Raw genomic sequence first — 288,358 nt, forward strand, 5'->3', positions numbered from 1 at the left:
ACATATTTGATCTTCTAAACATATTTATGGCCCAAGAGTCCTCGATTATGAACTTTCTATATATACACCTACTGATATTAAACCAGCAATAGATTAGTCCATATTTGACCGACTGATCTGATTTCTGGCCAAAGAATATGCGATCTTGAACATTCTATAGATACTATTTGATGTCTCCTAATGGTAAATCAGCAATAGAGTAGTCCATATTTGACTTGCTGATCAGATTTCTCGCCAAAGAGTACTCGATCTTGCACAGTTTATATATAATAATTGGCTCCTGATATTACATAAGGCAGACATTAGTCCATTTTAGACCATCAGAACATATTTCTGGCCCAAGAGTTTTAGATAATTATAATTATTGAGCAGTAGTCCATATTTAACTTTCTGAACATATTTATGGCTCAAGAGTCCTCGATTATGAACTTTCTATATATATATACTCATTGTCTTCTACCGATGTTAAACAAGCAATAGATTATTCCATAATTGACTTACTGATTTGATTTGTGGCCAAACAGTACTCGATCCTGGACATTCTACACATACTAATTGACTCCTTCTGATATTACATAAGGCAGACATTAGTCCATATTTGACCATCAGAACAATTTTCTGGCCCAAAAGTTTTAGATAATGATCTTTCTATATATACTCATTGACTTCTACTGATGTTAAATCAGCAATAGATTAGTCCATATTTGACCTACTGGACAAATTTCTCATCAAATAGTACTCGATCCTGAACATTCTATACATACTAATTGTCTCCTTCTGATACTGCATAAGCCAGACATTAGTCCATTTTTTACCTACTGAACATATTTATGGCCCAAGAGTCCTCGATTATGAACTTTCTATATATACTCATTACTTCTACTGATGTTAAAGAAGCAATAGAGTAGTCCATTTTTGACCAACCGATTTGATTTCTGTCCAAAGAGTATGCGAACTTGAACAGTCTATACATACTAAGTGACTTCTGATATTGCACACATTAGTCCATGTTTGACAATCAGAACACATTTTCTGGCCCAAGAGTACTAAATCATGATCTTTCAATACATTGTCATTGATTCCTTATGATTTTATATCAGCATGAACATATGTATGGCCATATTTATGTCTCAAGAGTCCACGATTATGAACTTTCTATATGCACTCATTGACTTCTACTGTTATTAATCAGCAATCGATTACTCCATATTTGACCTACTGGACAGATTTCTGGACAAAGAGTTCCTGAACGTTAACTTTCAATACTTACTCATAGACTTCATCCGAAGTGACATTGACTGTAGTCAATATTTGATCTTCTGAAAATATTTATGGCCCAAGAGTCCTCGATTATGAACTTTCTATATATACCCCTAATGATAGTAAATCAGCAATAGATTAGTCCATATTTGACCTACTGATCTGACTTCTGGCCAAACAGTACGAGATCTTGAACATTCTATAAATACTAATTGAAGTCTACTGATCTTAAAGAGAGAAATCCTTATGTGACCTGATGAACAGATTTTTGACCATCAGAACATATTTCTGGTCAAGAAGTTCTAGATAATGTTCTTTCTATATGTACTCATTAACTTCTACTGATGTTAAACCAGCAATAGATTATTCCATATCTGACTTACTGATTTGATTTCTGGCTAAAGAGTACTCGATCCTGAACACTCTATACATACTAATTGACTTCTGATATTGAATAAGCCAGACATTAGTCCATTTTTGACCATTAGAAAATATTTCTGGCCCAAGAGTTCTATGTAATGATATATAGATCATTACATAGAACTCTTGGGCCAGAAATATTTTCTGGCCCAAGATAAATATATATGTATATTAATTGACTCCTTCTGATATTGCATAAGCCAGACATAAGTAAATTTCTGACCTTCAGACAATATTTCTGGCCCAAGGGTCATTGATTACAACCTTTCTATATATACTAATTGACTTCTAATGATGTTATATCAGCAATAGAGTAGTTGATTTTTGGCCCACTGAACATATTTCTGGCCCAAGAGTCCTTGATCATGATCTTTCTATACATACTCATTGATTCCTTCTGATGTTATATCAGCATGACATTAGTCCTTATTTGACCTTCTGAACATATTTCTGCCCCAAGAGTCCTCGATTATGAACTTTATATATACATTCATTGACTTCTAGTAATGTTAAATCAGCAATAGATTAGTCCATATTTGTCCTACTGATCAGATTTTCTGACCAAAGAGTATTCGATCTTGAATATTCTATACATACTAATTGAATTCTATACATTCAATACTCCTGATATTGCATAAGCCAGACATTAGTCCATTTTAGACCATCAGTACATATTTCTGGCCCAAGAGTTCTAGATAATTATCTTTCTACACATTGTCATGGACATCCTGACAGTAGTTCATATTTGACCTTCAGAACATTTTTATGGCCCAAGAGGCCTAGATCAAGAACTTTCTATATGTACTCATTGACTTCTACTCATGTTAAATCAGCAATAGCGTAGTCCATGTTTGACTAACAAACAGATTTCTAGACAAATAGTCCCTGAACATTAACTTTTGATGCATAATCAAATACTACTTCGGAAGAGACATCATCCAGACAGTAGTCCATATTTGACCTACTGAACATATTTCTGGCCCAAGAGTCCTTGATATAATGATCTTTCTATACATACTCATTTACTCCTTCTGATGTTATATGAGTCTGACAGTAGTCCATATTTTACTTTCTGAACATATTTCTGGCCAGAGAGTACTCGATTTGAACATTCTATACATACTGATCGACTCCTTCTGATATTTCAGAAGCCAGACATTAATCTATTTTTGACCATCAGAACACTTTTTCTGACCCAAGAGTATTAAATAATGATCTTTCAATACATTGTCATTGGCTCCTTCTGATGTTATACCAGCCTAACAGTAGTCCATATCTGACCATCTGAATATATTTATGGCCGAGGAGTCCTCGATTAAGAACTTTCTATATATACACCTACTGATATTAAACCAGCAAACGATTAGTTCATGTTTGACCTACTGAACAGATTTCTGGCGAAAGAGTACTTGATCTTGAACATTATAAACATACTAATTCTCTATATATACTCATTGACTCCTTCTGATTTTAATTTAGTAATAGATAAATCCACATTTGACAAACTGAACATATTTCTTGCCAACGAGTCCCTGAACATTAACATTATTTATATGCATACACTCCTTCTGATGTTAAATCAGCCAGACAGTAGTCAATATTTGATATATAATTCTGATTGATTAATATTTCTGGCCAAAGAATACTCGATCTTGAACACGCTATACATACAAATTCACTCCTGATGTTTCTTCAGCCAGATATTCGTATGTTGTGGACGTTTTGAACATATTTTTGGTCCATGAGTCCTTGATTGTGAATTTTATATATATATTTATGCCTGATGTCAAATCAGAATACGTTCAGTTGGTGAAATATAGACTACTCTATTGCTGATTTAACATTAGTAGAGGTCAAAGAGTATATATTGAAAGTTCATGATCGAGGACTCTTGGGCCATAAATATGTTCAGTATGTCAAATATTGACTACTGTCTGGCTGATTTAACATCAGAAGAAGTCAATGACAATGTAAAGAAAGATCTTAATCTAGGACTCTTGGTGCACAAATATGTTCTGAAGATCAAATATGGACACTACTCTATTGCTGATTTAACACAAGTAGAAAGATCATGATCTAGGACTCTTGGGCCAGAAATATGTTCTCAATGTAAAAATGGACTAATGTTTGGCTTATGTTGTATCATAGTTCAATTAGTATGTATAGAATTTTTAAGATTGCGTACCCTGTGGCCAGAATTCTGTTTAGTTGGTCAAATATGGACTACTCTCTGGCTGATTTTTCATCAGAAGGAGTCTGTGGGACTTCTAATAAGTTAATGATCAGGGACTCCTTGGCTTACTGTCTGGGTGAGGTAACTTCCGAAGAAATCTATGAGTGCATATTTTATGTTGTTCTTCAATGCACATTGAGAGGTCGTGTGTGTCATGCAATGCAAGAGCACATATCTTATCTCTTATCTCACAGCACAATACATTTTTTCTTGTATACAATGCCATGAAATGAGTGCATAGTTTATATATTGTTCTTCATTTTGCAATGGATTAAGTTAGTTTCTTGCATGCAAGGAAATTAAACATTGCATATATCATATTTTAATGCACAACGAATAAGTTACATATTTTAAGCAATGCAATACAACAGGACATATGTAATGTCTTCAGTGTACAGCGGAATGATGTACACTGCATTGCGTTCTATGCAACAGCTCATGTTATATTATATGTTGTTGTGTTTATATTATATGGTCGTGTGTAATGCAGGAGCACATGATTTATATCTTCACTGCACAACGGAATTCTTCTATTCAATGCAATGAAATGAGTGCATATATTATATGCTATTCTTCAATGTGCAACGGATTAAGTTAAACTTCTTGCATGCAATGAACTGAAACTTTGCATATATTTTGTTTTTTTCTTAAATACACAACGGGATAAGTTAGTTATTTTATGCAATGCAATGCAACAGCACATATGTTATATCTTCAAAGCACGTCGGAATGAGTTAGTTCTTGTATGCATTACAAAGCAAGAAATGCATAGTTTATGTTATTCTTCAAAGCACATCGTTAGAACGTGTGCACAGTGCAATGCAACGGCACGTTATCTCTTTGCGTAAAGGAATGAGATATTTCTTGATTGCATTGTAATGCAACAAGTGCATAGCTTATATGTTGCTCTTCAATTGACTGCGAGAGGTCATATGTGCAATGCAATACAAGAGCCCTTATGTTTATCACATGCAATGAAATGAGTGCATACATTACACGCTGTTCTTCAATGTGCACATGTTATCTCTCATATTTTAGCGCACGTTATCTCTTCGTTGCACAACGGAATGAGATATTTCTTGAATGCATTACAATGCAACAGCTTATGTTCTTGTTATCTCTTCAATACAAAAATGAATATGTTGTTGTTTGCAATGCAACAGCACATATGTAAAGTAGTCCATATTTAAACTTCTTAACATGTATCTGGCCCAAGAGTCCTCTATCTACTGCTCTTACGTCAGCCAAGTAGTAGTCCTTATTTGACCAAATGAACATATTTCTGGCCAAAGAGTCTTCAAATATTAATTTTTAATAAATGCTCCTTCGGAAGTTACATCAGCCAGGCAGTAGTCTATATCTGACCTACTAAACAGATTTCTGGCCAAAGACTACTCGATCTTGAACATTCTATACATACTCATTGACTTCTGATGTAAAATCAACAATATTGTAGTCCATATTTGACCTACTGTACATGTCTGGCCTAAGAGTCCTTGATCTCAAACTTTCTATATACACTCATTGACTTCTACTGATGTTAAGTCAGCCAAGGAGCCTTCCATATTAGACCAACTGAACATCATTCTGGCCAAAGAATACTCGATTTTGAATACGTTATACATAACTACTTAACTCCTGATGTTTCATCAGCCAGACATTTCTCCAAAATTGACACATTGACCATATCTCTTCCCAAACTGCCCTGATCTTGAGCATTCTATACATGGCCCGACTTCTCAAATATGATTTTTCTGTACATAGTTATTGACTAATTCTGATGTTAAAAATTAACATTGAGTCCCTGAACATTAACTTATTATATGTACTCACAGACTCCTTCTAAAGTTAAACGAGAAAATGTGCTCACGCATTGCATTGCTCACAAAATCTAACATTTATTTGTGTATTGTAGAGACAACACTTGTGCTTTCGCATTGCATAGAACAACTAACTTAATCCGCTGTGTACTAAAGACATGAGAAACATGTAAGACAACATCACAGTAAAGAATAGCATATAATCGATGCACTTATATTTCATGGCTTAGCATACAAAAAGTAACTTATTCCGTTGTGCAGTGAAGAGATAACATATGCATTGCACCCACGACCTTTCGCTGTGGACTGAAAAACATATATGCAGTAGGCACTTGTTGCATTGCAATGTATGCATTGTAATGCAACAGCTCGTGTTATGTTAACTCTTCAAAACACAAATAAATAAGTTAGTTGTTGTATTCAATGCATGGCGGAAGGAATTAGTTCCTGTATGCGTTGTATGCGTTGTAATGCAAAAAACGTACAGCTTAACTGTTGTTCTTCAATGAACAGCGAAAGGTCGTTTGTGCAGTGCATTGCAGCAGCACATATGTTATTTCTTTCATTGCACAACGGAATATTTCTTCTATGCGTTGTAATGCAACATATGCATAGCTTCAGTGTTCAAGTTAGTTTTTTGCATGCAATAAAATGAAACATTGTAATACACAACGAAATAAGAAGGATATTTTATGCAACAGCACATATATTATCTCTCCAGTGCACAACGGATGAGTGTTTGTTCTTGTATACATTATCTTGTATAGTCTTAAGAAATGTCTCGTTCCGTTGTGCAACAGCGCAAATACTGTTGCATTGCATTGCAAGCAACAATTAACTTATCCCGCTGTGTATTGAAGAATAAAATATAAGCTATCCACTTGTTTCCATTGTAAATAACTAACTCGTCCCGTTTTACAATGAGAACATATACAACAACATTTAGTCTATGCACTTGTTGCATTACAATGCATACAAGAGCTAATTCATTCCGTTGTCCATTGGAGAAAAATGTTCATTTGGTAAAATATAGACTAAAGCCAGTCAAATTTAATAAAACATATTTATTTGACCAGAAATATGTTCAAATATGGACTACTCTATTGCTGATTTAACATTAGAAGAGGTCAAAGAGTATATACTGAAAGTTCATGATCGAGGACTCTTGGGCCATAAATATGTTCAGAACGTCAACTATGAACTACCGCCAGTGTGATTTAACATCAGAAGGAGTCAATGACAATGTAAAGAAAGATCACAATTTAGGACTCTTGGTGCACAAATATGATCTGAAGATCAAATATGGACTACTCTATTGCTAATTTAACTTAAGTAGAAAGATAATGATCTAGGACTCTTGGGACAGAAATATGTTCTCAATATCAAAATGGACTAATGTCTGGCTTATGTAATATCAGAGATCAATTAGTATGTACAGAATGTTTAAGATCGCATACCCTGTGGCCAGGATTCTGTTTAGTTGGTCAAATATGGACTACTCTCCGGCTGATTTTTCATAAGAACGAGTCTGTGGGAATATATAATAAGTTAATGGTCAGGGACTCCTTGGCCATAAACAAGATCAGTTGGTCAAATATGGACTACTGTCAGGGTGAGGAAACTTCCAAAGAAGTCTATGAGTTTGTATAGAAAGGTCAAAATGGAGACACTTTGGCCTGAAATATTTTCATTGGGTCAAATATGGCCTACTGTCAGGCTGATTTAACGTCAGAAGGAGTCAGTGACAAATGTATTGAAAGATCACGATCTAGGACAAATATGGGCTAATGTCTGACTTATGTAAAATCAGAAGGAATAAATTAGACTATTTTATTGGTGGACTATTCTATTGGTGATTTAACAACAGTAGAAGTCAAGGAGTACATATATAAAGTTCATGATCTAGGACTCTGGGGCGAGAAATATGTTCTCAATGTCAAAATGGACTGGCTTATGTTACATCAGAGTTTAAGATCAAGTACTATTTTGGCCAGACAAAGTATAGAAAGATCATGATCGAGGACTCTTGGTGCACAAATATGTTCTGAAGATCAAATATGGACTACTGTCAGGCTGATTTAACATCAAAAGGAGTCAATGACAATTTATCGAAAGATCATGATCGAGGACTCTTGGGCCAGAAAATATGTCCTCAATGTCAAAATAGACTAATGTCTGGCTTATGTAATATCAGAGTTCAATTAGCATGTATAGAATATTTAAGATCGAGTACCCTTTTGCCAGAAATCTATTTAGTAGGTCAAATATGGACTACTGTATTGCCGATTTAACATAAGTAGAAGTCAATGAGTATATTATGGAAAGTTCATGTTCAAGGACTCTTGGGCCAGATGTATGTTCAGAAGGTCAAATATTGACTACTTTCTGGCTGATTTTTCATCAGAAGGAGTCTGTAAGAATATATAATAAGTTTGGCCATAAACAAAATCAGTTGGTCAAATATGTACTGTCTGGCTGATTTAACATCAGAAGGAGTCTATGACAATGTATATAAAGATCATGATCTAGGACTCTTGGTGCAGAAATATTTTCTGAAGATCAAAAATGGACTACTGTCTGGCTGAAGAAACTTCCGAAGAAGTCTATGAGTATGTGTAGAAAGTTCAAAACTGAGGACACTTTGGCCAGAAATATATTCATTAGGTCAAATATGACCTACCGTCCGGCTGATTTAACATCAGAAGGAGTCAGTGACAATGTATAGAAAGATCACGATCTAGGACTCTTGGGCCAGAAATATGTTCAGTTTGTCAAATATGGTCTAATGTCTGACTTATTTAATATCAGAAGGAATAAATTAGTATGTATAGAATTTTCAAGATCGAGAACTCTTTAAAGAGAAATCTGATCAGTGGGTCAAATATGGACTACTCTATCGCTGAATTAACAACAGAAGGAGTTAATGAGTATTATAGAAATTTCAAAATTTAAGACACTTTGGCCAGAAATATGTTCTGTAGGTCAAAAATGGACTACTGTTTTGCTGAGGTAACTTCCGAAGAAGTCTATGAATAAGTTAAGGTTCAGGCACTCTTTGTCCAAACATTTGTTCAGTTGGTGAAATACGGACTAATCTTTTGCTGATTTAACATCAATAGAAAGTCAAAGAGTATATATAGAAAGTTCATGAATGAGGACTCTTTGGCCAGAAATATGTTCAGTTGGTCAAAAATGGACTACTCTATTGCTGATTTAACATTAGCAGAAGTCAATGATTATATATATAGAAAGTTCATGATCGAGGACTCTTGGGCCAAGAATATGTTCAGAATATCAAATATGGACTACTGCCAGTCAATTTTAACATCAAAAGTAGTCAATGACAATTTATTGAAAGATCATGATCTAGGACTCTTGGTGCAGAAATATGTTCTGAAGATCAAAAACGGACTTCTCTATTGCTGATTTAACATCAGTAGAAGTCAATGATTATATATATAGAAAGTTCATGATCGAGGACTCTTGGGCCAAGAATATGTTCAGAATATCAAATATGGACTACTGCCAGTCAATTTTAACATCAAAAGTAGTCAATGACAATTTATTGAAAGATCATGATCTAGGACTCTTGGTGCAGAAATATGTTCTGAAGATCAAAAACGGACTTCTCTATTGCTGATTTAACATCAGTAGAAGTCAATGAGTATATATAGAAAGATCATGATCGAGGACTCTTGGAACAAAAATATGTTCAGAAGGTCAAATATGGACTACTGTCAGGCTAATTTAACATCAAAAGGAGTCAATGAAATTTATCGAAAGATCATGATCGAGGACTCTTGGGCCAGAAAATATGTCCTCAATGTCAAAATAGACTAATGTCTGGCTTATGTAATATCAGAGTTCAATTAGCATGTATAGAATTTTTAAGATCGAGTACCCTTTTGCCAGAAATCTATTTAGTAGGTCAAATATGGACTACTGTATTGCCGATTTAACATAAGTAGAAGTCAATGAGTATATTATGGAAAGTTCATGTTCTAGGACTCTTGGGCCAGATGTATGTTCAGAAGGTCAAATATTGACTACTTTCTGGCTGATTTTTCATCAGAAGGAGTCTGTAAGAATATATAATAAGTTTGGCCATAAACAAAATCAGTTGGTCAAATATGGACTACTGTCTGGCTGATTTAACATCAGAAGGAATAAATTGGTATGTATAGAATGTTCAAGATCGAGTACTCTTCAAAGAGAAATCTGATAAGTGGGTCAAATATGGACTACTCTATTGCTGAATTAACATCAGAGGGAGTTAATGAGTATGTATAGAAAGTTCAAAATTTAAGACACTTTGGCCAGAAATATGTTCATTAGGCCACAAATGGACTACTGTCTGGCTGAGGTAACTTCCGAAGAAGTCTATGAATAAGTTAATGTTCAGGCACTCTTTGTCCAAACATTTGTTCAGTTGGTGAAATACGGACTAATCTATTGCTGATTTAACATCAATAGAAGTCAAAGAGTATATATAGAAAGTTCATGATCGAGGATTCTTTGGCCAGAAATATGTTCAGTTGGTCAAATATGGACTACTCTATTGCTGACTTAACATTAGCAGAAGTCAATGAGTATATATAGAAAGTTCATGAAAGAGGACTCGTGGGCCATAAATATGTTCAAAATTTAAGACATTTGGGCCAGAAATATGTTCAGTAGTTCAAATATGGACTACTCTCTGGCTGAGGTAACTTCCGAAGAAGTCTATGATTACGTATAAAAATTTAATGTTCGGGGACTCTTTGTCCAAAAATTTGTTCGGGTGGTTAAATATGGACCAATCTATTGCTGATTTAACATCAGAAGAAGTCAACGAGAATACATAGAAAGTTCATGATCGAGGACTTTTGGGACATAAATACGTTCAGTTGGTCAAATATGGAGTACTGTCTGGATGATTTAACATCAAAAAGAGTCAATGAGATTTTATTGAAAGATCATAATCTAGGACTCTTGGGCCAGAAATATGTTCAGTTTGTCAAATATGGGCTAATGTCTGACTTATTTAATATCAGAAGGAATGAATTAGTATGTATAGAATGTTCAAGATTTAGAACTCTTTAAAGAGAAATCTGATCAGTGGGTCAAATATGGACTACTCTGTTGCTGAATTAACATCAGATGGAGTTAATGAGTATTATAGAAAGTTCAAAATTTAAGACACTTTGGCCAGAAATATGTTTAGTAGGTCAAAAATGGACTACTGTCTGTTTTGTTCAGTTGGTGAAATATGGACTAATCTTTTGCTGATTTAACATAAATAGAAGTCAAAGAGTATTTATAGAAAGTTCATGATCGAGGACTCTTTGGCCAGAAATATGTTCAGATGGTCAAATATGGACTGCACTATTGCTGATTTAACATTAGCAGAAGTCAAAGAGTATTTATAGAATGTTCATGAGCGAGGACTCTTGGGCCATAAATATGTTCAGAAGGTCAAATATGGACTACTGTCAGGCTATTTTAACATCAAAAGAAGTCAATAACAATTTATAGAAAGATCATGATCTAGGACTCTTGGGACAGAAATATGTTCAGTTTGTCAAATGTGGGGTAATATCTGGCTCATGTAATATCAGAAGGAATCAATTAGTATGTATAGAATGTTCAAGATCGAGTATTCTTTAAAGAGAAAGCAGTAAGTCAAATATGGACTATTCTATTGGTGATTTAACATCAGTAGAAGTCAATAAGTATATATAGAAAGTTCATGATCGAGGACTCTTGGGCCATAAATATGTTCAGAAGGTCAAATATGGACTTCTACATCGCTGACGTGACTTCAGAAGGAATTAATGTGTATGTATAGAAGTTCAAAATTGAAGAAACTTTGGCCAGAAATATGTTCAGTAGGTCAAATATGAACTACTGTTTGGCTGAGGTAACTTCCAAAGAAGTCTATGAACATGTATTAAAAAGTTAATGTTCAGGGACTCTTGGTCCAAAAATTTGTTCAGTTGGTGAAATATGGACTAATATTTTGCTGATTTAACATCAATAGAAGTCAAAGAGAATATATAGAAAGGTCATGATTGAGGACTCTTTGGCCAGAAATATGTTCAGTTGGTCAAAAATGGACTACTCTATTGCTGATTTAACATTAGCAGAAGTCAAAGATTATATATATATATATATATATATATATATATAGAAAGTTCATGATCGAGGACTCTTGGGCCAAGAATATGTTCAGAACACCAAATATGGACTACTGCCAGTCAAATTTAACATCAGAAGGAGTCTATGACAATGTATATAAAGATCATGATCTAGGACTCTTGGTGCAGAAATATTTTCTGAAGATCAAAAATGGACTACTCTGTTGCTGATTTAACATTAGTAGAAGTCAAAGAGTATATATTGAATGTTCATGATCGAGGACTCTTGGGCCATAAATATGTTCAGAACGTCAACTATGAATTACTGCCAGTCTGATTTAACATCAGAAGGAGTCTATGACAATGTGTAAAAAGGTCATGATCTAGGACTCTTGGTCCAGAAATATGTTGTGATGGTCAAAAATGGACTACTGTCTGGCTGAGGAAACTTCCGAAGAAGTCTATGAGTATGTGTAGAAAGTTCAAAACTGAGGACACTTTGGCCAGAATTATATTCATTAGGTCATATATCGCCTTCCTTCAGGCTGATTTAACATCAGAAGGAGTCAGTGACAATGTATAGAAAGATCACGATCTAGGACTCTTGGGCCAGAAATATGTTCAGTTTGTCAAATATGGTCTAATGTCTGACTTATTTAATATAAGAAGGAATAAATTAGTATGTATAGAATTTTCAAGATCGAGAACTCTTTAAAGAGAAATCTGATCAGTGGGTCAAATATGGACTACTCTATCGCTGAATTAACAAAGGAAGGAGTAAATGAGTATTATAGAAAGTTCAAAATTTAAGACACTTTGGCCAGAAATATGTTCTGTAGGTCAAAAATGGACTACTGTCTTGCTGAGGTAACTTCCGAAGAAGTCTATAAGTTAAGGTTCAGGCACTCTTTGTCCAAACATTTGTTCAGTTGGTGAAATACGGACTAATCTTTTGCTGATTTAACATCAATAGAAAGTCAAAGAGTATATATAGAAAGTTCATGAATGAGGACTCTTTGGCCAGAAATATGTTCAGTTGGTCAAAAATGGACTACTCTATTGCTGATTTAACATTAGGAGAAATCAATGATTATATATATAGAAAGTTCATGATCGAGGACTCTTGGGCCAAGAATATGTTCAGAATATCAAATATGGACTACTGCCAGTCAATTTTAACATCAAAAGTAGTCAATGACAATTTATTGAAAGATCATGATCTAGGACTCTTGGTGCAGAAATATGTTCTGAAGATCAAAAACGGACTACTCTATTGCTGATTTAACATCAGTAGAAGTCAATGAGTATATATAGAAAGATCATGATCGAGGACTCTTGGAACAAAAATATGTTCAGAAGGTCAAATATGAACTACTGTCAGGCTAATTTAACATCAAAAGGAGTCAATGAAATTTATCGAAAGATCATGATCGAGGACTCTTGGGCCAGAAAATATGTCCTCAATGTCAAAATAGACTAATGTCTGGCTTATGTAATATCAGAGTTCAATTAGCATGTATAGAATTTTTAAGATCGAGTACCCTTTTGCCAGAAATCTATTAAGTAGGTCAAATATGGACTACTGTATTGCCGATTTAACATAAGTAGAACTCAATAAGTATGTATAGAATGTTCATTATCGAGGACTCTTGGGACAAAAATATGTTCAGAAGGTCAAATATGGACTACTGTTAGGCTGATTTAACATCAAAAGGAGTCAAAGACAATTTAACGAAAGATCATGATCGAGGACTCTTGGGCCAGAAATATGTCCTCAATGTCAAAATAGACTAATGTCTGGCTTATGTAATATCAGAGTACAATTAGCATGTATAGAATATTTAAGATCAGGTACCCTTTTGCCAGAAATCTATTTAGTAGGTCAAATATGGACTACTGTATTGCCGATTTAACATAAGTAGAACTCAATGAGTATGTATAGAATGTTCATTATCGAGGCCTCGGGAGAAAAATATGTTCAGAAGGTCAAATATGGACTACTGTCAGGCTGATTTAACATCAAAAGGAGTCAATGACAATTTATTGAAAGATCATGATCGTGGACTCTTGGGCCAGAAATATGTTCTCAATGTCAAAATAGACTAAAGTCTGGCTTATGTAACATCAGAGTTCAATTAGCATGTATAGAATATTTAAGATCGAGTACCCTTTGCTAGAAATCTATTTAGTAGGTCAAATATGGACTACTCTATTGCTGATTTAAAATCAGAGGGAGTTAATGAGTATGTATAGAAAGTTCAAAATTTAAGACACTTTGGCCAGAAATATGTTCATTAGGCCACAAATGGACTACTGTCTGGCTGAGGTAACTTCCGAAGAAGTCTATGAATAAATTAAGGTTCAGGCACTCTTTGTCCAAACATTTGTTCAGTTGGTGAAATACGGACTAATCTATTGCTGATTTAACATCAATAGAAGTCAAAGAGTATATATAGAAAGGTCATGATCGAGGACTCTTTGGCCAGAAATATGTTCAGTTGGTCAAAAATGGACTACTCTATTGCTGATTTAACATTAGCAGATGTCAATGATTATATATATAGAAAGTTCATGATCGAGGACTCTTGAGTCAAGAATATGTTCAGAACATCAAATATGGACTACTGCCAGTCAAATTTAACATCAGAAGGAGTCTATGACAATGTATATAAAGATCATGATCTAGGACTCTTGGTGCAGAAATATTTTCTGAAGATCAAAAATGGACTACTGTCTGGCTGAGGAAACTTCCGAAGAAGTCTATGAGTATGTGTAGAAAGTTCAAAACTGAGGACACTTTGGCCAGAAATATATTCATTAGGTCAAATATGACCTACCGTCCGGCTGATTTAACATCAGAAGGAGTCAGTGACAATGTATAGAAAGATCACGATCTAGGACTCTTGGGCCAGAAATATGTTCAGTTTGTCAAATATGGTCTAATGTCTGACTTATTTAATATCAGAAGGAATAAATTAGTATGTATAGAATTTTCAAGATCGAGAACTCTTTAAAGAGAAATCTGATCAGTGGGTCAAATATGGACTACTCTGTCGCTGAATTAACAACAGAAGGAGTTAATGAGTATTATAGAAATTTCAAAATTTAAGACACTTTGGCCAGAAATATGTTCTGTAGGTCAAAAATGGACTACTGTTTTGCTGAGGTAACTTCCGAAGAAGTCTATGAATAAGTTAAGGTTCAGGCACTCTTTGTCCAAATATTTGTTCAGTTGGTGAAATACGGACTAATCTTTTGCTGATTTAACATCAATAGAAAGTCAAAGAGTATATATAGAAAGTTCATGAATGAGGACTCTTTGGCCAGAAATATGTTCAGTTGGTCAAAAATGGACTACTCTATTGCTGATTTAACATTAGCAGATGTCAATGATTATATATATAGAAAGTTCATGATCGAGGACTCTTGGGCCAAGAATAAGTTCAGAATATCAAATATGGACTACTGCCAGTCAATTTTAACATCAAAAGTAGTCAATGACAATTTATTGAAAGATCATGATCTAGGACTCTTGGTGCAGAAATATGTTCTGAAGATCAAAAACGGACTTCTCTATTGCTGATTTAACATCAGTAGAAGTCAATGAGTATATATAGAAAGATCATGATCGAGGACTCTTGGAACAAAAATATGTTCAGAAGGTCAAATATGGACTACTGTCAGGCTAATTTAACATCAAAAGGAGTCAATGAAATTTATCGAAAGATCATGATCGAGGACTCTTGGGCCAGAAAATATGTCCTCAATGTCAAAATAGACTAATGTCTGGATTCTGTAACTTCAGAGTTCAATTAGCATGTATAGAATATTTAAGATCGAGTACCCTTTTGCCAGAAATCTATTTAGTAGGTCAAAAATGGACTACTGTATTGCCGATTTAACATAAGTAGAAGTCAATGAGTATATTATGGAAAGTTCATGTTCTAGGACTCTTGGACCAGATGTATGTTCAGAAGGTCAAACATTGACTACTTTCTGGCTGATTTTTCATCAGAAGGAGTCTGTAAGAATATATAATAAGTTTGGGCATAAACAAAATCAGTTGGTCAAATATGGACTACTGTCTGGCTGATTTAACATCAGAAGGAATAAATTGGTATGTATAGAATGTTCAAGATCGAGTACTCTTCAAAGAGAAATCTGATAAGTGGGTCAAATATGGACTACTCTATTGCTGAATTAACATCAGAGGGAGTTAATGACTATGTATAGAAAGTTCAAAATTTAAGACACTTTGGCCAGAAATATGTTCATTAGGCCACAAATGGACTACTGTCTGGCTGAGGTAACTTCCGAAGAAGTCTATGAATAAGTTAATGTTCAGGCACTCTTTGTCCAAACATTTGTTCAGTTGGTGAAATACGGACTAATCTATTGCTGATTTAACATCAATAGAAGTCAAAGAGTATATATAGAAAGTTCATGATCGAGGATTCTTTGGCCAGAAATATGTTCAGTTGGTCAAATATGGACTACTCTATTGCTGACTTAACATTAGCAGAAGTCAATGAGTATATATAGAAAGTTCATGAAAGAGGACTCGTGGGCCATAAATATGTTCAAAATTTAAGACATTTGGGCCAGAAATATGTTCAGTAGTTCAAATATGGACTACTCTCTGGCTGAGGTAACTTCCGAAGAATTCTATGATTACGTATAAAAATTTAATGTTCGGGGACTCTTTGTCCAAAAATTTGTTCGGGTGGTTAAATATGGACCAATCTATTGCTGATTTAACATCAGAAGAAGTCAACGAGAATACATAGAAAGTTCATGATCGAGGACTTTTGGGACATAAATACGTTCAGTTGGTCAAATATGGAGTACTGTCAGGATGATTTAACATCAAAAAGAGTCAATGAGATTTTATTGAAAGATCATAATCTAGGACTCTTGGGCCAGAAATATGTTCAGTTTGTCAAATATGGGCTAATGTCTGACTTATTTAATATCAGAAGGAATGAATTAGTATGTATAGAATGTTCAAGATTTAGAACTCTTTAAAGAGAAATCTGATCAGTGGGTCAAATATGGACTACTCTGTTGCTGAATTAACATCAGATGGAGTTAATGAGTATTATAGAAAGTTCAAAATTTAAGACACTTTGGCCAGAAATATGTTTAGTAGGTCAAAAATGGACTACTGTCTGTTTTGTTCAGTTGGTGAAATATGGACTAATCTTTTGCTGATTTAACATAAATAGAAGTCAAAGAGTATTTATAGAAAGTTCATGATCGAGGACTCTTTGGCCAGAAATATGTTCAGATGGTCAAATATGGACTGCACTATTGCTGATTTAACATTAGCAGAAGTCAAAGAGTATTTATAGAATGTTCATGAGCGAGGACTCTTGGGCCATAAATATGTTCAGAAGGTCAAATATGGACTACTGTCAGGCTATTTTAACATCAAAAGAAGTCAATAACAATTTATAGAAAGATCATGATCTAGGACTCTTGGGACAGAAATATGTTCAGTTTGTCAAATATGGGCTAATGTCTGGCTCATGTAATATCAGAAGGAATCAATTAGTATGTATAGAATGTTCAAGATCGAGTATTCTTTAAAGAGAAAGCAGTGGGTCAAATATGGACTATTCTATTGCTGATTTAACATCAGTAGAAGTCAATAAGTATATATAGAAAGTTCATGATCGAGGACTCTTGGGCCATAAATATGTTCGGAAGGTCAAATATGGACTTCTACATCGCTGACGTGACTTCAGAAGGAATTAATGTGTATGTATAGAAGTTCAAAATTTAAGACACTTTGGCCAGAAATATGTTCAGTAGGTCAAATATGAACTACTGTCTGGCTGAGGTAACTTCCAAAGAAGTCTATGAACATGTATTAAACAGTTAATGTTCAGGGACTCTTGGTCCAAAAATTTGTTCAGTTGGTGAAATATGGACTAATCTTTTGCTGATTTAACATCTATAGAAGTCAAAGAGGATATATAGAAAGGTCATGATTGAGGACTCTTTGGCCAGAAATATGTTCAGTTGGTCAAAAATGGACTACTCTATTGCTGATTTAACATTAGCAGAAGTCAAAGATTATATATATATATATATATATATATATATAGAAAGTTCATGATCGAGGACTCTTGGGCCAAGAATATGTTCAGAACATCAAATATGGACTACTGCCAGTCAAATTTAACATCAGAAGGAGTCTATGACAATGTATATAAAGATCATGATCTAGGACTCTTGGTGCAGAAATATTTTCTGAAGATCAAAAATGGACTACTCTGTTGCTGATTTAACATTAGTAGAAGTCAAAGAGTATATATTGAATGTTCATGATCGAGGACTCTTGGGCCATAAATATGTTCAGAACATCAACTATGAATTACTGCCAGTCTGATTTAACATCAGAAGGAGTCTATGACAATGTGTAAAAAGGTCATGATCTAGGACTCTTGGTCCAGAAATATGTTGTGATGGTCAAAAATGGACTACTGTCTGGCTGAGGAAACTTCCGAAGAAGTCTATGAGTATGTGTAGAAAGTTCAAAACTGAGGACACTTTGGCCAGAAATATATTCATTAGGTCAAATATGGCCTACCGTCAGGCTGATTTAACATCAGAAGGAGTCAGTGACAATGTATAGAAAGATCACGATCTAGGACTCTTGGGCCAGAAATATGTTCAGTTTGTCAAATATGGACTACTGTCTGGCTGATTTAACATCAGAAGGAATAAATTGGTATGTATAGAATGTTCAAGCTCGAGTACTCTTCAAAGAGATATCTGATAAGTGGGTCAAATATGGACTACTCTATTGCTGAATTAACATCAGAGGGAGTTAATGACTATGTATAGAAAGTTCAAAATTTAAGACACTTTGGCCAGAAATATGTTCTGTAGGTCAAAAATGGACTACTGTCTTGCTGAGGTAACTTCCGAAGAAGTCTATAAGTTAAGGTTCAGGCACTCTTTGTCCAAACATTTGTTCAGTTGGTGAAATACGGACTAATCTTTTGCTGATTTAACATCAATAGAAAGTCAAAGAGTATATATAGAAAGTTCATGAATGAGGACTCTTTGGCCAGAAATATGTTCAGTTGGTCAAAAATGGACTACTCTATTGCTGATTTAACATTAGGAGAAATCAATGATTATATATATAGAAAGTTCATGATCGAGGACTCTTGGGCCAAGAATATGTTCAGAATATCAAATATGGACTACTGCCAGTCAATTTTAACATCAAAAGTAGTCAATGACAATTTATTGAAAGATCATGATCTAGGACTCTTGGTGCAGAAATATGTTCTGAAGATCAAAAACGGACTACTCTATTGCTGATTTAACATCAGTAGAAGTCAATGAGTATATATAGAAAGATCATGATCGAGGACTCTTGGAACAAAAATATGTTCAGAAGGTCAAATATGAACTTACTGTCAGGCTAATTTAACATCAAAAGGAGTCAATGAAATTTATCGAAAGATCATGATCAAGGACTCTTGGGCCAGAAAATATGTCCTCAATGTCAAAATAGACTAATGTCTGGCTTATGTAATATCAGAGTTCAATTAGCATGTATAGAATTTTTAAGATCGAGTACCCTTTTGCCAGAAATCTATTTAGTAGGTCAAATATGGACTACTGTATTGCCGATTTAACATAAGTAGAAGTCAATGAGTATATTATGGAAAGTTCATGTTCTAGGACTCTTGGGCCAGATGTATGTTCAGAAGGTCAAATATTGACTACTTTCTGGCTGATTTTTCATCAGAAGGAGTCTGTAAGAATATATAATAAGTTTGGCCATAAACAAAATCAGTTGGTCAAATATGGACTACTGTCTGGCTGATTTAACATCAGAAGGAATAAATTGGTATGTATAGAATGTTCAAGATCGAGTACTCTTCAAAGAGAAATCTGATAAGTGGGTCAAATATGGACTACTCTATTGCTGACTTAACATTAGCAGAAGTCAATGAGTATATATAGAAAGTTCATGAAAGAGGACTCGTGGGCCATAAATATGTTCAAAATTTAAGACATTTGGGCCAGAAATATGTTCAGTAGTTCAAATATGGACTACTCTCTGGCTGAGGTAACTTCCGAAGAAGTCTATGATTACGTATAAAAATTTAATGTTCGGGGACTCTTTGTCCAAAAATTTGTTCGGGTGGTTAAATATGGACCAATCTATTGCTGATTTAACATCAGAAGAAGTCAATGAGAATACATAGAAAGTTCATGATCGAGGACTTTTGGGACATAAATACGTTCAGTTGGTCAAATATGGAGTACTGTCAGGATGATTTAACATCAAAAGGAGTCAATGAGATTTTATTGAAAGATCATAATCTAGGACTCTTGGGCCAGAAATATGTTCAGTTTGTCAAATATGGGCTAATGTCTGACTTATTTAATATCAGAAGGAATGAATTAGTATGTATAGAATGTTCAAGATTTAGAACTCTTTAAAGAGAAATCTGATCAGTGGGTCAAATATGGACTACTCTGTTGCTGAATTAACATCAGATGGCGTTAATGAGTATTATAGAAAGTTCAAAATTTAAGACACTTTGGCCAGAAATATGTTTAGTAGGTCAAAAATGGACTACTGTCTGTTTTGTTCAGTTGGTGAAATATGGACTAATCTTTTTGCTGATTGAATATCAGTTAATATGGGCTAAATATGGGCTAATGCCTGGCTCATGCAATATCAGATGGAATCAATTAGTATGTATAGAATGTTCAAGATTGAGTACTCTTTAAAGAGAAATCAGTTGGTCAAAAATGGACTACTCTATTGCTGATTTAACATCATTAGAAGTCAATGAGTATATATAGAAAGTTCAAGATCGAGGACTCTTGGGCCATAAATATGTTCAGAAGGTCAAATATGGACTTCTACATCGCTGACGTAACATCAGAAGGACTTAATGAGAATGTATAGAATGTTCAAAATTTAAGACACTATGGCCAGAAATATGTGCAGTAGGTCAAAAATGGACTACTGTCTGGCTGAGGTAACTTCTGAAGAAGTCTATGAATATGTATGAAAAGTTAATGTTCAGGGACTCGTTGTCCAAAAATTTGTTCAGTTGGTGAAATATGGACTAATCTATTGCTGATTTAACATAAATAGAAGTCAAAGATTATATATAGAAAGTCCATGATCGAGAACTCTTTGGCCAGAAATATGTTCAGTTGGTCAAATATGGACTACTGCCAGTCTGATTTAACATCAGAAGGAGTCTATGACAAAGTAAAGAAAGATCATGATCTTGGACTCTTGGTGCTGAAATATGTTCCAAAGATCAAAAATGGACTACTCTATTGCTGATTTAACATCAGTAGAAGTAAATGAGTATATATAGAAAGTTTATGATCTAGGACTCTTGGGCCAGAAATATGTTCTCAATGTCAAAATGGACTAACGTCTGGCTGATGTAATATCAAAGTTCAATTAGTATGTATAGAATGTTTAAGATCGAGTACTCTTTTGGCCAGACAATGTATAGAAAGATCTTGATCTATTATTCTTGGTCCAGAAATATGTTCAGAAGGTCAAAAATGGACTACTCTCTGGCTGATTTGTTATCAGAAGGTGTCTGTGAGTATATGTGATAACTTAATGTTCAGGCACTCTTTGACCAGAAATATGTTCAGTTGGTCAAATATGGACTACTGCCAGTCTGATTTAACATCAGAAGGAGTCAATGACAATGTATAGAAAGATCATGGTCTAGGACTCTTTGTTGCAGAAATATGTTTTCAATGTCAAAATGGACTAATGTCTGGCTTATGTAATAACAGAAGTCAACTTGTATGTATAAAATGTTTAAGATCGAGTACCCTTTGGCCAGAAATCTCTTTAGTAGGTCAGATATGACCTACTGTATTGCTGACGTTACATCAGTAGAAGTCCATATGGAAAGTTCATGTTCTAGGACTCTTGAAATATTTTCAGCAGGTCAAAATTGGACTACTCTCCGGCTGACTTGTTATCATTGTCTGTGAGTATATATAATAAGTTAATGTTCGGGGACTCTGGCTAGAAATCTGTTCAGTAGGTCAAATATGGACTTACCCTTTTTGCTGATTGAATATCAGTTAATAAAAGTTATATGTTTTATGAAATGCAACTGCCACATATATCTCTTCAATGCATGTGGGAATGAGTTAGTTCTTTTATGCTTAGTAATTAAACAGCTATATTATCTCTTCAGGACACAAATGAATAATTTCGTTGTTTTTTGCATGCAATACAACAGCACATGTGATCTCTCCGATGCACAACGGAATTTTCTTGTATTTTATGTTATTCTTAACAACAGCATATATGTTATCTCTCCGATGCACTACGAAATGAGTTTGTTCTTGTATACAATGTGTGTATATATTATATGCTATTTTTAATTGTGCAACAGATTAAATTAATTAACCTCAGAATATGAGTATAGCTTATATATTGTTGTTCAATGCACAGCGAGAGGTCGTGTGTGCTCTTCACTGCACAATGGAATGAGTTGTTTTGTTATATTATGTTATGTGTTGTCTCTTCAATGCACAAAGGAATAAGTTAGATCTTGTGAGCAATGCAATGCAACAGCACATTATGTCTTATGTTATGTCTTCACTGTAAAACGGAATGATTTAGTTCTCGATTGCATTATAATGCAACAAGTGCAGAGCTTATACGTGTGTGCAATGCAATGCGAAAGCACATATATGTGTTGTCTTTGCAATGCACAAAGGAGTTACATCTTGTACGCAATGCAGTACAACAGCACATATGTTATTTCTCTAATGCACAACGGAATGAGTTAGTTCTTGTATGCATTACAACGCAACAAATGCATAGCTTAGGTTATTCTTCAATGCACAACGAAAGTTCGAGACAGAATAAGTTAGTTCTTGTATACAATGCAATGAAATGATTGTATAGATTGTATTCTATTATTCAATGTGCAACGGATTAAGTTAGTTTCTTACATGCAATGAAATGAAACATTGCATATATATCATGTTTTATTCTTAAATAAAAAATTAGATATTTGATGCAATGCAACTGTACATATGTAATATCTTCAGTGTAAGTCGGAATGAGTTAGTTCTTGTATGCATTGAATTGTATGCAACAGCTCATGTTATATTAATCTCTTCAGGACACAAATGAATAAGTTAGTTGTTGAATGCGATGCAATTTCTCCAATTCATTAAGGAATTAGTTCTTGTATGCATTGTGATGCAACAGCTCTGCTTTTGTGTATTGGAGCCACTCTTTGGCCAGTAATCTGATTTGATACAGAACAGATTTTTGGTCAAAGAGTACACAAACTCAGTTAGTATCTCCATACTAATTGACTTCTGATGTTAAACCAGCAATAGAGTAGTACATATTTGATTCTGAACATATTTCTGGTCCAAGAGTCCTAGGTCCTAATCCTGATTTAATATCAGTAGAAGACAGTTAATATCCATGGAATGTTTAAGATCGAGTTCTCTTTGGCCAGAAATCTGTTCAGTAGGTCAAATATCTGCTACTGTCCGGCTGATTTCAATATGGATGGAAAGCATAAAATGGAGTAGTATTGGGCAAAAAATGTTAAGTTAGTAATTAACTTGGAGAACGGTCTGACATTAGTGAACTTTCCGTTACATTACATTAGTAACATTAGAAGTTACATTAGTAACATTAGAAGACAATGATTATACAAAGTTCATGACCATTGACTCATGGCCCATTGACTCATGTTCAGAAGGTTAAATATGGACTACTGTCAGGCTGATATCACATCAGAAGGAGTCAGTGACAATTCATAGAAAGATCATGATCGATGACGCTTGACTCCTGGGCCAGAAATATGTTAAGAAGGTCAACAATGGACTAATGTCTGGCTTATGTGATATCAGAAGGAGTTAATTAGTATATGTAATAATAATTGATCATTAATCATTAATCATTAATCATTTTTTATGTATTGAATGTTCAAAGTCGAGGGCACTTTGGTGATGTCTTGCTGCTGAAACATCAAGAGTCCATTAATATGTATAGAGTGCTCAAGACTGAGTATTCTTTGGCGAGAAACATGTTCAGTTTTCAAATATGGAATACTGTCTGGCTGATTTAACATCAGAAGGAGTGTACGTATAAACAATTGAATTCAGGATTTAAGTTAATGTTCAGGAACTCTTTAACCATATAACTGATTTGACATCATTAGAAGTCAATGAGTATATATAGAAAATTCATGATTGAGGACTCGGGCCAGAAACATTGTAAGTATGTCAAATATGGACTGCTTTATTGCTGATTTAACATCAGTTAACATGAGTTAGCTATTTCATGCAATGCAACACAACGTATGTTTTCTCTTCAATTTTACGTTGGAATGAGTTATTTATTGTAGGCTATGCATTATAATGCAACAAGTGCATAGCTTATATGTTATTCTTCAAAGCACATCGTGTGTGTAATGCAATGCAAGAGTACATACGTTATCTCTTCGTTGCACAACGGAATGAGTTGGTTCTTGTATACAATCCAATGAAATGAGTGCATAATTTATATGCTGTTTATATGCTATTATATGCTATACTTAAACTTGCAACTGATTAAGTTAGTTACTTGCATGCAATGAAATGGAACATTGTATATATCATGGACTAATACACAACTGAATAAATTAGACGTGTTATATTGCTCCAGTGCACAACGGAAGGAGTTAGTTCTTGTATGCCAAAGCTCATGTTACGTTATGTTTTGTCTCTTCAATGCAAAGGGAATGATTTAGTTCTTGTATGCATTATAATGCAACAAGTGCATATCTTATATATTCTTTAAAGGACGTCGTTAGATCGTGTGTGCAATGCAATGCGAAAGCACATGTTATGTGTTTGTTGTCTTTGCAATGCACAACGAAATCAGTTAGTTCTTGTATACAAATTCCATGAACTGAGTGCATAGATTATATGCTATTTTTCAATGCGCAACGGATTAAGTTAGTTTCTTGCATGCAATAAAATGAAACATTGCATATATCATGTTTTCTTCTTAAATACACCACGGAATAAGTTAGATATTTTATGAAATGCAATGCAACAGCACATATGTTTTCTCTTCAATGCAAGTTGTTGCTTGCAATTCATACAAGAAATATTCCGTTGTGCAACAAAAGAGATAACATATGTGCTGCTGCATTGCATTGCAAGCAACAACTAACTTATCCCGCTGTGTATTGAATAGATAACATATGAGACATACCATTGAAGAATACAGCATGTAATCTTTGCTCTCAATTCAATGCATTGTATACAAGACCTAACTTATTCCGTTGTGCAGTGAAGAGATAACACGTGTGCTGTTGCATTGCATAACTTATTCCGTTGTGCTTTGAATGCAATTCTTACATGCAATGAAATGAAACATTGCATATATTATGTTTTATTCTTAAATACACACCGGAGAAGTTTGATGCTTTATGCAAAGTACTATCACAAATGTTATCTCTTCCGTGAACGATGAAATGAGTTATTTCTTGTATGCACATGGTTAGATCGTGTGTGCAATGCAGTGCAACAGTATTTGCGTTGTTGCAGAACGTTGTATTAGAGATAATATATATGCTGTTGCGTTGAAGAGACAACATATGTAGTGTTGCATTGCACACACATCCTCTCGCTGTGCATTGAAGAACAACATATAAGCTATACACTTGTTGCATTTACAATGCATACATCATTCCGTTGTACACTTTAGAGTTAATAATATATATGCTGTTGCATTAAATATATCCTGCTTATTCCGTTGTGTATTGCAGTGTTTCATTTTATTGCATGCTAGAAACTAACTTAATCTATTGCTCAAAGAACATATAATTTATGCACATATTTAATATTTCACCATTGAAGCTATGCACTTGTTGCATTACAACGGATACAAGAAATATTCCGTTGTGCAACGAAGAGATAACATATGTGCTGTTGCATTGCATTGACTTATCCCACTGTGTATTTAAGAGCTATATTAAGACATAACATCACTTTGAAGAATAGCATAAAATCTATGCACTCATTTCATTGCATTGTAAACAATAACCATCTTATTCCCTTGTGCACTGAAGAGATAACGTGCTGTTGCATTGCACACGCAATCTAACGATGTGCTTTATAGAATAACATAAACCATGCATTAATTATAATATTGACTAATCAATTGTTTTTTTAACATAAGGAGTCGTCAGTAACTATGTATAGAAAGGTCATGATCGAGAACTCGGGCCAAGTAATTAGTATGTGTATAGAATGCTCAAGATCAGGACAGTTTGACAAGAAATTTGTTCGAAGTGTCAATTATGGACTAATGTATGGCTGATTAGAAGGAGTCAGTTAGTATGTATAAATTATTCAAGATCGAGTATTCTTTGGCTAGAAATATGTTCAGTTGGTCTAATATTGGCTGTCTATATGGTGAAATATGGACTAGACTAGTTGTTGACTGACGTTGGTCTAACTGACCTTAGATCAGAAGGTCTGATAGAGGACTATTGGGCCAGATATGTTAAGAAAGTTAAATATGGACTATTGTACATATGTGCTGTTGCATTGCATCGCATACAAGAAATATCTCGTTTTGTTGTACAACGAAGATATAACGTGCGCTATATTATGTATATATATTATGTGAGATAACGTGATCTCTTACACATTAAAGAATAGCATACAATCTATGCACTCATTTATTGCATTGTATACAATAACCAACCTATTCCCTTGTGCAGTGAAGAGATAACGTGCTGTTGCATTTGTTGCATTGTAAAGCATACAATAACTAACTCATTCCGACGTTCCAACTAACTTACATTGTAATGTTACATTACTGTTACATTACAATGCATACAATAAATATCTAATTTCCTTCTGCAAAAACTCAAATACTGTTGCATTGCATTGCACACACGATCTAACAATGTGAATAACATAAGAATATGCACTTGTTGCATTACAATGCATACAAGAACTAACTCGTTCCGTTGTGCATTGGAGAGAAAACATATGTACAACTTATTCATTTGTGTATTGAAGAGATAACATATGAGACAACATCACATTGAAGCATGTAATCTAGTCACTCATTTCATTGCATTGTATACAAGAACTAAGTCATTCCGTTGAGCAAGGAAGAGTTAAATAATATATGTGCTATTGCATGCAAGCAACAACTAACTTATCTCTGTGTACTGACGAGATAACATCATGATAATATTGATAATATTTATAATAATATTATTATTATCAATATTATTAATATTGATTATATTATTATTAATATAGATAATACTGATGAGACATAATATCACATATATTGAAGAATAGCATGTAATCTGTATTACTTAGTTCATAGCATTGTATATAAGAACTAACTTATTCCGTTGCACACTGAAGCGATAACACGTGCTGCTGCATTACATTGCACACAGGTCCTTTCGCTGTGCATTGAAGAACAACATATAAGCTTGATGCACTGGAGAGATAACATGGGCTGTTTCATTGCACTGAAGAGCAACATATAAGCTATGCATTTGTTACTTTAGACAAAAGCATGCAAGAACTAACTCATTCCGTTGTGCACTGGAGAGATAACATATGTGCATTGCATACAACTATTCATTTGTGTATTGAAGAGATAATATATAAAACATAACATCAAATTGCATTGCATTGTACACAAGAACTAAGTTTATTCCGTCGTGCAGTGAAGAGATAACACATGTGCTGCTGCATTGCATTGCCCAAACGACCTTTCGCTGTGCATTGAAGAACATCATATAAGCTTGTTGCATTACAACGCATACAAGAACTAACTCATCCCGTTGTGCATTGTAGAGATAACATGGGCTGTTGCAATTAGATTACATAAAATATCTAACTTATTCCTTTGTGTATTTAAGAATAAAACGATATTTGCAATGTTTAATTTCATTCCACGCAAGAAACTAACTTAATCCGTTGCACATTGAAGAATAGCATATAGTCTATCATATGCTATTCTTAAATGTGCAACAGATTAAGGTAGTTTCTTGGGTGGAATTAAATTAAACATTGCAAATATCGTTTTATTCTTAAAAACATTGCAAATATGCTATTCTTAAATGTGCAACAGATTAAGTTAGTTTCTTGCTTGCAATGAAATGAAATACTGCATATATAATGGATTAATACACAACGGAAAATGTTCGATTTGCAGCAGCACATGTGTTATCTCTTTACTGCACAACGGAATACGTTAGGTCTTTTATACAATGCAATAAATTGAGCGCACAGATTATATGTTATTCTATAATTTTATGTCTCATTTCATTGCATTGTATATAAGAACTAACTCATTCCGTTGTGCACTATAACACATGAGGAGTTGATTTGCATTGCACAGGACCTGTCGCTTTGAAGAACAACATATATGTATTATGCACTTGTTGCATTACAATGCATACAAGAATTCATTCCGTTGTGCATTGGATTGATAACATATGTGCGTTGGATACAATAACTAACTTATTCATTTGTTTATTGAAGAGGTAAAATATGAGACATGACATCACATTGAAGCATATAGCCTATTCATTAATTTCATCGCATACAACAACTAACTCATTCCGTTGTGCAGTGAAGAACAACATATAAGCTTGTTGCATTACAATGCATTTGTTCTTGTGAGCTAACTCATTCCTTTGAGCACTGCAGAGATAAAATATGTGCAGTTGCATTGTATTATACATAATATGAGCTGTTGCAACACAATGCATGCAATAACTCATTCTGTTGAGCAAGGAAGTTAAAATATGTGCTGCTGCTGCTGCTGCTGCTGCATGCAAGGAACAACTAACTTATCGCTCTGTGTATTGACGAGATAACATCATGATAATATTGATTATATTATTATCAATATTATTAATATTGACTATATTATTATTATTTTATTATTATAGATAATATTGATGAGACAAAACATCACATTGAAGAATAGCATGTAATCTATATACTCAGTTCATTGCATTGTATACAAGACCACATGTGCTGCTGCATTGCATTGCACACACGATCTAACGATGTGCACTGAAGAATAACATATAAGCTTTTTGCATTGTAATGCATACAAGAACTTGAAGCATGCAAGAGCACACATTGTTATCTGTTGTGCATTGAAGAATAACAAGCTATGCACTTGTTTCAATGTAATGCATACACGAATTAACTCATTCCGCATTGAAGACAACATACTGTATTTGCTCTTGCACTGCAGTGCATAAAATATCTAACATATTCCATTGTGCATTAAAGAGACAACACTTAACATATGTGCTATCGCATTGCATGCACCAACTAACTTATTCCGTTATGCATTGAAAAAATAAATCAATAATGCGTGCTGTTGCATTGCAATGAAAAAGAACTAAAGAACGTTAGGTTGTGCAGTGAAGAGATAACATATGTGCTCTTGCATTGCATTTCACACAATGACCTCTCGCTGTGCATTAAAGAACAACACAGCGGGATATATATATATATATATATATATATATATATATATATATATGCACGTCGTTAGATCGTGTGTGCAATGCAATGCAACAGCAAATTTTATCTCTTCTTTGCACAAAGGAATAAGTTGGTTATTGTATACAGTGCAATGGAATGAGTGCATAGATTATATACTATTCTTCAATGTGCAATGCGCAAGAGATAACAGCACGTTATCTCCTCGTTGCACATCAGAATGAGATATTTCTTGTATGCATTGTAATGCAACAACTTATGTTCTTATGTTATCTTATGTAACTTATGTTCTTAAACTTAACATATATCTGGCCCAAGAGTCCTTTATCAGATCTTACGTCAGCCAAGTCCATATTTGACCAATGAACATATTTCTGGCCAAAGAGTCCCTGAACATTCCGTCTCCTTCGGAAGTTACATCAGCCAAGACAGTAGTCTATATTTGTCAAACTGAACATATCTCTTGCCAAACTGTCTTGATCTTGAGCATTCTATGCATACTAGAGTTCTCGATCATGCCCTTTCTATACGTAGTTATTGACTCCTTCTGAATTCTTCTCCTTCTCCTTCTAAATCAGAACATGTGCTTTCGCAATGTATTGCTCACAAGATCTAACATTTATTTGTGTATTGTAGAGACATCACTCAACATATATGCTTTCGCATTGCATAGAACAACTAACTTAATCCGCTTGTCTACTGAAGACATGAGAAACATATAAGACAACATCATACTAAAGAATAGCATATAATATATGCACATATTTCATTGCTTAGTATACAAGAAGTAACTTACTCCGTTATGCATTGAAGAGAAGTCATATTATGTGTGCTGTTGCATTGCAAGGGCATACAAGAACAAACTCATTTGGTTGTGCAAGTGAAAAGATATAATACGTGCTCTTGCATTGTATTGCACACAAGACCTTTCGCTAAATAAGTTATGTTAAGTCTTCAATGCATTGTGATGGAACAAGTGCATAGCTTATATGTTATTTCTACAAAGCACATAGTTAGATCGTGTGTGCAATGCAATACAACAGCACATATGTTATCTCTTCGTTGCACAACGGAATAAGATATTTCTTGTATGCATTGTAATGCAAAAAATGCATCGCTTAACTGTTGTTCTCCAATGTACAGCGAAAGGTCGTTTGTGCAATGCACATGTGTTATTTCTTCACTGCACGATGGAATAAGATAGTTCTTGTATACAATGCAATGAAATGAGTGCGTAGATTTTATGCTATTCTTCAAATGTGATGTTATCTTCAAATGTGAACATTATCATATGTTATTTCTCCAATGTACAAAGGAATTAGTTCTTGTATTGGCATTACAATGAAATAAGTGCATAGCACATCGTTAGATCCCGTGTGCAATGCAATGCAACAGCACATATGTTATCTCTTGGTTCGTTGCACAGCAGATTATTTCTTGTATGCATTGAAGTGCTTAGCTTCAATGCTGAAATATGTGCATAATGCATAGTGCACAGTCCGCAGTGTACAGTGCACTATGCAAATGTGCATAGTGCACAGATTATACGGTATTCTTGATCAAAGGTTTCTTGTATGCATAACGGAATAAGTTGCATATTTTTTGCAACAGCACATATATTATCTCTCCAGTGCACAACGGAATGATGTAGTTCTTGTATGCATTGTAATGCAACGTGTATAGCTTATATGTTGTTCTTCAATGCACAACGACAGGCTGTGTGTGCAATGCAACAGCACATATGTTATCTCCTCACTGCAACAGCATATATAATCTCTTCAATGCACAACGGAATGAGTTAGTTCTTGTATACATGAGCTTGTACACTGTTAAGAAATATCGCATTCCGTTGAGCAGCAACGCAAATACTGTTGCATTGCATTGCACACACGATTTAACGATGTGTTTTGAAGAATAGCGTGAAAGCCATGCACTTGTTGTATTGTCATACATACCAAGACTTATTCCGTTGTGTATCTTCAGAATAAAACATGATATATATATATATATATATATATATATATGTTATGCACGTGTTGCATTACAATGCAAAAACGAGATAATTCCGTTGTGCACTGGAGAGACAAAATATATGATGTTGCATTGCATTGCATAAAACAACTGTCTTATTCATTTGTGTTTTGAAAGAGATAACATAACATGAGTTGTTGCATTACAATGCTTACAAGAAATATCTCATTCCCTTGTGCAAAAACGCAAATACTGTTGTACTGTATAAAACTTAGTATATATATAGCGCTTGTTGCATTGTAATGCATAAAAGAACGAACTCATTCCGACGTGCATTGAAGAGATAACACGGTTGCATGATATCTGCAATGTTTCATTTCACTGTGTAAGACTTAATTTTCCTTCTAAGACAAAAACTGAGATCAAGCACCCTGCAATAAAGCTATAAAACTCATCTGGCGAGAAGATCTACACCGCCTTGCCCAAACTAAGGACACTTATCTATGCAACCTTCCCGCCCACACACCCACAAGTTATCCAAGAATGCATATTCTATGAATGAGGCATCTTGTGTATCTATTATTTTTTCCTTTTCATGTTTGGTAACATTTTAAATGTCTCAGTGCGATTGGTAAAATGGTAAATGGTAAAATTAGTAAATCTGGCCAAACACCACTCGATCTTGAACATTCAATATATACTAATTGACTTCTTCTGATATTACATATTACAGACATGATTCCATATTTGACCTTCTGAAAATATTTATGTCCCAAGAGTCCTCGATCATGAACTTTCTATCTTACACTCATCTATATACTAATTGACTCTTTCTGATGTTTTATCAGCCAGACATTAGTCCAAATCTGACAAACTGAACATATATCTGGCAAAAGAGTACTCGATCTTCAAAATTCTGCACATAATAATTGACTGATTCTAATGTTACATAAGCCAGACTGTAGTATATATTTGACTCAATGTACATATTTCTGGCCAAAGTGTCAGGATTATGCATACTCATTGACTCCTTCTGATGTTAAAATCAGCAATATAGTTGTCAATATTTGACTTACTGAACATTTCTGGCCCAAGAGTCCTCGATCACGAACTTTCTATATATACTCATTGACTTCTACTGATGTTAAATCAGCCAAAGAGCCGTCCATATTAGACCAACTGAACATATTCCTGGCCAAAGAGTACTTATTCACATACTAATTGACTCCTTCTGATGTTTCATCAGCCAGACTTGAAAAATTGACTAATTCACTTTGAACATATCTTTTGCCAAACTGTCCTGATCAGTGAAGAGATAACATATATGCTGTTGCATTGCACTGCACCCACGACCTTTCGCTGTGCACTGAAGAACAACATACAAATAAAAAAGTTAGTTGTTGTATGCAATAAGAACAACATACTGTTGCATTGCATTGCACACACGATCTAACGATGTGCTTTAAAGAATAACATAAAAGCCATTCTCTTGTTGCATTGTAATGCATACAAGAACTAACTCATTCCATCGTGCATGGAAGAGATAACATTTGTAACTTCTAACTTCTTCCGTTGTGTATTTAAGAATAAATACCATGATATTATGCAATGTTACATTAATCCGTTGCACTTTGAAGAATAGCAAATTATCTATGAGATAACATATGTAGTTTCATTGCATTGCAAGCAACAACTAACTTATCCCGCTCTGTATTGAAGAGATAACATAATATCACATTGAAGAATAAACATATATAGTCTATACACTCATTTCAGTGCATTGTACAACAAGAACTAATTAATCCGTTGTGCAGAGATATCACCTGTGCTGCTGCTGCATTGCATTGCACACAACAATCTAACGATGTATTTTAAAGAATAACATATAAGCCTGCTGTGTATTGAAGAACAAAATATAAGCTATGCACTTGTTTCCATGGTAATGAATAAAAGAACTTACTCGTCCCATTTTACAACGAAGACATATATAACATATGTATTATATTTATAACATGCAAATAAAAATAACATATCTGTTACATGACTATGCACACAAAATCTAACTTATTCCTTTGTGCACTGGAGACAACACATAACATAAAATGAGCTGTTGCATCACAAAACATACAAGAACTTACTCATTAGGTTATGCATTGGAGAGATAATGTGCTGTTGCATTGCATTGCATACAGTAACTAATTATTTTGTGTTCTGAAAATGAGCTGTTGCTTTGTAATGCAAACAAGAACTGTTATTCCGACATGCATTGAAGAGAAAACATATGTGCTGTTGCATTGCATTTCATAAAATATCTAATTTATTTCGTTGTGTAAGAAGAAAACATGATATATGCAATGTTTAATTTTATTGCTTGCAAGAAACGAACTTAATCTGTTGCACATTGAAGAAGAGCATATAATGTGCCCACTTAGTTCATTGCATTGTATACAAGAACTAACTTATTCCGTTGTACAGTGAAGTGATAATATTGCACACACGACCTACCGCTGTAGAGTCAAGAATCATCATGAACTTTCAATATACACTTATTGACTTCTCCTGATGGTAAATCAGCAACAGAGTAGTCCATATTTCACCAACTGAACAAATTTCTGAACAAAGAGTCCCTGAATATTATCTTTTTATACATACTAATAGACTTCCTTGGAAACATTCTATAGATACTAACTGCAATAGAGCAATAGAGTTGTTGCGCTAATTGACTCCTGATGTTACGTCAGCCATACATTAATCCTTATTTGAATTATTGAACATATTTCTGCCCAAGAGTACTTCATCAGGATCTTTCTATAGATTGTCATTGACTCCTTCTGATGTTACATCAGACATGTAGTAGTCCATATTTGAATAACTCATCAGATTTTAGGCCAAACATTCGTGAACATTCTATCCATACTAAATGACTCATTCTGAAATTACATAAGGCAGACATTAGTCCATTTTTGAACATCAGAACACATTTCTGACCCAGGAGACGGTGATCATTTACTTTCCATATATACTCATTGACTTCTACTGATTTTAAATCGGCAATAGACCATATTTGACCTACTGAACAGATATCTCACCAAAGAATATTTGATCTTCAACATTCTATAGATACTTATTGACTTCTACTGATGTTAAATCAGTAATAGGTTACTCAATATTTGACCTACTGGTCAGATTTCTGGCCAAAGAGTTGATTGATAATGACCTTTCTATATGTACTCATTGACTTCTACAGATATTAAATCAGCAACAGTGTATTCCATATTTAATGCGTAATCATAGACTTCTTCGGAAGTAATATCAGCTAGACAGTAGTCCATATTTGATCTTCTGAAAATATTTATGGCCCAAGAGTCCTTGATCATGATCTTTCAATAAATACTCGTTACTCCTTCTGATGTTATATCAGCCTGATAGTAGTCCATATTTGACCTACTTTTCAGATTCTATCCAAAGAGTACTCGATGTTGAGCATTCAAATCGACTCCTGATATTGCACAAGCCAGACAATAGTCCATTGTTGACTATCAGAACACTTTTTCCTGCCCAAGAGTTCTAGATAAAGATCTTTCTAAATATACTCATTGACATCTACTGATGTTAAATCAGCAATAAATTAGTCCATATTTGACCTACTGGACAAATTTCTCACCAGAGTACTCGATCTTCACCATTCTAGACATTGACTATTGATATTGTATAAGCCAAACATTAGTCCATTTTTGACCTACTGAACATATTTCTGGCCCAACAGTCCTTGATAATGAACTTTCTGTATATACTCATTGACTTCTACTGAGGGTAAACAAGGAATAGCATAGTTCATATTTCACCAACTGAAGAAATTTCTGGAGAAAGAGTCCCTGAACTTTAACTTTTTATTCATAATCATAGACTTCTTCGAAAGTGATATCGGCAAGGCAGTAGTCCATATTTGAACTACTGAACATATTTCTGGCCCAAAAATCCTTGATCATGATCTTTCTGTACATTGCAATTGACTTCGTTCTGATTTTAAATAAGCCTGACAGTAGTCCATATTTGATCTTCTAAACATATTTATGGCCGAGGAGTCCTCGATTAAGAACTTTCTATATATACACCTACTGATATTAAACCAGCAATAGATTAGTCCATATTTGACCTACTGATCTGATATCTGGCCAAAGAGTACGTGATTTTGAACATTCGATAGATACTAAATGACGTCTTCTGATGTTAAATCAGCAATAAAGTACTCTATATTTGACCTGCTGAACACATTTCTTGCCAAAGAGTACTCGGTCAATTAGTATCTCTATACTAATTGACTTCTACTGATTTTAAATCAGCAAAAAATTAGTCCATATTTGAATCACTTATTAGATTTCTAGCCAAAGAGTACTCGATTTTGAACATTCTATACATACTAATTGACACCGTCTGATATTACATAAGGCAAACATTAGTCCATTTTTGACAATCAGAACATATTTCTGGCCCAAGATTTCTAGATAATGAGATAATGAGTATATATCTTTCTATATATACTCATTGACTTCTACTGATGTTAAATCAGCAATAGATCAGTCCATATTTGACCTACTGAAGAAATTTCTCACCAACGACTACTCAATCGTCACCATTCTATACATATTAATTGACTACTGATATTACATAAGGCAGACATTAGTCCATTTTTGACCATAAGAACATATTTCTGGCTCAAGAGTTCTAGATAATGATCTTTCTATATATACTCATTGACTTCTACTGATCCTAAATCAGCAATAGATCAATACATATTTGACCTACAGGACAAATTTCTCAGCAAAAGAGTACTCAATCTTCACCATTCTATACTTACTAATTGACTACTGATATTGCATAAGCCAGAAATTAGTCCATTTTTGACCATCAGAACATTTTTTTCTGGCCTACGAGTACTAAATCACGATCTTTCAATACATTGTCATTGACTCCTTCTGATATTATATCAGCCTGACTGTAGTCCATATTTGACCATCTGAACATATTTATGGCCCAAGAGATTTCGATCATGAACTTTCTATATATACTCAATGACTTCTGCTGATGTTAAATCAACAATAGTGTAGTCCATATTTCACCAACTGAAGAAATTTCTGGACAGAGACCCTGACCTTTAACTTTTTATGCATAATCATAGACTTCTTATGAAGTGACATCAGCTAGACTGTAGTCCATATTTGACCTACTGAACATATTTCTAGCCCAAGAGTCCTGGATCATGATATTTCTATACATTGCAATTGACTTCTTTAAAATGTTAAATAAGCCTGACAATAGTCCATATTTGATCTTCAAAAGTCCTCGATTATGAACTTTCTATATAAACTCATTGACTTCTGCTGATGTTAAACCAGCCTGACAGTGGTCCATATTTGACCTTATGAACATATTTATGGAACAATAGTCTTCAGGTACGAACTTTCTTTATATACTCATTGACTTCTACTGATGTGATATCAGCAATAGTGTAAGTCCATATTTCACCAACTGAACAAAGTTCTGGGCATAGAGTCCCCTGAACATTAACTTTTAATACATACTCATAGACTTCTTTGGAAGTAACATTAGCTAGACAGTAGTCCATTTTTGACCATCAGAACATATTTATGGACAAAGAGTTCTAGATAATGATCTTTCTATATATACTCATTGACTTCTACTGATCTTAAATCAGCATTAGATCAATACATATTTGACCTACTAGACAAATTTCTCACCAAAAGAGTACTCAGTCTTCACCATTCTATACATAATAATTGACTACTGATATTGCATTTTTGACCATCAGAACATTTTTTCTGGCCTACAAGTACTACATCATGATATATCAATACATTGTCATTGACTCCTTCTGATAATTATATCAGCCTGACTGTAGTCCATATATGACCATCTGAACATATTTATGGCCCAAGAGTCTTCGATTATGAACTTTCTATAAACCTACTGATATTAAAACAGCAATAGATTAGTCCATATTTGACCTACCAATCTGATTTCTGGCCAAAGAGTACTCGATCTTGAACATTCTACAGATACTAATTGACGTCTACTGATGTTAAATCAGCAGTAGAGTGGTGCATATTTGACCTGCTAAACAGATTTCTCGCCAAAGAGTATTCGAATTCAGTTAGTATCTATATACTCATTGACTTCTACTGATTTTAAATCAGCAATAGATTAGTCCATATTTGAATCACTCATCAGATTTCTGGCCAAAGAGTACTCAATCTTGAACATTCTATACATACTAATTGACTCCTTCTGATATTGTATAAGGCAGACATTAGTCCATTTTTGACCATCAGAACATATTTCTGGCCCAAGAGTTCTACATAATGATCTTTCTATATATACTCATTGACTTCTACTGATGTTAAATCAGCAATAGAGCAGTTGATATTTGACCTACTGGGCAAATTTCTTACCACAGATTACTCGATCTTCACCATTCTATACTAATTGACTACTGTATTGCATAAGACAGACATTAGTCCATTTTTGACCATCAGAACACTTTTTCTGGACCAAGAGTACTAAATCATGATCTTTCAATACATTATCATTGACTCCTTCTGATGTTATACCAGCCTGACAGTGGTACATATTTGACCTCATGATCATATTTATGGCACAATAGTCTTCGATCATGAACTTTCTATATATACTCATTGACTTCTACTGATGTTCAATCAGCAATAGTGTAGTCCATGTCTCACCAACTGAACAAATTTCTGGACATAGAATCCCTGAACATTAACTTTTAATACGTACTCATAGACTTATGAAGTGACATCAGCCAGACAGTAGACCATGTTTGACCTTCTGAACATATTTATGGACAAAGAGTCCTCGATTATGAACATTCTATATACACTCATTAACTTCTACTGATGTGAAATCAGCAACAGTGTAAGTCCACATTTCACCAACTGAACAAAGTTCTGAGCATAGAGTCCCCTGAACATTAACTTTTACATACTCATAGACTTCTTCGGAAGTAACATCAGCTAGACAGTCGTTCATATTTGACCTACTGAACATATTTCTGGCCCAAGAGTCCTTGATCATGATCTTTCTATACATTGCAATTGACTTCTTTCTGATGTTATATCAGCCTGACAGTAGTCCATATTTGATCTTCAAAAGTCCTCGATTATGAACTTTCTATATATACTCATTGACTTCTGCTGATGTTAATCCAGCCTGACAGTGGTCCATATTTGACCTCATGATCATATTTATGGCCCAAGAGTCTTCGATCATGAACTTTCTATATATACTCATTGACTTCTGCTGATGTTAAACCAGCCTACAGTGGTCCATATTTGACTTCATGATCATATTTATGGCACAATAGTCTTCGATCATGAACTTTCTATATATACTCATTGACTTCTACTGATGTTCAATCAGCAACAGTGTAGTCCATGTCTCACCAACTGAACAAATTTCTGGACATAAAATCCCTGAACATTAAATTTTAATACGTACTCATAGACTTTTTTGAAGTGACATCAGCCAGACAGTAGACCATGTTCGACCATCTGAACATATTTATGGATAAAGAGTCCTCGATCATGAACATTCTATATATACTCATTTACTTCTACTGATCTTAAATCTGCAATAGATCAGTCCATATTTGACCTACTGGACAAATTTCTCACCACAGAGTACTCATTCTTCACCATTCTATACATACTAATTGACTACTGTATTGCATAAGCCAGACATTAGTCCATTTTTGACCATCTGAACATATTTCTGGCCCAAGAGTACTAAATCAATATCTTTCAATACATTGTCATTGAATCCTTCTGATCTTTCTATATCAGCCTGACTGTAGTCCATATTTGACCATCTGAACATAATTTTGGCCCAAGAGTTTTCGATCATGAACTTTCTATATATACTCATTGACTTCTGCTGATGTTAAACCAGCATGACAGTGGTCCATATTTGACTTCATGATCATATTTATGGCACAATAGTCTTCGATCATGAACTTTCTATATATACTCATTGACTTCTACTGATGTTAAATCAGCAATAGTGTAATCCATATTTCACCAACTGAACAAATTTCTGGACATGGAATCCCTGAACATTAACTTTTAATACGTACTCATAGACTTCTTATGAAGTGACGTCAGCAAGACAGTAGACCATGTTTGACCTTCCGAACACATTTCTGGCCCAAGAGTTATGAACTTTCTATATATACTCATTGACTTCTGCTGATGTTAAACCAGCCTTTTAGTGGTCCATATTTGACCTCATGATCATATTTATGGCACAATAGTCTTCGATCATGAACTTTCTATATATTCTCATTAACCTACTGAGGGTAAACCGGCAATACCGTTGTCCATATTTGACCTACTGAACATATTTCTAGCCAAAGAGTCCTTGATCATGATCTTTCTATAAATTGCAATTGACTTCTTTAAGATGTTAAATCAGCCTGATAGTAGTCCATACTTGACCTACTGAATATATTTCTGGCCCAAGAGTTCTACATAATGATCTTTCTATATATACTCCGTATTTGACCTACTGAACATATTTCTAGCCAAAGAGTCCTTGATCATGATCTTTCTATAAATTGCAATTGACTTCTTTAAGATGTTAAATCAGCCTGACAGTAGTCCATACTTGACCTACTGAATATATTTCTGGCCCAAGAGTTCTACATAATGATCTTTCTATATATACTCCGTATTTGACCTACTGGACAAATTTCTCATCACAGAGTACTTGATCTTCACCATTTTATACATACTAATTGACTACTGATTTTGCTTAAGCCAGACATTAGTCCATTTTTGACCATCAGAACACTTTTTCTGGACCAAGAGTCCAGAACTTCAATCATGAAAATCATGAACTTTCAATACATTGTCATTGACTCCTTCTGATGTTATATCAGCCTGACTTTTGTCCATATTTGACCATCTGAACATATTTATGACCCAAGAGTTTTCGATCATGAACTTTCTATATATACTCATTGACTTCTACTGAGTGTAAACCAGCAATAGCGTAGTCCATATTTCACCAACTGAAGAAATTTCTGGACAGAGTCCCTGAACATTAACTTTATGTTCACAATCATAGACTTCTTCGAAAGTGATATCGGCAAGGCAGTAGTCCATATTTGACCTACTGAACATATTTCTGGCCTAAGAGTCCTCGATTATGAACTTTCTATATATATATACTCATTGACTTCTACTGATGTTAAACCAGCAACAGATTATTCCATATTTTACTTACTGATTAGATTTCTGGCCAAAGAGTACTCGATCCTGAACATTCTATACATACTAATTGAGTACTTCTGATATTTCATAATGCAGACATTAGTCCATTTTTGACCAACAGAACATATTTCTGGCCCAAGAGTTCTACATAATGATGTTTCTATATATACTCATTGACTTCTACTGATCTTAAATCAGCAATAGTCCATATTTGACCTACTGGACAAATTTTTCACCAAAGAGTACATGATCTTCACCATTCTATACATACTTATTGACTACAGATATTGCATAAGCCAAGACATTAGTCCATTTTTCACCATCAGAACACTTTTCTGGCCCAAGAGTACTAAATCATGACCTTTTAATACATTGTTATTGATTCCTTATGATGTTATATCAGCCTGACAGTAGTCCACATTTGACCTTCTGACCATATTTATGGCCAAAGAGTCCTCGATTATGAACTTTCTATATATACTAATTGACTTCTACTGATGTTAACCAGCAATAGATTAGTCCATATTTGACTTACTGATTTGATTTCTGGCCAAAGAGTATTCAATCTTGAACATTCTTTACATACTGATGACTCCTTCTGATATTGCATAAGCCAGACATTTGACCTACTGAACAGATTTCTCACCAAAGAGTATGCGAACATGAATTATTACATATTAATTGACTCCTTCTGATATTGCATAAGCCAGACATAAGTAAATTTTTGACCTTCAGACAATATTTCTGGCACAAGGGTCATTGATCACAACCTTTCTATATATACTAATTGACTTCAGCAATAGATTAGTCCTTACTTGACCTACTGGACAGATTTCTAGCCAAAGAGTACTTGATTATAAACTTTCAATAAATACTTATTGACTTCTATTGATGTTAAACCAGCAATAGAGTAGTTGATTTTTGGCCTACTGAATATATTTCTGGCCCAAGAGTCCTTGATCATGATCTTTCTATACATACTCATTGATTCCTTCTGATGTTATATCAGCATGACATTAGTCCTTATTTGACCTTCTGAACATATTTCTGCCCCAAGAGTCCTCGATTATGAACTTTATATATACATTCATTGACTTCTAGTAATGTTAAATCAGCAATAGATTAGTCCATATTTGTCCTACTGATCAGATTTTCTGACCAAAGAGTATTCGATCTTGAATATTCTATACATACTAATTGAATTCTATACATTCAATACTCCTGATATTGCATAAGCCAGACATTAGTCCATTTTAGACCATCAGTACATATTTCTGGACCAAGAGTTCTAGATAATTATCCTTCTACATATTGTCATGGAGTCCTGATGTTAAATCATCCTGACAGTAGTCCATATTTGACCTTCGGAACATTTTTATGGCCCAAGAGGCCTAGATCAACAACTTTCTATATGTACTCATTGACTTCTACTTATGTTGAATCAGCAATCGTGTAGTCCATGTTTGGCTAATGAACGGATTTCTAGACAAATAGTCCCTGAACATTAAATTTTGATGCATAATCATAGACTACTTCGGAAGTGACATCATCCAGACAGTAGTCCATATTTGACCTACTGAACATATTTCTGGCCCAAGAGTCCTTGATCATGATCTTTCTATACATACTGATTTACTCCTTCTGGTGTTATATGAGTCTGACAGTAGTCCATATTTTACTTTCTGAACATATTTCTGGCCAAACAGTAATCGATTTGAACATTTTATACATACTGATCGACTCCTTCTGATATTGCATATGCCAGACATTACTCCATTTTTGATCATCAGAACACTTTTTCTGAGTCAAAAGTATTAAATCATGATCTTTCAATACATTGTCATTGACTTCTATTGATGTTAAACCAGCAATAGATTTTATTGTTTGACCTACTGAACAGATTTCTGGCAAAAGAGTATTCGATCTTGAACATTATAAACATACTAATTCTGATCATGGACTCTCTATATATACTAATTGTCTCCTTCTGATTTTAATTAACATATTTCTTGCCACAGAGTCCCTGAACATTAACTTGTTATTTATATGCATTGACTCCTTCTGATGTTAAATCAGCCAGACAGTAGTCAATATTTGACATACTGAACATATTTCTGGCCAAAGAATACTCGATCTTGAACACTCTATACATACATATTCACTCTTGGTGTTTCTTCAGCCAGATATTAGTCTATTTTTGACGTTTTGAACATATTTTTGGTCCATGAGTCCTTGATTGTGAATTTTATATATATATATTTATGCCTGATGTCAAATCAGAATACGTTCAGTTGGTGAAATATAGACTACTCTATTGCTGATTTAACATTAGTAGAGGTCAAAGAGTATATATTGAAAGTTCATGATCGAGGACTCTTGGGCCATAAATATGTTCAGTATGTCAAATATTGACTACTGTCTGGCTGATTTAACATCAGAAGAAGTCAATGACAATGTAAAGAAAGATCTTAATCTAGGACTCTTGGTGCACAAATATGTTCTGAAGATCAAATATGGACACTACTCTATTGCTGATTTAACACAAGTAGAAAGATCATGATCTAGGACTCTTGGGCCAGAAATATGTTCTCAATGTAAAAATGGACTAATGTTTGGCTTATGTAATATCATAGTTCAATTAGTATGTATAGAATTTTTAAGATTGCGTACCCTGTGGCCAGAATTCTGTTTAGTTGGTCAAATATGGACTACTCTCTGGCTGATTTTTCATCAGAAGGAGTCTGTGGGACTTCTAATAAGTTAATGATCAGGGACTCCTTGGCTTACTGTCTGGGTGAGGTAACTTCCGAAGAAATCTATGAGTTTGTATATAAAGTTCAAAACTGGGACACTTTGGCTAGAAATATATTCATTAGGTCAAATATGGCCTACTGTCATTTAAAATCAGAAGGAATCAGTGACAATGTATAGAAAGATCACGGTCTAGGACTCTTGAGCCAGAAATATGTTCAATTTGTCAAATATGGGCTAATGTCTGACTTATGTAATATCACAAGGAATAAATTAGTATGTATAGAATGTTCAAGATTGAGTACTCTTTCAAGAGAAATCTGATCAGTGGGTCAAATATGGACAACTCTATTGCTGAATTAACATCAGAAGGAGTTAATGAGTATGTATAGAAAGTTCAAAATTGAAGACACTTGGGTCAGAAATATGTTCAGTAGGTCAAAAATGGACTACTGTCTGGCTGAGGTAACTTCAGAAGAAGTCTATGAATATGTATGAGAAGTCAATGTTCAGGGACTCTTTGTCCATAAATTTGTTCAGTTGGTGAAATATGGGCTAATCTTTTGCTGATTTAACATCAATAGAAGTGAGAGTATAAATAGAAAGTTCATGATCGAAGACTCTTTGGCCAGAAATATGTTCAGTTGGTCAAATATGGACTACTCTATTGCTGATATAACATTAGTAGAAGTCAAAGTGTATATATAAAAAGTTTGATCGAGGACTCTTGGGCCATAAACATGTTTCGAAGATCAAAAGCGGACTATTCTATTGCTGATTTAACATCAGTAGGTCAATGCTTATTTCATTAAATCAATATTTAGAAAGTTCATGATCTAGGACTCTGAGGCCAGAAATATGTTCTCACTGTCAAAATGGACTAATGACTGGCTCATGTTATATCAGAGTACAATTATCATGTATAGAATGTTTAAGATCGAGTACCATTTTGGCCAGACAATGTATAGAATTATGATTTATGACTCTTGGTGCAGAAATACGTTCTGAAGATCAAAAATGGACTACTCTATTCCTGAGTAGTCCATATAAGGTAGTCCTATAAATATGTACACAGTCAAATATAGACTACAGCCTGGCAAATGTAACTTCAGAAGGAAGTCAATTATAGACTGATGTAACATCCGTAGAATTCATTTAGTATTTATAGAATGTTCAGGATCGAATGTTCAGAAATCTGTTCAGTTTGTCAAATTTGGACTGCTGTCTGGTTATTTCAACATCAGAAGAAGTCTAAATAATAATTAATATTCAGGGACTCTGGCTAGACATCTGTTCAGTAGGTCAAATATGGACTTACCCTTTTTGCTGATTGAACATCAGTTAATAAATGTTATATGTTTTATGAAATGCGTCTGCCACATATATCTCTTCAATGCATGTTGGAATGAGTTAGTTCTTTTATGCATGGTAATTTAACAGTTAAATCATCTCTTCAGGACACAAATGAATAATTTCGTTGTTTTCTGTGATCTCTGATGCACAACGGAATTTTCTTGTATTTTATGTTATTCTTAACAACAGCATATATGTTATCTCTCCAATGCACTACGAAATGAGTTTGTTCTTGTATACAATGTGTGTATATATTATATGCTATTTTTAATTGTGCAACAGATTAAATTAATTAACCTCAGAATATGAGTATAGCTTATATATTGTTGTTCAATGCACAGCGAGAGGTCGTGTGTGCTCTTCACTGCACAATGGAATGAGTTGTTATGTTATATTATGTTATGTGTTGTTTCTTCAGTGCACAAAGGAATAAGTTAGATCTTGTGAGCAATGCAATGCAACAGCACATTATGTCTTATGTTATGTCTTCATTGTAAAACGGAATGATTTAGTTCTCGATTGCATTATAATGCAACAAAAGTGCAGAGCTTATTCGTGTGTGCAATGCAGTGCAAAAGCACATATATGTGTTGTCTTTGCAATGCACAAAGAAAGGAGTTGCATCTTATACGCAATGCAGTACAACAGCACATATGTTATCTCTCTAACGCACAACGGAATGAGTTAGTTCTTGTATGCATTACAACGCAACAAATGCATAGCTTAGGTTATTCTTCAATGCACAACGAAAGTCCGTGTGTGCAATGCAGCGCAGTAGACCATGTGACCACAGCACAACAGAATAAGTTTGTTCTTGTATACAGTGCAATGAAATGAGGGCATAGATTGTATTCTATTATTCAATGTGCAACGGATTAAGTTAGTTTCTTTCATGCAATGAAATGAAACATTGCATATATATCATGTTTTATTCTTAAATAAACAACGGAAAAAATTAGATATTTGATGCAATGCAACTGCACATATGTAATATCTTCAGTGTAAGTCGGAATGAGTTAGTTCTTGTATGTATTGAATTGTATGCAACAGCTCATGTTATATTATCTCTTCAGGACACAAATGAATAAGTTAGTTGTTGAATGCAATGCAATTTCTCCAATTCACAAAGGAATTAGTTCTTGTGTGCATTGTGATGCAACAGCTCTGTTATGTTGTTATATTATGTTATGTTATGTTATATGTTACATGTTATGTGTTATATGATGTAGGTGTTGTATTCAAAGCACAAAGAAATAAGTTATGCAATAAGTTATGCAATGCAACAGCACCCGTGTTATCTCTTTACTGCACAACGGAATAAGTTAGGTCTTGTATACAATGCATTGAATTGAGAGCATGGATTTACATGCTGTATTCTTCAATGGTATGTCTCATATGTTATCTATTCAATACACAGCGGGATAAGTTAGTTGTTGCTTGCAATGCAATGCAGCAGCACATATGTTATCTCTTTTGTTGCACAACGGAATATTTCTTGTACGCATTGCAAGAAACAACTAATTTATCCCGCTGTTGCATTGTAATGCATACAAGAACTGTTATTCCGAGTTACATTGAAGAGAAAACATATATGCTGTTGCATTGCATTTCATAAAATATCTAACTTATTCCGTGGTGTATTTAAGAAGAAAACATGATATATGCAAAGTTTCATTTTATTGTATGCAAGAAACTAAATCCGTTAAATAGCATATAATCTATGCACTCAGTTCATTGCATTTGTATACAAGAACTAACTTATTCCGTTGTGCAGTGAAGTGATAACATATGTGCTTTCGCATTGCATTGCACACACGATGTGCTTTGAAGAATAACATATAAGCTATGCACTTGTTGCATTATAATGCATAGCCTACAATAAATAACTCATTCCAACGTAAAATTGAAGAGAAAACATGTGTTACATTGCATGAAATAGCTAACTAATGTTAACTGATGTTAAATCGGCAATAAAGCAGTCCATATTTGACCTACTTAACATGTTTCTGGCCCGAGTCCTCAATCTTGAATTTTCTATATATACTCATTGACTTCTAATGATGTCAAATCAGCAATAGAGTTTTTTAATTTTGATCTACTGAACATAGTTTTGGCCAACGAGTCCTCAAACATGAATTTTCTATATATATATTCGTTGACTTCTAATGATAAGTCAGTTCTATGGTTAAGTCCCTGACATTAACTTATTGTTTATACGTATCGACTCCTTCTGATGTTAAATCAGCCAGACAGTATTCCATATTTGAAAACTGAACATGTTTCTCGCCAAAGAATACTCAATCCTGAGCAGTCTATACATATTAATTGACTCTTGATGTTTCGTCAGCAAGACATTAGTCTATAATTGAAATTTTGACATGTCTCTGGCCAAAGTGCCCTCAACCTTGAACATTCAATACATACTAATTGACTAATTATATATAATTATTATTACATATACTAATTAACTCCATTGTTGACCTTCTGAACAGATTTCTGGCCAAAGAGTACTTAAATTAAATTAGTATCTCTATACTCATTGATTCTACTGATGTTAAATCAGCCTGACAGTAGTCCACATTTGAACTTCTGAAAATATTTATGGCCCAAGAGTCCTCGATTATGTACTTTCTATAAATACTAATTGATTTCTACTGATGTTAAACCAGCAATAGAGTTCAATTTGTTAAATAGGTAATATTTCACCTACTTAACAAATTTCTGGCCAAAGAAATCTCGATTTCATGGATATTAACTGACTTCTACTGATGTTAAGTCAGGATCAGGACCTAGGACTCTTGGACCAGAACTATGTTCAGAATCAAAAATGGACTACTGTCTGGCTGAGGTAACTTCCGAAGACGTCTATGAGTATGTATGAATAGTTAATGTTCAGGAACTCTAGGGCCAAACATTTGTTCAGTTGGACAAATATGGACCAATCTATTGTTGATTTACCATCAATAGAAGTCAAAGAGTATATATAGAAAGTTCATGATCGAGGACTCTTGGGCCATAAATATGTTCAAAAAAGTCAAATATATGGACTACTGTTCAGACTAATTTAACACCAGAGAATACGTTGTTGTTCAAAGAAATAAGTTACATCTTCTATGCAATGAAATTCAACAGCACATACGTTATCTCTGCAATGGACAACAGAATGAGTTAGCTCCTGTATACAATGTAATGCAACAAGATTATATTATATGGTATTCTTCTAGAAGATTATATGATATTCTTCAATGTGCAACGGATTAAGTTAGTTTCTTGCTTGCAATAAAATGAAACATTGCATATATCATGTTTTCTTCTTAAATACACAACGGAATACGTTAGATATTTTATGAAATGCAATGCAAAGGCACATGTATTTTCTCTTCAATGCAAGTCGGAATAAGAGTTTTTGTATCTATTACAATGCAACAGTTCATGTTATGTTTAATGTTATTGGTTGTCTCCAATGCACAAAAGCATAAGTCAGATCTTGTGTGCAATGCAATGTAACATCACAGATATATTACTGTTATATGTATGTTATATATATAATACATATGTTATATATGTCTTCCTTGTAAAACGGGACAAATTAGTTCTTTTATTCATTACTATGGAAACAAGGGCATAGCTTATATGTTCTTCTTCAATAAACATCGTTGGATCATGTGTGCAAATGCAATGCAGCGGCACATGTGTTATCTCTTCACTGCACAACGGAATGAATTAGTACTTGTTTACAGTGCAATGAAATGAGTAAACAGATTATGTTTATTCTTCAATGTGATGTTAACAACTAATTTATCCTGCTGTGTATTAGAGAGATAATCAATACACAGCAGGATAAGTTAGTTGTTGCTTGCAATGCAATGCAACAGTACAAATGTTATCTCATAGATAATATGCTAGTCTTCAATGTGCAACGGAAAAAGTTCTTACATGCAATGAAATGAAACATTGCATATATTATGTTTTATTAAACATAATATATTCTTAAATATTCTTAAATACACACCGGAAGAAGTTAGATGTTTTATGCAAAGTACTATCACAAATGTTATCTCTTCCGTGAACGATGAAATGAGTTCTTTCTTGTATGCACATCGTTAGGTCATGTGTGCAATAACATATGTAGTGTTGCATTGCACACACATCCTCCCGCTGTGCATTGAAGAACAACATATAAGCTATACACTTGTTGCATTACAATGCATACAAGAACTACATAATTTCGTTGTGCACTTTAGAGTTAATAATATATATATGCTGTTGCATAAAATATCCTGCTCATTCCGTTGTGTATTGCAGTGTTTCATTTTATTGCATGCAAGAAACTAACTTAATCTATTGCTCAAAGAATGCCATATAATTTATGCACATATTTAATATTTCAACATTGAAGCTATGCACTTGTTGCATTACAACGGATACAAGAAATATTCCGTTGTGCAACGGAGATAACATGTGTCAATGCAATATCTGTTGCATTGCATTGACTTATCCCACTGTGTATTTAAGAGATAACATATTAAGACATAACATCACATTAAAGAATAGCATAAAATCTATACACTTATTTCATTGCATTGTATACAAGAAATAACATTCCGTTGTGCAGTGAAGAGATAACACATGTGCTGCTGCAACGCATTGCACAAACGACCTTTTGCTGTGCCTTGAAGAACAACAGTTAAAACTCAAATACTGTTGCATTGCACACAAAATCTAACGATGTGAATAACAAGCGTATGCTCTTGTTGCATTGTAATGCATAAAAGAACTAACTCATTCCGACGTGCAATGAAGAAATAACATGTGCTATTACATGATTAAGCAATGTTTCATTTCACTGCATGCAAGAAAATGACTTATTCCGTTTGCACATTGAAAAAAAGCATATAATGTATAATATATAAGAGATAACATATGAGACATAACATTGAAGAATAGCATATAATCTATGCTCTCAATTCATTGCATTGTATTTCAAGACCTAACTTATTCTGCATTGCACTGCATTGAAGAACAACATATAAGCTATGCACTTGTTGCATTACAACGCGTACAACGTACTCATTCTGTTGTGCACTGGAGAGATAACATGGGCTGTTTCATTGCATTACATAAAATATTTAACTTATTCCGTTGTGTATAAAGCATGATATTTGCAATGTTTCATTTCATTTCATGCAAAAAACTAACTTAATCCGTTGCACATTGAAGAATAGCATATAATCTATGCACTCATTTCATTGCATTGTATACAAGAACCAATCTATTCCGTTGTGCATTGGAGGTAAAACATGTGCGTTGCGATGCATTGCATACAACAACTAACTTATTCATTTGTGAAGAGATAACATATGAGATATCACATTGAAGCATGTAATCTATTCACTCGTTTCATTGCATTGCATACAAGAACCAACTTATTCCGTTGTGCAGTGGAGATAACACGTGTACTCTTTCATTGCATTGCACATACGACCTGTGCATTGAAGAACAACATATAAGCTATGCACTTGTTGCATTACAATGCATACAAGAACTAACTCGTTCCGTTGTGCACTGGAGAGAAAACATATGTACAACTTATTCATTTGTGTATTGAAGAGATAACATATGAGACATAACATCACATTGAAGCATGTAATCTATTCACTCATTTCATTGCATTGTATACAAGAACTAACTCATTCCGTTGAGCAAGGAAGAGTTAAAAAATATGCTTATTGCATGCAAGCAACAACTAACTTATCTCTGTGTAATGACGAGATAACATCATGATAATATTGATAATAATATTATTATTATCAATATTATTAATATTGATTATATTATTATTAATATAGATAATACTGATGAGACATAACATCATATTGAAGAATAGCATGTAATCTATATTTCTCAGTTCATAGCATTGTATACAAGAACTAACTTATTCCGTTGCACATTGAAAGATAACACGTGCTGCTGCATTACATTGCACACACGACCTTTTGCTGTGCATTGAAGAACTCGACGCACTGGAGAGATAACATGGGCTGTTTCATTGCACTGAAGAGCAACATATAAGCTATGCATTTGTTGCTTTAGACAAATGCATACAAGAACTCATTCCGCACTGGAGAGATAACATATGTGCATTCATTTATTATGTGCATTTCATCAACTATTCATTTGTGTATTGAAGAGACAATATATGAAACATAACATCAAATTGAATTTATTCCGTCGTGCAGTGAAGAGATAACACATGTGCTGCTGCATTGCATTGCATTGCACAAACGACCTATCGCTGTGCATTGAAGAACATAATATAAGCTAACAACATTGTATGCATTACAATGCATACAAGAACTAACTCATTCCGTTGTGCATTGGAGAGATAACATGGGCTGTTGCATTGCATTACATAAAATGTCTAACTTATTCCGTTGTGTATTTAAGAATAAAACGATATTTGCAATGTTTAATTTCATTCCACGCAAGAAACTGACTTAATCCGTTGCACATTGAAGAATAGCGTATAATCTATTATATGCTATTCTTAAATGTGCAACAGATTAAGTTAGTTTCTTGCTTGCAAAGAAATGAAAAAATCCTTTTGCAATGAAAGGAAAATGTTAGAAATGCAGCAGCACATGTGTTATCTCTTCACTGCACAACGGAATAAGTTAGGTCTTGTATACAATGCAATGAATTGAGAGCACAGATTATATGCTATTCTATAATTTTATGTCTCATTTCATTGGATTGTATACAAGAACTAACTCATTCCGTTGTGCACTGGAGAGATAACACATGTGCAGTTGCATTTCATTGCACACAGGACCTGTCGCTGTGCATTGAAGAACAACATATAAGCTATGCAGTTGTTGCATTACAATGCATACAAGAATTCATTCCGTTGTGCGTTGGATTGATAACATATGTGCGTTGCAATGCATTGCATACAATAACTAATTTATTCATTTGTTTATTGAAGAGGTAACATATGAGACATGACATCACATTGAAGCATATAGCTTATTCATTAATTTCATCGCATACAACAACTAACTTGTTCCGTTGTGCAGTGAAGAGATAACACTTGTTCTCTTGCATTGCACACATCTCGCTGTGCATTGAAGAACAACAACTTGTTGCATTACAATGCATTTGTTCTTGTGAACTAACTCACTCCTTTGAGCACTGCAGAGATAAAATATGTGCAATTGCATTGTATTACATGCGACAACTAACATCATTTGTTTATTGAAGAGACAACATAATGAATGCAAGTAATAACTCATTCTGTTGAGCAAGGAAGTTAAAATATGTGCTGCTACTGCATGCAAGCAACAACTAACTTATCGCTCTGTGTACTGACGAAATAACACCATGATAATATTAATAATATTGATAATATTATCAATATGACGAGATAATATATATATTATCAATATTATTAACATTGACTATATTATTATTATTTTATTAATATAGATAATATTGTTGAGACAAAACATCACATTGAAGAATAGCATGTAATCTATGTACTCAGTTCATTGCATTGTATACAAGACCACATGTGCTGCTGCATTGCATTGCACACACGATCTAACGATGTGCACTGAAGAATAACATATAAGCTTTTTGCATTGTAATGCATACAAGAACTTGAAGCATGCAAGAGCACACATTGTTATCCGTTGTGCATTGAAGAATAACTTAAGCTATGCACTTGTTTCAATGTAATGCATACACGAATTAACTCGCACTGAAGACAACATACTGTATTTGCTCTTGCATTGCAGTGCATAAAATATCTAACATATTCCATTGTTGTATTTAAGAATAACACATGATATATGCAGTTTCATTCCACTGCATGCAAGAAACTATTCCGTTGCACAATTAAGTATTTATTCCATTGTGCATTGAAGAGACAACACTTAACATATGTTCCGTTTCGCATTGCATGCAACAACTAACTTATTCCGTTATGAACTGAAAAAAATAATATGCGTGCTGTAGCATTGCAATGAAAAAGAACTAAAGAACGTTAGGTTGTGCAGTGAAAAGAGATAACATATGTGCTCTTGCATTGCATTTCACACAATGCCCTCTCGCTGTGCATTGAAGAACAACATTTAAGCATGTATTGCACTTGCAATAGATACAAGAAGAATGCATACATTCATACATTGTTTGGGGGACATAATTTCATATGTGCTGCTGCATTGCATTTCACACGAGATCTAACTTTCACACGAGATCTAACCTTTGCATTGCATGCAACAACTAATTTATCCCTCTGTGTATTGAAGTGATAACATGTGCATCCTTCTAATGTTATATTTGGCTCAGTCGATTATATGCTATTCTTAAATGTGCAACAAAGTTAGTTTCTTGCTTGGAATGAAATGAAATACTGCATATATAATGGATTAATACACAACGGAAAATATTAGATATGCAGCAGCACATGTGTTATCTCTTCACTGCACAACGGAATATGTTAGGTCTTGTATACAATGCAATGAATTGAGAGCACAGACTATATGCTATTCTATAAATAAAGGCCGTGTGTGCAATGCAATTCAGCAGCACATTTTATCTCTTCACTGCACAACTGAATAAGTTAGTTTTTGTATACACAACGCAATGTGCATAGATTATATGCTATTCTTCAATGTGATGTTATGCATCATATGTGATCTGTTCTCTCTTCACTGCAAAACGGGAATGAATTAGTTCTGTATGCATTACAAGTGCATTGCTTATATAGCTTATGTTCTTTTTCAAAAGAATGTCGTGTAACGTTAACATCTTGTGTCTAATGCAATGCAACAGCACATATATTGTCTTCACTGAAAAACGGGACGAGTTAGTTCTTCTATGCATTACAATGCAACAAGTACATAACTTATATGCTATTATCTATTCACTGCACAACGGAATAAATTAGATATTAGTATACAATGCAATGAAATAAGTTTATTATATGATTATATGCTACTCTTAAATGTGCAAGAGATAAAGTTAGTTTCTTGTATATATCACGTTTTACTCTTAAATATACAACGGAATATGTTAGATATTTTATGCAATGCAACAGCACATATGTATGTCTTTATTGTAAACTGTATATTGTATGAGTTAGTTCCTGTATGCATTGTGATGCAACAGCTTTAGTTATGTTATGTTATATATTGTCTCTTAAATGCACAGAAATAAGTTAGATCTTGTATGCAATGCAATGCAACAACACGTTATCCCTCCAAATCACAACGGAATAAGTTAGTTCTTGTATGCATTGTAATGCATTATAATGCAACAAGCGCATGCTTTATATGTTATTCTTTAAATCACATCGTCAGATCGTGTGTGCAATGCAATGCAACAGCACATATGTTATGTCTTCATTGGGCTAGTATGCATTACAATGCAACAAGTGCATAGCTTACATGTTTCTTCTTCAAAGGACATCGTAGATCGTGTGTGCAATGCGAAAGCACATAAAAAAAAAAGTTACATCTTGTATGCAATGAAATGCAATAGATAAATAGTGTTATCTCTTCAATACACTTTGGAATAAGTTAGTTCTTGTATGCACTGCAATGCAACAAGTGCATGCCTTATAAGTTATTCAAGTGCATAGCTTAAATGTTGCTCTTCAATGCACAGCGAGAGGTCGTGTGTGTAAGAGCACATGTTATCTCTTCACTTGCACAACGGAATGAATTAGTTCTGCATACAATGCAGTGAAATGAGTGTATAGATTATACGATATTCTTCAACGTGCAACGGATTAAGTTAGTTTGTTGCATGCAATGAAATGAAACATTGCATATATCATGTTTTATTATTAAGTAACAACGGAATAAGTTAGAATTTTTATACAATGCAATGCAACAGCACATAAGTTATGTCCTCAATGCACGGCGGAATTAGTTAGTTCTTGTATGCATTGTGATGCAACAGCTCAGCTTATGTTATGTTATGTATTGTCTCTTAAATTGACACAAAAATTGAGAACTATATATATATATATATATATATAAGAACTAACTCGTCCCGTTTTACAATGAAGACATAACATATGTGCTGTTGCATTGCACTGCACAAATTACAATGCAATAAGTGCATAGCTTATATGTTGTTCTTCAATGCACAGCGAAAGGTCGTGTGTTCAATCCCTACAGTGGCACATTTGTTATCTCTTCACTGCACTATGGATGCAGAACTAATTCATTCCGTTGTGCAAGTGAAGAGATAACATGTGCTCTTACACACACGACCTAGTTCCTGTGTACAATGCAGTGAAATGAATGCATTATATGCTATTCTTCAATGTGCAATGGATTAAGTTAGATATTTTATGCAATGCAAATGCAACAGCACATATGTTATCTCTTCAATGCACGGTGGAATAAGTTAGTTCTTGTATGCATTACAATTCAACAAGGGCATAGCTTATATGTTATTCTTCAGAGCACATCGCTAGATCGTATGTGCAGTGTAATGTAAGATCACATATGTTATCTCTTCGTTGCACAACGGAATGAGATATTTCTTGTATGCATTGTAATGCAACAAGTGCATTGCTTAAATGTTGTTCTTCAATGCACAGCAAGAGGTCGTGTGTGCCATACAATGCAATGCAAGAGCACATGTTATCTATTAATTGTACAACGTAATGAATTAGTTCTTGAATACAATGCAATGAAATGAGTGCATAGATTAAATCTATTCTTCAATGTGTTTGCATATATTAAACATTGCATATATTATTATTATTCTTCTTAAATACACAACGAAATAATTTTTCAACGAAATAATATTTTATGCAAAGCAATGCGTAAAATGCATGGCTTGTTATTCTTCAAAGCACATCGTTAGATCGTGTGTGCAACGCAACAGCACGTTATCTTGTTGCACAACGGAATGAAATATTTCTTGTATGCATTACATTGCGACAAGTGCATAGCTTACAGTTTTTTTTTTCAACTGCTTACACACATTTTCAAAACGTTGCCTCTTTTTTTCGAAACTTTACACACAAATCCAAGAACTGCACACACAAAATGCAAACTGCCTCACATCTCTTGCAAAATGAAGCACTGCATCCAAAATATAACAAACACCTCTCAAACACCACTCAAAAGCAAACATTTGTCTTGTTGCAAACACCTTTTGCCATAATATTCTATTTTTGGATATATCATATTACACACAGTTATTCAAAACTATTTCTGTACAAGATTGAAAATAATTGCCAGAGAGATGTTGAAAAATTAATGTAAACACAAAAGCAAGATTGAAACCAAACTTTTTTTTTTACTGTAAACATTTGTGGTTGTGAATACAGTATTACACAGTCCGAAAGAAAAAAAAATACATCAACCATGTGTAGTTGGACAGAGAAAATGGTAGTGTTTGAAAAAGGAAATCAAGACACTTCCAGTTAGATTTTTGTGTGTTACATAGGGAACTGTGTGTTGTGTTTTGCAAAAAGTGTTTTATGAAATTGAAAAGTCGAAAGCCGATAACCGAGAATTAGTGTAAAGTTTTGCAGATTTGGTGTGTGGTTCTGATGTTTGAGTGTCAGGTTTCAGAAATTGTGTGACAAGTAAGGATTTTGTGTGTAAGCAGTTGAAAAAAACTGTAATATGTTATTCTTCAAAGGACCTCGTTTAGATCGTGTATGCATTGGCAATGCGAAAGTATATGCGTTGTCTTTGCAAAGAAATAAATTACATCTTTTAATGTAATGCAATGCAACAGCACATATGTTCTCTCTCCAATGCACAGCGGAATGAGTTAGTTCTTGTTGTGCATTACAATGCAACAAGTGCATAGCTTATAGAACCCAGTCGGGTTGGCTTATATGTTGTTTTTTAATGCACAGCGAAACAGTGTGTGCAGTGCAATGCAGTAAGCACACGTGTTATCTCTTCACTGCACAACGGAATAATTTATAAGTGAAATGCAATTAAATGAGTGCATAAATTATATGCTATTCTTTTTACGATATTGTTATGTCTCATATGTTATATCTCTTCAATACACAGCGGGATAAGTTAGTTGTTGCTTGATAGATTATACACTATTTTTCAATGTGCAACGGATTAAGTTAGTTTCTTGCATGCAATGAAATGAAACATTGCACATATCATGCAACAGCACATGCTATTTCTTCAGTGCACGTCAGAATGAGTTAGTTCTTGTATGCATTACAAAGCAACAAATGTGCATAGCTTATATGTTATTCTTCCAAAAATGAATGAGTTAGTTCTTGTATGCAATGCAACAGCACATATGTTATCTCTTCACTGCAACAGCACATATATCTCTCCAACGCACAACGGAATGAGTTAGTTCTTGTGTGCAATGTAATGCAACAAGTGCATAGCTTAAATGTTGTTCTTCTATGCACAGCGAGAGGTCATATGTGCAATCCAAAGCAACAGCACTTAAGTTATCTCTTCAGTGCAAGTCGGAATGAGTGCATAACTGTTGTTCTTCAGTACACAGCAAATGCAAGAGCACAAATGTTATCTCTTCACTGCACAACCAAATGAGTTAGTTCTTGTTTGCATTGCAATGCAACAGCAGGAGGAGTCTATGCGTATATATAATAAGTTAATGTTCAGGGAATCTTTGGCTAGAAATATGTAAACAAATATGGACTACTCTATTGCTGATTTAACATCAGAAGGAGTTAATGAGAACTGATATAATGTTCATGATCGAGGACATTCGGACAAGAAATGTGTTTAGTAGGTCAAATATGGACTACTCTCCATATTTTAAAATCATTTTAACATACTATCCTCATTTAAATAACATGGGTTTTCTTAATATGTGATTAACACTAGAACCGCCAGGGGTCGTTGTATATCTAAAACCGCCAACGTATTATGTCACTGTATAATGCTACTTTCTTCAAAAAGTGTTCATGAAATTATTATTTTTATATTAGAATTAGAATGTTAAATCAGCCAGACTAGAACTGCTACGGGGTAAAATTTACCTATGGCTGGAATCTTTGGCTAGAAATATGTAAACAAATATGGACTACTCTATTGCTGATTTAACATCAGAAGGAGTTAATGAGAACTGATATAATGTTCATGATCGAGGACATTCGGACAAGAAATGTGTTTAGTAGGTCAAATATGGACTACTCTCCATATTTTAAAATCATTTTAACATACTATCCTCATTTAAATAACATGGGTTTTCTTAATATGTGATTAACACTAGAACCGCCAGGGGTCGTTGTATATCTAAAACCGCCAACGTATTATGTCACTGTATAATGCTACTTTCTTCAAAAAGTGTTCATGAAATTATTATTTTTATATTAGAATTAGAATGTTAAATTAGCCAGACTAGAACTGCTATGGGGTAAAATTTACCTATGGCTGTTTTTCAAGTACATAACAAATTTTTAATAAAATAGCCTATCCAAGTCTCCTCGTCATTGACTTTTACTTAAATTGTTGTTATTTACACACAATACCCTGTTACACACCCTGTTGTTAAAAATTGTTTAGATAAAACCAGATTAAAAAAAGGGGCATTTATACCTAAAGCCGCCAGCAGGTCAAATTTGCCCATGCATAATTTCTTTATTATTATAATTCCTTTGTTCTCTTATTCAAATTATAAATGATAACTAAACAAATTAATAATTAATTAGGTGAAACCGTGCGCTTGAATTTGTCATTGCATCATGCATCCTATGCAGTGCGATGAATTATTATTGTTCTTTATTGTCTGTTTAGGGTATTTTAATAATTTAACACTTAGAACCGCCAGGAGTCGTTGTATACCTAAAACCGCCATGCACACGATATTACTGATATAGCTAAAAAACGTACTATGTCAACGTACTATGTGTATTATTGCACTTTCTTCACAAAGTAATGTCTAGAGTCATGAAATTATTATTTTTTAGTCATCAACTTTTTTTTTTTGTCCTGTTGTTTTATGCTGTTTTAAGCAGGCTACACAAATCACTTTTTGGTGAATATAGGCTAAACCAGCCTGCAATGACAAAGAGAATTAGAAGGAAATAAATACATATTTGGGTGCTGTAATATTATAATAAAATGTCATTAATCACATATTACGATAAACCATGTTATTTAAATGACTAAAATACCCTAAATAGAAAATAAATAGAAATTAAAGAGCAATAAAGTCAATGACTGGGAGACTTGGATATTTGATTGAAAATCTGTTATGTACATTTAAAAACAGCCATGGGTAAATTTTACCCCATGGCATTTCTAGTGTTAACATCAGGAGTCTATGAGCATCATGTTTAGTAAGTAAATATCCCAAGATTCTTGGGACAGAAATATATTCAGTTTCTCAAATATACTACATCTGGCTGTCATCAGAAGAAGTCTATGAGGTATATATGATAAGTTAATGTTCAGAGACTCTTTGGAAATATGTTCAGTTGGTCAAATATGGGCTACTCTATTGCTGATTTAACATCAGCAGAAGTCAATGACTATATATATATATATATATATATATATATATATATATATATATATATATAGAAAGTTCATTATCGAGAACTCTTGGGTCAGAAATATGTTCAGTTTGTCAAATATGGACTAATGTCTGGCTTATGTAATATCAAAAGGAGTATTAGTATAGAATGTTCAAGCCCGCGGACTCTTTGGCCAGAAATCTGTTCAGTAGGTCAAATATGGATTAATGTCTGGTTGATTTAACATCAGAAGAAGTCAATGAGTGGAAATGGAAAGTGTAAGTTGGAGTACTCTATTGGCCAAGAAATATGTTTAGTAGGTCAAATATAAAGAACTATGAGGCTGATGTAACATCGGAAATTAATGAGTATGTAAAAAAGTTCAAAATTGAGGACACCTTGGCCAGAAATATGTTCAGAAGGTTAAATATGTACTACTGTCTGGCTAATTTAACATCAGAAGGAGTCTATGAGTATATATATGAATTTAATGTTTAGGGACTCAGAAATATGTTCAAAATGTCAATTATGAACTAATGTGTGGATGATGTAACATCTGAAGTTAATGAGAATGTATAGAAAGTTCAAATTTGAGGAAACTTTTGGCCGGAAATATGTTCATTAAGTCAAATAGAGACTACAGTTTGGCTGACATAACATCCAGAATCAATAAGAATGTATAAAAATTTCATGATCGAGGATTCTGTGGCCAGAAATGTTAAAAATGTCAATTTTGGACTAATTTCTGGCTCATGTAAGATCAGAAGTAGTCAATTAGTTTATATAGAATGTTCAAGGTCGAGTACTCTTTGGCCAGAAATCTGTTCAGTTGGTCAAATATGGACTACTGTCTGTTTGATTTAACATCAGAAGGAGTCTATGATTATAAATAATAAATTAATGTTCAGGGACGCTTTGGCCAGAAATCTGTTCAGCTGGTCAAACATGGAGCACTCTATTGCTGATTTAACATCAGTAGAAGTCAATGAGTATATATAAAAAGTTAATGATTGAGGACTCTTGGGTTAGAAATATGTTCAGTAAGTAAATATGGAGTACTAAATTGCTGATATAACATCAGGAGTCAGTGAGTATGCTTAGAAAGTTCAAAATTTGAGGACACTTTGGCCACAAATATATATATATATATATATATATATATATACAGAAGGACTCAATTAGTATGTACAGAATGTTCAAGACTGAGGACTCTTTGGCCAGAAATCTGTTCAGAAGGTAAAATATGGACTACTGTCTGGCCGATTTAACATCAGAAGGAGTCAATGAGTATGTATGGAAAGTGCAAGATCTCCATCACTAAACATATTTCTTTGACAAGAAATATGTTTAGTTGCTCAAATATAGAGAACTGTCTGGCTGATGTTGTCAATGAGTCAATGAAGTCAATGAATATGTAAACAAATATGGACTACTGTCTGGCTGATTTAACATCAGAAGGAGTCTATGCATATAAATAATAAGTTAATGTTCAGGTACTCTTTGGCTAGAGATCAAAATGTCAGCTGTTGACTTATTTACTCTGAGGTCCCATGTGATATAAGAAGTAGTCAATTAGTTTGTATAGAATTTTCAAGATCGAGTACTCTTTGGCCAGAAATCTGTTCAGTTGGTCATATATGGACTAATGTCTGGCTGATTTAACATTACAAGGTGTTTATGAGTTTATAAGTTAATGTTCAGGGGCTCTTTGGCCATAAACATGTTCAGTTGGTCAGACATGGACTACATGCTGATTTAACATCAGAAGGAGTCACTGACAATGTATAGAAAGATCCTGATCGATGACTCTTGGGCCAGAAATATGTTCAGAAGGTCAAAAATGGACTACTGTCCGGCAGATTTGAAATCAGAAGGAATCTGTGAGTATTTATAAAAAGTTAATGATCAGGCAATCTTTGGACAGAAATATGTTCAGAAGGTCAAAAATGGACTACTACATGGCTGACGTAACATCAGAAGTCAATGAGGAAAGTTAAAAAAATGAGTAGAAAGTTCAAAATTGAGGACATTTTGGCAAGAAGTATGTACATTGTGTCAAAAATAGGCTACAGTCTGGCTTATGTAACATCAGAAGCAGTCAATTAGTATGTATAGAATGTTCAAGATCGAGGACATTTTGAACATTATATATACTTAAACAGAAATATCATGTTTGAGTATTCTAGGGTCAGAAATTTGTTCAGAAGGTCAAAAATGGACTACTGTCTGGTTGAATTGACATCAGAAGGAGCCTGTGAGGTTGATGTTCAGGGCTCTTTGGCAAGAAATATATTCAGTTGTTAAAATATGGACTACTAAATGGCTGACGTAACATCAGAAGGAGTCAATGAGTACGTGTAGAAAGTTCAAAATTGAGGACACTTTGGCCAGAAATATGTACATTGAGTGAAATATAGACTACAGTCTGGCTTACCCATCAGGATGAGCAAATTACTATGTATAGAACGTCAAAGATTGAGTGCGCTTTGGCCAGAAATATGTTCATCATGTCAAATATGGACTACTGTCTGGCTGATTTAACATCAGGAGTCCATGAGTATAATTAATAAGTTAACATTCAGGGACTCTACTATATTGCTGATTTAACATCAAAAGGAGTCAATGACAATATATAGAAAGATCCTGATAGAGGACTCTTGGGCTAGATACATGTTCAGACGGTCAAATATGGACAACTGTATGGCTGACATAACATCAGGAGTCAATTAGTATGTAGAGAATGTTCAAGATCGAGGACACTTTAGCCAGAGATATCTTCAGTTTGTAAAATATGGACTAGTGTCTGGCTGATTTAAGATCAGAAGGAGTCTATGAGTATATATAGAAAGTTCATGATTGAGGACTTTTGGGCCAGAAATATGCTCAGAAGGTCAAGAATGGACTACTGTCTGGACGATTTGACATCACAAGGAGTCTTTGAATATATATAAATTAATATTCAGGGACTCTTTGGCCAGAAATATGTTCAGTTGGTCAAATATGGACTACTACATGGAGGATGTAACATCAGCAGTCAATGAATATGTATAGAAAGTTCAAAATTGAGACCAGTTTGGCCAGAAATATATACACTGAGTCAAAAATAGACTACAGTCTGGCTTATGTAACATCAGAAGGAGCCAATTACTATGTATAGAATGTTGAAAAGCGAGTACTCTTTGGCAAGAACTATGTTCAGTTTGTCACATATGGACTACTATATTGCTGATTTAACATCAGAAGGAGTCAATGAGTATAAATCAAGGTTCATGATCGAGGACTACTGGGCAAGAAATATCTTCAGTAGGTCCAATATAGACTACTACATGGCTAATGTAACATCAGGAGTCAATTAATATGTATAGAATGTCCAAGATTGAGGACACTTTGGCCAGAGATATGTTCAAAATGTCAATTATGGACTAATGTCTGGCTGACGAAACAACAGAAGGACTCAGTTAGCATGTACAGTATAAAGTGTTCAAGATCAAGTATTCTTTCACCAGAAATATGTTCAGTTTGTCAAAAATGGACTCCTTGTCTGGCTGATTTAACATCAGAAGGAGTCTATGAGTATAAATAGAAGGTTCATGATCGAGGACTATTGGGCCAGAAATATGTTCATAAGGTCAAAAATGGACTAATGTATGGCTGACGTAACATCAGGAGACAATTAGTATGTATAGAATGTTCAAGATTGAGGACACTTTGGCCAGAGATATGTTCAGCTTGTCAAATATGGACTACTAGCTGATTTAACATCAGAAGGAGACCATGAGTATAAATAATAAGTTAACGTTCAGGGACTCTTGGGCCAGAAATATGTTAAGTAGGTCAAATATGGACTACTATATTGCTGATTTAACATCAGAAGGAGTCACTGACAATGTATAGAAAGATCCTTATCGAGGACTCTTGGGCCAGAAATATGTTTAGAAGGTCAAAAATGGACTACTGTCTGGCGGATTTGACATCAGAAGGAATCTGTGAGTATTTTTAAAAAGTTAATGATCATGCAATCTTTGGACAGAAATACGTTCAGAAGGTCAAATATGGACTACTACATGGCTGACGTAAAATCAGAAGGAGTCAATGAGTATCTATTGAAAGTTCAAAATTGAGGACACTTTGGCCAGAAATATGTACATTGAGTCAAATATAGACTACAGTCTGGCTATATATAAAATTTTGAAAAGTGAGTACTCTTTCGCTAGAAATATGTTCAGTTTGTCAAATATGGACTAATATCTGGCTTATGTAATATCAGAAGGAGTCAATCAGTATGTATGGAATGCTCAAGATCGAATACTCTTTGGCCAGAGATCTGTTCAGTAGGTCAAATATGGACTACTATCTGGCTGATGTAACTTCTGAAAGAGTCTATGAATATATATAGAGAGTTCATGATCGAGGACTCATAGGCAAGAAATATGTTCAGCAGGCCAAATATGTACTACTATATTGCTGATTTAACATCAGAAGGAGTCAATGACAATGTATAGAAAGACCCTGATCGAGGAATCTTGGGTCAGATATATGTTCAGATGGTCAAAAATGGACTACTGTATGGCTGATGTAAGATCAGGTGTCAATTAGTATGTATAGAATGTTCAAGATCGAGGATACTTTGACCAGAGATATGTTCAAAATGTCAATTATGGACTGATGTCTTGCTGACAAAACATCAGAAGGAGTCAATTAGTATGTATAAAGTTTTCAAGATCAAGTATTCTTTGGCCAGAAATATGTTAGTCAAGTTTGTCAAATATGAACTACTGTCTGGCTGATTTAACATCAGGAGTCAGTGAATATGTATAGAAAGTTCAAAATTGAGAACAGTTTGGCCAGAAATATGTACACTGAGTCAAAAATAGACTACAGTCTGGCTTATGTAACATCAGAAGGAGTCAACTATGTATAGAATGTTGAAGATAGAGTACTCGAAATCTGGTCAGTAGGTCAGATATGGATTGCTATATTGCTGATATAAGATCAGAAAGAGTCAATGACAATGTATAGAAAGATCATGATCGAGGACTTTTGGGTCAGATATATGTTCAGAAGGTCAAAAATGGACTACTGTATGGTTGATGTAAGGTCAGGAGTCAATTAATATGTATAGAATTTTCAAGATCGAGGACACTTTGGCCAGAGATATGTTCAAAATGTCAATTATGGACTAATGTCTGGCTGACGAAACATCAGGAGTCAGTTAGCATGTACAGTATAAAGTGTTCAAGATCAAGTATTGACTTATGATAGCTACCTGAATTGTAACAAAGCACTGTTCGCCAGAGGAGAACTGGCCCCCCGACTAAGCCTGGTTTCTCCCAAGGTTCTTCTCCATTTTAACACCTATTTGCCACCTGTTTGCCACCTGATGTCACCTGTTGGAGTTTGAGTTCCTTGCCGCTGTCGCCTTTGGCTTGCTTAGTTGGGGACACTTGACATTTGACTTGACATTTGATATTCAACAGTGCTTTGATCTGCCTGCATTGACACCATTCTTTAAGAGCTACTGTGCAGCCAAAATTATATACCAGTTATCACTGTAAAGCTGCTTTGACACAATCAGCATTGTAAAAAGCGCTATATAAATAAAGGTGACTTGACTTGACTACTACATGGCTGACGTAACATCAGAAGGAGTCAATGAGTATGTACAGAAAGTTCAAAATTGAGGAAACTTTGGCCAGAAATATGTACATTGAGTGAAATATAGACTACAGTCTGGCTTATGTAACATCAGGAGTCAAATACTATGTATAGAATATTAAAAATCGAGTACTCTTTGGCCAGACATAAAGTGCCACTTGAAAGTTTGTGAACCCCTTGCAGAATCTGTGAAAATGTGAAAAATTTTAACAAAATAAAAGAGAATATACAAAATGCATGTTATTTTTTATTTAGTACTGTCCTGATTAAGATATTTTACATAAAAGATGTTTACATATAATTCACAAGACAAAAAATAGCTGAATTTATTAAAATGACCCCGTTCAAAAGTTTGTGAACCATTGATTCTTAATACTGTGTGTGGTTACCTGGATGATCTACGACTGTTTATTTGTTTTGTGATGGTTGTTCATGAGTCCCTTGTTTGTTCTGAGCAGTTAAACTGAGCTCTGGTCTTCAGAAAAATCCTCCAGGTCCTGCAGATTCTTCAGTTCCCTTTCGAGGGAATTCGCGCTATGTCCGATAGGATCGCATTGGGAACGCCCTCAGTGTGATAGCGTCTGATGCACGTCTGTCAACTAGTCCAATGGCGAGAGTGAACGTCACGGGCGTGTGACGTCACGACCAGGAAAGGATAAATACACATCCGGCAAGACCGGCTTCAGCTTTTCTGCCTCAGCAAAGCGCTCTATGTGAAACTGTCCTTGTCTATTTATTGTTGTCTGTCAAGATATAGCACAGCTCAATATATAACAGTTATGGTGAACATTTATGGTGAGCATTTAAACCGTGTACTCCTCCGTACACAAAAGCATTGAGCATTGACTGGCCAGCCGAGAATCAGGGCGCTCGTCCGAAAAGCAAACTGGACGAGTGCTTTTTGTCATCAAACAAAGCACTTCCACCACGGGGTCTTCCATTCTTCCATGATCTTCACGATGAACTAGCGAGATCATGGAGGAAACCATATTCATCACGCTTGTTCAGCCCTCACGTCAAGCACTATTCTAACAAAAGAGGGCTGAAAGAATATGGTTATGGGACAATGCCCCGGGTTGAACAGATGCTTGCGAGCTAGGTGTCCCCCGGGTTCAGCGTCGTCCCTAAAGACCCCCACGCTTCCCACAAAACCACTTAAAGCTACATCAGAGTTAGTGGGAAAAGCGTATACGGCAGCGGGTCAGGCTGGTGCGTGCTTGCACACTATGACTATTCTGCAAGTGTATCAAGCAGATCTGCTGAAGGATCTGGATGGCGGGGAGGGGATTGGCCCGGACGCAGTTCGAGAACTGCGTCGAGCCACAGATCTGTCTCTAAGAGTCACCAAAGAGACCGCCAGAGCTGTTGGGCGGTCTATGGCAGCCTTGGTGGCGACAGAGAGGCACCTGTGGCTCAATCTGTCTGAGCTAAAGGATAAAGACAGGGCCTTTCTCCTTTCTCTTTCTCCAAGCGGAGGCATTCAAAAAGTACCTACCATCTACCATCAAAGTACGCCATCCATCCTCTGGGGCTGCTGGCCGTGAGCAGCCCCAGCCGTATAGCTCCTCTTACCGAGCACAGCAGAAAGAGAATGCTCCACCTCAAAGACACGGTGGGCCGGGACGGCACTCTCAGCGCGAGCCTTCTAAGCCAAAGACAGACCTGAGGGTTTTGCTTCAGGTGAAGAAGGCTGGGCAAGAGAAGAAGCCCTTACGCCAGTGGTGTCAATAAATTTACATCAAAAATGTGCTGTGAACAAAACACCAGAGGCCAGCCTCGAGAGGCTGGTTCCCTTAGTAGATTTTCTGGTAGAGTGGAAATCTCTTCAAAATATCTCACGTTGGGTCCTGCAAATTATAGAGAAAGGTTACAAAATCCAGTTTTGGTGCCGTCCACCTCTATTCAAAGGAGTGCTGCAAACGTCAGTGCTTCCACAGCAGGCTCTGGTGTTGGAGCAAGAAATAAAAACCTTATTAGCAAAAGAGGCTATAGAGAGGGTTCCGGTTGCCGACAGGGAGTCGGGGTTCTACAGCCGGTATTTCTTGGTTCCAAAAAAGGATGGGGAGTTGCGCCCTATTTTAGATCTACGTCATCTGAATCAAGCAGTACAAAAGCTAAAATTCAAGATGCTGACGATAAGTCAAATCGTGACTCAAATCAAATCCGAGGATTGGTTTGTCACAATAGATCTCAAGGACGCATACTTCCATATCTCCATCCTTCCACAGCACAGGAAGTTCCTGAGGTTCGCTGATCGGGGGTGAAGCGTACCAATTTCGGGTTCTTCCGTTCGGCCTAGCTCTCTCACCCCGCACATTCACGAAATGCGTAGATGCAGCGCTGGCCCTGCTCAGGCTGCAGGGCATACGCATCCTGAATTATATCAACGACTGGTTGATTTTAGCACAGTCAGAGGAGATGGCGGTTCGGCATCGAGATGCCGTTCTCGCACATATTCAGAAATTGGGGTTGAGACTGAATGCCAAGAAAAGCATGCTTACTCCACGACAGAGGACCATTTTTCTTGGTGTGGTTTGGGATTCAGTGACAATGCAACCATGTCTCTCTCCAGTTGAGCATGTCTCTCTCCATCGCTGCTATTCTATCAGCCGTGAAAGAATTGAAGCTAGGCCAGTCATGCACTGTAAAACAGTTTCAGAGACTGTTGAGTCTGATGGCAGCAGCGTCCAACGTGATACCTTTTGGCCTGCTGTACATGAGACCCTTACAGTGGTGGCTCAGGACCAAAGGGTTCTCCCCGAGGGGCAACCCACTTCATATGATCAAGATCACGCGGCGCTGTCTCCACGCCTTGATCATATGGAAGAAAAATTGGTTCCTGTCCCAGGGCCCTGTGTTAGGAGCTCGATGTTGCCGTGTCACTCTGACGACGGACGCTTCTCTCACAGGTTGGGGAGCGGTAATGGAAGGTCGCTCAGCTCAGGGTCTGAAGAGTCATCAGCTCTCGTGGCACATAAATTGCCTGGAGATGATGGCGGTCTTCAATGCGTTGAAGTTCTTCCTTCCAGACCTGAGGGGCCATCATGTGCTAGTCAGGACGGACAACACATCGGTGGTCTCGTATATAAATCGACAAGGGGGTCTGCGGTCGCGCCCATTATACAAACTGGCACAACAGATGCTCCTGTGGTCTCTGGGGAAGATGCTCTCCTTGAGAGCTTTCTACATTCCAGGGACTCAGAATATTGGAGCAGACATCCTGTCGAGGCAGGGGCTGAGGCCAGGGGAATGGAGACTTCACCTAGAGGTGGTGAAGCTCAAATGGGTGATTTATGTCCAAACGGAAGTGGATCTGTTCGCTTCTCAGGATACGACGCACTGTCCACTTTGGTTCTCCCTCACACATCCAGCTCCTCTGGGACTGGATGCCATGGTACAGATGTGGCCGAGGCTGCGTCTGTATGCATTTCCCCCAGTTGTTCTGCTCCTAGGAGTTCTGGAGAAAATTCGCCAGGAAGGGATAAGTCTACTGCTAGTAGCACCTCACTGGCCGAGCTGCATATGGTTTTTGGACCTGATAGCTCTTCTCAATGGCTCACCTTGGAAGATTCCGATCAGGAGGGACCTCCTGTCTCAGGCGGGGGGCACGATTCTCCATCCCCGTCCAGAAATGTGGAATCTGTGAGTTTGGCCTCTGAGGGGGCCGAACTCATAGAGGCTGGTCTCTCAACTGAGGTTGTAGAGACCATTTTTCAATCCAGAGCTCCTTCCACGAGGAAACTATACGCCTTGAAGTGGAAACTTTTCACTTCCTCGTGTCAAGAATGGCAGTTGGATCCAGTCTACTGCCCGATAGGTTTAGTACTTGAGTTCCTACAGTGCCGCTTCTCATCTGGGTTAACCCCATCTACACTTAAAGTATATGTTTCAACTATATCTGCTTACCATGCCCATGTGGATGGTACTACTGTCGGGAAGAACCCGTTAGTTATTTGTTTCCTCCGTGGCACCCAGAGGCTGAGGCCTGTGATGCGCATGAGGGTCCCTGCTTGGGATTTGGCCATTGTGTTAGAAGGCCTATCTACAGCTCCATTTGAGCCACTTGAGTCAGTCTCAGATAAGTTCCTGACACTTAAGACTGTCTTCCTTCTCGCCATATCATCCCTTAAGAGAGTAGGAGACCTTCAGGCCCTTTCAGTATCCCCAACCTGTCTTGAGTTTGCTCCAGGGATGGTCAAAGCCTTCCTCTACCCCAAACCTGGGTATATCCCTAAGGTTTTGACTAACGTTCCAAGGCCTATTGTGTTGCAAGCCTTTTGTCCTCCTCCATTTGTTACCCCAGACCAGGAGAAACTGAATCTGCTGTGTCCACAGAGCTGCCCTGTGGAGGAAAGCAGACCAGTTATTTGTGTGCTTTGGACCACATAACAGGGGTCGTCCTGCATCTAAACACACTGTAAGCAAGTGGATAGGCTATTTCGCTCGCCTACGAGGTCTCTGGCCAGCAGTGTCCTTTAGCTGTCAGAGCGCATTCGACTAGGAGTATGGCGGCCTCCAAGGCCTTAATTTCGGGGGCTTCCCTCAAAGAAATCTGCGATGCGGCCGGTTGGTCCTCGCCTCTCACATTTGTGAGGTATTATGACCTTGACCTGGACACGGCTCCAGGATCATCGGTGTTGCTGTCTTAAGTGTGCCACAGTTTCACACAGACAGGTATTTGTGATTATGGTGTTTTGGTATATCATTCCCAAAGCGATCCTATCAGACGCAGCATGAGTTCCCTCGAAAAGGAACGTCTCAGGTTACGTATGTAACCATAGTTCCCTGAGAAAGGGAACGAGACGCTGCGTCGCATTGCCATACTCCCTGCATCCCTGTGATCGATTTGCTTTGGCAATTTGGGATGAAGCCGGTCTCGCCTGATGTGTATTTATCCTTTTCTGGTCGTGACATCACCCGCCCGTGACGTTCACTCTCGACATTGGACTAGTTGACAGACGTGCATCAGATCCTATCGGACGCATTCACCGATGCTCCAGTAGGAAGCACGATGCAGGGGGTGAAAACATTTGAAGAGGATGAAGATGTCCAAATTTTTCCTATTTTGTTTAAATAACAATTTTCTTCATTTAGTACTGCCCTTCGGAAGCAACAGAAGATACCTACATGTTTCCCGGAGACAAATTAAGTACAATTTATCTTGATCTTCAAATTCAAAACGTTTTCACCCCCCGGCTCTTAATGCATCGTGTTTCCTTCTGGAGCATCAGTGAATGTTTGAACCTTTTTTAATAGTTGTGTTTGAGTCCCTCAATTGTCCTCAGTGTGAAAAGATGGATCTCAAAATCATACAGTCACTGCTGTAAAGGGTTTAAATATGCAAAAGATGCTGGAAATCTGAAGAATCTGCAGGGCCTGGAGGATTTTTCTGAAGAACGCTGGGCAATTTAACTGCTCAGAACAAACAAGGGACTTATGAACAACCGTCACAAAACAAAAAAAGCAGTCGTAGATCATCCAGGTAACCACACACAGTATTAGAAATCAATGGTTCACAAACCTTTGAATGGGGTCATTTTAATAAATTCAGCTATTTTTTGTCTTGTGAATTATATATAAACATATTTTATGTAAAATATCTTAATCAGGACAGTACTAAATAAAAAATAACATGCATTTTTTGTATTACCTCTTTTATTTTGTTAAAATTTTTCACATTTTCACAGATTCTGCAAGGGGTTCACAAACTTTCAAGTGGCACTGTATATTCAGTTTGTCAAATATGGACTAATGTCTGGGTTATGTAATAACAGAAGGAGTTAATAGAATGCTCAAGTTTGAATACTCTTTGGCCAGAAATCTGTTCAGTAGGTCAAATATGGACTACTGGCTGGCTGATGTAATTTCCAAAGGAGTCTATGAGTATATATAAAAAGTTAAAGTTCAGGGACTCTTTGGCCAGAAATATGTTCAGTCTATGAAATATGGACTACACTATTGCTGATTTAACATCAGTAGAAGTCAATGAGTATATATAGAAATAGTTGTGTTTGAGTCCCTCATGATTGAGGACTTTTGGGCCAGAAATATGTCCAGAAGGTCACATATGGACTACTGTCTGGCTGATTTGACATCTGAAGGAGTCAAAATGTATGGAAAGTGCAAGATGGAGTAGTCTTGGGCAAGAAATATGTTTAGTAGGTCAAATTTAGAGAACTATATGGCTGATGTAACATTGGGGGCCCTATTTTAACAATCTAAGCGCAAGATCTAAAGCACATGGTGCAAGTGCACTTAGGGTCTGTCCGAATCCACTTTTGCTAGTTTAATGACGAGAAAAATTCTGGGCGTCTGGCGCATGGTCTTAAAGGGTTGTCCCTATTCTCTTAATGAGTAATGGGTGCGTTTTGGGCGATAAACCAATCAGAGTCTTATCTCCCATTCCCATCAAAAGCCAGCTGCGCTTTTGTGCCATGGCGGATTCGCTATTTACATGGTGGAATTTGCAAGCGGAAAAACTGAATGCTTCTCTAGTGAGGAAACGGATCTGCTTGTGAGCGTGGTTAATGCGCACGTGCAGACCTTCTACAGGACAAGCCGGATTCCACCAAAGCATTTTTATCTTTATGCACACAATAATAATCTTTTACATTGTAATCCTCTTATTTTTAATATTTGGCATGTTTGTGTGCTGCTGCACGTCCCTGTGTGTGCAATAAGCAGAGTGTACGTGTGTTGTGCACCCGCCTATAAGTGCATAGTACTAACGTGCTCTTTAAATAACCAAAAAAATATATATATTGCGCCATTGACTTTAGACCAGATTTCAGTTGGTAAATGACGCAGTCTATTTCAATTGCCTCAAAATAGCAAGGCGCCAACAATGTGCCTGAACACACCTTGTTTTTAGACCAGCGCACAAATGGGCGCAAATGCATTTGCTATTTAAACAACATGGCGCAGGACATGAAAATGATAACTGCATCGGGCTGAAACTAGCAAAAAACACTTGCGTCACACCTGGCGCTGCATTGCGCCAGGTGTATGATAGACCCCTAGAAGTCAATGATTATGTAATGAAAGTTCATGATCGAGGACTTATTGGCCAGAAATATGTTCAGAAGGTCAAGTATGGACTACTGTCTGGCTGATTTAACATCAGAAGGAATCAATGACATTGTATAGAAAGATCATGATCGAGGACTCTTGGGCCAGTTATATGTTTAGAAGGTCAAATATGGCTGACGTAAGATCAGGAGTCAATTATAGTATGTATAGAATCTTCAAGATCGAGGACACTTTGGTCAGAGATATGTTCAAAATGTCAATTATGGACTAATGTCTGGCTGACGAAACATCAGAAGGTGTCTTTAAGTATATATAAAGTGTTCAAGATGGAGTATTCTTTGGCCAGAAATATGTTAGTCAAGTTTGTCAAATATGGACTACTGTCTGGCTGATTTAACATAAGGGGCCTGTACCATGAAGCTGGATTAGCTGGCTAGCCAGGTAAGTTTCAGATTAGTTTGCGCCAATTCTGGGTTTTAGGTACCATGAAAGTGATTTGGCTTTTAGCGGTGTTCATCACCATAGTAACTTATGCTCCATGGCTAACCTGCGCCGGGGCAGGTTTTGTTCTGGTTCAGAGATCTCAAACCGAAATTGGGCCAGTCGGATGTGAGCTAAATGAACTGACACATCCAACGCAATAAAGTCATTCCCCCAGTTTCACTTCCTCCAAATTAAAGGTCACTATATAGTAAAAAAACATTTAACAATGAAATTGTCTGGCTTTAATGATAATTACTTGGAATTATTTTATGATTTATATATGATTTATATAATTATTATATGATATATATTATTATTAATCCATTACAAACATTACAATCCATTACACACATTACAATCCATTAGTTTAACAGTTATTATTAAGCATTTAGTTTCAAATGAATACTAATATATGCAGATCATATATAATATAAATAAGCTGTAAATAAACTTTAAATATGACTACATGTGACATTACATATATATTATCAACTATATAAACTTTCCAAGTTTCACTTGCACTGATAGAGCAAGATCATTTCTTCTATCTGTCCTCTTTCATGGACACATATTTTCATCAGTGTAAACGAGTTTAAATTCTTCATTTTCTTTAATCTCTTAACCTTCATTAAAAGAGTTTTGAATCGAGCTGGCTCCCTCGCGAGAAGTGAATCACAGTTTCTCTCTGTTGCATGTGATTGGCTGTTCACCACTGATGTCACTCATTCATGTGCATGCGCTCCACAAACTCAGGATCAAAGCCTGAGCTGACAAAGAAAGTTGATGATAAGCATCATGGTACAAACAAAGCCGGATTGGAGTGGTTTGGTTTTGTCAACTCAAAATTAATCCTATAACCCTGAGTTTGTTCAACTACCATCATGGTACAGGCCCCAGAAGGAGTCTATGAGTATAAATAGAGGGGTCATGATCGAGGACTATTGGGCCAGAAATATGCTCAGTTGGTCAAATATGGACTACTATATTGCTGATTTAACATCAGTAGAAGTCAATGAGCATATATCTAAGGTTCATGATCGAGGACTATTGGGCCATAAATATGTTCTGTTGGTCCAATATGGACTACTATTTTGCTGATTTAACATCAGAAGGAGTCAATGACAATGTATAGAAAAATCCTGAGTGAGGACTCTTGGGCCAGATATATGTTCAGAACAGGGGCATTTCCTCCGGGGTGGCAAGAAAGGCTGTGCCTCCTCAAAAAATTAGGATGAGAAAACAATCCATATTTCAAAAATAAAACAACACAAATATTACAAAATGTGACAATAAATAGTGTACAAGTCACTTATGTTGCATGACTGATGATCCGAAATAAGTTTACTATTAAAAAGAACAGCTGAATATCTATACACAAATAAAATATATTGGTTAAAGACGTGGCGCTTCTCATCCAGTGTGCGAAGTTCTACAAACCACGCCCCTCTAAGTAGCGGCGTAGCGCGACCAAAAACTAGGCTAAATTTAGTGTCGCCAGATTTTGAATTTGATTGTACGGGTAAAAATTGGTTTGGGCGGGTGAACAAAATTTGGGCTGGTTTGGGGTCAGTTTGGCGGTTTTCAAACATTTGAATTGCATAGGCTAATAATTGGTTAACAAACAAATCAAAGTGTGCATGTAGGCTAATTTTTTTTATTGAAGACAACAGTTCAAATGCTAGGGGGAGGTATAAACAATAAAATAAGAATACTTTAAAGAGTGTACATCCTTGTAAAATTAGAATAGCTTTTTGTTTCTTTGAGGGCAATATTGATTCAATATAAAACTTCCCTTTATTTTTAAATGCTATAAAACAGGGGTTCCCAAACACATTCTTGGATCCTCCCCAACATTGCATGTTTTCCATGTGTCCTTAATCAAACACACCTGATTCAGATCATCAGCTCATTAGTCGTAGACCTGAAATGGCCAAGACCTGAAATGGGTGTGTCAGACAAAGGAGACTGTGCAAAATGTGCAGTGCTGGGGAGGCTCCAGGAATGTGTTTGGGAGCCCCTGCTATAAAACATGCTTTTTTTCCCCCCCTGAAAATGTTTACTTATGAATGTGAAATTTAGCCATTAAAATAAAACAAAATATATATTTTAAAATAAGTGTGGGTTTGTTTATCTTAGGAGTGTACAATAATACCTAATAGAACATCTTTCCACTGTAATGTAAAAGTTTCCTCAACATTTCTAACAATAAAATCAAGTACATTTTGCTAAAAATAAATAAATAAAATAATAAGGGCAGTGCCAAAATAAATGAACAGCTGTCTCTGGCTTCTGCTTTCAAAAGTTACAACGCTCATCTATATCTTTTTTTAAATTTGGTTAAATAATGTTTAGCAGGGTATATTCTGTGAAGGAGTTTAAAAGACACTTCTTTAACCTTGTTTGTTAAGAGATAGCGAATGGGCAGAAGTCAGACTTTTTTCCAGTAAACATCACTCACAAACTGACTCCAATATGAAATTACATTTGGTCTCGAAACAACATTCTTCTGGAAAGGGGCTATTATTGATCTGTTATAATTATTACAACAACAGGAGAAACATATTTTACCTACAAGGGAGTGATTTGTTGAGAGGGGTGGGAGTTGCTGGTAATCTAATCATTTTTGCTGTTTAAACAACATACATATTTTAGAAGAAATTGCTCCAAAGACAGTTGCAAATTCCCTTGGTGGTATGGGAGTATTATATTTTGCCATAAATTCCTCATAAGTAAAAAGAAGGCCACCTGAGTTAAATAATTGGTCCACCAAAACAATATTATTTTGAAACCAATTTTCAAAGAAAATAGTCTTTTGTTTAATTATTCCAGATAAAGTATTGGTGAGTTCAAAAGTTGAGTTTGTAAATTAAACTCCATGCTAGAAAAGCTTGATGATGAAATTCAGAAAGTTTCACAGGTATTTTGGTAATATCTAAATTGCAAACAAGGAAGAAATTTACACCACCCAGACTAGATAATATATGAAGGGGAATAATATTCCAAATCCTGACTGGATACTTAATAATTTGTCTAAAAAAAAATAAAATTAAATATTAAAATTAAGGAGCATTTTATCAATCTCCCTTGATATTTTATCATCAACCTGAAGAGCCATAGCTGTGTAAGTTAACTGGGATATACCTTCTGCTTTGGAAAGCAGAACTCTCCCTCCTAATGACAAGTCTCTTAAGAGCTATTGATTAAATTTCCTTTGAGTTTTTTGGATAATAAGGATTAAATTTTAATGAACTTCTAATCTGTTGATACTTATTTATTATAATTCCTAGGTATTTGACTTCTGTTTTGACTGGAATGTTACAATAAGATGCCACTGAGCATTCTTTAATTGCCATAAGTTCACACTTCTTTACATTCAGATAAACACCAGATGCTTTAGAAAACTCTTCTATTACTTAAATTGCAATGGATATTTGGTTATCATTTTGGAGAAAGAGGGTGGTATCATCTGCTAATTGTGTTATAATTAGTTCTCTATCAATAATAGTGAAGGGTAGATTCTGGAATCCACTGCCGCTTCAATATATATCTTTTGAGTGATTTATAAATCAAGTTATTAATCAACATTTAGCTTTCTAAATATTACATTATTTGAATGACTTCTTCAATTTATGTGTCAGGAACTGTGAAGTGAGGACCCAGATGCAGAATAAGGGTGTTAAGGGTGTTATTTATTGACCAAGTCACAGCACAAGATAGGTGAGGCAGGAACACTGTCCAAAAAAAGGGCAGGGCACACGACAAGAGAACAGGCTGGTCGAGGATAAGACAGCTCCAGACGTCAAGGCAATGATGGAGACAAGGCAGCAGCTCAGGGAACCAGAGGCTCAACACTAGGCGATGTAACAGGAGCACCAGTCTAGCTGCCAGACAAGGAGAGTCAATGACCAGGGTGGAACAGGATGCAGGACAGGACAGGAACCAGCATGAGACACAAGACAAAACTCAAAACAAGACAACAAGAGATAAACAGAAACAAGAGCAAAATAAAAACTGGAAAAACTATGACTAGGAATGCTAACTAACTCTATAACTGCAATAGAAAAAGAAAACAAAAGAAATAAAAGAACTAGAAATTTAAAAAGTAACCTAAACTAGTAAACGAGAACAGCAAAATAAATAAATTCTAGGAAAATAACTAGGCCCAAAACAAAAGAAAATAAAAACTAGACTGCAACCTTGCAGGAAACTAGAGAGAAAAATAGGTACTATAACTAGAGAAACAAAAGCAAAAACTAGAGAGAACCCAAAAAGTAAAGCTAGGTAAAAATACAACAAAAACCAGAAACTTGACTGCCACTGAAAGCCATCAGAGGCAGATAGTGTGGTGGATACCCCACCCCATTAAGGGGTAGGAAAGACACTAGTAAGCTGGGATACTATACTCTATTAAGGTGTTGAAAAAGACACTGGAAGCCATCCAGAGGCAGACAATGTGGGGATACTACACTCCATAGCCTTGTTTCCACCGAAATTACTTGGAACAATTTGTCCCAGAAACTTTTTTCCCCTCAGAGCTATTGCTAGCTGTGTTTCCATAGCGGTCTAAAGTACCGTGAAGATAGTCCGGTGACGTAGAACTGCACGCGACTTTTTAGTTCTCGCTGAATTTCGTCCTTCGCATATAAGCTTAATAAAGCCTGAACCTCAGTCCCTCCATCAGTTGTATTGGTTGTATTTTTTAAACTCCATTGTTGATTTGAATAGCAAACAACTCTTACTGCACACACCGCAACAGACTTTAAAAAAATGATGGTTGAAATAAAATGCTGCGTGGAGTCAACCAATCAAAATGCTGCGTGAACTCAACCAATCAACATGTTCAGCGCACAAGTCCCACCCCCGAAAGTTACGGAACTTTGAAAAAGTACTACCTAGTGAGCAGGTACTTTTAGAGGGGGAATTTTTTACCCAGAACTTCATTTAGACCCTGGTGCCTGTGGTCGAAACACATCGAGCACCACCCCAAAGTTCCTAGTTCCTGGGTAAAGTTCCTGCGGTGGAAACGCGGCTCATTAAGGGGCTGGAAAGAAGTTACTACTACTGTGTCTCATGAACCAAATCTCTCTGACTCCCATTCCAAAAATGGGTGCCCCCGAGCTTAGTGATTCAGGTAGTTAGGAATAGAATTGTAGACTCTAGTTGAAATATATACGAAATAGAAATAGGGTTGGTCAAGGATGCATCAGGAATGATCCTGAGAAAAATAAAGGTTGTGACCCTAATTGGCTTGGACCAGTATAGGTAACTTTGGGAATTTGGAGTACTTTGCAGTTTCATCGCGCAAGAAGCCAAAGCTGTGTTGTTCAAAGATCGCCATCTCTTCGATCTATCTCTTGCTGTTATAATTTCAGGTAAGTATTAACTGTGATATGGCTGACAAACTGAGTAACTTGATCAGTAACTTGATCAGTCCTGACACAGATACTAAGACGGAAGAGAGCAAACGCTGTAAAGATCAATCCCATTAACCCCTGATGGATCAATCCCAAAAGTAACTGAGGGATGGTACAATTTGATTGCCAAATGTGATAAAGTGACAGATATGTCTGGTGTTAATGTGGGTTTAAAAATAGATCAATATTAATGTGATGAAAATATTGTTTTTGTATGAGAAAGAACAAGAGATAAAAATGAGGTCATAAAATTGAAGTCTTAAGGAATCCTTTTTGAAGGAAATATCTATAACAATAAGTTTTATATTGAATGGACAAACACAGGTTGATGTAAAATTATAGACAAAAATATAAAAAGTGAATAGAGGATGATAATAGGGATGGTTGGATGTTCTGAAAGAATGTTTCACTTTATGGGAAAATATTTAAACAGTCTCAAGTATGTTTTTTATGTGATGAGCACATCACTACTGTAGTGTAAATAACTAAAATGATGTAGGACCTCTAAGTTCTAAATGTTCATGGATGGTTTAAATGACAAAAATGAGACTGCCAGTGTCACTGAGTCTCGACCTGATTGGAAATTTGTCATTTCTAAATCCCCTGATATGTGAGTAAAATATAAAATGATGTAAAGAGGTCTTTAAAATAATAATGCAGACCATAAATGATAGAAGGTGACATTTTTGACTAATTTATAAATGACCAATAACTTTTGTCTGATCTTTGTCACCACCATGTGCAGGGCTGATGGCTCCGGTTACAGATGTAACAGAACATTACATTGAATGGAAGGTTGTGATAACTAAATTCACAGAGTATAATCTCAGCATTTGCTATGTTGCTGCTTTGAAGATGTCTAATGAATTTTAGTGATTAAATATTGCTGTAATTAAACTGTCTCCCTGTTTTAACACTATCAGGCAGTCCATTGGCTCTGATGGCTCTTGAATGCATCTTTCCTAAGCTCCAGAAAACACCTGATTCTGTTGAAGAAAACAACCTGGTCTCATGGAAAGACATACTTGTGGGAACATTTTTTGCAAGTTGCAAAATACGTACCAATACGTACATATCACTGCAGTTTCCAACAGAAATGAACACTAGAGGCAGTAAAACAGCAAGCACTTTAAATCGTTTTCATACACAGGTATGATTACAGGGTCAGATTATGGATTAAGACTTGTTTTCATATCTCCTTGCACAATATTATGTTATGATCTGTTGATATCAGCCACACCCTGCTTCATTAGGGAATGCAACTTTTCTATACAACTTGTAACTCTTCTGCTTATAAAGAATAATAATGACAACACAACTGAGATTTAAGAAGAAAAAACATTTATTGAAGTAAGTGATTTATAAGCAATAATAATGACAACACAACTGTGATTTGAAGATAAAGAAAAAAAAAAACAGATGTTTGACTTACAGAGAAAAACAAGAGATAGCTGTTTATGAAGGACAGCTGTCATAAGAGATATATTGGAAGAAGAGACATGTTTGATAACTTGTTTGTGTGTAAACAGTGAAAGAGAGTTATGAGAGATGACTGTTTATATAAAAAAAAACTGTGAAAAGCGATATATTGGAGGAAGAGACATGTTAGATAACTTGTTTGTGTGTAAACAAGTGAAAAGATGTTAGCTGTTTATGAAATACAGCTGTCATAAATGATATCTGTTTATAAAAGAAAAATTATAACAGAGATAGCTTGTTGGAAATTATGTGAATTAAGTGATATCTGTTTATAAAAGAAAAAAATATAACAGAGATAGCTTGTTGGAAATGATGTGTAAGAAAAACAGAAGAAATTTTTTATATGAAAGAATGTAGAAAAAAGAAAAACCCCAACAACAGATGTTTGTATTAAAGAATGAAAGACAACTGTTATTGTAAAAGTACTTTAATAAGAATGTAGTTTATAAAGAAAAGAGACAAAACACAATTGTTGTAAAGCTTTATTAAGAATATGTTTATAAAGGAAGACACTACAACTGTTGTTTTAAGATTTTAATAAAGCATGCTAGTAGAACAGTACAGACATAACGTGTATTAGTAAGAAAGGTAATCATTACCGTTGAAGGATGTCTTGATCAGAAGCGCAGGACGCAGCGGAGGAGAAGAGTCCGAGAACAAAGAGACAAGACCTCTATATATAGACAGATGAGGGGAATTCCAAAGAAGATGACATCAAGAGGTCAGATAGTCTATAAAAGGCTGGAACGAGAAGAGAACAAGAGGGGCTGCTTCGCACCTGAGGCTGCTTCTCCGACACTAGAACCAACGCTGATGATGCCTACATCGCTGATATTGCCTTGACTGAAGATCTTTTTAATACTTATACTTTATTTAATTACTTGTATAGAATGTTTGTAGAATATATGTAATGCTAGAAATACTAATGTAGTAAATAAATGAACTTATAACTTTATAACTAAACGTGGCCTCATGTGGCATTAATTTAAGTCGTTGAGCCTGAACAGACCACGGAGAAGTCTTCTGTCTGATTGTAAGCATTTTAAAATGCTTATAATTGAGATCAGATTTGACTTGCTTACCTAACCTGAGAATAATAAAAATAAGGTAAAGGTGCTTAGAGACGCATCATAAAACATGGCGCCCAACGTGCCCGGGGCAGATTGATCATCAGTTACTGGCCAGGATTGATGACCAAATTGCTCGACAGTTGGCTTAATACTCGCTCGTATGTTAAATATGTAGAGCATGAGATAAGAAGTTGCTGAGGAAAAAACTATATCCTGTAAGACCCAAAAAAGAATAGAATAATTCTAAGACGAATTATTTGATTCGACCCAGAAAGGGTTGAGTGCGCACACGAAAAAGAATAAACCGTACAAGCTAAGAGGGCTGTAAAGTTTATTTAGCCAATAGATGTGAGATAAGATCTCATATGGCAGGTCTCAAAGAAGCTAGAATAGCAAATGAGACAGGGCTTTCTGTCAGGAGAGGGACACCTCACAATCAGAAAGCCAGACTCTTCATTCAGGTTTTATGTGAGTAATATGCTTGAATAGGAGAAAAAGTAGCTTTAAAAGCGAAATCATTGATTAAAGAAACTGAAATGAGTGAGCTGATCCTTTGGATCCTGTCCAGATTGAGTTAGAGAAAAAGCAAAATACTTTAAGTTAAAAGTGGATGATAGGACTTAAACGCTAAATATTTTAAATGAAATGGTGAGTGTAGGATAACTACAGTTTAACATGGCAAATTAAGGAAAAATAAAAATATACTGTGTGTATATTTTTAAAATAGTTAAAAAAGAGTTCAGGAAGAAAAAAGAGAGGCTATATTGTTAAAAGTATCATAATATCAAAATAAGATACTGTAAATTAATCAGAATATATGAAAGAGAAAAAATAAAATAATAATGGGATAGATCCATATTAGCCTGGAAAAAATTAGAAGAGCCTCAATAGATGGTTGCCAAAGTAATAGTGAAACGGGCAAGCCCAGGGCAAAAACTGTTAGGTGTGTGAGTGTTTAAAGAGAAAGGGGCCTCATATAAAAAACATGCGTATAAGCACAGATTAGATCTCGGAGTGTGTGTAAAAAAGTGCTTAGCGTAACATCAGGGTCTAAACAAATGTATGCATTTTCCTTGTCAAAGTACGACAGGTTTTTGGAAATTTAGGTAATAGCTTTCACATCTGAAAGAGAGGCATACGCGGGGATTCTCATGTGCGTACGTTCATTCTAAGAATCACACATGCGCACGGATGAGAAATGATCAGAGAATCAAAAATAGGACCTTTTATTCATTCTAAGAACGAGGCCCATAGAATCAATGTAAACCTCTGAGAGGAGTGACAGTGCAGATAAGATCTGTTTTCTGTTAACTGAGCTAAAGCAAAAGCCTACTATTAGAAAGGATTGCTGTGAAGAAGCTTTATGTGCAGAGCAAGTTTAAAGTTTAGAACTAAAACCGCAATAATAGAATTAAGTAAAACTAAGACGCAAATATTACAAAGCAAAGAATACATTTAACTTTAATTGAGACAAGACAATTTAAACATCCAGTAAAATTTGTAATTGATCTGTGAAATTACAGACGTAACTGAAAGAAAATAAACAGTAAATCTGTTAAAAATGACAAATTACTAAAAGTTAGCATTAATAGAATATTAGAAGAGGCTGACTAATTGTGATTGTATGGGAAAAATATAAATATATATAGTTGAAGCAGGAAAAAATAAGTGTAAAATGTGAAAGGGACTAAAATTAAATAAAGGTAAAAAGACTTGTTGATGAAAAAGGACAAGTAAATTGTCCCAAGAAGAAATTTAACTAGCAAAAAGAAAAGATTAATTAGTTGCAGAGCGTCACGCAGCTTGAGAAATGATTTAAGACTGAAATAAAGTGTACAGGACGATTGCAATTTAGAGAATAATAAACAAATGATAATAATAGCCGAATAAAAATAATACTTTTTAGAACAATAATCTAAAAAGATTATATAAAAAAAGGAAAATAAGAAAAAGAGGACTTATAAAATCGGTCTAAAACTGAGAGAGAGAGAGAGAGAGAGAGAGAGAGAGAAGAGTCTCAGAGAGCAGAAAAACAGATAAACCAGACTTTACGATAACCCCTGACACTAGGAGTGTAGTGAGAGCAGAATAAAAAAAAACAGAAGAATGCGAAGAGATCAAATTACAAGAATGTAAAAATAATTACAGTAACTTGTCAGATTTAAAATACTGATTTGAAACAGAGAATAAGGGAACAAGAAATTATAGTCCTGTATTAAAGAAGTGAGGTGAGGCACATGAGAAGTGGAATAAAAAGTTATTCCTGAATGAGAATATAACTTGTAAGTGAATAAGAACTACTAGTTAATTAGCCTACATTACATTTTACAGACAACTAAAAAACAAGAATTGTCAGAAGTGTAGATAATATTTTTGGACAGTTGTAATTTAACAAAAAGATAAGAAAACTGAGCTATAAGTGTTTAAAACCAGACAAAGACTCTAAAAAGGAAAAAGAGCTTGATAAAATAAAAACCAAAGGGAATTAAAGAAGTAATATGTGTGAAAGAATTAGTAGCATTAGATTATTGAAAAGATTAAGTAATAAATAAAAGCATATCTGATAAGATGCATCCATGTACTCCTGACAGTAAAACAGTTAAATAATCTAGTCAGACAGCTTGATTGTACGAGCCTCAGAGGAAGCAGACTAGATATCAGAGTAAAAAACCCCAAAATGTTAGTGTTAAAATTATAAGAGTTAAACAGAAGCGATAAGAAAACAAACAGGCAGTGAGAAAAACACGAAAATCAGATATATGCTGATTAAGTGAGAAGGACTGAGAGAATGTCCAACTAAGACTGAGGTTATTAGAATGATATTACCACTTAAATTAAAAAAGCATTTAAGTAAGCATAAAATGAGCAATTGAATTACATGACCAAGGAAACACTAAAGTATAGTTCTGGAGAGAGAGAGAGAGAATCTTGGTCAATCAGTTTTAATAAAGTAAGCTACAAACGCATAAGATTTATGAGACAGTGTCAGAAAAATCAAATAGGACTTTTAAAGTTGGATTAAACACGAAGGTAATAGAAAAAGACAGTGTCATACAATAAAGAAAAAAGAGTGCTGAAAAATAGCTCCTAACATATTTATTTAGGGAAAAAAAAAAAAAAGAAGCAATTAGAAGGACAGAAAAGATCAAAATTACGAAAATTTGCTGGAAAAAAAAAGAAAAGTTTAATAGAGAAACAAATGTGACCAAGAAAAAAATAACAGTAAAATAAGAATAAGATATTGTGCAAGAAAATTAAGCACGAACCACTAAAAAGAGATTTTATGACTTTTTATGATTATTTTTTTATGATTTTATGAGAAAAAGAAAAATAATAGTGTCTGACATACATAACAGACGTATGCAAAAACAAGCAACATATCAAGAAATATAAAGGAAAAAGGGATACAAATTTAAATTGTAAATTGTAATGGATATAAGTTTCAAAAGTGATGAAAAATGAACAAATTAGACAATACAAAAATATTTTTATAAACTAAGAAAAAATGTGTAAAGATGGACAAAGATACATGATCCATAAAAATAATTAAATAACACATTTAGCAGATGTTGTTGAAGAAATAACAATATCAAGATTAAACAGATATATAACTCTGATTAGAGCGTAATAAGAGGATTAGAGAAGTTCCAAAATATGAAAGCACATAAATTTACAAAACTAGGGAGGTTAATTACTAGAATTTAAAAGTGAATAAAAGTAATGTTTTTACCAAATGTTATTAAGGAAAACAGGTGAGAATTAAATGCTTTTTCTATAAACAACAAAGAAAGATTGCCATAAGGACCTACAATGTGTCTGTAGGTGATGACTTTATAGAAGGCATGTTATTTAAAATAACATTTGTCAGTTTTAGTTAATGCAAAGACTAAAAAGATAACAATAAAGAAGTTTGGAAAAGCAGGACTAAATATGAAGAATGATAAAAAATGAATTATTGACAAATATGTGTGTATTTAGAGGATAATTAAATATTTACACACTAAATTAGTGAGAGCATAAGCTGATTTAAAATCCCTAAAATGAAAAGTAGTTAGAGATAAAATTTTAGAGACTTGGTTAATAAATTGAGTCAAATGGCGAATTTAGTAAAGTGATAGAATAGAATAAAAAATAAAAAGAAAGTGTATGCTACAATTTACAACATTATGAAGAACAAAGATGGACAAAAAGCTATATAAAAAAAACAAAAAAACACATAAATCCAATTATGAGAGAACATAGTACATACCTGTTTGGAAGTTGAAAAAATCCTGAGATTGAGTTTTACTTGTAAAACAGAGGAATAACAGCTTTGATTTAGAGTTGTAATGAGCTTCAGGATAAAACTATGACATAGCTTCCTATGAATAAAGTTATGAACATAAAAGATTAAAAGTCGAGTAAAAAACATAAAGAAATATACTAAAACATTTTTAAAAAATAGAATTAAAAATGAAGAGCAGAAAAAAGTCTAAGGAAAGGGACTTTTTAAGTGGTTAGAGGCATGCAGTGTTTACTAAGTGAGTTAAAGCAGTAAGGTCAGAAGGTCAGGAGATAGAGCCACTCCGTGACAGTAACAGACGCAGCTCGCTGAGTGTGTGTGTATAGTGAAAACATTGCAGGAATTAGTGTAGCATGATAAATGAATGAATCTAAATGACTATATAGATTATGTAAAAACCAGTATAGACTAATAATCAATTTAGAAATGAAACAAAAAAGGTTGTGGTAACCATTGTGGTAATATAGGGTATACATATAGACTATGACTTTTCCCTTAGTGAACTCCTGATTTGCTGTTTGTTAGTAGCTAGTAAGTTTATTGTTAAGTTTAGCTATTGGGTAGAATTAAGGATGTAGAATAAGGTCATGTAGAATAAGGCATTAATATGTGCTTAATAAGTATTAGTCAACCAATGTTGTAGTACTATGCTTGTTAATAAGTAATTAGTTAAAAGACCTTAAAATAAAGTGTTACTTAAGTTTTATATATTAAAATGTGAATAAAAATGAAGAGAAAAAGTTGATCAGAATAAGTAGAATAATTAAAATTGTAGACTAATAAAGGTATATAGAAAAATAACCTACATGATAGAGTGGAAAAACTATTAGTTGAAGATTTTATTAAATAAGTGGAAAATATATGAAATATATAATTTTTCCATTCAAAAGCTATATAAAGGAATATAAATGTGATGTAAAAGTTATTAATACAAAAAGTACAATAACAAACAGAACTAATTAAAAGGGTCATTATAAGATGTTATAAGACCGTCGAAAATGAGCAAGAAAGCATTATTGTTAGAGGACAAGCTAAAATCTATTAGCTGAAAAGAGAAAACATGGTTCTGAATAAAGTCTGAGAATTAGTGTTCCAGGACGTGCAAATAATTTAAAAAGTGAAATAAAGACTTACAATAGGATAAATGTAATGAAGATTAAAATTTAACAAATAAAATATAAGCTATAGTAAATTGAAACTAATCAAAATTTGGAAATATAAATATAAACCTAAGAAAGGATTTAAGAAAAATTAAAACGAAAATAAGGGATAAAACTTGTTGAATTAGACATATTAAGAGAAAAGAATAAAATAAAGAGAAATTTAAATAAAAATGAGAGAAAATTCCCACAAAGGAATTATAGGAAAAACAAATAATAGAGTACAGTTGTTGTAACTGACTAAGCTGAGAAAGAATAAAGCAATCAAAATAGAAAAGGTATATTTGCAGAGACTAATTAAAGCAAATTTATACAGGTCAAACCTAAACAAATAGATAAAATATAATACCTGTAGAATTGAGAAACTCGAGAAAAAAAAAAAAAAAAAGACGTATTTCCATGTGTGTGTGTTCGTCAGGAATGTGAAACAACACATGTTAAGACACGTGTTAAGACATGTGACATGTTAAGACAAGGGCCATAAATAATAGCCTAAGTGTGTTTCTGGATGGGGTACCAAATTGGATCTGTGAACATTAAGTATGAGAAAATACTCAATAAGATACGTCTATTGATAAATGATAGACAGAATTTGGGCATGGATTTAGTGATTTGACTATAACTAAGTAAACAATATGGAGCATATACGCCTTGGTTTTGTCAAAACAGCCCAAGATCTAGATATGATGGAAAATAAAGGACATCAGGACTTTAAAAAATTAAATATAAAAAGCCATAGAATGTTTTTTGAAGATGTAGTGAACATATATTTGAGAACATATAAAGTTTAGCTAATTAGACAGAGGAATAAATTATGTTTTAAGAATATGAACAATGAAGAAAGTACTATCAGTTTAGATAGAACTAAGTTTTGGGAAATGGAAACATGGCTTTATCTTAAAGATATGAAGATAAAATAAGATCTAGTAACAGAGTGACAGAAATACAAAGCAAGTTATGAAAGTCACTGGTAAATAGAACTTTAGAACAAGGATAGGCTTAGATGCCAAAGTAATAATAATAAGAGTAAGGAAAAGAAATACTGTAAATAATCAGGTGATAGTTTAAATCACAAGGTTTAATAGGGCAGTTAACCAAAGACTACAGATATAGAAAAAAACACTTCCATGCTATTACTTGAATAGAGAAACGGCAATGCATAACAAGGCAAAATATAACCCTCCTTCTAAGTAAAAGAAACCAATCGTTGATTGGAAAAGTTACTATAGCTGCCATTAGAAGCTCTGATTCCTATAGAAACATGAAGCTCCTAAATAGAATTGCACATGTGCATTGGCTGGTCTAGACTAAAATATAAGCCTTTTAATGCCTCTCGAGCATAAGAAACAACATTTAAGTGATAGTTTATAACAAAATTAGTTACTGATTTGAAATATGATATTAAGCATGTAATAGAGTAATTAAGAGTTCAGTGAGCAGCTTTTAAGATTTCAGGATCCCCCATTCAAATAGATAGGACTTTGTCTTAAATGTTTGAAATAGCAATTACAAATATGGCCGACAAGCAAACAGATGTATCTTTAAAGGGATTTTGATTTAACAATTTAAAATGCAGTTACAATGACAATTAAAGAATTAATAATAGTAAAAGACCTAGGAAAATATCAGGCAATACAAGTATTTAGATTAGAATATACAAACAACATAGAACATATAATTAGGATGAAGATCATGCGTACTGCAATAATTATGAAGCATCAAAAAACCCCAGAATGTTCTTTAAAGGCTACTGAGTTTTTTGGAAACTGCAGATTAGTGGGGAAAATGTACGAAGGGAGTGAAGCAGTCTTCTGACCAGGATTTATAGGTTAGTCCTTCACCCAGGAGAGTAGGTGCTCTGAAAGCTCATAAAACAACATGCTTTTAATAATATAGACACAGAACAAGCAAAACTTGGCAAAACAACCTGGGATCTAGGGAGAGATTTAAAAGATAAGGAGACTTAAGTATTTAACTTCAAAAGAGTTTGGATAACAAAACCATTAAAGAAAGATAAGCAGAACAAGAAAAAGTGACAAGTCAGATGAATTTATACAATGAGGTGTATAAAGCTGTTGTGTTGTATATGCCTAAAAATATGGATGTATAAATGAATTGTAATGTACAATATGAAGGAATATGTATGATTACATTTCCATTTTGTTTTATTAAGACTGCAGAGTAATAACGCATGCATGTAATACAGATACATGTTGTCTGATTGGAAAATAAGGAAAAAGATTAAGAAAACTAGTTTTTATTTGAAAGAACATTTTAAAGAGTGACTTTGTAAAACCTGCAGAAAAGGATATCTGCACAGAGAGAAGCTAATAAGTGTCTGATAACAGAAATAAGTGAGCCCAAACTGTAATAGCAATTACAAAGGCCTATGAAAATGCATATATGTAACGAAATGGAAAGGAAGAGAATAATGAATTACTTCAAAGACTATAGAATAACACAAGATGCGTCACTCGTACTGTTTTGAATGGGAAAAAGTGCAACGCGCAATATGGCGGAATAAGTCCCGCCTTCTAAATAAGAGCCAATCGCTGATTGGTAAAGTCATCGCGTCACTGCAGCAGCCGTTAGAAGTTCCGGTTCCTATAGAAACAGTCAGATGCGCGCCTCCGAAGTGAGACACAAGAGACGCGCATTTAGGACTGCGCATGTGCATTAGCTTGATCCAATCTGAAAAATATCATTTTTTGTCATGATTCGAGCGTTTAGAAACAAAATTTATGAGACAGTTGTTGTCAGATTTCATTGGTGATTTCAAATATGAAATTTAATCGAAAGCTTGGCAAACAGTTTTGGAGAATTTGATGTTTCCCCATTCAAAGAGATCGGAGCTGCACTTGAATGCTCGAGAGGCATTTCAAAGATGGCCGCCGAGTGAAATGACTTGTCTTAAATGGACTGATTACTTTTAGGCAGTGTGGAATATTTACATTTACTCATTTGGCAGACGCTTTTATCCAAAGCGAGTCATCATGATGAGGCAAATAGACACAAAAAGTGCTCACAATACAAGTCTTAGGTAATGCTCAGAGTATCATAAGCTACAATAGAGAGGGATTAGAGGAAGTGAAAGGATAGGTATAATTTTTTTTTTTTTTTTTTTTTATTAAGATGAGGTTAAGTGCTCACGAAAGAGATGAGTTTTCAGCTGTTTTTTGAATATTGCCAGGGATTCTGCATTCCGGATAAAGGCAGGAAGATTGTTCCACCAGCAAGGAACAGTGAACGAGAATGTCCTGGAGAGTGATTTCGTGCCTCTCTGTGATGGTACCACAAGCCTTCGCTCCTTTAATGAGCGTAGGCTTCTGGTAGGAGTGTAGACTCGTAAGAGTGAGTGGAAGTAGGAGGGTGCAGAGCCTGTGGCAGATCTGTAAGCAAGCGTCAACGCCTTGAATTTGATGTGAGCAGCAATTGGTAGCCAGTGAAGAGAGATGAAGAGAGGCGTGACATGGGCTCTTTTGGGCTCGTTGAAGACGAGATGTGCTGCAGCGTTCTGAATCATTTGTAGAGGCCTGATTGTGCATGATGGCAGTCCAGCCAGAATAATTATTACAAAGTGAGAAAACAGGTAGTGAAAACCTGAATGAAACTGATGTTAGTAAATATTATTGTTAAGCAATATTTACTATGAATAAAAAATGCTTTAAGGGCAAATGAGAAATTAATAATAATGTGAAAATATGTAACTAATGAATGTTTTGAAATGGTTCCACCCAAAGGTCAGAGACCTGTGTAATGATTGGCAAATACAAAATTGGGAGATTATATGTGCTTTACTTGCCAAACACACTATGGAACTTTTAAATGAAAAGAAGGTGTTTTAAAACTAAAATTAAAGGGAATGAAGTAAGCCCTTGAAACATAACCTCTTGGTTAAAGCACAGTGAAATGCGCGGCCAATGGAAAGGTATAAATACGAAGAAACCATGATTCCCATGACTGACATCTTTAGATTGTCTAGTCACTGGAAGGGGCCGTATGTTTCTATGTGAAGATCCCAAGAAGGTAATTGATTTAATAAGGAAAACTAATTAGGTACAAAATAGTACATTTGTGATGGCAATAAAGTAGAGTACAAACATTTGAGACTCTTGTAAAATTATGCATCAAAAAGAATTAATTAATCAAACAAAAATCAAATACAGACGACCCTGGGTGGACTAAATGAATGTATTTTAAATAAAGCTTATAACAGAAACAGGACAGGTATCAGATTAAAATAGTATGATAAGAGAGGGAGAGAAACATGAAAAAAATTAAAAGTAAAAAGCAAATGTAAGGACAAAGTTGCATGAAGGGGGGTGTTGATATCAGCCACACCCTGCTTCATTAGGGAATGCAACTTTTCTATGCAACTTGTCATTATTATTCTTTATAAGCAGAAGAGGTACAACACAACTGAGATTTAAGAAGAAAAAACATTTATTGAAGTAAATGATTTATAAGCAATAATAATGACAACACAACTGTGATTTGAAGATAAAGAAGAAAAAAAAACAGATGTTTGACTTACAGAGAAAAACAAGAGATAGCTGTTTATGAAGGACAGCTGTCATAAGAGATATATTGGAAGAAGAGACATGTTTGATAACTTGTTTGTGTGTAAACAGTGAAAGAGAGTTATGAGAGATAACTGTTTATATAAAAAAAATTGTGAAAAGCGATATATTGGAGGAAGAGACATGTTAGATAACTTGTATGTGTGTAAACAAGTGAAAAGATGTTAGCTGTTTATGAAATACAGCTGTCATAAGTGATATCTGTTTATAAAAGAAAAATTATAACAGAGATAGCTTGTTGGAAATTATGTGAATTAAGTGATATCTGTTCATAAAAGAAAAATTATAACAGAGATAGCTTGTTGGAAATTATGTGAATTAAGTGATATCTGTTTATAAAAGAAAAGTTATAACAGAGATAGCTTGTTGGAAATGATGTGTAAGAAAAACAGAAGAATTTTTTTATGTGAAAGAATGTAGAAAAAAGAAAAAACCCAACAACAGATGTTTGTATTAAAGAATGAAAGACAACTGGTATTGTAACGCCTTTATTAAAGCATATATTAATTACTTATTAAAGAAGACAAGACAACTGTTATTGTAAAAGTACTTTAATAAGAATGTAGTTTATAAAGAAAAGAGACAAAACACAATTGTTGTAAAGCTTTATTAAGAATATGTTTATAAAGGAAGACACTACAACTGTTGTTTTAAGATTTTAATAAAGCATGCTAGTAGAACAGTACAGACATTACGTGTATTAGTAAGAAAGGTAATCATTACCGTTGAAGGATGTCTTGATCAGAAGCGCAGGACGCAGCGGAGGAGAAGAGTCCGAGAACAAAGAGACAAGACCTTTATATATAGACAGATGAGGGGAATTCCAAAGAAGATGACATCAAGAGGTCAGATAGTCTATAAAAGGCTGGAACGAGAAGAGAACAAGAGGGGCTGCTTCGCACCTGAGGCTGCTTCTCCGACACTAGAACCAACGCTGATGATGCCTACATCGCTGATATTGCCTTGACTGAAGAACTTTTTAATACTTATACTTTATTTAATTACTTGTATAGAATGTTTGTAGAATATATGTAATGCTAGAAATACTAATGTAATAAATAAATGAACTTATAACTTTATAACTAAACGCGGCCTCATGTGGCATTAATTTAAGTCGTTGAGCCTGAACAGACCAAGAAGAAGTCTTCTGTCTGATTGTAAGTATTTTAAAATGCTTATAATTGAGACCAGATTTGACTTGCTTACCTAACCTGAGAATAATAAAAAATAAGGTAAAGGTGCTTAGAGACGCATCATAAAACAGATCTCAAAACGCTTTTACTAAAGTGCACAATTTGTTAGCAAATGCATTTCGGACTTTGCATCGCTTAACCAGCTCCATATGTTCCATATGTATGCTGATACGGAGTTGTACTTAGGATGTGGAAGGCTTGGGTGCGAATCCCGTAAAAGACGAGTCATGGTAAAAGAGCTCAAGATGAGAGATCAAAAACAAACTAAAACGGCATGATTACGAATGCTTTTTATGTCATATTTGCTTTTGTTAACACTATTGGGTAGGTTTAGGTGTAGTGTTTGTGGTACGTTATTTTTAAATGTAATGGAGCATTAGCACCACTCAGTGGACATTTCAAATCAGAACTGCGGTGATACGTATAAAACTAACGTAATAAAAACGTACCATATTCACGTTCATATGTTTCGGAAAAAACTGAATATGGTTTTAGCGCCACTCAGTGGACATTTCACATTGAAACTGTCACGAAACGTACATGGCGCTACGTATTTTCGTTTTTGCAAAAATGTTCCCACAGGTACGTTTTTCTAATGAGACTGGGCTGGAAGAAAACTTCAAAGATTTTGTTATGGGGAAAAAGCATTTACCAGTGTGCATAAGGTGATTTCTCAATGACGGGTAAGATCCCTTTTGGCCAGACAGGGGACAACCTAAGGCAGGGGGTTACTGCCACTGGGCATCTACCCTGAAGGGAGGTGTGATATGAGAGATGGGAGAGTTGAGCGGATGTCTGTGAGGCCAGCAGTATCGTGAAGGGGGGAAGCGCTGTGAGACGTTACAGCCGTCTGCCCCAAAAATGTTCCTATAATGCTCACCAGAAACCGCATTCCTAGGAGGGCTTGTTTTTTATTGTGACAAGCGTCCACAACTTAATGCAACTATGCCAGGGGACAACACCCTGAGGAAAAGGAGATTATTTATAAAGAGTTGATGGGAATGGGCTTTCAAGAGCCATCTGAGACCATGAGGTGATTGTCATGGGGAGACCATAGCAAAAATTTATTAACATGATGGTTGCCTTATGAGCAAAACCTGTATAGAAGTTTCAGATTCAGCATTACGGTGAATCCCTGAATCTGTGAGCTGTGTTGATATTGAACTAATATGTCTCTATTATAGTTTTTACTCTGCAGGCCATTAGACATGGCATAGGATAATTCCAAGACATGGTGGTGGTTAAAGATGAAGACCGCTTTTGCAGATTCAAGAGAAAGTTAAGGGAATTCAGCATTTAAACTAAAGAAAACCTTAAAAAGGCTCCTAGCATAACATATTTTAGATTGTGGTAATGGTTTTTATTTGAAAAATATATATTTACATTTTAAACTTGGTTAATGATTATTCTCTATTTAGTGATGAATTTAATATTACATTCTGTCTAAGTTAGTCTTGTGAGACTGTTGAAAAGACCATTTGGGCAGTAAGAGAGAGAGACTGCTGGGGTGGAGGCAAGGATGGTACTATGTCTGTTATTGGCCTGCTAAAGCATAAACAAAACGAAGCAATGAGAATAAAACTAAAACAACCCAGCTGACTTTTCTAAAAACAAAGTATAATGAACAGACATGTTTTGAGACTGGATAAGAGTAAAACCTACAGAAAATGTGAAGTTTAAACATGTTTTTAGATTTAACACCAAAAGCAAACCTTGAAAATGAGCGGTTCATATTAATGTGTCTATAGTGTGAGTGTGTGTGACGGTGGCTGGACTTTATGTTTTGTATGTGTTAGTTTGGGGAAATATTCTGTCCTCATTGTGTGTGTCATTAACCTCTGGAATGAGTGTTTTATCATTACAGATGGGTTAAGTGAAATGAAGTATTCATAATCTCACATCCCTGGCCATGTTTGTCCACCAGAAGTGCTCCTTCAGCAGTGAGAGGGTTTCATTGGCCCCTAGGTGGCCAGTGCCCAGGGAAGTGTGGGAAGAGTGGATGAGAGGAGTGCGTTGAGTTCTGCTGATGTACTGTAGTCCAGGAGGACAGCCCGGCGGAGTGTTGACGGAGGCATTGGAGGTAGGGACCGACGTTTCCGACCATTGGATGGGACTCACAATGATATTCTCAGGTAGGATAGTTTCAGGCTCTTCAGGGGTTTCTTCTGGAACGTGGAGACGAGATAAAAGCATCAGTTTTAACATTCTTGGGACCAGGACGATAGGAGATACAGAAATTGAAATGGGTGAAGAATAACGCCCAACGGGCTTGACGTGGGTTGAGTTGCTTAGCATCCCTCAGGTACTCTAGGTTCTTATGGTCAGTGAGTACAGTGAACTGGTGCTTGGCGCCCTCCATCCAATGCCTCCATTCCTCGAGTGCCAGTTTGATGGCTAGCAGTTCTCTGTTGCCAATGTTGTAGTTCCTCTCCGCCGGGCTGAGTTTACGGGAGAAGAAGGCACATGGATGGAGTTTGGTGGGATTCCCCTGCTGCTGCGAAAGCACCGCTCCACCACAGGTATGGGAAGCGTCTACCTCCACGATAAACGGCTTCTCAGGGTCAGGGTGGATGAAGAGCGGTGCGCTGGTGAATGCTTCTCTTGAGGTGTTGAAAGCTTCATTGGCTGCTGGTGACCAGGACAGAGACTTGGGCTTGTTGTGGAGGAGACTGGTAAGTGGATGAGATATGGAACTGTAGTTCTGGATGAATCTTCTGTAGAAGTTTGAAAACCCGAATGTGTGGTAAGATGGTCGGTGAAGTGGCTACCTGGCAGCAAAAGAAGTGGCAAAACTCCAGAAAAGTCAGAGGAAAGTTCTTTTTTGGTGAACCACAAGTTTCAGACAGATGTAACAGAAGCCATGGCAACATATCTATTGAAAGAAAGTGAAAATTTAACACAAAAAAAAAAAAATAATAAAAAACAAAACACATAACACAAAAAAAAAAAAAAAAAAAAAAAAAAACCACAAAAGAAAAAAGATAAATGGTTGGTTACTGATCCAACAAACACCCCTCGTTTTTTCTTCAAACATTTCCTCTGCTCTTTTATAGTCTTGGTCCCCTCCCTTCATATTCAAACAGACCAATCATAACACTCCATTGGTTAAACAGTACATTTCACACTTCACATAGACTTTCAACCTTACAAGTCACACCAAAATGAAGTCTACCTTGAACCAAAAACATTTCCCCTTTATAAATCATCAAAATATACATGTATAAGACATTTTAATCCACACATCCTTAATTGGGCAACTCCTCCCCTCCAGGATGCCATAAAACTGCTTTCCTGTTTGCGGGCCACTCCTTTTTGGGCTTTTCCAGGAACCGGTAAGACACAGAAACACATTAATATCCAAACATTTCTTTGATTCATCATTACATTGAATGCTTCACATTGCCAGCAGTCATCATGGAATGTGCACCTTCCATGTGACTGCTTCTAAAGAAAAAACAAAATAAAGATCTTACCAAACTGTCTATCGTGTTCTTTCCGTTTGAACCATGTGTGCTACATCATACCGAGGAACCTCTGGAGCTCTTTAATGGTGGATGGAATGGGCCAGTTCTTGATAGCCTCCACCTTCCCCTTGTCCATCTGGATGCCACTGCTACAGATGTTGTATCCAAGGAACTGCACTGAGGGTTGGTGGAACGAGCATTTCTCAGCCTTAGAACTGGAATTCTCTCAGGTGTTGCAGGACCTCCGCAACGTGGTGGCGATGTTCAGCCATACTCCGGGAATAGATCAGGATATCATCAATGTAGATGAGGACGGACTTATGGAGGAATTCCCGGAGCACCTCATGGATGATGTCCTGGAATACGGAGGGGCCTTGACCAGGCCATACAGCATAACGAGGTACTCGTAGTGTCCAGTAGGGGTCACAAAGGCCGTCCCCCTCACGTATCCGGATGAGGTTATAAGCGCTTGGTGAAGACAGTGGCACCACGGAGATGTTCCAGAGCCGCTGGGACGAGGGGAAGAGGATATCGGAACTTGACTGTTATCTTGTTAAGAGCCCGGTATTCAATACAAGGGCGCAAGCCTCCGTCCTTTTTGGCCACGAAGAAGAAGCTTGAAGCAGCAGGGGAAATGGATGGATGTAACCTTGGTTCAGAGCCTCCTCTATGTACTCCTCCATGGCCTTCTGTTCCAGGATGGATAGTGGATAAAGTTGGCACTGGGGCACTGACTCACCCGGAAACAGATCGATGGCACAGTCCCATGGCCGGTGTGGAGGCAGCTTGGAGGCTTTCTTCGGGCAGAATACATCACTGAAGGGGGCGTAACACAGAGGTATCTCCACAGACCATTTCTCTACTGGGCTCTCAATGGATGTTGAATACACAGGGAGTGACTCAGGAGGAGGAGTAGGAGGTTGAAGCTTGTGTGGAAAACAGTCTGGAAAGCAGTTGTTGCCCCACTTCAGGATCTCTCCGGTGGTCCACGAGATGATGGGGTTGTGCTGCTCCAATCATGGGCGCCCTAGAATCACATCAGTGGTGGAATCCTCCAGAACCAGTAGATGTTGTTCCTCCACATGAAGTATTCCGACTTGAAGCTTCACTGGCCCAGCACACTGATGAACAGGTTTACGACCGAGTGGTTTGCCAGTTACTGAATGGATCTGGTAGACGGACGGCGTAGAGGTTGTCTTGAGCCTGAGCTGACGGCAGAGGGCACCAGAGATGAAGTTGCCGGCTGACCCAGAGTTGAGGAGAGCATAGACTGGAATGGAAACATCGACAGCAGTAAGTGTTACAATTGTAGTGAGTGGCTTCATTTTCTTAATGGAGGGGATTATCACACTTACCATGGGACGAGGAGGACGAGTGGGACATGTAAAAATCACATGTCCAGGAGCTCCACAATATAAACATAATCCTCGGGTCAGCCGTCTCTGCTGCTCAGTGAAGGTTAGATGATTGTTCTCCAATTGCATGGGTTCTGAGACTGGTTCTGGAGGGCTGATGGACTCTGGCTGAAGGAGGAAAGGTGTGCGTAGCAGCTGGCCCTGGTGTTCTTCTAGACACGACTGCATACGAGTGGCGAATCTGATGGATAGTTGTATGAAACGTTCGAGCCTGATGGAATTCTCATATGCAGCGAGATGCAGCCGCACCCTGGGATCCAGACCCTGACAATAGGTAGTGAGCAATGCCTGTTCGTTCCATCCACTGGCAGCAGCGAGAGTCCTAAACTTGAGGGCATAATCGTTAACATTGATCCTTGTTTTAACTGATAGAGTTGCTCACCCACCGACGAATCACCAGCTGGTTTACCGAAAACCTCCTTGAAGTGAGTAAGGAAGTTTGTAAGAGACTGGGTTGCTGGTCCATGTTATGACCAGATGGTTTCCGCCCATTGAAACGCTCGCCCATTCAACTGGGATATAATGAAAGCTACCTTGGAGCGATCATCAGGGTATAATTGCGGCTGCATCTCCAGGACCAGCGAGCATTGTAGGAGGAAGTAGTTGCAATCCTCCGCCGAGCCAGAGAAGGGCGCTGGTTTGGCCATGGGACTGGCGTATACCGGTGGTGAAGGAGTGACGGCGGTGTTTGCGGACGTGAGCGCTGGTGAAGATGATGCCATGAGTGTTTGACGGAGGACATCCATGAGTTCCTGAAATGGATCGGGAGAGCTCATGCTGTTAGTGTTCAGTGTTGGAAACACAGATGAGCAGGTAAGTGACTGGTAAATTGGTACTTTGTAATGGTGAAACTGTAGTAATGATACTGTCCTTTATCTTGCAGGTGGATGACTTGTGGATGGCTGGAAGCAGAGTGGGATAGCAGACTCACGGTAGGGTGACACACACAGATACAGGCACAAAGATTAGGAAGCACGCTGGAGTGGAATGGGTAGGTATCTACGATGAACTGGAGCATAGGAATAGCAGTCCTTTGGTATCAACGAGACCAGACAGTGAACTGAGGTGAGTGGTGCGCTTATGTATCTGTGGTGATTGGGTGATGATGAGGATCAGGTGAGTGTGGTTAGAGTGCGCTGTGATTGGCTGATGGTTGAGCCTGGCGGGTCTGTGACAGTATTTATGTAAATTGGAATTGTGAAATTGAAGATTGCCATCTATGGGTTAAAAATCCCTTGTCTAAATTTAACTGAGGGTCTAAATTTAAACACTGTCAGCTTTGTGTGATTAGAATGATAAACGTAAATGTTATAAGATTTGACGGCAGAGACAAAGTGACACATTGGCTATCAAACACTATCCAGAGAGCACCCTTAAATTTATGGAAGGTCGGTGGGCAAACAAAGGAGAAGTGAATATAAATTATAAAATGTTTTATTTTTCATCCATTAAATGGATGCATGATATTAGATGTCTAGAGGACTACAATTTATGTAATATAGGTTGAAGGAGAAAGCAGCTATAACGCTGTTGAGATTTGAGTAAAATAATATTTTGGTTTCTGCAAAACAGTAGAGATAATAATGGGACTGAGACAATAATGATAATATTTTTTATTTTTTCATTTTTTTTTCATTTATTTATTAATTTTTTTGGATCTGCAAACTAACAATTTGATAGAGGAATACAGTGACAAAGTTATAACAAAAAGTTAAGCAGTTGAAATTAATGTTATAAAAAAAGATGTAAAACTGTTTCAAAACAGATTTTAAGAAATTGATGTCTTATAGTACAAATTTGTATAATTTATAAGTGATATGGAAGATTAGAAAAAAAGAATCTGTCAGTTTGTGTTTATGTTTATGAATTTTTTTGGTGCAGTGACAAGCCTAATGCGATGATAAGTATCACTGCAGAATGACAGATGTTTAAGATTTTGGTCATTTAGCCTAAGCAGTTCTAACCGACAAGACATTGAGCTTAAAACTGACTTTAAAGGGATAATTATTTGATTTTGAATGCTGTACTGTTGACATGGTCTGAGTACTGTGAAATGCTGTGAAAACGGAATTTCAGATTAAACATAATTAGGTATTGAGTAACAGTGATGTCATGATAAAGATATATGTAATGCAAGACAAACCAATTGTTGATTTTATTATTGAATTTATATGTTTTGATGCTTATGTCAGTTTTATGAAATGTTTTTAATGAAATGTTTTAAGATTAACAAGTTTAGGTTTATGTTTATTTATGTTCTTTTTTTGCAGGCTATAATGACTGTAAATGGATCTGTTGTGAAAAGAAATCTTAACAAAAAGGTTATTATGTAAAAGTAACAATTCTATGTTTTATTGAAAATGATAATTGAAATGATTATGTGAATTTGTTTTCATTTATTTCTATTCTTAAAAGAATTTACAAAAAAATAATTTGAAAAGATTGAGAAGATGCAATTAAGATGGTACATGATGTTATATGTCTGTAGACTGTAAACTGAAAGTGCTTAGATAGATCAAATGGGGTTAGATAGATTATCATGGGGTTAATTATTTTTCAGTATTAATTTTAAGTTAGAACACAATTGTGGTTTGAATCCTAAAAATTTATCTATAAGCCGTATAATGAAAGGAGTGGATGTACGATCCCTCTTCTTGTTTTATACAATGAATTAGAAATCATAGCTTTCTAAAAACCAGTGTATATATCCTGGTATTTATGATTACAGGAAATGTCTGTATTTAGTATCTGAGGAGTGACTGAGGGTCTGGCCCATGCCAGGAATGCAGTTACAGTGCTTACTCCTTAAGCCTGGCTTCCAGAGAATAAATATGTACTTGTTTTGCAATTAATTAATTTGGTGATAAAACAGAATTTGCCAAGATTGATGATATTTGTATAAGACATGTAAAGACAACTATATGTAAGCTCTGATGGTCAATAATGCACTATGTGCTCAGTAGGATATTCTGTTCTAGTTAAGTCCTTGAAGGGTAAACATATTGTCTGATTTATTCAATTGTAACCTGCTAGGGGAGCATGTAAAATTTTGAAGCGGCCTCAATTGGTAGACCAGATGTGGTGTTTAGGCCTATAAGGGGGATTGAAGGGTGGATTCTGGAATCCACTGCTGCTTCAATATATGTCTTTTGAGTGATTTATAAATCAAGTTATTAATCAACATTTATCTTTCTAAATATTACATTATTTGAATGACTTCTTCAACTTATGTTAAAAATTTAAATTCCTTTTCATTTTCAAACACTAGAAAATAATGATGAATATTGTTTGTACCTCTCACTGAGAGAAAAGTACAACTTAGTATGTTTTGGGAATCTTTCCTGTTATAGTTAAAGCTCAGGCCAACTTCAACCTTGAAGAAGCTGTGAATCATGTGTATCTTTGTATGTGCGCTAACTGTTCTGTACAGGTCCTTTATGGGTGCTAGTGGACAACTGGCATTCTGCTCTGCAGATGCCTTTTCATGACTTAACAGGACATCCCAAGTTTAGGGACCGATCGTCAGCATCGTGATGGATGGTGATATGCTTCTGGCTATCTGTCCATGTGTGGAAGATTACTAATTTTGTCTATTTTTCTTAGCCAATCAGAATCATTTTATCCTAAATAATGATGTTGTTAGTAGACTCTGTTAGAGTATAATTGCTGTGGAAATGTGAATGTACGCAGAGCGGCCTACAAACTCCTTGTGAGACTGGAAGCTGGGTTCTGCTGATAAAACTGCAAACTATTCTTCAGTAAAATTTTCTTCAATTTATTATTTTTTTAAACTCTGACTCCGGGTCTTCATTCATCATATCTGGTCTTTTGGGTATTTAACTCTAAACCCCCCCTACAATAGTCATACCTTTAACAGTACTGGCTTTAATATGATTAGTGAGGAGTTGACTTATTATCAAAAATAAATATGGTGTCACAGAGTCACAGCCAACGCCCACCAACATCCACGCATCGTCACCGGATCTCCACGCTCCACCCACTCGTTCACAGTCTCCTGAATACTGATCACCTGCACCTCATCACCCATGGACTATATAAAGACATTCACTTCCCTCACTCCTTTGTCTGGTCTCGTCAACGTACCTGGACTCCTTACACGTTACTTACCTGAGTTTGCTGTGTTTCCATTCTTCCATCTTCAGTTCTCCATCCCTTGTGTTCTCAAGCATCTGCAAAGACATTATTTAGTTATTCAGCCAGCTAAGTCACCATCTGCTTGTTCCTTTACTCACCTGCATCCACCGTCTGCCTGTGTTCATGCCTCTGTTAAATAAACTTGTGTGTTTCACTCACCTCTCTGCCTCCGTCTGTGTCCTGACATATGGAGAGACAGGGCAACCCTGCCTAATCCCTCTAGACAAATTAAACCTACTAGAAGTGCCACACAGCAATTTAATTGAATGGTTGCTGCTCTTATAAAGGGTTTTAATTGCGCTAGTGAAAAAATTTTCAAACTCAAATTTTATAAGTGAATCAAAAATAAACTGATGCTCTATACGGAGTCAAATATGGAATGCCAAGTCTGCCAAAATTAAAAATAAATAAATACATAAATAAATATACATAGAAATTTAAAAAAACAAAAATAAATGAATAAATATATAACTAAATTACATAGAAAAGCAATAAATAAATAAATAAATAAATAAATAAAAATAAATAATTATTTATACATTTATTTCCTTATTTATGTATATATTTATTTCCACATTTATTTATTTATGTATTTATTTCCATATTTGTTCATTTCCACATTTATTCAATTCTACATTTCTTTATTTCTACATTTCTTTATTTTTACATTTATGTATTTTTACATTTCTTTGTCCCTAATGGTTTACCTCAGACATGGCAATCGAGCTCAGAGTAGGCGAGGGCGAATCGTTGAGGCCACAGTGACACCTTGTGGTGTGGCCGAAATACAAGAAGTCACAGTCACAGCTTCACTGATTATAATGGGTTATCTTGGTGTGGTCTTATTATTAATCTCATGTCTAAGGCTAAGTTATCAACTGGAAATATCCAGAATTAGATCAATCAAAATGTGCCCATGGAAACGGAGCTAGTGAAACACACACGCCAATGACACTAATAATTCCTAGTTTCTATTTATTGATATTCTGAAAAGAATAACGAGATACAAACATGTAAATATTCAATCAACTTTGTTTTCTTTCTTTCTTTTTTTTTTTTTTTTTTAATTTTTTTTTAAATTTTTTGAGGCAAATCCCCCCCTACAAATCGCACCCTGAGTAAAGGTTAATATAATAATTCCTCTATTCTGCATTTTCATTCTGCATTTGAAATTCAAAACAACATCATTTCACTGATTCCATCATGTCATATTTCTGTCTTCAAAATGTAAAACGTTTATCTCATAACATTTGTACGCACTTGTAGGCTAATTGCTGTGTAAATTCATGTCTCTTCTGTATTGATGGCTCTGATAAAGCTCTGATTGGATTTTACTGGTAACTGCCCTACAGCCTTATCATCTAACTGAATTTATCGATTGGAATTAACGTGGCATTCATACAAGGTTGCCCCTGGACATCAGTTTATGGGGGTAGGCTCAAGGCTACCACCGCTTTATAGAAAATAAGTTTGTTTCTGTTGCTGTCAAGACGTGTGATTAATAATAAGACCACGCCAAGAAAAACCCATTATAATCAGTTATGCTGTAACTGTCCACACGGGAAGTGATGCGACGCGACAAAATGTTCTACTGTAACTGACGCCTCGTTCTATTTTGGATCTTTGAAATATGCGTTGTATTTTAAGCATTTGTCACATGTTGTGCATGTAAAAGTAGGAAATATGAATGTGAAGTGAATTTGTGGTCTCGTTTCAAATGCATTGATCAATATGCTTGCGTCGAATTCACTGTAGCATATATGCGCTGCTTCCTTTCCGTGTTCTGACCGGTGTCCGAATCTCAATAAAACACAAGTCCATTCATTCAAATGATTAATAATGGAAAATAACAAGCTCGTCCATTCCAGAGTCCCTGTTATCAAATCTGTTGAAGATGTTGCTGTTCATGTTTGCCAGCCCAGGACATTTTACAAATCCAGACCAGACGATGTTCTATGGCCATGTCCGGAATAAAGAGTAGCCATGTCACACAGTACAGTTAGGGTGATATTATATGACTTAACCCGTGATATAAGATTTTGGAAATAGTAGTAATAGTGAATAGTAGTATGAATTTTGTTCGCCTTCTTCAAGCCATCGTCTCCTTGATCGAACAAATCAACTTTCAACCTTCAACTTTCTTTCTATATAGTTTATCCAGTTTGATTTGCAGATCTGATAATAGTAAATTCTTCATCCAATAAATTGTCTGGGCATTTATTTGTTAATTTTGTTATTTCAACAACAATGTCGGTTTCTTAAGCTCTTTTGCGTCTTTTGCGTTGCCAAATTTTCTTAAATATTTAGTGATCTCAAATTTCAGAAGTTCTCATTGAACAAACTGAAATAAAGCCAATAAGGAGAATAACCCAAAAAGCTACATATCAATCCAGTGATTACTTTTTTAACTTCATCATATCATAGTAGCAGTAAATTGTTAAGTTTCCAATATGTTCCATTAATGAAACAATTTGTATTAGAGAATTTAATATTAATGCTGATAGCTTTATGATCTGTTAGTGGTGGAGAAATAATGTCAACGTCTACATCATCTTTGTTAAAGCTCTCAGACAATAACCAGAAGTCAATTCTGGATTGACTAGACCCTGTTTTATTACTCCAAGTAAATGATTTATTATGTGGAAACTTGGCTCTCCAAATATCTGTAAGATTGAATTTATCCATGAAGTTTTTAAGATGTCGACCTGGTGGCCATTTATCCATTGTTCCGTTTATTATAATATTAAAATCCCCTCCAACTAATAAAATGGCATTTGGATATTTATTTAACCATTCAATAAATATATTTTCTATGGATTGATTTATTTATTTATTTATTTTTTTTTTTACAATTTGTTGTTATACCCATATAAATTTCCCAAGATGAATATATTATCAACATATTTAATTACCTGGCAAATAAAATGTCCTGCAGGATAACATTCTGCATGTAGAACATCTCCATTAAATCTATTCTTTAAAATAATTACTCCAGCTGAGTGTTCAGACCCATGATCAAACCATAATGAATTACCCCATTGTGAAGTCCAAAATTTAGTATATTCTTTTTTTGATTTTTTTGATGAGCTTCTTGTACAAAACAAAAATCCACCCTAAACTGTTTGGCAAAAAGAAATAGAGCTTTCCTTGTAACGTTATTTCTTAACCCACTAGCATTAAACGAAATAAGTGATAAATGTGTCAGATTAGTTAAAGAATAGTGCACAACTAAAATGTCTGGTCAATCTGGTAAACGCTGAAATCAAAAAGGTATTGAGATCAGCACCTACTCTATAGGCTAACTGAAGTGATTAAAAGTGAGGAAAATAGTCTGTCTTTAATTACCCATGGTGGCTGTACTAAGCGTAGCATCTCTCTTATAAATTTCTGGATTAACATTAATAATACAAAAGAACAGAATGAATAGAATATAAAACATACTGTAAAACAATTTTTATGAACCGGTGGGCCAGTCACAGTTAACAGATTAAACAACATACATACAAACATTTTACATGCTTGTTTTCCTTATTAATTCCTTACGTTTTCATTATTTGAACAGATTGAACTTTTAACAAGTCTACACAATCCACATTTTAGAATTAGCACAATTTTTAATAAACTTGATTTTTTTTTACATTATTTATTTTACTTTATCTTAACTAGCTCATAAAAACTGTTGTAAAAAAATAAATGCAATGAAAATAAAGACCTAACCCAACTTCAAATCATTTTAATTAAATCACTTATTTAATCATTTTGTATGGTTTAAATTATTTTTTTTGTTGTTGTTGTTGTTAATTGACATTACTGTGAACTAAACCAAGAGTTAAATAATGGAAGTAGTATGCTTAATGCTTACTGATTATTGAATAAAGCGTTTAGATTGACCCAAAAAACAAAAAAACAAACAAAAATTAAAGCTGCAAACAGCGATGAAAGGGCCCTCGCACCCGGGCTCACCGCCACCCGTTGGCCTTAGGAAAACAGTGAACAGTGGACAACATGCATGTAAGCGTGTTGGAACAGATCGGAGTTACAACAACTTCCTGTTTCGCGTTGTTAATCGCAAACATTAGCACTCAGACAAGTGTTGCATGACTTAACGTGTTTCTAGTATGTTTGGAACTTCTTGGCATATTAAAATGTGTTTCAGGGAGTGAATTACAGTGTAAAGCATGCCATTTCCTGTTGCCAACAGGTGGCGCTATGACTAACTGAATATTGGCATATAGATGTCTTTGGGCCAGGACTCTTATCACACATGTGAAGTTTGGGGCAGATCAGACACTGTATGCTTGAGTTACAATAACTTCCTGTTTCATGACGATAATAACATGCTTTAGGTGTTGGGTGTTCAGCTAGGTATTGCTAGCATGATTTAGAATGTTTCTAGCATGTTTAGTAGTCAATTGCATATTTTAGTATGTTGCTAATAGTGCATCATATTGTTAAAAACGTCACTTCCTGTTGCCAGCAGGTGGTGCTATAACTGTAACTGAATATTGTCATGTAGATGTCTTCAGGGAAGAACTCTTATCAAATGTGTGAAGTTTGGGGTAGATTGGACATTGCATGCCTGAGTTAAAGCAACTTCCTCTTACACTGTATTAATAGCATGCTTTAGCACTTAGCTAAGTGTTTTGCTAACATTTTTTCTAGCATGTTGCTAGCCTGTTTAGAACTTGCTGGCACATTTTAATATGCTGTCAGGAGACCATAACAGCGTTAAACATGTCACTTCCTGTTGACAGCAGGTGGCGCTATGACTATAACTGAATATAGGCATGGACATGTGTTCAGGACAGGACTTTTATCAAGTGTGTGAAGTTTGGGGCAGATCGGACTTTAGCTGCGTCCGAAACCGCCTACTTCTCTACTATTTAGTAGGGGAAAAGCAGTAGGCGAGCGAATAAGTATGTCCGAAGCAAAAAGAGTAGGCGAAAATTACCTGGGTGACGTACTAATTCTCGCGAGATGCGGACGTGCGTCTACTTAAAGTGCGTCCGAAACCGCCTACTTCTCTACTATATAATAGGGAAAAAGCAGTAGGCGAGCAATTAAGTATGTCAGAAACCTCAGTAATCATAAATGAGTAGTTGAGAAGTTCCCGGATGGCCTACTACTTCCACCCAGATTCTGAAGTGTTCCTCGATCGATACTTTTCTATCCCAGGAGGCCACGGGAGAGGATACGTCATAATTGAACACGGAGGAGAAAAGCGGCGCGGATGCTTTCAAATGTGAGTACTGAAAACTAAAAACACGGTTCCTTGTAATAAAATAGCATTTGTTGAACTACTGTAGAGTAAACCGCTGAATGTGTAAAGATGCTAGACACTATAGTTGTGATTTTACAGTAAAAACACGATTTATTATGATAACAGGGGAGCTCTAGTAAACACACATAACTTAATTCTCCGAAGTGGATTTACATATTCTAAACCACATCTTAAAGGTGCTTATTAAATGTTTATTTAACATCTGACAGGAACATCTTCTTTAAGTATTATGGCTTATGAGTGATGGATTATGTATGAGTGATGTATGTGTGCTATTATGTAGAATTCACTGTTGTCAACACTGCTTACATTACATGAATGAAAATAACGTAAATAAATAAATCTACATAAAATAAACATAAGTTTAATCTATTTTATTTGTCCATTAGTACTGTTGGTAAATTAAGGAACATTTGTATTGGATAAAAAGAGTATAAACATGTAAATGTAGTATTGAGCAAATAAATCTCAGAGAAAACTTGAATCTTGTCTGGATGTTACAGGGACAGATGATCACACGTGTGTTCATCCGATGATGAAGGAATGCTGCCATCAAAGGCTTTGAGTGAGGATACTGCAGAAATGAATAAGTCTATTTAAATCTAAAGTCTAGTTTATTTTAATTATTGTAATTTAAACAGAGTTATTACAGCACTTTTTTGAATCTTGATTTCTGTGCATTTGCTACAGAGCTTTGTGGTGAAGCAGGACCTACAAGACAAGGTGACTGCAGCAAAAAAGGAAAACTTGAAACAAAAATATAAAGTAAGATCATTTTGTTACTTCTAATACAGAAATCAAATGACACTGTGCTGTTAAGATGACTGCTTTTGTATTATATTTGTGCATTGTTGTAGGATGTGAAATGTCCTCAGACTGGTGTGAGCACTGAGGATGGAGAGCCACAGCAGGTCCTGGAAATGGTGTAGAGCCATGGACGAGACGCTCCATCACTCCTCCTTCCAAGTGACTTGATCAAGGACACACTGGAGGTGATGCTGCAGAGATTGAACCAGCAACCTTCTGCTGACCAGCTCAGTGGTTTAGCCCACCACCACACCACAAAAGTAATGAAGCTACGACAAAAATTAGCAAGTAATTGTAAAAATATTAAATGAAATATGGCAAGAAACAGAATGCTGACATTAATGAATTGTAAAATGTTTTAATCTGTTTATTTAGTCATGCTGATGGAGAGCACATGAATGTTTGCAGCAGACACAGCAGCAGCCATATTGTCCTGCACATCTTCTCCCACTCTTGCTTCAAGGTTGTGGGGTTCAGGGGTCCATCATCATCATCTTCCTCATCCTCTGGATCAACAATGTCCCCACTGAGAAGAGCAGCAGTGAGGGACATGATGGATGAAGGTGTTCATCAGCTGCTTCATCAGAATAAAGCTGCAGAATTGGCACAGCTGTGTGAGATGGCAGTAGGATTGTAAATACGTGATTGTCAGATCAATAAATTTGAATAAAGCTTTGTTTCATGTGTTGTTGACTTGCATATGCATTTATTTGTCATTATTACTTTTATTAATTCTTTTACTTTTTTTTATTAATTATGCTATTATTATCAGTAAATTTATATATTTTATTAAGCAATGAATTAATGCATGAATTGACTGTAAATTGAGATGTATTCACATCAGCTGTATTTGTCTAGTGTGTATTCATGCATAGCTATGTTATATGACAAAACATTACATTTTGCTTGTTTTACTAAAGAAGTAAAATGAAAAGTAATATAATGAAGTATTGGTCAGCATTTATCAATATAATTGTGTGTGAGTGTTGGGGTGGGCTAGCAAAGCAGTGAATTCTGGGGTAATCTTATTTTAAGTAGTTATACTTACATTTTTTTGAGTATAAAATCAGTCTTCTCCAAAGGCGAGATCTTCGAGCAGCTGCTGATATCTTTTTTGGCTTCAGACATTGATAACACTGAAGAAAACAGAACTAGGTAACAATAAACAATAATAATGACAAAAAACCAAACGTGTTTGTATACATCATAGTTTGAGATTATATACACAGACATAAAGCATGATGATAAGGTTAAATATTTTGAATACATCATAATGCATAAAATTTTTTTATTTATAAGCCTGAGGGTTGAAACTAGAGCTAATTCAACAAGAAAAAAAGGAAAACAAATGAAATGTATGCCACTTTTGCTTGTGGATGAACATTTTTGCATATAAAATAAAGAAATTAACAACATATTCAACAAAAAATAAACTCACATTATAAAAATATAAGAACTTTAAATGAACCCAAAATATATTAGTTGTACTACAATTACAAAATTACTGGCAGCTGTTTCTTCAACAAGACCACAAAATAAGCAAGTTTGATCAATATCAAGATATTTACAGATAGATGAATTAAACCTGTCACTCATATCTTTTAAGTTGTTGCGCTTGTGATAACGTCGTAGGTCACATGATAACGTCAACATGGCGGATTATTTTCGGATCGCATTCATACTCAACGAGATTTGGCTATTAAGTACCTACTCTTTTAGCGCTCGTTAAGTAAGTACTTATTGAAATTAAGTACTGTAGGAAACTTTTTCCTCGTCGAAGCAGAGACCAGGAGACGTTGGGATATCTTTCAAGCAGAAGTTACTCTTTATTGAGAAACGTGCTGTGGGTCGCTGTAGTCATCCAAGTCCAACTAAGGCAGTGTACTTGGTAGTTCATATACATTCAAGGGGGAGGGATACATAGAGTAGAAGTGGAGACAATCTAAACAAAGCATGCAAATGCAGTGCAGGAATCAGCCCATTCCCTACATTTCCCAGCCATGATCTAATCAGCATAACGGTGTCATTCAAATGCATAGGTGCTAATCCAATCAGTCTGGCAGTATTGCCCATACCTTTACATTATCATAGAGACAAAGGCACAGCTGTGCTTTGAGCTTGTTCTGCCAAATGGTTAGGAAGTGTATGAAGACAAAAGGTTAATTTCACAGACACATGGGCTGCCTGCCTTGATCTCCTTAGAATGTCATTATCTTTACCTCAGAATGTAAAACACAATGTATATAAAGTTTTCAGTTCATATACTATTACATTGGAACCTAGATATAACATAGTACAAATTTGTAATCCCACAGTACCTACTCATTGAGTAGGCGGTTTCGGACGCAGCCATTGTTTGCCTTAGTTACAGCAACTTCCTGTTTCATGGCAAAACATCAAAATTTGTCAGGCCGCCAGGGACATGTCCTTTTACGAAAACTCAAGATCTTCGCAATTTAGCGTCGCACAAGCCTTATGATTACACAAACCGAATTTGAAGATGATCGGATTAAAACTGTAGGAGGAGTTTGTCAATTTTCACCAGTCCTGACGCGTGTGCAAAGTTTCGTGAGTTTTCGAGCATTTTTAGGCCCTCAAAAATGCGATAATGTTTGGAAAAGAATAATAATAATAATAAACGGAGGAAATCCAATAGGTCCTTGCACTTTGGTGCTCGGGCCCTAATAAACGGAGGAAATCCAATAGGGTCCTCGCACTTTGGTGCTCAGGCCCTGATTAAAGCTGCAAGCAGTGATGAAAGGGCCCTCGCACCCGGGCTCACGGCCACCCATTGGCCTTAGGAAAACAGTGAACAGTGGGTGAAATATTTGTAAGTGAGTAAATACAGCAGAATTATGGCAAAGTCATTTCAAAGTGCCAGACTTCCTGCTGCCAACAGGTGGCGCTTTGACAGGTGGTAACCGAATATTGTGATATAGATGTGTTCAGGCCAGAAATATTATCAAACGTAGTAGTGAATTACAGTGTAAAGCATGTCATTTCCTGTTGCCAGCAGGTGGCTCTATGACTAACTGAATATTGTCATATAGATGTCTTTAGGTCAGTACTCTTATCACACATGTGAAGTTTGGGGCACATCGGACATAGTATGCCTGAGTTACAACAGCTTCCTCTTTCATGGCGAAATATCAGATTTTGTCAGGCTGCCACGGACACGCCCTTCAGCAAAAATACAAGATCTTTGATATTTATCATCGCTAAAGTCTTAAGATTAGACTGATAACATATGATGTTGATCTGGTTAAATCTCTATGAGGAGTTAATCACAGTGTAAAACATGTCATTTCCTGTTGCAAAAAAGCGATTCATTTGGGAGAAGAAGAAGAAGAAGAAGAAGAAATATAGCTGCAAGCAATGATGGTGGGCCCATGCCTGGTGGCACCGCCACCCCGGTGGCTTCACGGCAACTGTGCATGACGGGCAATAGGCATTTAAAACAGTTAAACATAAAAGGACTATTTAAAATTCATTTGAATACACCACATTTGCTGCAGCAGTTGGTGCCCATATGATCACACACACACATACACACACACACACACACAAACACACAGAGAGAGAGAGAGAGAGAGAGAGAGAGAGTGAGACTGAGGGGGGAGGGGGGTAGGACAGAGAGAGAGAGAGAGAGTGTGTGAAAAATCCACATTCAAACCAAAATATCTGACTTCCTGTTGGTTGGAGCTAATGACTGTAAATTAGAAAGTTGTCCGGCTTAATGAGACCAATATGTGTACTGAGTTTGGTGACTGTAGGTAAAAACAACCCCCCCACTTTTGTCAAAAGGTGGCGCTACTGAGCCCCTCCACCACGCCCGTTTCTAAGGCTTTGTCCATGTCTACTGGTCGACAATATTGATGTGTGTGTCAAGTTTCATGCAATTTGATGCATGTTAAGAGCCTCAAAAACACTCAAGAATATTATTAAAGTTTGACATGTTGCCATGGCAACAATATTTAAGATATCACAAATACATTCACAGGTCTACATCTGCCATGTTTTGACATTATTGTGATGAAGTTTGAAGCAAATCGGGTAAAAAAAAGAGGGCGATCTCAAAGCATTTTGAAAGTGACACACTTCTTGCTGCCAGTTGGTGGCGCTATAACTTTGACTCACAATAGTCACATCCATGTGATCGGACACCTACAATGAACACACAGCTGAAGTTTCATAAAAATCAATCAATGTATGCAGAAGTTATAACACATTTCGTGTTTCCCTTTTCTCGCCATAAATCCGTTGCCTCGCCACGGCCAAACTGTTCGAGATATCAAAAATCCGCTGGCAATTTTTCATCATCAGTGTCTTGACTTCATGCTGACCGAGTTTGGTGGTGATCGGATTAATCGCCTAGGAGGAGTATATCAAATTCCAGAGCATGTGTTTTTCAAACAACCTATAATAACTGACTTCCTGTTGAGCTGGCGTATAACTTAGAGCACGAAAGTTGTTCGGCCCGATGAGGTCTTTATGTGTACTGAGTTTCATACTAATACATGCAAGCGTGTTTGATAAATGGCCAAGTTTTTGGATCCCATTCAAGGGGACGCTGTTGAGCCCCCATGCCACGCCCAGGTCCCAGCCTCTGCGGCGTCCTAATGGCCGCAGATTCCAATGTGTGTGCCAATTTTCAAGAGTTTTTGAGCACGTTAAGGCCCCCAAAAAGCCCTGGAAGGTTGAAGAAAAAAAAAAAGAAAAAAAAAAAAAATCCTTAGGAGAACAACAGGCCCCTGCACCTTAGTGGCTTGGGCCCTAATAATAATAATCCTTAGGAGAACAATAGGCCCTTGCGCCTTAGTGGCTTGGGCCCTAATAATCCTTAGGGGATCAAGAGGGCCCTGCGCCATTAGTGGCTTGGGCCCTAATAATAAACGAAGCAATTACAATAGGGTCCTCACACCATCGGTGCTTGGGCCCTAATAAACGGAGGAAATCTAATAGGGTCCTCGCACTTTGGTGCTCGGGCCCTAATAATAATAATAATAAACGGAGGAAATCCAATAGGGTCCTCGCACTTTGGTGCTCGGGCCCTAATAAATATAGCTGCAAGCAGCGATGGTGGGCCAAAGCCTGGTGGCACCACCACCCCGGTGGCTTCAGGGCGACTGTGCACGGTGGGCAATAGGCATTTAAAACGGTTAAACATAAAAAGACTATGTCAAAGTCATTTGAATACACCACATTTACTGCAGCAGTTGGTGCCCATATGATCACACAAACAAAACACACACACACCCACACACAGACAGACAGAGACCCACACACACAGAGAGAGAGAGCGAGAGAGAGAGAGAGAGAAAGAGTGAGACTGAGGGGATGGGGGGTAGGACAGAGAGAGAGAGAGTGTGAAAAATCCACATTCAAACTAAAATATCTGACTTCCTGTTGGTTGGAGCTAATGACTGTAAATTAGAAAGTTGTCCGGCTTAATGAGAACAATATGTGTACCGAGTTTGGTGACTGTAGGTAAAAATTCCCCCCCCCTACTTTTGTCAAAAGTTGCCGCTACTGATCCCCTCCACCACGCCCGTTTGTAAGGCTTTGTCCATGTCTGTTGGTTGACAACATTGATGTGTGTGTCAAGTTTCATGCAATTTGAAGCATGTTAAGAGCCTCAAAAAAACTAAAGAATATTATTAAAGTTTGACATGTTGCCATGGCAACAATATTTAAGATATCACAAATACATTCACAGGTCTACATCTGCCATGTTTTGACATTATTGTGATGAAGTTTGAAGCAAATCAGGTAAAAATAACAGAGTGAACTCAATGCATTTTGAAAGTGACACACTTCTTGCTGCCAGTTGCTGGCGCTATAACTTTGACTCAAAATAGTCACATCCATGTGATCAGACTCCTATAATGAACACACTGGTGAAGTTTCATAAAAATCAATCAATGTATGCATAAGTTATAACACACTTCCTGATTCCCTTTTCTCGCCATAAATTTGTTGCCTCGCCACGGCCAAACCGTTCGAGATATCAAAAATCTGCTGGCAATTTTACATCCTCAATATCTTGACTTCATGCTGACCGCGTTTGGTGGTGATCAGATTAATCGCTTAGGAGGAGTATATCAAATTCCAGAGCATGCATTTTTCAAACAACCCGTAATAGGCGACTTCCTGTTGGGGTGGCGTATAACTTAGAGCACGAAAGTTGTTAGGCCCGATGAGGTCTATATGTGTACCGAGTTCCATACTAATACGTGCAAGCGTGTTTGATATATGGACCAAGTTTTTGGACTTCTTTCAAGGGGGCGCTGTCGAGCCCCCCGCCACGCCCGAATACCAGCCTCTGCGGTGTCCTAATGGCCGCAGATTCCAATGTGTGTGCCAATTTTCAAGAGTTTTTGAGCACGTTAAGGCCCCAAAAAAGCCCTGGAAGTCTGAAAAAAATAAAATAAATAATAATAATCCTTAGGAGAACAATAGGCCCCTGCGCCTTAGTGGCTTGGGCCCTAATAATAATCCTAAAGAAAACAATAGGGCCTTCAGCCTTTGGCTTTGGCCCTAAATAAAGCTGCAAGCAGCGATGAAAGGGCCCTCGCATCCGGGCTAACCGCCACCCGTTGGCTTTAGGAAAACAGTGAACAGTGGGTGACATGCATGTAAGTGAGTAAATACAGGAGAATTACGGCAAATTCATTTCAAACCAAGATAGCAAGGTGACATTGATTCAATGTTGAAATTCCATCAGAATCATCATTTTGGTTGAGATTGAAAATTCAATGCTAAATAATATTGAATCAACGTTGAAATTTCAATGCTTTTCAGTGTTGAAAAAGACAACATTGAATCAATGTTGATTTTTGGTCAGTTTCATCACTGGTGGAACTTAGACTAAGCTATGTCAATTCATCTGTCCCCTCATTCAACACTTTATTCACATTAGCATTCATGCTCCTCATGACCCTTCCCTCTAGTCCCACAAAAAAAAAAAAAAAAATAATCCTGCCAACTGAAGTGTGTAGATAAACTCCAACCAGTTGGAAGTCAGTGAGATGAACCAGCTGGACATTATTATTATAATAACGTTACATTCTTTCAACTTAAACAGTAAATTCACAACTACTTAAAACATCACCTGCACTTTAAGGATCTCGCGTCAGACGTTTTTCTGACGTCACGACGCACGAGCGTCTTGAACTTTCTGCTCGAATCGATCGATTTTCTCGGACTGAAAGGTAGGTTGAATTTGGAAATTTGTTTTACTTTATATATTAGATAATGCAGCGTTTAAATGTGTGTTTTATAGTTCATTAACGTTGTTTGTGGACATGAATCCTAACAGAATCGTAATTAATCGAATTTAAAATGAATTCCTCCTTTACCGTGTATGCAGCGCGAGATATTTCCACTGAATGCCCAATGTAGTGTACAAAGTCATTGTAGCCTATGCGGAAGTCCGAATGTGCGAATATAAAACCAAATTTACCCAAGTCGCGTGGTGCGGGAGAAAACGCCCGAGGCACAGTGAGGATTCCTGCATTATAATATTGAGTTAAGTTTTTAAATTAATATTTTTCTGTTCTTTTATTTGTCTTTGACATGTTAGCTCTGATTTGATGTATATGTTTGCCAAAAATGATGATCCAAATCTGTAAGAAAAAAACATTGTGAGCTAACGTTACATTTGCCTAACTTGGTGTTTTGCTTCGTCCAGGGAAAAATGTTAGGATTTTTTTTTAGTATCATGATCATGATTTTTTTTTAGTAGTAGTAGAAATTGTAGATTATAATAGTAGTATTTGCACAACTAATTAATTGACCTGGCAAACAACTATCGACCACTAATAATGCTGTAAAAATGTTTCTCCCCTTAGGACCTAAAGCTTTTCAATGATGTTTGATGACTGAGGACACTTTACAATACATGGTAAGTAATTTCTATAAAAACTGATATAGTTGTTAATGGATAATAAATTACTAATGTCCAAACCAGATGTTCATTAACTCACCTTTATGCCATCCCAAATGCATGTGACTTTTGTGTTGTTGTTTTTTTCTGGAAAATATCTGTTTTGTAATAATTTTGTTTTGCCTGTGTTCCCATGTGTTATTTTTTCAGAAAAAGTATACATTTGTTTATTTTCTAGTCATTCTAGCAAAAGGCAATGAAACTGTTTGTTTTATGTACACAACTTTAGGATAACCAGACAGATGATTGTGAGGGTGACCTTGAGCAGCTCTTCATGGTGGTGTTCATTATTCGGAAGTAGGGGGAGAACTTCATGAACCACCTGCTTTTTTAATCATATTTCAAGTTTCACTTAATTTTGTTGTACATTGTAACAGTCACATTTCCAAATATTTATGACCCACCTTCTGTCAGTCATACACTACTACCGATCAAATGTTTAAGAACATTGTGCAGTTTTAACTTCCTGTTTGTCTTTGTTTTCTTTAGATGTCTTACAACAAGTGAAGGCTGAAAAAAAGGAGGCCTCAAAGTTTGTATTTGCTGTTTCTGCAAAACTGGCTCCGTTATGCTCCTGATCAGCTTGTGGGCGTTGCTTGTGGTGTAAATCCCTGAGTTCGTCAGAGTATCAATTTAATGAATAAGGACATACTTTTTGCATTAGAAGAATAGCTTCAATCCTTGAAAAGCTTCAAGTCCTGAGCAGTGAACTGTGGTAATGTTTCAGTCTGTAGTACTGTGTTTCTGTCTTCATTTCCATGTGTATTTACTTCCATTTTACAGATGCAGGTTGCATTTATGTCGTCACAGTTTTCCAGGCTTTTTTCTCCCAATGACTAAAATGCATGTTTGAGCTGTTTTAACTAAAAGTAACTTGCACTGACATCTTACAATTTGTCTGTGCTATTGTTTTGTCTCAAGATGAATGCCACTAATGTTTTTTTTTTTTTTTTTTTTACTACTTAACCCCTTTCACAGACAAGGCTTAAATCTAGTCCCAGACTAAAATGTATGTCTGAGCTGTTTTAACTGAAAACATATCTTAAAATATGTCACTGCCATTGTTTTGTCTCAAGATAAACACCAGTAATGATTGTTTTTTCTAAGGCATGTCTATAAAAGCTACTGAAATAATTGAACTAAGGTCTGATCCTGGCTTAGCCTAAGCCCTCTCTGTAAAACCAGGTTTATTTGTTTTAGTCACCATGAAATGCCATTTTTACAGCCACTTGTTTTTCCTGAATGTGATGTTAATTCCTGTTCAGTGTGTGGTTATAAATGAATACATTTGTATGTAAACTGAAGGAAGTTGTGAATTTTTCATTAAAACCATATTAACTGCAGCCCTTACATTTGTCTCTGATTGAAATGAGTAGAAATAGACATTTAACTGGCTTAGAATCTTGCTGTACATAAAGCAAGATTGATTTGATATTGTTTCCACGTTAATTCAATGTTAAATAGATGATTTAAGGTTGAAAAAACATTGATTTTACAAACATGTTGATCTATTTTTCATCATTGAAATAACATTATTTCAGGGTGCAAACCTGATGAAAAATCAATGTAAAATTCAACGTTGATCAATGATTGTCAATGTTGATTCAATGATAATTTGGTTAATGCATTAACATTGATTCAACGTTGATTCAAGGTTGGTCTGCTATCTGGGAAGTGACACACTTCCTGTTGCCAACAGGTGGCGCTTTAACTGTTACTGAATATTGCCAAGTAGATGTCTTCAGGCCAGGACTATTATCAAACATGTGAAGTTTGGAGCAGATCGGACATTGTATGCCTGAGTTACAACAACTTCCTGTTTTGTGGCGTTAATCGCAAAAGTTAGCTCTTAGCCAAGTGTTGCATGATTTAACGTGTTTCTAGTATGTTTTGTATTTCGTGGCATATTGAAATGTGTTTCAGGGAGTGAATTACAGTGTAAAGCAGGCCATTTCCTGTTGCCAGCAGGTGGCGCTATGACTATCTGAATATTGGCATATGGATGTCTTTAAATAAGGACTCTTATCACACATGTGAAGTTTGGACACTGTATGCCTGAGTAACAACAGCTTCCTCCTTCATGGCAAAATATCAGACTTTGTCAGGCCGCCACGGACACGCCCTTCAACGAAAATGCAAGATCTTTGAAATTTAACATTGGTAAGGTATTAAGATTAGACTAACCATATATGATGTGGTTCTGGTTAAATCTCTATGAGGAGTTAATCACAGTGTAAAACATGTCATTTCCTGTTGCCCGCAGGTGGCGCTATGACTGTAACTGAATATTGTCATGTAGATGTCTTCAGGCCAGGACTCTAATAAAAGAATGTGAAGTTTGGGGCAGATCGGACATTGTATACCCGAGTTAAAACAACTTCCTGTTTTATGGCGAAACATTGAACTTTGTCAGGCCGCCACAGACACACCCTTCAGTGAAAACTCTAGATCTTCGCAATATAACATCGCAAAGGCCTTTAGATTAGACTGACTAAATATGACATTGATCTGATTAAAGCTCTAGGAGGAGTTCGTTAAAGTACAATGTCTGGAAATGGCAAAAAGTGCAAACATTTTGCAGACAAAATCCAAAATATCTCACTTCCTGTTGGTTTTCAGATTTTGCACCAGGAGACTTTTTTGTAGGGATTGGGCTGTTACATATGTTTAACGAATTTCATACCTGTACGTGAAACGTGGTGCGAGGGGCACTTTGTTGAAATTTTGTAGGTGGCGCTATCGAGCCATTTTGCCACACCTAATTCTGAGACCCATAACAGACGTAAATTTTCACCACTTCTGATGCGTGTGCAAAGTTTCATGAGTTTTCGAGCATGTTTAGGCCCTCAAAAATTCCCTGATTCATTTGGGAGAAGAAGAAGACGAAGAAGCGGAATAATAATAAACGGAGCAATTCCAATAGGGTCCTCACACCATCAGTGCTCGGGCCCTAATAATAATCCTTAGGGGATCAAGAGGGCCCCGCGCCATTAGTGGCTTGGGCCCTAATAATCCTTAGAAAAACAATAGGGCCCTGCGCCTTAGTGGCTTGGGCCCTAATAAACGGAGCAATTCCAATAGGGTCCTCACACCATCGGTGCTCGGGCCCTAATAATAATAATAAACGGAGGAAATCCAATAGGGTCCTCGCACTTTGGTGCTCAGGCCCTAAAAACAAACAAACAAAAAATTGATAGAAACTTTCAGTCTGCATTTCAGGCCTTGCATTTAGGATGCTACACCCCAGTGTTACGTCATTGCGCGCGCCAAAATTCAAACGTAATCAAAAGACTGCCAAATTATGCGCATTAAGGATAGAAAGAGACCAACGGATGAACATGTTCGCCCTTGTCGAGTGGAAACAAGAAACGGATAATGAAAGTTGGAGCATTGTTCCAACATCACACATAAAAAACTTAGATAATGATGATTTCTTGGACGGACTGGATGACAGATCTGTATATTTAACCGAGTGGAGAGGTGGACTGAAGAAAAAACCTAAAGGCAGATGGCATTTGTACGAGGCAACGGTGCATAAAGTTGCAGGTAATTTCTGAATTTTTATTATAATTCACACATTGATATTGCACGGAGAATACATTTTAAATGATCGCTAAACTGCATGAGCCATTTATATAGCCTACCAAGCTACTGATCAGGGTAGAAACGCAGCCCAGATTGAAGCTAGTACAGATCGGATAATTGAGCAGAAATTCACCGTGTTTAACTATTGCGTAATTACTCTTATTACTGCATAATTGTGTGCGTTGCATGCTCATGTTTAACAGCTAACGTTAACTCCGAGTAGATTATTACACTGCAGTGCATAATTCTACGATCTTTAAATGTTTATGTGAGAATAATATCTTTAAAAAGTAATATTTTAGCTGTCAGACACATGTAGTGGAGAAAAAAAAAGTTCATGACTGTGTACTACACTATGGCCCGGTTTCACAGACAGGCCTAAGCCAGGTGTTGTGTATTGAAGTATTAAACACCAGACCGGAGTGGTTCCTTCGATGCTCTTTTATTTAACACATGCCAAACTTGTCTTTCTAGAACATATCACCTCTCGTTCTCTTTTCCAAGCAGCACTTCAACACTTCAACATTCCACTGCCACCTTGTGGTTAACTATGAACACAACATTTCCCCTCTTACTTGAAAGATTCTTCATATCACAGATTAGTATTCAAAACAAAGTTACTCTTGTAAGGTAACAAAATCACGTAAAATTACTGTGTACTTGTTAATAACTCACAACAACTTAACCAATGTAACTGACCTTGTTTTACTCTTTCTAATGCACAGTTTTAAGTATTTAAGCAATTACAACTGTTCACAAGCTCACGACATAACCAAAACAAAGATGCATGTTTTCTTTACTTTTTTTTTTCTTTCATGCATGTACAACTTCACTTCACTTCACTTCACTTTAAATCATATTCCTTCAACCACGTTGGCATTCTACGCACTCTACTACTTTTCCTGAGATTAAATGTCACTGGTGCTTGCAAGTTCTCATTCTGTGTGGTAACAGGGGCTGTAAAGCGAGCTAGTTTCGATACATTCCATTTCTTTTTGTCACTCAGAACGAAAGTACTCTTTCCGATTTGTTGCTCAATGTTCAGTGGTGGTGAGAACTGAGAAACACCCTTCTTCACATGCCCAGGTTGTTTCACTCTCACCTGGTCTCCTGGTTTGAAAGTGTGGTACTTGGCACCACGTCTTTTGTCAGTGTACTCTTTACTCTTGCACTGTTTGTTACTCACAGTCTCTTTCACTCTAGCACATTTATCGCTTTTGGGGCCAACAGGAAAAACATTCAGCTTTGTACGCATTTTGCGATGATGGAGAAGCTCAGAAGGTGAAACGGCTGTAGTACTGTGAGGGGTAGCTCTGTAGCTTTGCAAGAACTCAGTCACTGCATGTTTCCATGGTTTCCCCATCTGTTCCGCAGAGAGGATGCATTCTTTCAGGACTCTGTTCCACCTCTCCACAGCCCCATTGCATTGTGGAAAATAGACCGTACTACGCATGTGACTTATTCCTCTCTCCTTTAAGAATGCTGCAAACACACTGGAGAGGAATTGAGGCCCGTTATCAGTCACAACACACTGTGGATTTCCCTCTCTACTGAAAACTGATTGGAGGAATGATGTGACCACCTCAGCAGTGACATTCTGAGAAAATGCTACCTCAGGCCACTTACTATAGTAATCCACCAGACAAATGGCAAAACGACAATCAGAAGGTCCTCTCTCAAAAGGTCCAACGATATCGATCGCTAGTTTCTGCCATGGTCCAGATGGCAGGCTGACAGGCTGAAGCGGAGCCGGTGCTGTTTTAGCCGATTTGTCATTCAATTGGCACGTTAAGCAGGAAGAGACAGCCGACTGTACTTGAGCATCCATCTGAGGCCACCAGAATAATTCACGCAGCCTCTGTTTCGTCTGGACAATTCCTTGGTGTGTCTCATGTGCTAGGCTTATCATCTTAGAGCGCAATGTAGAAGGAACAAGAACACGATGTTCACCTCTCCTCACTAGCACACCATCCACACACAGTTCATCACGAATGCGAAAGAAGGGCACCAGAACAGGATCCAGGTCACAGCATTTTTTCGGCCAGCCCTGCCCGATTCGCAAGCGCAGCTGGGTTAACTCAGGACAAGCTTCCGAAGTAGCCATGAAATCCTCGACAGACAATGTAGGCAGTCCAGTAACGAAAGCAACCATCTCTGGTTCCACAGCAGCACTATCGTTTCCTGTCGGTAATGGCAGCCTGGATAGACAATCTGCAGCACAATTAAGACGTCCAGGTCGGTAGATGACGTCATATGTGTAGCAAAGCAAGCGTGCCGACCACCGGGCGACCCGCATACCGGCCCGGCCAATGCCTTTGGTTGCCAATAGTGTAGTGAGCGCACAATGATCAGTTCTGAGCGTAAAGTGTCGACCCCACAAATACGGCCGCCATTTTTCTACGGCCCAGACACAAGCCAACGCCTCCTTCTCGACCGTAGAATATTTCCTTTCGGCAGCAGTAAGGGTTCTAGAAGCAAACACTACAGTTCTCTCTACACGGTCTGGGTGTATTTGTGTCAAAACCCCCCCCAATCCATAGTCAGAAGCGTCAGTCGACACTATAGTGGGGAGGGAAGGGTCAAACAACGCAAGCACCTGACTTCCAGAAAGCAGTTCTTTCAGCTCTTTGAAGCTGCGTTCAGCAGACACAGTCCATTCAAATTTAGAAGTTGACGCATCTCTAAGTAGCGCACGCAACGGCTCAGCAACAGAAGCGAAGTTCGGCAAGAACTTGCTGTACCATGAAATCAGTCCCAGAAATGAGCGCAAGGAAGCAACATCGTGTGGCGCAGGAGCCTCAATGATCGCGGACTTGTGTTCCTCATCTGGGAAAATTCCATGTTTGGAAATGACATGTCCAAGGAATTTTAAGGATGACTGGCTGAACGTACACTTGTCCCAGTTCAGTTGTAGTCCTGCGTCGGACAAGCGCTGCATGACTGAGCGCAGCGTCGCATCATGACTTTCCTGGGTGGCACCGTATACTATAATATCATCCAGGTAGTTCCTCACCCCACGTATGCCTTTCAGGACAGTTTCCATCATTTTTTGAAACGCAGATGGCGCGGAAGCAAGGCCATATGGAACCCGGCAGTACCTGAAGAGACCATCATGCGTAATAAACGCGGTGATGTTCTGGCACTCCTCGTGTAAGGTAAGCTGATGGTAAGCAGCCGCTAAGTCAATTGTAGTGAACACTGATGTGCCTCTTAAGTCACTCAACAGTTCGTCCATATGCGGCAGAGGGTGGCTGTCAACAATCAGGGCCTTATTTGGCTCACGCAGATCAACACAGAGACGTATTTTACCTCCTTTCTTCGTGGTGACAACAATAGGCGAAATCCATGGGGAAGAATCTATTTTCTCAATTATGCCATTTTGCAGTAATGAGTCCAGTTCTGCAGAAACAGCTTGTCGAACGGAGAATGGAAGTCGACGAAGCTTCTGTCGAACTGGAGTAGCATCAGGTTTGACTGCAGGCTTATGAACAAAGCCTTTCACGCACCCCACAGAAGTATCTGGAGCAGAAATAGTTTCACCAACGAGTGCAAGTAGGTCGTTAGGGGCAGTAACAGTACCAAAGTGAAAAGAACAGTTCAAGGCTCGAATTAGGTCCATGCCCATCAAAGCAGAGCCACCTTTCACAACGTAAAAACAAGCGGTGGTTACCTTTTCATTCAGTGAAACGTCCGCATGTAAACATCCTAGTACGGGGATATCCTCTTTCATGTACGTAACCAGTTTCACTTTGGGAGCAGTAAGTGAACAATCCGAAAAGTGTCGTTTGTACACAGCCACAGGCAGGATTGACACTGAAGAGCCTGTGTCCACGACTAATTCAGTCTCAATAGAAGCACCATTTGCCGTTGTAACATGAACATTGCACAAAAGTTTGTCTGCAGAGGTATTTACAGTATCAGTCAAAAGAACAACCACGTCCGGGACCACTTCCCTAACGTCCTTAGAAGAACGGCAAACTTTAGAAAAATGTCCGGTCTTACCACAAGTACGGCATTTGGCTCGAGCGGCTGGGCAATTGGCAGCATTAGCGAGGTGATTTGTAGCTCCGCAACGGTAACACGCGCGATTCGCGCGCCGTGTAGTATCAGCCACAGATTTTGCTCCGTTAGAATGTGCATCACGCTTCTTCCGATGAAAGGGTTTAGAAGCTACGGCCTGAACTGCACTTTGTGCCGTGAGCACGTCCGAATTAGAGAGCGCTTGTTCCACCTGACATGCAATAACAATAGCGGTGTCAAGTGTCAATGATGGTTCAAGCAGGAGTCTGTCTCGCACTGCTGGAGCATACGATCGTTCGACCAGCTGATCGCGCAGCATTTCACTTTCCATGTCACCATAAGCACATGATGAAGATAAGTCCCGCAAAGCAGACAGGAACTGTGAAATGGTCTCATCAGCGCGTTGAGAACGCTGGCGGAAGCGATGTCGAGCGACCACAACATTCACCTTTGGGACAAAATTATCCTCCAACGCTGACATTGCAAAATGTAGTTCCAGTATTAGGAAACGTGTAAAACAGCCTCTGGCCTTCAGTCCCTAAACTGTGTAGTAGAATAGCACGTTTCCTGGCATCCGGCCATGAGTCTCCTGTAGCATTAATAGCAAGCAAGTAATTTTCGAACATTTTTCGCCAGGTAGCAAAAGGAATCGCAGGCTCTCCACTGCATGGCAGAAAAGATGCAGGCGTAGGCACGGAAACCATCGTCGCCAATTGTTGTGTATTGAAGTATTAAACACCAGACCGGAGTGGTTCCTTCGATGCTCTTTTATTTAACACATGCCAAACTTGTCTTTCTAGAACATATCACCTCTCGTTCTCTTTTCCAAGCAGCACTTCAACACTTCAACATTCCACTGCCACCTTGTGGTTAACTATGAACACAACACCAGGGTTAGGCCTTAGTTCAATTAGAATATTTAAGTAACTTTTATAAACGTACACTAGAAAAAAAATATTACTTGTGCGCATCTTGAGACCGAACAATGTCTCAGACATATTTTAAGATATATCAGTCCAAGTTTCTTTCAGTTAAAACAGCTCAAACATGCATTTTAGTCTAGGACTAGCTTAAGCCTTTGTCTGTGAAACCAGGGGTAAATGTTTAAAAAATATGGTCAGCCTATGTTGTTGTCATTGTCATAGCCCTAGCTGTAACGTTTGCTTTAGATTCTACCATTTGTATTCCCCCTTTTTCCCCACAGAGACAGTCCACCCTAGAAAAACCAACGAGGACACAACATCAGTCCAGTCCAAAACTTCTGAGCAAAATAAAATGCAGGCCAAACCCTAAGTTTGTTGAAGAGGAGACCAGTAATGATGGACCATCTAGCCCCAAAAAGGTTACAAGGTTGTTGCTTTTTTTCCTGAGACCTAAAGCTAGCATCTGCATTGCAAATGTTAAAAAATTAGCTGCCCACTATAAAGTTGTTGCTTAAAGACAAAATAAAACAAAATCATTATTACTTATAACTTTGTAAATTAATTGCTAAATTTTGAAATTAAATACTTAAAATGAATCATCCAAAGTTAGGAGTAACTAATACAATTTTCCCTAGATCTTGACAGGATAAGGTCATTTTTCACAGCCAAGTACAAGCAGTCTGTGTGTACAAGTGTCTGGAGGGTTAATAAAGGACTTCTGAAGTGAAACAATGCATTTGTGTAAAAAAATATATCCATATTTAACAAGTTATGAAGTTAAATATCCCGCTTCTGCCAGACCGCCTCAGGAGTTTGTGTTGTGGTCATGCAAACAGCCCCACTGCCATGGCATGGATGCTTCTTCTTGGAGTATTTGAAATTAATACACTTTTGCTAAAGAGCAATCTCAGAGGTATGTAACTGGTCATAGTGTGTGCATGTGTCTGTATAATTATTATTATTTTTTGGTAATTATGTAGATTGAACATATCTAAAGTCTTTGGATAAGGGGTCAAAATCAAAAAATAAAACTGTCCTATTATAGTAATTCTGGCATATTTACAGATATATGTACACACATTTACATTGAAATATGAAGCTTCATAAATAATTTGAGTTGTATTGTTTACATTATCCCCATTTTACTGAAGCAGGCTGTCCAAGAATTAGGTTAAAAAATTTAATTTATGGTTGAGTAGTTAGATAGGAGTTAATTCTGATTTCATTCTAAACTCAGTCATGTTGCTCTTTCTTAGGAGACAAGTCTAAAAAAGCAAGCCCTGGGGAAACAAAAGAGGCCTTGGACAGAACAAAAATTGATGCAATAATGAGTATGTATATTACTTTGTTAATTGGGCTCATTTTTTAAAACTGTGTTAAACCAAATGTGACAGTAAAACCATGAGAATTTATCAGTGTAATCTTGGTGTATCAGTGTGGTAACACTTACACCTGGTTCTGAAAAATGCCTAAATTTTAGTAACATTCAGTTTATCTACCTAACGAAGTATGCCCGTGTTAATTTAATGTGTTTTAGGATTATAATTTGGATGTCCTTAGATAAATGTTTTAAAACTAAGACATTTCTTTGTCTTTTTTACAGATGCAGTGATCCAGAAATCTCCTGGAACCACCAGGGGCCAACTAAAGCCAAGTTTACACTACAGGATTTTAAACGTCGGCAGATCGCTGTGCTGTTCAGACTACATGACTTGCTGTGGAGTTTTGAAGTCGTTGTGGTGTTCACACTACGTGACACTATGTAAATGATCCACAACAGGAGGTTTCACACTACACGAGCTGACGACAACTGTCACTCAACGACTTTATTTGAAAATAGATGTTGGGAGGAAATTAGATTAAATTTTGAATTCAGTTTAATTAAAATTAAAATAACCTTTTTACACATAAGTTTAAAACATACTGGCTGACCTCCCATAGTTAAGGCAACTGTTATTTTAGAACTTTCCCTTTATTGTTTCCATGACGACGCGCCATGCTTGTCAAGTGACACACAAGTGCTAGTCGGCCACACTGTATGACAGATGTATTGCTTTTCTCACCATGTCATCCACTATCTGATATTCCGATTCTCAAATATGTGCAAGTGAGTGTTTTGTCAATTAAAAACCTATGTAATGACCTTGATCTTAATATGTAATGTGAATTCATCCATTTGTCCCAAAATACATGTGGCCGGTGAACTAGAGTGAGTGAGATTTATAGTTACTTACACAATGTATATCTGATATGAATAAACGTCAGCAAATTATATTTGAATGAATTGTTATTGCTGCTTCCATAGACATCAGTGTATATTTCATTGGCTGTTGCGTCACGACACATGACACCACAGGATATCGAGTCGGCCGACAGCTCCAGATATTTAGCATGCTAGATATTTGTCTGGCGTCTGCGAGGTGTCGGCAACGCATCAGCGAGCCTCTTTGATGCATCGTTGGGTAGTTCATACATAAAGATTGGCGAGCGCCGATCACCCGCTGATTTTCCCCCGATCACAGCCTGACCTGTCGGCGAGCTCGTTAACTTGCAAATCGGGCTTAAAATCCTGCAGTGTAAACTTGGCATAAGGGTCGCTATTAATCAAAAGGTCACTGAGCTGCGGACATTCAAAAAGACTCTACAAACTTTAAAAATGAACAGTCTGCATCATATACCTGTTGGTGGATTTTCCTGTTCTGGGCTTATGTTTTGTTGTGTGTTCATTAGTTTTCTAATTTTGCACAACTTAAACATTTTTCTCTTTAAATTAAAACTGTTTTAATAAAGTTTTAATGTTTTAACTGTTTTACTTCTTTTTTTTGCTAACTGCACCGTTTAACATTTAAGGCTTAAGCATGCCATGTGCATTGCATTGCAAGTGTGTAAGTACACATTCATGACCTATATTTAAAAATGTGTAAGAAATTAATGAAAGCATGTTTATTACATTTGTTTATTTTACATTAATGCAAAATATTCATATACCTACTATAACAACATAACATTTATTCAAAATATATGACACAATGTTTTTATATATGCCATTTATATATTCCATATACATTTATCAAAAATATATTGTGTATATATATATATTTCATTTTAAATGTAAAATATATACTAAGACTATATAAAAACATATTAGGGACATATATATATGTCACATGTAAGCAATATGCTATACATATATGTGTAATTTGTATATTGAACATTTATACAAAGAAATATGTCATGTATATTGATAATTATATATGTAACATATATATATATATATATATACACATATATATATATATATATATATAAAGACTGTTTTATACATACATAAACATATATTTATATGGGCTAGTTTTATATGTCAATATATGAATTTGTTCCGTTTTCGAATAGGTTTTATATATGGGCAGATATATGTCCATATATGTTTTCACTTTATATGTGGATATATTTCATATATGTATGTATATTACATTTCCGTATGGGATGTTATTTAATTGTGAGTTTGCCAAGCAGTTTTTGAGATTTCAGGATTTCCCCAAATAGATAGGACTTGGTCTTGGATGCCCGAAATAGCTGGCCGGAGGCGTTGAAAATAAGGCCGCCGAGTGAATAGACTTTCTTTGAAAGGGACTTTGGTGTTAACTACATAATGTCCATAGTTATAAGAGTTTGCAGCAGCATATTGGGATTCAGCGCAACATAGGAACTCAGAATTCTGAGAATCTTGAGAAAGTATTGAAAAGTAGTCCCTTGTCTACTCCTCTCACCCCGTAACTTCAGTTCTTTCAATAAATCCGTGGCCTCCAACAAAGTAAGCTGATTTGCCATCAGTGCACGCTTTTTTGATCAGAGGCAACAACTTCTGTCTGCAATCTCTGTCCTCCTTCGTCAGATCCTCCTTAAAGTGCATGCCTTGATTCCGGAGAAACTCGCTGCCTTTAGCCGTCTTCCATACTGCATGTCTAAATCTCCTGGCAGTGAACCGAATAATTGTTGCTCGGGGCCTGTCTCATTAGCACGTTTGGTTCCCAGTCGGTGAGCGACATCTATAGCATCTGGTAGTTTCGCTGCTTCATGTGGTAGCACTTCTTGGCACACGCGGATATTCTCACACATTCTCTTTAATTGTCTCTGCCAGTCCATGGAGCCAGAGGTTTCAGCGCCTATCATACCATTCTAAATCCATCACCTGACTCATACACATCCTGGTTGTTTGTTCGCCCCTGTCCAGTTGTTTCTCCATGTAAAGCATTTTGCTTTTTAATTCTTTTATTTCTGTATAGGCGGTTTGCCCCATCGTTTCCAAGGTATCACTTCTTGTATTGATAAGATTAGCAGCGTTGTTACGATTTCCAGCATTAACTTTGATGAATGTTGTTGTTTTTTGCAAGTGGAGGTTTTCTTGGAGTTACAGGGTATGGTGGAAATTCATCTTCTTCCAGATGCTTGTCCTGTATCATCCCGCTTCCGTAGTCATGGCCGTCAATAACAGGCACACATGAATCAGGTTTCCCTGAGTCACTAGCTCTTTTTTGTGCAGATTTAGCACAGCATCTTCTTATCACAAACTAAAAATGTGCATTTCCGCCATCTATTTTTCATCATGCATATTGCGGCTTTACAGTTCACTGAGAAGAGGTCTGATGATTAAATGTAGGTTGGGGTTGATATTTCACATGAATCCACTGTAATTTATGCAAACATAATATTAAAACGCTGTCTGCATCAAAGGCTTAAAGCACATACAGGTGAATTATAGCATTTTTAAATTATCCTGCTTTATCGCAAGTAGTTTCAGTGTAGCTAGATACTTTTTGATAGTAACTTGTAGTGTAACAAACTACTTTTTCAGAAGGGTAGCTTGCCTGTATTTTAACTAGCTTGTCAAACTACAGTTTCAGAGTAGCTTCCATGGACGACAACACATGGAACACACACAAAAAAAAAAAAAAAAAAAAGACTGACTCCACCTTTAATTTTAACGCTGTGAGTTGCAGTTTGACAGCTGAAATGTTCTGGTCAGCTGTGATGCCTCCGGACCGGATGACATTTGACTCATGAAGCAGGAACATTGCACAATTAGACCTTCTTGACTCTTAAATGTTTGCCTCAATTAACCTTTTACTTTTCTAGTCTTTTAGTTTAAACAAACCTTTTGTAACGATGTATGCAGGATATCCCAAGAAGGCAGAGGAATCAGGTATCAAAAAAGCTTTAATTCAAATCAAAGGCAGGCAAATTAACAGTTTAAACACATTTAAACACAACAGAGACTGGACAAAGAGTGCAGTAAAGAGTGGAGGTTAAATAATAGGCAGAAACAAGATGATTAATGATGAACAGCTGATACTACTAAACTAATGATGAAGGTAACCACGGAAACAAAGTACTGGCGGGAAACTGAACAAAGTAGCACAGGAACGAATCAAAATGCAAACTGAAAGTCCAAACACATAACATTACCTCCCCCTCCCGGAAGGCGCGTCCTCGCGCCTAATAAAATTTCCTTGGGAGGAGCTATAGGCTTCTGGGCTGGAGCGGACTCTGGAGCGGGCCCGTGGGCCGGAGTGGACTCTGGAGCGGGCCCGTGAGCCGGAGCGGACTCTGGAGAGGGCCCATGGTGCCGGAGCGGACTCTGGAGCGTGCTCGGGGCCTGGAGTGGACTCTGCGACTGGAACCATCACTGGACACTGGTCAGGGGCTGGAGCCATCATTTGACTCTGGTCAGGGGCTGAAGCCATCACTCGACTCTGGTCAGGGGCTGGTGCAGACACTGGAGCAGATTCAGGGGCTAGCGAAGACACTGGAGCAGATTCAGGGGCTGGAGAAGACACTGGAGCAGACCAAGGGGCTGGAACCAGCTCTAGGCTCCAGGACATCATACTCATACTCCACCAAAATGCCTAAGGGCACAAGTGTGGTGGCCATAATGGCAGAGGGCTTAGGAGTGGCGGCGGCCATCTTGACCAAGGGCTCAGGCGTGGCAGCGGCCATCTTGGGACGAGGCTCAGGAGTGGCGGCCATCTTGGGACGAGGCTCTGGGATGGTGGCCATCTTAATCACTGGACTGAGGACTTGGGGAAGTGCCGGAGGACAGAAATGGATGGATACATTGGAGGGGTATGTGGAGGAAACCGGCGTAGGGTGAGCTGGTGAGGCCATGTGTGTCTTCGATGGGGCTGGATGAGGAAGATACTTTTCTTTAACTTCTTCAGCTTCATAATTACAATCGTTTAAATAGAGAATAAGATTAATTGACTCAACTAGAGAGAAATAACAAGCAGGTCCGCTATAACGAATTGTATCCTCATCCAGACCCATACGAAAACACACTATGAGAGAAGCGTCAGGCCAGCTCACCTGATGGGAAAGCTCAAGGAACTCCTCCACATTTCCGGCGCATGCTATGCTGTGACGACACAGCTCTGTCGTCTTGTTTGTCATCTCGTTTGTCATGTTTTTGTTTTTTGTTTAATGAGATACGCAAAATGCTGGATTTGATTAGATTACTGCGATTGTATTGTTACTTCTGTGGTTTCTAAACAACTGCGGGGCCTTACATTCAGGAATTAGCGGCTTTGTACCACTTACCTATAGCCGGCATTAGCTTCTCCAGCTCCGCTCTTCCTCTATTTGCCTCCAGAAGCCGACAGTCAACCTACCTCCAGAACTTTGACCAAGAAAATGGGGTAGGAGAGGTGGGGTGCGTACCAGGTTGAGGAGGCGTCCTTTTAGACCCCCTCTCCCTTTCATTCTGCTGGCTAATGTTCACTCTCTCAGGAACAAAATGGATCTGCTGCATGCTAAATGCCGTCTGGAGCGGACCTTCAGAGATGCATGTATCGTCGCCCTGACAGAAACCTGGCTCGATGGGACCACCCCTGATTCAGAGGTCAGTCTCGATCACTTTACCATACTACAAGCTGACAGGACACGCAAGTCTGGAAAGAATAAGGGTGGTGGTGTCTGCATCTTCGTTAACAAGCGATGGTGTGTTAACATCAAAAAACACCTTTCAATCTGTACACCTGATGTAGAGCTATTGACTCTGTCTCTGCGGCCGTATTATCTCCAGAGGGAATTCCCATGCGTGGTGATCAGCTGTGTTTACATCCCCCCTAGTGCTAACACCAGGATAGCAGCGGATCTATTAGCCAAGGATGCTAGCTCTATGATGGCTAAATATCCTGATGCCCCGCTGTTTATTTTGGGGGTTTTTAACAACTGTAAACTGGGCAGCGTTATGCCATCGCTGCACCAGTATGTGAATATTCATACGAGGAGGCATAACACCTTGGATTTATGTTATGGGAACATTTCTGATGTGTTTACCGCTCAGGCACAGCCTCCACTCGGCTACTACGACCACAATGTTGTCGTTCTGTTGCCACACTACAGATCAGAGCTGAAACGTGCTAAGCCAACCATACATAGCGCCTCCATCTGGTCGGAGGATGCCATGGCAAAGCTGCAAGGTTCTCTAGCGTGTACAGACTGGGAGATTTTTTAGGGAGACTTGGAGCATAAGGTTTCAGTTATCATGGATTACATTAAATTCTGCATTTCATCTACTATACCTACCAGAACATTTAAAAAAAAAAAAAAATTCCCAACCCTGGATCACGTCTCATATTAAAAGTTGCATGAAAGAAAAACTTAAGGCTTTCCAGCAGGGGGACTGGAACATTGTCAATATACTAAATTAAGAATGACATAACAAGAGCTAAACTCAGATACAAGGACAAGATCAAGCAAGAATTCAGCAGTATGAATACTAAACAAGCGTTTCAGAAAATCAAGATTCTTACTGGTCAAGCATCTAGCACAGGGCATTATGCAACATCTGACCCGGCTACCTTTGCTGACTCTCTGAATTCCTTTTATACCCGTTTTGACAGACATGACCATTCTGCCCTCTGTGAAGAGCTGCTCAGTGCCCTGCCACCAGTTGTTCCATCCGAGCCCCCATTTACAGTGGAGGATGTACGCCAGCAATTGAGCAGGTGTAAAGTGGGCAAGGCACCGGGTCCAGATGGCATTCTGGCCAGGGTGCTGAAATCGTGTGCTATGGAGCTGTCCCAGATCCTTTTTACCATCTACTGGGACTCCCTCAGGGGGGCACACATTCCTACAATCTGGAAAACCATTCCGGTTCCCAAGAAGCCCCGTCCATCCGAGCTAAACCATTATCGACCCGTCGCACTTACTTCAATAATAATGAAGCATGGAAAAGCTAATTCTCTACACCATCCTTCCAGCAGTCAGACCTCTGCTGGACCCCTACCAGTTCACCTACAGGGCCAGGCGGGGAACAGAGGATGCCGTGGCATGTCTCCGCCATCCCCTTCTACAAAATCTGGAATCACCTGGCACCTTTGCATCCATCCTGTTCATCGATTTCAGCTCAGCTTTTAATACAATACAAAGGCATCAACTGATTAAAAAGCTCCAATTTCTTAACCTATCTCCACTTCTCATCCACTGGATTTACAACTTTCTCAGTAATAGACTACAGGCCGTTAGAGTGGGCTCAGTCACCTCCTCAATTATAGTCACTAACACTGGAGCCCCCCAGGGGTGTGTGCTCAGCCCCTTTCTCTACACCCTGTATACAAACGATTGTACTAGCTCATCATCTGTCACCACATATTTTAAATATTCAGACGATACTGCCATTTTGGCCTTACTCACAGACAATAACTCCATTACGGCTTACCATCAGTCTGTCATTCACTTTACTAAGTGGTGCTCCGAAAATAGTCTGGAACTGAACGTGGGCAAGACCAAGGTGTTATAATTTTTACACCCACTCACATATTCTAGATTTGGCCCCCATCATCATACATGACAAAACAGTGGAACGTGTCAATCATTTTAAATATCTTGGACTCACATTAGATAATAAACTCACCTTCGAACAACATATCACAGATATATATAAACGTTCCCAACAAAGACTCCACATTCTCCGCAAGCTCCATGCCCTTTCTGTCACTCCACATCTTCTGTTACTGTTGTACACTAGCATCATCCAATCCATCCTCCTCTACTGTTCCCCTTGTTACTTCCACATGCTCTCCATCACCAATAGAAATAAGCTCACTAAGGTCACACGCACAGCATCCAAAATTATCAGTTTACCCATTACGGATCTCTCTCTTCTCAACAGCAAAGCTGTCACACGCATGGCTTGGACAGTCAGCAGAGACTCGGACCACCCTCTCCATATTTACATTTCTCTGCTGCCCTCAGGCCGCAGATACAGAACTTTAAGGTGGAGGCGAGCACGCTTCAGTAAAAGCTTTGTCCCTTCTGCCATTGCTGCTTTAAATAATCTGTAATCCGAACACTTCTTGCATGCGCTGTTTTTTTTTTTTTTTTCTAATGTCGTTATTGTCTGTATTTTTGTGTATTGACAGAGTCTGTGAAAGCAAATTTCCCTTGGGGGACAATAAAGGTCTGTCTGTCTGTCTGTCTGTCTATCTATCTATCTATCTATCTATCTATCTATCTATCACATACCTCACCAAAGGCCTACCATTCTGCCGTAAGCCCCAAAGATGGTCCTCAGCCAGGATCATGTTTTTCGGTCCAGTCTTCTGTAACAATGTATGCAGGATATCCCAAGAAGGCAGAGGAATCAGGTATCAAAAACTCAATAAGCTTTAATTCAAATCAAAGGCAGGCAAATTAACAGTGCAAACACATCTAAACAAAAACAGAGACTGGACATAGAGTGCAGGGAAGAGTAGAGGTAAAATAATAAACAGAAATGAGATGATTAATGATGAACTACTAAACTAATGATAAAGGTAACCATGGAAACAAAGTACTGGTGGGAAACTGAACAAAGGAGCACAGGAACGAATCAAAATGCAAACTGAAAGTCCAAACACGTGACACCTTTATTTTCATGATATCATTGTATAATTTTAAATAACTGTCCAAAAGAGTTGCCACCTCTCATTAATTAATGTTTTCATCAAATTAACACATGGGTAATTTCATACCATACCTGACACAAGATCTGAGTTATATTGTCTACTGCACTGAATACCACCTTTTACTTCACAATTTTTACAAAATTACATCCAAGGTCAGAAGGCCCTACAAGTAAGGAAAACATATGTAATCATTAAGAGGATAACTTGTGATCTTGTCTAGTTGTGTTCTGGTACGGTCAGTAAAGCATCCTCTGGATCTCTGTCCACATCCACATTCTGAAATATCAAAAGAAGATGATCAGTATAACACAAATTCACATCTCAAACAAAGACAGGAAATTCTGAAAAATAGAAGATAAAATATATGGTTAATGTTTGTGAAATCATGCACTTCTCTAATAACAAAGAATGTACACAAATACTGTACATTCAGTAAAGATTTAATGTACACACTTTCTCCCTTTCATAATAATAAGAGTGCACCGTCTTTCTATATATAAAGTCTTTGGTATGGCAGTCATGCCAGGATGCTTTTTTATTTGATCTTATATACACGTCACGAACACACTTTAACCACTAATAGTGTGTTAAAATAAAATGAACATCTGTAATTATATAGAAAGTGAAAGTGAACTCGCATGTTCCTTCAAAAATACAGCGTGCATGACATTAACTACGCAAAGAAGAACATGGATGGAAAGAGGCTATTTGGGTGGGAGTGAAAACGTAAAAAAATTGTAATGCAGAGGTGAAAAGTGTGAAAAATTACATTGCAAATTGGGTATTTAACAAATAGAATTAATAAAATATTGGTGATTATTCCTGTAACAGACAGGGAAAGAGTAGTGATGGAGATGGCGTCAGTAATTTCACTGCCATTCACAAATTCTCTCCTTTGACCTCATGGGATAGTAAAGTGTCCATTGTATGCGCACTTCAGAATCTCACCGGAAATAGTAGGTCTTCCAGTTAGTTTTCGCTTACTCCTTTATGAATACTGTTAATTCGGATATACTTCTTTTGCCACACACTGTTTTTTGTTTATTTGTATGTTGTTTTTGATTTTAGTATGCCATTTCGGATGCAGCCAGTCTCTGGAGTCGCAGGCTAATGCTGCGTTCCACTCCAGACCTCGGTGAGTTCCAGGCAATCAGACATCACGTTCACATGTTGACCACAGTGATGTCGCCACGACACAACAAGACTTTTCGTGTCAATTTCGTGACAAAAACAGAGTAAAAACAACATAAAATTGCTTTGAAAACAGCTGACGAGTAGAGTAAAAAATGAAGAGTAAAAAAGTCAGACCAGTGATCTGCGAAACCAAAGTGGATTCCAATAAAGTGGATGTATTTACAATACTGCTGCTTTTACATGAAAAAGATTTAATGAACATGCTATATATCTATAATAAAACTCAGCCAAGTAAGATCAGTATCTTTTCTATCGATTAATAGACATGAGTTCTGTAATATGAATAAAATCTGAATTCCCGATTCTGACTGGCTTTAAGGTGTGCATTAAAGCCGTCAAATGCACAGATAGTGCCAGTTGTCACAGACACGCCAGGCTCCAACACCATCCAATCACAGCGCACTCCATCACCAGAATACTGATCACACGCACCTGCACCTCATCAGCACAAAAGACACACACACGCACTCACCGTTGTCATCCAGGATCGTCATCTCTACAAACCACAAAGGACAGTATCACTTAACTATCACTCATCATTCACTCCAACTTCATCCATTTACTCACCTGCTGCACTGTTCTCTCTGCTGTGTGTCAATAAACACCATTATCTGTTACCTGCCGTCTCCGACCCTTCTGTATGTAACAGAAGACCGGACCAAGACCGTTTGACACCAGCATGAGCCACCCGGACCCATTTCAAGAGCTCGTTGACGCTTTGCGCCGAGCACTCACCAATCCACCACCGTCACAGCCAGCGATCACCTCCGTCAACACTGCCGCCACTTCTTCACCGTCTGTGTACGCCAGCCCCATGGCCAAACCGGCGCCCTTCTCTGGTTCGGCGGAGGATTGCAACGGATTTCTCCTGCAATGTTCGCTGGTCCTGGAGATGCAACCGCACTTATTTCCCACCGACCACTCCAAGGTAGCCTTTATTATTTCACAGTTGAATGGAAAAGAACTTCAGTGGGCCGATTCTATCTGGTCCCAAAATAATCCTGTCACCCAGTCATATTCCAGTTTCGTCGCTCATTTCAAGGAAGTCTTTGGAAGGCCCACCTGGGATTCATCTATTGGTGAGAAATTGTATAATTTGAAACAAGGCACAATGACTGTGGATGAATATGCTCTTAAATTCAGAACCCTCGCTGCCACGAGTGGATGGAATGAGCAAGCTCTGTTGACAACATATCGTCAAGGATTGGACCCTCGAGTGCGGTTGCATCTCGCTGCATACGAGGATACCATCGGGCTAGAATGCTTCATCCAACTCTCAATACGCTTCGCCACTTGTATGCAGTCGTGTCTCAAAGAGCACCAGGGCCAGCCACTGTTCAACACCTCCCTCTGCCGACCAGAATCCGTCAGCCCTCCAGAACCAGCCCACGAGCCCATGCAACTGGATAACTCTAGACTCCGAAAGGCAGAGGCGGCTGACCCAGAATCTGTGCCTCTATTGTGGTTCTCCTGGGCATGTAATTTCCACATGCCCAATTCGTCCTCCTCGTCCCATGGTGAGTGCCATCATTCCCCCTATAAATAAGATGAAGCCACTCACTACTGTTGTAAACCTTACTGCTGCTGATGTTTCTATTGCACTCCTCGATTCTGGGTCAGCAGGCAACTTCATCTCCAGTGCCCTCTGCTGTCAGCTCAAGCTCAAGATCTCAGCTACGCCGTCTACCTACCAGGTCCACTCAGTAACGGGGAAACCCTTCAGAAGAAGACGTGTACGTAGGAGTGTCGGTCCCATCCAACTGCAAGTGGGAATTCTTCACGTGGAGAAACTACATCTGCTGGTTCTGGAGGAGTCCACCGCTGACGTGATCTTAGGGAGCCCCTGGTTGGAGCAGCACAACCCAGTCATCTCACGGAAGACCGGCGTGATCCTGAAGTGGGGCGACACCTGTTTCACAAACTGCTTCTCTGAGTTTCCAGTGCCATCCTCTCCTCCTTCTGAACATCTCTCTGTCTGTGCTACATCCATCGAAAGCCCAGTTGAACAACGTTCAGTGGATATACCATCGTGTTACGCCCCCTTCAGCGATGTCTTCTGCCCCAGAAGAGCTTCCAAGCTGCCTCCACACCGGCCATGGGACTGTGCCATCGATCTGCTTCCAGGTGAGTCAGTGCCCAGGGGTAAAATCTATCCCCTGTCCATTCTGGAGGAGAAGGCCATGGAGGATTACATCAAGGAGGCTCTGGCGCAAGGTTACATCCATCCGTCTACTTCCCCTGCTGCATCTAGCTTCTTCTTCGTGGCAAAAAAGGACGGAGGCTTGCGGCCATGCATTGACTACCGGGCTTTAAACAACTTCACAGTCAAGTTTAGATACCCTCTTCCTCTCGTCCCAGCTGCGCTAGAACATCTCTGTGGTGCCACTGTCTTCACCAAGTTGGACCTCCGCAGCGTGTATAACCTCATCCGGATACGTGAGGGGGACGAGTGGAAGACCGCCTTCGTGACCCCTACTGGACACTATGAATATCTCGTTATGCCGTATGGCCTGGTCAACGCCCCCTCCGTATTCCAGGACTTCATATATGAGGTGCTCCGGGAGTTCCTCCACAAGTTCATCTTGGTCTACATCAATGACATCTTGATATACTCCCGGAGCATGGCCGAACATCGCCACCACGTTGCGGAGGTCCTGCAACGCCTGAGGGAGTTCCAACTCTGCCTGAAAGCAGAAAAGTGCTCTTTCCATCAGCCCTCAGTGCAGTTCCTTGGATACAACATCGACAGCAGTGGCATCCGGATGGACGAGAGGAAGGTGGATGCCATCAGGAACTGGCCATCACCCTCTACTGTAAAGGAACTTCAACGTTTTCTAAGCTTTGCCAGCTTCTATCGATGCTTCATCCAGAACTACAGCTCCATCACCAGCCCACTTACAAGCCTCCTCCGAAATAAGCCCAAGTCTCTGTCCTGGACACCAGCTGCCACAGAAGCTTTCGACATCTTGAAAGAAGCCTTCACTACCGCTCCTCTCCTCGTCCATCCCGACCCCGACAAGCCCTTCGTCGTGGAGGTTGATGCCTCCACCACAGGTGTAGGAGTAGTCCTGTCACAGCAGCAGGGGAATCCAAGTAGACTCCATCCATGTGCCTTCTTCTCCCGCAAGCTCAACCCGGCGGAGGTAAATTATGACATCGGCAACAGGGAACTTCTCACCATCAAGTTGGCCCTGGAAGAGTGGAGGCATTGGTTGGAGGGAGCTAAACATCCCTTCTTGGTGCTTACTGACCACAAGAACCTTGAGTATCTGCGAGTGGCCAAAAGGTTTAATCCAAGACAAGCACGCTGGGCGTTATTCTTCACCCGCTTCAACTTCACAATCTCCTACCGTCCCGGCTCCAGAAATGTCAAGGCAGATGCCTTATCACGTCTATTTGCTCCTGAGGAGAATCCTGAGGAACCTGAAGCCATCCTTCCAGAGAAACTCATCGTCAGTCCCATCACCAGACCTTACCCTCCTCCAATGCCTCCACCAACACTCCGCCGGGTTGCCCGCCAGGCTTGCAGTACATCACCAGAACACGGCGCACTCCACTCATTCACTCTGCCCACACGTCATTAGGCACTGGCCACCCGGGGGTCAATGAAACCCTCTCGCTGCTGAAGGAGCACTTCTGGTGGCCGAACATGGGAACTGATGTCAGAAGGTACGTGCAGGGGTGTAAGGAATGCGCCATCTCCAAGAGCCCACGCCATCTTCAATCAGGCAAGCTCCTTTCTCTGCCCGTTCCCAACAGACCCTGGTCACACCTAGGAGTAGATTTTACCATGGATCTACCAGCTTCCAATGACTGCACCTGTGTCTTTGTTGTTGTCGATCGGTTCTCGAAATCATGTCGTCTGATTCCTTTGAAGGGACTGCCCACAGCCATGGAGACTGCTGAACTCATGTTCAATCACATCTTCAGGTACTACGGTATCCCCGAGGATATCGTATCAGATAGAGGACCTCAGTTCATTTCCCGGGTCTGGAAAGCCTTCTTCTCGCTCCTAGGTGTGACCGTCAGCCTATCTTCTGGTTACCACCCGCAGTCGAACGGGCAGATGGAAAGGAAGATCCAAGAGATTGGCCGCTTCCTCCGTACCTTCTGTCACGGCCACCAGGACACTTGGAACCAGTATCTGGGTTGGGCCGAGTACGCACAAAACTTCCTGCGGCAGCCATCTACTGGACTCACACCCTTCCAGTGCGTGCTTGGTTACCAACCCCCACTGTTCCCCTGGTCAGGGGAACCATCGGACGTACCATCAGTCGACTACTGGTTCCGAGAGAGCGAGAGGGTCTGGGACTCCGCTCATCACCAGCTTCAGCGAGCCCTACTCAGATGCAGGATGACAGCAGACCTTCACCGCTCCAACGCCCCAGCATACCAGCCAGGACAGAAGGTCTCGCTGTCAACCAGGGACATCCGTCTGCGTCCGCCCTGCCGTAAGCTGAGTCCCAGGTTCATTGGCCCATTCACCATCACCAAGCAGATCAACCCGGTCACGTATCAACTCCAGTTACCACCACAGTATCGTATTCACCCCACATTCCATGTCTCACTCTTAAAGCCTCACCACCCTTCTGTCCCTGTTTCCACAGAGCCTGGCGTAGCAGCCGCTGAACCCCCCCTTCCTCTCATCCTGGACGACGGAGCAGCCTACGAGGTTCGCGAGATCTTGGACTCCCGGCGCAGTGGTGGTCTGCTGGAGTATCTCGTGGCCTGGGAAGGCTATGGTCCCGAGGAGCGCTCATGGGTCCCCCGAAATGACATTCTCGACCCCAACCTGCTAGACACCTTCCACGCTGCTCATCCCAACAGACCTGCCCCTCGTGGAAGAGGAAGACCACCACAACATCGGGGTCCTCGGCCCTTAGGAGCGGGCTGTGGAGGGGGGGGTACTGTCATAGACACGCCAGGCTCCAACACCGTCCAATCACAGCGCACTCCATCACCAGAGTACTGATCACACGCACCTGCACCTCATCAGCACGGCTATCACCACCAGTACAAAAGACACTCACACGCTCTCAGCCACTGTCCGGTCTCGTTCGCATTAGGACTTACCTCCATGCTTACCTCAAGGACTCCAGTTGTTATACTTAACTGTCTCCAGCGTTTCCAAAGTCTCCTCCTGTGTTCCACGTCTGTGTGTGAGTGTCTTCAGTCTCCAGCGTCTCGTCTTACCATCGTCATCCAGGATCGTCATCTCTACAAACCACAAAGGACAGTATCACTTAACTATCACTCATCATTCACTCCAACTTCATCCATTTACTCACCTGCTGCACTGTTCTCTCTGCTGTGTGTCAATAAACACCATTATCTGTTACCTGCCATCTCCGACCCTTCTGTATTGTAACACCAGTCAGTTTAATCCCCATTTGAAATTAACGCTCTGCCTTAATTGAAGCTCTGTGAATGGACATCAAAAAGTGATAGCGATTGCAAACAGACTGGATGTTTGTCGACCACATTACAGTTTCATATATCTTTGCCAAATTATTTATTTTAAAGACATTGACCAAATATGGCAAACAATAGGACAAAAACAATAAACATGTTTCCCCTACTAAATTACCTTTTATTATCTATAATTATTAATAATAATATGTTTAATTTATATAGCGCCTTTCCCAAGCTCAAGTACACTTTACAAAAGCAGGAACATAATAGACAGTCATTTTAAATAGTCAAAGTAATTTCACATTTTCAATTAAGTGAACATAGACATTTGCTCAGTCCAGAAACAAAAATTATTGCAGTTGCATATCATGATACAATTAAGTACAAAAGCAGAGGCACATAGTGTAGTACTGAGTAAACTACATAGAAAATGGATAATATAAACAACAAACACAAAGAGTAGTAGACACAAGACAGATACACATAACAAAAATATTCTGAGAAAGCATTACAACTGGTAGTAAAGGATTTGGAAAGTGTCTAAGGAAACATATTATGACTGGTAGTAAACAGGTAGGTTTTAAGTTGTGATTTAAATTCAGAGTGAGGTTATTGCCCTTAGTGCCAGTGGTAGAGAGTTCCACAGCTTAGGAGCCATGACAGAAAACGACCTGGTGGTCTGCCACCCTACCATGGTGGTCATCTCCTCCGCTGGCTCTGCACAGGTGGTCTCCATCTCAGCTGGCAACACCAGGGCTACATGATGCTCCACTGGTTTTGCCAGGGTCCAGGTCTGCCTCTTCTCTATGGCCTAGGTCTACCTGCCATGCTCCAGGCCCACTTCCACTTAATGGGTCTGGCCCTCCATCCCTCCCCCTTGTCCTTCTTCATCCAACACCCTCCTGGACCTTTTTTTTTTTTTTTTGATTTAAGTGTGTTTAAAGGTGCAGTAAGTGATTTCTGGTAAATGATGTTGATATTTGAAAATATCAAAACTAAAACAAAACACGCTACCCAAAAGGATCACACCCCTATCTTGATGCCCCTGCCCCCACATTCACGTACACAATATGCAACACATAGTATAATCTGCTGTGCCTACCACCCCAGGGAATGATGTCATCAATAAGTGAAAGCTATTTGTGTTACTATGATAATTCAGGACAGGTCGAATGTCTAATTGTTATTTAGATCCTCTACTCCTTCAAACTCATCCCTTCCATCCCAAAAAACAAACACAGAATTCATGAACAGCTCCCTACATAACACAATATACCGGCGTGATGAATACGATGGATTGAACTGGAATAAATACTTTGAATGTTGCGATCCTATCGGGCTTATGATAGCTACCTGAATCGTAACAAAGCACTGTTTGCCAGAGGAGAACTGGCCCCCCCGACTAAGCCTGGTTTCTCCCAAGGTTTTTTTTCTCCATTCTAACACCTATTTGCCACCTGTTTGCCACCTGATGTCACCTGTTGGAGTTTGGGTTCCTTGCCGCTGTCGCCTTTGGCTTGCTTAGTTGGGGACACTTGACATTTGACATTTGATATTCAACAGTGCTTTGCATCTGCATACATTGACAGCATTTTGTTTAAGAGCTGCTGTGCAGCCAAAATTATGTACCATTTATCACTGTAAAGCTGCTTTGACACAATCTGCATTGTAAAAAGCGCTATATAAATAAAGGTGACTTGACTTGACTTGACACAATAGTCCAAGTAACTAATATATTACAAATGTGACAAGATTGGGGTTATAGTGATTACTAAAATGGGAACCAAAAGAAAAATCATATATTAGGAATATGTTATCTCACTTTTCAGACTCACTTTGGGAGCCGATGCTTGTAACAGGTGGTGGAGGAGGTTTAGATGTTCCAGGCTTATAATAATAATAATGCAAATGAACAAACAAGCAAAGATGACACACGAGTATATTCAAGCAAAAGACAGCATATCTTAGTTCTGTGAAACACAGCAAAATCAACATTATTCATGTGTCAAGAAGAAATAAAGCAACCTCAGAAGCTATAAAGCAGCTCTGCAGAAGTCATCATCCAGCTTAGTTCAGTTCTCATCCAATAGTGTCAGTGCAGTCAAATCAATAATATTGCTGAATATTAAGTGTCCCCAAATAAGAAAGACAAAGGCGACAGTGGCACGGAACGTAAACTCCTTCAGTCGGAAGGCCAGTTCTCCTCTGGCCAAACAAACCAACATGTGATTATGATTCAGGCTGCATCACAATTCAGATTGTGGATTGATATAATTCAAATATATAATCCAGTTCCTTCTGCTTGAAGATTACGATACTTTACTCCAGTATATGGTGGGGAGTCGAAGCTAGGGTCAGAGGACTTGTCTGGTTCTCATGGTCTTTGCTGAGGATCTGTGCCAATGGCTGTTGTGTTGCGAGGTCTTCACTGTGGATCCGTATCTAGGGATCGTCTAGTTGTCGTGGTCTCCGCTAACATTAGGTTTGACACCCGTCCGTAAAATAAAATAAAATTATATGTTCTGCATCAAATCAATACGGGATATGGTTTGTCCCGTATTTTACATAGGCCTACACATAGTTGAATAAACACAAAGATTTTGCATTGTGGATAATACTAATAGCAAATACAAAGAAACCAATTTCACAAGAAGTGGTAGAAAAATGGGTTGTGAATGGGTTTCCCTTGGGCAACTCTAATTGATAGTCAAATGTATTAAAATGAACGAGAAAATGAAAAGTTATGTTCATAACATTATGAAAGTAAAAGTAATGCTCCTAACATTATGAAAGGTAATTACTGTAAATGAAAGGTAAATAGAGATGAAACATTTAGTGGGAAAAGTTACTTTCTGATTCAACTGAAGTCAACTGAAAATATGCTGAATTTTTTATGGAAAAAAGTGCAGAATAAAGATCTGTTTAGGGTAGATAAGAATCTTGAAAATGTACCAATTACTAGTGAAAACAGTACAACCCCAATTCCAGAAAAGTTAGGACATTTTGTAAAATGCAATAAAATCAAGAATCTGTGATTTGTTAATTCTCTTGAAACTTTATTTAACTGACGATCGATTGCTCCTGTTTAAGTTTAGTTTATTTATTTTTAAAGCACATTTAAAACAGCCACACGACTGACCAAAGTGCTGTACATGAGTGAGATAAAAAAAACAATAATAATAATAATAAAACTAATAATAGAAACATAACAAAAGCAAAGATTAACAAGTATTAAAGGCTAAACAAAACAAATTAATTTTAAGAAGAGATTTAAAAACAGATAAGGAAGGAGCTGCTCTAAGATGGACAGGCAAGCTATTCCACAATCTTGGCCCCACCACCGAAAAGGCTCTATCTCCTCTGCGTTTTAGCCTTGAACAAGTAAAAGTAAATGACTGAAAGTAAATTAAGATTACAAGATCTTAATCTTAAACCAGGTCTTACTTGCACTGCCTGTCACATGCATAGTATAACTCTCTCTGTCAGCAACGAGGGATTCACATGTCATAAATGCAGGGAAATAGTCAGGCTGACAGAGAAAATCTCAGAATTAGAGACACGCATCCAAACTTTAATTTAGGATAGTAAGAATGCAAGGGCTTTAGATACTGTTTTGGATGCGACTAGCTTAGTGAACTCTGTACATTGTTCGGTTCCGGCTGTAGAGCCCGCGCAGCAGGGCAATTGGGTTGCAGTGAGATGGCCTAGTCGTGAAAAACACTGCTGTTCTGTTCCGATTAGAACATCAAAGAGGTTCTCCCCACTCAGTGATGCACCCACTGAGAATCCTGTTGAAAGTGCCCTAGTTATTGGTGAGTCTATTACACGGAGCGTGAAAATAGAGACACCAGCCACCATAGTCACATGATTGCTGGGAGCCAGAGCGCCTGACATCGAAGCAAATTTAAACGGGCTGGCTAATGCTAATCATAAATAAAGATTGTTATTCACGTCGGCACTAATGATGGTCAACTTCGCCAGTCGGAGATCCCTAAAATTAACATTAAGGAGGTGTGTGAACTCGCAAGTACAATGTCAGACACTGTAATTTGCTCTGGCCCTCTTCCTGTTCGTCGGAGTGATGAGATGCCATCACTCAATGGCTGGCTGTCTAAATGGTGTCCGCAGAATAATATAGGGTTCATAGACAATTGGAAAAGTTTTTAGGACAGACCTGACCTGTTGAAAAGAGATGATGTTCATACCTCCTGGGATGGTGCTGCTCTTCTCTCTAGTAATATAGCACATAGTCTTAGAGCTGAAACATGACAAATTGGGGACCAGGTCAGGAAGCAGACAGACTGGCTAAACCGGCCGTCTGCTAGCTGCCTCACATCACAGAAGTCAGATAAATCCCAACACATATAGATACTCTTTCACCTAGATATTATCACATAGAGACTGTGTCTGTACCCTGAATTAGTAAATACAAAAAACTTCCAAACCCATTTAAGGGTAAAAATTTAATTGATGTTCAACAAATAAAAAACAGAGATAATACCGATAAACAAATGATAAAACTTGGGTTGCTGAATATTAGATCACTTTCTTCAAAAGCGCTTATTGTAAATGATATTATCACAGACAATAATCTAGATTTGCTGTGTTTGACAGAAACCTGGCTAAAACCAGACGAGCCCTCGGAAAGGCAAAGGGGGCGGTGTTGCTGTAATTTATAGTAATATCTTCAGTATTACTCAAAAGTCTTTCAAATATAATTCCTTCGAAGTGATGGTGCTTTATGTAACGTTATGTAATGTAAGTGACAAATCCATTTGACATTTGTGCTGGCTACTGTATACAGGCCACCAGGGCACCATACAGACTTTAAAGAATTTGCTGATTTTCTGTTGGAGTTATTACTGGCTGCGGACAAAGTCCTTATTGTTGGTGATTTTAATATCCATGTAGATAATGAAAAAGATGCATTGAGATTGGCATTTACAGACATTCTAAACTCTAGTGGAGTTAGACAACACATGTCAGGACCCACTCATTGTCGTAATCATACTTTAGATCTAATATTGTCACATGGAATCGATATTGATGCTGTTGAAATTATGCAGCAGAGCAATAACATCTCAGATCATTATCTAGTCTTGTGTATACTACATTTAGCCAAGGCTGCAAAGCACCTCTCTACCACAAATATGGTAGAACTATCACTTCTTCCACTAAAGATTTCTTTATAAATAATCTTCCTGATCAGTTTCATCGCCTTAGCATACTATATAGCTTAGAAGAACTCGATGTTGCAACAGAAACTATTGACTCTCTCTTTTCCAGAAACTAGACTCATTTGCTCCTTTGCACTTAAAGAAGACTAAGGTAATTAGTCCAATGCCGTGGTCCAACGAGCACACTCGGGCTCTTAAGAGAGCAGCAAGAAAAATGGGGCGCATGCATTGGCATGGTTCAAATCATACTTATCTGACCGTTAATATGGTAATAATAATATAAAAAGTTCAATATGGAGTACCGCAAGGCTCAGTACTAGGACCGTTGCTTTTCACTCTGTACATGCTACCCTTGAGAGATATCATTAGGAAGCATGGCGTTAGTTTTCACTGTTACGCTGATGATACTCAGCTCTATATTTCTTCACGCCCTGACGAAACTTACCAATTCAAAAAATTAACAGAATGCATAGCTGATATAAACTATTGGATGACTAGTAAATTCCTACTACTAAATTCAGAAAAAACAGAGATTCTAATTATTGGACCAAAAACTTCTGAACGCCTAGAATACTGTCTAACACTTGATGGCTGCTCTGTTAAGTCTTCGTCGTCAGTTAGGAACCTGGGTGTGCTCTTTGATACCAATCTTTCATTTGAAAGCCACATTTCTAGCATCTGTAAAACTGCATTCTTCCATCTTAAAAATATATCTAAACTACGACATATGCTCTCAATGACAAATGTGGAACAGTTAGTTCATGCGTTCATGACCTCAAGGCTAGATTACTGTAATGCTCTACTGGGTGATTGCCCTGCTTGCCTGATAAACAAACTACAGCTGGTCCAAAACGCAGCAGCTAGAGTTCTTACTAGAACCAGGAAGTATGACCACATTAGCCCGGTTCTGTCAACACTGCATTGGCTCCCTATTAAACATCGTATAGATTTTAAAATCTTGCTAATTACTTACAAAGCACTAAATGGTTTAGCTCCCAAGTACCTGAGCGAGCTCTTAATGCATTATAGTACTTCACGTCTATTGCGATCTCAGAATTCAGGCCAGTTGATAATACTTACCGCAGGCGGTAGATCCTTTTCCTTTTTAGCACCTAAACTTTGGAACAGTCTTCCTAGCATTTTTCGGAAAGCAGACACACTCTGTCAGCTTAAATCTAGACTAAAAACACATCTCTTTAACCTGGCATACACATAACACATTATCTACCTCTAGAATTCAAATCATGTAAATTGTCAAACTGCATAAATTGGGTCAGCCGGAACACTTCCCATAACACCTGATGTACTCGCTACATCATAAGAAGAATGGCGTCTACGCTAATATTAGTCTCTCTGTTTATCCCGAGGTTTGCCGCAGCCTACCAGATCCAGGCCGTATCCAGTTGAGATGAAGGACCTGCGCCTAGACACAACAAAAACTATCCCCTGCGAAGGCCTCCTTCCCTTTCCTTTCCCTATGTATAGATAAAACTTTATCAAAATTATTCCAGTTCACATAGATCCACGGACACAACAAATTTTTCTGTAGTATGCAGACCAGACAGGTAATTTGGCGGTGTCACTTTGTAAAAAAGACCAAGAGTCTGCGCACATACACATTCAAACGTGCAAACCTATAGACTAAACACATAAATGAACAGCAAGAATGCATTAGAGGTCTTCAGTTTTTTCGGTAGGAAAGGTGTCATTAATGTTTTCATGGGCCAAATTAATTGTATTTTATAGATATGAACAAATTTTGATTTTGATGGCTGCAGCACACTCCAAAAAATTTGGGACAGAGGCAAAATAAAAGTAAAAAAAGACTACAAAATATCCAAGTTAAACTGTTTTGAAACAGTCCACAATTACCTGGTGAATTGGTAATAGGTGAGGGTAATAGGTGAGGTGTATTGTGCTTGGGTATAAAAGAAGCATCCACCAAAGGCTCAGTTCATGAGAAAATTGTCAAACAATTAAAAAATCACATTTCTCAATGCAAGATTGCAAAGTATTTAGTATGTAGGTCTTTCACCATCTACCATACATAATATTGTAAAAAAAAAAAAAAAAAAAAAAATGATTCAGGGAATCCAGAGAAATTTCAGTCCGTAAGGCATGGCAGGAGACCGTTGAATGTGCCTGACCGTTGAGCCTTCAGACGTCATTGCATGAGAAACCATGCTACTGTGTTAAATATAGCCATGTGGGCTTGGAAGTACTTTGGAAAACCGTTGTCACTTAACACAGTCAGCCGCTGCATCAAGAAAAGCAACTTGAATCTCTGTTACGCAAGGAGTAAGCTATACACAGAGTTCTCTGGGCCCGAACTCACCTTAGATGGTCCAAAAGACAGTAGAAATGTGTGCTGTGGTCAGATGAGTTCACGTTTCAGCATATTTTTGACATTTTTCTTAGTCCCAAAGATGAAAGGGACTATACAGAATTTCATCAGTGACAGGTGCAAAAGCAAACATCTGTCATGGTATGGGGGTGCAGCAGTGCGAATGAGTGAAGGTACATTGATGTGGAGGCATATATTGGGATTGTACAGAGACACTGTACTGCCATCAAGATGGGAAGCAAGACAATGCCAAACTTCATCCTGCCTGTGCTGCATCAGAGTGGTTTCATACTCTACAGTAGAGAGGATGTGCTTGACTGGACGGCCTGCAGTCCAGATCTGGCTCTTATTGAAAATGTATGTCCCATCATGAAAAGGAGAATCAGACAACGACGACCACGGACTGCTGAGCAGATGTGTTGTATCAGGCGAGATTTGGCAAAAATTCCACTTGCAAAACTGAAACAATTAATATCCTCAATTCCCAAATGATTAAAAAGTGTATTTAAAAGCAAAGGTAATGTGACACAATGATAAACATGCATCTGTCCAGGGGCGGACTGGTCATCCGGAGCACCGGGAGTTTTTCCGGTGGGCCGCTGGACAATGTAGGCTGGCCAGTTGCTATGGAAATATATAAAGAAGAAATAGATTTACGTATAATTCCGCCAGCCAAGGCAAATGCCCGCGTGGCCCACGACACAAAACAATTAACCTATTTAGCATGCTCAGTGCAGTGGTCTAACAGCACTCGTTCATGTCAAAATGTTTGAGATGGCCAATCAAATAAAAGAAGGCTTTTATTTGATTGGCCTGTGATTTCATTTGATTGGCCTGATGGGAAGGTTTACTCTTCACAGAAGTCGAGCCCAAGTGGTAATTCTAGCACTGCGTTTTTTAATGCTTGAAGAATTCAAGGTAAAATGTAAGTAGTTGAACATGACAAGGCTAAATACAGCAATATTTGCCAACTATTTAAGATAAAAATGTTAAATAGGGTGGCCATTTCTCCGGCTTTAGGTCGCACAGTTTGGTTTTAAAATACCATGTCCATCTACCGGCACAGCCTTGAGCCGGACGCTCAAGTATTTTATACTTTATCCAATAGTACATAATTAATAAAAAAGGTAATAAATTAATATATGCTAAGTTTAAGCTAATATTAAGTGACGTAGCCTACGTTAGACACAATATTTTCAATATTGAGTGTTTTTGCTCCAAAATAGTTCCAAACAGTCACAGCAGAACGTTTGCATCTCCGATCAACACAGTAGTATTTCATTCTTGAATAAGCCATTTTTAAATTCAGCATTTTTAATGCATCGCCCGAGTCACTGATTCAATGACCCATTCATAAAGATAGTAGGCTTGTTTGAAATGCATCGATGCTGCACAGACCGGCGTTTGACATCAAAGTACAGAGAAAGTGATTCAAAAGCATAAGGAGTTGTATGCTCTCCAAACACTCTTGCGGTACTTTGATGTCATAGACAGATCGGTCTGCGCAGCGCCGATGCATCTTGAGCAAGCCTAGTCATTTGCATCGTTCCTGAATGAATCAGCCGTTTTAAAAAATCAGTTGAATTAATGAATGAATTAATCAATTACTCATTCATAAAGACAGAAAGACATAAAGACAGACTTCCTATTTATAATTTATTTATAATTATAAGTATAATTTCATTTTTTCAAAGATTTCATATTTCTATATTCAATATATTTCTTTATTTAAAACATTAAACATATTACATTATTTATGCATTTGTAAATAGTATGTGTTAATAGAGCCACTTCAGGTGCAGCTTCTCTGCCACCTCTGCAGTGCAAAGATGGGAACAGATGCCATCTGGACTAACAAGTGCTTGCCTTAAATTAAGGGTTAAAACCCCCTCAGGGCTAGCATGGCCAACAACTCGAGGCAGTTGATGTGCCAGTGCAGTCGGGGTCCTGTCTAGGGTCCTGAGGCTACATGCCCATTGCATACAGTGCCCCAGCCCGCCAAGCCCTCGTATCCGGAGGTAGAAGGACCAGGACGGAAATCAGCTGTGGATGCTCTCAGCCTCTTAAAGAAGTATGAGAGCCACGACCGCAATGTCCCAATGGACACTCTCTCACAGTGAAGCATGAGCCATACACAAAAGCTATGGGCATGGCCCAAACAGTGCAGACAGATCGTGCCCATACTTTAAACTGGAGAATTGCACTGCTCTTTAGTTCAGAAGTGCTAAAGTATTAGAATATTACTGTGCTCACCATAGGTCTGTCTCTGTGTGTGTTCACTGCTTCAACATTCAGGAAAATGGACTCAACTTCACAGCCTGAAAACACAAAAGAAAAATAAATAATTTTACAGTCTAACTGATCTTTATGTAAACAGTTATATTTCAGAAGAGAATAAGAGAGTCTGACCATAGGCAACAGGAGTGAGTTTCATCACTGTGTGCAGTGGACACTTCAGATAAGGCAGCTCATCTAGAGTGATGTCAGGACAGAGCAGTCATTAAAAAGACTGTGTTCAGCCAAATTTACATGTACACTTTAGACTGATGTTTTTCTTTCAAAGCAATTACAAGAAAGTGTAAAACTGTAAATATCAGTGATCAACAAAATGTTTGTGAAAATTCTGTCATTAATTAATCACCCTCATGTCGTTCCACATCTGTAAGACCTTCGTTCTTCTTTGGAACACAAATTAAGATATTTTTGATGAAATCTGAGAGCTCTCTGACACCTCAATAGACAGCAATTTAATTTAATTTTTTTTAAGTTAAGTTTTGTTTTTGCGCACAAAAAAAATGAAGGTTGAACCACTGCAGTCACGTCAACTATTTTAACGATGTCTTTAGTACCTTTCTGGACCTTGAAAGTGGTGGTTAAATTGCTGTCTATTCAGGAGTCAGAGAGCTCTCAGATTTCATCAAAAATATCTTAATTTGTGTTCTGAAGACGAACGAAGGTCTTACGGGTGTGGAATGACATGAGGGTGAGGAATTAATGACAGAATTTTCATTTTTGGGCGAACTAACCCTTTATCTGGATTTTTGCATCGATTACTGATGGTCTGGTCTTCATCTAAGTCACAATTATACACAAACACAATCTGACTAATAACACACAAGCAGTTGTACTTTTCAGTTTTTTATTTGAGGACAATAAATTATCATAATAATAATTTGCAGTGCAGGCTGGAAAAAGTAAGTTAACCCCTGAATTTAACAACTTGTAGATATCTGCAGCAGCACAGCTTCTACCAAACCTTTCCTTTCACTTCATCAATATTTCTTGGTTCCCTTTCTGTTGGTCACTTTCGACGGTGTGTCAAAATACCGACACTAGGGGTCGCCCTTGAGAGCCCCAAACACCTCTGACGTATTCAAAAAATGCCAGTGGAATTGCTGTGTGGAATTTGTATGCCAGGCCACACCACTGGATATACGGGTACATACGGCAGCCGGCTTGCCCACACACTTCAGCTTTGTTCTTTGCTGCCTAAGCCACCATCTCTTGATTCTAAATAGAAGCTATTTCCATTCATCTCTGCAAAGAAATGGTTGCTGCTGGGGAGCGTCAGCGGCACATGCCAATTCACCCTTCGCCGGGAGTTTGACAGGCGATCTGACCAATCATGACGCTGAATCCACCATTTTGTCTGACAAACAAACCAGACAGGAGAGTTAATAAATTAACGTTGGAGGACTTAAACTTAAAAAACGGTGTATATTGATGTCTTTCTGCAGTTGAAACAACATAACTTCTAATGTTAATTCATGTTTATTACTAGTAGGAAGAGATGATCGGTTAACGTGCCACTTGAACTGAGATGCTACAGCATTCTGTCACAACACATTAAAGAGCCAAAAAACGGTATTTATTGTTCGAATTTCTTAAAAAATGACAAAATTTGAAAGGTGAGACTTTGTTTCATACCAAAAGTAACCTGGTACTGTATCTGTCTTGTCTGTCAGCGCATTGACATAAACCTTTATTTAACCAGGAAATAAAACTCTTGAGATTTAAAATCTCTTTTACAAGAGGGTCCTGGCCAAGATAGGCAGCACATTTAGTTGAACATATAACAAATACATTAATTTACATTTACAGAAATACACAAAATCACTCAGAAACAATTACAATCAAATGACTCAGAAACTAGATCCTTTAAAATACCCTTAAAATCATTTAGTGATACCAATTCTTTAAAAACGTAATTTGTCTTGCAACTGGTTCCAGTCAAATGGAGCAGCATAGCTAAATGCTCGTTTACCCATATTTGTGCGAACTTTCAGGATGTTTAAAAGATAATAGCCTTGTGAGCGAAGACCATAATTCTTTACACCTTTCTGAATAATACTCTGCTGTAAATACGAGGGAAGTAAACATAAGATGATTTTATATATAAATAAGTACCAGTGCTTGAGTCTACTAGATAACAACGCAGGCCAACCAACCCGAGAGTACAGTAAACAATGATGGGTAAGGGCTCTTGAATTAGTGATAAACCTTAATGCACCATGATAAACTGAATCCAACGCTTGTAAACAATGCTTAGGTGCCTGCATATAAATAATATCACAATAATCCAACACTGAGAAAAAAGTAACTGCTACCAATCTCTTTCTTGCTTCAAAAGAAAGGCATGACTTGACTCTAAAAAAAGGCCCAGTTTTGACTTTAATTTTTTCACAAGGTGCTAAACATAAGGCTCAAAAGAAAGGGAATCAGCAATTAAAAATCCCAGGTATTTATACTGAGGTACAACTTCAATCTCTGAACCTTGAAGAGTAGTAATTGAGCATGAATTTGAAAGTGCAGGCTTTCTTTTTGTAAACATCATAAGTTTAGATTTCTCTGCATTTAAAACAAGTTTTAAATCGCTCAGAGTATGCTGAACTGTATCAAAATCAGACTGAAGATGACTCAGTGCCTGGTCCAGCGTTGGTGCAGAGGAGTAAATCACCATATCCTCAGCATATAAATGAAAATTTGAATGTGTTATATTTGTCCCAATATTATTAATATATAAAGTAAATAATAATGGCCCAAGGACCGACCCCTGTGGTACGCCGGTATTTACATTCAGGGTACTAGAAGTAAGCCCCCCAATATTTATACATTGAGATCTATCCAATAAGTAATTAACAAACCATCCAACCGCTTTTATTGATAAACCTACACTAAGAAGCCTCTGCTTCAGAATTTTATGACCTACGGTATCAAAAGCCTTAGATAAATCAATAAAAAGAGCAGCACTATGGTTTTTATTATCCCATGAAACCATTAAATCATTTAATTTTGCATTTTTAATTTTTAAAAATTGCTGTGGATGTGCTATGTTTTTTTCTAAAGCCAGATTGGCAGTCTGATAGGACATTTTTTAAAGGATAGGAACTCTTAGGATAGGAACAAGCGATTCCAAAACCTTAGCTAAAATAGACAATATTGAAATAGGCCTATAATTATTTAGTACAGTTGGATCACCCCCTTTAAATAATGGCAGAACATAAGCAGTTTTCCAGATAGAAGGAATTTCATTTGTAGATAAAGAAAGATTAAAAAGATGAGTTAGTGGTGGTGTAATAAAGTCAGCTGCCAACTTTAAAAAATATGAATCCAGCTTATCTGGGCCAGCCAGTTTCTTACCATCTAAAGATTTAAGTGCCTTGTTAACCTCTAAAATCAAATACTTGATCTGCCTTGAAATGATTTACGCTGGAGAAAACACTGTTCGAATTATGTGACTCATGAAGTGTACCAGAGGCCACAAAATGTTTGTTTAAACAATCTATTATTTTAGCTTTATCCACAATTTTTACACGAGTCCTTAATAATACATGATGGAAATTCTGAATTTGATTTATTTCCAATAAGATTTTTAATATTTTTCCAATTTTTTTTTTTTTTTTAATTATTTAGATTTATTGGAAGTTTCTGAAAGAAAGTAATCCTAGTGTTGGTATTTCGACACACCACGTCTCTATTCAGGGAATAAGGGTTACACTAGTAAACAAGATGTTGTCTTGATTGTACAGCTCTCTTCAGGTCAATCCACAATCCAGCTCAGTTGGGTTAAGGTCAGGAGTTTGATATCCACATTGTGTACGCATCAAATGGGCAACCAAACACGCGTAAGCCATTTTCTATGCAAACATCAGAATTTTAGAAAATTAAATATGTGTAAACATTTTTTTTTAAATATGTGTGCATATTAAACTTGCTTGGCTCATGATAATTCCACTTTAAATTGTATTCTTAATTGGAGAAATCATGTTCTGAGTGCAAAATAAATACTTTCTGTTTTCATGAACAAAGAATGTTGCAGTTTGTAGAGTTGGGGGTCTTTTGCTTTTACCCATGAGTTCCTTATCTCTTTCAGGATTGTACATTGGATTCAAATTTCCATTCCTAGGGAGAGTAGTAACAGTCCTGAATTTTCTCCATTTGTAGACAACTTGTCTTACCATGGATTAACGAAAGCCCTGTAATACCCAGCAATGCAATGTCTTTAGCAATGCTGTTAGAGCCATTTCCTTGGACTCGGATGAAGATCACAACACTTTTTATGAGTAATCAATGCAGAAATCCAGGGCTGAGTTTCCCTAAAGCATTGTGAGTCAAGTAGATTGTAGAGACAATTGGTGGCTATTGGTTCTACGATCTACTTTGGCTTACAATGCTTTCGGGAATAGCAGCCTGATCATTTCAAAGGGTTTGCACTTTTTTTTTTTTTATTTTTTTTTTATGTACAGCCCAAGTATTGGAGTACATTAATGTTCCAGTAGTATGTTGTTTCACTGTACCTGCACTTTTGTCCAGGAAGTATGCCAGCAGACATCGCATGACAGCCTGATGACATATAACCAAAACATTCTCCTGGCGCTCAAGCTCCATGATTACAGGCTCTAAACGCTGAACCAGATCCTCATAGGACTGAACACACAAACACACACAAGCACTGTAGTACAAAACAAGGATAAAAACATATTACCCTTTTGTTGTTCTATAGGTTGCATTTAATGGACATGAAGGCAAGGAATTCCTTTGGAGTCGTTCTTTACTGTCCTCCAGTTCAAACTCCCTCTTACTATATCTATCCTCTCTCTAAATATTTTATCTTCCCCTAGTGTTCATATTTAGTAATAACATCACATGCAAACACAACACCTATCAGGGATGTGTTTCCCAAAAGCAGCCTAAGTGGCACCAGTGGTCTCTTTGTTCAGCTTAGCTTACAATGCTTTTGAGAAACACAGCCCAGGGTAGCATTTCCCAAAAGCATCTTAAGCAAGAAGAAAGACATGCATACAGGTTTAGAACGAAATGAGGGTGAGTTAACAAGGACATTAATTGTTGACTGAACTATCTGTCAGGACACAGACGGAGGCAGAGAGGTAAGTGAACAAAAGGTGTTTATTTGAGACAGAGGCACAGACACAGGATAGCGGTGAATGCAGGTGAGTCAATGAACAAGTACTTATAGAACAGTCACTTAGCTGATGAATAACAGAAGTTGTAATTGCAGGTGAAGGATCCACGGAGAACAGAGAACAGAAGACAGAAGATGATGGGAAGAAGACACGGGAATCTCAGGTGGGTATCGGGTAAGGAGTCCAGGTACGTGGTACGGGGTCTAACTCGACCCCGGGGAGCAGGGCAGTCCGGATGTTCAGCATGGAATCGAGTAAGGAGGGAGGGGTTGAGGATGTTGTGACGGTTGACCCAGTGTGGGGCTTTAACAAGGAGACATGGAATGAAGGTGAGATGCGATACCGTGCCGGTAGGTTGAGACGATAGGTGACCTCGTTGAGCTGCCTCTGTACGGTGAATGGATGTACTAGGGACTCAGCTTGCGGCAGGGCAGTCGGAGACGGATGTCCCGTGTCGAGAGTCACACCTTCTGGCCAGGTTGGTAACGAGGAGTGGGGCCCCTTCTGGCGTCAGCATGCCTCTTGTGTCTCTGAACTGCCTGCTGGAGATGGACATGAGCTCTGAATTCTAGACATACTCCGCCCAGGGTAGGAACTGGCTCCAGCTGTCCTGGTTCCGGTGGCAATATAACCTCAGGTATCTCCCAATTTCCTGGATCTTGCGCTCAGTCTGGCCGTTGGTCTGTGGATGGTACTCGCACTTCTCCAGCTTGAGGTAAAGATGGTTTGGCGTAGCTTCTCGAGGACCTGGGAGATGTGTTGATGATGTTCGGCCAGGTTCCGGGACCAGTTCCAGTTGGACAGGCCATATGGCATAACCCGGTATTCGTAGTGTCCAGACGGTGTAATGAAAGCAGTTTTCCACTCATCCCCCCAGTGTATACAAATGAGGTTATATGCACTCAGCAGGTCCAGCTTGGAGAATATGCGAGAAAGAGGAAGGGGATAACTGAACTTGACTGTCTGGGAGTTCAGGTGCCGGTAATCAATGCACGGCCTCAAGCCTCCGTCCTTCTTGGCCACGAAGAAGAAGCTTGAAGCGGCAGGGGACGTTGATGGTCGGATGAAGCATTGTTTTAATGCCTCCTGAACGTACTCCTCCATTGCCTTCTGTTCCGGGATGGACAATGGGTAAACCCTACCCTTGGGTAGAGTAGCCCCAGGCAGCAGGTCAATAGCGCAGTTCCATGGCCGATGAGGTGGTAGTTGCGTTGCTAACCGCTTGCTGAACACATCCTGGAACGCCCGGTATTCAGGAGGAACTTCCACTTGAAGGTTAGTTTCTGGACGTTCAATGGAGGTAGAGAGGATAGGAAGGACGTTGGAGTCGGAAGAAGAAGATTGGAGTTTCGAAGAAGACTTTCTGACAGGAGATAAACAGTTCTTGAAGCATTCATCACTCCACTTGAGGATCTCACCCATGTTCCACTGGATGTCCGGTTGATGTTGTGTAAGCCAAGGGCATCCCAGGATGATGTCCGCGGTGGAAACTTCCAGCACCATGAACGTGATTTCCTCCATGTGAAGACAGCCGATGCGGAGCGTCAGTGTGGGGGAGAAATGCTGGATGTGACCACGGCCCAGCGGCTTTCCTTGGATGATTTGTATGCGGAGATCCTGTTGGCATCGTTTACGGCGTACGTTCAGTTTCTGGAGAATCTGGTCGATGAGGGCTTGCGCTGAAACACAGACGTAAGAGTTGAGGATATGGACAGTAGTTCTGGTAAGAGAAGCGATATGAGCGGGCAGTTTTGTACTCACCGCTGGGCATGATGTTCGGATGGGACAGGCAGCGATGACATGGTCATCTCCCCTACAGTATAGACAGAGATGTTGCAGAATTCTTCTCTGACGCTCCACTCAGGAGCTCAGTCAGGAGATAAGAATCGACCTGTTCAGGTGCTGGAAGGGCGACAGATGGTGTGGCGGGCAGAGGATTGGCAGTGGGTGTGTGGAGTGAACATGCTGAATAGCGTTGGGCAACACGGATGGTCTTTTGGATCAGGTTTTCCAGCCCCATAGTATCATGGTACACAACCATTCACATATTCTTCACCTTGATGTAAATTGAAGATTTGGTCGTGTACAGAGAGATCGGCGGTGCCTTGTCTGAAGACTTCCCGGAAGTGGCTGAAGAAAGCGGCGATGGTGGCTGTTACTGGGGCGTTGGATTCCCAGAGGGGTTGAGCCCATTGCAGCGCTCGACCAGAGAGCAGGGAGATCACGAACGCCACCCTCACGCACTCGGATGAGAAGAGTTGAGATTGGGCTTCCAGATAGAGAGAGCACTGAAGGAGAAACCCACTGCAATCCTCCGCCGCACTGGAGAATGTCACTGGTCGGGCCATGGGACTGACAGAGGCAGCTGGGGAAGAAGCAGCAGGTGCAGGGTGAAGGAGTGCTTGGCGGACGGCGTGCACTAGATCTGCTGGGACTGTTGGTGAAGTGCTTATGGATGGCGGTTGAAGTGAGGATCGTACTGTGTCGACCGGGATCCCCGCCTGTGTCCAAGGTGCTCTGCATAGGGTCTTGTCTTCTGTCAGGACACAGACGGAGGCAGAGAGGTAAGTGAACAACAGGTGTTTATTTGAGACAGAGGCACGGACACAGGATAGCGGTGAATGCAGGTGAGTCAATGAACAAGCACTAATGGAACAGTCACTTAGCTGATGAATAACAGAAGTTGTAATTGCAGGTGAAGGATCCACAGAGAATGGAGAACAGAAGACAGAAGACGATGGGAAGAAGACACGGGAATCTCAGGTGAGTACTGGGTAAGGAGTCCAGGTACGTGAGACGAGACCAGACACTGAAGTAAAGGGAGTGAGAGTCTTTATAGTGTCTCTGATGATGAGGTGCAGGTGCAGGTGATTACTACTCGGGAGACTGTGAACGAGTGGGTGGAGCGTGAAGATCTGGTGACGATGCGTTGCCGTTGGTGGGTGTTGGCTGTTGGCTGTCACATACTGTAACACATGGTGTAAACAAGAGTAATAACAAAAATAAAAATAACTCTGACTGCAGATTTACTGCAGTCTATGGCCATGTGCCTACAGCTGATACACAGCCTGATATTAAGAAAAACAGCACAATTGTGAGTATTAACATAAAATATTGCTTTATACATCAAATTAATAAACAATAAGTTAAGTAACATTTTACATTACAAGTATTGACAGTTACAAATTGTTTCAAATGGAGCCAAGGAATAATCAACCATTTGCATCTCTGAACAACACTACATCCTGTGGAACGTGCAAACACAAAGCATACAAAAAATGAAATCTCCCATTGCTGTTAAGTATCAGCACCCTTGAAATGCTGTTTGGGCGATCAAAATCAAGGTCCAGAAGCGCTGTATAATTGTATTGTTCTTTCATACATGGTAGCTCAGGTGAGTTTTAACAAAGTCCCTTTCAAGGCAAGCCACGGCCTTCTTGGAACACACTCGGGCAGCTATTTTCTGTCATGCAAGTACAGAAACACCAAAAAAAAAAAAAAAGTGCCACACTCACATTTCAATAACATACATCAAGTGAGTAACAATATCTGAATCATATCGTTATTGGCATAAACAGTATCATAAACTATTCTTATCATCAAATTTCAACATTTTTTTGTATATCCAGCCAATGCATTTGTGCAGTGTAAAGCTAAGCACAAACCATTTTATGGTTATTTCTATGGTATCTGAAGCTAACAACAGCTGCTGCAGTGATGCTGTCATCAAACATCAAGAATCAATGCCATTTCTTTCATTCCAAAATGCATCTAATAAGAGCCTAAGGGAAGCTAAATGTGAATAGAAGGTGAATAGAAACTTTCAATTTTAGCCATAGTATCCATTAAATCTGAATTACTGAAGCATTTGAACATACATGAATTTGAAGTGGAGTGGAGGATGGAGTTCCTATACACATAGGTGTGCAGATGTAAGATGGAAGCTCTCCATTCATGTATAACTGTAACACTCTAATGGTCATAGTCTGTTTGGGCAAAGTTATAGACCTGAAAGATTTGCTCTGTTGATTTATAATATTCACAAGAAATCAGTCAGAATCAATCAACAAACATGGCATCTTCCCCTGTTATTGTCACTTGCACTGCCTGCCTCATGTTTAGTGTAGTCTTCTCTGTCAGCAATGAGTGTTTCACATGTGATAAATGCAGGGAAACAGTCAGGCTGACGGAGAAGATTTCAGAATTAGAGAAACGCATTCCAAACTTTAATCGAGGATAGTACGAATGCAAGGGATCTAGATACTGCATTGGATGTAGCTTAGTGAGCCCCGTACATTGTTCGGTTCCGGTTGTAGAGCCCCCCCAGCAGGGCAACAGGGTGACTGTGAGATGGCATAGTCACGGGACAAAACACAGCTGTTCTGTTCCAATTAAAACAACAAACAGATTCTCACCCACTCAGTGACGCACCCACTGAGAATCCTGCTGTAAGTGCCCTAGTTATTGGCGATTCTATTGTGAACAAACCAAGTGATCCGGAGGTGGTCTGAGTACCTGAGTAAGTGAATATTGCCATGTAGATGTCTTCAGGCCAGGACTATTATCAAACGTGAAGTTTGGAGCTGATCGGACATTGTATGCCTGAGTTACAATAACTTCCTTTTTCGTGGCGTTAATCGCATACATTAGTCCGCAAACTGTTGCATGATTTAAAGTGTTTGTAGCATGTTTAGTAGTTCGTGGCATATTGATATGTGTTTCTGGAAGTGAATTGCAGTGTAAAGCATGTCACTTCCTGTTGCCAGCAGGTGGCGCTATGACTAACTGAAATGGCATATAGATGTCTTCAGGCCAGGACTCTTACCACTCATGTCAAGTTTGGGGCACATCGGACACTGTATGGCTGAGTTAAAACAGCTTCCTCTTTCATGGCGAAACATCAGACTTTGTCAGAACCCCACGGAAACTCAAAATCTTTGCAATTTAACATCGCTAAGGCCTTAACTGACCATATATGATGTGGTTCTGGTTAAAAGTCTATGAGTAGTTAATCACAGTGTAAAACATGTCATTTCCTGTTGCCCGCAGGTGGCGCTATGACTGTCACTGAATATTGGCATGTAGATGTCTTCGGGCTAGGACTCTTATAAAACATGTGAAATCTGGGGCACATCGGACATTGTATACCCGAGTTACAACACTTTCCTGTTTTATGGTGAAACATCGAAATTTGTCAGGTTGCCACGGACACAAAACTCACTTCAGCGAAAACTCTAGATCTTCGCAATGTAACGTCGCAAAGGTGTTTATATTAGACTGACCAAATATGATGTTCATCCGATTAAAGCTCTTGGAGGAGTTTGTTAAAGTACAACGTCTGGAAATGGCAAAAAGTGCACAAATTTTGCTGAGAAAATTCAAAATATCTGACTTCCTGTTTGTTTTTTTAGATTTCATACTAAGAGACTTTTTTGTAGGTACTGGGCTGTTACATGTGTCTACCGAATTTCATACCTGTACATGAAATGTAGAGCGAGGGGCTCTTCGTTGAATTTTTGTAGGTGGCGCTATCGAAATCACATGAAATCACAGTTGTGAGGTAATAAGAATTGTAACTCAGATGACATTTAGAAAACTAGTCCTGTCCGAATAGTGATATTGTGTCATGGTTCAGTTTCAAATGATTGTGAAGTTATCATTTGCAGTTTAAAATTTGTATAAGTTCATCAGAAAATGGGTAATCAGTAACAGGGTTAAAGACCAGTAATCAAGATTGTAACACACACACACTCACACACACACACACACACACACACACACACACACACACACACAGACACACACACACACAGAGACAGAGAGACACACACACACACACACACGCAGAGACTGAGGAGGGAGGGGGTAAAGAGAGAGTGTGTGAGATTCAGAAGAAATATTTTAAAGAAAACAAATATATTGATCTGAAAAATAATACGTTCATTTTAAATTCATTCAGGTTCAATTACCAAACACACAATCTTAATTTAATTTAAACCAAACAAAGATTTTACAAGATATGAGCCACTGTCTGTTTCCTTTTTTGTCCATAATTTAAACCTTGGCCATTACAACACCATTCAAGATATCCTATAATCTTTCGCAATTTAGTATCTTCAGTATCTTGTCATCAAGCCTGGTGGCACCGCCACCCTGGTGGCTTCAGGACAAATGTGCACAGCGGACAATAGGAATTTAAAACGGTTGACCATCAAAGAACTATGTCAAATTCACTCCACATTTACTGCACTATAAGGTGGCGCTATACAGCCCCTCCTCCCCGCCCGTTTCTAAGGCTTTGCCCATGTCTACTGGATAACAATCCTGACGTGTGTCGCGTTTCATGCAATTTGAAGCATGCTATGAGTCTCAAAAGCATCCAAAACTAATATTAAAGTTTGATGCGTCTTGATATTATTCTGATGAAGTTTGAAGCAAATTGGGTAAAAATAAGAAGGTGATCTCAAAGCATTTTGAAAGTGACACACTTCCTGCTGCCAGTTGGTGGCGCTATAACTTTGACTCACAATAGTCACATCCATGTGATCGGGCTCCTACAACCAACACACTGCTGAAGTTTCATAAAAATCAATCAATGTATGATAAAGTTATAACACATTTCTTGGTTCCCTTTTCTCGCAATAAATTTGTTGCCTCGCCACAGCCAAACCGTTCGAGATATCAAAAATCTGCTGGCAATTTTACATCCTCAATGTCTTAACTTCATGCTGACTGAGTTTGGTGGTGATCGGATTAATCGCCTAGGAGGAGTATATCAAATTCCAGAGCATGCGTTTTTCAAACAACCCATAATAGCCGACTTCCTGTTGAGCCGGCGTATAACTAGAGCACGAAAGTTGTTAGGCCCGATGAGGTCTACATGTGTACCTAGTTTTATACCTATATGTGGAAGCGTGTTTGATATATGGACCAAGTTTTTGGACCCTGTTCAAGGGGGCGCTGTCGAGCCCCCCTGCCACGCCTGGGTACCAGCTTCTGCCCAGCCCTGACGGCCGCGGATTCCGATGTGTGTGCAAATTTTCAAGAGTTTTTGAGCACGTTAAGGGCCCCAAAAACCCCAAAAACATAGAAAATAATAATAAATATAGCTGCAAGCAGCGATGACGGGCCAAAGCCCGAAGGCACTGCCACCCCGGTGGCTTCAGGGCAACTGTGCACGGTGGGCAATGGGCATTTAAAACAGTTAAACATAAAAGGACTATGTCAAATTCACACCACATTTACTGCAGCAGCTGATGCTCCTATGATCACAAACCACAACAGCCACATCCATGAGATCGTTTAAATTGAGATGACTTTCATGTCATAGAATGTCATAAGTCAGTTTAAAATGAGTGCAGAATATCATCCTAATCTGACATGTCTGTGTTTTTTCTCAGACAACCCCTATAAAAATTCTAGAGAAAATTACATACTGTTATTTGTGCAAACTCCACAGTGCTGAGAAATCTAATCCAGCCTTAATGCGAATATCTGTGATTGCTGATATCAATAAATAATTAATTAAAAAATTCTAACTGTAATTGTAAAAAATAATAATTCTAACTCAAACAACATTTAGAAAACTAGTCCTGTCCGAATAGTGATATAGTGTTATGGTTCAGTTTCAAATGAGTGTGAAGTTCTCATTTGCAGTTCAAAATTTTTATAAGTTCATCAATAAATAAGTAACCAGTAAAAGGGTTAAAGACCACAAATCAAGATTGTAATACACACAAACAGGGAGGAGAGAGAGAGATATATATATACACAGACAGTGACACAGACAGAGACCCACACACAGACACCCCCCACCCCCACAACACACACACACACACACACACACACACACACACACACACACACACACACACACACACACCCAAGTGAACCTGAGGTAGTATGGGGGAGGAGAGAAAGAGAGAGAGAGAGAGAGAGAGAGAGAGAGAGAGAGAGAGAGAGAGAGAGAGAGAGACAGACTGAGAAGATCATTTTAAACCAAAAAACATCTAAATTGTGACATAAAGTAGTCTTTTATAAATGTTTAAATATACCTGCACAAACAGTATAAAATAAAAACTAAATCATTCTTCTGTCTATATAAACTATTGATCTAGTGCTTGATTTATCCAACCCTGTTTAAAAATAGGTATATGCTGCCCTCTAGTTGTTACTCTATGTATGATATTTATCCATTTTTCAATAAAATATAATTAATCAGTCTATTTTTAACTCACACATGCTTTTTAAATTGAAAAAAATAAAAAATAAAATGTGTTTGTTTCAAACATTTGTATTATTCTATATATAAATTAATTGTGTACAGTGTTTTTTTTATAGAAAATATGAGTCATTCCGTTTCCCTTTTTTGACATTAGTTCAATCTATCACCATGGCAACATCGTTCGAGATATCCATTATCCATTCTCAATTTAACATCTTCAATATCATAGCACCATGGTAAAAAATGTTTGGTCTGAATCGAATAAACCCCCTAGAAGTAGTAGTTTAAAATTCAGAGCCTGTTTATTCAAAAAATCCACATTCAAACCAAAATAGTTGACTTCCTGTTGGTCTGAGGTAATGACTGTAAATGAGAAAGTTGTCCGGCTTAATGAGAGCAACATGTGTGCCGAGTTTGGTGACTGTAGGTTAAACTAACCCCCCCACTTTTGTCAAAAGGTGGCGCTATAAAGGCCCTGCTCCCCGCCCGTTTCTACGGTTTTGCCCATGTCTACTGTACGACACCGCTGGAGTGTGTGTCGAGTTTCATGCAATTTGAAGCATGCTAAGAGTCTCAAAAGCCTCCAAAACGAATATTAAAATTTGATGCGTTGCCATGACAGTGTTTAAAATATCAAAAATCCTGTCACAGGTCTACATCTGCTGTGTATTGACATTACACTGATGAAGTTTGAAGCACATCAGGTAAAAATAACAGAGTGATCTCAAAGCATTTTGAAAGTGACACTTCCTGTTGCCAGTTGGTGGCGCTATAACTTTGACTCACAATAGTCACATCCATGTGATCAGACTCCTACAACCAACACACTGGTGAAGTTTCATAAAAATCAATCAATGTATGCAGACGTTATAACACACTTCCTGATTCCCTTTTTTCGCCATAAATTCGTTGCCTCGCCATGGCCAAACCATACGAGATATCAAAAATCTGCTGGCAATTTTTCATCATCAATGTCTTGACTTCATGCTGACCATGTTTGGTGGTGATCGGATTAATCACCTAGGAGGAGTATATCAAATTCCAGAGCATGCATTTTTCAAACAAACCATAATAGCTGACTTCCTGTTGAGCTGGAGTATAACTTAGAGCACGAAAGTTGTTAGGCCCAATGAGGTCTATATGTGTACCGAGTTTCATACTAATACGTGCAGGCACGTTTGATATATGGACCAAGGTTTCGGACCCCGTTCAAGAGGGCGCTGTTGAGCCCCTCTGCCACGCCCGGGTACCAGCTTCTGCCCAGCCCTGATGGCCGCGTATTCCCATGTGTGTGCAAAGTTTCAAGAGTTTTCGATGTTAAGGGCCCCAAAAGTGCCAAAAACATAGAAAAAAAAAAAATAAATAAATAAAAAATAATAAAATAAATAAATAAATAATAATAATAATAATAATAATCCTAAAGAAAACAATAGGGCCTTCAGCCTTTGGCTTTGGCCCTAATAATAATGCTAAAAAAAACAATAGGGCCTTCAGCCCTTTGGGCTTTGGCCCTAATAATAATAATCCTAAAGAAACCAATAGGGCCTTCAGCCCTTTGGGCTTTGGCCCTAATAATAATCCTTAGAAAAAGAATAGGGCCCTGCGCCTTAGTGGCTTGGGCCCTAATAATCCTTAGGGGATCAAGAGGGCCCTGCACCACCAGTGGCTTGGGCCCTAATAATATAATAATAATAATCCTAAAGAAAACAATAGGGCCTTCAGCCCTTTGGGCTTTGGCCCTTATTAAAGCTGCAAGCAGCGATGAAAGGGCCCTCGCACCCGGGCTCACCGCCACCTGTTGGCCTTAGGAAAACAATGAACAGTAGGCGACATGCATGAAGTCATTTCAAAGTTTCACACTTCATGCTGCCAACAGGTGGCGTTTTGACCGTAACTGAATATTGCCATGTAGATGACTTCAGGCCAGGACTATTATCAAACATGTGAAGTTTGGAGCAGATCGGACTTTGCATGCCTGAGTTACAACAACTTCCTGTTTCGTGGCGTTAATCGCATACATTAGCACTTAGCCAAGTGTTGCACGATTTAACGTGTTTCTAGTATGTTTGGTACTTTGTGGCATACTGAAATGTGTTTCTGGGAGTGAATTACAGTGTAAAGCATGCCATTTTCTGTTGCCAGCAGGTGGTGCTATGACTAACTGAATATTGGCATGATGTCTTTAGGCCAGGACTCTTATCACATATGTGAAGTTTGGGGCAGATCGGACATTGTATGCCTGAGTTACAACAGCTTTCTCTTTCATGACGAAACATCAGACTTTGTCAGTCCGCCACAGACACACCCTTTAGTGAAAACTCTAGATCTTTGCAATTTAACATCGCTAAGGCCTTAAGATTAGACTGACCATATATGATGTGGTTCTGGTAAAATCTGTATGAGGAGTTAATCACAGTGTAAAACATGTCATTTCCTGTTGCTTGCAGGTGGTGCTACGACCGTAACTGAATATTGCCATGTAGATGTGTTCAGGCCAGAACTCTTATCAAACATGTGAAGTTTGGGGCTGATCCAACTTTGTATACCCGAGTTACATAAACTTCTTTTTTCATGGCGAAACATCGAAATTTGTCAGGCCGCCACGGACACGCCCTCCAGCAAAAACTCTAGATCTTTGCAATTTAACGTCGCAAAGGCCTTTAGATTAGACTGACCGAATATGATGTTGATGTGATTAAAGCTCTGGGAGGAGTTCGTTAAAGTACAACATCTGGAAATGTCAAAAAGTGCACAAATTTTGCAGACAAAATTCAAAATATCTGACTTCCTGTTGGTTTTCAGACTTTGCACCAAGAGGCTTTTTTGTAGGGATTGGGCTGTTACATGTGTCTACTGAATTTCATACCTGTACGTGAAATGTGGTGCAAGGGGCACTTCGTTGAAATTTTGTAGATGGCGCTATCGAGCCATTTTGCCACGCCTAATACTGAGACCCATAACAGACGTAAATTTTCACCACTTCTGATGCGTGTGCAAAGTTTTATGAGTTTTCGAGCATGTTTAGGCCCTCAAAAATGCGATTCATTTGGGAGAAGAAGAAGAAGAAGCGGAATAATAATAAACGGAGCAATTCCAATAGGGTCCTCACACCATCGGTGCTCGGGCCCTAATTAAAGCTGCAAGCAGCGATGAAAGGGCCCTCGCACCTGGGCTAACCGCCACCCGTTGGCCTTAGGAAAACAGTGAATAGTGGGCGACATGCATGTAAGTGAGTAAATACAGGAGAATTCTGGCCAAGTCATTTCAAAGTGCCACACTTCCTGCTGCCAACAGGTGGCGCTTTGACCGTAACTGAATATTGCCAGGTGTTGCATGATTTAACATGTTTCTAGCATGTTTGGTACTTTGTGGCATATTGAGATGTGTTTCTGGTAGTGAATTACAGTGTAAAGCATGTCATTTCCTGTTGCCAGCAGGTGGCGCTACAACTATAACTTGATATTGCCATGTAGATGTCTTCAGGCCAGGACTCTAATAAAACATGTGCAGTTTGGGGCAGATTGGACATTGTATGTCTGAGTTACAACAACTTCGTATTTCATGGCGATACATCGAACTTTGTCAGGCCGCCACAAAGACACCCTTCAGCAAAAAGTCAAGATCTTCGCAATTTAACGTCGCAAAGGTCTTTAGATTAGACTGACCAAATATGACATTGATCTGATTAAAGCTCTAGGAGGAGTTCATTAAAGTACAACGTCTGGAAATGGCAAAAAATGGCAAGTTAATTCAAAATATCTGACTTCCTGTTCGGTTTCAGATTTTGCTCCAAGAGACTTTTTTGTAGGTATTGGGCTGTGTACGGAATTTCAAAATCTATGTGAAATGTAGCGTGAGGGGCACTTCGTTAGGTGGCGCTATTGAGCCATTTTGCCACGCCTAATTCTGCAACCCATAACAGACGTAAATTTTCACCACTTCTGACGCGTGTGCAAAGTTTCATGAGTTTTCAAGCACGTTTAGGCCCTCCAAAAAGTGATTAACTTTGGAGAAGAATAATAATAATAATAAACTGAGCAATTCCAATAGGGTCCTCACACCATCGGTGCTTGGGCCCTAATTAAAGCTGCAAGCAGCAATGAAAGGGCCATCGCACCTAGGCTCACCACCACCCATTGGCCTTAGGAAAACAGTGAAAAGTGGGCGACATGCATGTAAGCGAGTAACCTGGGATTAAATTACAGTGTGAAGCATGCCATTTCCTGTTGCCAGCAGGTGGCGCTACGACTAACTGAATATTGTCATATAGATGTCTTTAGGCCAAGACTCTTATCACACATGTTAAGTTTGAGGCACATCAGACATAGTATGCCTGAGTTACAACAGCTTCCTCTTTCATGGCGAAACATCAAAATTTGTCAGGCCGCCACGGACATGCCCTTCAGCGAAAACTCTAGATCTTCGCAATTTAACGTTGCAAAGGCCTTTAGATTAGACCGACCGAATATGACATTGATCTGATTAAAGCTCTAGGAGGAGTTTGTTAAAGTACAACACCTGGAAATGGCAAAAAGTGCAAAAATTTTGCAGACAAAATCCAAAATATCTCACTTCCTGTTGGTTTTCAGATTTTGCACCAGGAGACTTTTTTGTAGGGTTTGGGCTGTTACATTTTGTAAATTTTGTAGGTGGTGCTATCAAGCCATTTTGCCACACCTAATTCTGAGACCCATAACAGACGTAAATTTTCACCTCTTCTGACGCGTGTGCAAAGTTTCATGAGTTTTCGAGCACGTTTAGGCCCTCAAAAATGTGATTCATTTGGGAGAAGAAGAAGAAGAAGAAGAAGAAGCGAAATAATAATAAACGGAGCGATTCCAATAGGGTCCTCACACCATCGGTGCTCGGGCCCTAATAATAATACTTAGGGGATTAAGAGGGCCCTGCGCCATTAATGGCTTGGGCCCTAATAATAATAAATATAGCTGCAAACAGCGATGGCGGGCCCAAGCCCGGTGGAACCGCCACCCCGGTGACTTCACAGCAAATCTGCACAGGCAATAGGCATTTAAAACGGTTAAACATAAAAGGACTATTTCAAACCTATTTGAAACACACACACACACAGAGAGAGAGAGAGAGAGGGAGAGAGAGAGAGAGAGAGAGAGAGAGAGAGAGAAAGAGTGAGACTGAGGGGGTAGGGGGGGAGGACAGAGAGAGAGTGTGTATGTGAAAAATCCACATTCAAACCAAAATATCTGACTTCCTGTTGGTCGGAGCTAATGACTGTAAATTAGAAAGTTGTCCGGCTTAATGAGACCAATATGTGTACCGAGTTTGGTGACTGTAGGTAAAAATAACCCCCCTACTTTTGTCAAAAGGTGGCGCTACTGAGCCCCTCCACCACGCCCGTTTCTAAAGCTTTGTCCATGTCTACTGGTTGACAATATTGATGTGTGTGTCGAGTTTCATGCAATTTGATGCATGTTAAGAGCCTCAAAAACACTCAAGAATATTATTAAAGTTTGACATGTTGCCATGGCAACAATATTTAAGATATTTACTGCAGCAGCTGATGCTCCTATGATCACAAACCACAACAGCCACATCCATGAGATCGTTTAAATTGAGATGACTTTCATGTCATAGAATGTCATAAGTCAATTTCAAATGAGTGCAGAATATCATCCTAATCTGCCATGTCTGTGTTTTTTTCCTCAGACAACCCCTATAAAAATTCTATAATCCTAACACTTCTCTTCATGTGTTTTTTGACCTCCCTGAGCTGTTGTTTGTGCACCAATCTTATGCACCAAAAGCATGCTTTCATTTAATTTCAATATGTGTGGTATAAGATGAAAAAATAAAATTAAAAAATTAATAAATAGAACCAAATCACAGAACCTGCAAAGACAATTTTAATGTCAGTCTCAGTTAATAGTAAGGTACATCTAGATTTTTCTGCTCACTTATGCAAGTTTATTTTAAACAGCCACTTTTATAATCATGTGAAATTTACTTAAAGAGGGTTTTATTTTAATAAATTTGAATTATATCAATAAATAATTAATTTAAAATAATTTTAATTGTAAAAGTAATAATTGTAACTCGAACGACATTTAGAAAACTAGTCCTGTCCTAATAGTGATATAGTGTCATAGTTCAATTTCAAATGAGTGTGAAGTTATCATTTGCAGTTCATTAATAAATGGGTAATCAGTAAAAGGGTTAAAGACTACTAATCAAGATTGTAATACACACATACACATACACATACACACACTCACACTCACACACACACACACACACACACACACAGAGACTGAAGGAGTGAGAGGAGGAGGGAGGGGGTAGGGGAGTTTGGACAGAGAGAGAGTCTATGTGTGTGTGTGTGTGTGTGTGTGTGTGTGTGTGTGTGAAAAATCTACATTCAAACCAAAATATCTGACTTCCTGTTGGTCAGAGCTAATGACTGTAAATTAGAAAGTTGTCCAGCTTAATGAGAACAACAAGTGTACCGAGTTTGGTGACTGTAGGTTAAACTAACCCCCCACTTTTGTCAAAAGGTGGCGCTGTAGAGCCCCTGCTCCCTGCCCATTTCTAAGGCTTTGCCCATGTCTACTGGATGACAATATTGATGTGTGTGTCGAGTTTCATGCAATTTGAAGTATGTTAAGTGGCTCAAAAATGCCTACGAATATTATTAAAGTTTGACGTGTTGCCATGGCAACAATATTTAAGATATCACAAATACATTTACAGGTCTACATCTGCCCTGTTTTGACATTATTATGATGAAGTTTAAAGCAAATCGGGTAAAAATAAGAGGGTGATCTCAAAGCATTTTAAAAGTGATACACTTCCTGCTGCCAGTTGGTGGTGCTATAACTTTGACGCACAATAGTCACATCCATGTGATCGGGCTCCTACAACCAACACACTGCTGAAGTTTCATAAAAATCAATGTATGCAGACGTTATAACACATTTTGTGTTTCCCTTTTCTCGCCATAAATTTGTTGCCTCGCCATGGCCAAACCGTTTGAGATATCAAAAATCCGCTGGCAATTTTTCATAATCAATGTCTTGACTTCATGCTGACCGAGTTTGGTGGTGATTGGATTAATCGCCTAGGAGGAGTATATCAAATTCCAGAGCATGCGTTTTTTAAACAAACCATAATAGCTGACTTCCTGTTGAGCTAGCGTATAACTTAGAGCACGAAAGTTGTTAGGCCTGATGAGGTCTATATGTGTACCGAGTTTCATACTAATACGTGCAAGCGCGTTTGATATATGGACCAAGTTTTCGGACCCCGTTCAAGAGGGCGCTGTCGAGCCCCCCTGCCACGCCCGGGTACCAGCTTCTGCCCAGCCCTGATGGCCGCGTATTCCGATGTGTGTGCAAAGTTTCAAGAGTTTTCAAACATGTTAAGGGCCCCAAAAGTGCCAAAAACAGAGAAAATAATAATAATAATAATAAATATAGCTGCAAGCAGCGATGACGGGCCCAAGCCCGGTGGCACCGACACCCTGGTGGCTTTAGGGCAACTGTGCACGGTGGCCAATGGGCATTTAAAACGGTTAAACATAAAAGGTCTATGTCAAATTCAGACCACATTTACTGCAGCAGCTGGTGCCTCTATGATCACAAACCACCATCCTAATCTGTCATGTTTGTGTTTTTCTCAGACAACCACTATAAAAATTCCAGAGCAAACTATCTACTGTCATTTGCGCAAACTCAACAGTACTCTGAGAAATCTAATCCAGTGTAATGTGAATTTCTGTGATTGCTGATGTTATATTACCCTAACACTTCTCCATATGTTTTTTGACCTCCCTGAGCTGTTGTTTGCGCACCAATCTTATGCACCAAAATCATGCTTTCATTTAATTTCAGTATGGGCGATATTTGATGTAAAAATAAAAATATTATAAAATTAATAAATAGAGCCAAATCACAGAACTTGCAAAGATGATTTTAATATCTGTCTCAGGTAAGAGTAAGGTACGTGTCTAGATTTTTCTGCTCACAAGTTTGTTATAAACAGCCACTTTTATAAAATCATGTGAAATTTATGTAATTAAAAACATATGTGTCGTACATGATGCTCGCAAACACAACACATGAACTTCTGTAATGCCCATGTCTACAAAACACACACTCTCCTTTGTAAAAAAGAAAAAAAAAATTCTAGTCTTGTCTGAATCAATACATGAAATCACAGTTGTCGGGTAATAAGAATTGTAACTCGTGTCATTTAGAAAAGTAGTCCTGTCCAAATAGTGATATAGTGTTATAGTTCAATTTTAAATGAGTGTGAAGTTATCATTTGCAGTGTGTTCATATTTTAATGAACTTAATTATCAAACTAATAATATAATACTATATTGTCAGTGGCCTACAAATAAACTGGCTTGATTAGCTGCTTCAGGTGTATTTGATTAGGGTTGGCACTAAACTCTGAAGGACAGTGAGTCTGCAAGAAAAGGGTTAAAGAACTGATCAAGGGTGTAAAACTGACAGACACACACACACACACACACACACACACACACACACACACACACACACACACACAAACACACAATAAGTGAGACTGAGGGAGAAAGGGGGAGGGGGAGGACAGAGAGAGAGACAGAGACAGACTGAGAAGATCATTTTAAACAAAAAAAAACAAAAAAACATCTAAATTGTGACATAAAGTAGTCTTTGATAAATGTTTAAATATACCTGCACATACAGTATAAAATAAAAAAGAAATCATTGTTCCATGTATCTAAACTATTGCTCTATTGCTTGATTTATCCAACCCTGTTTAAAAATAGGTATATGCTACCCTCTAGTTGTTACTCTACAGGTGCTGGTCATATAATTAGAATATCATCAAAAAGTTGATTTATTTCACTAATTCCATTCAAAAAGTGAAACTTGTATATTATATTCATTCATTACACACAGACTGATATATTTCAAATGTTTATTTCTTTTAATTTTGATGATTATAACTGACAACTAAGGAAAATCCCAAATTCAGTATCTCAGAAAATTAGAATATTGTGAAAAGGTTCAATATTGAAGACACACTCTAATCAGCTAATTAACTCAAAACACCTGCAAAGGCCTTTAAATGGTCTCTCAGTCTAGTTCTGTAGGCTACACAATCATGGGGAAGACTGCTGACTTGACAGTTGTCCAAAAGACGACCATTGACACCTTGCACAAGGAGGGCAAGACACAAAAGGTCATTGCAAAAGAGGCTGGCTGTTCACAGAGCTCTGTGTCCAAACGCATTAACAGAGAGGCGAAGGGAAGGAAAAGATGTGGTAGAAAAAAAGTGTACAAGCAATAGGGATAACCGCACCCTGGAGAGGATTGTGAAACAAAACCCATTCAAAAATGTGGGGGAGATTCACAAAGAGTGGACTGCAGCTGGAGTCAGTGATTCAAGAACCACTACGCACAGACGTATGCAAGACATGGGTTTCAGCTGTCGTGTCAAGCCACTCTTGAACAACAGACAGCGTCAGAAGGGCTAAAGACAAAAAGGACTGGACTGCTGCTGAGTGGTCCAAAGTTATGTTCTCTGATGAAAGTAAATTTTGCATTTCCTTTGGAAATCAGGGTCCCAGAGTCTGGAGGAAGAGAGGAAAGGCACACAATCCACGTTGCTTGAGGTCCAGTGTAAAGTTTCCACAGTCAGTGATGGTTTGGGGTGCCATGTCATCTGCTGGTGTTGGTCCACTGTGGTTTCTGAGGTCCAAGGTCAACGCAGCCGTATACCAGGAAGTTTTAGAGCACTTCATGCTTCCTGCTGCTGACCAACTTTATGGAGATGCAGATTTCATTTTCCAACAGGACTTGGCACCTGCACACAGTGCCAAAGCTACCAGTACCTGGTTTAAGGACCATAGTATCCCTGTTCTTAATTGGCCAGCAAACTCGCCTGACCTTAACCCCATAGAAAATCTATGGGGTATTGTGAAAAGGAAGATGCGATATGCCAGACCCAACAATGCAGAAGAGCTGAAGGCCACTATCAGAGCAACCTGGGCTCTTATATCACCTGAGCAGTGCCACAGACTGATCGACTCCATGCCACGCCGCATTGCTGCAGTAATTCAGGCAAAAGGAGCCCCAACTAAGTATTGAGTGCTGTACATGCTCATACTTTTCATGTTCATACTTTTCAGTTGGCCAAGATTTCTAAAAATCCTTTCTTTGTATTGGTCTTAAGTAATATTCTAATTTTCTGAGATACTGAATTTGGGATTTTCCTTAGTTGTCAGTTATAATCATCAAAATTAAAAGAAATAAACATTTGAAATATATCAGTCTGTGTGTAATGAATGAATATAATATACAAGTTTCACTTTTTGAATGGAATTAGTGAAATAAATCAACTTTTTGATGATATTCTAATTATATGACCAGCACCTGTATGTATGACATTTATCCATTTTTCAATCAGATATAATTAATCTGCCTATTTTTAACTCACACATGCTTTTTGAATTGAAAAAATAAAAATAAAATGTGTTTATTTCAAACATTTGTATTATTCTTTATATAAATTAATTGTGTATATTGTTTTTTTATAGAAAATATGAGTCATTCCATTTCCCTTTTTTGACATTACTTCAATCTATCACCATGGCAACACCTTTCGAGATATCCATTATCCGTTCTCAATTTAACATCTTCAATGTCTTAGCACCATGGTAAAAAATGTTTGGTCTGAATCGAATAAACCCCCTAGAAGTAGTAGTTTAAAACTCAGAGCACATTTATTCAAAAAATCCACATTCAAACCAAAATATCTGACTTCCTGTTGGTCGGAGCTAATGACTGTAAATTAGAAATTTGTCCGGCATAATGAGACCAATATGTGTACTGAGTTTGGCGACTGTAGGTTAAACTAACCCCCCCACTTTTGTCAAAAGGTGGCGCTATAGAGGCCCAGCTACCCACCCGTTTCTACGGTTTTGCCCATGTCTACTGGTTGACATCTCTGATGTGTGTATTGAGTTTCATGCAATTTGAAGCATGTTAAGAGTCTCAAAAGCTTCCAAAACGAATATTAAAGTTTGATGCGTTACCATGGTAACGGTGTTTGAGATATCACAATTCTTTTCAAAGGTCTACATCTGCCATGTTTTGACATTATTCTGATAAAGTTTGAAGCAAATCGGATAAAAATAAGGGTCATCTCAAAGCAAGTTGAAAGTGACACACTTCCTGCTGCCAGTTGGTGGCACTATAACTTTGACTCACAATAGTCACATCCATGTGATCAGCCTTGTACAACGAACACACAGCTGACGTTTGATCAAAATCAATCAATGTATGCAGATATTATAATACATTTCCTGTTTACCTTTTCTCACCATAAATTTGTTGCCTTGCCACGGCCAAACCGTTTGAGATATCAAAAATCCGCTGGCAATTTTTCATCATCAATGTCTTGACTTCATGCTGACCGAGTTTGGTGGTGATCGGATTAATCGCCTAGGAGGAGTATATCAAATTCCAGAGCATGCGTTTTTCAAACAACCCACAATAACTGACTTCCTGTTGAGCTGGCGTATAACTTAGAGCACGAAAGTTGTTAGGCCCGATGAGGTCTTTATGTGTACTGAGTTTCATACTAATACATGCAAGCGTGTTTGATATATGGCCAAGTTTTCGGATCCCATTCAAGGGGGCGCTGTCGAACCCTTGTGCCACGCCCAGGTCCCAGCCTCTGCGGCGTCCTAATGGCCGCAGATTCCAATGTGTGTGCCAATTTTCAAGAGTTTTTGAGCATGTTAAGGCCCCCAAAAAGCCCTGGAAAAAAAATAAATAAATAATAATAATAATCCTTAGGAGAACAATAGGCCCCTGCGCCTTAGTGGCTTGGGCCCTAAATATAGCTGCAAGCAGCGATGACGGGCCAAAGCCCTGAGGCACCGCCACCCCGGTGGCTACAGGACAACTGTGCACGGCGAGCAATGGGCATTTAAAACAGTTAAACATAAAATGACTATGTCAATTTCAAACCACATTTACTGCAGCAGCTGATGCTCCTATGATCACAAACCACAACAGCCACATCCATGAGATCGTTTAAATTGAGATGACTTTCATGTCATAGAATGTCATAAGTCAATTTAAAATGAGTGCAGAATATCATCCTAATCTGACATGTCTGTGTTTTTTCTCAGACAACCCCTATAAAAATTCTAGAGCAAATTACATACTGTTATTTGTGCAAACTTCACAGTGCTCTGAGAAATCTAATCCAGCCTTAATGCGAATATCTGTGATTGCTGATATCAATAAATAATTAATTAAAAAATTCTGTAACTAACTGTAGTTGTAAAAATCTAATTGTAATTGTAAAAAAATAATAATTGTAACTCAAACAACATTTAGAAAATTAGTCCTGTCCGAATAGTGATATAGTGTTATGGTTCAGTTTCAAATGAGCGTGAAGTTCTCATTTGCAGTTCAAAATTTTTATAAGTTCATCAATAAATAAGTAATCAGTAAAAGGGTTAAAGACCACTAATCAAGATTGTAATACACACACATACAGGGAGGGGAGAGAGAGATATATATATACACAGACAGTGACACAGACAGAGACCCACACACAGACACCTACCACACCTACCACCTACCACATTAATCTGACGTCTCTAGCTTTTAATCTTTGAATCTAAATCGCTATTACAACACGTTTGCATCTCGCTAGCTTGTTAACTTGTCATCAGTCTCTCGCGTGCTCATTTTATTTTCAACGCGTTCATCAAACAGCTGTGGTAAGTCGGATCAGTCTACAAACACGGTGAGTCATGTCATCCTCTCCTAGTGTTATATTGTGTTCTGTTTGCCACGTTCAGTATAGCTTTCTCTGTCAGCGACGAGGGATATACATGTCATAAATGTAGGGAAATAGTCAGGCTGACAGAGAAAATCTCAGAATTAGAGACACGCATCCAAACTTTAATTGAGGATAGTAAGAATGTAAGGGCTTCAGATACTGTTTTGGATGCGACTAGCTTAGTGAACTCTGTACATTGTTCGGTTCCGGCTGTAGAGCCCGCGCAGCAGGGCACTTGGGTAACGATGAGGCAGCCTAGCCGCGGAAAACACCACTCTTCCGTTCCAATAAGAACATCAAACAGGTTCTCCCCACTCAGTGAAACACCCACTGAGAATCCTGTTGAAAGTGCCCTAGTTATTGGTGATTCTATTACACTGAACGTGAAAATAGAGACACCAGCCACCATAGTCACATGTTTGCCAGGAGCCAGAGCACCTGACATCAAAGCAAATTTAAAAGTGCTGGCTAATGCTAATCGTAAATACTCTAAAATCATTATTCACGTCGGCACTAATGATGTTCGACTTCGCCAGTCGGAGATCACTAAAATTAACATTAAAGAGGTGTGTGAACTCGCAAGTACAATGTCAGGAAAAGTAATCTGCTCTGGTCCCCTTCCTGTTCATCGGAGTGATGAGATAGTTAGCAGATTATCATCACTCAATGGCTGGCTGTCTAAGTGGTGTCCTTAGAATAATATAGGTTTCATAGACAATTGGAAAAGTTTTTGGGGGAGACCTGACCTGTTGAAAAGAGATGGTATTCATCCCTCCTGGGATGGTGCTGCTCTTCTCTCTAGTAATATGGCACATAGTCTTAGAGCTGAAACATGACAAACTGGTGTCCAGGTCAGGAAGCAGACATACTGGCTAAACCGACTGTCTGCTAGCTGCCTCACGTTACAGAAGTCAGATAATTCCCAACACATAGAAACTCTTACACCTAGATATTATCACATAGAGACTGTGTCTGTACCCCAAATTAGTAAAAACAAAAAACTTCCAAACCCATTTAATGGTAAAAATTTAATTGATGTTCAACAAATAAAAAATAGAGATAATACTGATAAACAAATGATAAAGCTTGGGTTGTTAAATATTAGATCCCTTTCTTCAAAAGCACTTATTGTAAATTATATTATCACAGACAATAATCTGGATTTGCTGTGTTTGACAGAAACTTGGCTAAAATCAGACGATTACATTACTTTAAATGAGTCTAGCCCTCAAGGTTATTATTTTCGACACAATCCTCGTCAGAAAGGCAAAGGGGGAGGTGTTGCTGTAATTTATAGTAATATTTACAGTATTAGTCAAAAATCTTTCAAATATAATTCCTTTGAAGTGATGGTACATTATGTAACATTATGTAAGTTGACATTTGTGCTGGCTACTGTATACAGGCCACCAGGACACCATACAGACTTTATCAAAGAATTTGCTGATTTTCTATCGGAGTTAGTACTAGCTGCAGATAAAGTCCTTGTTGTTGGTGATTTTAATATCCATGTAGATAATGAAAAATATGCATTAGGATTGGCATTTACAGACATTCTAAATTCTATTGGAGTTAGACAACACGTGTCAGGACCCACTCATTGTCGTAATCATATTTTAGATCTAATATTGTCACATGGAATCGATATTGATGCCGTTGAAATTCTGCAGCAGAGCGACGACATCTCAGATCATTATCTAGTCTCGTGTATACTACATTTAGTCAAGGCTGCTAAACTGCCTCCCTGCCATAAATATGGTAGAACCATCACTTCTACCACTAAAGATTTCTTTATAAATAATCTTCCTGATCAGTTTCATCGCCTTAGCATACCAGATAGCTTAGAAGACCTCGATGTTGCAACAGAAACTATTGCCTCTGTCTTTTCCAGCACATTAGACTCAGTTGCTCTTTTGCGTTTAAAAAAGATTAAGGAAATTAATCCAATGCCGTGGTACAATGAGCACACTCAGGCCCTAAAGGTAGCAGCCAGAAAAATGGAGCGCAGCTGGAAGAAAACAAAACTAGAAGTTTTTCGCATTTCGTGGAGAGAGAGAATGATTGAGTACAGAAAGGCCTTAAAAACTGCTAGATCTGCCTATTTTTCAAAACTTTTAGAAGAAAATAAGCACAACCCTAGGTATTTATTTGATACAGTGGCTAAATTAACAAGAAATAAAGCTTCAACTTCTGATGTTTCCAAAGAGCACAGCCGTAATGACTTTATGAACTTCTTTACTTGCAAGATTGACAATATTAGAGAGAAAATTATAACCATGCAACCATCTACTACAGTATCGTGTCAGACAGTGCATTGTAGTGTCCCTGAGAAAAAATTCAATTCATTTACTGCTTTAGGAGAGGAAGAATTGTCTAAATTTGTTAAATCATCAAAATCAACAACATGTATGTTAGACCCTATACCGACTAAGCTATTGAAAGAGATGCTTCCAGAGGTCATAGATCCTCTTCTTAATATCGCTAATTCATCTTTATCACTAGGATACGTATCGAAAACTTTTAAGCTGGCTATTATTAAACCTCTTATTAAAAAAACACAACTTGATCCTAGAGAATTAGTCAATTACAGGCTGATCTCAAATCTCACTTTTCTGTCAAAAATACTAGAAAAGGCAGTATCATCACAACTATGTTCCTTTTTAGAAAGAAATAGTATCTGTGAGGATTTCCAGTCAGGATTTAGACCGTACCACAGTACTGAGACTGCTCTCATTAGAGTTACTAATGATTTGCTCTTATCATCAGATCGTGGTTGTATCTCTCTATTAGTGTTACTGGATCTTAGTGCTGCATTTGACACTATTGATCACAATATTCTTTTAAATAGACTCGAAAATTATGTTGGCATTAGTGGAATTGCACTGTCATGGTTTAAATCATACTTATCTGACCGTTATCAGTTTGTAGTAGTAAACGAAGAGATGTCATATCGATCACAAGTTCAATATGGAGTACCGCAAGGCTCAGTACTAGGACCGTTGCTGTTCACTCTGTACATGCTACCCTTGGGAGATATCATTAGGAAGCATGGCTTTAGTTTTCACTGTTACACCTGAATCGAATAAACCCCCTAGAAGTAGTAGTTTAAAATTCAGAGCCTGTTTATTCAAAAAATCCACATTCAAACCAAAATAGCTGACTTCCTGTTGGTCTGAGGTAATGACTGTAAATTAGAAAGTTGTCCGGCTTAACGAGAGCAACATGTGTGCCGAGTTTGGTGACTGTAGGTTAAACTAACCCCCCCCCACTTTTGTCAAAAGGTGGCACTATAAAGGCCCTGCTCCCCGCACGTTTCTACGGTTTTGCCCATGTCTACTGTACGACACCGCTGGTGTGTGTGTCGAGTTTCATGCAATCTGAAGCATGCTAAGAGTCTCAAAAGCCTCCAAAACAAATATTAAAATTTGATGCGTTGCCATGACAACAGTGTTTAAAATATCAAAAATCCTGTCACAGGTCTACATCTGCTGTGTATTGACATTACACTGATGAAGTTTGAAGCACATCAGGTAAAAATAACAGAGTGATCTCAAAGCATTTTGAAAGTGACACACTTCCTGCTGCCAGTTGGTGGCGCTATAACTTTGACTCACAATAGTCACATCCATGTGATCAGACTCCTACAATCAACACACTGGTGAAGTTTCATAAAAATCAATCAATGTATGCAGATGTTATAACACACTTCCTGATTCCCTTTTCTCGCCATAAATTCGTTGCCTTGCCACGGCCAAACCGTTCGAGATATCAAAAATCTGCTGGCAATTTTTCATTATCAATGTCTTGACTTCATGCTGACCGAGTTTGGTGGTGATCGGAATAATCGCCTAGGAGGAGTATATCAAATTCCAGAGCATGCGTTTTTCAAACAACCCGTAATAGCCGACTTCCTGTTGGGGTGGCGTATAACTTAGAGCACGAAAGTTGTTAGCCCTGATGCGTTCTATATGTGTACCGAGTTTCATATTAATACGTGCAAGCGTGTTTGATATATGGACCATTTTTTCGGACTTCGTTCAAGGGGGCGCTGTCGAGCCCCCCTGCAATGACTGGGTACCAGCCTCTGCAGCGTCCTAATGGCCGCAGATTCCAATGTGTGTGCCAATTTTCAAGAGTTTTTGAGCATGTTAAGGCCCCAAAAAGGCCCGGATGATGGAAAAAAATAAAAAATAAAAAATAAAAATAAATAAATATAGCTGCAAGCAGCGATGGCGGGCCCAAGCCTGGTGGCACCACCGCCCCGGTGGCTTCAGGGCAACTGTAAACGGCGGGCAATATGTATTTAAACTGGGTGAATGTAAAAGGAATATGTCAAAGTCATTTGAATATGCCGCATATACTGGAGTCAGCCTGTGCACACACACACACTGAGAGAGAGAGAGAGAGTGAGAGAGAGAGAGAGAGGCAAAGTGAGATTTAAGAACCAGTTGGAGATGATTCAATATCATTTTAAACAATAAGAATAAAATTTATACTGTGACAGAAATTAGTCTTTGATAATCTCTTAATATATACATTCAATAATACTAACTAAATGTTATCATTAGCAGTTAAAAATGTTATACGTCCAGATGAATTTATCTTAAGGTCTTTTAAGTTACTATTAACAAAATTATTAAACTAATTATATAAAACTATATAGTCAGTGCACTGCAAATGAACTAGTTCTATGCCTTTATTTTGTTATACAAATTTATAGAAGAGAAGGCCTAAGAGATTTCCTATCCTATAATGCAGTCAAAAGGACACAGCAATGAAAGGGTTAAACCTGCAACTCTAAAACAGACACACAGAGAGAGAGAAGCAGAGACACACACACACACACACACACACACACACACATACACAGAGAGAGAGGCAGAACGGTTGGAGCCTTTTATAACTAAAATGTGTTCTTTTCTTCTCAACCCGGTTTAAAAATAGATATTTGCTGCCCTCTAGTGCTTATTCTATATATGACATTTGAATATTTTAATTATTTTAACCAAAGAGCAGTTTATCTGCCTAATTTAAACTTACACATACTTCTTGTAATTAAAAAATGATTTAAAATGTGTTTATTTATAATATTTGTATTATTATATACTGAAATAAAGGGTGTATATTTATAAAATAAGGGTGTATATTCCCTTCTTTGTCCTTAATTTAAGCACTTACCATGGCAACAATGTTCGAGATATCCAACATCCCTTTTCAATTTAACAACTTCAATGTCTTAGCAACAAGTTAAAAAACAGTTTGGTGTAAATTGTATAAAGCCTGTAGGAGTAGTAGTATAAAATTGATAGCCTATTTTTTCAAAAAAATCCACATTCAAACCAAAATATCTGACTTCCTGTTGGTCGGAGCTAATGACTGTAAATTAGAAAGTTGTCCGGCTTAATGAGAACAATATGTGTACCGAGTTTGGTGACTGTAGGTAAAAATAACCCCCCCACTTTTGTCAAAAGGTGGCGCTACTGAGCCCCTCCACCACGCCCGTTTCTAAAGCTTTGTCCATGTCTACTGGTTGACAATATTGATGTGTGTGTTGAGTTTCATGCAATTTGAAGCATGTTAAGAACCTCAAAAACACTCAAGAATATTATTAAAGTTTGACATGTTGCCATGGCAACAATATTGAAGATATCACAAATACATTCACAGGTCTACATCTGCCATGTCTTGACGTTACTGTGATGAAGTTTGAAGCAAATCGGGTAAAAAAAAAGAGGGTGATCTCAAAGCATTTTGAAAGTGACACACTTCCTGCTGCCAGTTAGTGGTGCTATAACTTTGACTCACAATAGTCACATCCATGTGATCAGACTCCTACAACAAACACACTGCTGAAGTTTCATAAAAATCAATCAATGTATGCAGATGTTATAACACATTTCGTGTTTTTCAAACAACCCATAATAACTGACATCCTGTTGAGCTGGCGTATAACTTAGAGCACGAAAGTTGTTCGGCCCGATGAGGTCTTTATGTGTAGCGAGTTTCATACTAATACATGCAAGCGTGTTTGATATATGGCCAAGTTTTTGGATCCCATTCAAGGGGGCGCTGTCGAGCCCCCATGCCACGCCTGGGTCCCAGCCTAATGGCCGCAGATTCCAATGTGTGTGCCAATTTTCAAGAGTTTTTGAGCACATTAAGGCCCCCAAAAAGCCCTGGAAGGTTGAAGAAAAAAAAAAAAAAAAAATCCTTAGGAGAACAATAGGCCCCTGCGCCTTAGTGGCTTGGGCCCTAATTAAAGCTGCAAGCAGCGATGAAAGGGCCCTCGCCCCCGGGCTCACCGCCACCTGTTGGCCTTAGGAAAACAGTGAACAGTGGGCGACATGCATGTAAGTGAGTAAATACAGGAGAATTATGGCAAAGTCATTTCAAAGTTTCACACTTCCTGCTGCCAACAGGGGGTGCTTTGACCGTTACTGAATGTAGATGACTTCAGGCCAGGACTATTATCAAACATGTGAAGTTTGGAGCAGATCGGACTTTGCATGCCTGAGTTACAACAACTTCCTGTTTCGTGGCGTTAATCGCATACATTAGCACTTAGCCAAGTGTTGCATGATTTAAAGTGTTTCTAGTATGTTTGCTACTTTGTGGCATATTGAAATGTGTTTCTGGGAGTGAATTACAGTGTGAAGCATGCCATTTTCTGTTGCCAGCAGGTGACGCTATGACTAACTGAATATTGGCATATAGATGTCTTTAGGCCAGGACTCTTATCACACATGTGAAGTTTGGGGCAGATCGGACATTGTATGCCTGAGTTACAACAGCTTTCTCTTTCATGACGAAACATCAGATTTTGTCAGTCCGCCACGGACACGCCCTTTAGTGAAAACTCTAGATTTTCGCAATTTAACGTCACAAAGGCCTTTAGATTAGACTGACTGAATATGATGATGATCTGAGTAAAGCTCTGGGAGGAGTTTGTTAAAGTACAACGTCTGGAAATGTCAAAAAGTGCACAAATTTTGCAGACAAAATTCAAAATATCTGACTTCCTGTTGGTTTTCAGACTTTGCACAAGGAGGCTTTTTTTGTAGGGATTGGGCTGTTACATGTGTCTACTGAATTTCATACCTGTACGTGAAACATGGTGCAAGGGGCACTTAGTTGAAATTTTGTAGATGGCGCTATCGAGCCATTTTGCCACGCCTAATACTGAGACCCATAACAGACGTAAATTTTCACCACTTCTGATGCGTGTGCAAAGTTTCATGAGTTTGAGCATGTTTAGGCCCTCAAAAATGCGATTCATTTGGGAGAAAAAGAAGAAGAAGAAGAAAAAGAAGCGGAATAATAATAAACGGAGCAATTCCAATAGGGTCCTCACACCATTGGTGCTCAGGCCCTAATAATCCTTAGGGGATCAAGAGGGCCCTGCGCCATTAGTGGCTTGGGCCCTAATTAAAGCTGCAAGCAGCGATGAAAGGGCCCTCGCACCTGGGCTCACCGCCACCCGTTGGCCTTAGGAAAACAGTGAAAAGTGGGCGACATGCATGTAAGCGAGTAAATACAGGAGAATTGTGGTAAAATCATTTAAAACTGTCACACTTTCTACTGCCAACAGGTGGCACTTTGACCATAACTGAATATTGCAATGTAGATGTCATCAAGCCAGGACTATTATCAAACATGTGAAGTTTGGAGAAGATCGGACATTGTATGCCTGAGTTACAACAACTTCCTGTTTCGTGGCGTTAATCAAGTCAAGTCAAGTCAAGTCACCTTTATTTATATAGCGCTTTTTACAATGTAGATTGTGTCAAAGCAGCTTTACATTGATAACTGGTACATTGTTTGACTGCACAGCAGCTCTTAAAGAATAGTGTCAATGCAGGCAGATCAAAAGCACTGTTGAATATCAAAATGTCAAGTCAAGTGTCCCCAACTAAGCAAGCCAGAGGCGACAGCGGCAAGGAACCCAAACTCCATCAGGTGACATCAGGTGGCAGACAAGTGGCAAATTGGTGTTAAAATGGAGAAAAAAACCTTGGGAGAAACCAGGCTTAGTCGGGGTGCCAGTTCTCCTCTGGCCAACAGTGCTTTGTTACAATTCAGGTTGCTATCATAAGTCCAATAGGATCGCAACATTAAAAGTATTTATTTCAGTTCCATCCAATTGAGGATCGTATTCATCACGCCGGTATGGACGGTTGTTGAGGAACTGTGTCGTGGCTGTCGTGTCGATGAGGCCTTCACAGGGGATGATCTAGTTGACTCAATCTCTGCTGATACTTCAGGGCTGCGTTGTGGTCGTGTCAAGGTGCAGGTCCTTGGTCTCACCTGGATACGGCCCGGATCCGGTTGACTACGGTGAACCTCGGGATAAACAGAAAGACTAATATTAGCGTAGATGCCATTCTTCTTCTGATGTAACGAGTACATCAGGTGTTATAGGAAGTGTTCCCGGTTCCGGCTGACCTAATTTATGCAGCCTAATAATCCTTTAACGGATTTGGAAATATAAATTGGTAATGTGTTATGTGTATGCCAGGTTAAAGAGATGCGTTTTTAGTCTAGATTTAAACTGACAGAGTGTGTCTGCTTCCCGAACAATGCTAGGAAGATTGTTCCAGAGTTTAGGTGCCAAATAGGAGAAGGATCTACCACCTGCAGTTGATTTTGATATTCTAGGTATTATCAGCTGGCCTGAATTCTGAGATCGCAATAGACGTGAAGGACTATAATGAATTAGGAGCTCGCTCAGGTACTGGGGAGCTAAACCATTTAGTGCTTTGTAAGTAATTAGCAAGATTTTAAAATCTATACGATGTTTAACAGGAAGCCAATGCAGTGTTGACAGAACTGGGCTAATATGGTCATACTTCCTGGTTCTAGTAAGAACTCTAGCTGCTGCATTTTGTACGAGCTGTAGTTTATTTATCAGGCGAGCAGAACAACCACCCAGTAGAGCGTTACAGTAATCTAGCCTTGAGGTCATGAACGCATGAACTAACTGTTCTGCATTTTTCATTGAGAGCATATGTCGTAGTTTAGATATATTTTTAAGATGGAAGAATGCGGTTTTACAGATGCTAGTAACATGGCCTTCAAATGAAAGATTGGTATCAAAGAGCACACCTAGGTTCCTAACTGACGACGAAGACTTAACAGAGCAGCCATCAAGTGTTAGACAATATTCTAGGTTATTACGTGAAGAAGTTTTTGGTCCAAAAATTAGAATCTCTGTTTTTTCTGAATTTAGTAGTAGGAAATTACTGGTCATCCAATTTTTTATATCAGCTATGCACTCCGTTAATTTTGTGAATTGGTAAGTTTCGTCAGGGCGCGAAGAAATATAGAGCTGAGTATCATCAGCGTAACAGTGAAAACTAACGCCATGCTTCCTAATGATATCTCCCAAGGGTAGCATGTACAGAGTGAACAGTAACGGTCCTAGTACTGAGCCTTGTGGTACTCCATATTGAACTTGTGATCGATATGACATGTCTTCGTTTACTACTACAAACTGATAACGGTCAGATAAGTATGATTTGAACCATGACAATGCAATTCCACTAATGCCAACATAATTTTCGAGTCTATTTAAAAGAATATTGTGATCAATAGTGTCAAATGCTGCACTAAGATCCAGTAACACTAATAGAGAGATACAACCACGATCTGATGATAAGAGCAAATCATTAGTAACTCTAATGAGAGCAGTCTCAGTACTATGGTACGGTCTAAATCCTGACTGGAAATCCTCACAGATACCATTTCTTTCTAAAAAGGAACATAGCTGTGATGATACTGCCTTTTCTAGTATTTTTGACAGAAAAGTGAGATTTGAGATCGGCCTGTAATTGACTAATTCTCTAGGATCAAGTTGTGGTTTTTTAATAAGAGGTTTAATAATAGCCAGCTTAAAAGTTTTTGGTACGTATCCTAATGATAAAGATGAATTGACGATATTGAGAAGAGGGTCTATGACCTCTGGAAGCATTTCTTTCAATAGCTTAGTCGGTATAGGGTCTAACATACATGTTGTTGATTTTGATGATTTAACAAGTTTAGACAATTCTTCCTCTCCTAAAGCAGTAAATGAATTGAATTTTTCCTCAGGGACACTACAATGCACTATCTGACACGATACTGTAGTAGACGGTTGCATGGTTATTATTTTTTCTCTAATATTATCAATCTTGCAAGTAAAGAAGTTCATAAAGTCATTACTGCTGTGCTCTTTGGAAACATCAGAAGTTGAAGCTTTATTTCTTGTTAATTTAGCCACTGTATCAAATAAATACCTAGGGTTGTGTTTATTTTCTTCTAAGAGTTTTGAAAAATAGGCAGATCTAGCAGATTTTAAGGCCTTTCTGTACTCAATCATTCTCTCCACGAAATACGAAATACTTCTAGTTTTGATTTCTTCCAGCTGCGCTCCATTTTTCTGGCTGCTAACTTTAGGGCCCGAGTGTGGTCATTGTACCATGGCATTGGATTAATTTCCTTAATCTTTTTTAAACGCAAAGGAGCAACTGAGTCTAATGTGCTGGAAAAGACAGAGGCAATAGTTTCTGTTGCAACATCGAGGTCTTCTAAGCTGTCTGGTATGCTAAGGCGATGAAAATGATCAGGAAGATTATTTATAAAGCAATCTTTAGTGGTAGAAGTGATGGTTCTACCATATTTATGGCATGGAGGCAGTTTAGCCGCCTTGACTAAATGTAGTATACACGAGACTAGATAATGATCTGAGATGTCGTCACTCTGCTGCAGAATTTCAACAGCATCAATATCGATTCCATGTGACAATATTAGATCTAAAGTATGATTATGACAATGAGTGGGTCCTGACACATGTTGTCTAACACCAATAGAGTTTAGAATATCTGCAAATGCCAATCCTAATGCGTCTTTTTTATTATCTACATGAATATTAAAATCACCAACAACAAGGACTTTACCTGCAGCTAGTACTAACTCTGATAGAAAGTCAGCAAATTCTTTGATAAAGTCTGTATTGTGTCCTGGTGGCCTGTATACAGTAGCCAGCACAAATGTCAACTTACATAATGTTACGTAAAGTACCATAGTTTCGAAGGAATTATATTTGAAAGACTTCTGACTAATACTGTAAATATTACTATAGATTACAGCAACACCTCCCCCTTTGCCTTTCTGACGGGCATTGTGTCGATAATCATAACCTTGAGGACTAGACTCATTTAAAGTAATGTAATCGTCCGGTTTTAGCCAAGTTTCTGTCAAACACAGCACATCTAGATTATTATCTTTGATAATATCATTAACAATAAGTGATTTTGAAGAAAGGGATCTAATATTTAACAACCCGAGTTTTATCATTTGTTTAGCATTATTATCTCTATTTTTTATTTGTTGAACATCAATTAAATTTTTACCATTAAATGGGTTTGGAAGTTTTTTGTTTTTACTAATTCGGGGTACAGACACAGTCTCTATTTGAAAATATCTAGGTGTAAGAGTTTCTATGTGTTGAGAGTTATCTGAATTTTCTGACTTCTGTAACGTGAGGCAGCTAGCAGACGGTCGGTTTAGCCAGTTTGTCTGCTGCTTTCTGACCTGGGCCCCAGTTTGTCATGTTTCAGTTCTAAGACTATGTGCCATATTACTAGAGAGAAGAGCAGCACCATCCCGGGAGGGATGAATACCATCTCTTTTTAACAGGTCAGGTCTGCCCCAAAAACTTTTCCAATTATCTATGAAACCTATATTATTTTGCGGACACCACTTAGACAGCCAGCCATTGAGTGATGATAATCTGCTAACTATCTCATCACTCCGACGAACAGGAAGGGGGCCAGAGCAAATTACTTCTCCTGACATTGTACTTGCGAGTTCACACACCTCTTTAATGTTAATTTTAGTGATCTCCGACTGGCGAAGTCGAACATCATTAGTGCCGACGTGAATAATAATCTTAGAGTATTTACGATTAGCATTAGCCAGCACTTTTAAATTTGCTTTGATGTCAGGTGCTCTGGCTCCCGGCAAACATGTGACTATGGTGGCTGGTGTCTCTATTTTCACGTTCCGTGTAATAGAATCGCCAATAACTAGGGCACTTTCAACAGGATTCTCAGTGGGTGTATCACTGAGTGGGGAGAACCTGTTTGATGTTCTTATTGGAACGGAAGAGTGGTGTTTTTCGCGGCTAGGCCGCCTCACCGTTACCCAAGTGCCCTGCTGCACGGGCTCTACAGCCGGAACCAAACAATGTACAGAGTTCACTAAGCTAGTCGCATCCAAAACAGTATCTGAAGCCCTTGCATTCTTACTATCCTCGATTAAAGTTTGGATGCGTGTCTCTAATTCTGAGATTCTCTCTGTCAGCCTGACTATTTCCCTACATTTATGACATGTAAATCCCTCATCACTGACAGAGAGAGCTATGGTAAACATGTGGCAAATGGAACAGGTAGCAATGCTGGGAGAGGATGACATGACTCACCGTGTTTGTAGACTGATCCGACTTACCACAGCTGTTTGAAGAACGCGTTGAAAAAGGAGCGCGCGAGCGACTGTTAACCGTTAATCGCATACATTAGCACTTAGCTAAGTGTTGCATGATTTACGTGTTTCTAGCATGTTTGGTACTTCGTGGCATACTGAAATGAGTTCCTGGGATTGAATTACAGTGTGAAGCATGCCATTTTCTGTTGCCAGCAGGTGACGCTATGACTAACTGAATATTGGCATATAGATGTCTTTAGGCCAGGACTCTTATCACACATGTGAAGTTTGGGGCAGATCGGACATTGTATGCCTGAGTTACAACAGCTTTCTCTTTCATGACGAAACATCAGATTTTGTCAGTCCGCCACGGACACGCCCTTTAGTGAAAACTCTAGATTTTCGCAATTTAACGTCACAAAGGCCTTTAGATTAGACTGACTGAATATGATGTTGATCTGAGTAAAGCTCTGGGAGGAGTTTGTTAAAGTACAACGTCTGGAAATGTCAAAAAGTGCACAAATTTTGCAGACAAAATTCAAAATATCTGACTTCCTGTTGGTTTTCAGACTTTGCACAAGGAGGCTTTTTTTGTAGGGATTGGGCTGTTACATGTGTCTACTGAATTTCATACCTGTACGTGAAACATGGTGCAAGGGGCACTTAGTTGAAATTTTGTAGATGGCGCTATCGAGCCATTTTGCCACGCCTAATACTGAGACCCATAACAGACGTAAATTTTCACCACTTCTGATGCGTGTGCAAAGTTTCATGAGTTTGAGCATGTTTAGGCCCTCAAAAATGCGATTCATTTGGGAGAAAAAGAAGAAGAAGAAGAAAAAGAAGCGGAATAATAATAAACGGAGCAATTCCAATAGGGTCCTCACACCATTGGTGCTCAGGCCCTAATAATCCTTAGGGGATCAAGAGGGCCCTGCGCCATTAGTGGCTTGGGCCCTAATTAAAGCTGCAAGCAGCGATGAAAGGGCCCTCGCACCTGGGCTCACCGCCACCCGTTGGCCTTAGGAAAACAGTGAAAAGTGGGCGACATGCATGTAAGCGAGTAAATACAGGAGAATTGTGGTAAAATCATTTAAAACTGTCACACTTTCTACTGCCAACAGGTGGCACTTTGACCATAACTGAATATTGCAATGTAGATGTCATCAAGCCAGGACTATTATCAAACATGTGAAGTTTGGAGAAGATCGGACATTGTATGCCTGAGTTACAACAACTTCCTCTTTCGTGGCGTTAATCGCATACATTAGCACTTAGCTAAGTGTTGCATGATTTACGTGTTTCTAGCATGTTTGGTACTTCGTGGCATACTGAAATGAGTTCCTGGGATTGAATTACAGTGTGACACATGCCATTTCCTGTTGCCAGCAGGTGGCGCTACGTCTAACTGTATATTGTCATATAGATGTCTTTAGGCCAGGACTCTTATCACACATGTGACGTTTGAGGCACATCAGACATAGTATGCCTGAGTTACAACAGCTTCCTCTTTCATGGCGAAACATTAGACTTTGTCAGGCTGCCACGGACACGCCCTCCAACGAAAACTCAAGATCTTTGATATTTATCATCACTAAGGTCTTAAGATTAGACTGACAACATATGATGTTGATCTGGTTAAATCTCTATGAGGAGTTAATCACAGTGTAAAACATGTCATTTCCTGTTGCCCACAGGTGGCGCTATGACTGTAACTGTATAGTGTCATGAAGATGTCTTCAGGTCACTACTCTAATAAAACATGTGAAGTGATCAAATTTTTGTCAGGCCGCCACGGACACGCCCTTCAGTGAAAAATCTAGATCTTCGCAATTTAACGTCGCAAAGGCCTTTAGATTAGACTGACCAAATATGACATTGATCTGATTAAAGCTCTAGGAGGAGTTTGTTAAAGTACAACATCTGGAAATGGCAAAAAATGGCAAGTTAATTCAAAATATCTGACTTCCTGTTCGGTTTCAGATTTTGCTCCGAGACTTTTTTGTAGGTATTGGGCTGTTAAATGTGTGTACCGAATTTCAAAATCTACGTGAAATGTAGCACGAGAGGCACTTCATTAGGTGGCGCTATCGAGCCATTTTGCCCCGCCCAATTCTGAAACCCATAACAGACGTAAATTTTCACCACTTCTGATGCGTGTGCAAAGTTTCATGAGTTTTCGAGCATGTTCAGGCCCTCAAAAATGCGATTCACTTTGGAGAAGAATAATAATAATTAAAGCTGCAAGCAGCGATGAAAGGGCCCTCGCACCCGGGCTCACCGCCACCCATTGGCCTCAGTAAAACAGTGAACAGTGGGCGACATGCATGTAAGCGAGTAAATACAGGAGAATTATGGTAAAGTCATTTCAAAGTGCCAGACTTCCTGCTGCCAACAGGTGGCGCTTTGAGCGTAACTGAATATTGCCATGTTGATGTCTCCAGGCCAGGACTATTATATAACATGTGAAGTCTGGAGCAGATCTGACATCGTATGTCTGAGTTACAACAACTTCCTGTTTTGTGGCGTTAATTGCAAACATTAGCACTTAGCCAAGTGTTGCATGTTTTAACATGTTTCTAGTATGTTTGCTACTTAGTGGCATATCGATATGTGTTTCAGGGAGTGAATTATAGTGTAAAGCATGCCATTTCCTGTTGCCAGAAGGTGGCGCTATGACTAACTGAATATTTGCAAATAGATGTCTTTAGGCCAGGACTCTTATCACACATGTGAAGTTTGAGGCAGATCAGACACTGTATGCTTGAGTTACAACAACTTCCTGTTTCATGACGATAATAGCATGCTTTAGCAGTCAGCTAGGTGTTGCTAGCATGATTTAGAATGTTTCTAGCATGTTTAGTACTCAATTGCATATTTTAGTATGTTGCTAATAGTGCATCATATTGTTAAAAACGTCACTTCCTGTTGCCTGCAGGTGGCGCTATGACTGTAACTGAATATTGCCATGTAGATGTCTTCAGGCCAGGACTCTTATCAAACATGTGAAGTTTGGGGCAGATCCAACTTTGTATACCCGAGGTACATAAACTTCCTTTTTCATGGCGAAACATCGAAATTTGTCAGGCTGTCACAGACACGCCCTTTAGTGAAAACTCTAGATCTTCGCAATTTAACGTCGCAAAGGCCTTTAGATTAGACTGACCAAATATGATGTTGATCTGATAAAAGCTTTAGGAGGAGTTCGTTAAAGTACAACATCTGGAAATGGCAAAAAGTGCACAAATTTTGCAGAGAAAATTAAAAATATCTGACTTCCTGTTGGTTTTCAGACTTTGCTCCAGGAGACTTTTTTGTAGGGATTGGGCTGTTACATGTGTCTACTGAATTTCATACCTGTATGTGAAACGTGGTGCAAGGGGCACTTCATTGAAATTTTGTAGGTGGCGCTATCGAGCCATTTTGCCACGCCTAATTCTGAGACCCATAACAGACGTAAATTTTCACCACTTCTGACGCGTGTTTCATGAGTTTTCGAGCATGTTTGGGCCCTCAAAAATGCGATTCATTTGGTAGAAGAAGAAGAAGAAGCGGAAGAATAATAATAAACGGAGCAATTCCAATAGGGTCCTCACACCATCGGTGCTCGGGCCCTAATAAACGGAGCAATTCCAATAGGGTCCTCACACCATCGGTGCTCGGGCCCTAAAAATCCTTAGGGGATCAAGAGGGCCTTGTGCCATCAGTGGCTTGGGCCCTAATAATCCTTAGGGGATTAAAAGGGCCCTGCGCCATCAGTGGCTTGGGCCCTAATAATAATAATCCTAAAGAAAACAATAGGGCCTTCAGCCATTTGGGCTTTGGCCCTAATAATAATTAAAGTTGCAAGCAGCGATGAAAGGGCCCTCGCACCCGGGCTAACCGCCACCCGTTGGCCTTAGGAAAAGAGTGAATAGTGGGCGACGTGCATATAAGTGAGTAAATACAGGAGAATTATGGCCAAGTCATTTCATTGCCAACAGGTGGTGCTTTGACTGTAACTGAAAATTGCCATGTAGATGTCTTCAGGCCAGAAATATGATCAAACATGTAAAGTTTGGAGCAGATCGGACATCGTATTCCTGAGTTACTACAACTTCCTGTTTCGTGGCGTTAATCGCATACATTTGCACTTTGCCAAGCGCTGCATGATTTAACGTATTTCTAGTATGTTTGGAACTTCGTGGCATATTGAAATGTGTTTCAGGGAGTAAATTACAGTTTAAAGCATGCCATTTCCTGTTGCCAGCAGGTGGCGCTATGACTAACTGAATATTATCATATAGATGTCTTTAGGCCAGGACTCTTATCACACATGTGAAGTTTGGGGCAGATCGGACACAGTATGCTTGAGTTACAACAGCTTCCTCCTTCATGGCAAAACATCAGACTTTGTCAGGCCGCCACGGACACGCCCTTCAACGAAAACTCAAGATCTTTTATATTTATCATCGCTAAGGTCTTAAGATTAGACTGACAACATATGATATGGTTCTAGTTAAATCTCTAAGAGGAGTTAATCACAGTGTAAAACATATCATTTCCTGTTGCCCGCAGGTGGTGCTATGACTGTAATTGAATATTGCCATGTAGATGTCTTCAGGCCAGGACTCTTATCAAACATGTGAAGTTTGGGGCAGATCGGACATTGTATACCTGAGTTACAACAACTTCTTGTTTTATGGCGAAACATCAAACTTTGTCAGGCCACCACGGACACACCCTTCAGTGAAAAGTCTAGATCTTCGCAATGTAAGATATGAAGATATGACCAAATATGATGTTAATATGATGTTGATATGATTAAAGCTCTAGGAGGAGTTAGGTAAAGTACAAGGTCTGGAAATGGCAAAAACTGCACAAATTTTGCAAAGAAAATTAAAAATATCTGACTTACTGTTGGTTTTCAGATTTTGCTCCAAGAGACTTTTTTGTAGGTATTAGGCTGTTACATGTGTGTCCTGAATTTCATACTTGTACGTGAAACATAGTGTGAGGGGCACTTCGTTGAAATATTGTAGGTGGCGCAATAGAGCCATTTTGCCACACCCAATTCTGCAACCCATATCAGACGTAAATTTTCACCACTTCTGATGCGTGTGCAAAGTTTCATGAGTTTTCGAGAGAAAGAATGTGAAAAAAATGCACATTCAAACCAAATTATCTGACTTCCTGTTGGTCGGAGCTAATGACGGTAAATTAGAAAGTTATCCAGCTTAATGAGAACAATATGTGTACCAAGTTTGGAGACTGTAGTTTAAACTAACCCCCCACTTTTGCCAAAAGGTGGCACTTTAGAGGCCCTCCTCCCCGCCCGTTTCTAAGGTTTTGTCCATGCCTACTGGCTGACATCTCTGACGTGTATGTCGGGTTTCATGCAATTTGAAGCATGCTAAGCATCTCATAAGCATCCAAAATGAATATTAAAGTTTGATGCGTTGCCATGGCAACAGTGTTTGAGACATCACAATTCTTTTTACCGGTCTGCATTTGCCATGTCTTGACATTATTCTGATGAAGTTTGAAGCAAATCAGGTAAAAATAAGAAGGTGATCTCAAAGCATTTTGAAAGTAACACACTTCCTGCTGCCAGTTGGTGGCGCTATAACTTTGACTCACAGTAGTCACATCCATGTGATCAGACTCCTACAACCAACACACTGCTGAAGTTTCATAAAAATGAATCAATTAATGCAGAAGTTATAACACATTTCCTGTTTTCCTTTTCTCGCCATAAATTCGTTGCCTCACCACAGCCAAACTGTTCGAGACATCAAAAATCCGCTGGCAATTTAGCATCATCAGTGTCTTGTCTTCATGCTGACCGAGTTTGGTGGTGATCAGATTAATCGCCTAGGAGGAGTATATCAAGTTCCAGAGCATGCGTTTTTCAAACAACCCATAATAACTGACTTCCTGTTGAGCTGGCGTATAACTTAGAGCACGAAAGTTGTTAGCCCAATGACGTCTATATGTGTACCGAGTTTCATACAAATACAAGCAAGTGTGTTTGATATATGGACCAAGTTTTTAGACCCCGTTCAAGGGGGCGCTGTCGAGCCCCCCGCCACACCCGGGTCCCAGCCAGATTCCAATGTGTGTTCCAAGTTTCAAGAGTTTTTGAGCACGTTAAGGCCCCCAAAAAGCCCCAGATGGTGAAAAAAAAAAAAAAAAAAATTGTCCTTAGAAAAACAATAGGCCCCTGCGCCTTAGTGCTTGGGCCCTAATAATAAACGGAGCAATTCCAATAGGGTCCGCACACCATCGGTGCTCAGGCCCTAATAATAATCCTTAGGGGATCAATAGGGCCCTGCGCCTTAGTGGCTTGGGCCCTAATGAGGTTGATTAGGTTGAGTCAATTGTGTGATGTGATAAACTTCTGATCAGTTATCCACTGCTTATTTTTCTGTATTTTTTATTTTAACAATTGGAAAGATGCAGCAGTGTTACTGACAACACAGAAAGCTGGGGTCTGAGTTCTTATGAAGTTGTGGTGTAAACAAGAAAGGGTCTGAGATCACTTCAATGCTGAAGAGGACCAAAAAAAGAGCTAGGTTCTCTTTTGAGTCCACTAGATTATGAACACCAAAAGGACTGAGGTCACTTTTGGCTGGTTCCCTTTCTGGTTCACTTTAAGTGAACTGGGTTTGGTTCTTTTAAAACAAACTATATGTGAAAACACCCTGAAAGTGCAGGCTAATGCTAATCATAAATACTCTAAGATTATTATTTACATTGCCCAATGGAGATCACTAAAATAACATTAAAGAGGTGTGTGAACTCGCAAGTATGATGTCAGATATTGTAATATGCTCTGGCCCCCTCCCTGTTTGCCTCACGTCACAGAAGTCAGATAAATCCCAACATATAGAGACTTTTTCACCTAGATATCATCATATAGAGACTGGGTCTGTTCACCGAATTAGGAAATACAAAAAATTCCCAAACCCATTTAAGGGTAAAAATTTAATTGATGTTCCAACAAATTAAAAACAGATATAATACAAATGAACGAATGATAAAGCTTGGGCCAAGTGGAATTTCTGGTGGGCCCAGAGTTTTAATATTATTTTATTTTTTCCCCATAACAAAACTTTATTTTATAACAAAAGAGTCAGGTCTTGAAAGGGACTCTATATTTACAGGGCTCAATGCAAAGGAGCTTTTCTACAGGTTCATTCTGGTTCAGATTTTTACTTGCCCTGAAAAAATTTTCACTGACCCAACACAATAAAAGTATTATTAGTATTTTAATAAATATAAAGACAAGTAAACAGTCAGTGAATACACTGTATGGCTATTACAAATCAAATGAAATAAGTATCAACAAAATCCATCTTTGTATTTACACTTACTGTTTAATGCAGCTCAGATGTGGCATGAATAAATTTACACTGCAACTGCAAAATCAGTGTTGGGTGTAATTACTGTAATTAGGGGCCAAGCACCGAAGGTGCGTAGGCACCTATTGTATCTGTTCTTTTTTTCGATTATTCGAAAATAATATTGTATCTGTTCTTTTTTTTTCGATTCTTCTTCTTCTTCTTCCGCTCTGGAAGTCTATGGCTGCCCATAGAACCGTATGGTAAAAAGTGAAATTTGGCACACATTTAGAGGACAGTCTGAACTGTGTCCATAACAAATTTGGGGTCTCTAACTCAATCGCTCTAGCGACACCAGCTGTCCAAAGTTGCACTCATGTTTATGTTAATAACTTTTGAACCGTAAGGGTTAGAAACAAAATTTTTCCTCTGATTCATTGGCTCAAGACGAATCGATTGCACCCTATGACGTGAAAATTCTTCCGCCATTTTGAATTTTCCTCCTAGGCTGTTATTCCGATTTTCACAAAAATTGAACCAGATCATCTTCAGACCATGCTGACAAAAAGTTATGGAATTCAAGTTGATTTCTCAACTTAGTTTTTGAAAAACACGCAAACGAATTTTATGTAGCGCTTGTGAAAATAGACATAATGCTGTATCTCTGGAACGCTTTATCGTATTCAGACCAAACTTGGTACATGTCATCACAAGCATGACCTGAGGCAACATGCAGCGTTTCGGCACAGCACCACCTACTGGTGCGGAGATATAAAAAAATGGCTATTTTTGCTTATAACTTCTGATGGGTTTGTCCAAAAAATCATAACTTTAGTCTCGTTGGATTTGGGGAATCATGCCGAGTTGAATGATATCCAATTTTCCCATATCGGTCATTTTGGCCGTCGGCCATTTTGAATTTTGTGCTAAAATGCTGTATTTTACGAACGCATTAGCATATCATTACGAAACTCAGTATGGATCAATCAGCACAATGCCCTGAAGGAGCCTGAGAAGTTTCGGACCAGCGCCACCTAATGGAGAATTTTTTTTTTCATATGCTTATAATTTTTGATCTTATTTTCATGCGAGTCACATCCTTAGACTCCTGAATCCTTGCCGAGTCCAACGATACCAAACATGCTAGGTTTTGATTTACGGTTTGTACGTGGTGAAATAGCGCTTAAAAAACGATTGCGAATATCTTCGAAACCGTTAGTCCGATCGAGACAAAACTAGCGTAGGAAACATGGAACCTAAGCTGGTTAACTACATGTCAAGGCCCAAATGTCAAAATTATGATAGGAAGTGGCAAAAAAATCAAAACAAAGTCCTCCTTGGGTCATTTTTTATGATCTCACACATTTAAATGTCTATAACTCCAAAACGAAATGAGATATTTTCACCAAAATTGACATACACATGTATGGGCTCACTCTGAGGACACATAAAAAAATTGGTGGGATTGTGCCTCTTGGTGGCGCTATAATTGAACAAAACATGAAATTTCCTTTAACTACAATGCAGTATTCTGATATAAAATGCTATATTATATGAATGCATTGATGTACCATTACGAAACTCAGGATGTGCCATCGGCACCATGCTCTGAAGGTACACAATATGTTTTGAGACAGCGCCTCCTTGTGGTCAAATGTTATAATTAAATTTTTAAAAATGCTATTAGATTTATATAAATGTGGCCTTTCTTAATGAGACTGATCTTAACTAATTCCGTGGGTCATGCTGAGAACATTGATGCCAATTTTGCCACAGTCAGCCAAACTTTGAGTCATTTTGATTTTCTTTAAAAACATACTTTTTCGAACTACTCTTAAACCGTTGGTCCAATTTTCACTAAAATTGAATCATATCATCTTTAGACCGTGCTGGTAAAATGTTATGGATTTCATGTTGATAGACGAAACCTTATTAATTTTCCACAGCAACAAATTAGAGGCTTGATGCCAAAATGACTCTTGAAGCTGTATCTCTGCAATGCTTTGACATATTGACACCAAACTTTGCAAGTGTCATTGTCACCTCACTCTGACCATACCTCATTAATTTAATCACAGTGCCACCTATTGGTTGAAAGTGATAAACCAGTAAATCTTCATTATTGACTGTATTTGTGATTTTTCAGCTCTTTTGCCTAAAATAATCTTAACAGGTCTTTAATTGCTCACTTCTGCAGTTGGTCTGATGCTCCCAGCCATGTTGGCTGGCTTCTTGTGCCTCTTTTTTGCTTGGCCCCGTAATTGCTGCTTGCAGCTATATTTATTCTTCTTCCGCTTTGGAAGTCTATGGCAGCCCATAGAACCGTATGGTAAAAAGTTGTGAAATTTGGCACACAGTTAGAGGACAGTCTGAACTAAGTCCATAGCAAATTTGGAGTTTCTAACTCAATCCCTCTAGCGCCACCAGCTGTCCAAAGTTGCACTCATGTTTATGTTAATAACTTTTAAACCGTAAGGGATAGAAACAAAATTCTTTTTTCCTCTGATTCCTTGGGTCAAGACGAATCGAATGCATATGACGCCCTATGACGTCATTTTCCGTCATAAAAATTTTTCGGCCATTTTGAATTTTCTGAAAAAAAAAAAAACTACTTTTTCGAACTCCTCCTAGGCCATTACACCGATTTTCCCAAAAATTGAACCAGATCATTTTCAGACCATGCCGACAAAAATTTATGGAATTCAAGTTGATTTCTCAAACCGTTTTCGAAAAACATGCGAACGAGTTTTACATAGCACTTGCGAAAATAGATGTAAGGCTGTATCTCTGCAACGCTTTATCGTATTCAGTCCAAACTTGGTACATGTCATCACAAGCATGACCTGAGGCAACATGCAGCGTTTCGTCGCAGCGCCACCTACTGGTCCGGAGATACGAAAAATGGCTTTTTTTGCTTATAACTTCTGATGGGTTTGTCCAAAAATCATAAATCATAAATTCGGGGCATTATGCCAAGTCGAATGATATCCAATTTTCCCATATCGGCCATTTTGGCCATCGGCCATTTCGAATTTTGTGCTAAAATCCTGTATTTTATGAACGCATTAGTGTATCTTTGAAACCGTTAGTCCGATCGAGACGAAACCAGCGTAGGAAACACGAAACCTAAGCTGGTTAACTAGATGCCTCAGCCCAAATGTCAAAATTTTGATAGGAAGTGGCAAAAAAAAATCAAAGTCATCCATGGGTCATTTTTTATGATCTCTTACATGTAAATGTCTATAACTCCAAAACAAAATGAGATATTTGCACCAAATTTTATACACACATGTATGGGGTCACCATGAGGACACATTTTAGAAATTGGTGGGATTGGTGGGGCAATTGTGCCTCTTGGTGGCGCTATAATTGAACAACACATGAAATTTACATTAACTACAATACAGTATTATGATAAAAAATGCTATATTATACGAATGCATTGTTGTACTATTACAAAACTCAGGATGTGGCATCGGCATCATGCTCTGAAGGTACACAATAGGTTTTGAGACAGCGCCTCCTTGTGGTCAAATTTTATAACGAAATATTTAAAAAATGCTAATAGCTTTATATAAATGTGGCCTATTGTAATGAGACTGGTCTTATTAGATTCCATGGGTCATGCTGAGAACATTGATGACAATTTTGCCATAGTCAGCATAACTAAGTCTCCACTACTTTGATTTTCTTTAAAATCACACTTTTTTAAACTCCTCCAAGACCATTGGTCCAATTTTCACCAAAATTGAATTGTATCATCTTCAGACCATGCCGGCAAAAACTTATGGATTTCATGTTGATAGACATAACCTTTTTCCTATACTGCAGCAACGAATTAGAGGCATGATGCCAAAATCACTGTTGAGTCTGTATCTCTGCAATGCTTTGAATTATTGACACCAAACCTTGCAAGTGTCATTGTCACCTCACTCTGACCATACCACATTAATTTGGTCACAGCGCCACCTATTGGTCGAAAGTGATGAACCAGTAAATTCTCATTTTTGATCATTTTTCAGCTCTTTTGCCTAAAATGATCTTAATAGGTCTTTAATTGCTCACTGTTGCAGTTGGTCTGATGCTCACAGCCATGTTGGCTGGCTTATTGTGCCGTTTTTGTGCTTGGCCCCGTAATTGCTGCTTGCAGCTATTTTTAGGGGTTCAAGCACGTAGTGCTGAAACCCTATTATATCTGTTAAGATTTTTATTAGGGGTTCAAGCACGTAGTGCTGAAACCCTATTGAATCTGTTAAGATTTTTATTTTTATTATTATTTTTCTCATGCCGTAAAACTGATTGTGCAGCCCAAACCGTAAGTGCTAGAGACTTGAAACTTTGTCAGATGATAGTACAAAAATCGAGGAGAGGTTGACAAAGTATGACCCAAATCGGCCAATAGGTGGCGCTACAGCAATCAAAAGCACGAAATGGCTCATAACTCCTAAACCGTTTGTCACAGACTCAAGTGTCTTAAATCATTGGAAATCTGAGAACTTGACGAACAAAACATATATCTCCGATTTCATTTTCGGTATGCAAATTTTTCAGCCATTTAGATTTTTTTCAAAAACCTACTTTTGCGAACTAGTCCTAGGTTTTTCGCCCGATCGGAACCAAACCAGTGCAGAAATGTTCTCTGGAGTCTGAATAATCTTCAAAGAAATGTTCTCTGGAGTCTGAATAATTATCAAAAAAAAATTGAAATTTTGATTCACGGTCGCTAAGGGGTGCCAAAATGAAGGTTGTGGGAGGAGCCACTTTTACTAAAATGGCTATAACTCGAGAACAAAATGAGATATTTGCACCAAACTTGGTACACATGTGTATGGGCTCAATCTTTGGTCACAATAAAAAAATCGCGTCGATTGGACACTAGGTGGCGCAATAACCTGAAAAAAACATGAAAACAACTATAACTATGCAACCGTTAGTCCGACTTGAAATTTGGCATGCAGTGTCTTGGTCCAAGGGGGCATGATAGTCTATGAGGACATTGGCGTATCTCAAAAAACATGGCTGCCATCGGCCAATGAAGTTTGAGAACCTATTAGACAAGGTTAACGGAGGCCGATCGGAACGAAACTTGATGGGCATGTTCGACTCATGGTCCTAGAGGTCTGTAAGAATTTTGAAAGAAATCGGCCACAAGTTGGCGCTAACGAGTTTTATGCCTCAGTAATCACGTGCTGTTTTAAAAAACCACACAATATGCATATCATTTGATAGATCTCCTCATGCCGAACAAATTTGCCTCAAGAACCAATGCTGTCAATCAAATCGTTCATTAATTATTTGCAAATATGTGAAAAACCTACTTTTGCGAACTAGTCCTAGGTTTTTCGCCCGATCGGAACGAAACCAGTGTAAGACAATTCTATGGACTCTCCAGATCAATAATTATCAAAAAAAAGTGTGGTTGACTTATTTTCACGGAAGTCACATCTTTATGGGGTGTTCACACCAGACGCGACTTGCGCGAATAAATCGCGCTATTCGCGCGTAGTTGGACGCTTGAACATTTTGAGTTTACTCGCTTCATTCGCGCGTGAAATTCGCTTCATTTGCGCGTGAAATTCACTTCACAACAGACGCGAATTCGCGTCATGAGAGGGGCTTCTGCCAGGCGGCTCGTCTTGTTTCTGCACACTTCCTCTGAATAAACACATGAACTCATCAGCGGGAAAGTAGTTGTAAAATACGACGAATAAGCTCAATTTGCCGGCATTAGCTAGCTTGTAGTCTCAATATGTATATATAGCTCAAATTGAGTAAAGAGCGTTTTTTACAACTTACCAGATTGTCCGACCTCCTCACTCACTTTCTTCCAAGCAAAATCCTTTTTATTCCTGTTTCTAAAAAAGTACAAAGATGTATCGTACAGCAAGGATGATTTTGTCCTCCATGTTGTTTCGGATTTCTGCCTCCTCACGCTACGTCGTCACTACTAGAGCAAGCTCCTGATTGGTTAACGCGGTGCGAATTTTCGCCAAAGTTCAGATTTTTCAACTCGCACGATTCGCCCGAAACGCTCTATTCGCGTCATTCGCGCGAATCGCGTCGCAGGATGTCTATTTGCGTCTTTGCATTGACTTAACATGTAAATCACTCGCGCTTAACGCTTCATTCACGTCTGGTGTGAATGCACCATTAGACTCCTGAATCCTTGAGTCCAACGATACCAAACATGTTAAGTTTCGCCTTATGGTTTGTGCTACGTTGTGATTTAGCGCTTAAACTTTTGCGAATATCTTCGAAACTGTTAGTCCGATTGAAACGAAACCACCGTAGGAAACACGAAACCTAAGTTAGTTTACTATATGTTAATGCCCAAATGTCAAAATTTTGATAGGAAGTGGCAAAAAAATCCAATCAAAGTCTTTCATGGGTCATTTTTTATGCTTTCTTATATATAATTGTCTTTAACTTCAAAACGAAATTAGATATTTTCACCAAAATTGGCACACATATATATGTACGGAGACACTCTGAGGACACCCCAAAAAAATGGTGGAGATCAGGCAATAGATGGCGCTATAACTGTCAAAAAACCTTTAAAAACCATGTTTCCCTTTCGTGGGAACTGTCGACACTGCGTATAACGCATTGGGAACCTTCTGCGTGATAACGTCATTGAAGCACTCATGTATCTAACCAATCGCGTAGCGAGACGTCAGAGGCGGGTGACATCACGGACCAGGAAACTATAAAGCATACCCGGATGCAGAGATCGCTAGCTTCTGTTGTCTTCAGCAAGCACTCTATGTTATCTTGTGTGTCCTATTTGGTGTTTTGTGTCTACCATCTGTTACAAAGACAAGATCTCTTTGTCTGAGGACAAGAGTTTCAGTTTCACAACACATATATATATATATACATATATAAGACACGAAAAATGGCGGAGAAACAGCAACATTTTGTCAAGTGTGTTCATCCCTGTGACAGATTCCTAACACCTGGGGATACACACGAAATGTGTGTTGTTTGTCTGGGGGTTGAGCACGCACAGGCAGCTCTCGAGGGGGCTGTCTGTGTGCACTGCGACAAGCTCACCCTCAGAGTATTAAGATCACGCCGGGAACTCTTTGACAGCGCAGCCAGGGGGTTTTCTCCGAGGGGAAATCCTTTTCGCATGATCAAAGTCACGCGGCGATGCCTTCGTGCTCTGGCCATGTGGAAAAATCCCTGGTTCCTGTCCCAGGGACCTGTGCTGGGGACTTCTGGTCGTCGTGTAATGCTTACGACAGATGCTTCCCTCACGGGCTGGGGGGCGATCATGAGTGGTCGCCCAGCTCAGGGTTTATGGGAGGGACCATCAGCTCTCCTGGCACATAAATCGGCTGGAGATGATGGCAGTGTTTCTAGCACTGAAACACTTCCTCCCAGACCTGAGAGACCACCATGTGCCACCAGGCCCAGCATCTAAGCAGAGGATGAGCAAGTGGGTGGTCGAGGCCATCTCACTTGCATATGAAGCGGCCGGACAGCCTTCTCCATTGAATGTCTGCGCCCACTCTACCAGGGGTATGGCGGCATCAAAGGCTCTGATGTCTGGTATTTCCATTAATGATATCTGTGATGCAGCTGGATGGTCATGCCAGCACACATTTATCAGGTTTTATAACCTTGATGTTGGCTCCACTCTGGGGTCTTCTATTCTGTCAAGCTAACATTGGCAAGTACTTGGAGCTACGGCACAGTTGGGATTGGGTTCCCAATGCGTTATACGCAGCGTCGACAGTTCCCACGAAAGGGAACGTCTCAGGTTACAGATGTAACCCTGGTTCCCTGAGTAGGGAACGAGACGCTGCGTCTCCTGCCGTACCCCCAGCATACTTGCGAGTGCTTGCTTCAGACTTATCCCAGAAGCTAGCGATCTCTGCATCCAGGTATGCTTTATAGTTTCCTGGTCCGTGACGTCACCCGCCTCTGACGTCTCGCTACGCGATTGGTTAGATACATGAGTGCTTCAATGACGTTATCACGCAGAAGGTTCCCAATGCGTTATACGCAGCATCTCGTTCCCTACTCAGGGAACCAGGGTTACATCTGTAACCTGAGACGTTTTCCTTACTGAATTGCCCGTATTGGCTGTAAGTGGTCTTTTCCATCCTTGATCTAAGCGTTTACATGCTTGCTGAATAAAATATAATAACTTTTTATATGCTTAAAGGCCTTAAATGCTTGAACCCCGGTAAATGCTGCTTGCAGCTTTAATTATTATTATTATTATTCTTCTGCCGTAAAACTGATCGTGCAGACCAAACCGTAAGGCCTAGAGGCTTGAAACCTGGCCAGATGGTAGGTCTCAATTTGGGGAGAGCCTGACAAGGTATGACCCCGATTGACCAATAGGGGGCACTACAGCGATCAACAATGCAAAACTGCTCATAACTTCTAGACCGTTTGTCGTAGACTCAAGAGTCTTATATCATTGGAATCCTTGGCTCAAGACGAACGCGTATCTTCATTTCCGTTATGCAAATTTTTCCGTCATTTTGAATTTTCTGAAAAATCTACTTTTTCCAACTCCTCACAGGCCGTTCGTCTGATTAACTCGAAATTTGATATACATCATCTAGAGACCTTCCTGGCAAAAAGTTATTAAAAGAATTTCGATCGGTGATTCACTCTCGTGACGGGACGCCAAAACGTTCGAAGTAGGCAGGGCCGCTTTCACTTAAATGGTTATAACTCTTGAACTAAATGAGATATTTTCACCAAATTTGTCATACTCATGTATGAGTTTATTCTGTGGTCATACAAAAAAAATGTGCAGGTTTACCACTTGGTGGCGCTATAATACGAAAAAAACATAAAAACTGCTATAACTACGCAACTGTTAGTCCAATTGACTTGAACATTGGCATGCACTGTCTTTGTCCGAGTTGCCTTGATGATGTATGATGACATTCGTGTATCTCGAAATTATATATATCATATATATCTATGTATATATATCTATATATATATATATCACGCAATGTATCACGCATTCACACAATATTCATATGATATGTTGAATCTCCTCATTCTGAACACTTTGCCTCAAGAACCACTGCTGTCAATCAAATTGTTCATTAAACATTTGCGATTATTTGAAAAGTCTACTTTTTCAAACTCCTCATAGGCCATTTGTGCAATCTGTTCAAAACTTGACATGCATCATCTAGAAACACTCATGGCAGAAAGTTATTAAAAGAATTTTGAGTGGTGATTCAAGTTCGCAACTGAACGCCAAAACGTTTGAAGTAGCAGTTGCCTTTTACTAAAATGGTTATATCTCTTGATTGCAACAAGATATTTTCACCAAACATGGTACACGTGTGTACAAGCTCAGTCCGAGGTCACAATAAAAAAAAATTTGCGTTTGGCCACTTGGTGGCACTGTAATAGAGAAAAAAAATGAAAACCACTACATCTACACAAGAGTTAGTCTGATTGACTTGAAAATTGGCATGCACTGTCCTTACCAAGTTGCCATGATGGAAAAGCGATTGTCCACTTGGTGGCACTATAACAGGAAAAAAACATGAAAATGGCTAATAACTACGCAATCGTTAATCCGATTGACTTGAAAATTGGCATGCAGTGTCTTGGCCGAAGGTGCCATGAATGTCTATGAGGACCTTCGAGTCTCTCAAAAAACATGGCTGCCATTGGCCTATGAAGTTTTAAAACCTGTTACACCAAGTTAACGGAGGTCGATCAAAACGAAACTTGGTGGACCTATTTGACTCTTGACTCTAGCGGTCTGTGTGAAGTATGAAGGAAATCAGCCACCGGGTGGCGCTACGTATCACAGATAAACGATATTCATAGCATATGTTGAATCTCCTCATTCTCTATAAGTTTGCTTTAAGGTCCTAGGTATTTCACTCAACCTCAAAACCACTGCAGAAAAATTCTCTAGATTTTTTAGGTCAATAATTATCAAAAACTGTTGAACTTTACCATTTGGATAGCCATAACAGCATCATTCAGAAATGTATCTCCATCTCCAAAAGCCTATAAATCTTAAATGCTTTCGTGTCGGCTTAGAACCTAACACCATAAATGGCATAAAGGTCTTAAAAGCTTGAACCCCGATAAATGCTGCTTGCAGCTTTAATTAGGGGTTCAAGCACGAAGTGCTGAAACCCTATTGTAATTGTTAGGATTTTTATTATTATTAGGGTTTCAAGCACGACGTTATTAACATAACACTTTATGTTAATAACTTTTGAACCGCAAGGGTTAGAAACAAATTTTCGCCATTTTGAAAAATTTTCCGCCATTTTGAATTTTCTAAAAAACATACTTTTTCAAACTCCTCCTAGGCCGTTACTCCGATTTTCACAAAAAGTTTTGTGAAATTCAAGTTGATTTCTCAAACCATTTTAGAAAAATACGCAAACGAATTTTACGTAGCGCTTGCGAAAATAGACATAAGGCTGTATCTCTGCAACGCTTTATTGTATTCAGACCAAACTTGGTACATGTTATCACAAGCATGTCCTGAGGCAACATGCAGCGTTTTGGGTTTGTCCAAAAATCATAAATTTGGTCTCGTTGGATTCGGGACATCATGCCGAGTCGAATGATATCCAATTTTCCCATATCGGCCATTTTGAATTTTGTGCTAAAATGCTGTATTTTACGAACGCAGTAGCTCTTCAGGATTAAATGCGGCAAGCTGAATAGGTTGGTTCACAAACCTATCAGTCAACACTTTAGGCTGGAACACTGGATTTGGCCAGAGTGTAACCTGATTGTCCTGAGGTCCCCATCTGAGACATTGTGGGCTGACCGAGAGGGCATGTAGCTCACCTACCCTCCTGGTTGATATTATAGCCAAGAGAAAAGCAGTCTTCATAAAAAAAAAAACTTTTAATATCAGTTTGTTCAAGTGGCTCATAAGGTGCTGAACGTAGGCTGTTAAGGACCACCTGCAGATACCACTGTGTATGCAATACACGTGCCAGTGGATTAAGATGAAGCCAGTGGATCAAGAAAAGCCACCACCAATTTATCCGCACCAATCCATATCTCCCCCACAGGGTTTCGATATGCTGATAAGGCTGCCATGAACATCCTTAGAGTCACTGGGGACTGTCCAATGTCCAATAAATGTTGTAAGAATTCCAATACTGAACTGATGGCACAAGTGACTGGGTTAAGAGACTGCTCTGTACACCACAAAACAAATTTTTTCCATTTACTGGCATAACTCTAGCATTCATGACAGTGTTCCTCACACCAGCCGAACACTGCAAGTGCTCTTGCTCAACCCCAGGGGCCATACACACAACCTCAACTTGCTCTGTGAGGGGAGCCAAAGTGCTCCGTTCATTTCCGATAACAGGTCCAGTCGTAAGGGCCAACAGCAGACTGAACCACGGCCTTGCTGGCCAGCAGGGCACCACTAGCCTGTGGTGTCTCTCCTGCACATGCCTCAGGACAGGCCAGAGAAGTGGAATTGAAGGGAAGGCATAGAGGAGGAGATCCCACCAGTCGTGGGCCAGGGCATCCTGGCCTAGTGATCCCCGCTCTTCTTGCATTGTGAACCACAGCAGGCAATGTGTTGTCTCTCTGCTGGCAAAGAGGTCCACTGCTGTGGTCCCATAAATTTCCCAAATTGATTGAACGGCCGCTTTGTGCAGACACCACTCCCCTGGCCTTGGACCCGATCGAGAGTGTGAATCTGCCACACTGTTGCAGTGAACGGGGATGTGTGCCGCTCTGATCGACAGAAAGTGCTTGTTTGCCCACAACAGCAGCACTCGAAGGCAAGGAAATTCGAAGGCAACATAGAGAGCTCATGCCCCCCTGGTGGTTGATTAAGAACACCACCGTGGTGTTGTTGTCCTGCACCAGAATGTGCCTCTCTGATAACTCCCATTGGTACGCCCCTTTGCAGAAATCGTTCCTGTCTCCAAAGCCTCAGGGAGACAGAACAACTGGTTGTCACCCAAACAAGGGTATGTCGGTTGTGGACTGCTGGCAACCGTCTGGCTATCAACCAGTGCTGAAATGGGCGAAGGTGTAACCATTGTAACCAAGCCCTAATTGAATGGCTGATGAAGCTGCTGTGAGAAGGCCCACTAGCCATAGGAAGCTGAAATAAGTTAGCTTGTGTCGAACCTGGAACTTCGCTATAGCTCCCCATATAGCCTGCCTCCTGCACGCATGAGGGTGGCCCTTATCACTCTGGAGTCTAGATGTAACCCCAGGAAGCATATTGACTGACACGGAGTGAGGCAGCTTTTCTGTAGGTTTACCCTCAGTCCTAAGGCAGTGACATCCTCTAATAGTCGCTGTGTGTTGTTGGCCGCTTGTTGCGGTGATCTGGCACAAAGCAACCAGTCATCCAGGTATGGGAGAATCAACATGCCCTCCCGTTGTAGAGGTTCTAATGCCACTTGGACACATCGTGTGAATACAAGGGGAGAGAGGGAGAGGCCAAATGGTAGGACTCGATATTGGTATGTCCTGCCCTGGAATGTGAACTGAAGAAATCTTCTGTGATGAGATGCAATGGGGATGTGGAAATAAGCATCCTTCCGATCCAATAAAGTAAACCACATGCCGGGTTCAATCGCTTGTAGGACATCTTTGACATGCAGCATGCGGAAAGGAAGGTGTTTGAGACTCCTGTTCAGGCACCTGAGATCCGAGATGGGCCTGAAACTTTCATCTTTCTTTCGAATGAGGAAGTATTTTGAATGAAATCCCCCCGGGTGGATTTGGGGGTTCACTAACTCTATTGCACCCTTTTCCAGTAGCTTCAGGACCTCGAGAGATAGAGCAAGAGCTTGACAAGGGTCCCAAACCACTGTGGGCCGAGTATGTGTGCATAATGGGGGTGTGACGGAACTGAAGAGAGTAGCCCTTCTCGAGTGTGTCAAGGAGCCACTTGTTGTCTGTAATCCCTCTCCAAAGCTGTAGTTGAGAGGCTGAAAAGTATCCCGTCACAGACCCTGGACCATCAGCGACGATGGGGAACGGTTCCATTATCCCTGGGGGTTGGGGGCGACGATAAGGCGCCACAGGACGAGCAGGTGGTCTAAAGCGACCATGGGATGCCTCCCTTCTTGAGGCAGGACCAGGTCAAGCAGGCCTGTAAGACTGCTGTGCAGGCCTGTAAGACTGTCCCTGCCTGTGTTGGAGCAGATTTGTGTGACGAACAGGCATTCGCTGTGTGGATGGTCCATAGTAATTTACACTGCACTCAAGGTGCTCGTAACGAGACTCCACTGCATGAACTCTACGCTCAAGAGCTTCTTGAGCAGCTGGACCAAAAACTTGTCCAGGTACCAGTAGTAGCTGATGAAGATTGTTACGGCAAGCCTCTGGGAGTTTAGATTGTGCTAGCCAAACCTGCATCCTAGCTTGTGTAATAAGCCCAAGAGCCTTTCCACTAGAGAAAGCAACTGAACCCAAGGCCTGCAAGGAAGCATCAAGCAACTCTGATGTGGTATTGTCCGGTAGGTTAATGCTCATAGTAGAATGAAGCGCTAACAGACGATGAGCCATGGAATTCCCTACACGATTCAAGCCTGAGACGGTGTTATAAATCCTGACCAACAGATCATCCATGCGTCTACACGCACGGATGATCACGCACGGACGATCACGCACGGACTAGGACAGCGAAGATTCTGTCTAAGGGCTTCATCTGGTGATACTACCAGTGAAGAAAAGCATGGCTCAACTGGAGGCATGTTACCAAGGCCCTTTTCCTGGGCCTCAGCCATTGTTGCTAGCGTGCGAGCTATGCGATCTGGTCTGGATGAGGAAGTGGACCGAAACACAGAAGAGACAACATCATAAAGTCAGGATAACTTGGCATTAGGAAATCCTCTTGCTGAGAAGCTGAGCAACTCAAGAGGTTTGAATGGCCTGGCACAGGAGGAGGTGGATCCAAATTCTGCTTAGCGAGCGCCATCGAGTGTATCCTGCATTGAGAATACCACTGAAGAAGCAGCATCCTGAAGGCCAGAGCCGTCGCCGCTATGGCAACGTTGAAACTGGGAATGTGAAGGCAACGTCTCATCCAAGGGTGTATAATAATCCTGCTCATCCCTATCTAATAAGTCAGAGGCCACAAGAGACAAGGTGTCTGGTTTCCTTTTGGAAAAACTGGATGTCATCTCACACCTGGGCAAGGGAGAAGCCGATACACATGCCCTTGTCAGGAGGTACTGATAATAAAGCTTTAATGCCCTGAACTGTGTTTGCAAGCTCAGCTACTTGATGGGCCAATGTATCTGACTCTGAGGATGTCCACTTCTTCTTTGAAGGCTTTTCAACTCTACTGGCCGCACGCTTGCTACCCACATGCAATGCTGTGCCCGCCGGTGGAGCATAATTTTTAAATTCAGGATCCAATTCAGCCAATCGATGCTGTCTCGTCTCCAAGGACATTAAGCTACACTCAGGACATGGATCTATTAAAGCTTCTCTGAATTGATCAATGCCTAAGCAAGTGGGACATTGTATATGAGCATCCATAAGATCTATTGGACTTGAGCAGAGAGAGCAAGAAGCTGCCATAACTTCCCACACCAGTAAATGAAAAACCCCTGGTCAACCAATAAGGTTATAACAAAAACTAGAGGCAGAGAAAAACAGCAAATTTGAACAATAAGGTGTTACAGTTGCTACGGTAACCCTTGTCAAATGAGTATCGCTCTGGTTCACCAATGAGCGTTTGTATAAAGTAGTCATCTAAAGATAAGCAATACTACATGCAGTCTGACAGAACCCTGGTCAACCACTGAGTTCACGTGAAACACTTATCTCAGCACTGCAAGCAGTAATCGATTCCAGTCAAACCCTGGATAACCAGTGGGTATCTGGTCCGATGAATAAGTCCAATGCACGTAACGATAATCTAATATAATCCAATATGAACTCCCGAGACGCAGCTGTAGCGAGGAGCAGTTGCTCACCAAAAAGCTGTGCACGCTCGAGCGAGATCTCTTCACGAGAATGACAAAGAGACTGACCGCGACATGAACGGAACGGATATAGCTTCCGACACGTCACTGGTCAAGGTCACAGGTGACAAATTAATGCGGGATTCTCGATATGGCTCGTGGGACATGACTCCTTCTACTATGTTCGACCGTCTCTGGCGGTCTGTAACAGTGAAATAGAACTGAGATGAGTTACAGCTTTTTAATAATGATAAAGTTAGCGCTCTTTGCATGACCAATTACACTGCAGTTCCAAGTTTCAGAAGTGACATCTACATATAATCCAGGATTCACGCTCAAAATGGCTACCATTACCATAACACTGGACAAAAATATGTAAAAAAACCCCAAAAAAAACAAACAAAAAAAAACCTTAAGCAATGGTTTAAAATATTTGAATTTTCATATAAATATTTTTGAAATTCTATTTCAATTTGTAAAAGTAATGACATAAAAATTCTTAAATGTCTCACTGTACATTGCTATTCTTGTTATGGTGGAGCCATTGCTTACACATTACATATGCACTTTACTAGAGCACCCTTGCTAATTTCAGAAGCACCCTCAGTGATTTGATTCTGGAACCGGGCCTGAAATAAAGAGGTATCATATCGATCATGTTCAGTAAGGAGTACCGCAAGGCTCAGTACTAGGACCATTGCTTTTCACCCTGTGTGACACTGTCACATAAGACACGTGTTTTATCCACTCAATATATATATCATGATGGTTTTATGTATATTTGAGTTTTAATTGGGTTACATGTTGTCTTAGCCATTTTATTCCTTTTGCTTATTTTAATGTGTGTATGTCTTTAAATGTGTATGGGTCTGCCTGTCATGTGACTGATCACATGACAGGAACCAGGAAGTAAGCCAGAATAAAGGAGGCAGCATGGCAAACAATCAATCTCTCATTACAAACATACTAGCTGGACTATGGAGTTACATTTTATGGACTTACCTTTCCAGCAAATCACATCACTCTTCATTGGTTTATCACTTCTGTGGACTTTGTATATACACCGGTGGACACTTTCACATTGGGACTTACATCATGCTAGGATTCTTATGGACTGTTTTAGGGTATGGTGCAAACTGACTCCACACTTTTAACAGCCTAAGTTATTCTAGTTTTATTGTGTTGTTTTAAGTCCCTTGTGAATATTGTAAATACACCTTATTTATTCATTTCTGTTGTCTGTCTCATCTTTTTAAACACTCATAACATCTCACACAGTATAATCTGACCCCAATTTTAATCAATGTAAAGTCGACCGATAGGGCCAATCGTTACACTTGTACATGCTAAACTTGGGAGATATCATTAGGAAGCATGTTGTTAGTTTTTAATGTTACTCTGATGATATTCAGCTCTTTTAATGGAATTAATGGAATGCATAGTTGATATAAAAATTGGATGACTAGTAATTTTCCTGAAAAAAAAAAAAAAAAAAAAAACTCAGAGTTTCTTATTATTGGAACAAAAATCTCACATAATAACATATAACATATATTATCAATTAAAAAAACAACACCACTAATCCAGGAACCATAAAGTCATATTAAAAAAAGGTACAACCCAAATTCCGGAAATGTTGGGATGTTTTTTTTTTAATTTGAGTAAAATGAAAACTAAAAGACTTTCAAATCACATGAGCCAATATATTATTCACAATATAACATAGATAACATAACAAATGTTTAAACTGAGAAATTGTACAATTTTATGCACAAAATGAGCTAATTTCAAATTTGATGCCTGCTACAGGTCTCAAAATAGTTGGGACGGGGGCATGTTTACCATAGTGTAGCATGTCCTCTTCTTTTCAAAACAGTGTGAAGACGTCTGGGCATCGAGGTTATGAGTTTCTGGAGTTTTGGTATTGAAATTTAGTCCCATTCTTGCCTGATATAGGTTTCCAGCTGCTGAAGAGTTTGTGGTCGTCTTTGACGTATTTTTCTCTATAGGTGAAAGATCTGGACTGCAGGCAGGCCAATTCAGCACCTGGACTCTTCTACGACGAAGCCATACTGTTGTAATAGCTGCAGTATGTGGATTTGCATTGTCCTGCTGAAATACACAAGGCCTTCCCTGAAATAGACGTCGTCTGGAGGGGAGCATATGTTGCTCTAAAACCTTTATATACCTTTCAGCATTCATAGTGCCTTCTAAAACATGCAAGCTTGCTATACCATATACACTTATGCACCCCTATACCATCAGAGATGCTGGCTTTTGAACTGAATGCTGATAACACGCTGGAAGGTCTCCCTCCTTTTTAGCCCAGACGACACGGCGTCTGTGATTTCCAACAAGAATGTCAAATTTGGACTCGTCTGACCATAGAGCACTTTTTCACTTTGAAACAGTCCATTTTAAATGAGCCTTGGCCCACAGGACACAACGGTGCTTCTGGACCATGTTCACATATGGCTTCCTTTTTGCATGATAGAGCTTTAGTTGGCATTTGCAGATGGCACGGAGGATTGTGTTTACCGACAGTGGTTTCTGGAAGTATTCCTGGGCCCATTTAGTAATGTCATTGACACAATCATGCCGAAGACCACGGGCATCCAATAAAGGTCTTCGGCCTTGTCCCTTACGCAGAGATTTTTCCAGTTTCTCTGAATATTTTGATGATGTTAAGCACTGTAGATGATGAGATTTGCAAAGCCTTTGCAATTTGACGTTGAGGAACATTGTTTTTAAAGTATTGCACAATCTTTTTACGCACTCTTTCACAGATTGGAAAGCCTCTGCTGGAAAGCCATCTTTACTTCTGAGAGACTCTGCCTCTCTAAGACATCCCTTTTGTAGCTAATCGTGTTATAGACCTGATATCAAATAACTTAATTAGTTGCTAGATGTTCTCCCAGCTGAATCTTTTCAAAATTTCTTGCTTTTTCAGCCATTTGTTGACCCCGTCCCAACTTTGAGACCTGTAGCAGGCATCAAATTTGAAATGAGCTCATTTAGTGAATAAAAGTGTAACATTTCTTTGTTTAAACATTTGTTATGTTATCTATGTTCTATTGTGAATAAAATATTGGCTCATGTGATTTGAAAGTCTTTTAGTTTTCATTTTATTCAAATTTAAAAAACGTCCCAACATTTCCGGAATTCGGGTTGTAAAAAAAACCCATCTAATTCCCAGTTTAAACCTGTAAATGTAGTAGCTTTCAGTGTATAGATCCAGAAAGACTTTCTCTGTAATAGCTTATTTACCCTATCCACCTCCTCTTATTGACCTAGGAACATGTTCTATATCTATTATCTTCGATGCCTTTGTCTCTATAATGTAGGGCTATATATATATATATATATATATATATATATATATATATAATACAATATAATGTTGAGGATTGCAAACTCGAAATGGCATTCTTATGTTCTGCTAATCTGATCTTTCATTTTCTTGTAGTCATCCCTACATAGAAGCAACCACACGGACACTCCATAAATGATTCTACTTCAGCCTACTACAGCCTAATTCACAGCCTGAGGTTACATCTATAAACATATTTGTCTTGACCATATTGTCACAGTGATTGCAGTTGCCACATCTGTAATTTTCTACGCTAGAACATAACCAGGTACTTGATTTTTTTAGAGGGAAGATGCCTTCTCACTAATCTATCCTTATTTATAGGTGCTTTCCAAAACACAATGGAAAAAGATTCAGGTATAACTTTCCTTGGATGAGGATTACTCATCACAATTTCCCAATTACTTTTTATAATTTTCTTAATTCTATTTGCCTCTGTACTATACGCATAACCTGATATTGCTGAGTTCAACATGTTCCTGGGTCAACATTTTTGTTGATCCTGGAACAACATTCAAATCAACCAATCAGATTTGAGGGACAAGTTTACAGATTATGTCAAGTTTAGGCTTAAAAACATGAATTGGTGCTTCTACATCAGTGTTATTCATCTATCATTTCCCTCTGATTTTTGGGATTACTTATGGGTAGGGTTAGGTTTAGGGGTAGGAATAGGGTTAAGACTAAATTTTCAGACTAGAATGTTGTTCCAGGATCAACAAAATATGTTGACCCAGGAACGCATCTAACTCAGCAATATCAGGACGTGCGTACTATACTGTCACAAAATAAACTGAATTATCTGAATGTTGTGATTTTTGTTTTTGTACTAATAACTCATCTCTACTTATGTTTTTTGCTTTATTGTACGCCGTGTTAATCACACTGTTTTTGTACCCTCGTTCCTGCAATCTTTGAGTCGTTTCTTGGGCCCTGAAGTCAAAGTCCTCTTCCTTGTCACAAATTCATTTCAATTTCTGGAACTGTCCAAAAGGGATGTTGTCAGTCAACCATGAAGGGTGAAAGCTATCTGCTCTTAGAATAGTGTTTCTATCAGTTTCTTTTCTAAAAAATAGTCATATGCAATACACCATTACTTTCCTTAAATATTTTTAAATTATCTGAAATGTATCTAAATTTATGTGAAAAATTAAGACTCAGTTTGAAATTCACATTGGTTTTAAATATGAATGAAAAGCCAACAGATCTACCTCTGAACCTGACAATATCAAAATGATATCTATATATCTACCCCACCACATCACATTCTTTAAATATGGATTTGAATCAGAAAATACAAATTACTTTTCCCAAAATCCTAAAAAACAAATTTGCATAATTAGGGGTAGAAAATGCACCCATTGCTGTAGCTTTAATTTATTTATAGAATTGATCTTGAAACAGAAAAAAGTTGTTATTCAATGTCCATTCTGCTAGTTGCACAATAAAGCATGCCGGTGGCTTTTCAGTAGATGATCTCATATCTAGATAATATGATAATGCTTCTAGCCCCTCATCTTGGTATTGTTTGTATACAGCGATTCAACATCCATAGTCACCAACATAGATGATTCGGTATTTTTCATTTCCTTAATAATATTCAATACATGAGTTGTATCTTGAATAAATGAAGAAAGTTCACTAACTAATGGTTTAATAAAATATTCCAGTCTTTCTGGATCTACACACTGAAAGCTACTACATTTCCAGATTTAAATGGGGAGTTAGATTTTTTTTATTTTTTTTTTTTTTTTACCTTTTTTGTAATATGACTTTATGGTTCCTGGATTAGTGCTGTTGTTGTTTTTTAATTGATAATATATATTGTAATTTCTGGACATATAATTATGCCATTTATTTATTTATTTTATATAAATAAGTTAAGTTTTGGAATTGAAAATACATTATTGATCTGTTGATTCTGATTTGTATACTTTATTTCATTTATGATATTGTATTTGTTTTTTGTTTTTTTGTTGTTGTTTTTTTCTCTAAGTTTTGGAATTAAGAATACATTATTGATCTGTTGATTCTGATTTATGTACTTCATTTCATTTATGATATTGATTAGTTGATTGCGATCTGCATACTTCGTTTTATGTATGATACTGTATTTGTAACTGTATTTGCATATATATATATATATATATATATATATATATATTATTATTATTATTATTATTTTGTTTATTTGAACATATTGTACTTGGTATAATTATATATTTGGTGAGATGTTCTTTTTATATCATCTATACTTTCTCTTGTGTGCATATCCTATACCACATAATCAGGTGTTTGTCACATGACTAAGTAATTGCTGTTTAAATGGACTCTAATTGTGTTTGTTGCTCACACCCTGATAAAGGCTCATTAGCCACAACGTGTCGGTGTGCGGTTACATGTCACCTGTTTTTAAATGGCTAAGCCATGATTAAATAAAGCCTTTTTTAAATCATTTTTTCTTTAATACTCGAGAGCCTTGGATTGATATTTTATATGAGCTGAACTATCCCTACGCCCAAAGAGCACAGAGTTATGGAATTCACACCCCGCGCAGCACTTGTTGCACTTCTTGTTTTATGGAACTGTATGAATATTTGAATGCTACGGATCCCAATCTGAAGTCTGACTTGTAATGCAGCCTGAATCATAATCACACCATGTTCGTTCATTGGCCAGAGGAAAACTAGCCCCACAACTGAGCCTGGTTTCTCCTAAGGTTTTTCTTTCCAATCTGTCACCTGATGGAGTTTAGGTTCATTCATTTACTTGCTTTGTTGGGGACACTTAATATTCAACAATATTATTGATCTGACTGCATTGACACTGTTGTATGAGAGCTGAAGAGAGTGCAGTTTACTGCAGAACTGCTTATAAATTAAATGAACTAATTTAATAATTGATTATCTTTACAACAGGACTGAATCAACACTGAAATGACTTCAGCTGAACAACAACTGAAATACATAATTTTCCTGTTATCACTGTAAAGCTGCTTTGAAACAATCTCTATTGTGCTATATAAATAAAGGTGACTTGACTTGACAAGGGTTGTGTTAGTGATCAGAGAGATTATAATGTGTCACTAATTAAAGACTATTTGAAGATATCAGAAAGATATCATTTGTATACGGGAGCATAATTATTTTATCATTTACATTATTTTGTTGAAATTTATGCATCATCAAAGCTCAACAAATTACTAACAAGTAATCATAAAAATGCAAACTCTAGCGGTGAACTAATGCACATGCCAGTGACCTACAAGTTCTTCATGTCTCTTGCAACAATATACTCACCTCACCCTTTGGATAGCGGTACCGGTATTTGTCTTGGTCTCTGAGTGCAAACTCCTCAGGAAAGTGATCTTGAATCTCTTCGTACATCATCTCCTCACAAACACCCTGCACATGAACACATGCACTTCATGACAAATATGTCTCATTCAAAATCAAACACACTGCAAAAGAACCAAAACAAATGGAAACTGTGGCTGTTGCCCAGTGGGCACTGCAGTCAATCTCATATGTGCATCTAGAAACAGGACTAGACTCACGGCATCAATTTCATTCAGTGCTTTCCATTGCTCATAGGGCACTCCAATTGCCTCCGCAGTCTGGATTGTTCTCCTCATGTGACTTGTCCAGATCTTCAGGTCCAGGATGTACTGACCCCTAATGTATGTCCCTAAAGCTGCAGCAAACTGACACAAACAGATCTTCTGATTAGAATTAGTGTCCAGTCAATTCACCTTAGTGCATATAGTGCTTTATACAACACAGATTGTTGTAACCCTGTAGCAAATTAGCTCAAAGAAATATGAATAATTAATCATAACTAGTTATAATTAATTATAAATATTTGGATCAGTTAATAAAATTAACTTAATGTAATAAAATTAATATTACAATCAATTAACCTGTTCGGCCAATGAACACTCAGTGTTAATTGTTTATTATAGGGTTAATTCACCCAAAAATGAAAATAATGTCATTTATTATTTTGAAATCGGCCATCACTATATAAGTCGTTATTTTATTTTTTTTGGCACACCAAAAATATTCTCATCGCTTTATAATATTAATATTGAACCACTGTACTCACATGAACTGTTTATGTTTTTAGTACATTAATGGATCTTGAGAGAGGAAATGTCATTGCTGGCTATGGAGGCCTCACTGAGCCATCGGATTTCAACAAAAATATCTTAATTTGTGTTCCGAAGATTAACGAAGGTCTTACGGGTGTGGAACGGCATGAGGGTGAGTAATAAATGACATTATTTTCATTTCCTTTAATTCTAAGAAATGTTAATTTCCAGGTTATGGGAAATAACATTCTTATTGTACAGTCCTACTCAGAGCATGTAGTCAGGATCTGCATGATAAGGAACTCCAGTATATAAGCATGAAACACAGACAACTTTACGTGTGACATAAACAAGACTTTATTAACTAGACTAAACACTTAAACTACTCTAACATTCACACACATATATGCATACAGTTTACCAGGGGAAAGAGAGAGCTGAAGCAGAATACAGGAAAGCAAGAAGTTACAGCATTGTTTGAAATTCAGCAGATCAACAGCCTTGAGCAAACCGTCTCAGTTATGTATGTAACCCTCGTTCCCTGAAGGAGGGAACGGAGACGTACGTCAGTAGTGACCGACGAATTGGGATATCGCCAGAGAGCCCTATCAGCTTCGAGTGAACTAAAACAAGCCATTGGAATTGGCGTGCGATATTTGCATAATGTGCACCGCCCCCGGCAGGTGGGTATAAATACGGAAGCGGATGCAATCGCACTCTGTTTTTCGCTGAGGAGACAACCTTACGTCTGCACTACAGCGAGGGCACAGGAACTGTGGCGACGGGACGTACGTCTCTGTTCCCTCCTTCAGGGAACGAGAGTTACATACGTAACCGAGACGTTCCCTTTCAGTCGGTCACGTTCGATGTACGTCAGTAGTGACCGACGAATTGGGATCCCAAATAAAGCACCACAGTTTCTGACCCCTTCCAGCGTCCAGCGTAAGCTCCAGCCACCCGGCGCACCTGGGGGGCGGAGAAGGGGGCGAGCTTACACTGAGAGAGTCTACTGCTGTTCCGCAAGACCCACTACAGTAAGACTTAGACAACAATGGGGAAGCGAACCCGGAGGGGACGCTGCGGAGACCACAACCTACCCGTAGGGGAGGAATTTACGTGGAAGTACACATATGGACTGGGGGGGATAGGGGGAGACTCATCTGACAGGTGACAGCAGAGCTGGCTCTGCTAAGGGAAAGACACGTGCTCACCGTGGGGAGTTAACCATGGACAATACACATATGGGACCACTCACGTGGAGGGGTCACGACATATGGCACCCAGCCAAACATCAACGTCGGTGACGGACGTTTGACCTGGCATCAGATACTCCGCAATGTCTGAGCCGCAAGGGGAGGAGGAGGAACTCAACAGGGTTCGCCAAGTGGGGAACTCTACTGGAGTAATGGATGCTTGTATCCGGCCAAGGGGGCAGAATGGCATTGCAAGCCGAAACTAGAACGGGTTCTTCGCGTTTACCGGCTACTGGAAGGGAGTACATGGGAAGATACCGGTTCCACACGAAGGCTATAGAATCTAGCGAACGTGTTGGGTGTCGCCCAGCCCGCAGCTCTACAGATATCTGTCAGCAAGGCGCCGTGTGCCAGTGCCCAGGAAGAGGCAACTCCTCTAGCGGAGTGAGCTCTTAACCCGAGCAGGCAAGGCACGCCTTGGAACTGATAAGCCAAGGTGATGGCGTCCACTATCCAGTGGGCCATCCTCTGCTTGGAGACAGCCTTTCCCTTCTGCTGGCCTCCGTAACAGACAAAGAGCTGATCTGAGGTCCTAAATCTTCACGTTCTATCCACGTACAGGCACAGAGCACGGACGGGATAGAGCAAAGCCAGGGCTGGGTCTGTCTCCTCCGAAGGCAGCGCTTGCAGGTTCACTACCTGATCTCTGAAGGGAGTGGTAGGAACCTTGGGCACATATCCAGGCCAGGGTCTCAGGATAATGTGAGAGTCACCGGACCCGAATTACAGGCACGTACCGAGAGTGCACTCAGTCAGGGAATAGAACCTGTGCAGCCCCGAAGCGCTGCCAAATCAGCTGGACCACCTGGGGATGGAGTCTCCATTCGCCTGGAAGCGGAGGCTGCCGTGAGAGCTCGTTGGCTGCACAGTTGAGCACTCCTGGGACGTGAATGGCATGAAGCGACCTCAGATGCTTCTGACTCTATAGCAAGAGATGGCAGGCGAGTTGCGACATGCGACGGGAGCGTAGACCACCCTGATGGTTGATGTACACAACGGTTGCAGTGCTGTCCGAGCGGACCCGTACGTGCTTGTCTGTCAACAGCTCCTTGAAGCAGCCCAGTGCAAGATGTACTGCTAGCAACTCGAGGCAATTGATATGCCAATGCAGTTGAGGCCCCGTCCACAGACCCGAAACTGCATGCCCGTTGTACAGAGCCAGCGGCGGGACGAGACAAGACACAAATTCCCCCCAGCCCTCCTCCGGGGGAGGGAGAGATGCGGGCACCGGTCTTAAGGGACAGTACTTTTAACTCTACTGACTGCAAAGGCTCGAAGGGATGACCCTGGAGAGATGTAAGTACCAGGGAGAGATCCCAAGAGGGTATAGAGGAAGGGCGAGGCGGATTCAGTCTCCTCGCCCCCCTCAGGAACCTGACGATCAGGTCGTGCTTCCCCAACGACTTACCTACAACTGCATCGTGATGTGCGGCAATAGCGGCAACATACACCTTGAGGGTGGAGGGAGACAGCCTTCGCTCCAAGACCTCTTGCATGAAGGAAAGCACCGACCTGACCGAACATGATCGGGGGTCCTCTCGGTGAGAGGAACACCATTCGACGAACAGGTTCCACTTCAACGCATAGAGGTTCCTCGTAGAAGGAGCTCTAGCAGAAGTGATAGTGTCTACAACCGACTGGGGGAAAAGGGTGGTGAAGGCGGAGGAGGGGCTAGGCCTGGCATGAACGCTATAGGGCGTCCTCCAAGACCTGGTCACCTCCTCATGCACCTCCGGGAAGAATGGTACCGGGGCGGGACGCTGAGGACCAGCTGGATTACGAGGGTAGCCATTGCTTGACCAACTGACCGTGCCGTCACCTTAGTCGCCCGGAGGGCGAGGTCAGTGGCGGTGCGCATCTCCCCCAGAAGCTGTTGGTCAAGACAACCCTGGGGCATGTCCATGAGCGCTTTGGCCTGATAGACCTGTAAAAGGGCCATGGCATGCAGGGCGGAGGCGGCCTGTCCGCATGCTCTGTAAGCTTTCTCGTTCAAGCTTGATGAGAATTTATAGGCCCGGGATGGGAGACGTGGTTCACCGTGCCAGCCGGCGGCCATTGAACACAACTGCATCGCAACGGACCGCTCGACTGGGGGGATCCCAGCGTACCCCTTGGCCTCCCCGCCATCCAGGGTGGTGAAGGCGGAGGAGGGGCCAGGCCTGGCACGAACGCTATAGGGCGTCCTCCAAGACCTGGTCACCTCCTCATGCACCTCCGGGAAGAACAGTACCGGGGCGGGGCGCTGAGGACCAGTGTGGGCCGCCCCGAGAAACCAATCATCCAACCGAGAAGGTTTGGGACGTGGTGGAGGATTCCACATGAGCCCGACCTTCTTGGCGGCCCGGGAAAGCATAGCCGTCAACTCGGGATCAGGCCCAGGCAACGCTACGGTCCCGGAGGGAGGCAGCGCAGCTGAGTCTTCATCTCCTCTAGCTCACCTTCCGATGCCGCGATCAACATCTGCTCATCCGCAGGTGCACCGAAGGAAACGGATGGTCGCTCCATGGAGGGACCAGCACGCTCCGCCGGCAACACCACAGGCTGCAGTGTTGCAGAGGAGAAAGGGGCCCGGCGGGGAAGCCCTGACTGTAATCCTCAGGTCACCCTGCCTACACGCCGTCGTGCCGCTCCCCTGGCCGGAGCCAGAGAAAATAGGGGAGGGGACCCCTGCCCCCTGAGAACCAAGGAACGAGAGTCTAGACCTCAACACTGAAATAGTCATGTTCCCGCAGTGAGAACATGAACTATCCACAAAGGCTGCCTCAGCATGCTGAACGCCCAGGCATGTGACACAGCGATTGTGACCATCAGCGGGGACCAGGGAACGACCGCATCCAGTAATGTACAGACGAAATGACATCTTGAAAAAGACGCAGGGTTCATCTATGAAACTCTTTTAGAAAAGGGGAAATTCAGCTCTGCTGTTTGTGCTGAAGCACACAGGGAACAGCCGCGATGTAACTGCAGGTACACACTGATCGCCTAACAGTACACACGCAGAGGAACCAGCCCAAATCGCAAATCAACAGGGCAGAGAAATGCTGTGAAAACAGCAGTTGAGAGCTATAATAAAGCTCAAATGCTCCTCTGGAAGCTCACGGCCTCGCTGTAACATGCCTTCACACCAACACTCCGAAAAAAGCTCTTCAAAGGCTTGAGAAAACACACTCTCAGTCTTGATAGCAGGAACACAGGTTGGCTCCGAAGCGAAAGACAGAGTGCGATTGCATCCGCTTCCATATTTATACCCACCTGGCAGGGGCGGTGTGCATTCTGCAAATATCGCACGCCAATTCCATTGCCTTGTTTTAGTTCACTCGAAGCTGATAAGGCTCTCTGGCGATATCCCAATTCGTTGGTCACTACTGATGTATGTCGAACGTGACCGACTGAAAGGGAACATCAGTTTATTTCTAACATGCCCTTCTTTAAAAGGGGTAAGGATACTTAATGTATCAAATAATGAGACTAAGTTTGATACTTGCATATCTCGCCAATTTGGATTAAACTGTCCTGATGCAATTTGTAGAGGCTCCCGTTGATCTTTGTTGATGTTGTCTTGATGAAAGAGAACCAGTTGGATTCAGAGGATCTTTGGTGAATGGAAAGTCTAGGCCAGAGCCTGGCACAAGCTTGGAGTTCCTTAGAAGCTTCTAGCACAGCATCATCTTCACATTAGCGTTTTTCAGTAAAAGAGCACTGTGAACTTTTGATCAGTGATTTTAAAGTGTGAAGATACCCCACCTTCTTAAAGTGACTGAGCCAATAAAGAGTTGTTCCCTCGGAGGAAACTTTATGAGTCTTTGTTCTGTAGCAAGATATTAGCATAAGACATTGGATTGGATGCATGAGAGATGAATCTTCTAGATTCTTATAATACTAGTGTGTCATAGAGTTAGCAACTTGTAACATAAATTACCAAATAGGAAACGAAAGTTGGAGTCCATCGATACCAAACATGCTACCCATGTGATTTTAGTTAACCATAGTATGCAACTCTGAAACAATAATACCGAAAGAGTTCAAAAGAGAGAATTAATACATAGGCCAAAGCCTATAAAAGGAAAATCATGAGATGGGAAAATTGGATACATGTTTATACATTTCTCAAGTGGTTATATATAGAATATATAGGATTATATATGCTTATGACCCCTCAATCCCTGTCCTCTGTTCTGCTGTTTTTGACAGGTTTGAGCCTGTGACCTTGTCTGTGTTACAGGAGATTTGTTGATCATTTGAAGCCCTCAGGTTCTCCACATGATGCTGTTTCTCCTCGACTTTTTAAAGAGGTCTTTCCTACTGTAGGGCCATCTGTTCTTGCAGTTGTTAATAGCAGTCTGTCCTCAGGTGTGGTTCCTAAAAATTTTAAACACGCAGTAGTGCAACCTCTGATTAAAAAACCTGGTCTGGATCCTGTAGATCTTGTAAATTTCCAAACTACCTTTTCTTTCAAAAATCCTTGAAAAGATAGTCTGCAGTCTATTAATGGCCTTTTTGAAAGGCCACAATATTCTTGAAATTTTCCAGTCCAGTTTTAAAAATTTGCACAGCACAGAATCTGCTCTTTTGAAAGTGTTTAATGATATATTTTTAGCTACTGACTCTGGTGATTGTGTTATTCTTGTGCTTCTTGATTTAACTGCTGTGTTTGACACTGTGGACCATGAAATCCTGATCTCACGTTTGGAGCAGTGGGTGGGCATCAAGGGCATAGTGCTCGAATGGTTTAGGTCCTAGGCATGTCTTTCCATTTTTACGCAGACAATAGCCAGATTTATGTGCCTCTTAAAAAGAACAACACTGTCAGACCGTTACTCGAGTGTCTTGATATACAGGCCTGGATGCCTGGAAGTTTTAATGTAAAAAAGACAGAGGTGATGGTTTTTGGTGGCACCACTGGGACTCCTTCTGTTGATTTGGGGGCCTTGGCCCAGTACAACAAACCAACCATTACTAACCTAGGGGTTAAAATCGACGCTGACCTTAAGCTTGACAGTCAGATCAGGGCAGTCGTTAAATCTAGCTTTTTTCAATTGAGGCAGCTGGCCAAAATAAAACCATTTCTTTCAAGGCAACGCTTTGAGACAGTAATCCATGCCTTTGTCACCACTTGGCTGGATTACTGTAACGCACTGTATGTGGGGGTTAGTGGGTCTTCTGTTGCTCGTCTGCAGATGGTTCAAAACGCTGCAGCACGTCTGTTAACTGGAACAAGCAAATATGAGCACATTTCCCCTATTTTAGCCTCACTTCACTAGCTGCCCATAAATTTCAGGATCCATTTTAAAATTCTCTTATTTGTTTTTAAATCTTTAAATGGTCTTGCCCCACTCTACATTTCTGAGCTGTTACACCCTTATACACCCACCCGTTCTCTCAGGTCAGCTGATCAACTGCTCCTGAATGTGCCCAAAACAAAACATAAGCTCAGAGGGGACCGTGCCTTTGCTGTGGCAGCTCCTAAACTGTGGAATGATCTGCCTCTGCCCATTAGACAAGCCTCTTCATTGTCTTCTTTTAAGTCGCTTCTTAAAACCCACCTTTTCTCTTTGGCCTTTGCCACTTGATTTTGACATTTGTTTCTTAATTTGTTTTATTTGTATTCTATGTCTTGTATGAGTTGGGTATTTTATGTTTATATATTCTTCTGTACAGCACTTTGGTCTACTTCAGTTGTTTTAAAGTGCTCTATAAATAAAGTTTGTTTGATTGATTGATTGATTGATTAAAAGGGTTTATTTGTCCTTCTCAGAAAGAATTAAGTCAGAGTCACAAGTCTCTGCACATTCCTGACGGTAATAAAAGGTCTTATCAGTTTTCTTGTGTCCTGTAACAGGACACCTAGTTCTGCGTGTGTGTTAGCTAAGTTTGGGATGCTAGTTGCAGTTTTAGGGGGATGGGTTCACAGAACTTTGAGATAGTGAGTTTCTGGATTATTCATTAAATATAATGAATAATTGTGTGTCTGATTGGTCCAGACTCTACAACCCTTTAACTGTCACCATCCGGCTAGTGGGAAATTTGCCATTATATACTTAAAAACAATAATAGCTTAGTCTAAACCTAAAATAATACTGACATATGATTTTCAAGACAAATGACAGAGGAACAGTAATTTATTAATTCACAACAACATTTTCAGACTCATAAGGCATGTTCAGACATTTATTTTGAAATAGCAATGAAAATGAAAAATCTTGTTCTTTTTGCATGTATTTTATGTGTTTGTTAAAGGTTGAATGCAAACCAAATACTGCCATTCTGCCCATATTACTTCTGAATAGGATGTCAGTTTCATAAATTGTATGAACATTATGGAAATAAATGGTTCAGGTCACTCAAACCATAGGCTATATGGAAATGGAAGAGTCCTTATGTGGTCACCAATGGAGCCTGGATGGTATCTAATGTAAAAGTTTAGTACTGCGCCCAAAAAAAATCTTACTGAAAGCACAATTTGAGAGATATTAACTTAAAATTTGAAACACAAACTGATTAGATTTTGGCTTTGATTTTTGATTCTTGCAGTTTTAGAGTAAAACAGCGTTGTAAAGTATATATTTTATATAAATTATAAGAAATAATAGTTTTACATTTTACATTTTCCTAAACTAAAACTTCAATAACTATTTTGTTTTTTTTATTTCACTTTCATATTTTTATTTCACTTCTAAAATAATCTGCCAAGTATCCCCTTTATAAGGAGACCAAACTTAAGTCTGCTCCAATGTATTCAAGATTTAAAACAATTTAAGTTGGGCTTTGTTCCCCAAAAATGGGAGTGACAGTTAAGAGGTTAAAGCAACTTTACAGCGATAACAGGAAAATGATTCAATGAAGCAAACAGAGTTCATTTTGGCTGTACAGCAGCTCTAAAAGGAAACAGTGTCATTGTTCAGCTGAAGTCAGTTTAGTGTTGATTCAGTTCCACTGTAAAGATCATCAATTATTAAATCAGTTAATTTCATCTAAAGCAGTTCTGCAGAAAACAGTGTCAGTGCAGTCAAATCAATAATATTGTTGAATATTAAGTGTGTCCCAAATTGTATTATGTTGAAATAAGTATCCCAAAGATACCCTAATACTATTTCTGGGGGGGAATTCGAAGTGCAGATCAGTGCATACTCTAAAGCAGGGGTGGGGAACGTTGATCCTGGAGGGCCATTGTCCTGCAGAGTTTAGCTCCAACCCTGAAAAAAACACTCACCTGCCTGTAACTTTAGTAATCCTGAAGACCTTGATTAGCTTCAGGTGTGTTTAATTAGGGTTGGAGCTAAACTACAATGGCCCTCCAGGATCAACGTTCCCCACCCCTGCTCTAAAGGCTTATATTGCCAATTTGGTCCAGAATTACAAACACAAATAAAAAGTGTTGAAAAACTGCAAACATTGCAGATATAAGGGACCATCTGTTGTTTGAGTGATTAATAATCAGTATCTAACGTGATGAAAAATTCATCATTATGCAAAAACATGAGGAAAATTCTCCACATGAAAGACCCACAACTTGGAAGATCAATGTCATACAACGTCTTTTCTCTTCAATACGGTATGAAGAATTGTAGTGTAAATTAAATGAACTGAAATGTGGAGTGTGTATACAAGAACATTAAATTTGACAAGATGATTGACATGCCAGCTTAATGTGACAGGAATGGATGCACATAACTATGCAACAGCGTGATCTGTTATATACCATGTACAGTATGTCCCAAATCTTGCCTACTCTTTTGTTACAAACTATGTATGTAAGTATCATGTACTTATTTTTCACAAAAAGAGTACATCATTTTAGGGCATACTTGTATAAGCAGTTGAACAGGGACACAGAATTAGTTTTCGGCTGCAGCCCATTAATTCACATAAGTTAGTAACTGCAGTATTTTACCAAAATGCTAAGGTAATGTGCAATGGGCACAAAAGCTTGCAATGTCCTTCAAGAAAAAAAGAGGAAGAGTGTTCCAATTAATCTGAATTCACCCTACTCTACTTATGATATCACTTCTATATCTAGTAATGATCTAGTAAATATCCCCTTATCACAGAATGTTGGTTTGGTTATAATAAACAGTAATATTAATTAATTTAAACATCATAGCCAACAATCCAGAGCCTGAGAATCCTTCTCAACACTGTTTCCATTATTTTAATTAGATTTATGCTAACCTTCATTCCTTGTGATGAGAGACCGGAATCCCCTCCGATACGCCCCAAAAGGTTGAGTTCACTTTCTCCATGACGACAGAGGTAGATAGTGCGAGGTGTGACATGGATGTTCATCAGGTAGTAGACAATTCTGCTCTGAATATGATCTTGAACCTGATTCACCAGGTACCTGCTGCCTACGTTAAAGATCTTAATGTATGACAGGTTCCTGTGGACACACAGAGACAGGACAGTAATGATGAGGACTTCCACTACAATGTCAAACAACAGATGTTTGTCAGATTCATTCTGGGTGACAATGTTTCACCTGTCTTTGTCATCATCTAAAGGAACATATGTTAGTTTATAGCAGTCTATTCTCTTGAGGAAGTCAGTCACAGCCTCCTCTTTATCACAGTTAACGTAATCAGGACTGCTCAGCTTCACTTGCTGCAGATACAGACAGAAATCAAAAGTCTTTTACAGGATGTAGAGTATGAATATTTGTAAAGAATTGCTTACTAAACAAACATATATTCCAACACAGACAACTGAACAAAATCATAAAAGGTAATATTTTAATAATTATGCAGCTCAGTAAAAAGCAACTCACACATACAGATACATTAATACACATAGATCAATAATCCTTAAACGAGAAACAAATATATACATTTTTAACACATCATGAAATACTCTTATTACCTTGATGTTTTCTGCAATGATTTCTGGGTCATCACAAAGGGACTCAACAAAAAAGACCTACAAGAAAGACAACCCTACTTTAGAAGTCATAATGTAGAAATATTTTCTAATTCGTTTCTAGAGATGAAGTATTCTTTTTGATGAATATTAACTCATCAGTTCACCTGCTTCACTCACTTTATAGCCATTATCTTTAGCGAAGGTGAGAATCACCTCTCTACGTTCTCTTGTTGTGTTGGTTGCATCAAACACCTGTAAGAAATGACAAACTGCCTCGACCCAGACTCCACTCCAAGATAAGTGGTTGAACATGCTCATTTCCCAAACTGGCTTAATTATCATAGAGAAGAAGTCATAGCACCATTTGAGTGAATCACATCCTAAGCAAATGGTCATCAATTGTAGAAAGAGCAACTTCATTTACATTAGGGGTAGTAACTGTATAAAAGTTTTATAGGATGAGTTTAGGATGTTCAGGGTTCATTCTGACTCTGATGAACCCAAGGTGCTTCAGGTACTTTGTCATTGCTACGCTGCAATAAACTTCTTCATTGAGAATCTTCAACGTCCTAATCATTTTTTCTTACAGACCTGAACGTCTCAGGTTACATATGGAACGAGACTCCTGGAGTTGACACTATGGGTGCATACATGTCCATTTCTGATTGGCCACGGCAGTTGGATGACATCACAGGCATGCTGATAGGGCACCTGAACAACACATCATCATCTCCATATTGTCTGAAGGAAGACACGCAGGCATGCCTAAAGTATAGCAAGATGATGCAGCATCTCGTTCCACTTTTTTCTGGGAACTGTGTTACATACATAACCTGAGACTTTCCCTTTCGAAATGGAACATCAACGATGCATCATGGTGTTGACACTATGGGAACGTTAATACCCACTGCATCATACTGAACTGAATTGGTTCAATGTGCTGTGAAATTAACTGAGTGAGCTAAGATGTATATCAAAAGAAATATATCAAAAGAAAGAGCAGAGCCCCTGCTTTTAAACAAAAAAAAAATGCATTCTTTTTTATCAACTCTTGAATGTGGGTAAGTTTCATAAAAAGCAAGATTTTGAACAAAAAGCTGAGAAAATCATGTTTTTTTCAACGTGCATAAGCAATGCTTTTATTGATTGTTTCTGCTCCTTTTTGTCTGTGTTTTGATCCGGAGAATCTCTATTCTTTCAGAAGTTGCATAATAGCGCCCGCTACCATATAACAGTGGGAAAAAAAGCCGTAAAGTGTTAAGGTGGATGGGAGCCAGGTGGGAGCAGGGCTTCTCCGCTGTGAAGCGATCACAGAGCCACCTTGAGAGCTGACCAAATATGCTCTGCTCCTAAACGCCCGTAATGAAGTGGGGACAGGGCATGACACACATTCTAAACCCACTAACCATCTTTGCTTTAACACTTTTCAAAACAAACAGACACGCAGGTTTAAATTTTACACACACACAGACAAAACTGCATCCCGACAAAAGAGCTAATGATGTGTTGTTCAGGCGCCCTTTTATAGCCTGTCAGTGTGCCTGTGGCATCATCTGAAATTGGTGTGCATGCACACATGCTTCAGACACCAGTTCACGCGTAGCGTTCCCATAGCATCAACACCATGACGCGGAGTCGAAGTTCCACCTTGAAAGGGAACATACATTTGTTAAACCTATTTGAAAGAAGGTTTACCAAGGCTGCATTTATTTGATCAAAAATACAGTAAAAAAGTAATATTGTGAAAAATTATTACAGTTTAAAATAATTTTCTATTTTAATATATTTAGTATAAGTTATTCCAGTGATGGCAAAACTGAATTTCCAGCAGCCCTTACTCCTGTCTTCAGTGTTATATGATCTTTCAGAAATCAAGCTAACATGCTGATTTGGTTTTTATTGGTGCTCAGTTATTAATAATTGTTCTTATTATTGATGCTTTTTTTGTTCTCATTATTGTTTTTGCTGCTTAATATTTTTGTAGTTCATATAGTGTACAGCACCTTAGTCAACAATTGTTGGTTTTAGTGGTGCTATAGAAATAAAGCTGTGTTGAGAATAAATAAAGCTGAGTAGAAACTGTGATATTCAATTAACAGCATTAATCTTACCCTAAACTTTTCAATGGTAGTATATTATGATTTCCACAAAAATAGAAAGTAGAAAGTAGAATAAACAATAATTAAAGCTGCAAGCAGCGATGAAAGGGCCCTCGCACCCGGGCTCACCATCACCCGTTGGCCTTAGGAAAACAGTGAACAATGGGTGACATGCATGTAAGCGAGTAAATACAAGGGAAATATGGCAAAGTCATTTCAAAGTGCCACACTTCCTGCTGCCAACAGGTGGCACTTTGACTGTAACTGAATATTGCCATATAGATGTCTTCAGGCCAGGAATATTATCACACATGTGAAGTTTGGAGCAGATCGGACATTGTAGGCCGGAGTTACAACAACTTCCTGTTTTGTGGCGTTAATCGCATACATTAGCACTTAGCCAAGTGTTGCATGATTTAACATGTTTCTAGTACGTTTGGCACTTTGTGGCATATTGAAATGTGTTTCTGGGAATGAATTACAGTGTAAAGCATGCCATTTCCTGTTGCCAGCAGGTGGCTCTATGACTAACTGAATATTGGCATGTTGTTGTCTTCAGGCCTGGTCTCTTATCACACATGTGAAGTTTGAGGCAGACTGGACACTGTATGCCTGAGTTACAACAGCTTCCTTTTTAATGGCGAAACATCAGACTTTGTCCAGCCGCCACGGACACACCCTTCAATGAAAACTCTAGATCTTCGCAATTTAATATCACTAAGGCCTCAAGATTAGACTGACCATATATGATGTGCTTTTGGTTAAATCTCTATGAGGAGTTAATCACAGTGTAAAACAGGTCATTTCCTGTTACCTACAGGTGGCACTATGACTGTAATTGAATATTGCCATGTTGATGTCTTCAGGTCAGGACTCTAATAAAACATGTGAAGTTTCGGACAGATCGGACATTGTATGGCTGAGTTACAACAACTTCCTGTTTCATGGCGAAACATCAAAATTTGCCAGGCCACCATGGACACACCCTTCAGCGAAAACTCAAGATCTTTGCAATTTAACATCACGAAGGCCGTTAGATTAGACTGACCAAATATGATGTTGATCTGATTAAAGATCTAGGAGGAGTTTGTTAAAGTACAATGTGCGGAAATGGCAAAAACTGCTAAAATTTTGCAGAGAAAATATCTCACTTCTTGTTGGGTTTACAGATTTTGCACCCCGGGCTTTTTTGTAGGTATTGGGCTGTTACATCTGTCTACTGAATTTCATACCTGTACGTGAAACGTAGCGCGAAGGGCACTTCATTGAAGTTTTTTAGGTGGCGCTACTGAGCCATTTTGCCACACCTAATTCTGAAACCCATATCAGAAGTAAATTTTCACCACTTCTGACACGTGTGCAAAGTTTAATGAGTTTGAGCACGTTTAGGCCCTCAAAAATGTGATTCATTTCGGAGAAGAAGAATAGTTGGCCGAGCAATTACAATAGGGTCCTCACACCATCGGTGCTCGGGCCCTAATAATAAGAAATGTTTCTTGATCAGTAAATCAGCATATTAGTGTTTATTTTATCTTTTAAAATAAACACAGCCTTAGTGAGTATAAAAGACTTCATTCAAAAACATTTAAAAAAATCTTAATTATTTTAAACTTTTTGGCTGTTTATGAATAAAACATTTAGCATTAAACAGAAACTACTGTGATAATACTGCCTTACCAGCTTTTACTGCAAATTGTTTAGAAACAGTTAAGTTTCTAATCACAGCTCTTCTAAATGCATCAAGTTCTGTGGAAATGCCATTAACTATTGTCCGTGTTGAGATGAGCATGTGTGTGTGCTGTCACTTACTGCCACTTGTCCATGATCCTGAGTGAAGTAACAACAGACGTCCTTCAACGCCGCCAGAGCACACGCTCTAAAGCACACAATTTATAACAAAAAGAAAACAAATACAATAACAAACACACCAAAAAATGTGTACAATATGATTTATACATGTTACGGTGTTGGTGTGGTAGAGATGAGGAGTACACGGACTTCCACAAAACTGGGTATTTAATCAACAAAGGAGAGAACGACAACCATATACATTTAAACTAACAATAAGAACTGACAAGGGAGTGCAGGGAGTGAGTCCATTATAAAGGGTGTGTAGATGATCAAGTCCAGGTGCAGGTGATGAGTGATGATGGGGAGATGACGAGGAAGTGAGTGTAGGTGTGGAAACAAGGAGGATGATAGGAAATGGAGTCCGGGAACTGTGACAATACAACAGTTAGTTCCGGTGCTCAAAAATGATTAGCCAAATGGTGTTCAATGAGTACTGATATAGGGCAAATTCCAATTGCAAATGAGCATCCCTATGCCCTACTCACTACAAAGGGCAGAGACCCTTTCTGCAGGTTACATTACATTACTCCAGCAGCAAGTAACTGTCTTTATGAGTGAGTCAGTCACAGTATCGTTGGCCCATGAAGAACCCCCTGACTGAGCTTGGTTTCTCCCATGGTTTTTCTCTCCATTCTGTCACCTGATGGAGTATGGGGTCCTTGCCACTGTCACCTCTGGCTTAGTTGGAGACACTTAATATTCAACTATATTATTGATTTGACTGCACTGACACTATTGGATGAGATCTGAACTGACCTGGACGACAACATCACTGTTTTTCTGCAGAACTGCTTTATAGATTAAATGAACTAATTTAATAATTGAAGACCTTTACAATGAAACTGAATCAACACTGAACTGACTTCAGCTGAACAATGACATTATTTTCTTTTAGAGCTGCTGTACAGCCGAAATGAACTGCTTGCATCATTGAATCATTCCCTATTATCACTGTAAAGTTGCTTTGAAACAATCTGTATTATATAAAGCGCTATACAAATAAAGGTGACTTGACTATCATTCACTTAACTGATTGATTCTGAAACAAACACTGCCGCAGTGTATTGGCTCAAAAGTGTTAATTGTTCTGGGGATTCATTTGAAACTATTTGTATTCATGGTGGAGCAAAAATAGACAAATTGACAGGCAATATTGTGTCTAAAATGTAAGTTACTCAATGTTAACTTCATTTTTATTGAACTCTGGCCTGCAGCCTCTGGCTTACAACCAAATTAGAGCAGTACTAAATATTCAGACCAATAGCGTGATTGCGAGTGTGATATTGTTTTTTCTACAACAGTTACATAAACAAGACCTTAATATTGATTTTGAAACAGCAGCACTCTAGCTCATGTGATATTGCTTAAATGAATCACTGTTGTGTAAAGTGTAAGTTTCTCACTTGCGAATCTTCATGGCCTCTTCGTTGTCTGGGCGGAAGAATTCGTAACTCTTATAGGTGCGTACGGCATCCCTACGGTACTGTCCAACGTTAAACACTGATAAAATAGTTTCACTATCAGTGACACTGTCTACTGCACAGTTACGAATACATCTTTTAAGACTTATGTTCTTTAAAGACTATTGAATTTGAAAAGCAACCAAACATTTTGCCAAAGTTGCCCAATTAACAGTGAAAATGCCAAAAAAATGACCATATTGTTACCAACAAAAAAATTTACTTAGTTAAACAGTCATCTAATATATCAGACTGCAATGATCTGTATTGACCAACAGAAACATATTTGTACCTAAATCTACCAATAGCCTTGTCAGTGGATAATGAACATTTTGTTTTTAAATATTTTTGTTAATTTTGGCTATATTGATATGAAAGTGTTCAATTAATTTAGGCAATTCTGAATTATATTGGTTATAGCCATTTTGTCAGCAATTTACCAAATTGCAAAAATAAATTTTAAAAGAATGTAGATATTGGCATTGATATTAGCCATTATAAACACTATTTCAACATTCATGCCATTTTAATTATCTAGGCTCAACTGCTGGTTAACAAATGCTTGGTTCTAATATGTGAGAAGATTTTGTGCTTCTACCTGCTACTTTGAAAAATTTATCTGTTTGTATAATTTTACCATGAATAATAATTCTCACCCTTTGTGGGAACGCCAATCCAGTTGAGGTAGCGTGTGAGTTTCTTAGAGATGTAGGTCTTTCCACGGGCAGGCAGACCAACCATCACAATCATGGTGGGAGAGTTGGTGAACTGCGGAACTGATGCTGAAACAAGCACACACATTATGTCTAAATAAATAAATAAAACTCATGATAGTTTCATACACAGTACATATTAATTTAACATTTTGTTTCAAACATGCATTATTTGATATGGTTTTACAACTGATCTCTATGGAGACAGAAGCCATGTTTACACTCCCAATCATTTCATTGTTAATTAGTGATGTTATTTACTTTAGTGAAGAAACAGTACTAGTGTCTCATGTACTATTAGTCATTTCTGTGTGGGTGTGCGTAAATGGCAATGAACTGGACTGAGGTGAACAGCCCAGAGGACACAAACCATCATACACTGTCAAACACCACTAACACACACACAAAACAAACATCACAAAACAGATTTTCATTACAATTCTCACTTAACAAAAGTATTAGGAAAAATTCTCTGTATGATTTTATTTAAAAGCATTTTCACTATGCAATATGCTTTCTTATCTATGACAAACTCTCACTTCTCACTTAGGCAGTCTCTTAAAAATATTTTTGAAGGTTTTATGAAAAATAGTTTAAGGTCTTATAAATTGTAGTTAGGCATACAAATGGTTTACAAAAAAAGTTTACAAAGTCCAGAGATACATTTCTAACAGCGTAATGAGTAAAAAAGATATCCACTAACTGATACTTTTATAACCCGATGGTAAGACCACAGAAATAGAGTGAAGGATGAGACAGAGAGAGATGTTTCTTTAGATGTCTGACTTACAGCCTCTTCTCTGTCTCAGCCTGCTGCTCATCCACGGCACCCAGATCTTCTCCAGAGGATTTTGTGTAAGTTCCATTTGTGAGTGATACATATTCACCAATATGTGTGAGACAGCTGAGTCTGTGTGAGATATATGTGTATGATAAATGCACAAAGTGACCAGTCAAGCCAATGTCTTCTCTAATGTTTGTGTAACCTTGTCCACTTTGAAGCCGATGTGTTTAAACTGGTGAACCCTGGTAGAGGAGGTGCATCAAGCACCTGATCACCACGTTACACACAACAGCCTATCAATATTCACTACAGAACAATTTTAAACAACATTTTAAACAACAACAGCTATGCTCTAAAATATAAAATGAATACTAGCGTACCTGAAGGATTTTAATGCATTGTGATATTTACAAACTGGTTCTGTCTTGTGTATCTTAAAAGCAGATAGGTGGTCTCTGTCTGGAAGTCTGTTTGCCCTCCAGCATCTCTGATTTATCCAGAACACATCTGCAAGAATGCAACACAGCTCTGCCAGTACAGACAACTATTTATTTATGTGTATGTGTGTGGTTCAGGTATTCCCTATGTTATGGGGAGCAAATGTCCCCACAAAGATGGCAATATCCAAAATCCTTAACCTTGTGGGGAAATTGTTTGGTCCCCACGAGGAAAACATTTTATACATCATACTAAGTGATGTTTTTTGAAAATGTAAAAATGCAGAAAGTTTTCTGTGATGAGTAGGTTTAGGGGATAGAATATACAGTTTGTACATTATAAAAATCATTATGTCTATGGAATGTTTAAAACAGAGAGAGAGAGAGAGAGAGAGAGAGAGAGAGAGAGAGAGAGAGTGTGTGTGTGTGTGTGTGTGTGAGTGTTTCGGTCCTAAATGCGCATGCCCATACACCTTTTAACATGGGGAATACTTTGACACACACACACATTTTTCACTGTGTTAAAATACCAGCACACACATGATATGATACATGCGCTATACTCGTATGTATTTATTTCAGTCTAACCTGTGCTCTCGCAGCGCGTTCTTTCTCATGACGGCTTTCTTACCACGAGGCTCCATAAAAACACATATGTGACATGCACTGTGAGCTGTAAGGTCTTATATAGACAGGTGTGTGGCTTTCCTAATCAAGTCCAATCAGTATAATCAAACACAGCTGGACTCAAATGAAGGTGTAGCACCATCTCAAGGATGATCAGAAGAAATGGACAGCACCTGAGTTAAATATATGAGTGTCACAGCAAAGGGTCTGAATACTTAGGACCATGTGATATTTCAGTTTTTCTTTTTTAATAAATCTGCAAAAATGTCAACAATTCTGTGTTTTTCTGTCAATATGGGGTGCTGTGTGTACATTAATGAGAAAAAAAAAAGAACTTAAATGATTTTAGCAAATGGCTGCAATATAACAAAGAGTGAAAAATTTAAGGGGGTCTGAATACTTTCCGTACCCACTGTATATACACTAAATTCAGAAGAACTGTGGCAATGTCTCCAAGACACTCGAAGAAACCTACCTGCAAAGCTACAGTACTGTAAAGTGTTAGGCACTTGTATAAAAAAATGCTGTAAAGTGAGGATGCTTGATCGATTATGATCAATCAACTTCTATTAACTAAATCAAATCAATATTTGGTGTGACCATCCTTTGTGTTTAAAACAGCTTTTGTAGGTACACTTGCACATAGTTCTTCAGGTAGCTTTGGAGGTTGGCTTCTTTGCTGCAGTTCTTCTAAATTTAGTCTGTATCAGTTTTTTCCTGTTTCTTTCTCCGTGTAGAGCATACTGGCTATTGTCAGACTCCTTGTGCAAACAAAAATCTCACTGGATTATTACAAAAGGAATGTTTGGAAATGTAAACTGATAATTCCTACTGACACACTACAGCAGCAAAATATATAAATAACTGGCTTAACCCTCATGTTCTCTCCGTTTCCTGTTTACACTTGTGGTGTTTAAAATATGTATAAAAAATGTATAAAAAAATATACAGTTTTAATATACAAATGATATATCATCTTCTCATCTATATGTTCATGCTGTTTTTTGGGGGATGTGAATTACTTTTTTACCAATTTACTGAAATATTCCTCAACTACACCATTAGCATGCATATGAAAAAAAAATACATTTTTATGAATAATGATCAAAATTAAATTTGTTTCTGGATATTGATCTAGGAGTTAGATGCAGAATTCTGCCATCTGCTGGTTAGAGAAAAGCTTGTAGGAATTACAGTTTTAGAAAAATAGTTGTAATTAACATATCTGTCCAGCAGAGGCCTATAGAGATCCATTTATTTTTCTGGATGTGGCTAACTGCTTCTATAACAGCTTTTGTCATATATATTTTGTGAATATATATACATTTAAAAAATTATAAAATACATTAAATCAGTATTTTTTTCCAAGTTTAGAATTTGTTGTTGTTTGAGGTCTTTTGAAGTGTCTTGTTTTTGCAATGTCACATAAATTTGTAATAATGCCACGAGCTGCCACTCAAAGACAAGGCTTGATTTTAATCACATATTATTTATTTTAATAATTCAAATTTATAATAATAATTAACTTTAGAATAAGAAATTTAAAAAATAAAAAAGGTAAATATAACCAACAAAATAATCAGCAATAAGCAGATATGAACAAGAGTGAACACACTGTGTGTGCATGTGCGTGTGCACGCCCGGTTGTGTGATCATGTTTGTTCTACATTGCATTTGTGTGTGAAAATATTCAGATTTATGCTGGAATTATTGATTTTATTTGCCAATTTCTATAAAAACCGAATCAAGACCAGTTTTTGTGTGTGTGTATATTTGTTTATTTGTTTATTTGGATCCCCATTAGCCACAACCTAGATAGTAGCTACTCTTCCTGGGGTCCCAACAAGTAAAAATACAAAAAATACATTAAATCAACAATAATAAATTCAAATCAATAAAACATACAAACCCAAAATTCCTTCCAAAATATAAAAATTAACAATTTACTATATATTGTGCCATTAAATATTCCTTTAAAGATTTTTTTAAAACACATTTTACATGTTAAAAAAATATGTAATATCCAATGGTAAATCATTCCATATTTTCATTTCTCTATAAATTACAGTCCGTTACTTTGCACTGGTTTTTGAAACAGGAAGTAAAAAACATCCCTTTGATGCATGCCTGGTGTTAAACTTATGACTAGTACTGCTATAAAAAAATAAACAATACAGGACATTAGGAACTCCAGACAGAAATATTTTGTATAAAACAAAGCAGGGAAATGATCGTCCTATCCTTCACCAGTGGCCAACCTAAAGTATTGTGCATTCTTATTATATTAGCACTTCTATTACAGTTTAAAGTGAGTCGTACAGCTCTATTCTGGACTAATTGCAATTTTTTTGCAAAGTCTTTACTTGAGGCACTTGACCACACCACTGGACAATAATCTAAATAAGTAAGAACCATTGTTTGCACATTTTGAGAAATGCTGTGGTAAACATTTTGCACATCTCTTAATAACTGACAGACCTCTTCCCAACTGTTACCATATTTTAAATCTGTTTTGACCACTTCAGCCTACTGTCTAATACTAATAATAAACTCCAAGAAGTCTTATTTCCTCTACATGTTCAATAGGCACGTTCTTTACAGACAGATTTAACTGTGGTTTGAATTTAACTTTGCAACTTGATTCAAATAGCTTTTAGTTTTTGTCAAATTTAGAACCAACTTATTATTCCATACCCACTTTATAACCGATTGTAATTCCTCATCCAAAGTAGTAGACAATTTCTTAATTGATGTTGCTGGTAAATATAATGTTGTATCATCTGCATACATGACTGTCCTTACACACTTTAAAACAGGAGGAAGATTGTTGGTAAAAATAGAAAATAATAATGGTCTTAAACAACTTCCTTGAGGCACACCACATTGCAACTCTTTCACAATTTAATCTGCTCACAAACTATCATTTCCAATACTTTGCTAAGGACTGGTAGCAAACTTATTTGTTGTCTATTACCATCATTAAAATCCAGTGCTGCATTTTTCTGTAGAGGAATAACCTTTGCACCTTTCCAAGCAAAGGAAAAATTCCTTTTTCAATACTGATATTAAAAATGTGGCAAACAGCTGACTGCTAATTTCACAAGGCGACCATCCAAGTTATCCATCCCCGCTGGTTTATCTATGTTTACAGTTGACAGTTTTTGTTCCACTTGTTTTATATTTACCTTATTCAATTCAAAACATAGGGATGGCTTATCCCTTATACTTTTTTAATTAAACTTTCATTTCACAAGTTCACATATACATATAATTAGATAGAGTAAAGTAATGCGTATTTGGCGTGCTGTCCAGGGAGAGGGCTCCGAGCTCAGAATTTTGGCCCGAACCCAGAGTACTCCCCCCGGATGTGGTTATGAGAGATAGAACTAGAAGTGAGGAGATGGGGTGGTGGAGGGATGCTGATAAACTGTCAATGAACAGAGGTAAGTCTGCAGTATATATACCTCTGTTGGTTGATTAGCTGAATGCTTTCCACTTGTGATAATTAGTCTAATTATCTGCAGCTGCTCCTTCCGAATTTTGTTAATAAAACATCATTTAATGGAATATTAACAGACAACATTTCTTCTCTTAATTTATCAACTTTATTTATAAAAATTAAAATAATTAGCAATTTCATATGATTTAGTTAAAAATGAATCACCTATATCAATAAAAGGAGTTCCCTTTCGATACTTCACTCGTACTGCGTGTGGGGAAAGGTCTCCTTTTTCCCCGTTACTGAAGCCTTTTTCAATAACGCAGTGTAACTGCATCGTCATTGGTTCACTCATAGAAAGTTGTTGAACCAATGACGGCGTGGCATAGCTGCGCGGCCTATGGCGACAAAGTGCGCGAAGAAGCCCGCCAAAAGAGGCGGGGCTTACGGCTATATAAGCAGTCATTTCGCCAGAGGATTTCAATTCTTTCTCCTTCAGCAACGACAACGCATCTCTTTGCCGATCTCAGAGCTGAAGCCTTCGCCGCTCTGAAGAAGCTCTCGCCGCCGTCGAAGAGGCTCCCGCAGCGGACTGAGCTGAGCTCGCCGGACGAAGACAGCGCTGGCGCCCTCGCAGACTGCCGCCTCGAGCGCTGCTCTCGAGCCGCCCGCTTCCCGCTTCCGGCCGCCTCTCAGCGCGTCTCCTGCTGCCATCCGGCGCGACTATTAGAGCTTTTTCCCGCGGTTTTTCGCCGCTCTAAAAGAGCTTTTTCCCCGCAGCTCTCGCTGATTTAAAAGAGCTTTCAGCGGCCCTCGCCACTCTAAAAGAGCCCCTCAAACGCCGTTTTCACGGCGGCGGCGTTGCTGCAAATGCCGCGCCACTCTTGTGGCACATGCAGAGCCCCTTTGCATGATGACGACGGGCACGGTGAGTGCGTCGGCTGCCTGGGCAAGTCCCACGCAGAGGCCGCGCTTACCGGGACAAGTTAAGCGCTCACTGCGAGAGCATGAATCTAGCCTCTCTGTGCTCGCGGATCGCTTTCTTCACTAAAAGCGGTCCCGCCGCTCGCGCCCTTCCGTCTTCTTCCTCCCGCGAGCCGGCTAGGAAGAGACAGCGGGGCAGAGCGGATCAGCGCCCGGAGTTGTGCGAGCTCACGCTGGCTCAGCCCCCGCGTGCCTCGCTCTCTCCCACTAGAGAGCAATCCCCCGTCCTGTTCTCATGCCCTGAGCTGCGTCCCTCTGCAGATGCGAGCGACCTCGTCTCATTTGGCGGATCGGACGAAGAGCCGCTCGACGACTCCATGTCTCTCGCGGCCTCTGAAACAGAGGGATGGGCCGGTGACTCGGAGGACCCTGTCCACCTACCCTTGCTGGAGCCCATTGACTATAAGCCAAGCATGGAAGCCGAGCTTTTCCGCGTCCTCTTGAAGGCAGTGGAGGAACTGGACCTCGAATGGGCCCCGCCAGAAGAGCCATCGCGGAGCAGGCTTGATGAGTGGTTCCTGCCGGGTCGTCGCCAGGCCCCTCGCCAACGCTCCGCCCCGTTTTTCCCAGAGGTGCACGACGAGCTGACGAAGTCGTGGTGTGCTCCCTATTCTGCCCGCCTACGCACTATGCACCATTCAGCTCTCACCACTGTGGACGGCTCTGAAGAGAAGGGCTATGAGCACCTACCGCCCCTGGATGAAGCAGTGTCCCTCACCTCTGTCCCCCCGCGGCTGTGGGCTGGAAGACAAAGAGGGCCCTTCCATCCAAGCCCTGCAGGACCACCTCTGCCCTGGCTGGCAGAGCCTACGCGTCTGCAGGCCAGGCTGCCTCAGCGCTGCACACCATGGCGATCTTCCAGGTGTTCCAAGCGAAGATCCTCCGCTCTCTGGACGAGTCTGGCATTGATGCACCTGAATTCGTTCCCCATGCGCAGTACGAGTGAAGTATCGAAAGGGAATGTACTCGGTTACTAACGTAACTTCGTTTCCCTGAGATACAGAACGAGTACTGCGTTACATGCCTTGCCACAAGGCTGCGGCTTCAGTGTTGTCGCTTCAGTCGTATGACCTGAAATCCTATGGCGAAATGCCTGCTTATATAGCCGTAAGCCCCGCCTCTTTTGGCGGGCTTCTTCGCGCGCTTTGTCGCCATAGGCCGCGCAGCTATGCCGCGCCGTCATTGGTTCAACAACTTTCTATGAGTGAACCAATGACGATGCATTTACACTGCGTTATTGAAAAAGGCTTCAGTAACGGGGAAAAAGGAGACCTTTCCCCATACGCAGTACTCGTTCCGTATCTCAGGGAACCGAGGTTACGTTAGTAACCGAGTACGTTTCCTTGATTTCCTACCCATTATTTCATTGAGTGTAATCCACATTTTTTTTTTTTTTACCATATTAGTGAACATACATTCACTTATTTTAACTTTATAAAACATGTTTCTTTTTCCTATTCATTTTAGTTACTTGATTTCTCAATTTGCAATAAACTTCCCAATTCTCCTTGTTCCCAGTTCTGTTTGCTATACCCTTTGCCACATCTTGCTCAAACATAATGTTTTTCAACTCATTATCAATCCATGGTGCCCTAACATTCTTCACTGTAAATTTTTTCATAGGTGCATGTTTGTCCACCAAAGGGTAAAATAATCTTTCAAAACACATCATCACGGATAATCTTCCTTATAAACATCAATCAAACATACATTATTTACTTCCATACAAAATGATTCTTGACAGAATCTCTTTATATGATCTTTTATAAATTACTTTTGGATTCCCTTTAGGGAACTTTGCTTTCCTAGTAATAGCTATTATATTATGATCACTACACCCAATAGGAACAGATACACCCTTAGAGCACATTTCCACAGCATTTGTAAAAATGTGGTCTATATACGTAGATGTTTTCTCGCCAGAACTATTTATATAGACTCTTGTTGGTTGGTTAATAACTTGTGTTAAATTACATGCATTAATTACATTCACAACTTTACACTTTAGTGGACAATCCTGAGACATTCAGTTAATGTTTAAATCACCCATCAAATAAATTTCATTTCTAGTATCACAAACATTGTCAATCAAATCACACAGTTCATTTAAATAACAGCTTTTTGCACATGGTGGTCCATAACAGCAACAAACAAATAATGATTTAACAAATGGTAGTTGCATGTAGCCACAAATCCTCTACATCTACAGACATTAAATCTTGTCTTATCTTTACTGGAATATGACTTTGAATACGGCAACCCCTCCACCATACCTATTCCTATACTTCCTATAAATATTGTAACCATTTATATTCAATGCATCATCTGAGAATGTCTGATCAAGATGTGTTTCTGTTAGTGCTAAAACTTGAATATTATTTGTGATCAATACATGTTATTTCAGCAAGTTTGTTCCTAAGACTACAAATATTAATATGAGCTAATTTTAATCCTTTCCTAGGTAACTTAAGTAATATAGATATAATTTATAAAAATTATTAATTTCATCCAACTTACTGAAGAAAAAAAAGCCTATTTTGATTTCTCATTGCTTCCATTATTGGCTTTTGATGGTGGATATGTGATTACTTTATCGTAAAGAAGATAGGCTATATCTCTCCCTTTTCTCTAGCAGCTCTCAATTCTGGCAAAAGCTCCTTCCTCTTTAGACGCACAGACTCTGGAAAATCTTCATTCTTGTATTTGTGCCTTTGAGGTATTTAGCCCTCTCCAGCACTGCTTCCTTGTCTTTAAACCTTAGAAATTTGACCACAATGGGTCTAGGTCGGTTAGAATTTCCATTTTTCAACCTATATGTAATTTTTATTTAGAGGTAGCGGGTTTGGAATAGCCACTTCCTAAGTACTCTATAAATAATTATCTTATTATCTCAATTATTGCTTTAGGTTTAAGTAGATCATAACTTTCTTATGAAATACCAAATATGTGAATTCTGTTTTTGTGAACCACTGACAACTCCTAAATAACTGGTTTGTAAATAATGTAATACTTTATTAATAATCAATTTATCATTTCTAAATTAAGTATGAAAATACAATTATTAAACACATTATAGATATGCTTATAAATCAAGAATAAAGCATTTATAGCTGTATATATAAACTGCTTACTAATGTCTATAACTAATAACTAATGCTTAACTAATGCTTCATAGCGTGCAGTTATTATAAAGTGTTACCCAATAAACAAATGTGCAAACAACTCATGTTCTTTGAATTGAAGTTTTTATTTATTTATTTATTTTTGGAAGGTTGATAACAGGCATACAACATTGCAATCATAATAATGGGATACAGGTTTATAGGCACATTTTAACAATAAAAGGAAATACAAAAGATTCACAAGATACAGAATAAAACACAAAAGATCTATTCATTTTGATCCTTAACTGTAATATGTATCCAGAACTCATCCCAGAGAGAGACCCCCTCCTCCTTAACACTGTTCACTCTCCTAAGCATTGATTCATTCAATGCCATTTCCACCATTGCACTGGCCCACTCTTTTATTTCTGGGGCTTTCACTGTCTTCCAAAGTCTTAGAATAATCCTGCTGGCTATTGTGATGCATATCACAATAACAGGGGGGGGAAAAACACCTTTTGAAACATTTGGTATCTGGGACTTGCCACCTAATAGGCATAAATTTAGCCATTACCAGCAACTTAGAACATCCATAACTTGTATCCAAAATGGTTTGACCAGACTACATTCCCAAATAGTGTAAAAAAGTACCCATTTCCAGCTGGCATTTCCAACATAAATTATCCCTCATCAATTTCATCCTACAGTCTTAACGGAGAATGGTAATATAATATCTATGAAAAATCTTAGATTGTGTGAACTTACCCCTTGCTTCTTTTATATATCTGCCACACCCAGGCTGTCAAATCAAGCGCACAACGCAGGAGAATATACTACAAATAGTCTTTAATCTAATGCTCATGAATTACAGGGGAACTCAGGAGAATAATTAAACAAAACCAACTGAACATTGACGAGACAGGACAAAGAACTGAACAGAACAGAGAGTGTATAAAGAGAGCAAACAAAGGAGTAACTAAACTAGACATACCTGAACTGAGGACTAAATCAATGAGTAACCATAGCAACAGATCAGGAAGGAAACTGATCAAACAGAACCAATCAGCTAAGAAGCAATGACAACAAACTAGAAAAGAACAGGAAAACTAAATCAAGCCAGTACAGTAAATGAGTACAAACATGAATAAAACAAACTCAGAATATGACAGCATTCCCTCTCCCGGAAAGCACAACCCAGCACCAAAAACAAACAAAAAGAGTCCAACCGGGGTGGCGGACATCCTGGAGTTGTGGTAGGTGACAGACAGGTGACCAGGGTGACACAGGCAGACTAGTGAGCCTCCAGGATGGCACCAACAATACAGGGAGCCTGGGAGACACCAGTAACTCAGGGAGCTTGGGCGGTATCACAGGTGACATAAGGCTGGATGGAACCAGCAGGGACACAGGAGACCCAGGGCTCAAAACGGACTCCGTGGCTGTGTGAAGATAGCCTCAAATTTTCTTGGGGGAAATTACGGGCATGTGTGCTGCCCAAACATACATAATAGCCATAGTCATCAGTGACAGGACAGATGTTATTTCTGACTCAGTTACAGCTGGATCCAACTGCTCTGCAAACGCCAAGTTGGGCTCCTGACTGAGCTCTGGGGCGTGAGTGGGCTTTCCTGGCTGAGTTCTGGGGCATGAGCGGGCTCCTGGCTGGAAGATTGGAGGGATGTGTGTGTGGCCCAGACACACATAGTAGCAGGAACATACAAGGAAAGGACCATATCTTCGATCACACCAAGGCAGACAGGATGAGCAGGTTCTAGAATTTCACTCTCTTGAATGGACCCTGAAATTCCACTCACTGGAACAGGCTCGGGAATTTCACTCTCTGGAAAGGACTCAGGGATTTCTCTCTCTGGAGCAGATACTGGGATTTTATTCTCTGTAACAGACTTGGGAATTTCACTCTCTGGAGTGGATTCGGGAGAGGAGGTTATAAGGTCCATGGAGGGCTCAGGCTCAGGGTGAGCTTGAGTGTCCAAAAATTTTCAGGATGGGACTGGATGATGGAATGTATTGTCCTCATACATTTCCTCAATAACAAAATCTGAACCATTCAACCAGAGGATGTAATTAATATAATCAACCAAGGAAGTACCGCATTTACCGGAAGGAAGAAACTGATATAATTTGTCATCCAGTTTCTCCTGAAAACAGGCCTTGAGCATATGAGTGCTCCAGCTTAACAGATGGTAACATTGCAGGAACTACATATTGCTCCAGAGGCCGACCGTTCTGACAAAGTGTGAACAGGAGATGGTCCTCAGCCCGTCTCGTTCATTCAGCCAGATCCACAGTGTCTGGGGTCCTGTCTTCTGTCACATGTGGCTGTGGTGAATCAAGCACACGACGCAGGAAAATATACTATGAATAGTCTTTAATCTAACACTCAGGAATTACAGGGGAACTCAGGAGAATAATGCAACAAAACCAACTAAACATTGACAAGACAGGACAAAGAACTGAACAGAACTGGAAGTATATAAAGGAGCAAAAAAGGAGAAACTAAACTAGACACACCTGAGGCCTGTTGCATGAAGCTAGCTAAACAAACTGAGATTCAGAGTAGGTTTAGAGTTGACAAATCCAGATAAATCCAACCTGGTTTAGATCAGGTCTCACAACACTCGGTATAAATGTTCTCTGTCAACTCAGGTTTCAGGTTTGATCAACTCTGAAGCGCGTGCACCTGAAAGTGTGACACATGCAGCAAACAGCCAATCACACGGAACATGCAGAGAGTCCGTTTGATTCACTTCTCATGAGAGAAACAACAAATTCACTTCTCTTCTGAAGATTAAGAGATCTGAAGGGGGTGGATTCTGGAATCCACTTCCACTTCAATACATCTTTTGAGTGATATATATAAGTTATTAATCAACATTTATCCTTCTAAATATTAAATTATTTGAATGACTTCTTCACCGTATGTTAAAGCATTAGTTCACCCAAAAATGAAATTTCTGTCATTAATTACTCATTTCGTTTCAAACCCGTAAGACCTTTGTTCATCTTCAGAACACATATTAAGATATTTTTGATGAAATCTGAGGTTTTTTATCTCCCATAGAAAGCAACGAAATTACCACATTCAAGGTCCAGAGAAGTAGTAAAGACATCGTTAAAATAGTCAAAGTGACTACAGTGGTTCAACCTTAATGTTATGAGAATACTTTTTGTGCACAAAAACAAAACAAAAATAACGACTTTATTCAACATTTTTTCCTCTTTTCTGTCAGTCTCCTACGCAGTTGATGCAGTGCAGAGCTTCCGTGTTTACATCCGATATATATATACATCCATATATACACATACACACATACACACACACACACACACACACACACACACACACACAATGACAGTCAGACAGCCAGGTCAGGAATCTTGTGATAGTTAAGTAACTGCCCAGACATGCAAATTCAGGCAGATTTATGTCCTCTCCCATTCCCCGCAATAAGTCTAGCCATTATATACATTGTTAATGGCATTTTATTAGAACTGTCTGCATGTGTTTATGTGAGACCCTAACTTTGAGTAAACCCTCAGTAAATAGTTGCATGGATCTATTACACCAGCCAGAGTGAGATTTCAAAATTACAAAAAGGCATTACGACCATAAAACATGTTATGATGGGGATGTCAAGCCCAAGAATCATGTGTAAGCAAACATTACTGAAAAGCAGTGTTTATTTTTCAAGAGTAAAATTAGGACAAAAAACATTGACTACAAAAGTGGTGATACAATTTTTACCAACCAACACAAATAATTGCTTAAACTGCAGGTCATGGTCGATTTACATTAACTTGAACTTTACTGTGATGTTTTGCACTATAAAGCTTCAAAGCAAATTATGCAGAGTTAAAAATTTAAAAAAGTGAGACTAATCTAGTTAATGGATTAATCAAAATTACATGATTGCCAAAGAGTACTAAACATATGATTTGACCTATTCATGTATGAAGGCAAGAAGAAAAAAATTCATAATGAAATATTTAAATCAAGCAAGACACAAATGTGTAAATACTAAGAACTAAAAAGCCCAAGCTGATCTTTAGAAACTACAGAGCAAAAAATGAATGTTTCAAAAGAATGTGAGGAATGTGTCACTCATTGGGATTGGGGTTGGCATCAGGATACTGGGAGAGGTCAAAGGTCAGGACTTTACTGATGACACAGTCTCCTTGCTGGTGAGACAGACAGACAGACAGACAGACAGACAATGAGTGACATGCATAGTAAGTCATTGCTTAATTGTACAGTGCTTTTTTTTTTTTTTTTTTTAACAATACACAGTTTCAAAACGGATTTAAATAATTTAATAATGTTAAAGTTAAGAACTTCTTAATGCCTTATAGTACACATTAAGCAGTTTAGAGCTGGGCAACAGTATCGTTTACATTTGGTGGTAATATATTGTGGGGGGTGTGGGGGAGAAATCAAGCAGTGGAGATTTGCTATACATATACACTCACCAGCCACTTTATTAGGTACACCTGTTCAACTGCTGGTTAACACAAATATCTAATCAGCCAATCACATGGCAGCAACTCTATGCATTTAGGCATGTAGTGATGGTCAAGACGATCTGCTGAAGTTCAAACTGAGCATCAGAATGGGGAAGAAAGGTGTTTTAAATGACTTTGAACGTGTCATGGTTGTTTTCAGAAACTGCTGATCTACTGGAATTTTCACACACAACCATCTCTAGGGTTTAAAGAGAATGGTCTGAAAAAGAGAAAATATCCAGTGAGCGGCAGTTCTGTGGGAGAAGATGCCTTGCTGATGCCAGAGGTCAGAGGAGAATGGCCAAACTGGTTCAAGCTGATAGAAAGGCAACAGTAACTCAAATAAGCACTCGTTATGACTGAGGTCTGCAGAAGAGCTCGTGAACGCACAACATGCCCAATCTTGAAGCAGCAGAGAGTCCCACTCCTGTCAGCTAAGAACAGGAAACTGAGGCTAAAATTCACACAGGCTCAGCAAAACTGGACAACAGAAGATTGGGAAAACGTTGCCTGGTCTAATGAGTCTGCATTTCACGACATTCAGAGCACGTTTAGATCTATACGTAAAAAATTTGTATCGTGTTGGTGTTTCGTCCAGACGGATCCGGCATTTTAGGAGCCTGAAACCGCTATTTTTTGAAACCAGATCCGGAGTGGATAAATCTGAAAACGACACCCTTGCATTTTCATGTGTACAGTCAATTTGTATATTTTGTGAAACGATGATGTCATCACCCCACGTCTCGACCCTAGTCAGATACCGCTACATCACGTAACAGCAACAACAACAACAATAGTCTACATGCTTGTGTTCGTGCCTATTAGCTTTACTAAAGTAAAGCTTTATTTCTAAGCTTTACTAAAGTTTGTATACAACACGCATAGTTTATGCGCATGCTCCAAGTCTTCTCCGTTTTTAGTGTATCTCTGTGGCAGAATTACAGCACCACATACTGATCTGGCATGTATACTACAACGTTTTAAGTCGGTTTCAGTGGTTTCGTGTGTACGCAGATATTTCTTGAAATGAGGGGGAAAAAAAAGAAGAAGAAGATCAGAATAGGGAAAGCTCTGGCTTCGTGTGGATGTGGCCTCAGATGGTAGGGTCAGAATTTGGCATAAACAACATGAAAGCATGGATCCATCCTGGCTTGTATCAATGGTTCAGGCTGGTTGTGCTGGTGTAATGGTGGGGGATATTTTCTTGGCACGCTTTGGGTCCCTTAGTACCAATTAAGCATCGTTTCAACAGCACAGCCTACCTGAGTATTGTTGCTGACCATGTCCATCCCTTTATGACAACATCTGATAGCTACTTCCAGCTCCATGTTACAAAGCTCAAATTATCTCAAACTGGTTTCTTGAACATGACAATGAGTTCACTATACTCAAATGACATCCACAGTCTCCAGATCTCAATCCAATAGAGCAGCTTTGGGATGTGGTGGACAGGGAGATTCACATCATGGATGTGCAGCCGACAAATCTACAGCAACTATGTGATGCTATCATGTCAATATGGACCAGAATCTCTATGGAATGTTTTCAGCACCTTGTTAAATCTGTGCCACAAAGAATTAAGGCAGTTCTGAAGGCAAAAGAGGGTCTGAGCCGGTACTAGCAATGTCTACCTAATAAAGTGGCTGGTGAGTGTATGTAAGCAGGTAAAGTTGGACATATGTATAATAGCTATCAATTGAATTTAGTAATTCATTTTTTCCATGATATTTAATATTATGAAATCTGTATTGTTTTGGGTAAATTTACAACATTTGGTGTAGTGACAAACATATTTCACCCAGAATTATTAGGTGATGAGTATCACTGCCATGACTAAATATTTTGGTCATATTGCCCATCCCTAAGCAGTTTCATCAAGAACCTGATTTAAAGTCATGCCGTAATACATCACAGCAATGTACTGAAATAAACAATGTGTGTACTGTACGTGTGAACCCTGACCTCTGGATAGACTCCAATCAAGGAGTCTGCTTTAGTGTAAAACTCCTCTTTCAGAGAGATCACGATAGCCTGGAAGTTCTGCACCGACTGATCCTTGATGTAGTTTGCAACCTACACAACACATGCAAAGAACAACTTAGTACATGTAAATCTCAAAGAATTTTTAGGTTATGAAAATCAGGAGCATTCATTCTTTTGTTAATGGTAATGGTAGGGCTGTCACAATCATGAAATTTGGGCTAGCAATTAACCCCTTAAGCCCTGAGGGTATTTTCAGTTTTTTTTTTTTCCTGAGTGACACACAAAAAACTAAAGACTCGTAACTCCAAAACTATAGCAAGGAGAGTCAAAAGGTTGGTATCATTTGAAAGGAAGCATTTTAAATTAAAAAAATAAATAAATAAAAAAAATAAAATTGGACATTCTCATACTAAGAAACTGCAAAAAAACAGCAAAAAAAAAAAAAAATTAGTTTTTGAAAAAAAGAAGAAAAAAAAGAAAATTTACATCTTTCTCATTTAAAATGGAATATCTCACGAAGGGAATATGGTAGCAGGTTCATTCTTTTTCGGTGATGTTCCTCTATATGAGAGCTGTATCTGGATCAATTTTTTTGGTGTTTGCATGAAGAAATAAAAAAAATTATAGCATTTGGAACAAAGGTAGGCATTTTTAATTTTTTTTTGTTTTCTGAGCGACATGCACAAAAATAATGACTCATAACTTCAAATCTTTAGCAAGGAGAGTCAAAAGGTTGGTATCATTTGAAAAAAAACTTTACATTTTTAAATAAAAAAATAAATTAAATTTGGACATTCTCATGCTGAGAAACTGCTGATAAATTAAAAAAATAAAAGTTTGCTCAAGGGAAATTTTACAAATATTTCATATTTGACATGCAATATATCGGAGAGGAAATAAGGTAGGAGGAAAATTATTTTTGGTGATGTTCCCCTATATATGAGCTGTATCTGGATCATTGTTTCGTTGTGATCCGATAAAGAAATCAAAAGAGCGTTTGGAACCAAGGTAGCCTTTTTTGTTTATCCATTGGCGCCCCCTGATGGCCATTTTTAAAACCGTTCTTCCGCGTGGAGTAACTCGTGCCAAACACATCGGATTATTTTGATCTTGGACTCATATCATTTGGGAGAATCTCCTGTAAGTAACGATGTGCCATTTTCTACAATCTATGCATGTTTCATCTAAGTTATACGCTAAAATGTCATGTGATAGCTACATTTTAGCTTCAGTTAGCATCTGTATCTCGTGATCGGTTAATTGGATTATGCTGATGTTGGATTCATTTTAATCGTGAGAATCTGCTGAAAATAACGATGTTTTTCTACAATCGGAGCATGTTTCTGGAAGTTACGAGCAAAAACGTGAGATAAATACAGCATCTGGATATTATTTACAAATGGGTCTTGCGGGGCTTTATGTACAAAAACTCGCTCAAGTTTAGTCAAAGTCCAAAACAATTATACTCGTTGTATTCTACTCCGTGAGACCTTTCAAATGACATATAACACATGATTATCTGAGATGTATGATGCTTTTGACATATTGGAGTACATAATAAAAAAAATATTTCCTAAATTATGATTTTTATTTTATTTTTATTTTTTTTCAGCAAATAACTCAGCAGTACTTAGGAGTTAATCAAATTGGCTACATTCATTGTAAAGTTTAGACTTTAAGCTTTCAAATGACACCTATTTTGTGATTATCTAGGCAGTAGTTTTGAAAAATATGATTATTATTTTTTTTATAGCTAGGTGGCGCCCTCGGGCGGTACACTCCGTTTTAGAGTGATAGCTCAGCACTCCTTAAGAGTTGAACAAAATGAATGCATGAATGCATTAAAAAGCTGAGTGTCTAAGCTTTAAAATGATGCCTATTTTGTGTTATTGCTGTCAGTGGTTGCTTAGTAATTTGATTATGAATTTTTTCGCGGGGGGTGGTGTCCCACCGACGGGACACTTCGGGCTTAAGGGGTTAACAAAAAAAAAAAAAAAAAACCCCAAAACAAAACAAAAATTAAACAATTTATTCATCATGTCGTTCCAAATCTGTATGACTTACTTTCTTTTGTGGAACATAAAAGATGATATTTTAAAGAATGTTTAATATTGTAGGGTTTTTTTTTTTTTTTATAACAGTTTTTATATAAACAAAAAACAGATTAAAGTCTCATTGTATACAAAAATATACTATGCACAAAAAAACCTAAAAAAACAAACAAAAAAAGAAACAAAAGAACCCCCCCCCCCCCCACGAACAGGCACCAGATACAATGAAAAATGAACACCTTAAACAAAAACATATGTAATCAAACAAACAAAACATGGAGTGAAGAAATACATCAGTGAAGATACATATTACATGAATGCTCAAGCAAATTCAACTAAGATACCTAAGGAAGGGGCCCCAGATTTTATCAAATTTTTTAGAAGCATCAATTCTGGAAGAGCGAATCTTTTCGAGCTTGAGGGCGGCAACCATCTCCACCAACCATTTATGAAAACTGGGTGGTAAAGTGGACTTCCACTCCATCAAAATCACCCTTTTAGTTACCACCATACCGAACATTAGAGACAATTGCTGAGAATGCGTTAATGCTAGTGTAGGGTCAGAACACCCAAGCAAAGCAATTCAAAGTTTAGACTGATATCTTCTCCAAAAACATTTGAATACCAGTGAAAAATATTCTTCCAAAACTCAAATCTCGGCGCAAAACCAAAAAGTATGAGCATGCGTGCCATCTGAGCTCTCACATCTATCACATAATGGGGAAACTGAAGGGTAAATTTTATTGAGTTTAGTTTTGGTATAGTGTAACCTATGCAATACTTTAAACTGTATAAATTGTAATCTGGCATTAATAGAGCAGGTGTGAATTCGTTTCAGTCCCTCTTCCCAAATCTCATTTGAGATATTAATTCCAGTATCATTTTCCCATGCTACTTCGAAGTGATCTGAAGACACTGCAGAATGAGAAACAAACAGAGAAACAAATCGTGTCACCAAATGTTTGTCCACAGGAGGTTGGCCCAAAAGATCATACATATAATGATCCTGAGGCAAATCCTGAAATTCAGTAAAAGAATGTTTTATGTAGTGGCGCACTTGTAAATATCGGAAAAATTGCTATTGGGAAAGATCAAAGGCTTTATACAAGTGTTCAAAGGTGGCAAATTTTCTATCTATATAAAAGTTTTTGACTCAGACCACAGTGAAAATACCTTATCCGACAGGCCTGGCAAAAAATTGATTATTGCAAATGGGCAGGCGCTCAATGCGGTCTTTATTTGTTTTAAAATTCTAATGGAATTGAGCACAACAAAATTCTTACATTGTAATTTCTTTAAAGATACAGGATTAGAAAAGATAGATCGCTAACCCGCCAGAACATCATAGCCCTTGCATTAGCAGCCCAATAATAATTACGGAAAACAGGGAGCGCTAGACCACCTAATTCTTTCGGCTTCTGCAAATTCTCACCAAAGCCAAACCGACCCAGGACAGAAAACATAACTCCAATACAGTCGAAGGCCTTTTCCGCGTCTTAAAGAACAGCTGCCTTGGAATTCTTACTCCGATTACTATATAAAATATTTAGCAGGCAACGTGAATTAAAAAAAGAAAATCTTCCTGGGACAAAGCCAGTTTGATCTGTGTGAATTAACGAGGCCACATGTTTATTTAAACGCGTGGCCAAAATCTTGGCAATCACTTTTTGATCACAATTGAGGAGACCTATTGGCCTGTAGCTTGAGGGCTCTGTAACATCTCTGTCTTTTTTCTTTAAAAGGCATATATGTGCCTCATAAAAAGAATCTGGAAATATTTTCTTTTCAATCGAATGATTTACCATTCTAAGCAACAAAGGAGCAGTTGAGTTAATTGTCTCCAAAATTTCACAGAGAGTAAACGGTTCCTCTAATTCCTCTTTGGCACATTCATTAAGTTTTGGAAAGTCCACTGAATCGAGAAATTGATGCACTGTATTGTTCAGCTCAGAACAGCTAGAAGAATAAAGGTGCTTATAAAATTCAGCAAAACGATTATTAATTTCTTTAGGATGTGTTAATAAAGTACCATTCTGAGATTTTATTTGATGAATGGCCCTACTGGCCTGCGCACCCCTCAATTGTGTGGCAAGAAGCTTATCTGCCTTGTCTCCCAATTCAAACTGTTTCTGTTTAAGTTTAATTAACAAATTAGAAACCTGATCGTTCAAAATAGTTATATTCATATTTCAACTTAAGAATAGCTGTAAGGTCACTCTGAGCTTTAGATGAATGAAAGGTTTGTTCTAAAGATCGAAGTATGGATTCTATCTCAGACAGAAGCCTATGCTTCTCCCTCCTCAACGAAGATTCATATGCAATAATATTACCTCTTAACACTACTTTACAGGATTCCCACAAACAAGAGTCTGAAACATCCCCCTGTTCAGCATGAGTTCTGCACACTCACGAATACTTTCATTATAACCAAAGTATAAGCACAATGTATATTTTTCATGCTGTTAACTACTTTCAAATATAAAGAATTACCGGTATAGGCCAATTTTCATATTGGTGCATCCCTAAATTTGCTGTCAGTACTAGACTCTCAGTTCACATGGGTAGTAAGGATACACCGAGATGAAAATTCTGGGCAGAAGCCGAAGCCCAAATTTCTGGATGCACTTGGCCAAAAACAGAAAATGCTTTTTAAAAATTATTTTTTGTATTATTTTGAATTAGCTTATTTGTATAATTGTATTATTATTATTAGATTTAATGAAGTTCAATCATTTTAATGATACTGAATTTAAAAAATACAAGCTAATAAAATAACCACATTTTTACTGAAAGTAACACTAAAATTGGAAAAAGTTTTAGACTTTTAAACATCAATATATTATTCTTTACTCAGTTCTATGCAACAGAATCAGATTTAACAAATTTATTTTTTTGACCAATTATCCAAATAATAGGCCTAATGCAAAGAAACAAGTATACTACTACACAGAAATTTCATGTCAGCGTGTTATTTCAACAGACTTTGCTTTTCCGATGAGCATGAGCAGTACATGAATGGAGCGTTTGTATCACACCGCGCAGTGATAACAGCTAGAGCGTGAGTGAAACCTGAGCACTGAACACTGAGGGGCGGGGCAGCATATATTTCTGGCCGTTTTCCTCTTTCGACCAAAAACGCCATTTTTGGACAATTTTTCGGCAGCTGAAATTTCGGTGCATCCCTAACGGGTACTTTGTACTTTGTACTGTGTGTGTGGCTGACCATGTTCGTCTGCCACCACCAAAGACCATTTTTGAACTGGTGTGTTGCATGGGCGTAGCATATAAATTTAATAAAATGTAAAATCATCCCACACACTTTTGACACAGGGTTTCTACAGGTTTCATCAAATCTAATTTAATGCTTTTAAATGCCAATTTTTAAATTTGTAATGGCATATATATATATATATATATATATATATATATATATATATATATATATATATATATATATATATATATATATATATATATATATATATATATATACACACACACACACACACATATACCGATTGCTAAATGTAGATAGATGACGTGATGCGGCAATTAGAATATTCATCGTCATTGTTGCATTCGTATTCTGTGAAGTTTCAGCCCTTTACATTTGTTTGCTTTTCTGGTGCTACTCTTTGTGCTTACATAATTTTAGAATAAAGGTCTTCAACCCTGTTCCTAGGGACCCGTTGCCCTGCAGAGTTTAGCTCCAACCCTGATCAAACACACCTGAAGCAGCTAATCAGGCTCTTCGGCATGTTTGAAAATACCCAAGCAGGTTTGACCTTTGCGCTATGGTTCTACTGTGATCTTTGTTTGAAAATATTTTCGCTGCTAAAATTGAACAAAAACAGTCAATGTTCCTTCTAAAACATAAGTGACTTATACAGCCTATTATTATCCACTATCGATCACCACTTACACTAAATGTAATAAAATCAGTAATTCTCGCTTTTGGTGATTCCCAAGGTTTTTTTTTTTGTTTTTTTTTTTTGGCATTGACATTTTAAATCAGGCTTGTCTGGATGGGCAAGTAAAATTCTCTTTCTAAATTTCACTTGCCCCTTCAAAAAAAAATCCACTTATCCTGGACTAATGAACAAGCGTTAATGTCGAGCCCTGACATGTTAAAGCAGCGCTATAATCCTGATTTATAATCTGACAAAATCACCATACACATAAGATAAAGACATTTACTGTGATTTTGGCTAACGTTATATCAGACCTGCAAACTCACAAGAGGTGAAAAAGGTGGACAAACTAAATAGTTGTAGGGGGGCCCCCACATCCTTTTTTGTGATTTTAACATGTAAACGAAGCATTTTGGTGTACTCTGAGAAGAAAATAAATGGAAAAAACAACATTTGCTTCAAGTAAAAAAAAAAATAAAAAAAATAAAAAAATTACAAATTATTGACACTAGGGCTGGGCATTGACACAAATCAATTAGATTTCACAATTGGATTAGATTTCGATTCAGGAGCTTGCGATTTGATTTTAATTTGATTACCTTCAATTCAATATTGATTAATTTGGGGTCTATAAGGTAAAGTACATGCCAAATTTCCTCAAAGAAAAAAATATCTCTCAAATAATGCTGTAAACTATACAGGGAACCACAGCTGGTACATCATTATAATATTAAAGGTTAAAATTAATCGATTTGTATGCTACTTACATATTAATTACCCATAAAGAAGTTTTTGTAATAACGTTATAATACATTTTATGACAATTATGTTTCTACTCATTTTTTAGGCTATATAAACATTTAAATGCTGTCATAAAATGGATTTATTCAAACATGCATTCAATATTGAAGCACATGTTAAGCACAATTACAAGGGATATGCTATATGTAGTGCATGTATGGAGTATGGAGTGCAAAATGCTCCTCTATAATTTTTGTAGTTCATTTTTGTAGCTAACTAACGAGTTTTTGGACACTGAACGGCTTTACTGAGGTAAATGTGACGATTAAATGTGACATTTTTTACAATCTGTTTTATTGACGTCTTTCCGCAGTTGAAACGCTCATTGAGCGATTACATAAAACATGATACGGATTTTGTTAAGTTGTACTGTATCTTTCAACATACCTTCAGAGGTTGTTGTAACTAGTAAAGTGGAAGAGATGATTGGTTTGTGCTTGAACTGAGGCACCTGAACGCCAGGAAAGATTGCAACAGACGTGCCGTCTATGATCTCACTCCAGTCTATGGGAAAGTAGCCCATCTGTCGATAAAATAATCACTCAATAGTATCTATTTTATTTGTTCTCTGACACAGCCTCAACTGAATGCGCTGTGCCTCTTAGCCGCTCACTGAACACAAAGCACACAACCCAAGAGGCAAAACTCCGAAAAACAGCCACTAGGTGTCGCTTCGGTAGCGCAGCAGCCATTTTGGGGTGAAAATGCCAACTGGACAATAGAATCCATCACACCTTACGCACCCAAAATTGGCGAATCTCACAGCCGCAATCTCAGGAACGCAATAGAAAATTGAGTATTTCGAGTAAATTTGGAGTATTTCCATTTTACGCAACTTTACATATTTACTATTAATAGTAAATTAACAAATTAATAATTAAAGTTAAGATCATGTTTGTAGCGTGATGCAGGGGATTAAAGTGGAGTAAATTACTCCACTAGGTCTGAAATATATACCTTTTAATCCCCTGGATCATGCTACAAACATGATATTATAGAACATGATGCATTGCTGTGTCTGTTATCCCATAATTCCCACTTTTCAACACAGTGGCTGTGTTTTTTTGTTTACATAGTCTTGCTTTAATGGACATTAATATAAGACAACACTGCAAAAACAGTTTACTGTTGGAGTATTTTATCTGTCCTACAGAAAACAATTGTAGAATTAGTTTGCTTACTATAGAAGTTAGAAGTGTTTTGAGGCCTCTTGACCTATGTGACTATAAGGGTCAGATGTGTCTGAGAAGTTAACTTGGCCACTAAGCATATTTTGTTGGTAATTTTCCACCAGACAACAGGTGGCTGTGAAATGAACAAGACCATTATTAAGGGAGTCATGTGAAGGCTTCTTGCCTCCGGGAAGTATTGACTGTTTTGATACAATGTTTCATCTGGCCCATGGGAAAAGGGTTGACCATCAAATTGGCAGAAGGCCCATGAGAAATTAAGTCAAAAGATGTACAGTAGTTGGCAGTCGGTCACCCTTACTAAGAAAATGATCTCTTACATAAGCAACACCTGCAATTTTATTGGTGAAATGACTGTTGTGGAAATGTTGGGGACTACATGGGAAAGAAAGGGAGGAGAGCACCTGCAAGTGAGAATATGGGAAAACTGTAAGGGTGGATATTACCAGCCAATTATTGCCAATTGTTGCTTGACAATAAAGTTAAATACTTCTGAGACCTGGAACTTCGACTCTGAGTTTTTCTTCGAGACCAGAACTGAAGGGACACAGAGACATCGAATTTGCCACGACACTGTCAAGCTGTTATATTTAGGGGCCAAGCACTCCAAGACCTGAGTGATGATGCTAAAAACTCAGCTTTGATCACATATTGTACATTTTACTATATATTCTCATAGAAAACAGCTACTTTAAATTTCAATACTATTTCACAATATTACTGTTTTTGCTGCATTTTTGATTAAATAAATCCAGCCTTGGTGAGCAGAAGAGACTTTTTTCTAAAACATTAAACAACTGAAATGTTTCCAAACTTTTAATAGGTACTGTATATTTTCTGCCTTATTCTGTGATAATTTTTTTTTACATTGTATAAAATCCATGAGGACTTAATGCACAAGTAGTACATAAACCAATCATAAAATTGTCATAAAATATAGGAAAAAAAATATTATAGATATTGGTTATTGTTCAACAGTGTATTTGATTTCTTATTAAAAGCAAATTGATTTCGATTTAAAAGCAAGAGGAAAAAAAAAAAAAAAAATCTGTCAATTAGACAAAGGTCAGATAAAAACTGGTATTACACCTGACATTTCTGTCCCCCTCAGTTCTGAAACCCCTGGTGTGTTGTGTGCCTCAAAATATTAGCTTCTGAAAGTATGAAGTATGAAGTTAAGACTTAAGACACCACTTAGAGACTTCACATCATGAACACAAAGAAAAGCCTGTTACAGATGACAAGTTGTAGTACTGTATTAATTACAATGTTTCAAATAATGTTGTTCCATGCGTCACCAGGTGGATACTGAGTGGAGCACAACAAAATTTAAATGTTCGTCATATTGCAGTTTAAATTGCAGATGCAATATGACAGAATAATCACACTGACAAAACTGTGTGCCTCTCACCTATATCCTAATGACTGTGTGACTTATGTAATAAACTCTGGTGTGAAACAAACCTTGCCAATGTTGGTATTGTCCAGTGCTGCATCAATCTCATCCAGAACAAAGAAGGGAGCAGGCTTATAGCTGTAGAGGTGGAGAAATTTGTCAGGTATAGACTGAAGAATGTGATTTGACCTGAAAGTAAATATACCTTTACATACCTGTGAATGGCAAACAGTAAGGCTAGAGCAGCCACAGTCTTTTCTCCTCCAGACAGGTTGTCCATGGGCCTGAAACGTTTGCCTGGGGCCACACAGTTATAGTTGATACCATCCAGGTATGGCTCCTCTGGGTTCTCAGGCCCCAGAAATGCCTAGCAACACACACACACACACACACACACACACACACACACACACACACACGCAACACGCACACACACGCACACACGTGCAACACGCACACACGGGAAAGATTTGTCTTAGTGTTTATGAGAGGATAAGTACTGCAATGACTAATTGAGAAAATTACTTAAAATAAAAAAATAACTGAAAATGAAATTAATGAGAGATTAGCCTGGTCTTTGCATGTTTTATTCCTGCACTGTGTAAAGTATAACCTTGAAAAGCAACATTTTTTGAAAATTATGAAAAATAGATTGTCACAGAGCAAGCTGTAGCAGAAAAATGCAAGTTTACAAAAGTACACAAGCAAACTTCATAGGTTGTAAACATATGGTTTCATGTGGCCAGGCTATACTTTTGTTGTTTATGCAAATCAAAACCACACTTGCTTTGCTGTCATTGTTTGGGTCTCTAAAACCTTTGCTTGCAAGTTGCATCTAGGTGGGCTGTATCTGTAGACCAGAATAAAAGATCTGTTTCTATGCTACTCTCTCCTAGAGCATTTGTTTGGCTGCATTCATTACGTACACTGTAATGGCCTGAGGAAATCCAAAATTTGACCATATTCTATAGTGTCACTTTGACATTATTAAATAATATCATGGCAGTGAATGTAAACAAAAACAATCTGGGTCACTATGTTCTCTGAAAGGTAGTTGAATCTAGCTACACTCATTTCAGAGTATTACTACAGAGTTTATGACATTAGAGAACAATGTAACCAAACTTCCAAGTGAGAGTGACAAATAGAAACAGGTCTTTCATTCTAGTGCACAGATACAGCCCACTGATATGCAGCTTCACTTGTATTCACAACTTTTCAACTCACAAGCAACACCAGCAAACAACAACAAAATAGAGTGCAAATTTATTTTCAAAGTGATTATTTGTTGTAGTCTTAAGGCCCCCATATACTTCAAGCAAAATCAAAGAATGAACTGGTGTGGCGTCATTTCGAACAAAACCAGGCCAAAAGGAAGTTCATTTGGAGTTTGTTTTGGGAGTTAGAAATGGCTTGCCAAAGCGAACTGGTAAACACTTTCAAACTACCATTGGTCCATGGCGACTACGTAATAGGTAGGTGTGCTCTGAGGCTCTGCCTTCTTTGATGTGGAAATTTTCTTCAGTTCATTTCTTCTGATCAATCCATTGAGGCCGGACACCTTTTTTCACATTTAATATTGTAAAGCTGATTACTTTAAAGAGATACACTGATACACATATATAAAGTGATTTATACACACAGAGCGGTATATAAATAAATGTGACTTGACTAGAGTGCCAAACTGCAGAGTTTGTGTAAACATATCCACATCGCTATGATCAGATGCTTTCTTAAAGGTCCCATATTATGCCCATTTTTATGCCCATATTATGCCCATGTAATTTAAGTCTCATGTGTCCCCAGAATGTGTCTGTGAAGTTTCAGCTTAAAATACCTCACAGATCATTTATAAACCCATGGTGTAAATACCCATTTCTGACTACAGTCAAGAACAGGCTGTTTCATGCATGTGCCTTTAAATGCAAATGAGCTGCTGTGCCCCGCCCCCTCCCTACGATCACAGTTCCTGCCTCAATCGGATTCTCTGCCAAATATTAACAGGACATCTTCTTGGTTTTGATTATCATCGCGAACACTCTCACGGATAGCATAGTTTTCCTTTCATCATTAACCCTCTGGGGTCTGAGGATTTTTGGGGCCCTGAGAAGTTTTGACATGCCCTGACATTTGTGCTTTTTTCAGTTGTTCATAAACATATTAATGACAAAAGTGTCACTACACTGTATTCAGCACAAACTAGGCTACAATATTATGTGAGGAACATGTATGTTTATGAGTGGTTATTGAAAAAACAAAAAACTTAAGTCACTGAAATAAGGCCAAAAAAAATTAAATCTGTGTTTACAAGATTTCTGGGTATTGGAGGTTCTAGACTAGAGTTTTTGCTTCAAAATGATGTAAAAATTATTCTGCCTACTTGTTCATATAAAACAATATATTGATTTACATTTTGTAAGACACTTTTTGTCAAGAAACACAGTATGCGTGGAGGCGTGAATCTTCATGAATAATGCCGTGATTCACACCTGAGAAGACAAAAGATTCGCATAATGACCTCTAATGTCCTGCATATTAATGAGCCCTTTCAGTCAGGGCCCGTATGTATAAAGCCGCTCAGAGTAAAATTTTAGTCTGTGTGTCAAAATTCTAAGAATGACATAATTTTACTCTTATTCTTAGACTTAAGAATAAGTGTGATTCATAAAGGTTCCTAAGTGTCAAGACTAGGTCTTAGCTCCTAAATTATTTAGGAGAGCTGGAAAGGTCTCTTAACCTAGTTAAGAGTAACAAGAGGAGACACACACTTTCCAATGAAGATATGATGTATTGGAGTTAAATGATGACATGGAGTTGATAAAATTATATAAACGTGATTGTCAATTCTTTTTGTAACTGACCTAATAAGAAATGTAATAACTTTAAATAAATCTAATACATTTAATAAATATTACTTAAACAATAATTAATATGTTTAATGCATTTTAATACATTTAAAGGTGTTGTATGCGATTTCTCAAATTCGTTGTTGAGCACTGTTGATATTTGAAATCAACCCAAACCCACCCCTCTCTTCATTGCACCGCCTCCAAAACTTACACTCCAATACTAATCACCCTGCTCCAAGTCGGTCTCGAACCCCGGCCTGATCACTGCTGGCACGTGAGGCAAGTGCATTAACAATGACGTTAAACACCTCATTCTCTAACGGTCATCAGTGTGCTGTAGTTTAACTGCACAACTCTCACTATCTGGCCACTGTTACACACGCAATACGAGAGTGGACATCTGTTTATCACAGCTGACGCGCAACAAAATGCTTCACGAAAAATAAAGCGCGGATGATGAACGAACGACAAGGAAGCACAAAAAATGAACGTACAGTACACAAGAGTGAATACAAACAAGAGTTTGTTTTGTTGTTAATCGCCAACAGAACAGCAGCTCCAGACAATCAAACCCAGTGTTACTCACATGAGAAGGAATCAAAGCAGCCTCCGCGTCTGTTTTCAGGCCTTCCTGCTTAGCTCTCTCCAGCACTGGAAAGCTTTTCTAATATAAACGCGGTCCTAAAGCGCTTGCCCAGTCATAAACCTTCATTCCAGTGATATTCTTTTGAGCTCTTTAGTTTTGTGTAAACTTACCACACCAAACATAGTGGCCAAAATTGATGTGCAAGGGTTTTTTTTGATTGTTTTTTTAAAATGACACTACAATTTTGCTTAAACCATCAAAATATGAGGAAAATATTTTTATGTTTATATTTATATTATTTAAATGTTTAAAAATATGACATGGACTACAACATAATCAGTTTTTAATATTTCATTGGTTCTCTCTTGTTTTTGCATGTGTTCATAATTACTTTGCATGACAGCCTGGCCAAAAATAATTTGAAATTTCATTTCATTATCACACATGAAACAATTGACTCCAAGCACAGCTACACAATATGCTTATATCTTTTAACACATTTTTAAAAAAATATTTGAATTAAGGTTGAAGATGTCAATTTTCATATGGCTGGACATCACCTTTGGCCACTACTCTATGGCAGTTCATTGACTTTCCAACTGACTGTCAAACCATGCGGCAAAAGCAAGCCACTTTTATGTTGATAGTGGGCTTCCCTGGAGTTGTTGGAGCCGATGATGAACTCGTGTTCACACCATTACTCTAACTGTAAATGAGACATATATCAATAGAAAAAGATTCCACACCATTAATACTAATTTGTGATAATTTTGCACAATGCAAAGCTATTTTTAAATATAAATCTAAATATTAAAATATTTTTCAATGATTTTTTTTTTTATAATAACATTAAATCATCGGTGTTGTGCTGCTGTGACTTCACCCTTGCAGACTCGCTATTGGCTGATTCAGAGGTTGAGGGCGGCCATTTTGAGTTGACATCATTGTAGTCTTTACTTCACAACACTTAAGTGCGACTTCAGTCAGCACTTAAGAATCAGTCTTATACTAAAAGTTGCTTTTAGCTTCTTTATAAAAGTCTCCTACTCTTAGAAAAGTCCTACTCTTTACGAAGAATTTTTTGACACTTAAGTCAAAACTTAAGACTATTCTTAAGAGCATTTCTGAGAAGTTTTATACATACGGGCCCAGGTAGGCTGTGAAAAAACCCTCTGTGATCATGCTGATAACAGGATTAAAAACATGATTTTTCTGAGCTCATCATATTATTGCACATCATGTGAAGAAAATTTTGTATAGGCCTATGTTAAATTACATTACCAGTCAAAAGATTGGACGCATTACTAATGTTTTTAAAAGAAGTCTCAAACCAAATAATGGTTTTCTATTTTAATATACTTTAAAATATAATGTATTTCTGTGATGCAAAGCATCTGAACATTCCTACCTCTATGGCATTTCATATAGGCTACTATATTTGTTTTAATATATAGCCTAAATGTTAATGTGAAGTTGACAAACTATACATCATTAAAAAGATCTAAGACTCAAGCTTCACATTTTGACCTCTGTTTTACTCTTAAATATTGATAAAAGCATGCACATTTGGAGAAATATTGATGGATTCTCATATGTTTATGTCAATTTTCTATACAGAGGAGTAATATTTATTCAATATTTATTGTCATCACTATGAGTGCTGGATACTGCGTTTTCAATTCATACTTGCAGCCGGAGGGCGCTCTGTACACCTTTAGTCCACAAATGCCTCCTAAAGAAGAACATACCATGTGACATTCCAGGAACTAACAGAGGCTTCCAGAGATCGCTAACCATGGCTTTAACATACAGATGAACACTTTTCAAGACAATAAATACACAATTGAGACGATGTATACATGTATCGCCTCAGAATTTGCGTCTGAATAGCGCTCGCTCCATGGGCGTGGCCGCATTAGCGGATAATGAGCTGAATCATGGGCATCTGACATGTGTCTCTTTTCATACAGATTACATAAACAGAGAATTTTTGTTTTCGATTTGACTTACACAATTTAAAACCTGACATTTCAACATTTTTTTTGTGATTAGTATTCACTAAGTTACACTTCATTTTCTGAGAACTATCAGATTGGACTTCGTTCAGAGGTAGACGACAGATCACGCATCATTTTAGTTTTCTTTATTTTACAAAAAGCACAACATTTTGTTTTTACTCTGAGTGTACACAAATAAAAGATGATATTTCACAGATTAAAATGGTGTATAACTCTTAATTGTATGTGCAACATTGAGTATTTTGAGTCTTTTTCACACTGGTAAGAAAAAAAAAACGAAGCGGTATTGCCAGCGATACCTCCGACTCGAGGGAGTTAAAGATTATTTCCACGCGTTTTAAAGCTATATCAGTTTAAACTTCTAATGGATTGTTTTCTGAGCGCACTTATCTGAAGCTCACACACACACACACAGACAGCTGTCAGACGTCAAGTCTCGTGAGTAACTTCTCTTTCACATTTTTTTGTTTTGTTTTGTTTAAACTGTCAAAAACACACAGTTCACAAACAGTCAGTTATGTCAGTGAACGTAAATATCAAGCAACGTTACAGAAATCGTATGTGTATATTAAATCTGTGGCGCATTCCCTTCAAAAATAAAATTAATCCACTGTGCGGCTCAGATGTCAGTAAATGAAGACTGTTATGTTCACTCTTACATCCAACAACAAAACATCTCAATTACTTGCCAGACGTTGTTGCTACAGCTGCTAGACCGCGGAGAAAATGGCGAAAACTATGGTAATACAGGACTGTCAATCAGCAGCCGTGGGCGGGGCATGATAAATGTGTGATGTCACATTACTCAGAGAATCAAAACAGCTCGTCTAATGAGACTGCTTTGGTTTAATGGGGATTTGAAAAAAGGAGTGGGTGGATTTTTATCATTGTGGGATGGTTGTTCACACACACTGCCAACACACATTTATATCCAAATCCCTTGTAAAAGTGGATTTAGCATAATAGGTGACCTTTAACTTTTTAATTAGGGCCCAAGCCCAAAGGGCGAAGTTTTACCTACAGTCACCAAACTTGGTACATGTATTGTTCTCATCAAGCCGGACAATTTAATTTAATTGTTAGTTGTTAAATTGCAAAGGGATGTTGGATATCTCTAATGGTGTTGCCATGGTTTTTAATTACAAGAAGTATGTTTAAGTTTCAATTAGGCAAATAACTGCTCTTTGGTTAAAATAATATTCAAATATCATATATAGAATAAGCACTAGAGTGCAGGAAATATCTTTTTAAACGGTTGAGAAGACAAGTACACCGTTTTTAGGTATAAAAGGTATTATTATTAGTATTAGTATTATATTATATTTTAATGTATAGTATTATAGTATTATATTTTAATGTATATATTTAGAGATGATCAAAGACTAATTTCTGTTACAGTATATATTTTATTCTTATTGTTTAAAATATTGAATCATCTGACTCAACTAACTGGTCAGGCTCCAACTGTTCTGCTTCTGTCTCTGTGTGTGTGTGTGTGTGTGTGTGTGTGTGTCTCTCTCTCTCTCTCTCTGTGTTTTAGAGTCTTGCAGGTTTAACCCTTTCATTGCTGTGTCCTTTTGACTGCATTATAGGATAGGAAATCTCTTAGGCCTTCTCTTCTATAAATTTGTATATCAAAATAAAGGCATAGAACCAGTTCATTTGTAGTGCACTGACTATATAGTTTTATATAATTAGTTTAATAATCTAGTTAAAAATAACGTAAAAGACCTTAATCTAAATTCATTTGGACGTTTAATATTTTTAACTGCTAATGATGACTTTGCTATAAATGCCTTTAGTTAGTATAACATTTGAATGTATATATTAAGAGATTATCAAAGACTAATTTCTGTCACAGTATAGATTTTATTCTTGTTTAAAATGTTATTGAATCATGTTCAACTGGTTCTTAAATCTCACTCTCCCTCTCTCTCTCTCTCTCTCTCTCTCTGTGTGTGTGTGTGTGTGTTTGTGTGATGTCACGTTAAGTGTGTGGGTGTGTGTTTGTGTGTGTGTGTCTGTGTGTGTGTGGGGGGGGGGGGGGGTGTCAATGACACTTTTAATAGTTTAGAAAAATATATAACACTGGACAAGATTTACACTGGACTTAGAAATTTTTGAGCTGCAAAAGATAACTTTGCACTCATTTCAAAGTGACCTATGACATCCTATGACATGATATTAATCTAAATTTAAATGATCTCATGGGTTTGGCTGTTGTGGCTTGTGATCATATGGGCACCAGCTGCTGCAGTAAATGTGGTGTGAATTTGACATAGTCCTTTTATGTTTAACCATTTTAAATGCCCACTGCCCACCGTGCACATTTGCCCTGAAGCCACCGGGCTTGGGCCCGCCATCGCTGCTTGCAGCTATATTTTTTTTTTTTTTTTTTTTTTCAGTCATCCGGGGTTTTTGGGGGCCTTAACATGCTCAAAAACTCTTGAAAATTGGCACACACATTGGAATCTGCGGCCATTAGGACACCGCAGAGGCTGGTACCCGGGCTTGGCAGGGGGGCTCGACAGCGCCCCCTTGAGCAAAGTCAGAAAACTTGGTCCATATATCAAACACGCTTGCACGTATTTGTATGGAACTCGGTACACATATAGACCTCATCGGGCCTAACAACTTTCATGCTCTAAGTTATACGCCAGCTCAACAGGAAGTCACTTATTATGGGTTGTTTGGAAAACGCGTGCTCTGGAATTTGATATACTCCTCCTAGACGATTAAATCGATCACCACCAAACTCGGTCAGCATGGAGTTAAGACATTGAGGATGCTAAATTGCGAGCGGATTTTTGTTATCTCAAACGGTTTGGCCGTGGCAAGGCAACGAATTTATGGCGAGAAAAGGGAAACACGAAATGTGTTATAACGTCTGCATACAGTGATTGATTTTTATGAAACTTCACCTGTGTGGTGTGTTCGTTATAGGATGCTGATCACATGGATGTGACTACTGTGAGTCAAAGTTATAGTGCCACCAATTGGCAGCAGGAAGTGTGTCACTTTCAAAACGCTTTGAGATCACCCTATTTTTTTTACCCGTTTTGTTTCAAACTTCATCAGTGTAATGTCAATACACAGCAGATATAGACCTGTGAAAAGAATCATGATATCTCAAACACTGTTGCCATGGCAACGCGTCAAACTTTAATTTTCGTTATGGATGCTTTTGAGATGCTTAGCATGCTTCAAATTGCATTAAAGGGTTAGTTCACCCAAAAACGAAAATTCTGTCATTGATTACCCACGCTCATGCCGTTCCACACCCGTAAGACCTTCGTTAATCTTCGGAACACAAATATTTTTGATTAAATCCGATGGCTCAGTGAGGCCTGCATAGGGAGCAATGACATTTCCTCTCTCAAGATCCATAAAGGTGCTAAAAACATTTAAATCAGTTCATGTGAGTACAGTAGTTCAATATTAATATTATAAAGCGACGAGAATATTTTTGGTGCGCCAAAAAAAACAAAAAAACCCCCCAAATTATTTAGTGATGGCCGATTTCAAAACACTGCTTCAGAAAGCTTCAGAGCATAATGAATCAGCGTGTCGAATCAGCTGTTCGGAGCGCCAAAGTCACGTGATTTCAGCAGTTTAGCGGTTTGACAAGCGATCCGAATCATGATTTGATACGCTGATTCATTATGCTCCGAATCTTATCAGTGAACACAATCCACCGTGCCATTCGCCGTTGCCGGCTAAAACTCTATAGGTCAAAAAAGCCATATCTAAACATAATCCAGAAGCGCAGGCGTTTTCTCTGGGCCAAGGCTCATTTAAAATGGACTGTGGCAAAGTGGAAAACTGTTCTGTGGTCAGACGAATCAAAATTTGAAGTTCTTTTTGGAAAACTGGGACACCATGTCATCCGGACTAAAGAGGACAAGGACAACCCAAGTTGTTATCAGCGCTCAGTTCAGAAGCCTGCATCTCTGATGGTATGGGGTTGCATGAGTGCATGTGGCATGGGCAGCTTACACATTTGGAAAGGCACCATCAATGCTGAATGGTATATCCAAGTTCTAGAACAACATATGCTCCCATCCAGACGTTGTCTCTTTCAGGGAAGACCTTGCATTTTCCAACATGACAATGCCAGACCACATACTGCATCAATTACAACATCATGGCTGCATAGGAGGAGGATCCGGGTACTGAAATGGCCAGCCTGCAGTCCAGATCTTTCACCCATAGAAAACATTTGGCGCATCATAAAGAGGAAGATGCGACAAAGAAGACCTAAGACAGTTGAGCAACTAGAAGCCTGTATTAGACAAGAATGGGACAACATTCCTATTCCTAAACTTGAGCAACTTGTCTCCTCAGTCCCCAGACGTTTGCAGACTGTTATAAAAAGAAGAGGGGATGCCACACAGTGGTAAACATGGCCTTGTCCCAACTTTTTTGAGAGATGTGTTGATGCCATGAAATTTAAAATCAACTTATTTTTCCCTTAAAATGATACATTTTCTCAGTTTAAACATTTGATATGTCATCTATGTTGTATTCTGAATAAAATATTGAAATTTGAAACTCCCACATCATTGCATTCCTTTTTTATTTACAATTTGTACAGTGTCCCAACTTTTTTGGAATTGGGTTTGTATAAAAACACACTGCAAATGATAACTTCACACTCATTTGAAATTGAACTATGACACTATATTACTATTAGTACAGGACTAGTTTTTCTAAATGTCGTTCGAGTTACAATTACTATTTTTAAATTAATTATTTATTGATATAATTCAAATTTATTAAAATAAAATCTAAGTAAATTTCACATGATTATAAAAGTGGCTGTTTGAAATAAACTTGCATAAGTGAGCAGAAAAATCTACCTTACTATTACCTGAGACTGACATTAAAATTGTCTTTGCAGGTTCTGTGATTTGGATCCATTTATTAATTTTTTAATTGTATTTTTTCATCTTATATCACACATAATGAAATTAAATGAAAGCATGCTTTTGGTGCATAAGATTGGTGCACAAACAACAGCTCAGGGAGGTCAAAAAACACATGAAGAGAAGTGTTAGGATTATACAACATCAGCAATCACAGACATTCGCATTAAGACTGGATTAGATTTCTCAGAGCACTGTGGAGTTTGCACAAATAATAGTATATAATTTGTTCTAGAATTTTTGTAGGGGTTGTCTGAGAAAAAACACAGACATGGCAGATTAGGATGATATTTTGCACTCATTTGAAATTGACTTATGACATTCTATGACATGAAAGTCATCTCAATTTAAGCGATCTCATGGATGTGGCTGTTCTGGTTTGTGATCATAGGAGCATCAGCTGCTGCAGTAAATGTGGTTTGAAATTGACATAGACCTTTTATGTTTAATCATTTTAAATGCCCATTGCCTGATGTGCACAGCTGCTCTGAAGCCACCAGGGTGGTGGTGCCACCGGGCTTTGGCCCGTCATCGCTGCTTGCAGCTATATTTATTATTATTATTATTATTTTCTATGTTTTGGCCACTTTTAGGGCCCTTAACATGCTCAAAAACGCTTGAAAATTTGCACACAGGTCAGAATTTGCGGCCATTAGGGGCGGGCAGAATCTGGTACCCGGGCGTGGCAGGGGGGCTTAACAGCGCCCCCTTGAACGGAGTCCAAAAACTTGGTCCATATATCAAACACACTTGCACGTATTAGTATGAAACTCGGTACATATATAGACCTCATCGGGCCTAACAATTTTCGTGATCTAAGTTATAGGCCAGCTCAACAGGAAGTCAGTTATTATGGGTTATTTGAAAAACGCATGCTCTGGAATTTGATATACTCCAAGGGGATTAATCCGATCACCACCAAACTCAGTCAGCATGAAGTCAAGAGATTGAGGATGCTAAATTGCAAGCGGATTTTTGATATCTCAAATGGTTTGGTCGTGGCAAGGCAACGAATTTTTGGCGAGAAAAGGGAATCAGGAAGTGTGTTATAACATTTGCATACATTGATTGATTTTTATGAAACTTCAGCTGTGTGTTCGTTATAGGAAGTCACCAAGTCACCAAACTCGGTACATGTATTGATCTCATCAAGCCGGACAATTTTCTAATCTACACATTAGCTCCGACCAACAGGAAGTCAGCTATTTTGGTTTGAATGTGGATTTTTTGAAAAAACAGGCTATCAATTTTATACTACTACTCCTACAGGGTTTAAACAATTTACACCAAACTTTTTTAACTTGTTGCTAAGACACTGAAGTTGTTAAATTGCAAAGAGATGTTGGATATCTCAAATGGTGTCGCCATGGTGAGAGATTAAATTAAGGACAAAGAAGGGAATATACACCCTTATTTTATAAATTTACACCCTTTATTTCAGTATATAATGATACAAATATTATAAATAAACACATTTTGAATCGTTTTTTAAATCACAAGAAGTAAGTTTAAATTAGGCAGATAACTGCTCTTTGGTTAAAATAATTAAAATAATATTCAAATGTCATATATAGAATAAGCACTAGAAGGCAGCAAATATCTATATTTAAACAGGGTTGAGAAGACAGTTATAAAAGGCTTTTGAGAAGACAAGTACACTGTTTTTAGGTATAAAAGGCTTTAATTAGTATTATATTTTAATGTATATATTTAGAGATGATCAAAGACTAACTTCTGTTACAGTATAGATTTTATTGTTATTGTTTAAAATATTATTGAATCATGTTCAACTAGTTCTTAAATCTCACTCTGCCTCTCACTCTGTGTGTGTGTGTGTGTGATGTCACGTTAAGTGCGTGGGTGTGTGTGTGTGTGTGTGTGGGGGGGGGGGGGGGGGGGGGGGGGGGACGGGACACTTTTTGTCTTCATTAAAAGACACTTTTAATGATTTTAATGATAAAAAACACTGGACAAGATTTACACTGGATTTAGACTTAAATTTTGAGCTGCAAAAGATAACTTTGCACTCATTTCAAAGTGACCTATGACATCCTATGACATTAACCTAAATTTAAAATGATCTCATGGATGTGGCTGTTGTAGTTTGTGATCATATGGGAACCAGCTGCTGCAGTAAATTTTATTCTTATTGTTTAAAATATTATCGAATCATCTGACTCAACTAACTGGTCAGGCTCCAACTGTTCTGCCTCTGTGTGTGTGTGTCTCTCTCTCTCTCTCTCTGTGTTTTAGAGTCTTGCAGGTTTAACCCTTTCATTGCTGTGTCCTTTTGACTGCATTATAGGATAGGAAATCTCTTAGGCCTTCTCTTCTATAAATTTGTATAACAAAATAAAGGCATAGAACCAGTTCATTTGTAGTGCACTGACTATATAGTTTTATAAAATTAGTTTAATAATCTGTATAATAATAACGTAAAAGACCTTAAGCTAAATTCATCTGGATGTATAACATTTTTAACTGCTAATGATGACTTATCTTAACTAAAGGCTATAAATGAATTTAGTTAATATATACATTCAAATGTTATACTAAGAGATTATCAAAGACTAATTTCTGTCACAGTATAGATTTCATTCTTATTGTTTAAAATGTTTTTGAATCATGTTCAGCTGGTTCTTAAATCTCACTCTGCCTCTCTCTCTCTCTCTGTGTGTGTGTGTGTTTGTGTGATGTCACGTTAAGTGTGTGGGGTGTGTGTGTGTGGGGGGTGTCAGTGACACTTATAATGATTTAGAAAAATATATATAAAAAACACTGGACGTTTTACACTGGATTTAGACTTAGAAAATTTTGAGCTGCAAAAGATAACTTTGCACTCATTTCAAAGTGACCTAAGACATCCTATGACATGATATTAATCTATGAAGTCAAGACATAGATGATGAAAAATTGCCAGCGGCAATTTTTCACCACCAAACTCAGTCAGCATGAAGTCAAGAGATTGAGGATGCTAAATTGCAAGCGGATTTTTGATATCTCAAATGGTTTGGCCGTGGCGAAGCAACAAATTTATGGTGAGAAAAGGGAATCAGGAAGTGTGTTATAACTTCTGCATACATTGATTTTTATGAAACTTCAGCAGTGTGTTCGTTGTAGGAGCCCGATCACATGGATGTGACTATTGTGAGTCAAAGTTATAGCACCACCAACTGGCAGCAGGAAGTGTATCACTTTCAAAATGCTTTGAGATCACCCTCTTATTTTTACCCGATTTGCTTCAAACTTCATCACAATAATGTCAAAACATGGCAGATGTAGACCTGTGAATGTATTTGTGATATCTTAAATATTGTTGCCATGGCAACATGTCAAAGTTTAATAATATTCTTGGGCATGTTTGAGGCTCTTAACATGCTTCAAATTGCATGAAACTTGACAAACACATCAATACTGTCATCCAGTAGACATAGGCAAAGCCTTAGAAACGGGCGGGGAGCAGGGGCTCTACAGTGCCACCTTCTGACAAGTGGAGGGGTTAGTTTAACCTACAGTCACCAAACTCGGTACACTTATTGTTCTCATTAAACCAGACAACTTTCTAATTTACAGTCATTAGCTCCGACCAACAGGAAGTCAGATATTTTGGTTTGAATGTGGATTTTTCAAACATACTCTCTCTCTCTGCCCCCGTCAGTCCCTCAGTCTCACTCATTCTGTGTGTGTGTGTGGTGGGTGTGTGTGTCTGTGTGTGGGTCTCTGTCTGTGTCTCTCGCTCTCTCTCTCTCCCCTCACTGTGTGTGTGTGTATTACAATCTTGATTAGTGGTCTTTAACCCTTTTACTGATTACCCATTTATTGATGAACTTATAAAAATTTTGAACCTCAAATGATAACTTCACACTCATTTGAAATTGAACCATGACACTATATCACTATTCGGACAGGACTAGTTTTCTAAATGTTGTTTGAGTTACAATTATTATTTTTTACAATTAGTTATAATTTTTTTATATTAATTATTTATTGATATAATTCAAATTTATTAAAAAGCCCTGTTTCAGTAAATTTCACATGATTATAAAAGTGCCTGTTTAAAATAAACTTGCATAAGTGAGCAGAAAAACCTAGACATGTACCTTACTATTACCTGAGACTGACATTAAAATTGTCTTTGCAGGTTTTGTCATTTGGCTCCATTTATTATTTTTTTTATTTTATTTTTTCATCTTATACCACACATATTGAAATTAAATGAAAGCATGCTTTTTGTGCATAAGATTGGTGCACAAACGATGGAGGTCAAAAAAACACATGAAGAGAAGTGTTAGGATAATACAACATCAGCAATCACACACATTCACATTAAGACTGGATTAGATTTCTCAGAGCACTGTGGAGTTTGCACAAATAACAGTATGTAATTTGTTCTAGAATTTTTATAGAGGTTGTCAGAGAAAAAAAAAAAAAACAGACATGGCAGATTAGGATGATATTCTGCACTCATTTGAAATTGACCTATGACATTCTATGACATGAAATTCATCTAAATTTAAACGATCTCATGGATGTGGCTGTTGTGGTTTGTGATCAAATGGGCACCAACTGCTGCAGTAAATGTGGTGTATTCAAATGACTATGACATAGTCCTTTTATGTTTACCCGTTTTAAATGCCTATTGCCTGCCAAGCACAGTTGCCCTGAAGCCACCGGGTTGGCAGCGCCACCGGGCTTGGGCCCGTCATCGCTGCTTGCAGCTATATTTCAAACTTATTTTCACCCCTAAGCGAAGAACGAAAAAGAACTTTGCTGTGAGTATATCATGGCCTTTAGAGATGATGTGTCATTAAGTACCTGAGCACTGCTGTTGCGGGACAGAGCTTTATATATCTCATCGATGTTGGTGGCCACAGACTCAAAGCAAGCATTGAAACGGTCAAATCTCTCCTTCTTTATCTGTTCAAATGCCTGCTTGGCTTTCTTCGCCCTCTTCCTGGCAGCTTCAAACTCTATGACATTCATCAAAAAAAAAAAAAAAAAGTTAAATTCAAGTTTGGAAAGCTACTAAAACAAGCAAGCTGAGTTATACAAACAGTGATGAAAAGAACTGACGCTTCTAAATGTTTATAAAGAGATTGTAAAAGAAATCTATATGAATCGAGTGGTTTAATCCAAATCTTCTGAAGTGCTTCCGTTAAATATATTTGATGTGTTTTGGTGGAACTGAATTTCAACAAAGGGACAGAAATCTCTCAGGTTTAAATAATATCTTCATTTGTGTTTAAGATTAAAGAAAGTATTTGGAACAATATGACGGTGAGTAAATGACAAGTGGAGTTTGTTTTAACACGTGAGGCTGCCCACTGAACAGAGAGGGACACTTCAGATGCAGAACAGACAATGAAACGGTATGTATACAGTTAGGGTTGCCAAATTCCAGGAATTTACAAGGCTGGAAACTTTCCATGGGAATTAACGGAAATATATGGGAATTAACGGAAATGAATGGGAATGAACATGGAATTTTCAAAATAGCAGGTTAGTCTATAACAGGGAACTTAAATGTAGTTGGGAAAACAAAAACAAAACAAAATAAAACAAAACCTCTTGCAGCATAATCTTGGTTAAAACAACCAGATTTAATGCAATTTCAGTTGAATTTTTTACCCTGCACATTCCTCAGTCACATTCATACAGCACACTACTTACTGCAGGGCTACTGAGTCCACACCCCCGCACGCACTGTGCATTCCTCTATAACAGTGGCTCCCAACATGTGGGCCGCGGCCCACTAGGGGTCCTCAGTGATCCTTCAGGTGGGCCGCGGGATAACTTAAAATCAGTTTAAATATATTAATATAATTCATTGATTTAATTATTAATACGTTACATTAAAAAAGCTATATCAAATTAATTAAAAAATACATTTAAAACAAGGCACCACCTCTCTCGTACGTATTCTGTGATTGTTTCGGATCAGCCCAGGCCATTTCTCCATCGTGCTGCTGTGAAATACAGACTGAACGGTGGCTCAAAACGCAAATTCTCTCAGTTGGAAAAAGAAAACCAGTGTCGCTAAAAAGGTTTTGATGGATGACGATTACAGTGACAGACAGTTGTTCATAAGGCACGCGAGTCCGTCATTATGCGCAAACAAACCGCACGTGTGTTATCGACTCACTGATCGCTATAACATCGTATTTCTGCATGAACACAGTTCAATATATTCGTGTAGTTGTCAAAATTAATGTACTGTGAGTGTTTTATAATGGATGCTCAACGAGCAAGTGTGTTTTGGAGAAGTTTAAAAGGATCAGTGGTGTTATATGTGTTTAATAATTTTGAATGGATCCGCATAGTATTTAAATTCAGTCCTTTGGTATCTCCCTGTGGTCTTGTTTGGTATGGCAGGTTGACTTGTGCTTATTTGTTTAAGTTACTGTATTACTGAGCAGAGTAAATACTTTTAAGTTGTAAAGAATGTCTGCAAAGTATGTTTGCAAAAAATAACTCTGAAGGTTTAGATCTATCTTGAGTTTCTTCTTTAAAGAAATAATGACATGGGGTTGAAAAGTAATAACACTACAATACAAATGTTTTTGTGAAGTAAAAAAACAAAGGGGGGGAGGGGAGGCGGGCCGTGCAGTATTGAAGCGGAGAGGAGGGGGGCCTTGGTGTAAAAAAGGTTGGGAACCACTGCTCTATAACATACACATTTGATACTGTGATACTTTTTTCAGGATTCTTTGATGATTAAAAAGTTAAAGAACAGCATTTATTTAAAATAGAAATCTTATGACAATATTCACTACTGTTCAAAATTTTGGGGTCAGTAATTTTTTTTTTTTTGAAAGAAATTAATACTTTTATTCAGCAAGGATGTGTGAAATTGATAAAAAGTGATATTAAAGATTTCTATTTTGAATAAACGTTGTTCTTTAACTTTTTGTTCATCAATGAATCCTGAAAAAAGTATCACAGGTTCCAAAAACTTTAAGCAGCACAACTGTTGATAATTGAGTATCAAATTAGCATATTAGAATGATTTCTGAACGATCATGTGACACTAAAGACTGGAGTTATGACTGCTGAAAATTCAGCTTTGCATCACAGAAATAAATTTTTATTAATGTTTATTTTTATGTTTGTGTATGATATATTTTATATAAATTTATATAAATTTTCAATTCCCATAAAATTTCCAATTCCCATAAATTCCTGTTAAGCTTCCAAATTGGAATATTTCCAAAATTCCCCAGGTTAAGTTCCCATGGAAAGTTTCCAGAAATGTATCAGAAACTATCAGCCCCTTTGCAACCCTATATACAGTACAAGTTTTCATGTCATTATAAAGTAGTTAATTTGTTGACTAGTAGAAAAAGAACAGCGGTATGTTTGCTGTTAAGACTAAGAGAGCGACAAAATTAGTAGTACCTCAAGTGGTTAAAACAATGTGACAAATACATGCATGTTTGCGACCCACATATTTAATGTCACAAATGTTACCATCTATTTCCATTAGTATATATCCAGCTGGTCACTTTTATGCATTTGTTAGCCAGCAAAGTTACACATTTAAAGCTAGTGATGTGAGAAAGCAAACTGTATGGTCATGCAACAGAAACATAAGTCAGAAACGCATTTGATTTCAGATCTTTATCGTCACTGTAATAGATATTTTGTTATTTTGATTAGATATTTCAAGATGGCCATGGTGTTGATGCCTGGCCATGAAGGTTTGGATTTATATGAAATAGCAACTCTTTACGATAAAATTCCATTTATGAGATTAACTAAGGCTAATAAATGCTATAGTTCCTAGAACAAGTATTGTTCCTTGTTGGATTGTTAATTTTAACATTTACTTATACATTTTAAATTTTCTGTTAACTTTAGTTAATGCACTACGAACTAACAAATGATCATGGTATAATTAATATATTAATATTTACATATTTTATTTAAAACTTACAGTACATTTTCATGATTCAGTACGTTTTTTTTGTAAAAGTTATCATTTCGGTTATCGGCCAGTGCGGTCCAACCTAGTTACAGTTATCGGTAAAATCCACTATTGGTTGACTTCTACTTTACTATAACTAAAAAGCTTTCACTAATCTCAGTTCGTGATCTCACGAAGTTCCATTAAAATCAAAGTGGTCTACACTGCATAATGAATCTCTTACTTGCATCGTGTCTTTGTTCAGTGCTAAGTTCTGCACGTTCTTGAATCCTCCTATTAACAAAAACTTTGGCGTTTTGAGCGGTGAGTGGATTCGGACTAAATTTAACAAAAAATTATTTGCGATCATACAATATTTGGCGGACCCCGGTTGGAGACCCTTGCACTATTGTTTATTAGAGCTGCTTTACAGCAGAATTGAATTCTGTTTGCATTGATTCTGTTATTTTCCTGTTCATCACTGTAAAACTGCTCTGAAACAATATGTACTCTATAAATAAAGGTGACTTATTGCACATAACTTAACACTTTTTTTTTTTTTTTTTTTTTAATATAAATAAGAATCATATTTATTAATTTTTTACTATATATTGTATAAAGCTTTGGGTTTTTTGGTCTGTTGTCAGCTTAATTTATAAACCTGGATTTTGTGTGACATATCAGGAAGATTTCAGTACAATAAACATTCAGATTTTAGTTTTTCTAAGAAAGTGTTTGTTTATTTATCCATGTCTTTTTAGATAACTGGTATCAATCTCAGACAAAATAATTTGCCTGGTCTACTTGGGTAAATGGAAACCCTTCTTAGAGGTTGTTCCACATTATTAAGCAAGTCACAGTTCTCATGCAATATGGGGAGGAAGAAAGATCTTTCTGAAGATGAAAAGCATGAAATGGTGCAATGTTGTGCAAAAGGCATGAAAACAACTAATATTGTGTGAAAACTGACTGCAGATTATTGAACTATCATAAGATTTGAGAGTGATTTAGAGCACAGCAGAACTCTGTCAGATAAAGGCTTATTAAGGAAAGTTTGTCAAACAAGTTAATTGTATTAAAAGGTCAGCTATAAAAAAGCCAGTGTTGAGCAGCAAACAGGTATTTGAAGCTGCTGGTGTCTCTGGAGTCTTGAGAACCTCTCCATGCAGGCTGGCAGTTGTGTAAAATTGCATTTTAGCCACCACTAACCAAACCTCACAAAGAGAAACATTTACAGTGGGTGTTAAAGGGTTTTAAAGGCTTAGTTAACCCAAAAATTAAAATGTCGTCATTAATTATTCACCCTCATGTCGTTCCACACCTGTAAGAACTTCGTTCATCTTCAGAACACAAATTAAGATATCTTTGATAAAATCCAATGGCTCAGTGAGGCCTCCATTGACAGCAAGTTAATTTACACTTTCAATGCCCAGAAAGGTAGTAAAGACATATTTAAAACAGTCCATATGACTACAGTGGTTCAACCTTAATTTTATGAAGTGACGAGAATACTTTTTGTGCGCCAAAAAAACCAAAATGACTTTATTCAACAATTTCCTCTCTTCCGTATCAGTCTCCGACGCGCGCTCACGAGAGCACCATGACGCATGCGTGTGGTGATGCGAGATACAGGTGTCGTCTCATCGTCTAGATTATCCAAACTTTCAAGCTGTGGCATGACAATATCACAATCGATGCAGCATATGCTCTCCTGTTCAGTAGGCATCGCTTGGCACTGATGACATCTACACCACCAGCTCTCCATTGCTCTGTCTTTCAGAAGCTTGTGGCTGTGGTTGTGTTGCAGCCTCTTCAATCTCTTTAAGTTCGTTCTCTGTATATTCTTATTCGAATAAGTAAGGTTGTGCAAAAAAATGCAATTCATTCTCTGTGTCGAAATCTGCAGACAGTGATGAACTGTTTTATGTTGAGCGTGCGTCTTCCTCTGTTTGTAAATACAGCCCTGCGTTTCCAGATCATATGTCAGAATGCCAGCTCCTGCGTCATCACCACACACGCATCGTGGTGCTTTCGTGAACGTGCGTCAGAGACAGATACGGAAGAGAAGAAATTGTTGACTAAAGTCGTTATTTTGTTGTTTTGGTGCACAAAAAGTATTCTCGTCGCTTCACAAAATTAAGGTTGAACCACTGTAGTCACATGGACTGTTTTAAATATGTCTTTACTACCTTTCTGGGCATTGAAAGTATAAATTAACTTGCTGTAAAAGGAGGCCTCAGAGCCATCGGATTTTATCAAAAATATCTTAATTTGTGTTCTGAAGATTCACAAAGGTCTTACGGGTGTAGAACAACATGAGGGTGAGTAATTAATGACAGAATTTTCATTATTAGGTGAACTAACCCTTTAAGAAGGTTATTTATATATTTTGCTTTAGTGTGCTAACAGAAAACAGAAGTGACAAAAGGCGTATGATCCATCTGATCTCGTATGGTAGGCATCTCATCTCATCATCATTTATGCCAAGTTTACACTACAGGATTTTAAGCCCAATTTAAGCCCGATTTGCAAGTTAACGAGCTCGCTGACAGGTCGGGCTGTGATTGGGGGAAAATCAGCGGGTGATCGCCGCTCGCCAATCTTTATGTGTGAACTACTGAATGACGCATCAAAGAGGCTTGCTGACGCGGCGCCGACACCTCGCAGACGCCAGACAAATATCTAGCATGCTAAATATCTAGAGCTGTCAGCCGACTTGATATCCTGTGGTGTCACGTGTCAGGATGCAACAGCCAATGAAATATACACTGATGTCTATAGCAGCAATAACAATCCATTCAAATATAATTTGCCAACCTTTAGTGTGTAAGTAACTATAAAGCTCACTCACTCTATTGTTCCCCAACTTCACCGGCCACATGTATTTCGGAACAAATGGATGAATTCATGTTATATTAAGATCAAGGTCATCATATAGGTATTTAAATGACAAAACACTCACTTGCACATATTTGAGAATCAGAATATTAGATAGTTGATGACATGGTGAGAAAAGCAATACATCTGTCATATAGTGTGGCCGGCTGGCCGCGGTGTGTCACAAGACAAGCATGGCGCATCGTCATGGAAACAATAAAGGGAAACGTTCTAAAATAATGGTCGCCTTAACTCTGGGAGGTCAGCCAGAATGTTTTAAACTTTTAATATACTGTTATTTTAATTTTAATTAAATTTAATTCAAAATTAAATCTAATTTCATCCCAACATCCATTTTCAAATAAATTCATTGGGTGACAGTTGTTGTCAGCTCGTGTAGTGTGTAACCTCCTGTTGCAGATCTTTTACGTAGTGTCATGTAGTGTGAACACCACAATGACTTCAAGACTCCACAGCAAGTCATGTAGTCTGAACAGCACAACGATCTGCCGACGTTTAAAGTCCTGTAGTGTAAACTTGGCTTTAGTCAGTCTCGGATTACATTAAAGGGGTAGAGTTCACCCAAAAATGAAATTTCTGTCATCATTTAGTGACCCTCAAGTTGTTCCAAACCTGTATGAACTTCTTTCATCTGCTGAACAACACAAAAGATGATATTTTGAAGAATGTCGGTAACCAAATAGTTGATGGACCCCATTGACATCCATAGTATGAAAAAAAAAAAATATATTATGGAAGTCATGGGGTCCATCAACTGTTTGGTTACCAAACGAAATCCATAAGAAACGTGGCAACTTTCCTAGTGGCACACTAAAGTATATAAATAACAGTTTAAAAACTTTTTTTTTTTTTTTTTTTGGGTGAAAAATCTAGCACGCCTTAGACTTTTGTCTGTCATCTTTTTATGCCAGTGTCAAAAGCACATTTCTTCTCTTGAAAATTTGAATGGATAATGAATTTTAAAGTACTAAATAATATAAATGATCAGACTGTGGCCAGCTGCATAAACTGCTTAGACTAGTCTTAGTTAGTCATCTAATTTTTTTCTTTAAGACTGGTCATAATTTTTTTTAAGTAAGTTATTAAAACAGGTAGACTGGTCTAATTTGAAACCAAAAAGTAAGACTGATTACCCCTCGGCTAACTGCTAGTTGGTCAGACTAATTCTTAAGACTCAGTCATAACATAACGTGCTAATCCAACTGGCCCCAGCTTTTATTCTCAAGTATGTTATTTTTCTACAGAGGTTGGGAATGTCTGACCGTCACTGGTCTCCTGGAATTTGTCTCTGACGCTCTCTAGTTTCTCCATTGCCTTCATGTTGGGGGCACTGATCCTCTGCAGGATGCTCTGCTGCTCATTGAGTCTCTGCTGTAATGTGTTCATCTCCCCCTTAATCTCCTCTTCTGACAGCGAGTCCTGCAAGCAGCATCAGTCGTCACATTCTTAACACACTAACATGTTTATTATAGCGTAAACCATAATGGAAGTATTTATGTACTTTTAGGTCTTCTGACAAGCTGCTGTAGTCGATCTCAATAAGAGCTTCCTTGGCTAGGACGGTGCTAGATGTCTTCTGACTGCTGCTTAGGCTCTCCTCAGCCTGAGAACCACCCTACAACACAAACACAAGCAAGATATTAGGTGGATTTATGAAATACACTAATAAAAAGCTTGAACGTACCTACATGTTCTTTATTATGATTTTTATCTCCCACTTATTTCCCAATAATAGTAAAAGTTATTTCAAAAACAGTTTTAATTCATGAAAACTATGAAATATCACAAATGTGGGACATTACAAGAATGCAATTACGTATTCAAAAACTGTTAAATAATTCATAACTACAGTGCGTGCATAATTATGCAAGTTGATATTGATCATATTTTTTTCCCAAGCATTTTTTTGCCAATTCCAAACCACATCAATCTTAACTATTATTATGTTTGTATTTAATCATTTATAAGTAATATATAATTAAGGAAGGCTGGTAATGAAAAACGCTTTATATTCAGGTGTGCATAATTAAGCAGATTTTCTTTTACAGGTAAAATGGGCCAAAAAGAGAGATTTAACTCGCACTGAAAAGTCAAAAATGATTAAATGCTCATGAGGAGGATGCAATACTAATGCAATACTAGAAACTGCAAAATTAAGGCATGACCAATGGACAGCAAAACGCTTATTGGTTCAGCAGGGTCATACAAAAACAGGCCAAGAAGAAAACTGCAAAAAATAAGAAATTAAGGTGAAGAATTAAAGACGGCATGAAATCAAAATTGACCCTATTTACTTTGTTAGTGCATATTACTACTCTTGTGGTGAACAATTAATCCGTGCAAGTTAATACACAGAAAAAAATTGTTTGTCGTGGTAATCTTTAATCAAAATCTGAAAAGTTACTTCCGGTCTGGAATGGTGTTCCTTCCCTGATGACTTCAGTTTGACGGCTTGGGTTGAAAACGTGTAAACCACTCCCCTCCAACCGTTAGCCTGCTATGAGGAAGAGATGGAGAGGAGGAGCGCTAAGGTAAAACCCTGCCCTCTATTCAATATTCCATTTCACTTGGAAATACGTCACAACACTGGAGAAAAGTTGTTTGCAACTTCCGGTTCACAGGGACTTTAAGTGTGAAAACCATCAGGATTCATTTAGTCTCCAGTGCCACCATTTCCAGAATGGCAACCTACCTGGAGTTTCCAGAAGTACAAGGTGTCAGGATCTCAGAGACTTTGCTATGGTAAAGAATCCTGAAATATGACCACCACTTAATAAGAATCACAAGCTGAAGTGTTGTGAAATACATGTCTTCATGATCCGTGGTGCATGTGTTTTTGGTGTCAGAGTGAAACCTGCAGGAATTAGTAAAATTATGCGCAATATAAGCATTATTTAACCGGAGCAAATGAGACGAGTGAGTGACAGGAATCGGGTGTGTCTGTCGAACTAAATTCGCCGTCAGAGAGATGAGAGAGCGCAGCTGGTATCAGTGTATTGATACTGCAGAGGAGTAGTATTGGAACCGTTTCAGATATATCAGTCAATATTTTTGACAACACTATTCATAACCATCTTATAATATAGATTCTTTGCCTGGGTTATAGTTTTAAACTGTATTGACATTGCAGTGATTGCTGCACATTTGTTGACTGCTTTTCTTCATTATCTAAAAAATTAAGACACCTCTTCCTGGCTGATGTCATCCATAGTTCCTGATCGGAGTGGAAGTCTGATGTCCTGCATCTTACAAGCCTGCAGCAGATTGTGTCTGTCACTGCGTTTTTGCTCCAGCTTGGTCTCGATGGCAGTCACCTCCTTCTGCAGCTGCGTCAACTCCCTAATCATACACAAATAGGTTTCTCCTTACAACATCATACTCCTTTTCTTAAAAACATCTAAGCATTTCTGGAATAAATCAGTGAAAGGTCTCACTTGTTAGCACCCCCTAGTTTCTTGCGGATCTCCTCCATTTCATGGTTTTTATCATTAACCTCAGATTTCTTGGCCAAGTGCTGGTTTTTCAGATCCTGCAGTTGTGCCATGGTTTCATCAATGATCTTCATATTCCTCTGCTCTTCCTGTTGGGAAATATTAAATGAAATTCAGCAAACATTATTTCTAGGCTCAATGGATTATCATCATGAGAGTATCTGAATGTTATCTACCTTCTTGAGTTTCTCTATCTCATTCTCATCTTTCTTGACCGTCTGTTCCCACATGATCACCTTCTCTTGATCTTCCTTCAGTTGATTCTTCTCATAGTCCAGCTGGATAGCCAGACGTGTCTTTTGAGTTTCAAATTCCAGGCTACCAGAGAGTTCGAGGAAAGGATAAATTTACAGTCATATGTAATTTATTGTTTATTGTTTCTGTTTCTCATTGGTTTTCTCAAAAGTTGATATGCATTTACATGATACATCACTTTGATACTGTAAATGTAGTCTGATGTTGCATGATCACCAAACAGCAAAGAACAGTGATTTAGATGATCGCTTGCTCCCTTATCTGTTGCTGGTTTGAGTGGCACCTGCGCATTCGCTTAGTGAAGTTCAAAAGAGGCTCGCTTATGGTAAAGAACTCAATCAGTCAGTCGTGTTCGACAATCAAACAATCACTAAACTTTTAGCCAGACATATGACCTGGAAACGCAGGGCTGTATTTACAAACAGAGGAAGACGCACGCTCAACATAAAACAGTTCATCACTGTCTGCAGATTTCGACACAGAGAATGAATTGCATTTTTTTGCACAACCTTACTTATTCGAAAAAAAATTTAACCATGTGCGGGCCGAATTTTTTTTTTTTAAACCTTAGTGAGATGACATTTACATTAATATTAACCATCCAAACTACACATTAATTTGCGAGAAGAAAAAACAAAACAAAAAAAAACACACAAAAAAAAAACACTGCTCTTTGAAATATGTATTTGTTTTTACTGCGAAAAGGCTTTATTAGATTTTTATTATTTTATTATTTTTATTATTTATTTGTTTATTTTTTCTATAACGAAAATATGAGCCATTTGGTATACAGGCACCACTGTATTTTGAGCATGAGCAGTTGTTTTTGATTTAAATTAGATTGTATAATTTCAAGATGTACAGCAAAAACAGCATGGTCTTGACTTTATAGCTTTGTGAAATGCTATAAGACACCTGCACAAAACAAAAATAGCAGACGGACTGAATGAAAATGCAAATTCACTCTAACAGTAGGTGGTGCTTGTGGAACAGCAGCGATATAGCGTTTCCTTGGTTACCGCTGTACACAAAGCAGTTGAGCTTATAAAATACGGAGATCGAAAATTTTCTGAAGACAGTTTGCTTCTAAGTTACATTCATGTAAAACCCAATTTAATATTTATATTTTTCTTCCTATATTTCACAAACAGTGAGCTAAGCCTGGTACAGTATTTGCTCTGCTGGCGCGTCTGTGCTCTCTTTGCATCCGTATTCAGCATGTAGCTGTGTTAACGTCCTGTTTACATTAAATTACAGCTTGGGAAATGATTGCAAAGCAGTTTGTTTGCAAATCCAGAATAGATATTGGCCAAAATAAAACTAATAATGGTTCGGATTTATGGCCAGTGGACCATGCATAACTGTTTTTTTATTATTGTTTCAAATCTTCCCCTGGGCCAGATTGGACACCTTTGTGGGCTGTATGTTTGACACCCCTGCTGTAAACTATACAGGGAACCCCAGTTGGTACATTACTATAATATTAAATGTTAAAATTAACTGATTTGTATAGGCTACTGACATTTGAATTATACATAACGAAGTTATAATAATGTTCTAATAATTTTTTAACCCTTTAAAACCTACGGGAGCACCCGCGCTCCCGCTTGCGTGTCTCTCTTTAAGAGCCAATAGGAAATGAAACCAAGTAGGTAGCACAATAATTCTTTTTCCATACAAAATCAGAGACTTTACACGTTCAGATCATAATATGCTCCTGTTGCGTTGTTTTCACCCTCTAATGAGTCTGCACAAATTGAGTTTACAACAAAAAGTGCACAGGCACTAATTGTAAACAAATTTGTAGATTTCACATGCTGTTTTTGTGTGTAAAGGCCTTTGCACACTGAGTCCGAAATTCGCATGCGAAACTTTCGCACGTTAAAAAATAAATTCGACCTCCCGTTATGTCAATCACGTTTACACACTGCCTCCGAAACTTTCATCCGTCAAAAAAATATTTGGATCAGGTTCGATTTTCTGCATTTTTCGCATCCGTGGCACGCATTTTGAGAGACATTTTGACAATTCAGAGCCACCGGTACGCAAACGCAAAAATCCAGAATGTCATCTGACAAGTTGTCTACAGCACAAAGCAGCAGCACTGTATGACAAACAAAGTGCGGAATACAAAGAGACAGAATATAAAGTCAGATTGTGCCAGTAGCAATGCATCAAACTGAGCCACTGACATCCTGAAGTAAACTTTGAAACGCTCGGGATAATCACGCAGCTCCTTGATGAGGTGGAACTCTCCTTTCGCTCTATGCAATCTCGGGATTGGATGGACCCAAAATTTCGGACTCAGTGTGCAAAGGCCTTAAGTTGCCTTATGTGCTTATGTTATAATTAGGAGGTAGTCCACAGTAACTCTACTAAATTTTGCAACCCTTTAAGGTGATTCCTTTGTTTATATGCATCAGTATGTTTGACTCATTAGACAAGTAAGTTGAGAGAGACGGCAAATTTCTTGCGAGTGAGCATGGTTTCAGCGCCGACAGCAGACAAGCCCCCAGCGTTTGAGAGCAGAAAACACTGCTTATTTTTTCAAGATTTTGATAAATTATTTCATTTACTTGGCAGTTTTTTTTAATCATTCAAATTTAACTGGGTGGTTAACACATTTTTCTGTGGTGTGACAAACTCAGAACACATTTTAATATTGCTTTAAAGGACTTGAAGACATAACCAACTGTTTCACAAGGATACTTACCTATACGGACATTTTACAATTTTGTGTGACAAATGTCCGTTCAAGCGCAAGAAGACATGAAAGAGAACTCGATTTAACAAGCTATTCGCACGCTGTCTGAGAGGCAGCTTTCTGGGCACGTGCTTCAGATGTTTGCACGCAGAAAACTTCTTGAAAATCTCATGTGATTACTGTACCATGTTCCTGTAATAAATGTAGGGAGTGTTTTTACTTGCATTCCATTTAGTGTTAATCCAAAATGACGCATGTGTGCTGAGTGAGCAATCGGCAATCAAGAGCATGCAACAGAAGTGAGTGCTCTCTCTCTTTATTGTCAATTAACGTTAGCAATATGCTCCTCATTTTACTTTCCTTGTCATTGCCATATCCCTAATTTTTAGAAATTCTTAACTTTATAAATTAGAAAACTGAATAGAGGCAATAGTCTGACACAAATATTTTTCCATACTCCGACAATTCCCCCCCCCCCCATACCTGGAAATTACTCAATTTAAATTCCATACTTTTCCAAACGGCATAGAACCCTGTATTTTCTTTGGTGTGGTAAAGTAGGACATCTTTGTTGAAACAATTTATCCACAAAAATCTGGGCCCGTATTCTTAAAGCATCCAAGAATCCTCTCAGAAAGCTCCTAATTTAGCTTAAAAACTTCTATTAGAGAAGTCTTAGCTTAAGAGCAATTTGGGACCAATCTGAGAGCAACTCTGAGTGAGGAAAAGACAAAAACTTTTATCTTAGTGAGGAGGCGGGGCTGACCCCGATTGCTACGTATAACAGTCTTTTGAAGACTGTGATTGGTTTATTGTCCAAGAAGGGAAAGAAAGATCACTTTTAAGTGTGTACTATAAGCCTTCACTTTGAAATTACAGGTGTAATTTTTCCTGTTTCACTGTACTCACACAAGTGCATACATACACATTACATTATATATGTATATATATTCTTTATTTTTCATTTACCATGCTGTTAATTTTAATGTCGTACTTAATGTATTTGATAGGAAATGAACACTGATACGCTGCATAGTTGCATTTTTCTAGTTGCCAAAATATGTTAATGTAGTGATTACTTCAATTTCTGGAGCTATGGTATTTCTGCACTGTCGGAGATGTTAGCGTGACTCTAACAAGATCTGTCACAAACATGATCCCTGCCACGATCTAATGTGTCTAACGTCTATTAACTCACTGTCAAGCATTGTGTGCAACACATTTCTTCTCCCTCTTCATGTTTCGTCCATTTTTCTCCGCTGTTAAAGAAACTCTTAAGTCTCTTAAAAGTCCTCGTCCGTACTCCTAACAATTTTGGAGCTTATAACCTCTTTTAAG

At 38.1% G+C, this 288,358-nt stretch overlaps 2 protein-coding genes and 2 long non-coding RNA genes across 13 annotated transcripts; 1 reads left to right on the plus strand and 3 right to left on the minus strand.

The window, feature by feature from the left end:
- The first annotated feature begins 105,502 nt into the window (after window positions 1-105,502).
- Window positions 105,503-107,266, plus strand: LOC127505201 (uncharacterized). Its single transcript, XR_007927639.1, has 4 exons — window positions 105,503-106,507; window positions 106,633-106,707; window positions 106,800-107,009; window positions 107,125-107,266. It is a non-coding gene; the product is annotated as an uncharacterized LOC127505201 (long non-coding RNA).
- On the minus strand, window positions 107,092-235,179 carry LOC127505170 (6-phosphofructo-2-kinase/fructose-2,6-bisphosphatase-like). Of its 10 annotated transcripts, none has more exons than XM_051880545.1 (15): window positions 234,954-235,179; window positions 234,107-234,232; window positions 233,394-233,490; window positions 231,949-232,015; window positions 228,218-228,292; window positions 228,041-228,097; window positions 227,664-227,785; window positions 227,357-227,564; window positions 217,401-217,547; window positions 217,144-217,248; window positions 154,094-154,223; window positions 149,706-149,768; window positions 149,550-149,614; window positions 107,798-107,885; window positions 107,092-107,359 (listed from the first exon to the last, which is right to left on the minus strand). In XM_051880545.1, the coding sequence occupies exons 1-15, from the start codon at window positions 235,042-235,044 to the stop codon at window positions 107,223-107,225; spliced, it is 1,578 nt and encodes a 525-aa protein (XP_051736505.1). In that variant the 5' UTR covers window positions 235,045-235,179; the 3' UTR covers window positions 107,092-107,222. The 10 variants fall into 10 exon arrangements, 7 of the variants coding, with proteins under 7 accessions (XP_051736505.1, XP_051736504.1, XP_051736510.1 ...); XM_051880544.1 differs by having other exon boundaries at window positions 228,218-228,370; XM_051880549.1 differs by lacking the exons at window positions 107,092-107,359; window positions 107,798-107,885 and adding an exon at window positions 133,113-133,445 and having other exon boundaries at window positions 234,954-235,178.
- On the minus strand, window positions 222,678-224,868 carry LOC127505196 (uncharacterized). The gene is made up of 3 exons (XR_007927632.1): window positions 223,107-224,868; window positions 222,932-222,995; window positions 222,678-222,840 (listed from the first exon to the last, which is right to left on the minus strand). It is a non-coding gene; the product is annotated as an uncharacterized LOC127505196 (long non-coding RNA).
- A 12,043-nt stretch (window positions 235,180-247,222) lies between the features above and the next one.
- On the minus strand, window positions 247,223-284,407 carry LOC127505177 (structural maintenance of chromosomes protein 1A-like). The gene is made up of 10 exons (XM_051880561.1): window positions 284,238-284,407; window positions 284,005-284,150; window positions 283,756-283,909; window positions 282,072-282,185; window positions 281,833-281,989; window positions 274,585-274,739; window positions 259,607-259,758; window positions 259,460-259,529; window positions 250,022-250,132; window positions 247,223-247,738 (listed from the first exon to the last, which is right to left on the minus strand). The coding sequence occupies exons 1-10, from the start codon at window positions 284,289-284,291 to the stop codon at window positions 247,658-247,660; spliced, it is 1,194 nt and encodes a 397-aa protein (XP_051736521.1). The 5' UTR covers window positions 284,292-284,407; the 3' UTR covers window positions 247,223-247,657.
- Between the last annotated feature and the right edge of the window lie 3,951 nt (window positions 284,408-288,358).

Source organism: Ctenopharyngodon idella, chromosome 22 (genome assembly GCF_019924925.1).
Source record: "Ctenopharyngodon idella isolate HZGC_01 chromosome 22, HZGC01, whole genome shotgun sequence".
In the NCBI taxonomy this organism is placed as follows: Eukaryota; Metazoa; Chordata; class Actinopteri; order Cypriniformes; family Xenocyprididae; genus Ctenopharyngodon; species Ctenopharyngodon idella.

Coding starts and splice junctions, on each gene's coding strand:
- LOC127505170 (XM_051880544.1), bottom strand. CDS start 235,044: ATGTATCACTCACAAATGGAACTTACACAAAATCCTCTGGAGAAGATC. Junction 233,491..234,106: donor GATTGGCGTTCCCACAAAGG/GTGAGAATTATT, acceptor CTATTTTATCAG/TGTTTAACGTTGGACAGTAC. Junction 154,224..217,143: donor ACCGCTATCCAAAGGGTGAG/GTGAGTATATTG, acceptor TTGTGTGTTCAG/TCCTATGAGGATCTGGTTCA.
- LOC127505177 (XM_051880561.1), bottom strand. CDS start 284,291: ATGTGGGAACAGACGGTCAAGAAAGATGAGAATGAGATAGAGAAACTC. Junction 283,910..284,004: donor AAACTAGGGGGTGCTAACAA/GTGAGACCTTTC, acceptor GTGTATGATTAG/GGAGTTGACGCAGCTGCAGA. Junction 281,990..282,071: donor GCTTGTCAGAAGACCTAAAA/GTACATAAATAC, acceptor TGCTGCTTGCAG/GACTCGCTGTCAGAAGAGGA.